Genomic DNA, 285,805 nt, shown 5'->3' with positions numbered 1-285,805 from the left:
TCTTCCTCCACGTCCCGCGTCTCGCGATTTCGGCAGGCAGGCGAGTTTAGGGTTCCGACGATCATTCGCTCGGCTCCGAAGTAATTTGCAACGTCGCGGATTCAGGCTTAGGCTCGAGCGGTTCGCGATTAAGCAAGCCTCTCCTCTCGCGAGCGCTTTTATGAAAGTCGCAGTCATCAGAATTGAAACGATAGCGACGTCCGCGGCGACGACGCGCGTCGTAAACAAGAACGGACAAGAGGGAGACCGGCGTTGTGTTCGCGAGGCGAAAATATCGTCGATAAATCGCACGAGTGATACTTTCGGAGTTTTGCTGATAAATAAGTCGCGAGCCCGGTCGCGAGCGTGAGAGGCCTTTGCACCGTGACATTTTATTACGGCCGAAATTAGAAGCGCTCGCCCGTATTAAAGATTCGAGAGCCGCGATAATTTTGTCGCTGACATTCATCGGCGCTATATCCATCTTCAATTTTCGGTTAAACGGAAAAGCGACAGCCGAATCCGCGACGAATCCGACGGCCGAAAGGACGTCCGACCGCGGCGGGGACACGGCTCTCTCTATGTATTTGCCTGACCTACAAGCAGGGACGAATAAATTGGCCGTAATAGTTAACGATTCGGCAAGCTGGTTGTGTGCGCCGGGCGGTTTATTTATTTTTATTCGCCGCGGATTTATTTATCGTCGCACAATCGGACCGGTTATACTTTTGCCGAGCGGGCGTCATAAAGGATATACATACGTGTCAATGGAAGCCGAACTGTAACGTTACATAATGCACGACGTGACGTTGGGTAAAATAGTCACACTACGCTCTCGTATGTAGTACATGATGTAACGTAATGCTATTTACATAATTTCGTCCGCGTGCGTTCGTACGGCTTGACATCAATGTTGCATATTGTACTCGCGATTTATTTTATGTATTTGTATTTAATTCGTCGCATTATATGGCACTCGACTCGACTTTTCCTCCGATTTCCGTGAAAGAGAGCATTTTTGTCGGGAATCTATCGCGTTCTCTTGCCTCCTTTTTTTTTACTTTTAGTCGTCACGCGTCAACATTCGCGAGACTCGACAGAAGGAATCGAGATGCCTCGCGGTCGTGAGAGAGAGGGAAAAAAATCTATACATAAGTGTACACTTGCACGAAACTGATAAATATGCGCGAGCATGCTGAACGAGATAACCGGGCGTAACATATAAACATGGCGTGGAAAAAGTCGAGAAAGTAAAATGTTAAAAGCGGGGCGTAGTAAAACCGTTCGTTCTCGACGGATATTAGAGTCAATTGGCGGAGCTAAATGGCTTTCAAAGATGTCGATGTCATGCGTCAATAGCGGCGATCGTAAGACGGTGCGAGATTACACCAGTTTGAAGTACGACCGACCGCGAGAATGGACTTCAGAACCGTCTAGTCGAGGAGAAATGATAAACCGCTGCGAGACATGTGTTACTTGTTGTGCTATTTAAACCGCGAATTAAAATCTGTTAAAAGTGTGATTTTAATGTAACGTCTTCTCAAGGGATACGTTCCTGAAATGAAATTTATGTTGTCAGTTAATTAACCGAATTATTTGCGCAACGTTGAATTTTATTAGAGAATTTTATCCCTCGATGAAATATAAATAGAGATACAAATAAAGTGTTAGCTATATGTCAGCTAATGTTTTTTTTGTTTTTGTTTTCCATAGGTATATTAACAATTTTTACTCTATAAAGTTACTTTTACTGGTGTAATCTTTCGATAACAGACAGAAAGAGTCGCGCCTCTCAAAATCGTGCAATCGTGAAGTGATTAAGTATACATTACGTGTTTGCAACATGAATTTATATATAGGCAAGGCTTGATAGAGTGATTCAAGTCGAACGCATGAGCCAGCACTTTTTCAATGTCTTTTTGCATGCAACTTGCAGTCTTTAACATGCAGAATGCCACTGACCGACTGTACTTTCTCCGAATGATACATATATATATGTGAGCAGCGAAAAACTGCGTTAAAAGTAAAATTTCCAGCGTTGATTCTAGGTTTTTGTTTGCGAAACAATAGTCGCCGACGATGAACCAATTGCTTGCAAGAGGATGCGAATACATTATACAGTTGCATCGATAATTCTATCAGAATCAAAAACATCTTTAATTACCTTCCTTAGATATCTCATCAAAATCAACGTACTTAAAAAATATTTTCAAGCTTTTTTTAAGTTTTTTAATAGCAATAGTACTTAGTAAAAGTTATCGATTATCTAGTAATAGTCCGCGTGTATATACATAAAATATACAAAAATTCTCGCTTTTATAATTTTAACGACACAGTTTTCGATTTAATTGAAATCGAATTTTCCTTAAATAAAATCGAGTCGAAACGTTCATATCTTATTTTCGAATTAAACGCTGTAAAATATGTAAGTGCAAACAAACAGAAAGACTGTTTAAATTTCCATGCAAACTTTCATTATCAGATTTTCAATCCAAAGGTCAATTTTAGCATTACACTGCATTAAAAAATTACTTATTACGGCTTCGCTCGGAAATATTCTCCAAGGATTTACTATCGTCTCCAAATTCTGTCATTAAGATCAAAGGCAGAGATCGGGACGCCCTATACGGGAGATCCTAATTGAACGTTCGTAAGTCTGTAAGGTTGTGAGATCTACACGCATGCGGCAAGAGTATAATAGTCGTATCTAATGAATTCAGCGATGCCACACACACACACCCCAAACACACATATATATATAGAACGTGCGCACCGTCGGGCACATGGGGAAAGAGAGAGAGAAGGAAAATCGATAAACTGATTTAAATTAAGGTAGGCAGATAAACGAGAAATACATAGGCGCCGCGCGGCCGAGCCGGTGAAAAAGGGTTTCGAAGTGCGAGAGCGCGGAAATAAAGCGCGTCTCGCGGGCACGTCATCGCGGCGGGCCCGTTGATTATCGTTGATTAGAGAGAATCGTCGACTCTTCAACGTCGGCCCCTCTGAAAATTAAATACACGCCAACACCGTGGTCTCTCGGCCTAGCCTGAATGCGATGCTTAGTCTGGTTTTAATTACAAAATTGATTTTATGTATAAATCTCTCATTAGAAATATACATTTTATACATTTTATATATTATATATATTTATATATTTTTTATACAATATATAAATGTACATATTATATAAAATGTATGTAATATATAATATATATGTATGCATGTGTGTATCTCGCACTTTCGCTAAGCCATGCACCAAGTTCGTGCACAAATGCATGGTGAATAATGGGAGCATGGCACGAGAATTTTCGCCGCGCGGGAAAAAAGAAGAAGAAAAAAAGCTCGATCCATCCCGTAATGAAACGCGTGTCGACTTTTGAGCAATCTCGATAGAGATCGAGAGCGTTTTCCAGGCGTTGAATAAACGGAATTCTATTTACTTCGGACTTTCTACAGTTGGTAGAAAGTCCGTGAAAATTGTACAGGGCGTCCCAAATTCGTCTTGTTCTCCATCGTTCGGAGAATGTCTTCCGTTTACGTAACGTAATGACTTTCCGCTATAAAAAATATCAAAATATACGAAGGAGACTTTCAATTACGAGCGCAATTTATAATTTACCTTCACGAGATAAACTTCAGAAGTACACGTAAAATTACTAAGTTCTCCTTCTTCATTTAATGTCGAACGGATTAACGAAACTTTTATTCAACTTCTGGAGATCAAGTTTTCTAAAAGTTTAGCAGACATCTGTTAATAAAAAAAAAACTTATTAATGCCGAAATGATCAATTTACCAATATGTTTATAAATTTACCGATGCATGTTTGCATGTATTTTCCGTGATAAATCGTATTTTTGAAAGTAAATTTTTTAAGTGGAGCAAAACAAAATTTCTATTAAAGCGGAAGTGCCGTATCTTTTGTCCCGTTAGCTCTCTCATTCGAGACGGTTTGAGAATCGCTAATATATGGTACAAATCTGACCCCACCTCCGGTACATCCTACATATTTTTCTAATGAGATGCGTACGTTCTTCGTCATCGCGGAACGATCTTACCATGAATCACACGCATATTACATTAGAAAAATAAAGTTTGTCGTATGTCTCCTTGAGTAATAAACGTTTTATCGTTCCTTTTCTAATAAGAATAAACGAATCCGATTGAAGTGTAAAAAGTATCGACATACGTGGGAATGAGACTTGAAAAAAGACCGCGTCAAAGGAAGTATTACCCCATCGTCACAAAGCGTTTCGATACAACAGAAGCGTCTCCGCGAGAAAAAAAATTAAATTTACCGACAACTCTACAGAAATATTCTCGTCGCGGTATCGTCGCCCGAGTCCCTGCCCTCTCGAACACGCACGCCGCGAAAATTCGCGTTAAATTCACGGCGGTCGCAATTGCGCGGGGTTCGTTAATATACCCATTGTGATATCGTGGCGGGCACTGCCGGTACGGGTATTCCTTGCTGCCGGCGGCGAATTGCTGCTGCTGCTGCTGCTGCTGTTGCTGCTGCTGCTGCTGCTGAGGCTGGTGCTGCTGCTGCTGCTGCTGCTGGTGCAGACCGTGGGGGTGCCAACCACCATTGCGGGGATGAGACGACGCGGGGGTGCGCGCGTGCGGCCCCGATGGGGCGCCATTGGCCACCACCGCTCTGTAACGTCCCTGCATGCCCAAGCTGCGGTGCTGATGACTCCCGGGGCCATTCATCCTCCGTCTGTCCTTTCCTCTCGCCCGTGTCTGTCTCTCTCTCTCTTACTCTCCCTCTTACTCCTCACCCTGTCCTTTTTGTCACTTGCTCTCTCGTCCGGCGGTATTCCCCTTCCTCCTCCTTCTCCTTCTCCCCCTCCTCGCCGTTGCCGTTGCCGCCGTCGTCGTTGTCGTCGTCGTCGTCGTCGTCGTCGTCCTCAAGCTTGACACAAGGAGGTTCCTTCTCGGTGTGCGCGCGCGCGACGCTGGGCGCAGCCAGCCAGGCTGTCTTCTCACTTCTCTCACAAGATCACTTGGCTGAACCACCGATCGACGTGCACCGAGAAGAACCTGGCGAGGGTATTTAAATGTTACCTCGGTCGGGGAGGATCTCGAACGGATATGTGACAGATCTCTCTCTCTCCTTTCTCTCTCTGTCTCTCTAACCCCTCCCCCCGGCTTGACATTTCGTAACGCGAGACGTACGCGTCAAGGGAACGTCCGAGCTGACCGGTATAGCCGATATCGCGCCCCGCGATACCTCGATATTTTTCGCCATGGAAACTCGTTCGATCGTATCGTGTTTATTTCCTGAAGAGAGCCGTCGATTCCTGCTCGACTGGAATCGAACCGAGATCCCCTTTGCGTTTTACCTCCCGATTTCAACGAGAGTTAAATCGTACTCTATTACTCGCGAGGCATCGCGATAACGATTTTAAATATCCGCGTCGAATAATCAATCCAGCCAGAAAGAAATATATGTCGCGGAGAGAAAAATGTCTCGCGATAAGTCGCGGTTATCTGAAAGCGTTATCGGGTAGGTATACGTTTCAACTAAAAACGATTCGAAATACCGATCGTCAAAGTAAACGACTTGTGCGACCGACTTGACAACCAAATCGGATGCGTTCCTCGACGTTTTATACGTGCTACGCTCGTAATTCGAGGATGACCCTTTTCGTCGCGTTAAACATTACTTTAATCGTCTCTGCTAATCGTCTCCTCAGTCTTTTCTCACGCTCGTCCTTAGCTCGCGTCGCGTCGCGTCACGTCGCGGCCAGTGTTGTTAAATTATGTATATCTCATATGCGATATCGCGCGCACTTCCTGGTGACCGCACTTATATCTAAATCCAAAGCTGCTCCCGATCTGCATTTCTCGGAGAGTTTAAACAGTTTCATGAAAATTCATTATATTTCTATCTCCGTTTTAAATATAAAGATCAATCGTCTTAAGCGAGAGTCGATATTGCCTTTATAATAGATATCGTTGAAAAAATTTTCTGTACGCGATATTAAAATTAAAATTACGTAACGATCGAAATTATTACCGCGAGCAATTCCGATTCTACGTGATCAAGTATCACATACAAACAGATATTATTCTAGTAGATATTTTATTCGAGAAATAACAATTTGGTTGCTACGAGATATTTTTACCAACACTGGAGTATCGTAATATGGTAAGGTACTCGTGAAAAAGAGCGACTATACGTACTGCATGTAAATCGTATTCAATAAACCGAACGGGACGTTAGCAAAGTCACGTAATGCGAATATTTACGTCGCTAATTTCCGGAAATGTCGCGCGCGTCGTAAATAGTGCTCGCAGATCCTTCTTCGATTAACGGCTACTTTATATAACGACGTGACTGTCGTCGAAAGGACGAACAAGGATATCAACATTTGTTAATAGATAATTTTGTATCGCCTCGCGCAGGCAAGGGAACCTAAAGATCGACATGAAATTCGTGCATGCAAAGCACTTTGATAAGCGACGATTTTTTTTCGCGAGGTGAATTTTGAACGACGCATTGCCATTTTAAATAATGCCGGACACGTTATTTTGATATCTCGAGGAAAATTTTAGAATTTGTTTGATAATTTTATTTATAGTATACGTACTCTCTGGGAAAAATATAACCCACTTTGGGGCCCACGAGATTTTAGATAATCAAATCATTTGGATATCGTAACTCTAATTAACATTTTGGTTAGTGCCCCTTAAGTGAAAAGTTATTTTTGCGTAACTGAATATCGACAGAACTAATTGAGAGAATTGACTAGTATAACTTAAAAATCTTTGAAATAGATATAATAGCTAATTACGATTTTTATAGTTACGCGTAATCGTGGGCCCCAAAGTGGGTTATTTCCGTCTTTATTTTTCCCAGAGATATATTGAAAATTTATCGCGCTATTTCTCAAATATAGATAAAATGCCGTACGTGTGAACTTGAAATATAATTTTTCACTAAATATTCCAAATGTACTTAACCAATAGAATCGAATAAAACAAGATTAGCGCGATCAGAAGCAGTAAATCTTGCTCTTTATGGAGCCGCGAATCAATGAATGAATTTTACGATTTAACTTCTCTCTATAGATAGCTGATTACCTACTATTTCTAAAATGCTATTCAAATATTCATTTCGTCATTACTACTCATTACCAATACTGTAAGTATATTTTAGAATTTTATTTATTCACCGGGTCACCAGTTGATCAGACAGTACTAAATTCGTGAGATTTAAGATCGAGTTGAGAATCAAAACTGAAATAAAACAAGGATCGAGGTTCATTACTGCAATAATCAGGTTTCCTTTGCGAAACGTAGAGGTATCGACAATTATACAGAAAGATTATCGGCTCTGTGAATTAAACGAACATCCGAATAAGCGCTCCTTTTCAACAGCTCGCCGGCACGCAAGGCGCACATTTAGACACTCGAGTTCTCGGCAGAGGCAGCAAGAGAAGGAAAAATCGTACACTTTACGCAAAACGCTGCTCCCTCTCCCTTATCGATCGCGATGTTTACATAATGAATCGAGGTACAATCAGTCGTTAATGCAACAAGGGAGAGACACTTACAAATAATACATACAGTCGCGTCGATAGGTAGAAGCACAGGGGAAAACAAATGGAAGGAAAGTTTCCACCGTTCCGTAAAAAGGTACGAGCGACGTTTATTGCTACTTGGGTGATACAAACGTTAACTATAATCTACGCAAGCGAAAGAGATAGCTACGTGCAGCGAAAAGGACAGAGTAGAAGGACAGTTCCGTGCAAGTGGAAGAAAAAAAAACACACAAGGATGCATTTTAGAGATTAACGTAATGGCGCGAGCGAGAAGAGCGGCGGGGGGGTCGTACCGAGGAGGGAAGAACGAGAAGGATAAGAGCAAGTCCCCACCGGAAATACGTTCGGTTCGAATACCATATGCATAATTAATTCCCGTAATTTCCGCAAGTGCGAAGTACTCCAAGAACGTGAATACGAAATGAAAAGTTTAAGCGTATTTAACGACGGCAGTTTAAGGTCTGCAAATGGCAGCGATGTCTTTATACGTGTTGATAATACGTGCAACGTTTGTCTCTATAAAGTCGTCATTTAATTTGTTTAGTTTCGAACCGCTATAGTTTTTCACGTGTGTGAATCCTCAGGGTCGACCTCGTCGTCAGAAAAATCAGTATGTCAGAACTACAGTTCAGGTTTGAATAAATGACGAATCGGCGATATAACCGCAAAATTACCTATTCGTCTATAATTTATATATATCTTTTATTATTAATTAAAATCCAATTAATTTCATCTATAACTTTTGTCAAATTGTAAGTAGTTAAAAAATCGTAAATACCTCATGACATAAATATCGCATATTTTGTGTGCAATATTATACGCACGCGTGATATAATTCAATATAATTAAATTTTTATTCTACGAAGAATATTTCCTCATATATATTCCTACTAAATTCAAACACCCCCAAAAAAAACATTTATTTTTATCATTTATACTACTCCAAAATTGTCTCCGTATTCATCTTAACTAAAAATTGCAGACCTCAAAATGCGATGCAACGGTAGTAGAACAGCGTATACAGACACGTTCAGTTCGGCCAGAACAATATCATCCCTTGACAGATAATTTAGACGAAGCTGTACATGGCGTTCTGTTTGCGTTATTCGACGTGGCGAGGATCTCTCTCAGGATCCTCTCTCGGCTCGCCGCCGTTTTTTGTGGGCCTTTTTGGGCCGGAGAACCATCGCGGCATCGCCCGTGATCCCCAGGCCGCCCCGTGATCCCCGGCACAGGTCCGAGGAAACGATTAAGTGAACCGGAATATCCAGGCGCCGTTGCTTTCGGGTCTGGACTCGGGGCCGTCTCTCCGCTTTCGTGCGGACCCCGGGCCCATGTTCGAGGGAAAAATGTCTGTGGGCCCCGACGATAACCGTAAGTTTGTCGTGTATTTTTAGGGTCCCTTCGTGCTAGCTCGCTCGTCGCTGACAACGTGATAAAGCAAGTCGCCTGTCCAAGAGGAAAAGAGACGGAGCACTTGATCTTTAAAGAGACAAAGCCTGTTCCGTGATAAATGCCTTTCGACAAAATATGATACGCGAATGAAATCGCCAAACAATGACTATATACATATATATGTATGTATATGTATATGTATATAGGTAGAAGACAACGAATTCTTTCATTTCTCTTCTACTATTGTACTCTTAATATCGCCTCTCTTCGCGTTGCGTCGCGACTATTGATCGTGTTCGAGGAACTATTTCTCGATGAAGGTACAGTGTACGCGGAGTTACGAAATTATGCAACGTGAGTCTGCTTTACATTAGGTACTGCAGAAGATACTGCAAAAAAAATTCAGAAATTGTACACGAGAAACGCAGCGCGGGTGAAAATAAGTTTCTCAATTCGTTGAGGAAATCAGAAATGAAAAGAATATTCCGAGAGATTGTTCGCAAGATCCGCCAACTGTAAATGTAAACTGGTAGGCAGCAAGACGTTCGTTCTCGAAAGCACGCTCTCGCGCGTTTTGAGGTGCTCAAAAGCGGAATCGCGGCTTCTGTCTCCGCGGCGAAATCGGTTATTTCTTCCTCCGACGCCGCGGTGAATATTCACGAGACACGCCGTCCCGTCGCCACCAGACAAAAACTTGCCAGCACTCCGAAGAGGCAATCACGCGTACGGATACGTTCGTCATTTGACAAAGAAATTATTAAAGATTATTAAAGGAAGTTATGGATCATCTTGGACCTTGTGGAGAAGAACGAACGAATTATCGATCTTCCTGGTATAAAGACCAGTATAGTCCACCTCTTCGTCGGCCTACGACATTTCCAGACGCGATAACATGCACCGAGATTCTTCAATCCCCGAGAAATGTCGCCTATTTTCAGGGTTCTTAAACTCGCAGCCCGCAATGCGTGAACGGATATTTTTAACCGAACACAATTTCGTCTCGAAAGCTAAAAATATTAAAAAAAAAAAAGTTGCGATCTCGATGAAAACATCGACTCGGCCAACAATAACAACACGTTTCGCGAGCTTAAAGTTGAGAAGTTCTCCCTTCCCTCCCTTGACTTCTCATTATAACGTTTGTACTACTCGCGCGCCGATATTCTCCGATTTCTTTTATCGGGCTCATGAAATTTTGAAGCAACGCGTGGGATATGCATCGAGCGGACATCGCAAACCAGACAACCAGACAGTCAGGCAGGCAGGCAGGCAGGCACCGTTGCCTCAATATGCGTGGCGATTCGTGCCGGGCGCACGCTGCGTGTATGTATATACGCGCAGCGTGGCCAGCAAGAGAGCCGGGGCCCAACCTCCTGGTGATGTGGTACGGTGTGTCTGCGCGAGCGGAGAGAAACCCGTTTACCTTTAAACTGCTGCTCTCGCGGTAGCGACGACGACGACGACGACGACGTGCGCGGCGGTGAGTCTCTCTTTCTCTATTCTCGCGAGAGATACGAGAAGAAGCGACAAAAGCAAAAACACCGAGGCGAAGTTAAAGGAGAGTCGGTCTGGGTTATAACACGCGTGTACGATTCGGATTAGTGTTTAAGACTTTAGTTGATCGCCATTGTGGCGGCCAACTCACTTTCGAAAATTTTTTTAAACGCTTGTAAAAAAAAAATAAATGTCACTTAATGCAAAATTCTGAATAGCATAAATAAATGACGATGTAAAGTAAAAAGTGGGCGTTTCAACGCACTACCTACGAAGATATGGTCTTATTTAATCATGTGACACAATATTTTATCATTATATGCTTATGAAGATGAAAATTCTACTATGACGCATACGCAGTAAAATATAAAAAACCCGCAGAGCAGACAATGCGTTAACGTCTGCGGGTCGAGGTTTGCTGTAAGGGCGGAGGTAACGCATTTTATGCGGCAACCCTGGATTTCGATAAGACAAGACACACCGCATGCCGTGCGGCAGACCGGCCGAAGATTTAGCGACTCCTCGCTTTGTGTCGGATACGAAACGCTCGTTGCGTAAAATATCCTAGAAAATGTCACTAAAGAGCATTTCAAAGTGTGGAAAATCATTCGTCTCCGCTTCTAAAATATAGCACCAAAATATGCGACGACGAGACTATTTTACGGAAGAAAGAAAACCGCTGGCGAATACGAGACCGTGATATATTTGTAGGAATTAGTCAACACACATTTCGCTTGGAGATAATTTCGAATAACCGCGCTAATATCTTATTTAAACTACAATCATTTTGATCCTTCGTATTTCAGTGATACGTAAATACAGATTCGCGTAGAAAAATCTTTAAAAAATTCATTTTTTTTCCAGGGAAGACAAAAATTCAAATTCACGCTCGAATCGGTGCCGTGTAATTCTCCACCATATACTTCTTTGTTGTTCAGATATTGCAGTTCTCATATTTCATCGCGCGCCCACGATCCTATATACACACAGCCGCGTGTGTGCGCGCGCACTATTTCGAACTATTTCGGCACGGATTCGAGTGTAGCGGCCGTGTAACATGCTATCGGCTTGAAATCCATCGACTCCTTCGAAATAGCGGCGGCGCGTTTCTCGAGCAGCTGCGTTTTCGATTTTCCGACACACAGCTGGCGTCGCCTTGCCCACGACGATTCGACTCGACTCGACTCGAGTCGAGTCGATCTCAGAGACTTTCATCGTCCACTCGAGTCCTCGAACCCTCCAGACAAGAACAAAGGTCATTGGTCCCCGGGTCGGAAATCGAGGCCTGGTTGCCGAGGGGGCCCTTCTTCAAGAGCGTTTCGGCTTCCCTCCGAATCCTCCAGGAATCGCCAGGCCGAGAGGGCTCGAAGGAGCTCACTCTCTATCGATCCAAACCGCTTCGTATCACGAAACTGGCTGGCACCTCAGAGAGCTCGAGAGGAAGGGAGATGGGGAACGAGAGACGAACAGAGAGAACCATGGCGTGAGAGCGAGAGAGAGAGAGAGAGAGAGAGAGGGAAGGAGGAGAGACAGAGAGAGAGAGAAGAGAGACCCGACCGACCCACCTTGCTCTCCGAGGGATAGTGATCAGACTACTGATTTCACGTCTCCTTCATCGCATTAATTTTTCTACTTTCTGTCAAACGCGTGCAACTTTCCGTTTTTAATTAAAGAACTATATATGTACAGCAAATGAGAGAAAGTATTGGCTTTAGACTTCTAAAATATAATTGTGGTATTGCCTAAGATATTGGTAAGATAGCTAATCGTTTAACGAATGACTGTTACACCTGTCCAACACCTGTAACCACAATCATATTTTAGAGGTCCAAAGCCAATACTTTCTCTCGCTTGTTTTCCTAAATTTTACTTTTCATCAAATAAAATATTATTGGAAAGAGATCAATAAAAACTATCGAGATAAAATATCATTTTTGGCAATATAGCTCTCGAACAATCCTTTCGTAACATATGACACAGTGTTTTTATTCGACTTTTATCGATACGTGAATAGTCGCGCGAGTCATATAACATTGTTTATTCCCGATAGTGACATAAATATTATATTACTCTAACGCAAGAACCTTTAACTTTAAATCTGATAAAATGATGCATATTGGATATATTAAAGCAGTTAAATCTAGTTATAAAATTTGATTCATTAATTAAGGATTAAAAAGTGTTTAACCAAGAGAGAGTTTGTATTTCATGAAATTAGTTGAAAATTAGTTGGATTGAACCCGAATAACATATTGATTTTGCTCTGCGTTATATATGAATTTTACATATCTCATGACTATTTTACGTAATTATTATAAACTTATCGAAATTTCCGCTAATAGAGATCAGTAAATGCTGTATAAAGATAATATTGCATTTACTGCAGTCAAGAACGCGGATATATACGAATACATCTCAATCGTTAGTAGGTTCGGAGAGGATGTAGGTATTAAAATATTCAAGATACGTTCGACGAGGATCTGGTCCTCTAGCGAATGCATTTTCTTCACTGCGGATCCCGAGTATAACGAGTTTTCGGAAATTATGGCCACCTTGTGTGTCGTACAAAATATATATTGCAAAAAGTGAACCGTGTCGGTCCGTGGACTTGTTAACTTTCGCAGCTGTTGTCTTCAATATTCTCGCCCGTTATACCGCACAAACAACGCAATTATGTATCTGTATTAAATATTTGTAGTAATTCAAAAAAAAAAGAGTGAAGGACAGTCACAATTGTGACGTAATTGCAAATAAATTCATCGGCTATTAGAACGTACTTGTAACCGCGGTTTCCTTTTAGACTCATACATGTTATAAAATGTTTATGCGATATAAATTTTCCAGCTGATAATGATATTGGCGCAAAAGGAAATCATTATTTATCTCTTTTTCTCTATACATGTCTATACATGTTGATTTAATTCTTCGCGTACGCATTAATTATGAACAAAGAATGAAACTAAATACTGTAGAGTGTACCACACGCTTATTACAGCGCAAATCCATAAGAATATCCGCTTGATGCGAAAGCCATTACCGCTTACCGCATTGCGAAACCTAATCGCGATCCGTCACACGTTACGCCAACTAGAAAATTTTTTATTACGCGCGCGTGCATTAATTATTTCACACCTTTCTAGCGGGGTCGACTTACCCCTCCCGTCCTTCGAATATACCCTTCGTCCACAATTACAGATAAGAGACTTTTCTAAGAAAGATGTACGACAACCGCTTCAATACGGAAACATCAATGGCTAAAGGCTATCGAGCTTCGATTAAACTTTAAAACTGTAAACAGGGGATAGAAAGACCTGCAATATTAAATATCAAGTCCCAGGAGTTTCGCCGGCAGAAAAGATATATCCGCTCCGGCAAAGAGTCCTTTGCCGGGTCAGTTAAGCAACATTGAATCGATTACGTGCAAGTATGTACGGCTCGAACCACGTGATCGTATATATTTATTAACAAACAGCGATATATTGACGACGTGGCGCAGCGATTGCGCGCGGAATTGCGTTTCGCTCGCGATCGGCGATACGCGACTCGCGTTAAAAACTGGGCCCCCATGATGAAGTAAACGCGAGCCAGTCCCGCGTGCAAGCGCCCCGGGGAGCCACTTCGATTTATCGAACATACGACCGCGATTGCGCTCGGGTCTTGCTCCGAGGCAATCGCGCAATTACTTGAGCGAACCAACTCGCACGTTGGCGTCTCCGCTCGAAAAGGTTGCGGTCTCTCCGTCATGGCCGCTGACTAAGAAGTTCGCGCGATGACTTTACCGCTTCTCCCCTCCTCACCTTCTCTTTTGCGAAAATACACTCCTATCGCGGAAATCCTCCCCCCCCCCCCCATCGTCGTATGTGCACCCGAGTTTCACGCGTTTAATTGACACGCGATTTATGTCAACCACGTATTAAAACCGTAACTTTAAACACCCGTTGCGGTACAAGGACAATCCTTAGTTTGCAGTTTTTAATTAAAAAGTCGAGATGTTACTCGAACGTCTTCTCGATATCGACGAGAAGATCACGTCTCCCAAGAGGAACGAGATAAACGTTTGGTAAATTAATTATAGATTTAGTTCCATCGCGAACACACGTTTCCCCGTCTAATTCTAGCTCGGAAGATTCGATCTTCTCGAAGGTGAAGCCTTTGGAAATACCGGGGCACGCACTAACATCGGCAACGGCATATTGCAAGAGAGAGAGACGTTGCTTCGTTTATATTTATTTTCGATTCGGCACGAATGTGTAATTGTACGACTACCAGATACGGATATCGAAGAAAACCAGCTGCTCTTTTCGTCTCTTGGACGTACGATTAGGGCAACTTCCTCTGGGAGAAGATTCCCTCCCTTCCTCGCCCCCAGGGAAGAGGCAAACGGATAACTAGCTTTTCGGAGTTAGAACGAATCTCCGAGGACCGAAGGGCGAGTCGCGGACGACTCTTCTTCGTGCACCAGGCGTCTTTAACTCCGTCTCGTGCGATCGTGTTGCAGCGAATTACGTTTGACGTTACGATTTCGGGGAAATTGACTGCGCGCATCTGCGATGCAATTACAGTCGCGAAATTTGCTTCTTTGCGACTTTAAGAAGAGTATGACGTCTAATGTTAAAAGAATCGGTACATACAATATTCCGCACGTGTCGAGATCTAAAAATTGCGAATTTAAATTATTGATATAATTATATTTTCAGTAAATAAAGTAAATGTATTTCAGTGTAGCTTAATTTTCCAATAACAGTTAAACCCTGTATTTTCTGTAATTTAGGTAAGAAAATGCATAATTTATTCTTCTTATAGCAGGATTAAAAAATCGAGGGAGCATTTTTCTGTTTATATTCGTCTTTTTCCATTTTTTCGCTCAACCAAAGTCATAAAAAATTTTTGAAAAATCGCAAAAACAAAGGGATTAACAATTCTCGTGAGATGCCACTCGATGACCTTTCGGATCATTCGATTGAAATATCACGGCGAGATTGGCAGGAACGCACGCGATGCCACGCAACTAGTATGGTATCTAATCGCGCAAAAACTTCGTGATAGTTGAACCGACACACACACACACACACACACACACAGATTGTAATCATAAAAAAAAAACCAATATCAGCGAAACAAAACGCACTTTTCCCAGGTTGTCAATCGTACTTCAAATGCTTCAGAGAATTTTGAGCAATTACCGTAGTCACGTACCTACAATAGCAACTTACAAACACGTGGATATTATAGATAGCACCTGAGAAAGAGAGAGAGAGAGAGGGGGGGAGGAGAGATGATTGGATTCCCTTCGTGCCTTACGGCCCTTCGCAGTGGGGAACAGCAATCGTTCACGTCCATGTTGCAGAAAGGCGTTTCCACGAAAAGTTTAGCCAACCCGAAGAATGCCTTTTCACCTAGAGAACACCGTATATGCCCACGCAAGACCCGAATAAAATACCATATAAACATATTTCGAGCATGAAACACGAAATCGCAATTAAATCTTGAAAAAAATTCAATTCGGAGAACAGAATAGAATACATACATATATAATTCACAAAAAGAATATATTATATATAAAAGTTACAATATATTATATGTATGATATGTAATATATCATGTATGAGAAGAGGATAAGTATATTATATATTTATAGGAGAGGAGATTCTAAAACAGACGAGATCTTGAATTGCTTCAAGAACAAACTTCTCCTTTTCTGTTTTCACTTTTTGTTTCAAAACAAAGATATAGTGTTTTATTTAAGAAACACAAAGCCAAGGCGCGTCTTCGATATTCTATTTCTTCGTAAAAATTATTTCCAACTTATCTGAAGGCACCCCCCCCCCTCTCCCTTTTTTCTCTCTGTGTGCGTGTAACATTTTACATTTTTTAAATGGTATTTATATCAATTACGTGCAACTGAAAGAATGACTAGGTCTCCGCGCGTGAATCACGTGGACATTTCGATACGAGACATCCGGTATTCGTAAACGAATTCGTGACTCTGACTTTCACGATCTTTTACAACGTAGCCAGATCACGGTCGAGAGCTTTCCCGGTTTTGCTTGCAACGTTAGCAGCAACGCGCGCGCGGCTTCCGCGGCCGATCGGCGATGCGCTCGTGAGAGCGAAAGTGCTCAACAATTGCGACGCGCATTCCGTGATTGTTGCGAGGCTATTGCAAGCTGGTAAATTGCGCATTGCTCATCCGCGGCTGTAAACACCGCGCGCGCTTTCTCGATCGACCGATTGGCGCGATCGCGTATCAAATATTGAAGACAACAAAGAGAAAATAAATTTCAGTGCGTATTCTCTCGGCCTAAAAGAGGGGACGCGACAACCGTAGAAAATCAATCATACGGAGAAAATAAGTTTAAGTGTGCATTCGCCCGTTACATTTCGCGTGTAACTTTTTCCGGTACACGGAATTTCGTTCCATGCTGGAACAGATTGGAATATTTTTTGCTTCATCGAGATAATTTTGTCGAGTTTTGGATATTTATCATTTTGTTTAGATTGTTTAGAACGAGAAAGCGTGGAGAGATTGCTACTTAAAAACAAAGACTACGAAGCATAAAAGTGAGACTAAAATCTCGTAAATATGAAAACGAATAGCACATAACTAACTCTAAGATTAATAATTACTGTGGGTGAGATTACTCTCCTACGATCTATTTTGACATAATTTTGTTTGCGGGCAATAATAACATAATTTTAACATAATTTTATTTGCGGGCAATAATAGTAAGTAGCGATAACTTCGTGAAGACTCAGGCTTTGTTACGATACCACATGCTTTTCAGCTCACCTCAAAGGAAAACGCTTTCTCTTATCGTCGTAGACTGATTCACAATTCTCGTAATGTTTCATTATCAACGTGAGGCAACGTCACGGCAAAGGAGATAAGTCGAGGAATGACAACGTCACGTCACGTAGAAATCGAAAAAGAAACACGGGTGTCGTGAAATCGTCTTTCCCAACGGCTATAAAAACGTGCCTCGCGTTTATTCTTCCTCCCTTTTCCCAGGATCTCCGCCGAAATTATCCGGGCCAGAGGGCGTAGGGCTCACCCCGGGAATAAAATTCTAAAAAGGGATTCACGGGAAGGTCGCGCAGTCTCTAGATTCAGTATTGTGTCCGCTATAAAGATTCTTACGTCCGAAATTTATCCGTCTGGCCGTAGCCGGCGCGGCGCGGCAGCTATTATAGAAAATACCGATCACGGGTACCTGGCTCGGCTTCCTGAAAAACCTCCGAGAGATACCTGTCTTCCCCCGGCCACCACCTGCTCTCTCTCTCGCCGCTACGAGACCTTCATGAACATATGCCGTGTCTGGCGAACAATGTTCCCCGACCAGCTTGCGCGTTCCGAGACGACGACGGCACGGATCCCGCCTGGCCCCCCCAAGTTTCTTGCGCGTAACGTTTGGCAACCGCTTTCCTCGCTTCGTCCTCGACGTTAATTTATCATTAAAACGTACGATTTTCCGGGGAAGGGCGATCGACGCGTTCACACACAGGATTTACGCGCCGCCGTTACGTGTCGAAAGCTAAATTTGCTGATGATTGCGCGTATTTTGTGTTACGAGACGAGTTTTCGACGTTACTTCCTTGAGCTGTTTACGAGAACGCGACGCGTATCGCCGCTTCCTCGCGCCGCGGCCGTAATGAAATGCTTAGCCGCGCTCGCGTTCGTAAATATGCAATATCTTGGGTCTTAGAGAGGTCGGAGTAAATTTATTCTTTATTCAAAATGAAGAGCTCCGAGCGCGCGTCTCCTCCTCGATATCGGCGAAAGATAATCGACGAAGTGTTGAAGCAATATCACGGCGACGTATCGCGATATTTCAATCCAAACGGACTTCATTCTTTGTTCAAATTAAATTTATCCTAGCTGAAGATAATATCGGCAACGTATCGCAGTTTCGCGCGCTGCTTACGGATATGCGATGCTTCAAAGAAAAAAGTAATTTGTTTCTTCATTCAGAACGAAAACTTGGAGAGACGTGTTTATCTTGCCGACGTCGACGGAATCAACGTGTATATATACGGCGCGCAGATTGCGATACACTGGCGAAGTTGCCAACATCACCGCTCTGTCACAACCTGCGTGCCACATTGAAAAGTTTACGGGTATATATCGTAAACCTCATAGAGGGGAAAGAGAGTCATTTTTTTTCATTCGGTACACAAAGAGCCCCGAACACGGTTCCCTCGGCGTCGCGAGGAAAATAACCGAGAGTGGCCACAAGAAACAAAAGCACAGGAAGTTTAGAATAAATGCGATGACGCTATATTCGAGAAGAGAAGTAAAAGAAACGTGGTTTATCGTGATAGTATTATATTTCTCTTGGCGGACGGTCGAGAAAGGGCGTACCGCGAATCGACCATGCGGTTCTGACAAAGGGGAAACTGGAAAACGGATGTAGAGAGAACACATATGAGAGACACACATTAGAGACACGCTCAAAAACGATAGACATTCATATACATTACATTGCACCCAATTCGGATGGTCATCTTAGAAGTTACGAAACGTTCGAGGTCGCGGATATACTTCCAATTATCTGGCAATCTGACGTTATCGCGAAGTTACATAAAAGTGCACCATTAGTTAATTTAGCAATTGACTGTAAAATGCGATCGCAATTATTGCTAATTGGAGCAGTGAACTTTTATTATACGAACACCAAGAAGAAAGGGAGAGGGACAATTATTTTGTAAAATGTATTGCGCGCGTCGAACGTTTATATGACATTTTAATCTCGCGAGTCTCTCGCAACACGTGATTTTGGCTGGAAAAATTTTTACGTAACGCGGAATCAGCCGTGCCAAAAAAAATTAATATGATAAATAATTGAATCCTTTCTCGTATTTTTGCGTAAACGTGTTTTATCGCACGTGCCAATTGCGGTATGAGGATTAACGTTTGCGGAGACGATCGCGCGGGTGTCGACGGTTAATTCTGTATTTATTTTGCAGCTGTATTTTTGTTCCTGCAAGTTCGACGTCGAGTTCTGCTCGTGCGACATTTGCATTATCACGTACGCTGTACGTGATAATATAAATGCGAATGATGAATGTTTGCGCGATCGACGTCGGTGAGTCGATCGTATAACCGAGTCACTTATTCTATTTATTTATCGTGCATAAACGAGGAACATTAAAGGCGTCCGAGAACGACGAGCCGCCCGAGTGAATATACATGTGCGCGCGTTCAATGTCGGGCCCTCGAAGGCGATATTCTCCTTTTACACCATGGCTCAGGTATTAGTATGTTAAGCAACATTTTTTTGTAGGGTGTTTATGCGTCCGAAAACTTTTCTGATAGATCGTCGCTGTCGCGCGCGACATAAACAAGTAACGCACACGAATAAGCAATATACGTATCATGTTTATTTTAATCGAAGCAACTTAAATCTAATACTCCGTAAAATAGAGGATTTACCAATTGCGGTGATCCCCCGTGGCGATATTTTAAACAAGCGCGTTTGCATTACAATATATTTAATCCGATTCAGCGTAATTAAAAATAGGCACGCGTTACACTGACCTTCGTATTTGCCTGCTCTTTCACGAATCGTATGAATATCACGGAAAAGTATCGCAATATTTTTCTTTCTCCCGCGTGCGAAATATCGATATTTCCACGATACCCGAAATGGCAAAACAACGCCACCCTGATTCAGCATGATTGGTAAACGTTGCAAAACAAGGAAAATAACGATTTTTATTAACGTCTCTATGCAAGATATAAATAAACGAAACGATCGCTCCGCAAGTTTCGAAGTGGCTCCAAGATTCGAGCGTGAGGAAAAGTATCCACGAAAGATGGTAGCCGGACGAAGAGAATCGCACGATGACGTTCGTCGTGTCGCAAGACAGGTAAATATTTCATTCCAATGGCGAGCGATGCAACACGCGACGTTTTGCAATCGTCGATTTGAATGGAGAGTCGCGCCGCGACGAAAAAAAAAGAAGAAACACGATACATCCGGGACAGCGAGTTCGTACGTTTTGCGCGTGCAGAAACGCACGCACTCTCCCTGCTCCGAGATTAATATCTCCTCCGGCTAATCTCGAGGCACACGAATCCGCTCTATTCGAATATTACAGGCGACGTAATTATATTCGTAATTATATTTGTAAAATCGGGGGTGCGACCAAGACGCGATAACGGCCGATAGCGCGGTGTACAACGAGAAATTAACTTGTGTATACATCGAGTAGTAAAACCTATTCTCTTGATTACGTTTCCTCTTTAAGCGATAAGTCCACATTCGAACATCCTAAACAGATTCGATGTATTTCGCCTAAAATCTGTACTGGCCATCCAGAAATGACGGAAGACGAATGTCAGTCGCTGCAAAACATGGAATGGACTTATTATTAATACAGGCACAAACGGCCTTCGAGTACTTTAAAGGCAGTAAAAGTCATTCATTAATCTTTGGACTAAGGCAAACAAATAAAATCCTCCTATTTGAGACAGACTTTACCTTCGGCATAATTACTTTTGTTTTTAAGAGATTTATTGATCATAGTTAAGAGATTAAAGAGTCGAAATTCCTCGAGAATCGCAAAGGGAGTGGCATCTCGCATTTCTTTCGATTTCTCTTTTCATTAACACCTTGCTTTAAACCAATTAAATTTAATATCCCATAAAATAGAGGTGTTTTCTAATTGTGGTAATTCTCGCGGGGATGTCATTTGAAACAAGCGCGTTCGCATTAAACGATAATCAACAGTTCGATAGATAAAACACCCGTGTATCGGTCGACAATTCCGGAACGCCCCGTATAATCCCGACGAGATCAATCGAGTGGCTAACGCGGCTGACTCGCGATTAATCTTAACAAGGAAGAAAAAGGGGAGAGCTCAACGAGCACGGGGGGGGGGGGGCCTCTGCGAGACGCCGAGATATTAGAAATCGCGAGTTAATCGCAAGTTAATCGCGGTTAACTCGGCCCCCGCCCGTCGTCGCGGGAGTAAACAGAGAGCCGTTTGCTCCGCGCGTCGGAATTCGAAATTATTTCGATTTTCCCTGTTTACGTCTCGCGAGGCACATCGACACACTCGCTCGACGACGTACGGCGTTACGTGCCGAGGGTTGTATCGTCGTGGTCGTGGCGCAGCAAAACACGAAGTGCCTTCGTCCGAATGCCGCGGACGACGCAGTACGGCAGGGCGCCGAGCAAAACAGTCTCGCGGGGCTACATAAGTACGTCGCCGGCAGGAAGAAAAGCTCCTTGGCACTCTCGTGTGTGTCGCGGAATTGGCGGTAATGCGACGGTCGTCGTCACCGACGATGACGACGACGACAACAGCGGCGCAGAGCTCGGAGACGTTCGCGACGATGACAGGACCGAAAAGACCGAGCGAAAGATATTCGAAGAATCTTCCTGAAAGGAGGGATGTATACAAGCACGTCGGAGGCGGAGAGACGAGATAAATAAGGAAGAGGGGGACGGTAAATTGTTCGGCTGCGTCGATTATCGATAACGTGGTCCCCTCGATGATGTAGAGAGACAGAATGAGAGTGTGTGTGTGAGAGAGAGAGAGAGAGAAAGCGAAAAGACGTACGCGATGAAATCACACGAAGGCCCGTCGTTTCCGCTGGCCGTGCGGCATACGAAAGCGCTCGCCACCGCCGGGGGGGGGGGGGGGGGCGTATCGATTCGGACAAAACAATTGTGGCCAAGTCGTGGCCGTCGTCGGCCGTGTGTGGCGAGCCGAGTTACACTTTTACGCACTTGGTACCCGAGGCCGTGTAGAGCCGCCGTGTAGAGAGTCTTTAGTCACCGCCCAACTCTCGGTTGTCCTCGTCCTCGTCGCTGTCGCTGTCCTCGTCGTCGTCGTCGTCGTCGTCGTCGTCGTCGTCGTCGTCGCAATCGCAATCGCAATCGCTAGCGCAAAAGAAGAGGGACACGGTGTATAGAGGCTTGTCCTACCGTATGGGGTAACACTCCCGCGTCGCTGTCATGCCTCCACGTCGTGTTGTTCCCGTGTACGTGTTACGCGCGCGTGTATGTGCGCGCGCGCGCGCGCGGCGCTCGATCGCGCCCGTCCCCCGAGCGTGTATGTCAAAACGTGTCTGTGTATGTGTGCGCGAAGAGCGGACGTAGAAGCGCGAGAGCAGAAGCCACGACGGTATATCGAGGGACCAGAGGCGGCGCGGCGCGGACACGCGCGCGCGACGGCGTAGTTACGTAGACACACACACGCACACCGATTCGAAAGAGGCCGTCAACGGAGGAGGAAACACTCGCGTGCACGACGCACGCACCGCACGCACGTATATATGCGCGCGCGTGCGTCTCTTCTCACCGCCGATACAACACTCTCTCTCTCTCTCTCTTTCTCCTCCTCGCTCTAGAGCGCGCGCATCACCCTCGCTCGCTCACTCGCGACTTCAGTTCAGGGAGCGAGACGCGAGACACACCGAAACACCGCGAGCCTCTCCGCGCACTCCGACACGACACTTCGTCCGACGACGGCGCACCACGAACTGAATGCCGAATCCTAACCGACTGAGCAGGACTCGGAAACGCGGCGCGGCGCGGCGCGGCACGGCGCGGCGCGACGCGGCGGGATGGAGGGGATGCCGGCCGCAACGTGGGGGAACGGGGAACTATCATTCCCGTGGTGAGACGGAGGGTTGGGAAAGGGTGAACGGGGGAAGGGGAAACGCGTATCGCAGGTGTGGACGCTGCGCGTCGAGTACCACGTTCGAATTTGAGGAGCTTTCAGCTTGTTGCGAAGAGTATGGGAGAATTACGCGAACGTAGGTTAAGGTTTGTGCAATTTATAACGGAAATGTGTGTGCACCGTACGTGTGTACGGTACAAATCGTACATTTAAAAAAAAGTATACACGAATGTATGCCTGCTCGTTTTACATACTTTTTTTTACAGTGTAGGACTGTGAATACGATTTGGATTTGTTGGGATTCGGATAATTCACCGAATTATCTGACTACTCCAGTTCGGGTATTCAAATTATTCGAACTATCCGAACGATTCTTAATGTCCGAAAAATATCAAATTCGTATTTGCGAATTTGTTGATTCGTATCTAAATCATCTGCAAAAATTGAACTGGAAACTAATTGTTAAGTCGTTAAATAGATTTTATTTAATTGTGTATTTTTTTCGTTGACTCTAAAAGAATGTTCCCTCTGCAGCAGGAGATCTCGTTACAATCGAGAGAGAAGCTACCATCTCAGTATGCAAACTAATTAATATTCCTTTATCAAAAAATGTTTTAATTTCTCGCGCGCATTCCTAATAATTTTTTAAATATATTATATTTAGAATATATTTATTTGCTCTATCTATATATGTATATAAACTAGAATGTGTCTGTCTGTATATTCCCCATTAACTCCTAAACCTTTTGACCGATTTGGACCAAATTTTGCATAATTACTGATTTTCATCCCCTTAACTTTGTGATAATCCCGAGCAACGCCAGATAGTTTAAGCTAGTTATTGTATTTTATAGTGTAACTATAAAACACAAAATACAAAGTAATCTTTTCATATATATAATAAATGAAGGTATACCTAAACGTAATTTCAATAAATTTTTACACATTGTGTTTTAAAATTCCAAAAAGATCGTAATATTTAATTAGATGTTGCGTAATGTGACGTAAAGACATACCGCGTCTTACTTTTGTTAATTTTGTCGAGGCGACGTGTCGTTAAGTTAGATATGTCACCATTTGTATAATTATAGGACGCGAGATGTTTAACGACTTTGATAGCGGGTAAATTTAGCGATTCTCGCCGATACTCGTGGGAACTGAGCGGCAAGATCGTTAGAAAGTAGAATACCATATATGCGCAAAAGCGAAGCGATATTGTACGCCCCAGTCGAATTGTGACGGCCGCAGCGGCGCAACAATTGGAACAGACGCAACAAACTCCCTTATCCAAGTTATTACCGAAATATATCTCCACCCGATATACGTATATATCTACATATATTTCCCATTGCTCTGACGCAAATAAGCTATACAACCGTTCCATTGTCGAGCGCGCAACGTTACCGAATCCAAAACGCCACAAATCGCATGCAACGCGCCAGTTAATCGTAAATTAATTAATAGGGTGCGCAATTATTATTATTAGCGATTTCTCAATTAGTGCCATTTCATTTTCCAATCGCGACGTATACTCAATTTAAAGTCGTTATTTTCCTACTTTAGGTGACATCGTTCCGATCGTTTTGTTTCATTCAAAGCCAAGTGCATGTACTTAAAAGCCGATCAGCAGAATAGATGATGGAGATTAGCTGAAAATCGATTTTTATTGCGCGAAAAGAATTAAACCGAACGCCCAATTACGGAATTATTCATTCCCAAAACAAAGAAGTCCTCGTACATTCATAATCAATTTTAAAAGTGGGACGCATTTTCAGGTCAATCACTAAATAAGTTTCGAATATGAATGTGGAAACTCCAGAATAGATACTTGACATTTTCAAAGTCAGATCGAAGTCCATTATCCGTCACAGTTTTAGATGACATAAAAAATTTCGCGACTTTAAAAGTTTTGCTATGAAATATTCCGCGGCATAAAATAATCGTGAAACCGCACACAAATACGATATTTTAAAGATAGCATAGAAAAAAAGTCGTCTTGCCTTGCATGAAATGCTATGTTGCTAACACGCAAATAAGTGCATTTCTTATACGTCACTAGGTTCGAAACCATTGGTGGCTGTTATCGGTGGCTATTGTAACGTCGATTATATTACTCGAATCAATTTTATATATAATGAGTTATATTATTATTGTTTGTATTGTACATAAGCAATTCAAAAACGAGAGCAACACTGACGTGTTGAAGTAGATTCAGAAATAATCGTTTCTTCGGATAAATTCCGCGATTACAACACGTGTCATATTATACATAAGGAATTAAAAAACGAGCAGCGCTGATATTTTGAGATAGATAAAAAAATTTAGAAGGCTTTGTATTCTTTATTTTTAAATAATACGAAACCGTTTCTCCGGATGGATTCCGACATTACAGACACGCGTCGCATCAAGCTGACATCCAAGGAATTCCAAGGGTCTCTCGTGAGTTTCATCTCTACGAATGTTACAGCCCTGGGACGCCACGGGGCTTAATATCCCTACGAGGGTTAACAGAGAGGAAGGAAGATAGGGGCGATCTTACGGGAGGGAGGACCGATGCCGAAGCCATAAGCGCGACGAAGGGACGCGTCGAATGGAAGAGAGAAGAAAAAGAAAGGTGGAAAAAAGATAGGACCTACTCTGGAAGAGAGAGCGCCGGGTCGGCCGGAGCGAGGGCCCCTTCCTCCCAAAGGCCGCACCCACACGAGGGTCCACGCGATCCGGGGAACTCGGGCTGGCACAGCCCTGAGGAAGCCGAGTAAACACACTTCGTGACGCGCGAAGGATACCGTGAAGATACCGAAGAAGAGCGGCTATTTGAAATCGCTATCGTTTCGACGAGATTAGATTCTCTCTCTGCCGCGTGGCCGCGGCACGCCAACGCGATTTCTACCCGCGACTATCTGGACGGCGGCGATTGATGCGCGTCGCGCACTTCCCATCTATCTATTTAAGAGAACTTCTCTAAAATTACATTTTGATTTTAGATCCTTCATCCTTCGTTCGATTAAATATATAGAAGAAGGTCAGTGGCGTTTCTTTCTGTGGACTGCCGCGAAAATAACGACAATCAAGCAGGGAAGCAAATGGGAAGGAAGAGCGAATTTCGAGCTGAATAAAATACTTATGCACTCACTGTTGAAAATGGAAAATGAAATTTAAATCAGTACCTTCAGTTAAATAACATTTTGTGATTTTTAACTTACCATGTGTATCGAAATTTATTATTTTCACACAAACAGTATTATTTTAACTCCATTAGTTTAATTAAATTGACATTTTTTAAGTTAAATTAACGATATTTTGATTAGTAGCAATGGCGATTTATACGAATGGTTAAAATTGATTCAAATTGAATGTAATTTGACACCACGAATTTAACAGTGTAAAGTCCAAAATCTAGGGCTACAAAACGTTCCGAATTTACTTCGGAAATAATTAATACATCAAATCATTCATTTACTCGAGTTCGGATATCTAAATTAGCCGGATTATTCAGATCTTATTGCGCGAAGAGTCGCATATATCCGAATTCGTGAATTTATTAATCAGAATCACAAGGACGAACGATCGCGAACGAACATTCACGAACGTTGCGAGCTCTTTCCCTTTGACATATCGAAGTGAAACGGAACATATTCGTCGTTGTACGTTCGATCTCGTCGAAACAAGTCGTTTATTCGCGTTTGTTCGCGCTCGCTCGCTCGCTCGCTTAGTTTGGATCCAGCTTAACGCATGCGCCTTTTTAATTCCACGGACGTGATGGTTTACCCACTGTGAGGAAAATTTTTTTATCTGGAATGGGGATAAAAAAATCCACCATGCACTGTAGAAAAAAGTCTGCAAAATTACGTGAACAAATGTAAAATGTATACCATTTACTATGGAAATATGTATACACGTTCAATTAGAAATTTAATGGAATGTATAATTTTTACGCTTGTTGTTCATGCAGTGCAGTTTTCCATTGTCGTTCGTGTGCCGTTGCGGTTCACATGCTTTTTTACAGGGCATAAAAAACGCGTTCTCGGCTGGAACTCGCGTGGAACAACGTCGAGAGCGAGCGAGCACTTCCACACGCCCGCCGCTCACGTTCGCTTTTCTGACGCGTCTGCGGACGCGGGACGAATTCCTCCGGGAATTTTATCTCGCGCTCTTATCGCCGTCGAATCTCCCGTTCTACTCGAAATCATATCTCGCACGATGATACCGTAATACCCGCCTATATACCGTGTGTGCCGTTCTATGATCGCGCGCCCGCCACTGCGCAGCGCCGTTCTCTCTCTCTCTCTTGCTCTCTCTCGTCGTAGACAACGAGAGCGTCAGGCCAGACGATATCATGGCCGAGCACCGCGAGCACCGCTGATAACTCCGAGTTAAGCCAAAATCAACACGCCGCGCGCTGCGGGTCGAGGCAACGCGCGACGCAGCTGCCGTCGCGAGTGCGTCATGTCGGGTGACAAAGCTCAAGATGTTGTCTCTCTCTATATATATAAATCCCTTCTCTTTCTTTGTGTCTCTCTTGTTCTTTTTCTCTCTCACGGATTCGTCTTCAGATACAGCGTGCCAGGCGGTTCGATATCGATCAAATTCGGTATCGATAGAAAACGTTCCTCCTCCTTTCTTCCTTCCCCGGATATCCGTCCTTATTACAGACAGTAGCGCGTACCGCGCTTTAAGGAAAAGCTACCTCGGCGTTAAAAGGAAAAGGAGACGTATCCCCCGCTCTCGCTCGCTCGCCATGGTTTTGTTCCATACCTTTCGCAGCGTTTTCTCATGCTATCTTCTCCCTCTCCGTTTTCCCCTCTGCTCTCTCGCTCTCTCACTCTTATTCTCTCTCTCTCCATCTCCCTCTCTGTTTCTCTCTGCACCGAAATCCCAGACGGGAAAGTGAGTTTCGGAACATGACTGTTAATTTTACGCAACGAGCGCACGGTCCGCGCTCGGCAGGAACGAGTTCTCCCTTCGTTCGCTACCTCGTGTGTTTATCGCGGAGATCCCGGATCGATAGCCGAGTTTTCCGACTGGTCGGCAGACGCTCGGTGCTCGGTAGGTTTCTACTCTCTTCGAGGAAGACCTTAGCCTCATATGGAGATATCGCGTATATGTCGTAACGGAACGACGCGCGACGTCAGCCCCAGTTTCGTTCGTTATACCCGCACGCGACGCATTTTCGGTGATTAAAAAACCGATAAGAGAATACATCGACGGAATTATCCCGATTAATAATAACGAGTAAAGGGGGAAAACCCAGGTGTGCGTCCCAGTCTCGTATCCCTTCTCTCCCGTATTCTGTCGTCGTCACGCACGCAGAAAACGTACCCGGTCACCCGCTATACCGTGAAAGAGGGACAAGCAAAACGTCTCGGATACTCGCTTTCCGAGTACGGCACGGGCATTCTATTCACGGGCGTTTACAGAAAAGGTGAGCGAATCCAACGCACGTGGGATCTCCTCGAGGAAATCCGTGTCCGCGCGCACGAGGTCGCGCGCGAAATAACGCGTACTGGATCGGCGGAAGGGGTGGGAGAAGAAGGGGGAGGGCTCCGCTTTGTTGTTCCCGATGACGACTGACGACGTATCGATGTGGACATAGGAAAGCGTCCCACGGGGCGATAACTTGCAAAATTTGCGTTGCGACATTCGCGATTCCGCGCCTCGTACGCCGAGGGGCACAGCCGCTTTTGTCAATATTTTAAACGACAGAGCCGCGCGCTGAACTTGACAAGGTGCGTGCGAAAGAGAGAGAGAGAGAGAGAGAGAGAGAGAGAGAGAGAGAGAGAGAGAGAGAGAGAGAGAGAGACAAAGATGAGGGTCGAAAGGAGATAGATAGGTAGCAAGAGGGGAGACGGGGGAGCGGAGAGAGATAACGGAGAAGCGAGGAAGATAAAGCGGGATGCAGACGGATAGGGTTGCGCGGCCGCTCTGTATCAACTATGCACCCTTATCAATTGGAAAATTGGTGTGTGCAATGGGAACGGAAGAGGAGGGGAAAAGGCTGTATCGCGTCGTACGAACGAGGGTGACGGTATAAGGACGAAGAGCGCGAGGGGAGGGGAGAGGGAGAGAGGACCAGTGCCGGATTTACCGTTAAGCCGCCTTCGAGCCCGAGTTTATTGAAAAACCATCGGAGAAGTAACATTTCACGAGACGCTACATCGTTATTTTTGTCTCTTATTACAGGTATTAATGATTTTAATCGATTAATCTCCCACAACTTAACTTTCAACGCTATCGGTGTAGAAACCTCTCGTATTTCTCTCGTATATTCATTAATAAACGTAAAAAATATTTCCACATATTTATAGCAACGCAAAATAAAATATTGCAGCGAAATAATAATTAAAACTATTTCGCTTTCGTAAAAATGTCATTTCGATTACAACTGTGTCGCGGAATAAGGTTCCTGGGAATTAAAATCCACCAATGAAGCGAGAGAGAGAGAGAGAGAGAGAGAGAGAGAAAAGCTAAAGAAAGAGAAAACAGAAAGGGGGATAAAGAGAAAGGGAGCAATTAGGTTTACGTTTTTGGGACAGGGCCGTATCGGTGAAAGGGTATCTTCGATGCCAGCACGCGACTTGCGATGTAGCTTGAAATTTCACTCGCCTGCAGCATGTTCGCCGACGAGTGACATCGAAGATGTTGCCGTGTCGACGACCCGCATCGTCTATGCACCCTTGTGAATTGGAAAATTCCGTGCCTGCTGGCTTAGCGAAGAGACTCGTCGACACGGCGAAGAGGAGTACTCGTAGAAAAGACAGGGACGCATCTCTCTCTAGCAAACGATCGAAAGAGAGAGAAAGAGAGAGAGAGAGAGAGAGAGAGAGAGAGCTGAGAGGAAAAGGAAGAAGTAACAGCACGTAGAAAAAACAAGAGAAGAGAAAGAGGAATCGCGAAGACTTATTAATGCATTCTCTACTATTGCACTAACAACGTGCAACAGCAATTATTATTGACGTGCTCTGTTATAACTTCCTTTACGAGGATTATTACTGAACATCAATAATAAATGAGTTATTGTGTGCATTAGAGTTGCCTAGATCGACCACAATTTTTTCGCATCTATACGCACATTTGTTCAAATAATCTAAATTACAACTGAAAAATAATGTTTCTTACTTCTTATTTCTAAAATTTATCTCGTGAAACAACCATGTTTTTAATCTCTCGGTAAAATTAAAAAAAATTGTCCCGACAGTTTGCTCGAGGAGAGACGTACTCCAAATTCTATCGCAGAAATTCGGAATGCAAAAGGGGGAGCCCGGGACACCTTGTATCTCGAAAGAGAACGAGAGAAAGGGACGGAGGGTGGGAGTATAGAGAAGAGGAAGGGAGATAGAGCGAGGGACTGATAAGGTTGCGCGAGGCGCATGCGTCACTCGTCGTGGGCGTCGGAAACGTGTTGACACACGAGAGAAACCGTGAGCGAAAGAGAGAGAGAGAGAGAGAGAGAGAGAGAGAGAGAGAGAGAGAGAGAGAGAGAGAGAGAGAGAGAGAGAGAGGAGGTCGGGAGGGTACGAGGGAGGAAGGGAGATAGAGCATCGCGTGTGGCTCTAATGCCAGGATGCCCGTATGTATGTACCGTCTCTCGAATGCGGTTCCCATGCTGCGGGTCCCGGGGCACTCCCGGGGCTCTATACCGTCGCCGTCGGTCCTCTCTCGCGAGAGAGAGATCCGGTGGCGTCGCGCGCGTTGCCATAACCACCGCGCGACGAGCCGAGCGGAGACGCGATCGCGGAGAGATCCACGTTCGATCGATCGCGACGGGCGACGGGCTAATAAGGGGGAAATTATTGCGCGGGTTTAGAGCAGTGTACTCTCTCGCCCAGCGGCGAACCGGCCAGGGCCGAGGACCGGATCGCGGGATCCCTCCACGAGCCGAGGCTGTTCGCCGTAATATATGTCGTAGAAATAAAGAAAAAATACTCCGATAGTATCGGAGACTCAAATAAAAAGTCAGACATTTTGCAATTAACGTAACTCTGGTAAATAAGAATTTATAGATGCGGTGAAATTTATTTTACTTATTTTAATCTGTCCGTCACGATTGTATTTCTACGCGGTTATGAATAAACATGGGAATCAATCAGGCGTTTTTCACTTTTTATAGATCGACCCATACGAGACGTTCTCGTCTCGCGCTCGTCAATAAATTAACTCGCGGAAAGTGAAAAAGAGAGAAATTTGATATCTTCATTTTCTATTAAAATTTCCATTAAAAGGTAATTTTGCTATTAAAATCGGTAATGATGCTACGATACACTTTTCTACGATTTTCTGCGGTAACACAAAATTATTTTCATCTTTGGAAGATAAGAATCGTGCTCGATTGCCGAATTAATTAAATCAATTAAACCCCGAGCTTTTATCGATTCGATTAACATATTAACGCTACGAGAGTTGCCGAAAGTTTTATACGAAAAAAACTTCAATGTAGATTTTTCTCTCAAAGAGTGCCTTCGTGAAGTTGGGCCATTGTCGCGCGTCAAGCGTCTGGTATACGCGTTCGGAGAGTTCGTTTCAGAGACAGGTGAGACTTTGAAGGGAGAGCAGGGAAGGTGGGAGGGTAGATGCGCAGGTCGACTTCGAAGGGAACGTCGCTTCGAATAATTCCGGGACGGTATTCATACAGTCTTGCGGGTGCTTTGTAATTTCAAAGCGTCGTGCAGGGCCGTAGCTATCGTGAGGTGAAAGCGTACGGAATAACAGGGGACCTATCTCTCGCCCTCGCCCTCTCTCTCTCTCTCTCTCTCTCTCTCTCTCTCTCTCTCTCTCTCTCTCTCTCTCTCTCTCTCTCTCTCTCTCTCTCTCTCTCTCTCTCTCCTCTCTCTCTCTCTCTCTCTCTCTCTCTCTCTCTCTCTCTCTCTCTCTCTCTCTCTCTCTCTCTCTCTCTCTCTCTCTCTCTCTCTTTCTTTGTTTCTCTCTCTGGTTTTCCGATATAGAAGGAAATCGAGCGCAGAAGATATATCGAGTTCACAATTGTATACACGGGTATACGCATCGTGTCGTGGTATATTACCGATGCTTCAGTTTACATCTGTATACGTAGTGTATTGTTTTATGAAATCCGAGGTGCGTTAAGCGGTGCCTACAATGAGAATTTAATGCGTAAAATTCAAGCTTTAAGTCTTCAGCCGTGATAAATTGACCAATCACAGTTGAATGTGTGAAAAGAATACTTGACCGTGATTGGTCAATTTCTTACGGATTAAAGCTTAAAGCTTAAGTTTTATGCCTTAAATTCTCATTGTAGACACGGCTTTACAAGCATAACTGAAGTTTTCTGACAACTGAATGAATAAATAAATAAATAACTGAATTTTAAAGACGCCACTGTTGCTCGTACACTTCTTTCGAGCCGCGTCCCTCGATCTATCAAGCCCCATGTTTTAACACAAAAGCCGACCGTCGGCCGTTCTCCCGTATACCCTTTTTCGCAAATGGAACGTTGCGCACCGGTGCGCCCGCTCCGTTCGAAAGGACAGAGCGCGGTCGTGTCGCGGGGGTGTTCGATCGCGCCGGAGTTCGCCGGGAGTTCGCAGACGATCGACGCGCCCATAGGCGATCCATCGTCCGCTAAATTATTACGCTGCTCGCAGCGAACGCGGAGCTCGTCCGCGTCGCGCAAAGTAGCTCTTATAATTTGCTCCATAATGTAAGAAGAGCGACGAGGAGGAGCAGGAGGAGGGGTGGAGAACGCGGGGCCACGCCGCGCCGCGCATCTATAATTTCCGTGCTATGGGCGGCTGTCGTTACAAAGGCCCTATTTTTTCATGAAACTTTTAGGATCCCGAGTACGTTTATAATTCGCGAGTTCCGAACCGGATAACCACCTCCGTCGGCTCCGACGACCCGAGTCTTGCAACGAAGCCGTTTTCCCAGAAAGCGGATGAAGATATACCAATTACCGTATAATGATTACCGTGAAAGCTCAAGTATCCTTTGTATAACGTATTACGCAAAGGGCGAAAGGGACCTCTCTTGTCCGAGCTCCACTAACTCCTCCGCTGCTTCTTCGTCTTGAACCAACCTAGGCGGACGTGAAACCACGCCGAGATAGCCGCGCAAAGGCATAGTCAGAATTCTTGGATTCTTATGTAAAGCGTACTGATAGTTCCTAAGCCTCTCCTATCCTTAACTAGTCTGACGAAATGAGACGCGGTATATAAAACCTTTAATACCTTTAAAATCGAAATATAATACTTTTTCTCCCTTTAGAGTTGATTTCTTCGGAAAAAATAGATTAAATATTATAATAAAGCTTTTATTGTCCAAATACATTATAACAGAAGGTATATTTTCAATTTATATTTAAAAACACGTAAGTTTTATATTTCGCAAAAAAGATTGTTGTAATTATTTTGAATAGTTTAATTTAAAACAATCCACTAAAGTGAGATAAAAATTTTACAATTTTTCTGTGTGCAGTTGCTTTTGTACGAGTGGTCTGTTTATTATGTCTGAAAGTAAAGTAAAAATTACAATATTAATGTAGCAATCAAGAGAGAGAGAGAGAGAGAGAGAGAGAGAGGCACAGTTTCACGCCAAGTTTATGCGCAACGGCGAGACAGACCGTTGTATCTTTACGCGAGCACAACTTGAGAGTATCTTCAATTATAGTATCGCAATAACGCTTCTAGACTGAATTACTCAAGTTCGTAATAGGTTTAATTAGCTGGGGTTTCAGTTATATAACAAAAGCGCTTTTATTTTTCTTCTATGTGCCCCTGTGAAGAAAGATATTGCACAAAGTCCGGATTGTAAAATTTTCATTTAAAAAACGTCATCGTCGTCGGGAAAAAAATATTGTTATAAATTTTGACTACAGATGGTTTTAGAAGAGTTTACAATTAATGGCTGTTGTCACAACAATTGTAAAAACTAAAAACTCATACAAATAAAATGCGGAAACATTCGCCACAGAAGGAAAAACGACACGGTAGCCCAATTAACTCTCCGTTTTTACGATAAATTGACTGGCTATCGCGTTTGTAGATATTCTAATATCACAAAAAAAGTAAATGTGTGTCAATCCAAATAAAATTTATATATTAAAATATATAAATTTATAAATTAAATTTATATATTAAAATATATATAAATTTATAAATTGAATTTATTGTATATTAAAATTTATATTTTATTCACATATTATATATATAATTCTAGTATTGCATCTAATAAAGTAAAATATGCTTCTACAATACAAAATATATATATAATTCATTGTCAATTTTCATAGTAATAAATAGAATAATATTATACTTAAGGTTTTGCAGTAAAATGTTATAGAAAGGAATATATTTTTTATGTAGTTTATATAATATTTTTTTGTGTGATCGCCGAATATCAAGTACCCCTAGATATTTTTCCCATAACGGGGGAGGGGGGTCATCGAATCGATGTATCAATTACAGGAAGACGGCGGCGGAGTTGCGACTGCACGGTTTAAATCTTAGCCTGCGAACCGCTAGACGGATCTTCGGAAAAGCTGCTACGCGTGCACCGGTCTTTCTGGTCCGTCTATTGAAAAATTCTATGCATTTATAAGTATGCACGCTGCACAGAACGACCACCCGGGTTCTCCGGGTCTCTGTTGTTACCTATATATTTTTCATTCGCGTTCCCAAGTGCGTTTTTAATTCGCGATTTAACGGCGGACCGTAAATCCCGAATATCGGCAAAACGGACAGACGACTCTCAGAGCAAGGATCATCTCTTTCCAAATCGAATTTTTAATTCCTGAGTGCGCGTCGCCAGGTTCATCTCCGTCGCGTAACTTTGCCTTGCGTTCTGTCGGACAATACGTTGCAGCTTCTGTATTTTGCACGAGATGAAGTTTAAGTGAGGAATATGGATACAATTACAAATCAAGCCCAAATATTTTTAGCGCACCTCTTATTTTATGTACGAACTCTCGAAAAGTACACTTGTCAAAAATTCCATCGACTCACGCTGTAATTATTTTTCGTCTAATTATATAATCTTATTAACTAACTGATTATGTTTAGTTTTTTAATTTAACAGTTATTTTAATAGGTTTTTAGTTTAAAGTTATTTCAGTTTAATATTTAGCATGTTACATACAATGTATGTTATATGTCAACGCAGCTGATATTTCTAGCGCGTTTTAATAATTCAATTGTAATTCTCCACATGTAGCAGAGTTGTGACGCACGTATTGGTCTGTTTGATAAGTCTTATGTAGGATGTACACGTATACCGGATATCCTAACCGCTTAAAGATACTAAAAGCCAAGCTATAAAAATGGTTGTTTATCGAGTCATTTTTAATTAAAAATAACGAAGTTATTCAACTTCGTTACTCAACAATCAAAGTTTTATTACAAGCAAAATTCATCCAGATCTGTGCAGGTATTATACATATATCTCAATTATATATCTATGTTAAAAAGAATAGGTACCGATATTTATTCACATAATTATCGCCAGCGGGTTAATAGGTATCAAGAACAACGTTTATTATTTTCGACACTGTTTGTTACATCCCAAAAAAGGATAATTCAATTATTGTAAATCAAAAAGGCACATGACGAACAAAATGATCCGTTTCGACCGTAATTACAAGCCGTTAAAAAAAGGAAAATAATAAAGAAGAGAGCATCCGGCGTTTGCACTAAGATTTCCATCAATTCGAATTCGCGAAGCGTCGATGCTAAAATATCAATGGAAAGCTGTCGATAGCATCTCCAATATCGGAGTATCGGCGAGCGTCCCTGGCTGAGAGGACACCCCGTATGCAGAAACGCAATTCCCGGCCGGTACACACACACGCACGCGTGCGCGCGCGCGCGCACGCGAGCGTGGTCGACACATATACATACACACAGACACGCGACACAGAATCGATCGAAGGGCGTCACACGCGCGTACGGATTTAAAGGGTCAGCGGCTTAAATACTCGGCCGGCGATGTACCGTTAATTGCTAAGATCGGCCGTTCGCCGTTCGCTTCCACCTCCGTCGCGTAGGAGAAAATCCGCGCGCGCGCGGACCCCTGTTCAATCCCGTTCGATCGCGTTCGATCTTTCGGTCCGGCCGGTCGTACCTCCACGTTCGTCGTCGCAACGCGAACGTCGCGAACGACGTGAGCCTCGCGAGACGCGTGTCTGCGCGCCGCGCCGCGCCGCGCCACGCCGCACCGGCCGACGAGGACGAAGATGGGAAATGCGCGCCCGGTATATATGTTGCTCCTACAAATATACATCGTACATGCGGGGGTGTGCGTGCGCCGCAATGTTAGGACACCGTCCCGTCCCCTCTCTCTCTTTCTCTCTCGCTCTCTCACTCTCTCTCTCTCTCGGCACCCCAACCCCACGATTATCCAATTTTCCTTGTCACTGCCGTTTAGACATGCGGTAATATTGTCATCGAACAATTATACGTAAGATGTAATTGTAGGTTCAACTTGTAAAGATTTATTTCAATAGTAGCTACGCTACGTCTATGTTTTTTTTCTCCTGAAAATCGTATTGCGCTTTAATAATATAAATACGTATATGCTGTGCGCCTACAGAGGACCGTATGTCTAAAAAATTTATCGCCTTTCTAAAAAACATTAAAACTCGTAGCTCTCAACTTCGCACTTCGATCGTTTGCAGGATTTCTTACTTTCTCCGTGCATCTCAAAAGATTCGATATTACTTTTTAAAAGAAGCAAAATTACCTCTCAACTTGGTACTTGAATTTGCCGCGTTGAATCCCGACTTTCTCGTGTATCTAAAAAAAATTTAATATCTCTTTCTAGGAAGAAAAAAAAATCATACTTCTCGACTTCAAATTGCTATCTTGGATTTCTGCTCTCCTTCGAATTCAAATTTCTCGTTTTACTCACATCGATAACCGATAACGGTTTTAAATTTGTTAAAATTTAAGAGACTCTCCTCACGTTCGCGTTAAACATTGATATTCGCGCGACGAGATTTGCGAATTACTCTACTCTGGCACATGTTTTGTTTTTTTTTCCCCCACATTGATATCTCTTTGTTTCCGGGAAAGCTATGGTTTTCGGGTACATGTGACACTCTCCGGCTCGACATCGACGGGGTTGTACGAGCGGGCACCGCGAGTACCTATGTACGTACGTACGCGCGCGTGCACGCGTTTAACGGATATTTGTATACAAACAAACGTACGGTACACTACACGCGCGCGCGCGCGCGTACACACACGTACGTCCCGATCGGCAGACAAAAGGATCAGATGTGCGTCGGACCGGGTGGGAGGGGGAGTAGGAGGAAGGGGGAGGCAGGAAAGAGGCGAAAGGAGAGGGGAGGGTGACAGAAAAACACATCGCAGGTGCAGCGTGCGGAGCGAAGCGACTGGGACTCTCTTGAGTGTAACGAACTCTTTTTTTTTTCTTTTCCTCCTTTTCTTTTCCTCCCTGAACTCCTTTCTCGGCCAGACCGCGGTGCGCAGTGGCTACATGTTAATTCTCGTGCGCCGGCGATATAACACGGCTGGTATATTCTTATCGTGGAAACGAACCACCGTGCGTGCCCGTCTGGCCTGCCTATCGCTCGCCGAGACAAAGGGAGGCGAGAAGGCCTGAACGCGCGTCGGGTACGAGCGGCGCGACTCTCGGGTAAAGGAGGGCACGGCACGGCGCGGCGCGTATATGTTACGTCTAAAAAAAAAAAGGGAAAGAAGAGCCCGCCGGGGAACGGTATCTCGGAATTTATTTCATCGACTCCGTCGGAAAAACGCGTCGAGCGAGTCGGAGTACCGAAGGAACGGCGGTCCTACAGGGGCGGCGGTATGGAGAAACGGCGGAGAGGTCGAGGAGGAAAAAGGGGCCGAGAGAGCGTGGAGAGGGACAAAGAGAGAGAAGGAGAGAGCGAGAGCCATACAGAGGGAAAGCCACACAGAGAGACAAAGAGCGAGCGATGAGCGGAGGCAGCGATCAGCGGTAACACACAGCGGAGAAGAGTGAAGGTGCTTGAGCGAGACGAGTGGCGCAGCGCGAGGGGTGCTGAGAGTGGGGAGAGGGAGGGGGGGCCAGAGTATATACAGACAGAGACAGACATGGAGCGCGCGTCCGAAATCGCGGTGGGAAAAAAATTCCTACCTTTCGAGCCACGGGGAGCAAAGCGTGTACTGGCGGGGCTCTCTCTTTTTTGCGTGTGCGTGTCTTTCTTTTTTTTTCTCTCGGTTTCTCGTTTCTCAGAGCGACGTCATAGCCGTAGGCGTAGCTGAGTCGCGCGCGTAGCCGTCGCGGCCATTTAATATGAGCGCGGCGCGGCGCAGCGGACACGACGCCGAGCGCTCCGACGAGAAAGACCCGACCGACTGTCGGCGGTCGGACGGCGGCGGCGATCAGCTCACCAGTGAACTCACCACTAGTAACACCGAGGTCGCTCCATGTCCCTCATCGTACGGTGAGCGGCGGTGGCGGTGCGCCCGCGACCCCGCCCATTCAAATCGCCGTGGTGGCCCCTCCGCGCGCGGCGCCGGCAGCGGCGCGGGGGGAGGGGAAGAGGGGCCCCGAGAGACCCGGCCGCGTCCGCACGGCGCCGAAAGAAACCCAAACGTCCGTAAGGAGACGTCGGGGGCCCGACCCGCGTCAAGCACTGACCGCGTGACACCCGCGCCCGCGCCCGGTTTCGATGCGTGCCCGTGACGAGGCACGGCGCCGACGACCACGACTCCGCCGCCGCCGACCGTTTGTCTCCCTCCCTCGCCCCTCCGCCGTTTCCCTGCCAGTGCCAGGGGCGGCTTTAGATGATAATAGAGATCGCGCTCCAAATTGTGCGCGCGCGCGCGCACTATTTCGAGTATTTCCACCAATGGCCATTTTGCATCTAATTCTAACTTATTGTTAGGGAGCGCATGATCTATTCGATTCTTGTGACGGATCTCGGATTGTGTAAATAATGAAAGGTATACCGGAATGTCTCCATCCAGGGTACGGGATATGACGGGATATATACATACTTGAACTTCGAAAACGGAGTTGCGCGCGACGAATGCGACGATACTGCGTAGCGGCTTTATCAACCTCCCCGCGTGACGTCACGATCGTCGCGAACTTCAGGCGGGAACGGTAGCAGCGCTACTTGTCGACTCCGAAAGACAAAACTGCGAAAAGATATTTGGAAAGTGATGTTTGAAAGAAAAAAATTGATAAAAGGCAGGATGACGTTTACATCCTTGACTATTTTTCATCGTACCAATTAACGTTGTCCACTTTTGCAGACTTGAGAAATATTTTCAAGAGATTTTACCGACAGCGACGAATTTCGCGTTACAAAGCTCTCAAAGTCGAAGATGAATTTAGATGACGCCTTACATTTGTCGTTACTTGAAATGAAAAATATGCATCCATAGTCGATAGTATCGATTCTTCAATTACCTCCGGGCCCTAGGGCCCTAATTCACGATAATTTGCCCAGAGTTAATAGTTTTTAGAGTATATCCAGACAAACCCGCATAATAACGCATGTACAATAAGGAAATTGGCCAATTACGTGTCTAATTTAAATTTATATTGGACACGTGTGTTTGGTCAATTTTCTTACGTATATATATGCATTAGTATGACGCAAGTCGAAAATGTGTTTCTTTGCGGCCAATGTTTTTTTTTCCTATCAGGACTGTTTGCAACATCTGTTTGCAAAGTTCCATGCAAAGTATGTTTGATTTTTTAACAAAACAAATTTGTTTCGCTACGTTCCTAAGCGACCGAATATTAACCAATCACGTAGATAGAGACAAAGATAATCCGCGGCCATTTGCTATCCTGTTTCGTACATGAGTAAGGGAGGGATCTTTGCTACAGCAGTTAAAAGCTGCGGTTCACTTAACATTACAAATGTTTCGAAGCATTTCTCTTCTCCTTTCTTTTAGCGAAGAAAGAAGGAGAGGAAGAACATTTTAAAGCATAATTGTAGCATAAAATGGATTGCAGCCTATTATACTGTAGGTCGATGCATTATGCGGTCATGCATCAGATTTGTCAGGATATATTCTTATAATAATAGGTCTATTTCCTATTGGTATCTTTTTCCTTTTAATGTGGAGTAAAAAAGCTAAACTCTGGAATTAATGCAGCCAGTTCAGCAATAGAAAGCAGACCTATTATCTAATAATTTTATAATAAAATATATATACCTCGTCGGTGTGTGCCCGGATACTCCGGAAATGACCGCGCTCCGGAATCTCCGGATTTACTCCACTTTCTCACATCACATGAGAACGCGTCCGAACGATCGTCGCGCGCGCGCCGCGCGGAACCCTGGTACCCCTGGCGCGAGGCGTCTCGCCGCTCGCGTCTGCATCGTGCGACAGTTGGCAGCAGTCTGCCAGTGACACTTGGTGACACTAGTGACAGTTCTCCGTGCCGTCAGCGCGACTGAGCGCGATCGACGCTCGACGTAGACTCCTGGCCCGTCGCAGCCTCGTATCCCGCGGGCGACGGCACTGACGGCAGCGTGCCCGGTTGGCCCGGCAGCGCGAGAGCACGCGCGCGATGCCGCGATGCCTCGTACGAGTCGTACGGCGCCGTGAGCGGCCGACCGTGGCCGAAGAAGCGGGTGACGGCGCTCGTCGTCGCGATCGAACGTCCTCGTCGACCTCGTCGACGCCGTATTCGTGCGGCCTCGGCCCGCTCGGCCGTCCCTCGGACCTCCTCGCCGACCTCGCCGCGCGCCTTCCTCGTCGCGCACCCTCACGGCCGCGCGTCTTCTCGGTGCCCCTCGTCATCGATGTAACCGCCGCGATCGAACGGTCGGATCGATCGCTCCTGTCATCGTCGCCGTCGCCGTCGCCGTCGCTGTCCCCGTAGCTGTCTCTCAGCTGTCTGCGGCTGTCATCGCCGACGCTGTCAACAGTTTTTCGCGACAGTGTCTTGACTTGACTCGACGGCCGTTACGGTGATTTGACTTGACTCGGCGGCCAAAACATCTCTGGATATTTTCCAACGGCGGCGTTTTCACCGACGCATCGTGCAATTACTTTTTTTTCCCCGTGAAAAATGACGGGAGGAGATCATCTCGCGGCGACGAGATCGAGCCTATCGTCGACGCGCGCCGCTCGCCGACGGTAAAGTTGTCCCGCGACCTCGGAATTTTCTAGGGATTTTCCAGCGATTTTCCGACAGCGTATGTCGCCGACACACACCCGATCTGTGAGGATGTGAGTCCTTGATTAATTTTCCGTCGACGGAAAATCGCATCCACCGATCACCGATATTTCCAGGGATGCAAACTCTGCTCGCCGACGAATCTTTTTGAAACAGAGGTGAGCCTTCGCGAACGAGTTACCCAGTTACCTGTGATGGTTTTGCTTGTGTGGCGAGTGGTCCTTATAAAGATTGAAACGCATTTTCAGCTGCGAAATGCGACGCAAATCATGCGAGAAACATGAATAGATTAATAGAATAATCGAGAGAATAACATATCGCTAAATTTATACCTTTGTGAGTTTATACATACCTATATGTATATATAAGCTTACAAATATATATATATATATATATATATATATATATATATATATATATACATATATATGTAATTTATATATTTATTTATATACAATATACACATATATTTATTTATTATATATATGTGTGTGTAACATATGTACAATATTTAAACTCTCTGATATTTTCTGAAGACTAGTTAATTTTATCAATCATTGATTTTACTTATATTAGCTTGTAATAGCTATAATTTTTTGCTCCTTTTTTAACGGTACATCGATTTTGCTTTCTTGTGTTAGCTTGTCGTAACTATAATTTTTTGTTACTCTTTTAAAGGATATACTTAATATCAGATATCTGAAATAATTATTCAATCTTTAAGTTCTATGGACTGAAGAGCCAGTTAAAGATTAATAAATAATTTCTCTCTGTTGAATATTTTGCCTTTTAATTTTATTTTTACCGTTGAATTTCGCGATATACACACAGATGGTTTAATGTTAAAATCATACGTTAATTACATTGTCGTTCTTTTTTAGAAAGAATATCATGTGTCCTTCAATTTCACTTTTCAGCATTGTAAAATTTTTATTAATTGATTTTATATTATGCAATATTTGCAAACATTTATATCATAAACAGTAAATAGTTACCTATTACACTGTTATTTATATAAAAATTGTTTATTTATAAGGGACGTAAGCCATGAAGGATGTAATAAAATTTTCTTAGGAAAAACTGATGCGTTGACATTTAAGCTAATACTTAAGACTGTAGAAAATAAATTTAAGGAGGAAGAAATTGGCGTTTAATGTGTAAAAAATATTACTTAAAAAATGTAAAGAGAAGAAAATTATTCGAAAGACAATTAATATTACTTAATGTTAACGACGATCAATCTTTTGAAAAATTAATGTCGTACTTTGCAGAAGAACAAACATGCTGAGAAATGAAGAGATTTAGCTGAACCAAGTCATAGCTATTCTGCTGTTGAGAGGCAAGGATCTCGCTGGAGGAAAAAAAACAGAGCAACGGGCAACAGCGAATTCGGCATGATCCGTAGCGGAAGTAGAATCCACTCGAAAACATTAGGCGGGGTGGTGGAGGCATGGAAGCCGAAACTGGCCAATCGTCTCTTCAGAGGCTCTTCCGGAGCACCTTGCCATCCCAGGGAATATCCGGATTAGACGTCATAAGAGCCTTACACCAAGTACGATACATTGCCGTTTTATTTTGCACATTTCTTCTAACTATCTGTGTTTAAACTCGTTTTTTGCACATTTCGATATTAAGTTTTATTATTTTATTACATTTTATTTATTGCACGGTTAAAGAGGATTCTTTTTTTTAGCAGATAATTGTTAATCTTATTTGCAATTAGTGCTAAAAGTATCTGCTGTGATTTATATAAACTCTTATATTAAAAATTATTAATTATTAAAGTAATTGTTATTAATTATTCATATCATTTTCATTGCTACATACCTCTCGTTGAGATAAAAAGTTTTAGCATGTCTTGCTCGTGTTGCAGACAGTTGTGTCACTGCGCTCAGCTTTGGACTCGTCACGCGAGGAGCTCCGCCGACTGCAGGAAAGCGTTGGGAATTTTTCCGGCGAGAGCTACGCTGATGAGGTTAGCCGTCTGGCTCTCGAGAATCACGTGCTCAGGCGAAAGATCCTGAGTAGAAGCTGCGAATTCTCGTGCGATGCGGCGACCAGCCCTCCGCTTCAGTCGAAACACGTCCGACTCGTCGTAGAAGCCCATATGGAGTGAGTACAAATTGATTTAATCGCTAGCGTAGAAAATGGATCCTTCGATGCAAGGATTCAATCGACGAATCAACAGCAGATTCATTGAATTTTTTTTACATAACAGTCAACCGACGGATCCTGAGGAAACCACTATGGATGTGCCCAAGAAGATTGCTACTGATGCTAAGATCGCGTTTAACGAACCAGCCTCTGACCGCGACAGTGGTAGTAGCAGCAGCAACAACAATAGTCCTGATCTGTCTTCTCGTGCTAACCGACTCGACAAGTTTCAAGATTCATCAAAATCTTCCAAAAGCACAGTTAATACCAAAATTACCGAGATAGCCTCCACGATGCTGAATGTTTCCCTAAATGAGAACCACAAATCCCCGACTTTGACAACGAATGTGACCGGCAACGAGGAAGAGCCTCGACTGGAAATCTCAGGTAGATGATTCATAAATATAAGCTAAAAATTTGTTTTAACGAGATATTGAAAATTGTGGAAAGCACGATTTATTGTTTTTTTTTTTTTTAAATATATATACATATACGTATACATATCTTTTATTAAAATATTTTTAAACGTGTTCTATTCGTTGGCGATTCTAGACGATGCAGCTAATATGGATCATTTAGACATTCCTGAGAAGGATACCGAAGACTTGAGTTTGAAATCCATTTCTGAGGGCGATAATTCCGTGTTCAGCGATCAAGTGGATCAATCTCAGATACATCGGCAGGGTCAACCGGGTGATTCGCCGAGACCGAACGAACACTCGGAAAATGAATCGGAAGAATTGGACGACATCGAGCTGATATTCACGACAGATGAGACATGTCGCGATCTCGGTCTGCAGGAGGACCTGGTGTCTATTACTGAAACGGAGACCTGGCAGCACGCGGGCTCTGGTGGTGGCCAGCCTATCTTACTCAAATACACAAAGTCAGCGGAGGGCGAGTCGTTGGTCTGTAACGGTGAAAAAACCAGCTCCGTCGAGGAGCCCGTCTCCTCGCAGAGTTCTAGCATCGATCGCGAGGAGAGTGTCGATAGATTCGACGAAAGTTCCAGTACCAGGCTCAACAAGATGTGGTCACAGTGCTCCGTCCTGGTTGAGACTGACATTAGCAAGTGCGGTGTATTGGAAGATACCGAAAATACAACAGGATCATCCTTGCGGCATGTCACGAGGAGAAACACTCTCGCTGCACCACCTATGGCTTACAGGTTTACAATATTAAATAATATGCTTCGAGAAACGATCTTTTAACATGCGTTGTGTCTAAAAAATTCATAAATTGTGATATTCGTACAATTTACGTTGATTATATATTTTCATCTTAAAATTTAACTATTTGGTCGATTGTTGTTATCAATTTCTAATTGTATAGATGTTTTATTGTTTTTCTTTCTTTATTGTTACAATTTTATAATGTATTATTATCGTTGTCCTTCCAGACCTATTATTCACCGGGAAGCTCTGGCTGGTAGTCGGAGAAAGACCACTGCTCCATTGCGGCCGGTGATGGACCGTAGTAGTGGTGCCCGAAAAGAATCTGGTGCCCAGACGGACATCTCCGCGCTTCCAGCACAATGGCGATCCGAGAGCTATCTCGCACATAAGGTCGCGCATACCTTTACAACACTACCGAGCAAGTTTGCGCTACCAACCGGAGTGCCTGGCCGATTGAGGCTGTCGGATAAAACTCGAGAAGCTAGAAGAGTGATGTTGTCGGACATCAGTTTTACTAGCATGGTACCAGAATTATCGAGGAGCGCGGATCACTTGTGCCATGAACCACATGCGCAGGTAAAGTTAAAACAAATCTATTGAACAAATTTAAGTATGTTACTAATGTTAGGCTATAAATAGGCTATATATATTCATTCAATTATATTAGACGGTGAAATAGATAATAAATGTTTTCTCAATATTTTAGAGTTTACTCTTTGGAGATAATTAAATTCAAAATTTAATTATAGCACAAAAGAAAGATTAGTAAGAGTGAAATTTTTATGCAAAAGTTTTTAGCCATTAAATTGAAAACTGCATAGAAGTAAATTTCAGATTTCCTAAAGAATCGTTATTGAAACCAGTTTAATGGTTTTTTCCTTTTTCAGACGTGTCTTAGTTCGCGCGGCTGTGGTCTCCGTACACCGGAAGTTCATAGACGCGAGTCCCTGGGCTCTCCTGCGGGATACTGGCCCCGTTGCAATCCCGCAACGGGTCTGCCGAGTCCCTGCGACTGTCGGCTGTCAACCGACCTGTATCCTTCGCGATATCGCGGCTCTCTGACGTCGATACCGTCGCCTGGACTCGAAGTTGTCGGCGGTCCTCCGCGAAGACACTCCTGGAGAGCGACAGCGGCATCCTTCGACACGTGGAGGGTCCCAGTTGCAACTTCCACACCAAGGCCGACATGGTCCTCGATGCCATCTTCTCCAACACACGTGCATCCCCCGTCGACCTCCTCCAAAATTTCGAAAAACGCACCAAAGAGAACGCGATCCAAGGTGACCTTCCAAGGTACGGTATATGTACAAAGTGATAATCGGGAAGTTGCAAAATGAACATAATGCAAGTATTTGAGAAAGGAAAAATTTACATTGATTCAGATAGTGAGTTCAAGATGAAAGAATATGATCATAATTTCCAGAGTGTCCAATGACGCGCGGTAGTCTACCCAACTTGCGTTCGGATTCGGTCGGCGGCGAAAATAGCGGAGACTCTACCGAATCGTTGATCGACGAGGCCGAGGATTATCTGCGGCGAAGCATTGATTCAATGTTAACGATATCGAGCTCTAATACGGATTATTGGAGCAGGCAGACAGCAAGGCGAAGAAGAGCGCGAAGACATTCGGAGCCAGACTTGATACGCGATTGGCACCCTCCTCAGGACGCCAAGCCATATTTGCCAAAGGTATTGGTCACGTTCGTGATTTTTTACGCTTCAATCGTTGAATTCTCAATGTTCTAAATTTATAACTTGAATTTTTGTATTTACCCTCCAGATACCAAGAGATCTCAAACTGGATCACCTCGTAAAAGTCATATCGCCGGAGGGCAGGGTCCTCCAGGGTCGCGTGAGATATGTAGGTCCCGTTCCAGGTCGAGAAGAAGTGCATGTGGGAGTGGAACTGCCATATGTCAATGGTTCATCCGATGGTACCTTCCATGGCAGAAGATTCTTCGATTGGTAAGCTTATGAGATTATTTCTAAAATACGGAATATTTCGCAAACGCGAAGCTCGAGTATTATACTTTTTTATTTGAAACTATATTATGGAATAGGAAGAAAAGATACAAAGAATTCTTGAACGTAAAAAAAAATTATGAAATCAATTTAGCTATTTTTTTCTATTCGTCTTTAAATTATTTAGACAATTTCGCCGTAATACCCTTTCTGTTTTTAACATTTCCGGATATATGCCGCTATAAAATGAGGTGTTTGGTATACGATTAATTAAATTGTAATTTAATAAATCCCATCGTTTATTTTAATCAAGAATAAATGTTATTAACAGCGAGCCGGATCGAGCAATCTTCGTCCCCTTCAAGAAGGTGGTGCTTGCTTGGTGCACCACTTGACCCGAAGCACCGACCACCATGGTCACTCCTCGTATTCTACTCTCCCAATACACCATGTAAGAACCGGTCGATGACATATAAGTTATGCTTGTGGATTGTCATCTTCGAAAGTTAGCCAGTCTCTGATTAGCGAGATGACTATTCCTAATCTGTGGCGATTCTATAATTCTACTATTCCCACACAGAATCGTCTAACTACGTGTTAAAGTTTGTCGAAAATGTCGAAATTTAAAAAAAAAAAAGACACCTTCGGACACCAGTGCAATAGCAGATTTGCCAAGATATATATTAAAACTTGTTATAAATCGCACCCACAACAGCGAGCATTATGTGACCAGCATAATTATATTTGTATATACTATACGTATATACATATATACATACACGTACATCCAATACTAATCAACTTTGTGTGATATCTTCAAGTGAGTGGATTATCACCACTAGCTGCAAAGATAGTAGTGATAAATTCCGCTATATCAACGTCTTACTGTATTTGATTTTCTAAGAAATAATGAGAGAAAAATAAAGATCAGATACTTGAGTATCTTTGAGAAACTTAAGTACTTATACATGGTATCAGTGGGTGTTCCGAAAATAAGAACAAATAGCAACAATGAAAGATACTTTGGAGAATGAGGGAATTAAAAGAACAGATTCGTGTAATTGAAAAAGATAAAAGATAAAATCAGCCGCCAATTAATAATTTCCAGCAGAAATAATCAAAATTAATCAATAGTTTCTATCAATAACTGAGAGGCTACGTGCAGCAAACTCTGCTGTTTTATTTCACAGCGTGCCACACGCATTGTGATCGTATTTTACGCGAGTATTCTCGGCGACAATGTTTGCTTGCCGCGATATTGTAACGTTAGGTTGTTAAGGGATTGTGTTCAAAGAGAAAGGATATAAATTTTTTTTTTGGCTACTGCGATCAATTAATTCTTATTAATACACACATCGAGAAAAGTTTCGCGTTTCATCCCATTTTCTCTCTCTATATCAAGATGGAAAATAATTCTTTTCGTATAACTTCACCTAACAGATTGTTTCCTCCAGTGCGTAATATTAGTATTATTGACCCTGTTTCTCCGTCAGATGAATAAATGTGCAGTTTAATCGATATAAAATAAGATTACGATATAAAACTTTTTTTCGATGTGCGTATTTTTGGACTGGAACTAAAAAGAATAGGAGATAAAAGCGGTTCGCGTAAAGACAGTAAACGCTATCAGATTTGTTATCAACTTAATATCTTCGCGCGTTGCTTACGAGCTTTCGATGAACAAATGTTTTAGTGTACGTATGTATATGTATTTTATGTATATGTATATCTATCTGTACATTTTAAAGAGACACGCGTATATAAAGTGTGGGCACTACACTTGGCTGTATAAATACAAATATTAATCATATCCCGAGGCTGTACCTATTGTCTTACCGAGGAATCCGAACATTTTTGGTTTATTTTTTTCGAACGGCGACGAAGACCGATTCGACGTGTTCTATCACTGAATTTTTAGATCCATGGATACTTAGCTGAATATTAACGCAAAAACGATGAGATGTCAATCTTCATCACTATTTATTGTACCGTAAACAGATACCAGAAAATAAAGAAAATTGGATCACAAGATAAAGCTACATCATCTGCCTCGAAAATCTTTCCTGAAAGCCTTGAACTCTTCGGCATTAAAATATCGAAATTGCTTATAGATTAGACTCGAGAATTTACATCTTTTATAGTCTAGACAACTCGTTAATAAAGTCTCATGTCTTTTATTCCCAGAGACTTCCGATGATTAAATTTCATTCATGCAGCCTTCGTCGCTATACATACAATTTTATATAACTTCTAATTACTACATTAACGATGTTCTGCGCCGTCTTCGATTTGCCTTGGGAAATTACAAACGATGAGCCGGATAGTCGGCATACCAGCTGAAAGCTCCGTTCGAGCCGGTATGTCCTCCGAAATCGACATAGTCCAGGACACGTGCGGCCGATCGCTCGGAACGCTGTATCTCAGAGTCGTCTTGATGAGAAGCGCTGGATACAGCAACTGGTACATATGCCTCCGTTTGTCTGGCCACCCTTGATAACGAGGGTGTGAGCGGATTCACCTCGATGACGTCGATACCGTCGATACCGTCGACAGGAATAGCGATGTAACGTCGGCCTCCTAGTGCACCGCAAACAGCGCACAGCAACGTCAATGCAATACCCTAGAAAAAAAAACATCAAATTTTATTTAATACTTTATCAGTCGGGAGCCTATTAATAGGCCTTTTACTGCCTATTGACCGCTCATCGATTGGATAATAATTGACAATGAACATTTCGTTATTCTTATCATTCTGCTATATGTACCGATTTCCAAATTTTGTTCGAAAAACATTTACAATACGTTCGACAATGTGTATCGATTTTATCCGCGAGCAGTAGATAAAGTGTTAATATAAATTATCTTTCTTTGGTACTTGAAATTCAATAATTTTGAAATCAAAGCAAGGATTTATAAAATAAAATCTGTACACATATTCAAGAATTTGATCTATTGAAGAGAATCTATCAAATTATTTTGTCAAAATAAAAATTTTGATTTTAACATGGTCTCCATTTTAATCTTTATTATGAAATTATATTATTCTTTTTTAATTATTAGTCATTTCAACGGTAATTAAAAATAATTTATTTTAATATAAGAAAAAAACATACACAAAATAATGAAAATTAATTTTGAATAAATTTGTGAAATATACTTTTCGAGCCTTTTTTTATTATTGAAAAACGAGATATTCCATTTGTCGAATGCAATATAACTCTATGTAAAGAGATTAATGAAGTTATAATAAACAATATAAATGTTATTTACCAAATTATTCATCATTCTTGCGGTGAGCTGAAAGTAAACAGGAAATCGATTCGTCGAACTAAAGAGAGGAGCTCAGTCGTCGCCGTTTTATACGGTTCGCTTCGCCGCAGCTTTCTAGTCTCTCTGGAAGGAACCGACAATTACTTCTGGCTACTTCTTATACCATGTTTATCCCAATCGCGAGTCAATTGTCGCGCTAGGCTGGTACGACCGCGAGCCGTTGAAACGTGCAGCGGAGTTCTCGAAAAAAAATCGTTATATCCTTCTTCCCGAGTCACGCCTCGGCACTTTCGATCTTCTTTTAACCGAACTTTCGATCATCCTTTATTTTCCCCGTGCGTTTTTCTTTCCGCGATTCGATGCGGCACGCTTGCCGATTCAGCTACTTGTTGACGGTTTAATAACTTGAACAATCAGTTTTTAAAAAAATAAATTTATTTTCTTACATTCTTACATTCTTAAATCAACAAAAATTATTTTTTTTATCATTATATACGCTTGTCCTTGTTTAATCGTCATCAGTTTGAAAACTATTGTAACAACGATATCAGTATCTTTCTTTTCTTATCACATTTTATCATTATTAAACAGAGTGAGCTGAAAAAACTTACGTAATAATTATTAATGTACTAAATCTTTATACTATTGAAAGAGCTACTCTCACATTTGTTTTTTTCCGTTTATCCAACTGTTATCCTTAAAAAATCATTCCATTATATTACGATTTAATTATTCACTCATATCGCATATATTGTCATATGTTAATACAGTTAAAAAAAAGTTACAAAAATAAAAAATCAAATACGTATGTCATAATATCCGATTCCAATATATCAAAAATATTATATCCTATATACTAAAAAACAGTTAGTGTTTTTTATATACACATATATAAACTTTGATTATAAAATAGGAACTACTATATATGTATATATAAATAATACAGTATAGTGACTCCAAACAGAAAAAGAATAGAACTTAATACTTGGTTTCGCTCTGCATGATGTTTGGATTAATTTCAATAGTTCGATATGTTTCATCTAAGTTACTATTCAAATTCATTCAAGATTATTCGCGTAGTGTGTCCTATATTAATATTTTTCTTTTACTGGTCAGAGAGAATTGTTCATTTAGTTCTTTATCGGTATTTCTTATTTCTTCGATCGGCTGCTCAGATTCCTAAAAAGTTATTATAAATGAAATAAAACGAAAAGAAGAATTGTCAATATTCACATCAGTTTCGTGAGTCACAGTATACTCTTAAAAATATGATAAATAAACATTATTACCTCTTTTGATACCATTAATTCAATTATTTCTTCAAATTAATATTGGCCTTATGAATAGCATTTACTCAGGATCGGATAGAACGAATGGAGAATTGCATTTACGACGGTGAGACAATGTGAAACTCACTTCCGAATAGACTTCTTCCTCGATTTCAGCCAATCCCATTTGTACCAAGTTATCCCCAATGTTCTATAATGATAGAGCATTTATAAGACTTTTAAACAAACACGTGTGTAATACGTGTTCTAAGTTTTTCTTTTAGGAAAAATTATTTTGATACAATTTTCAAATGAAATATTAACATCGAATACAGCTTTCTAAGATATTTTTAAGATATGTCATTAAAATTAATTCCACGCAACAGTGTGAGCACAACATTCACTACATAAATTATACAACAGCTGTTTTTTCCTTTTAAAATTTATCTACGCTTCACACTTATTGACGACTTGCATCTTTTATTTGCGATAAAATTTGACAAAATTTCGGTATTTTATGATACAGCGCGATTATTCATAATACAGAAATTCAATAAATTATTTTAAAAAATTTTTCATAGAAAAATAGATATTTAAATTATATTTTTAAAATTGATAAATAAAAGGAAACCTATATAGATGTTAATACGTAAATTATTAGATTGTTTTAAAATCTCAATAAAGTCGCACATTTGTGGCGCGATATTTTGCAGAAATCCAAGCATAAAGCCAAAAAGTGTTTAAATGGCGAGGACACTGAGTATATAGAGTTCAAAATTTAGGAAATTTAGAAATTTTTTATACCCCTTTCTTACCTGAGTGCTAGCCTTGTACAGATCAATGCAAGGAATCACTGACCCTTTACGGTGAGGTTCTTCGCGTGCGACCACACGCTCTTTGTAGCCTTTAACTGTAGCGACAAGCGATTCCCATTTCCCTAAATAAACCAAGTCGGCGAACTTCTTGCAGGCTTTGGAAGTCCACTTGTCTCCTCTGAAAATAACAATATGTTTCATTGAAGGCGATCAATAACTGAAATGAAGTCATTGATCAGTGAGATATTGATTTACCGTGGCTTCACGTTTGCCAGCGAACACTCCACCGCCTGCTGTCGTAAGCTCAACATGTCTGTACGGAGTTCCAACATATCATCTTCATGCACGATTTTCACATCTCCATAATCCACAAGAAAGACTTGGTACATAGGGGAGTTTATGACGGACATTACTTCTGCACGATACACCTTGTTGTCATATTTATGTCTGACTGCTACCATTTGGCCTTTTATTATCTAGAATTAATAACCGGTTATAAACGATAGATATAATTGAACTATATTATTAGTGATAATATAATATCGTATGTACAACTCTATCTCTCGTTTATATTTATTTTAAATATCTTGCTACAGCAATATCTTAAAGTTAATCGAGTCACGTCTCTTCCGCTTACTGTTTTCAAAATATGGAGCTTGCAATTTTCCTCATTACTGTAATATTCCGTCATCTCGTATACTAAGTGCTGTAACTCGGCGTTTGCACGATTGATCACTTGAATCCAGAACAGGTTTGGCGACTTCATCGCAGATACATATACTTCCATTGAACCATCTATTAAAATTAAAATTTAATTGTAATACAGTATCAAACAAATTAATGAACTTTAATGAAATGCTGTAAATTATAATTTACAAAAATCAAATGTTTCACGAATACAAGTTGTTTTTATTACGTACTTTGTAATGCAGGAGTTAAAATAAGATGCTTAGATGTTCTAGAATTATTGTTACTTGAAGACGATTCAGATATTCTTTTCATTGCAACATCGCAATTTAATTCAATTTGAGATTTAGCCTCTTGAATTTTACTTTCTATCAGACTAGCGGCTAACTTTACTTGTTTATCAGTCCCCCTTATTACTATATTTCTGTTTTTACCTATAAAAAATAAATTACCACGATTACTACAACAATTGCTATTATAGATTCTAGCAGAATTAATACAGAATTAAAAAAGAATTAATTGTATATCATAATATATATAGTTAACAATGAAACAAAATATATTAATCAAGACAAATCGTAACAAACACGTTAAAATGATATGTACCTTTGTATTTAGCAATAGCTTCATAACCAATGATTTTTGCACCAGAAGACTTTTCTATTTCTTCCATAGCACACCTATCTTTCTCTATGATTTCTCTGCAAACATCATATGGCACTAAATAATCATAAATATCACTATCAGGACTCTCTATCATGTCTTCAGTATCAGGATTTCTACGATATACAGGCATTCTTCCAGATGAAAGATACATCTTTAGCCGACATTGAGCTTCGAATTTTTCCTGAACTCTGTCTTCTATTTCTATAACGGCTGATGCTATTTGGTCAGCAGTTCCCTTTATTGTAACCCTTTTCTTCAATCCAACTGCAAAGAATTAGTAATTATTACAGTAACACGATACACAGTAACATAAGTAATACTATCGTTACTCAATATAAATTATGTACGTACTTGCAGTTTCATGAGCACCATTCTCAACTGTAACTTTTACGCCGTAGGTTTTTTGAATCTGTTGCACAAATTCAGCTGGACTTCGAAAAACTCTGTCAAAGCCTTCGAAAGACAGGAACAATTCAAAGGTTTCGATGACAGGTTGATTCTCTACTATATTTTGTATCATACCCTGCGCCGAGGTAATGTTTTTCATGTCGTCGGACCATATGTGACAGATACGTTCTGAATCATATGGGATTTCCTTATCCATTTTGATCCGCGTGTTGGTTAACTCTTGGATATTTCTTATTACATTACCACCTTTACCGATAACAGCGGGTACATACTTCTGAGGTATTCTCAATTTTACACAGACTTCCTTACGTTTGGACTCTCTCTTTGCTACCCGATCATATTTCTTTCTATCATCATCATCATCATCATCCTGCGACACGATATTAATAGATAAACTTGTTTAGCAAACAAATAAACTTTACTGAACTTTATATAGACAGATTTGTAATCGAGAAAAAGTGGCATAAAGAAATTTTGTGGTAGGAATGCAAACTTTACCTTTTCAAGCATATTAAACAACACAAGTGCCACTGACAGTCCAAAAGTTGTTAGAGATATGCCTAATAAAATCGGCAATACCGACTGTCTGTTCACACTTGATATCCACTTCATTTTTCTATGGATTTAACCAAAATGATGTATCTTGATGTAAAATATCTGCAACAAAATATAAAAACATTGAAAACATACATGTATTATTTATATAATTAATAATTTATACATATTTACATACTAATTTACATAATTAAAAAATATATATTTCGCATTTTTTTTCAGTTTTTATTAATACGTAAAGAGGTATTGATCGGAAAAAACAGAAATTTTCTCAGCAGTAACATGTGATTATCTTACGTTTTCGGCGTAAAATTTAATAATCTAATCTAATATTCAATAATTTCATGAAGAGATACATCTCGTGTAAAATCTCGATTTAACCGAACTCGCTGGTGAAAACATTTCTCATATTTTCTCAGAAATTTTCTAAGAATTTAGATTTATGAAAAATTTTGAAAAAATATATAAATAATTTCTCAGATACTTTCAGAAATAATTGGATGAGGATTTTCGGAATACTTCAGTATCCGTATATGTATGAAAATTTCTGATAAAAACTGATAAACGATTTTCTTATATTTATTCAGATTTCTACAAAGATGTGTTGGCGGGAAAAATCTGAAATATTTTATTATTATTTTGTCAGTTTTTCTGAAAGATGTTCCAATTTGTGTTAAAAGTCTGAAAAAAATCTTAAAATTCTAAGACAGTCTTCAAATGTTGATAATAATTCCGATTAATACTATGAAAAATTCTGAGATCTTTTCCAGGACTATTACTGGAATGTGCTCTACATTAGAAAAAAAGGGGACGAAAAGATGGAGAACCAGTTCGTCCCTTTATAATGCTGTATTCTTCGAAAACAATAGAAAACAATTGATCAATCCAAATTCGCTAAAGAAACAGAAATAGGGTCTGTCTTCTGACTATTGCTGAACTGGCTGCACTAGTTCAGCAACAGAAAACAGACCCATGATCCCTAATCAACCCATCTTTTTCTTCTTTTTGCCCGGGTGCTAATTAAGCCTGGCAGTTCCATTCACCTTCCAATACACTATACAGTTCGTTGATATCTTTAGCGATTACATCACCGTTCACGTGTCATAACCTCAATCGTGGATTCAAACAGACAAACTTCGCGTTCCCGTTAGAACCGCAAAGATTGCTATTAACAAGCATTAATGAGAGATACCAATAATATAATGAGTCAGATGCTTTTCTCGTCCGATCACGCAATCGATGGAAAGAAAAAAGATGCGGCCGCTTTCCTTGCACTTGGAAAGAGACGCGCACTAACCTCTCATTTTCATTCTTATGTTTCTCCTATATTGTCCCTACTTGTCTCTGTTAAATATAGTTATCGGTTATAAATACGCTCACATAACACACACATGACATAATTTATTAACATAAATCGAATACATACCTCAGTTAAATAGAATCTGACCACGCGGAATAATAAATAAATCTCTGCGATATATATAGAACCCGGCGGAATACCATCTCTCATCTCTCGGAAGCCGGGGGCCGGGGCGGAGCGCTATACGCATGCGTAGAACGTTATCAAAATGGGCGCGTTCAGCAGACCAAGCCGCTCAGTAACAGTCGAACGTGATTGGCTCTTACTTTTAGAACCAACCAATCAACGCAGAGTGTTGATAAGACGAACTCAACAGTTGTGTCTGCTAAACGCGGCCATTTATCAACCATAGATCTGTCCACGTCGCTTGAAATCTCTGAAAATATTTGCACCTAAAAAGAGATAGATATGCATTCGGGCGTTGGAGAGAGAGCGAGAAAACGAAGCCCTGGAGTGCAGAAAGTGCAGGCAGGTAGCAGGAATACCTCACGTGACCCCACGTGACGTTTATAATTCGAAAAGATAGAATGGTCTGAAGTGAGTCACGAATTCGAGTTTCAAGGGCTACGATCTTGATATTAGGAAGGTATGACACCCTAGATGGTTTATCAGCTTACTTCATTTCGCATCTTACAAATAATCTGAGAGTGTAAAATTCAAATTGAATTAAGTTCGCGGTTGCATCGAAATTCTGTGTGTTTGCTGATAATTTTTTCGATTTTATCGAAATATATTCAGCTGATTAACTTTGACGATAGGCCTGTTTCGTTTTAGCTGAACTTCTTGCACAGTTCATTTTTCCTCTTTTTAATTTCTTTTCACGTTGGAGAGAAAAAGAGAAAAAGATGAAAACTGTGCTAATTCAATTCACGTGTCCTTCGCACCGCTACTTGCGGTTAACTTCCCGTAGCTTGTGAATTTATGTTATGTAACTATGTATTCAATATATATCCTTGACAACCCTTGATGGAATGGAACGTCTTCAGTCTTGTCCGTTATCTTTGTTTTGTTGTTATATCTAAACCGGTTTGTACTGGTATATCTAATCGAGCTCGCACAACGCATCGCTCCGTCGAGTGTTTGACATAGATATCGGAGAGCAGTATACGTGAAAGTCGCAGGTCGCAGTCGGTGGAAGCCTACAGACCCGGTCTACAATCGCTGTATCAGACAAATGTCTGTCAAATCCGTTTGTGCGACTCGGTGAATCCTTGAAACTGAGTTAAGTTGATAGAGGACTTTTTCATCGCCGGGAGAAATATTTAGAGATTACGTGAGTACGCCCGTGGCATCTGCAAACGTGTTTTGACGAATCGATTATTATCTTTCAATTTCCTGATTTAAACAGCGCAATGAGTCGACCATGGAAGGTTTTGGTGGACCACAAGGAGGTGCCCAAGCCCGGCATCGAGTTGCTTCAGGCTCACAAGTAAGTCTGAATAAATTTGGAATATTTAAGAAAATTATACAGATTACTCATCGTTTACTATTGTTTATGTAGCTGCGAGGTCGCTACTCTAGAGAATTATAATGCAGATGTATGTCGATCAAAAATATTGGACACTCTTAAGGAGCAGAGCTTCGATGCTGTATTCCTCGCTAGCAAAGTTAAAGTTGACGAGGAGTTTCTCGATGCCGCCGGTAGAGATCCATTTTTATTGCTTTTCTCGATAGAACTTCTTCATTTCCTGTCTTGAGCGGTTCCATGATTACGCAGCCGTCCAAATTGTCTCAAGCAAAACTCGTTTCAACGTTTGTTTGAATGTTTAAAAAATACGCTCTTGAAACTTAATTGATGTGTTTTCTACAAATGCCTACAAATTATATCTTGAATGAAGCGTCAAGAAGCGTAGGAAAAGGAGAGCATTTAAAATTGTTTAATGTTAAAATTAATAACATCGGCTTTTGGAACGGCGCGATTTTATTTCAAGACTTTCAAGCACAGGATGAAGAATGAGATGAATCAATTGTAACTGTTTAAAAAAAAAAGTACACGATATGCGAATGCATATCTTTTCTTTTAAAGCGTAAAAAAATGTGACTGCGAGATTTTATCAAGCAAATCAACGAATTTGACTTTCGTTTTTCAGGGAAAAATTTAAAGGTCATATCGACAATGTCGTCCGGATATGATCACTTAGATACTACATTAATTAAAGAAAGAGGAATTAAAGCCGGGCACACACCGGAGGTGCTGTCCGCTGCAGTCGCGGAAATGGCAGTGCTCTTGTTGTTAGCCGCGGCGAGACGCGCCCATGAGGGTCGCCAGAAGCTGGAAAAGTAACTGTTTTGACTCATTTTAGATTACAATTCAATCGATATAAAAATCCTTGCTTGAAAAGTCCGATAAGATTAGATCATTAGATAGAATAATAATCGATATAATCAAAGTGCTTTCTTGTTCAATGAATATCGGTTCTCTTTCTGGTACGTTTGATAAATATTCTCCATGTATATTTTTTTTATTCTGCATTTATATTGCATTGATATATGTATGTAAGTATAGATCTAGCCGAATGGTCTATAATAAAATTATATGTTAAGTCTGCTTCTATCGTCTATGCTTTTATCAGGTTGCTTATATACGTATAATCAAAAACTGTATAGTGTAGCAATAGATATATAATACAATTAATAACGTATAATTAAGATGCGAGAGAAGTACAGGACCACAGTGGCTGCTGGGACGAGATTTACGAGATTCTACGGTCGGCATCTTTGGCCTAGGAAATATCGGCAAAGAAATAGTTAAACGATTGAAGGCATTCGAAGTAGGGAAATTTATCTACACCGGACGTACGCGCAAGGAAGAAGTAGGTACGCTCGCAACTTATTAGGAGACTAATATTTTTTCCAGTCTCAATGTTCTACATGTCTATATTCTATATATTGTCAATATATTTTACTTCATACAATTTTACCTATAAGAGTTCAATATGCGAAATATAGATTAAAATATATATGTTTTTATTAATTTTATTATATTTATCTAAAAATATAGAAATTCCCAAGAGTCTAGGTTCGTTAATTAAATAGATTTCCAATAATAAATAAATCTTTAATTGCTTCGTGAAAATTTCTTCTGCGTTTATCTGAATAGTGCATTTATAGGATTATTATTGGAACAAATTTTTTACACACACGTAATCCAATAATTACACAACGCAGTAATCCTTTAAAACGAGTAATATGATTCAGAAAAGGAACTTGGAGTGGACTATGTAACTTGGGATAAGCTTCTGGAGCAGAGCGATTTTCTCGTGATTTCGGCACCTCTGACTGATGAAACCCGAAAACGTTTCGACGACAACGCTTTTGAGAAAATGAAGAAGAAACCCATCTTCGTGAACGTGGCTCGCGGTGAGATCGTCGATACCGATGCACTTGAGAGAGCTCTTTGTAAGATGAAGATATTCGCTGCCGGACTAGACGTCACCGATCCGGAACCGCTACCACGTGAACACAAACTTCTAACACTACGTAATGTTGGTCGGTATAATCATTTTCATTTTCTTGTTATTCTTTCTTATAACACGGAATATCGCACACCTGAGTATTAAAAAAATCGATCATGCTCTTAGGAATTCTACAATTTCAAAATTCAAGGAATGTAATGCTATAATATATCTAATATTGTATCATAATTTACATGTAGTGTATCTTATTAGCAATTTTATATTTTGGTTATTACAGAAATTGTGCCACACTTAGGCAGCGCGACGATAAGAACCCGTGATGACATGGCCAAAGTCGCAGCGCAAAATATTGTCAACGGCCTTAGGGGCGAAGACTTGGTATACGCTATACCTTTATCCTAAATCCATCTTCTTTGTACGTTGTAATTATATCCGTCAGGCGATCAAGTAAATATTTTTATTGGTATATAAAATGAATTTTCTCTAAATATTTTTGAAAATCTTGCTTATCAAATCCAATTTATTTATTTATTGTTATATTGAAATGGTTTTATATAAATAATGCTACGTAGTAGGATATCTTCAAAAATTGTACAACGGCGTTAGTATATTTAGATGTTTCTTGAAGTCTCATGATCAAAACTTGCTCTTTCATCTAAATCTATTAATATTCAAATATTCTTATCAATTTATTACTAAATTAATGTCATAAATTGGAAAGTTATAGAATACATTATTTTATAAAAGATATCACGTGTAGTATTTTTTTAAACAAATAAATAATATTCTAGCTCTAAGTATAAATCTCTGAATTTCTCAAAAAAAACTTCTCTGTGATAAGTTCTTACATCAAAATATTATGTAATAATTACTTTTCAAAACACACTTGCAACATTATGAACAAATGCAAGCAAGTAAAAACGTGAAAACACGTCATTCTTAATATCTTAAAAAAAAAAGACTGTTTATGCAGTACTTGCAATAATTCACAGATTCTGAAGTGTTCAGCATTTATCACCCGTAATGAACAACGGGTAACCATCAGGCTTCCACCACTGCATTTTTTAAACTACTTAAAATAGGGTCAATCTTGTTCTCCAGCGACAATACATGGCCAGTGTTGCAGCTGTGACTAGCGATAAAACTAACAACCAATGGCAACTTATTCATCTGGATTACCTGAAAAGAAAATAAAAGAAGATTCTTAACTGCAAAAACAATTTCATCGAATAGACAAATTATACTCGTAATACATTAATTTTAAAATTTATTTCATACTTTTGTCGCGCATTTTACCTGGTAATTACTGTACATGCATATAACGGTTTTATTTTTGCCAAGTCCCAGTTTACTTCCCTGATCCGTAGCCATTCCGAAAGTGGATAAAAAACTGGCTCTCGTAGCTAACTCTGGTGCCTTTTCGTTAGCTACGGATATAACAGGCACTCCGTCCCTGTCCGTAATTAATATGCTGTGCAAACCTTCTACGTCGGTTAGCAGTCCGTAAAGAAACTTCTTCAATTCCTAAAATAACAAAAGCGCAATCTGAGCAACAGATAGAACGATCGAACAAGATCCGAAATATTTCACATCTAATCAAAACAAAGCGTATAACCTCAAATGCAAAAGAATGCAACGCTTTTTACAGCGAATGTCCAAACTTACAACTGTCATTCTTTCTGGAAAACGTGGCCGTAAACGACGACCAAGCGATAGGATTAGTTTCTTCGGATGCACACGATCGTCGAGCGTTATCACCTTTCGCCTTCGATAACCTTATCGCGATACACGACACGCCTTTTTACGATCGATGAGACGTGACGATTGCTACGTATAACAGCAATAAATTCTAATCGTTCTTACAAAAGCTCCACCGTTATTTCACTCTACTGGGATTTGTATTGGGTTTGACATCAATCCCTCCTGCAAAAAGCACCGCAATAAATATAGAAAAGTTAAAATTCTGCAAAGTATTATAAAAAAATATTTAACTTTCTCATCCTACCTCGCGATATTGTTTATTAATACACCCACTTTGTAGCTGAAATCTTTGTACTCTTCAACTTTCTTCTTCTCTTCGTCTAATTATATTATTTATATTTTCTATTTCATTTCGAGAAGTGCAAGACAGAGCAGATACAAAGAACAAACCTACAATCAGATCAGTTCTCTGCAGCTGAATTTCTTTGTACTTTTTCTCTATCTTCCTTTTCTCAACCGACAACTAATCGCGTGTCTATCTCATTTCAGAGTGCAGAAAGTGTTACGTAGCGCAGTTATAAGGAACAGAACTTTGTACGCACATCCACATCTGACATCACCAACACTCGCACGCCAGTGCAAATTAGGCATTACGGATGGTGTCGTTAGGTTAGGTTATGTTTGATCACGTCGTGATCGGTATGTACCATGTAGTACATCAATGTAAATTACTAAATTAAGAAATTACTCCCTCTAATGTTGAGGTGGAACCGACGAGGTCTCATATCGCTCGACGTGTCAGCCGAGTGGGAACGTATCTGTCGAGAGGTACGAGATAACACGTAGGAAGGTGCTGTATCCATACAATCTTTTTTTTTTCTTTTTCATGTAATCGGAGGCAATCTATCGGCACGTTGTATCGCATATTATAAAATAACATTACTTGCAATTTGTCTCAGTGTTGGCTTTCCCTCGCACGAAATTCGAATTGTGTAAAGTCTCTTGCGGAACGTCTGGCGGATTTTTTCCATTTTACGTAGAACTCGAATTTATGTAATTCCCGTATGGAAAGTCCAGTGGATTCTTCTCATTTTATCTAAAATTCAGCTTACGTTAGTCCTTGGAAAGCAAATTTTGTATTTAATTATTTTTGAAAGTGATATGTGTTCGAGATATTGCAGAATCATCGACTGTTCTTTCGATCAGTAGTTGATGATCTTACTTTTTTTATCTTTGCCATTTAGAATTAAAATTTTAGAACTAAAATTAGCCGAGAAGTATTTTTTCCTCCTGAAATTTAGTTTGTTGGAAATGGAATATAAAAAAACACAGAAGAGTAAATAGATAGTGCATAGATAACAATAGGAAATAATATTTTGAGTATTACATTGTAAGATTTTTATACTATTAAGTTATTTTCAATTACAAACAATTCTTGGATTAATGTGTTTTTTTTTTCCAAGAATTGTAAAGTTAGGAATTCAAGGAATAGTAAAACTGCCAAATGTTGTAACGAGAGCTCCATATAATGCATATCAAAGTTGATATATGCGATGATAAAATGACATATTTAATATATCATTTAATATATTATTCTAATGATCAACCAATATTGCATAATTATAGAAAAAGGGGAGTTGCTGAGTTCTAATGTTAGTTATTGGAGACACAAGATGCAGCAGCTAGAGATAACGGGGATTATACTGAGGTTGTGCCTACTCAACGTTCTAACGATAAACTGGAGCAGCGCAGCTGTAGTACCTCATAAGAATCCGGATCAAAGTCTGATTATGCTAGGTGGTCAAGGCTTGTATAATGCCAGTGACGATGTAGTGATACTCAATGCCACAAATTTCAAGGCAAACGTTTACGGAAGTACCAGGAGCTGGCTGGTCGAGTTTTACAACAGCTGGTGCGGCTTTTGTTACAGATTCGCGCCGACGTGGAAGGCTTTGGCGAGCGACATTCTATGTAAGTTATTTATTGCGAATAATTGTAAACAAAATTGTATATTTAAAAAATTTATTAAATTACATATTTAAGTGATTTTCTCCAAGAATTAATTTGGTCAGAATAGAAAATGGCATTGACAAAATCATTCGCTCACTTTTGATTCCCTTATTTATGTATATGTATATACATAATAATTAGTTAAATAGAAACAATGTTTCAGCTTGGAATGATATCGTCGTTGTCGCGGCTATAGATTGTGCCGATGACGACAACAATCCAATCTGTCGCGAGTACGAGATTATGCACTATCCAATGCTGAAATATTTCTCTATAAACGCACACCCACCGTCCTTGGGTATAGTAATAGAAAAGGGGGACAGCGTTGATTCGGTGAGACATAATTTAATTAGCAGGCTCGAAACGGAACAACAGGAAGGACGAGGATCTACATGGCCTAACATTGCGCCATATAGGTATATCATAAATTTTTCACAGCTAATTCGTAGATATTTTCTTGTTACGACTAAACAAAATGATTTTTGTCCTCCACATATGTGTATAATCCATAATTGTTTATATTTTTTTTAAATTATTTATACTATAATTCACAATTTAAAGGCATGCTATAAAACTTATTTGTAGTTGCTTTCGATTTATTAGATTTTAGATATATATTCTCAGGTTTATGACAATTTAATGTTTGTGAATAAGACAAGCTCAATTTTTTCAAAAAAGAATTTTTTCTTTAGCGATTATCTGTGAATAAGTCAAGAGATTAAATTTTTCCCTATTTTTGCGTAAAAAAAATATTTTAGTACATCATATTTGTTCGCAGGAATGTCGAAATAACGGACATTTGGAAAACAGCATCTAGCAATGTAAAGCATTTCTTCCTCATTTTCGAGAGCACGGATTCACTCTTGGGCGCGGAAGTTATTCTTGATCTTCACAAAATCAGCAGCTTACAGATACGTAGGGTGACCTCCGACAACGAACTACTGTGCTTGATGAACAAGGTTACCAAGTTCCCAACCTTGATAGCTTTCGGACGCAATGAATCGCAAAGGGTCGTCAGCGTGAGAATACCAACGAGGCAGGGAGTTCGACGAGCTATCAAAGATTACTTGATTGCAAGAGGAGTAAATATCGACGAAGTAGGTACGACAGTGTCCCATGACACTGTGCAAAATGCGGAGAACACGCATCGAACAAGAAGCTCAACGATTGCGAAGGGTTACGAAGTGGTAGAGGAACAACTAGAAATGTCGAAAAAGACCGGTGATTATTTGTATCAACTCGATCTGGAGAGTGCGCTGCGTTACTCGATCAATCATGAGATATCCTTGATGAAGTCGATAGACGGTGAGAAAATGAAGGCGTTACAGAAATATCTCGCGGTGTTAGCGGCGTACTTTCCTCTACGACGTCATAGCGTGTATCTGGAGATAATACGCGACGTCGTCGAGAAGAAGAACGCGATGACCGGCGAGGAGTTCAGCCAGCTGGCGAAGACGACGGAGGAAGAAATGTCGCCGGTGTACTCGGGCGCGCCCCGTCAGTGGATAGGATGCAAGGGGAGCACGGATTCGTATCGCGGATATCCCTGCGGATTGTGGACCATGTTTCACATGTTGACCGTAAATTTCGCGCTGGAGCACAACAAAGCGTTCGTTACTCGGGCTATCTCGCAGGATCCCGCGGCGGTGCTGCGAGCGATGCACGGCTACATCGGGACCTTCTTCGGCTGCGCCGACTGTGCCGCGCATTTCGTGGAGATGGCCGGCACGAACAAGATATTCGACGTGCGCACCAAAGACGAGGCCGTGCTCTGGCTGTGGCGGGCACACAATCAGGTAAACGCTCGACTGTCGGGCGACGATACGGAGGATCCCGAGCACAGGAAGATACAGTATCCCGCGGCCAAACACTGCCCGACGTGTAGACACGTTAACAATAGCTGGAATGAGGAGGAGGTTTTACGATACCTAAAATTCAAATACAGCTACAGCAGCATCAAGTTCGACGGGATCAGCGATGCCGATGACACGGGCATGACGAATGGCAATGGCTCGAGAGTGAGGCTGGAGAGACTCGCCAAGGAGACGAAGCGCGCTACAGCTTTCGGTTGGGACTTGAACATATTTGACATCAGCATCTGTGTGGTGTTATACGTTACTTCGGCTGCGATACTCGTGCTAGTATGTATCAAGTTCGCCGTTAAGAGGACATATAAAAAGAAAGGTCACATTAGTTTATTGCCTAAAGTATAATTTTGTTTTTTATTTTGGCGCTTATACTCTATGCGCCCGCAATCACGTAACGTTCCTGGACCAGCAAGCATCACTCAGACACTTGAGTTTCAATCAAGAGAACGGTAAATCTCAAATCTTTTGGGTTGTGATATCTTCCAACTATATAACGATCATTCCAACGGTGATGAAAGTCGAATTTGCATCTGGGCAAATGTAATTTAAGAATTTTTCTGCATTAAACCAGTGACGCCAGTAGCGAAACGATAGTAATCAACTAATCAAAATGACTCGAAATGAATCGAAAAGCATTTACTCGATTCCAAGTAAGATGGTTGGAATCAGATAATTTATTGCGGATTATGTCAATTAACATTTTTCTACTGGCAAAAATAGCATGCATTTTGTATAGAATATTCCCAAAGCAGGGATCAACGATATATTCTTTCACGAGTTTTTTTTTTCAACAAAGATTGAATTGCCGAATAGTTATAAAATTTTCCCCCAAGTCCTTTTGAATTAGCGATCTTGCTTTGTAACATTTGCCTTGAACTCATCCAAAGAATATATCTTTATTATCGGTTTCTACGAGATTTTTATTCCGAGATTCGTATCATCTTGTAAAAGATATAGAAGTATAGATGTATGTCTGATAACATATACAGGTGACAAGATAAGAATGTGGATCAAGTAAAAAGGTACATTCATAAAGTACATTTGATTATTTAATATCACTATATATACGGAGTATATGTAGGGTAAAACTCATCTTGCTGGAACGTCAGAGAGTGCATTTATAATCCTCATGAAACAGTACGTCATTAAAAATAATATGTGTACCGCGAGTGCTCAGCGACGTGGCCGAAATGATTTTCTGTCGGAGTTACATCATTATTATTATTATGTATTGCATCGAAAAAAAACCCTAAACAGTATAAAATCATAATACAATCAATTAATTACCATAAGATATCAGATGAAAGATAGTATTCTTCTACTACTATTTTATTCCATAGCAACATGCTTCCTGAAATGTTTGCATGCACCTTTTTTTAAACACTTTTTAGATCTTTTACACTTTTACATGAAAAACTTTATACTGTTTAGGGAAACCGGCAGATATTCAGATGAAGAAAAGAATCATACATACATATAACAACTGTTAACATTTAATTAGATATTAAGCAAATGAGATGTCAAATTGCAAACTTGAAAGATTAATCAGAGAATTCATATAAAAGACGATTGTGATATATAAGTCACAAATGTCTGTACGCCGATGAAAGTCGATCTTTTGTTGATTATTTGTAAATAGGCACTCAAGAAAAATTACTTCCACTGATTATGTATATTATAAGCCATTGTCTTTCTTATGTACAGTTTTCTAATAAAATATACAATTAAATTAAAATGTACAATTGAATATATAATTATACAATTAAATATTCTATTGTGTTTAAAAACAGTAACAATTGACACGCTTTATAAAGTATTTAAAGTCTAAGTTTTCTTCAAAAAATAAAATATCAGACAATTAAGAAAATAAGAAGAAACTTGGGAAGTTTTTCGAGCGTTCATTCAGCTTTAACACAAGAGACAATTAATATCAATGTAACTTCAAAAATGTGTGCCAAAGAAATATACAATGATTTATATATATAATTAAATAAAATTATATAATACTGCCTATTTGATAGAAATCTTGTTTACAACTACGATACAGAATAGATGATACACTTTGAAGTACAATAGATTATTCATTAATTAATTACTTCAATTACTGTTCTTTGATTAAAAAAGCGTAGGGGAGACCGGGGCTAAGCCGACAACGGGGCAAACTTGACACTAGGCTTTTTGCCAATTTAAATCTATCGTAGAAACTTGCCTTTCCTACTGTAAATGCGTCTTTATGTGCCAGTATTATCAACGGAATTTGGTAACATTCTGAGTTATAGTGTAATTTTTAACGCGACATAAGCGTTTTTGATAGTGAAAAGTAATTTTTCTGATCTCTCGAAAATGTCTACTCTTTCATCGAGCTTTACTCTTGCGAATCTACCGGTAAGTGATTTTGATGGGAAATTTGATGCTCTATATGAATCCGATAATCGTTTTTGCATATTTTCAAAATGTTCATGTTTTTGAAGTGACAAAAGTGAAAAACGACGTCCGGGGCAAAGTCAACACCACGCCGTTTCGTCGGCTCCCAGTAACAAACGATGCTTGTCATGCAGCCGTATGGCTCATGACAAATGTATGCGCACGTCCGATCGCGAGTTTACTTGCATTAATTGTTTTTCAGACATGAGTTTAGATGAAGATAATTGAAAGTTCAACAATTTTTGTTCTCATTATTTCAAATGATTGTTCTAGCTACTTTATTCCGAATTTTTGTACTTTTTAAATACACAATAAACAATGTATTTTCATTTTCAGACAGTAAAAAATAAGTTCCAGATCAAATTGTGTCGATCAGACAAAGTGTTGAGTTTGCCCCGGCGGGGTGTCGAGTTTGCCCCGGCATTTTTCAATTCGAAAATTAGTCTTCGCGTCACTTTTCCTTTCCTGGCGGCAAAACAAAGCGACGTACAGCAAAACTTCCTCAATCAATTTTGTACCTGAAGAAACACTCTTTAAATATGTACCATTGAATTTGCCTAAAAATTTTAATTAAATATTAAAAATTGCCTTTGAAAAAATAGTGTCGGCTTAGCCCCGGTCTCCCCTACATTGTTTATTAATTGCTTCAATTAGTGTCCTTCGATTAAAAAAAGCGTAATCTTTCTAGCAGTTAAATTTGTTCTTTGGCCATCAGAAGTATCTTCGGCACTTTTAACACAGACAACAAATGCTTGTTTCCAACGCACTTCATAGTTTAAAAAGAATCACAACAGTTGGTTGAGGTAACTCAATCCTTCTTCGAACACAAGTGATACCATGTCACTCCATCGTGAGGCAACTGTGACTTGATATAAGGAAGCAGCCACGTCAGATACCATCGTTCTCCAAATACCTCCCTAACATTATCTCTCCAGCCCAAGTCGTACCTAAAATCCTTCTTATTGCTCTCGTCGCCCACAACGCCCCTGAGAATCAAACTAAAGTGATAAACGCACAACACCCCGGTGTACAGAGTGCCCACCGCCGAGACGACGTACAGCAACAGGTAGAACTGATCGATGGAGCTGTCGAAGCCGAAGAAGAAGATCGCCACGGGGAAGACCATCTTGACGATCGACATCGGGAACTCGAAGGGTATCCTGCTCCAGATGAAGAGGCTGCCGTAGCTGAAGGCGTACGCCGCGCCGAGGAACAGGTACCACAGGAACATGACGAAGTACCTGTGATTGTAGTAGCCCACGCAGCAGCCGGTGAACACGCAGTGGTGGTCGCGCTTCAGGATGCAGGTGTCGCAGACGTTGCAGTGCCAGGAGCGCGGCGGCGACAGGCACTCGCAGGCGGCGCACAGCCGCCAGCCGTCCGCCGCCCGGGCGGTGCTCACCGGCACGATTCGGCCGCCGCCGCCGGTGCTGGTGTCGCACAGCACCGTGTACGTGAAGTTACCTACGATATTCAGCATGATGAAGCTGCCGAGGGCGAAGTGGAGGGTGTACGCCAGGTTCTCGTCCCCGTACAGTCCTGGCAGGACGACCCACAACCCGAACCAGTACAAGAGGGGCGCGATGGTCAGGACGAAGGCCATCGACAGCAGATCGCTGACAGTCCGCGGCCACACGCTTTTCCGGATTATCATCGTCGCGCCGCTCGCTCCTCTCTCGGATCACATTAACCTCGGCTGCCCTCGCGATTTTATCGCCGCTGCTTTATTATCTCTGGAGATGTAGCTGATGTTTACGTTGACTCACGCCATTTTGAAACTACGCCCGGCCGCCCGGCCGCCGGCGGCTGAACGTGACTTCTCCGCGCATGCGTAAAACGTCGGTCACGTGGTGGCCGGTCACTAGTTGAACTTCTTGCACTCGCTTGCACCTACCTGCACCGTCCATCTTTCCTCTTCTTCTCTCCACAGGAGATTGCTGGAGACTGTCCCCATAACCAATCATAATTGGAGAATCACTGAAGTATTTTGTGTATTATTTGTATAATTAAAAAAAAAACTACGATTACGTTTATCATCCGATGTGATACTGTCAACGATGATTAAAGTCGAATATAGGATTAGGATGGCGTTGGTTCAATTTTGATGTATGATTGGAGAATTTTGGCATGTCAGACGTTAAAGTTTAAACGCATGTTGCCTGACATCGCGAGAAAATTCAACATTTTGTCCTCGACATGCACAGGTAATCCCATTTCATTCAATTTTACTTTGAGATTATGTGTAACGCTTTGAGGTTACGGAGGTTAGGTAGCGTGAATAATTTGAATTAAACCGTAGATAATTTAAATTGAATTGAACGTAATTGTTGTTATTTTGTAGTCACGTGTGTAAAAACATTCTAGGCACGCGCTCATCCTGGCACAATCGGCATTGCCATGGAAATGCGATTCTTCCAAGCGGAACTTGTGGCGAATGTACAGAACACAAGCGAGTCACAAGACCAAAGAGTACGAAGGTCGCAAATTAGTGGGGTAATAAAAACAGATAGATAAGGAAAAGACTTTTCGAGACTTTTCATTTTAACTTGCTACCGTTTTATATCACTCTAAATAATATTTGAACCATGTTTTGGATTTATTGTAAACTGTTTTGACGTATTGTTTACTGGTTCGTATATATTGTAAATTGTATATTCTCTCAATGCAGAAAGTGCTACTTGAAGTAACGAAATTTCTGTTCTTTAGCTTCTCGATGGAGAAAATGTACCGCATAGTCGCCGACGTAGAGAATTACAAAGATTTTTTACCCTTTTGCACGAAATCTGATATCACGATGAAAACCAAAGACTTCCTGAAGGCGAACTTGGTGATTGGGTTTCCGCCTATAAACGAGAATTATACGTCAAAGGTGACCATGGCGTATCCGAGGATAGTTAAAGCTGAATGTAGGGATGGCAGATTGTTCGATCATTTGGACACCCTGTGGCTGTTTAGTCCCGGACTGAAGAACAATCCTGAAACGTGCGTGATCGATTTCTCGTTGTCCTTCGAGTTCAGGTCCGTCTTTTACTCTCATTTGTCAAATTTATTTTTCAATAAGATTGTAAGGCAAATGGAGAACGCCTTCCTTGAAGAGGCGATGAGAAGGTACGGCAAGCCGTGCTTGAAGACAGTACGGCTGCAAAGATGACAAGAGATACTTTTAGAGATCATTGAATAATATTTATTTTTGTTGGCTTAATGAATTTAGTGTTACATAATTGTTTTTAAAATAAATGTATGTAAAGTTTAACAAGATTATGTAACGGAAATTGATGTGACGAGAGATGACGAACCAAGTAAATGCTTTTACTATGGAACATTTATTTTACAATAAGTGTATGAACCAAAAACATTTTCTTTTGAAAATCTAGTCAAACTTCCATAATATGTATATATAAAAAATCAATGAATTATAAAGACTACATTTAATATAAAATATGCAAAAATATGTTAGGTGGAGTATAGATTATCTACCTGAAATACCTCAATAAAAATATAATTTACATATATATCAAGTTATTGATAAAAATATCAAATTTTTTATCAGTAATATTAATTACGTAAATATAAGGAGAGTTCAAAATAATACTCTCATTAGCTTTTAAAGAAGAGAGAAGTAGAGAAATTATTTTTAAGTGGAAAAGTACACAAATTGTTAGCATAAAAAATAATATACATATATAATTATGTACAATTATCGTGTATTACTTTTTTCAAGTATTGTGTTTTTTTTCTAAATAACTTAGTATCTTTATTTGTTGTAATTAAGATTACAAAAGTACTGTGCATTATCGATAATGTGAAAAACAAAATCTTCATAAAGATTTAAAACTTTTTTAAATTGCAGGTCATATGTTTTACTTTTCGAATCTTGTAAATTTAATTAAATTGTTCGACATAAAAATTTTCTCATAGAAGGCCACATTGTCATATCTTCCAAATTAGGCACGCGATTGGTCGATTTCTGTATCCTGTGCTTTCAAAGCCATCGTGCAAGTCCGTTTGAAGGGACCCTAAAGCGTAACTAGACTCGACCAATCAGACTAAAGAGTGCTCTATCACTTTCATCATGATTGGTCAAGTCCCGTCAAATCTCAACCGTAATTTCAACCCTCGATGTAGACGTTAGTCCGATACGGAACTTTTTGAAACTATCGAAAATTATTCTATCGTGCTATAATTGCAGCTCGCATCGACAAGTTGCGGTTGGTATACACGCATCCAATTACGATATATTTAGTTCTCCTTCAGTCGCGTTAAGACTCGAGTTATATATAGCGCGGCGGTGAGGTTCTGAATTCTGAACGTTGTTTTGCGCATCGGAATTACGTGTGTATGTACATAGTACATACGCAATGTCAGGCGCGTGAAAAAAAAATTCGTCGCGTCAGGATTCCCGTGTCGCGGCCGCGCGCGATGAGGCTGCGTTGACACGTCGGTCCAGTTCCAAAGAGTTCCAGACTTTCCATTCGTGTGCCCAAGGTCGAGAGTGCGCCGCGGAGGCGCGGAGCATGCCCCCCGAGTACCATCCGCCGGAGTCGCGCGTGTCAAGAGCGTGCGATTGAAGAAGTCTCCTCCAGTCTCCTCAGTCCTCGCGTCGGAGTACGGAGTACGTGCGTGCCACGCGCATTATACACACGCTACGCTCCTTTCCACGAAGCGTGCGGTTACAAAAGCGGAGCCACGCGCGGCGGCGAGGAGGCGACGATGCACCGTCGGAATAGCAATGAACTGCTGCGCAACGGGCGATAGGTGTGGCGCGTGAAAAAGGAAAGGAAAGCGCGTCGCCGAGTGCCGCGAGTGATCGTAGAGAGAGAGAAAGAGAGAAAAAAGGAAAGAGTGGCGTAGCGCGCTCCATGTGCGTTCCGAGAGGATGAAGAGGCTCGACGTCGCTTCGCTTCCCGGGAGAACCTAACCTAACTCTCGCGTCTCGATCCGCGCGTAGGCGATCCCGCGGGACCCTGACATCCATCGGTTTCCCCCCTGGTTTCCACCCCGCGCGCGCGCGTGTGTTCGTCAATGGTGCGTGCCGTTTCGGGAGCGTGTCGGTCCTGCGCCTATGCGTCTCCATTCGTCGCGCGCCAATCTACGTGGTAGGGGCAGTGGAGGGGGGGGGGGGGTGGGACAAAGGCGCCGGCAGCGGTGGCGGCAGCGGCGACAGTAGTGGGGAGGGACGCGAGGCGCCGAGGGGGCATCGTGCGCCACGAGCGAGAGAGTGAGGTTAGCTTGTGTGTGCGCGTCGCGCTCGCTTTCTCTTTCTCTTTCCCTCGCACGCGCGCGCGCGTCGCTCCGTCTCGCTCGCTCTCTCGTCTCTTGTGCGCGCGCGCGCGCGCGGGACCGTCGCGCGCTTTCCGTGTCACTCGCGCGCGTTCGTTCATTCGCTCGCTCGCTCGCTTGCTCGTACGTACGTACGTACGTACGTACCCTCGCCCGCCCGCCCGTCCGTCCGTCGGCTGGCGCGCGCGCGCGCGCGTTAACGGAATTCGCGATCGAGCACGCAGGGACCACCGACTAATGTTTAAATGGACGCATCGTCCATTATCACCCAAGTGTCGCGGGATGACGAGTTAGGCGCGTTCAACAGCGAGAAAGGTGCGTATCGCGTAAATAGATCCCGCTCCGTCCCGTCCTCCCTCGCTCTCCCTCGCTCTCCCTCGCTCCCCCCCTGCCCGCCATCCCGCGTCCGCGCTCCGCACTGTGCTCTCCGCCAGATGCTGCCGAGTGCCGGGATTTCGTTCCCCTGCACCTGTTACGGCATCCCGCACCCGCGGTTTCTCTCCTCGACCTCCTCGTCCTATCGTTACCTAACTTCGTCCTCCGTTCTCACTTCTCGCCTCCTGTCCCTTCCGCGGGCAACTTCTCGCGTGTCTCGTTCCTGCCGTCCCTCGCCCCCCTAATGTCCCTCGTCCGTGCCATTCTTTTTTAAATCCTTGTCATTCTGCGTCGTCCATCCTTAGCGCGGTGTCACGAATTTCCTTATTTCCTTATGTCATGTCATGTCATGTTATGCCCTTTAACCTTTCGCGCTCCTTTCATGAGGAGCTCTCTAAGGGCAGGCTGTAGAGAAGACAGCAAAAAAATTTGCTGTAAAAGGTTAATTGCGGCATGTCACTTCCACAACATACATATGCGCGAGATGTAATTGCTCATTTTGACGTTAGACCGAACTTCTTGGTTTGACACTATCACCAATTGAACTTTAAGGTATCAAGTCTGATCAGTATACTGAGAAATTATGTCTTCATGGTGTATGTACGTGTATGTGTATAGAAAGAGAGACCCTAAATACATACATATCTTTAACAAGTTTATATCTGTAAAAATGTAGCATTGTCACTTCTAAAAACTGTAACTCGCAAATGTTTCTAATTTCTAATTTGTTCACTGACTTTCGTCCCAGTATACCATTCCATACGTACAACAAAATACAGCAGCATCTGGTCCAAATCTGTTCTACGTAACTCGAGGAAATATAATTTGCATTGCAGAGACCTAAATTTTTTTCAAATCCAATCTTTTGTAATGTGCACACGACATTGCGTGTGATTACATAATAATTGGTTGTTGCTTTCTGTGTATTGCAGCCCAGTTACCTCGAGAAAATGAAGCAGCCAACAATACTTCGTCGAGTGGCAAGAAGCCGAGGGGACGCGGGCTCTTGCGTTCCCTGCTCTGCTGCTTTGGAAGAGGCCGCGGTGGTAGTTCAAAGAGCTCCAAGGCGAGTTCCCTACAGGGTGACGGTCGTGGCTCGCCACCACCTGGCACCGGATCCCCCAGGTTTCTCCTACCACCGGTTAGGCACCAAGACATGCACAAAAAGTGCATGGTAATCGATTTGGACGAGACTCTGGTGCATAGTTCTTTCAAACCGATCAACAATGCGGACTTTGTTGTTCCTGTAGAGATTGACGGAACGGTACATCAAGTGTACGTCTTAAAGAGGCCTTATGTGGACGAGTTTTTGCAGAGAATGGGTGAATTATATGAATGTGTATTGTTCACTGCAAGTTTGGCTAAGGTAAGTTTATATTTTTAAAAAAGTAAAGAAGTCATTATCTTGTTCTTTTAATAAATACAAAATAAACAAGTCTTACAATTTGTTAAATCATTAAATATCAGTATAATTCTTGCGATAATTGACTGTCTGTGTAATGTTTTATTATCTATTTATCTAAGATTTAGTTTGCCATAAATTTGTTAACCAATGATAGATAGATGCATTATATTTAAAATATTTTACGTATAATACATATAAATTATATTATTCAATTATCTATGTTATATATTTCACACAAATTATCTTGTCACACGAAGAATTAATTCTATCCTTAAAGAGATAGTAATCCTTAATGATTAGAAAGTAATTTCTGTTATATAAGTTTTGATAATAGCATTTGCCAAGACAAAACGTACATAAAATTAATTTATAATGAGACTTCAAATAAAAACTTCCAATTATTTAATTAACATTTATGATATTTTGCAGTATGCAGACCCGGTAGCGGATTTATTAGATCGATGGGGTGTATTCAGAGCAAGGTTATTCAGAGAATCTTGTGTGTTCCACAGAGGGAACTATGTTAAGGATTTGAACAAATTAGGTCGGGATTTGCAGCAGATCATTATTGTAGATAATAGTCCTGCCAGTTACATTTTCCATCCAGATAATGCGGTAAGATATAATGATATGTAAAAATATTTCAATGTTAAATAAAATTGATATGTATCATCGCTTTTATCTTGGAGGCAGCATGTTTCGAACAATTAATAATAGAGATAATATATATATATATATATATTTTTTTTTTGCAGGTTCCAGTGGCATCTTGGTTCGATGACATGACGGATTCCGAGCTACTGGATCTAATCCCCTTCTTCGAAAAACTCAGCAACGTGGAGAACATCTACACGGTGCTGTGTAATAGCAATCATCCTTACAATCAGATACCTACGCATGCGGTGCAGAGCAATCAGAGCCTGCCGACTTCAATTTCAATGGCTGCTTCCTAGCCCCACCTGAATCCTGGCAACGCAGCCAGTTTTGTCGCTCAATGCACCTTCCGGAGGATTCTGAGGGGACTGCTCCACGTAACCCATTCGCTATATAGCGAAGGACCTCGAAGTGCCCCTCCACGTTGATCTTTGGAAAAACCGCTCCGATCAGCGGAGCCAAATGTCTTATATCTTGAAAGCGCGTCACTTAAGTCGACACATATCCTTCTTCCTGGTGAGCAACGCAACGAAGACTGAGTCAGCTTCGAAGCGCGAGTGTTCTTCCATTTTGCAAAGCGTAAAAAACGATGAACTATATCGATCTTGTCCGCATGGGCAGAGCGAAAATACATCTGACAAGAGAAGTGAAGGAAACCAGGAATCTCCGTCAAGCAGAAACTGCTTACAGAAAAGTTGATCGATCGCAAAAAAAAAAGAGAACGATAAATTAGAATGATTCCCGATGGTGATTGTGTACTGGAAAAATTTAAAGTTATAGGAAAGAGAGAAAGTATGAAGCAAGAAAAGAAGAGAGACCGCTTCGAGTCGTTTGATGGGCCATGCTATTGTTGCCGTGTAGCTTTTCTATTTGAACCAAGACACTGCGAACTTTGTTCACTTAGATTCGATTACAGAGGAGACATCAATGCTCCGATTACGTTTGTGAATGCTCCTGACCCAACTTACAGAACACGTTGAAAAAAGGAGGGTAACAGTAGCAGGTAGAATATGAAATATATATTTTGCTTGTTAAAAAATTTAAGATCAAAATTTTATTTTAATTGTTATTTTAATTATTTAAAGTAATATTGTAAGAAGATTCAAGATATTTTAGAATTTAGTATTGAATTATTACAGCTTTTAAAATTTGTGGATACAAAGATCAAGATAGGTATCTTAAGAATCATAGATAATATTTACAAATTTAAGAATCCGGACGAGTAAAATGTCAAATATAATTCAGGATTTCAAAATTTTATAGAAACGCCGCAAAAAACGCTATCGAAATCTAGAAATTTGTTCCTAAAGATTTAAATGTTTCATAATCTCGTTACTTTGAGTTGTTTGAGAAGATTTGAAAAATGAAACATATAAGTTTGATCTCAAAACCTGAAATACTTTTTAAAAATATTTTAAAAATATAATCCAATATTAAGAGGCTCAAATTTATAAGAACGTATTGTCAACAGTAGAATACTACTCGCTTTACACTGCCGAGGAGTAGGAAGAACATTTTTCTGCGTATTTTATTAGATAAATTTTCATATCTACATTTATAAAGAATATCGTAAATTGCTTAAATTATAAACATATATGATAAAAAAATATCTTTAAACCCTTTTATTCTACAGAAATCGGTATCTTAACAAGATTTATTGTAAAATCTACACATCCATGAAATTATAACCGTTTAATTAAATATGTTACCGACATCTGTAAAGCATCCAACAAAATCACGGCTTTGGACAAATTTTTGTGCAAATTAAGCATTTCATCAATGTTGCATTTGAGTATTAAGTATTTCCTGCTGCTGATACACACCTTTTATAGAACGCTCTGTACGTGGCATTTAGAACGGTGACATTGAAATTTTACAGGGTACGTACTACTGTTTTTTTATCATCTCTGATATTTATGAACATTTCCATTTTTACTTTTACCAGTTCCAAGAAAATTGCTAATTGTTAAATTCGCAAAATCCATTAAAATATTTGTTTTTCTACATATACGTTTCGCTTTAAAAATAAGTGAGTTAAAATAAATCATAAAATCTAGAAGAGAATGCTAATCAATTGCTAATATATATATATATATATTCAATTGATTATATGTACATTCAATTTCAATGAATAAGAAAAGTGCCTGACTTGTAGTTCTTACAAAAATCCATTTGATTCCAGATTGCTAAATCAATTGTCATCTTTTTGCTCCAAAAAAACGAACGGTCAAATATGACGTAACTTTATAGCTTGGAGGGAAAGAATGATATTCATTGGCCCAGCTTTCAGTTTATCATTATTGGCAACAATATGTGATTCATGATTATTCTCGGTTACTTAATTTACTCTCCTCTTCTTTCTCTTCAGCAAAACAGCTCGTTTAATTCATTATTGATGTGACCTCTTTAAAATTTCTGCAAACCAATTAATTTCTCAGTAAAGTTAATTTAATTATTTCGTTTAAAAACCCCGTACTTTTTTCATTATTTTATATTCTTTAAAACGTTTTAGAGTTTAGTATTCTCTAAAACGTTTTACCAGTTCATTGTTAAGTAAATAATTGTACTTTTTTCCAATATATTTATTGGAGTAAAATATTTTAATTAGACTCATCTCCTGAATATTAATTTTCGTTTTTATCCAGCAGCAAAGCTCTTTTTTTGCTAAAACGTCTTCTTCTTCTTAATATAGGACATGTCCTGTTTTTTCTGCTCCTCTATGCCTCTTGTGATCCGAAGGTCCAGCTTTCATACCACCTTTTAGGTGGTCTCCCAGGGGGGCGGGGGTTCTGTGGTCTCTGTGTTCTGGCCCATTTTACTAGTCTTTCTGGCTCCATCCTTTCCACATGATCTCTCCAGCATCGTCGTCTTACTCTGACCCATCTCACTATGTCCTGGATATCGCAGTCCTGTCTTATTTGTTCGTTTCTTATTCTATCTTTCCAGCTAACTCCTTTGATTGCTCTCAGCGTCTTTATTTCTGCTGTTCTTAGAATTCTTTTCGTCTTGGCCGTCTCAGCCCTCGTTTCTGCTGGATATGTTAGTATTGGCCTAACGCAGGTTTTGTAGATTCTTATTTTACTCTCCGTGGTCATACTCCGGTTCTTCCATATAATATCCCTCAAGTATCCTGCTATCCCGTTTGCCTTGCTCGCCTGTATACGGACTTCTTCTACCAAGTTTCTGTCACTAGTTGTTACCGTGCCAAGTGTATTTCATGTGTAATTGTATTTCATGACCTGTTGGATGATTTTATTATTCGCTACTAACTTACATCTAATTGGTTCTTTAGATATTACCATTGATTGTGTTTTTTCGCTAGATATGAGCATGTTGAGTAATGAAGCCGTGTTCGCGAATTCATTCAGGAGTCGTTGAAGGTCATCCTCATTCTCCGCGAACAGTACTGCGTCGTCCGCGTAGCACAGTATTTGTATCGTGTTATTTCCCATGCTGAACCCTGCTTTTATGTTTCTCACTCTTTTTATTATTTCATCCATTATAAGGTTGAAGAGAATAGGACTTAAACTATCTCCCTGCCTTATACCTGTAGTTATGGGTACAGCCTCAGTTAGGATGCTCCCGGCTTTAATTCTCGTAGTGTTGCCTTTGTTCATCTCGGCAATGATTCTCCTGTACCTCGCATAGATGCCTCGCTTCCCCATGAGCTCCAGGACATCCTCCAGCCGTCGAAGGCCTGTTTGAGGTCGATGAAACATAGGAACAATGGCTTGTTGTACTCCAATGCTTTCTCAATAGTTTGTCTTAATATATATATGGCGTCTATGGTTGATCGGTTGTGTCGGAAGCCTTGCTGTTCCTCGCACATGTTATATTTGTTTGATATTTTCTCTGCTAATATCTTTATTAGTATTTTTGAGATGGAGCTAAGCAGCGTTATCCCCCTGTAATTATTTGGGTCTTTTTTCTGTCCTTTCTTGAATATTGGTATTGTTATGGATGTTTTCCATTCCTGCGGTATTATTCCTGTGTTTATAACTTTTCCAAAGAGCTTTGTGATCTCGTGCTGAATGTTTGGTCCTCCGTATTTCAACATTTCGTTGGTTATATCATCTAGGCTCGGGGCCTTTCTATTCTTTGAGTTCTTTATTGCTTCCATCACATCAGGCTCGTCGATAACTCGATGGATAATCGCGGAGCGCCGAAGGACAGTTGATGAATTAATTGATAAAGGGACTTTGGGGAGTAGGGAGTCGATTATGTACATACATACCTTGAAACGAGGTGATAATTAAAAAGTGAACACATTACATTTCACGTTGGAGAGAAAAAGAAAAATGATGTATTATTTGTTGAAAATTGTAATTTTACAAATATATATATTTGTCCATTATTGATAAACTCAATATTATATTGTATACATTTTGTATATTTCACATCCCTTGGAGTTATGTTGTAGTATTCTTCATCTGCTATTGTTGTATTCGGGTCCTTGCTGGTTTGCTCAGCGGTTTTCTTAGTGTTTTGGTTATTGTCCTGATACAGGCTTCTAAAATACGCGGTCCATACCTCTGGAGTTATCGTGTTTATTTGCAGCTCCTCGTTGATTGGTTTCTTACTGTTTCGTAGCATTTTCCATATCTTTTTTTGTCCTCCATACAAGTCATGTTCCATGTCGCTGGTAAAAGAATTGTCATTAAAAATATATTTTAAACTTTTAAGTTATTATATAAATCTTCTTAAACTAAATAAAAATTTTATTCAAAAAATTCTTTTACAACTCTATTATTTAAAAAAATAATAAGTGCTTACACTTAAACCAAATATACTATGTGTATATATATCTTTCTTACACATTTGTCGCTTTATTATGCGCAAGATCCGAAATCATGATTGCGATTTCAAGAGGGAGAACATTATTGGCAACGCTTTCTCACTCGCGTTTCTCCTTGCTTCAACTATGTTGAGATATCACGTGTTTGCGTACGAAATGTCGAATTTTCAAGTCGCAAATATAAAAAGATCTCCGGCGTTTCCTTTCCCTTTCTTCTTTATTTCAGAGAGTGCACATATATCTAATGTTGTGCATATTCATTTCGATTATGATTTCTTGATCTTTCTTATTCCATGATGTTACGTTCCAGCATCCTAGGCGCAGTCCATTCGATTTCCAAAGTCGTTTTTTCCTTGTTCTTGCCGTGTCATTCCGTGGGTTCCATCCATCATCTGAGGCCTGATTCGCAGTTCTATGAGCATATGTGGTTTTTTACGAGGGGTAGGTTGCTGGCCCTCAACCCTCCTCCTTTATCCGGGGTTGGGACCGGCGGTGGCGGTTGTTACTCGGTCCACCCAGCACCTACCCCCGGCGGAGTTAAAATTAATATTTGTTACTTAAATATTAAATAATCTTGTAATTTTTTTATCGTAAACTTTTGCTGATGTGTGCTCTTATCCCATCTTACTACTAACAACTGCCAATTTGAATTATCAGATATACATGACTGCCAATCTGCACGAAATTATATCAGGGAAATAAGGGGAACCGGAAAAAAAGAAATTTACACCATAAATTGAATTATAATCTTATAATGATTTCTGCAATCAAGAAGCTCTGATTAGCATTCTCTTCTAGATTTTATGATTTATTTTAACTCACTTATTTTTAAAGCGAAACGTATATATAGAAAAACAAATATTTTAATAAATTTTGCGAATTTAACAATTAGCAATTTTTTTGCTCCAATGAAACGAATTGCACGATGATGTCATTAACAAGTTAGAATAATTTAGATGTAGCCCATGTGAGGGGCAATAGATAAGCAGCCAGTATACCCTTACGCGTATGTGCATATATTTACTAATGCGTAATTTGCAAACAATCACAGCTGCTTGATCGAACATGATGAATGTACAAAGTGCATTGTACTACCATAATCAATTCAAATTGTTATTCGTGCTTTTACTTTTGTTAATATTATTATTATTATTATATTAATATAATTATTATTGTAAGTATCGACGCTGATGTCATCATTCAAGTGTAAAAGAAGCTAAATGTTTTTATCCTGCGTATCTTGCTGCTGAAAAGTCGCACTCGGACTGACTAATATAAGAAATATTACCCGAAATCACAATTCTGATTGAAAATAGTACATTTTTCAAAATCTTGCGTTGAAGTGACGACATTATCATCGATATATCCAATGAGAATATTGATTATCAATATCAGCTTGTAACAACTTGGCTGCGTCTGTTTTATTTTTTCTTCCTTCGTTTGAATACAGGGTGGATCGAAAATCGAGGTACATTGATAATAAAAAAGACGGAAATTTATAAAATCGTAAAGTTTTGCTTTTCTCGGAAGTCAAAATTATGAGTCAAATGTTCTGTGTATTTAAAAACAATATTAATATGATCGAAAATAATCATTTTTAATCTTCGAAAATAAGAGATTTAGAGTATACATGAGAAAGAATGAAAAACGTGATTTATACTTATATAATATTACGATATTGTATGATTAATGAGAAAGTTTATATATATATATATATGTTAGAGATTATTTTTATATATGTGAAACTACTTCGAAAAGACCAAAGCTATCCGTACAAAGAATTTTGTTTCTTTTTATTTTTTTATTTTTTTAGTTGTTTTATTAGAAAATTGTCTTCCTTGATACGCGCAACTGTAACAGGATTTTTGGACTACCCTGTATTTTGGAATGTCTTATTAATTTCTATCGATATAACGATAGCTCGGAGAAATCCGGTCGTTCGGATTATCGTTTTTACTTAAAATAAGGAAGGGATTTAATGAAGAGATTTTTGATGTGGCTTCCAATTCTTCCATCCTTCTGTACTTAGTAAGTGTGCCGATGTTTCTTGTAAACGTTATTATGCGCGAACGTATATCGTAATATTCTCTTTGTAATAACGCCCATCGAAACGACTCCGTTATGTACGACCGTCATACATCTGTTCCGGGACAAATCTGTGCACGATCCAAGGATCCGAGAATCCATAGGTCTTAGGGCCGGTTGTTCCAACCTGTTGGTAAACTAACTAACAGTTAAATCATATATATGTCTTTGTTTATCTTTTACATTAAACAAAGATAGACATATGATTTAACTATTAGTTAGCTTACCAACAGGTTGGAACAACCGGCCCTAAGTATCGAAAAGTTGAATATATTGTATATATTGTATATATACATATATCTATATCTATATATATATATATATATACATATATACAAAGATACATATATGTACATTTAAAAAACGGCAGAAGCAGAAAATGCGCGCGCGCGCGCGCGCGTGTGTGTGTGTGTGTGTGTGTGTGTGTGTGTGTGTGTGTGTGTTTGATGCATGTACGTTTGTGTGTATCGTATGCATGTGGCATATGTGTAAAAAGAAAAAAAAATAATAGCGTTCGAGGCTTTTGCCGAGCGACGGCCGCCGCCGCGCCGATCCAAGTTGAGCCGAAACTTTTTATATACGGAGATCTAGAGAAAATTTCTTAACAAAAGGAAAACGCGAAATAAAAAAGGAGATAAATGCGGGCGCGCGGCTTTTGCGCGCCGTGTAAAATTAGGAACAACTGTATTATTATTATCGCGCGAATTGTTATAAAGGTTCTTTTTTTTCGTGATTTATTGTTAACCCGTTGAAGGCTCGCGTCGCCTTTCATCGCAATAAAGTAGCATGGTCCTGTATTCGCGCCGACGGCGCTCTGGCACGAAATGCGACTGTCTGATTATAATCCCAGAATAGAATCTTGCTATTATATACATGCACATGTATAGATCTCCCTCCCCGAATTGAGGTAAAACTCTCGAAATTGGATAGTTGCATTGGCGAATTCAGCGGCGCCGAATGCGAATATAGACTTCGAAACCACTGGCACGTATTCGCGTTGCGCAATTAGCGCTAAATGTGGTTGTCCACGCTTCAGCTTCGTTTATCCACACCGTTGGACTGCGACCTTTGTATCGGACGATTAGAACGTAGAACTAGCGGTCATGTTCAGCGATTATCCGCGGATACGCGCGTGCGAATCCAGGCTTGCTTGCAAAAAAGAAAGAAAAAAAAAAAGAATTGTTACTCGCACCGCACATCTAGCGCTAAATGCGACCGGTCCACGATCCATCTTCGCGTCGATTATGATCTTTGTACGCGCCAATTAAGGCAATTTACCTGTTTAAGTTTCGTGACTTAGGAGATTTATCAGAGACAATCTTACAAAAGCATGTACAATCATGAAAGAAGACTTAAAATAGCGTCGAAACCTTGAAGAAGGCCCTTATTATCTTCATTTTTCCCCTCCACTATAAAATACGCAAAAAAAAAAACGAGTTTGAGGAAACTATACGCTCAGCTAATTGATGTTTGGCATTAGTTAACTTGGCGAGTGGCAAATATATAAAACGATCGATTTAATATTAATGTTTGGAATATTTTTTTATGACTACAAAAATGTCTCGAACAAGTGGAAAGGAAACTAACATCGCGTCAAAATGAGTCTCTTCAAACTATGTTCTACCGAGAAACTTTATCTCCTACAATAGTATTCCAGATATAATAAAATAGGTCACTCTTTGTATCATTCAATCTGGCGTGAAGCCTCTTATCCGATCTCATAATTTTTGATTTTATCTTTTAAATCTGTTGCCTCTCAGATTGTCATGATTTTATATGCTTTTATAAGAGCATAGGTCACCACGGGGGAATCTGTAGATGCTCTTGCCTCTCTGACGTCATCGAACTATATATATAGCTGAATCGATTTATTATACCGCTTTAAAGTTCAGGATCAATTGACCACATTTAGCGCTAAACCACACTGGTGGCTAAACGCAGCGTTAACCTTAGAATACTAATCATACTTTTAAGCCATTAACACTAATCATACGTTAAATTTACGTATGTTGAGATTTTCCTTAAAAAAAGATACCAAGATGAGAGAAATAAAGTTTTATTAGAAATGAACCATGCTATTTTAATGGGTAAGAAAAAACAAAAAGGAAAGAAAAGAAAAGCTTATAAACTTAAATGCTATTTTTTTATTACGTATTATTAGTATTCTAGGATTAAATGGAAGTGTGAGTGCAAGGATTCCCCTTCGACGGATAGTCGATACGGGACTATTTGCGGGAATAAAGTATACTTGGCATAAACGAGACATTTGAAGGTAACTCGACGAGAAAAAGAAAAGTAAAACTTGCGGAAAGTGATTACTTTTTCATATTTTTTTATGACCTTGAACGGGTTAAAAAGATTTTAACATGAGTGAGAGTAGAGAACAAGGAGCACGCGTGTGAATATAAAATTAATGCCTTGATTTGTAAATAAAACTTCATTACTTCCATTAAATGCCGTTTTTATTGCGCATTCTTTTCTATTGCTGGGTACATTCTTATCGTTCATCCTATATTTTGTTATTAATCTCTTTGAGAGGGTTCTCAAATCTGAGAGATTAAAAATATATTACAATTAATTAAAGTACACAATTAAAAATCCGTGAAATGTGATTAAATATATATATACGATTGTTATTACATATGTTTATATAATAAAAACTTATCATTTTAGATATCAGAACTTATGGAGTAAATATATCGGCAGTAATTCAGATAAATTTATGAACGAACATATATTGTAAAAATTTAATCAAACATAATTGCTTGTCGCGCCACGCGATTATATAAGATTATATAAAATGTAAATTAATGTTGTGCTTTATATATACATAATGTTATGGAACTATTGCACTCTTCCCCACTCATAGATGCCAAATTGAAAAATATATTTCAAACTGAAGAGACATCAATAGCTTTTCAATTATAAGTTACATTAAAAAAATAGCTACAGCAATTATGTCAAGTACTTGCAATTGACGAAAGAGTAGCTTTGGCAGAATCTATATAGATTACAATGCGACAAATAATTAAATATACTTTTTCTTTATGTCGACACTAAGATAGATAAGGCACTATCTATATAGCGCAATAAGCGCAAATGAGTATTGATTAGTCTTGAAAGATTCACACGGAAGAGCTGCGTTTACGCTGGTGGAATTCTTTTGGGATTCAGATCGTACATACGTCGCATCCGCTTTTTCAGCTCTTGCGGAAATTTGTCGTAGCATTTCTTGCACGCGGGCTTTAGATCAAATTCGAAGAACTTCGTCTTCTGATTCATCTTCTGGTCGCAAAACGCGCACGCGAAGTGATGGACGCACCACGCCTTGTTCAACGCAGTAAAAACTAGAAAATACAAGCATTAGATTAAAAATGTTAGCGCTCGCAGAAAAGACATAATTTTTCACTTCTGATATCGTTAGTCCAAAGTAATTGCAGTCAAAGTTAGTAGTCTTAAGAACCGTAATTTGAGAAGTTCGAAACACAAATAGCTAGAGGAGGAAACGTTAATTTAAGAATCCAAAGAGAATGAGGAAAATAAGAATTCGACAAAACAAGACTTCAAAAAATGGATTGTCTAGATTGACTTGTAATATTTTTAATATATCTGGTACATACCATCTCCAGAGATAACTTGATTACAGACGAAGCAGAGATTCCCGAACAACTGATGATAATGAGTCTCGCAATAAGCGAGACCTTTCTTCTCGTAGTGACGATGACCTAAGAAAGGCTTTTCGCATTTAGCACATACGAAATGCTCTACGTGCCAATGTTTTCCGAGCGCCGTTACCACGCGTTCCTCGATGGGACGCCGGCAGGCGCCGCAAATCGGGATTCCCATTTTATCGTGACATCGTAAACAGTACAACTCGTTCTATGTAACATAAAATTTGTTATTAAGACGATTTAGACCGGTCTTTGTACATGCAGTTATGAATTTGAAAGTGGAAGATAAATATATTATTTTGTATCGTCTAAAATGTACTGTTAAAATTACGTTTAACGTATTACACGTTTTACGTTTAATACGTTATATTTTGTTCACTACGATGAATGTATTTATATATTTTTTTAGATATAATTTTTTATAAACACTTAGGCTTTAAATAATCATGACCTACACGTCTGATTCATATGTTGTAAAAAGTTAGGGAGTTCTTACCATTTCATTGGCAGCGTAGCCAGGTCGAGAGCGGACTTCTCTGGCTTCGGAATTGAGTTCTACGCCACAAGTTGTGCAATTGAAATGATATGGATGATAAAGTTCACCGCGGAATCGTAAAGGTTTGTCATCGATTACTCCGCTAGAAATTACGAAAAACGATATCAATTAAAACTTTGAGACATATAGTTTTCCATTACACTAAATTATAGTTTCTTTGATTCTCTAAACATTTTAGATTAATTTTTAGAAATATCTTTGCCAAGAAACTACAAGTGGTAGTGAGAAGAGAATATGGTAAATAGAAATCTAAAGTATATCAAAGATATATTATTTTATGCAATAATAAGAACATACTGGCATTGATGACATATATGTTTTCCAAGCACCCCAGCTTTCACATTGGCGTTGCACGTGTGGCATAGAGCTCTGCCTTGACACTTGATGAATCCCGCATCCGCCAATTCACCGTTACACTCTTCGCAGCGGAAGCATTGTGGGTGCCAATTCGAGTTCATCGCTTTAATCACGCGGCCGATGACAAACTCACCTGTCGCAAAGATGATAATATCGATTAAATACAGTAAAACGTTACCTCATATCCGACTGTCCAAGAATTAACGGTAATGCTCAAGTAATTAACAGAATTTGTCCAACTTACCACACTTGCCGCAGCACGGTGCAAATAGAACGTGAAAGTCATGCTCGCAATACTTGTATCCTTCAAATTCGTAGAAGATTCCATCTGGAAATGGCCGAAAACATTGCGCGCACCTGTAAACATTTATTAGATATTAACCCGCGTGTCTCAAGAATTCATAATGCAATTTTTAGAGCTATTTTTGTTTTACGAAAAACAGCAAAGAAACGCTTGGAGAATACATTTTTGAAAAGAAAACCTCTTTAAGAGTGTTGCAGAATTTTGAGAATTGACTCCGAAAGAAGGATGGTACGCATGGTACATTTATCCATTCATTACAGCTATTTACTTTCGGGAATAAAACTTCCCAATTGTTGTCCTGTATATACTTACACAAAACACTGAGGATGCCACAATTCGCCGTTTGAGTTAACGATCTTCTCATGTGCAACAAAGCCTTCTCTGCATCGGGAGCAAAACATATGATCCAACGACATATCTGTAACCCTGTACATAATATATAAATATAAATTTCAAACATTTACAGTCAATTTAATCATTAAATAATAGAAGCCTGTTGTAAATATATCATAATATTAAATCCGCAATCTGAACTAATGGACAATTATGTTTATACGTTATCAGAAAAACAGGAGTTTTCTGTTATATGTATGGAATTATGTCTTATATGTTTGCGCAAAGAAAATAAACATTTCTCTCAGGAGATAATGCTTACCCTGGCATATTTTAATAGAAGAGGACGGTTACGCTTTGACGTTGACAAATACTCCTGGCTATCTTTTTCTTCTACTCGCTGGCGCTCAATCTGCCTTACACTGTGACTTCTGTTACTGGAACATTATTAAAAGTGGGTTAAAACAAATAATAAAGGCTAATAAATATATTAAGCGCAAATTTAATACACGTTGTGTCAATAATACTCCAATATTCTCATTAACGCTACATCAATCACTCAGTCATCTTTTTGCAATGCATTTACGTTTTATTTTTCTCGGATATTGTTTTCTCCTTACATATATTACCTCTTTTTATCAGTCATCTGCTATCTATTGACTTCTAACGTGTATTTATTAAAATATTGAGCATTCATTTCAATTTGATAAAAGATATAATTTTGGAGCAACAACTGGTACTCCTGAAATATCAATCGCCATATCTGACTTTATAATTTTTGCCCAATGAACCAACCGTCAGTCAAGAATAGAAAAATCGCGGCAACGTAAATATTTACCGAATTAAATAAAGCGGAGAGTAACGGGATTAAAACATTACCTGTGCGAACGTCGTGTTAGCTGACACGTCCGTATTCCTGTCAGATTTTAAGCAGAGACAGCCAATCCGATCTCAGCGAATGTAGCATGACCTTTTATGAGAACGAACGTGGATCCCGACGGATCATACGGTGGCAACGGCTCGTCCTACGCCACACCCTTGGCACCCGCGGTAAGCGCGATGGCAATGACGACGACGATGATGTCAGCGCGCAAATTCGGAATCATCAAGGCGGTTTTCCAGCGTCGAAACTGATGACTTAAGCAAGACCTGGCACGAGACAACCCAGCCAATCGTGTATCTAATATCCATATCTGCAAATGTAGGTTAACTTTAATCTCGATTTGACTTAGTTTTTATTGATTTTTTCTAATTTTGAGAGCTATGTCCACTTCTGCCTATATGTAGGTTAATTAATTTTAATCTCGGTTCAACTTACCTTTTATTTGTCTCTAATTCTCGTGTCCATTTTTCTACCAATGTAGATCAGCTTTATTAGTTTCTAATTCTAAAGAACTAGAAAAAGAGATAAGAAGTAATTAAACTGTAATTATAAGGTTCATTTGCATCGATAGAACTGGACAAATGGCTTCTGTTGCTCCTGTTCGCAAAATGAGTCAATCGACGCTTCGCTCTTACGGAAAAGCGGCAGGTCGATTGGTCGCGTCGCTTCCCGTCACGTTTAACCATCAGCTGATGTCCAATTTCGTAAACACACTCTCGAGTCTCGGCAGCGTCGTTGACAACCGGGTGTCCAACGAGCGTGATCTGGAACACTTTTCTTAATTGTACACAAATCAAAACGCATAATCAAAAAAGGAAGGAAACTCCGGAAAGGTTTCGTCCATCGGAGAAAATGTTCAGCACCAAGTCCTTCGACGTTGTGAGCTTCAATTCGGAATTATCTCCTGCGAGGTGAGTCCGCTTATTATCATTCAAATTATCGTTGCAAAATGTATATGTATATATATACGTAAATAGTACTTGAATTTAATTGAGATAACGCGATCACATCGTTCTCTCCTAGATTGGAGACGTCTGCGAACGTTCAAACGACGGAGATAGTCTACGCCGCTGACGACACACAGACCAGAGAGACGAGGAGTATCGGGGTGTGTTACAGAGATTTCATTTGAATTCTGAAGTTTACGGAAGATTTTATTTGCCGCTCGGCAAGCCGGAGTAACTTCTTGAAAAACGTGTAAATCACAAAACGTCGATAAATGCTGTAACAGCTTTCTCGAATAGCCTGCATTTGGTTCTTATAAGCGTCCAAAATCAATACTGTTCTACCTTGAATAACTGTCTTAATTTTTTTGTTTTCGTTATTTTAGTCTAATACATTAATTTGTTTATAATTCCAGATCCAGACGGTGAACGGACAGAAAACAGACGCGCAGGTAGATTATGACAGACTGGCAGAGTTTATGAAAAAAGTCACGCCAGGGATCCTGCAGGCTCTCGACGAGGCTTACGCCACTAGCGCTTTCGACGACTACAACCCGAATGTGTCCGAGGCCTCGTCCGCCAATGTAGAGCTAATAAAGAAAATAAGTACATCAGAAGAGGCGGACACGTCTCCTCACGAGAGAGTACGTCCTTTTCAATAAAACTAAAATCACTGTCGTATACGAGATTAAATGGCTGTCACGGGTCGAATGTTTTGCAGATTAAAATAGGCGACTTGTCGTGGAGCACCGTTGGCGGGACATTAGCGGTAGGCCTCGGTCATATTCGTCACGAAACATGGTGCGATCATCTTTCCGCAGTCCAGTTGTACAATCTCACGACGGAGGATAACGTCGCGGACGCCCCTACCAGGACATTAGAGACGGACGGATGTGTCACGACGCTGTGTTACCACCCGACGGAACCCTCCATCCTCGCGGCTGGATTGTTTAACTGTAAACTTCTTTAATTAACGGCAACAATTACGAAATTCACAATCTCGTTATACCTGACAAATGCGTTTGATTTCTCAAGGGGACGTATTGATCTGGAATCTTAGGAACGACGATTCCGTTGTGCCCATGCACGTGTGCACGCACGGCGAGCGCGTAACTCAAGTGTGCTGGCGACCAAGATCCGTGCACGACGTGGACCTGTTACTGAGCTCCAGCTCAGATGGATACATACTGATCCACAGATTGACGGCTAACTTCACGACCGTTCAACCGCACAAGCGGTACGTACTGCCAGCTGCCTGACTGTTATAATCCTGTTTACGGAATCTCTGCCGCACCGCAGATTCAAGATAATCAAGGAATATAATCCGGTGGAAAAGACCAGGCCGCGTAGCGCCGGAGGTACGCGCGAGCGCGCCGCGGAGGCAGGGCTGTGCATCACGAGCTTTGACTTTTCGTCGAGGCATCCCAGTATATTTGTCGTTGGGACGCAGTGTGGTGGAATCTATAAATGTAGCTTGGACAGCGTAACTCCCATCGAAGGTTCGCGTCTATATATTGTAACAAGATAATATAATAAAATTGTTCGTAGGTAAACAAGAGGTTTTTATCAATTTCAGGAGACGCCACGCTTATAGATCCCGTGATCGACGAATACGAAAGGCACAGAGGTAACGTTACCTGTGTTAAGTGCTCGCCGTTACGCAATCTGTTTGTCAGCAGTGCCACGGATAATGAAATCCGTATATACAATCTTGACGAGGTAAATTGCCATATGTCACATTTTCAGCCTTTGCAATAATCACGACTCTAATCCTACGAAAACAAGGAATGTTATTTGATAATCTTGATTTACTTTAATCGAGTTTTTTGTGGATGATTGGAGTTTTTGAGCTTAAAAATAAATGGCACACAGTCATACAATAAATTGTATTACGTATTTTTAAAAAATTCTAGCATATATATTAGCGTAAAATATAAAATTGGGGAAATGAGAAACTAAAGTTGCGTAGAATTTTACTTAAAATGCATTTTACAATTATTTACTACGAATATTATATCTGAAGATTTAAACGAAGCATGAATCTACTTTTTTCCTGCTTGAATATACAATCAGTACAATATCCACGCAAGAGTGCGTGTCATTCTTGGCCAAACGTGACTTGTTCGCTTTTCTGCAAATAATAATCACTTGTTTAAAAGATCAGAGACAAAAGTTTTTAAAACGTTTTCTAAAATATCTCGATGACAAACATGAAAGGGGGAAAGAACTGATGTAGCCAAATTTTTACGACAATTTGTTTTATTACGTATCAGTTAATTTTATTTTTTCGTTATGTAACTCCCGACGTTACGTAATTGTGAATTACATTACGCAGCATGTCAGTCAGCGAACTATTTCCGTGGACAATACAGTTGTGGGATTGACGTGGATGATTGGCAATCAAGACGTATTCGCAGCTTACGGCGCGGGCGCGTGTGTGAAGTTCTACAATGTTGCGGACGGTAAACCCGTGACGTGTCCGAAAGTCGAGGTGACTGGCAAAGAAATCAGCAGCTTGTGCGTAAATTCCAAGAGGTACGTGTAAGATAATCAAATCCGGATGATTCATCACTCAAAAACTTCCTTTCTCTTTCTTGCTAATTTTAAGCACGATTGTTACAACTGGTGCACGTTTTCTCAACGCATGTTTATTTATAAAAATAAAAACAATTTTTTATCTGTAATAAATATATCTACATGTCTTGAATAGCTGTAATTTACATAGGAAAGTTACAAGCTCACTGTCGAAGGTCGAACAGTCTTTCAAATGATTGCGTCGAATCATCTTCCATGCAAAACAATTGCTAAAAAAATATATATATATATACATAAGTGATTCATAGTTTTAACGTAAGATATTAGTAGAAATTAATGGAAAAATTGTGCATTTAAAAGATCAATATTTGTTTTGCTTGTTATAGAGATATACTGGCGATTGGAGGTGTTCGTGCGAAAATCGAAATATGGAAATTTCCACGTCACTTGTTTTGAACGTGGTTCTAATTTACGCAATTACTTGCGGCATTCGCTGAATGGATCGACACATCACTACATATGCTTTATGTATTGCACATACGTAACTGTTTGTAACTGGAATAAATTTGGAACATTGAACCTTCCTGATTATATAAAGTTTTCCTTTATAGAGATAAGAAATGATGAGAGTTGAGACAGTTCTTGATAAAACATGTTTAGATCAAGAGTTATTCTAAGATAAAAAATTTCCACTAAATTCAAAGTACTTCTGAAATAAAAGTTCAACATATTTTATATACATCATATGTAAAATAAAAAATATATATATTAATTCCCTGCATATCACAATTTTATTTAAAAAAGAGAATTTATCTCAACATTATATTTGAGCAATAGCTCTATATGAATGTAATTAAATAAAAATATAAAAAAAGCATTGACCACAATGAAGTTTTAAATAAAACTTTGAAGTTTTAAATAAAACTTTATTATACGGTCTATAAACAATGTGGTATTATAAAAACAATTTTATATTACCTCGTGTGTCTCAATCAATTGCACAGCGTAGCTCTGAAAAGGGGACACAATTTAATAGGAAGAAGTATATTTATTATATATTTCAGGTACGTTGAAGATTTGTCCTGAAAAGGACAGTTTGCACGCGCGCCTTGGCGCTCGTCCAGGTCCAGATGTTCCTTGCCCTTAAAAGGGCAGTTTTAAGCCTTTGTCCTGATAAGGACAGTTTTGCACGCTTGCACGTACGTTTATTGCGAACCAAGAAGACACACCAGCGTTCGTGATGCATTTGCGGGTCCCAAAAGGGACCCTGGATAATAATGGGGAGGATTATGCGGGAGAATCTGATTTAAATAGGATGCGGGATATATAAGATAGGGGAAAGAAAAATAAATGTGATTCTCTCGTGGAATATCTTGCAAATCTTGAAGACGGCCAGAGGCCGTGTTAGGATTCGTGAATCGATTCAAGGAAACTTTTTTCTCTTTTTTTTTTTAAGGAAAGGGATGAAATATAGGGGGAATGGGATAATTGAAAATTTCTTCTACTCCATCCAGATGGTCTCCTTCGCCTCTTACGTGAACGGCAAGATGTTGATTCCGTCCCTCCTCTCGAACACGTACCGACTTCAAGAATTCTTCGGTGTCTTCCTCTCAAAGCGGCAGCACCTATTTACTGCGAAACTCGTCAAGCGAGTCCGCAACTCATCTCCTGTTTCTGTCTCATCTCCGTCATCGGAGATCTTCCTCCGATTGCCTCCCTGCATCTTGTCTCCTTCGCTCCTACCTTTCTCTCCTTCTTCCTTCGTTTCAACAATAATATGAATATGCGCGTCTCTCTCGGGTGAGGAGCGACTCGCATAGACATCACGAAATACACGAACTCCGTCCCCGCTGTAAGTGGTTGTATATAATTGCGCTGCGCTGAAATATACTCTGGAAGTCACGGGGACGGAAAGTTCCGGTAAAGCTCGCCCAACTCTTCTCCTCTTGCGCAAAAGACTCCGCGCTTGGGTTTTCCCGCGACTTGATCGAGGAACCGAAACCCTTGCTCTCTCCGTTCTCCTGGTCTGCCAACTTCACCGGAATCGATTTACCGGGCACATTATTGCACGCGAAATCTTTCAACTCCTCGGTCCTTCCTCTTTCGCCTCTCCTCTCCGTCAAACTCTCTTTCTCTCTCTCGTATTATCTCTTCTCCTCGACGCTCTCTCCTTTCACACATTCACGCACGCTCTCGTTCTCCCTCATTGGTTTCATCTGCACACAATTTTTTTGGCGCCTTTTGTATTAAAAAGACATTTTCTGGTCCGTTTCTTTTTCTTCTTGGAATTCCTGAGACCCAAGCTCCAATCACTCAGACTCAAGATACCGCTCTGCTAACGAGCGGAGAGCTTTTTTTCATATATATTTGCTGCTCCGCTCTTCGCTCCGTATCTTGATGACCACTCGCACCCGAGAAACTTGCGTTTCCTTAATCCTCTTCCTCTCTCGCCTCTTCTTTCCCGTACCGCTGCGCGTCTCTTCTTTTTATTCTTCATTGAACCTCTTTCCGTTTCGCTTCACAGAAACTCTTCGAGAAACTCATCGGCGTTATAAATGTGCAAAGCAAAGTACGATACAAATAGTTACGCCTTAACGCCCTTAGGCATGACTCTTATTCTCTCTCTTTTTCTTCTTCTTCTTCTTTCTCTCGACAATAATGCCGAGCGTATTTAAGCGAATAGCTTCTGGGAAGCCTCCAAACTTCATCTCGTTCATTACATTGTCCTCCCCGAGCGTCGTGGACTTCGTCCTTGGATCTTGGATCGCCCTCGATCATCCGCGTCTTGATCTCTCGACCCTCTCTCGATCGAGTCTCTTTTTTTGCGGAGACGAAGAAAAAGTGCTGCGACGATCCTTCGCGCCGAGTTTAGCCATCCGCCCCTCGATCTTCCACTACACCTCTTCTCTCTTCTCTCTCTCTCTCTCGCCGGCTACTCTCCTTCGGAATCTTCTCGTCGGACGCGCAAACACGAGACGATTGTTTCGCGGCGAAAACAACGGGATGCGCGTCGAAAGGTGGCCGTCGCTGGTCATCCACGTGGTCCCTCCTTTCTTCCTCGTCTCTCGCACGATCATCACCGCGACGTCAACGTATTCGCATCCTCGCCTCCTCGTCCTTCTTCTCGGATCGCCCTATCTCAGTAACAGATAAAAGATCACCCGGCTTTCTTTCTCGGCCGAGTTGCTCATTCTGCAGATAATTGCCTGAGATACTCCTCTTGAGGATAATTTTCCGTTCTTCGTAGAAGGCGACGATTCTTGCAGCTCTCGGTATCGTCTCTCTCCTCCAAGAAGTGATCTTGCAAAAATTATCGGGGATGCGAAGCTGACATCGGATCGTCATCGGATGGAACGGACGATCGACAGATCTCGTTTCTGCGCGTAACGACGAGCCTCTTCCTCTCACCACCTTCCGTCCGTCGTATTCCTTCTTCCTCGTCCTCTTCTATTTTTTGCGGAATTTATCGGCCCGCTTATCGACGCTCGGATCCGACGAATCTCGCTCAAATGGGTCGCCAATGTGAACCGCACATCAAGCTCTCGGAAGTCTTCCCCTTCTTCTCGCGTAGCAAAATAATTCTCTTCTTTCTCTCTGCTCGTTTTCGAGGGCGTCCGCCCTCTCCCGCCCTACGCGTTTTTTATTTGCTTATTTACAATTATTTAAATGTATCTCGTCGTCTATATTACTATCTTCATCATTGTCGACCGACGCGATCTCCCTCCTCCTTGTAAACAATTAAATTCTTAATCGCGACATATATATATAATATATAATGCCTATTAACGCTCCAGTCAGAATCTTAAGTATTAGCTTTTTGTTTTTCTGTTACTACATAATAGATTACGGTCGTTATCATCTATGCCTTATTTACTCTAGAAACCTCGACGGTCAATTGCATCTCGTCGTGCCCGTGACAGTGGCTGTCAGAGGGGCACGGAGGGAGGAAAAATCGTCGACATTGTTATCATCCTCAACGTTGTTATCATCATCACAGAGATCGCGACTCGATATTCTTACAACTATTATTAACGTCCCCTATTAGATTCGCAGTTCTTTAACTATCTCTCTCTCATTCATTCCCTTTCTCTCTCTCTCTCTCTCTCTCTCTCTCTCTCTCTCTTTCTCTCACACGCATTCTCGACAACGGAACCAATACCGTTGCCTATTCCTCACAATCTACTTATTGTATTCATGAAAAAGGAAATGTCGCCTCGCGCAAGACAAAAGCGATACTTTTGTCAATTGCGATAGATAGTATTATAACAATCTTAATCGTTAACAACGCTGTTCTGCGAAATCGCACGCCTGGATTGTCGTTGACAACAACTTCAACCCTCAAAATTTTTGCGAATACAAAATGAACGCAATCGCACGCACACGAGTCGTTTGTCCCGAGAGAGCGATCGATTCTATTAAAAGTAAAAACACGTGTCATGTCTCAATTTGTTCCCGCGTCTTATTTATATTTATATACAGTTTATCGAGTTTTTATCGCACTCGTGTGTTCAAGAGAAACGACTCGCGTTGATACTACACAGTACACGCATTATCTTTTCCTCTTTCTCTCTTTCTCGTTCTCGCGATAACGTATCTACATCACTGTCCCATTAAAGCAGACCAGAGTTTCGAGAAACAATGCTCGGTACAAAGTGCAAATTTACGGACGAACGCAGAAGAAAAATCGGGTGCAAGAAAACGGGGGAAAAAATATGCGCGCAGAAAAATCGGATCTCTTCGCCTCGTCGCAAAATTCCGCGAAACGTCGCCATGGTGTTGTCGGTTTAATTTTGAGAAATCGCGTTCGTATCTCTAATGCTCCTCATTTAGCGCCGTACACGTTCTAAGAATCTTGTCGTTTGTCAAGATCAAGAAACGTACGAATACAGTGCTAAACGGTCAAAAGAAACACGCTGCGTTTTCTGTTTTACGTTTTTTTTGTAACGTACATTTTTAAAATATATTTATCGTACTTTTTTTTATAGATTTATGTACGATAAATATGAACGTTTAATCAACGTTGCTTTATGGATGTTATATAAATATAAATTCTGTAAATAAATATAAATATATATCTCCATCCATAAATCTAAATAAATATAAATTTTGTATAAAATTTTGTTTTCTCGCAATATGAATCATTTTTCGTCGACGGCAATAGCCTTTTAGGATAATATCAATAAACGATCGGTCAACCTTCAGCAAGTGATAAATGACACAAATGACAAAGGAAAAATCTCTAGTCGATTGTAACATCTCCTTAAAAAAAAATTAAGGACTTGCCGTAGATTGTGACAGTCAGTTCGAATCTTTAAAGCTCTTTTAAAGTTATACGACTTGAAAGTTACATATTCGCACCTGTATTGTTTAATTCTCAATGATTCGATCAATGTTCTTCGTTTACCGATTACAATAATTCCTCTGATCAACGAAAAACATTGATGAACGATTCTTTCTTTTTGATAATTCGAGACAGTGCTTCCCTACCGACGATTCGCGATTAATCTCCCGCTGCGAGATCTTCCTCTCTCGACGATCGGATTCCACACACGCAGAAAATATCTCTCCCCCCTCTCCCTGCGCCAAGAAATTATAAGGGGAACCTCTTACGCGATTATTTACCAAATAGAGAAAGTTGCTTTCACACGCGCGCTACCGTTTTGCTCGCGCACCACTTGCGACGACGATCGAACCGACGTTCCGCATCACGGACCTGCTCGCGTGCGAAAACAATTCTGATCCAGAGCAACACGTTTTTTTTTCCGGCGATCCCCCGAACGGTTCCACGTGTCACTTTCCCAATCGCCGCGCCGACCACCATCTGCGTTTACGTATCAGTCACGAGTTTCCACAAAGCTGGAGTGTCTCTTCTCCTCGTCTCATTATGAGATAAACAAAGACCGATACGAGCCGAACGCAGATGGTGATGCGCGAAGAATTATATTTGACAATATACGCACGTGTTGCGCCTCGTTTCTAAACAATGAGTATCAATAATCGATTAAAAGATTGACGGATCGGCAGAGAAAACGTGCCCTTGGAAGAGGAAGCTCTTTTGCTCACATACGTACACACACATACTCACGCACACACATTATCGTCCTCCGTACGCACGTATATATATTTCTATATATACTTTTGTATTCCTTTTCACTCTCTCATTCTTTTCGCACTCGCTCGACCCAGCTTATTTTGGCACACACGCATTCTACCGCACTCACACACTCACACTTTCATTATCCGGAAATATACTAAACTATATATATGTGTATGTATATATATATATATCAAGGTACATGGTCTCGATTCGCTCAAATAGTCAATGCGTTCTCTCGCCGCGCTGGCGAACGATTCTTCTCGCTTCCGACGGCGCGTTCGCCACGGTGCGAGCGACGGGGAGCATCGTCCACGTTTTCGAGGAGACCGCGAAGATCTCCCTCTCTCGCGAGGAATAAAATGAAATCCTCCCCCAGACGGTGCCCCTCGCACCGCCGCGTCGCGCGGCCGCGTTTTTACCGCGTTTCACACACGGCGGCGGGAGGAAGGATAAAAAAAAGACTATACATGTATAATATATTGTCACGTCGACGGGGGTCAATTCCCCCGTCGATCTCCCCGGAGGGGTCCGCGGAGGACGCGCGCGAAACGCTCTGGCAAGCCGCGAACAACCTCCTCCCTCCCGCCACGAACGTGTCGACGAACACGTGTCACCGCTTAAAAAACGAACTCTATCTAGCCCCTCGAGATGTCTTTTTTTAATTAATCGAACGATTTCAAAATTCACCGGCTTTGACGCACCGGGCCGCGCGTAAACGGTCGGCGCTTACGCGGACGCTGAGGAATCGGTGTCCGCGAGGTGAAAAGCTTTCGCGGTACGATTGAGATCGAAGTTCGTGCCTCGAATTATGCTTTCCTTTTCTCCGTAACAACGAAGCTTAAAAACTAATTTAAAACAAAAAAAGAAGGAAAGGAGATTTTAACGTCGGGCAAGACGAGTGAGCGATGCGAAAAAGAGGCACGGGGCGCGTAAATTTAGCGTCGAACGGCAAGAATTTTCGGAGAGAATAAAAAGATCGGAGGAATGTACAATGCTGTCGTCATTACCGAGGAGTGAATTGATAATCGATCGAGTAAAAATCGCGGAGAACAAGGAAAACGAGAATTTTGCGCCGTTATTCGCCCCCTCCTTTTTTTTTTCTTGAAGAAGCTGCGGATCGTTCGTAACGTTGGACCATGAGTGCTTCGGTATGTATAAACCATGCTCTCTTTCGCTCTCTTTCTTTTCCCCTCTCTTTTTTTCTCCTCTTCTCCTTCGTTTCTCGCTTTGTCAAACCTCTCAACTTAAACCTAAATTTAAGGCTTATTTAATTAATCGACACAGTGTTTTCGTGTGGCTGCGTGTTTGTGTCCCTGTGCTCGGTATGATAAGACGTGTGAGCCTGTACGCGAGTCTTGTACAATGACGGAAGGGTCGGTTTCCGAGATACCTCGCGAATCGCCGTTCGGGATTCTCCCTCCTCGACGAACGGGGGAAGCGGAGAACCCGAGGGCGCGCGATCGCGAGACACCGCGGTAACTACGATTCGGAACACGTTGGTTTCGTTCACGATGAGCTTCAATATCTCCGCTCTTGCTCGAGTGGCCCGCGTCTCTCCGACGACGGAGATTCGCCGAGTTTTTCAAAGTTACCTTCCGATTCTCGATTTCTGCGCGCAGAGACCTTTCGATGATAAACGTGAATGGACTCGGTATCGTTGTGACAAACGATCTGTTCGTTCTACTTTTCGTAAAAAAAAAATCTTTCAAAACAAATTAGAGTCCTGATTAAAAAAAAAAAAAAGGTAGTTTCACGTTACGCGATACTAACTGTCCTCGTGTCTGCAAGTTTTCCTTAAGAAGCGTACACTAAATGTAGATAAAAGATATATCTAAAAAAATGATTTACTCATCCCTGCGAGAATGTTATCATTTGCTAAAAAGCTGTATATGAGCGTTCGACTCTAATCCATTCGCGAAGGGTCATCGAGAGCTAGCCCGTTCATCCCAAACACCTCGGTGTTTGCTCGAAGAGGAAAACGGGGTTTCCTCAGAAGGTTCCCCGAGAAGGAGCCATAAATTTCAAGTTAAAACGATCAACTCCGCAATCGATGGATTCCTCGTGAAAGTTCCAAAGCGACTCCCTTTGTCAGAACTGCATACTTTTGTAGGAAGTATATTTGTACGAAAAGTTTCGGAGAGTCCGTAAGAAGAGCACCGTGAAATTTTTCAGCAGCGTTTCCTCCCACTACTATTACCTACTACCGCTTTGCTCCACCGTGATCGAGAAAGCATAAACGAAATGTTACTTATTTCTTTAATGGCACCCCAATAGAGTACGAGCGAGAGATAAGATGCAGCTATAATCCAAGCCCAACCGAATTGGTAATTCTTTCAAAGTGTGAAAGCAGCGAAGATATAGCGAAAGAATTATATGCACACACACATGCATAGCTATTTCTATTTATATCACGTGTACGCTTGAATGGCGAATGTGCTGCGATTTGGATTTATCCGCGAAATAAAATGAAAAATTCTCTCAGATGATAAAATTCTCAGGTCCGTTATTGGTCCCTGAAAGTAATGCAAAAGCCAGTTCCCGGGGCAGTCCCCCACAGCGCCTGATGTGGCCACCATGAGGATTTTAGTGGGTATGCTATGCACGTAATATCTTTCGCGATGCACATGCATAGAATCCCACATTACCCCTGGCACTGTAGCCAGCAGTGTCGAGAGTGTCTTTTTGAAGACTTCTCCCATGTAAAAAAAAAAGTCTGTTATTGGTGATAATAATTTCGCGTCTTCGCCGAAAGAAATAATTATCGAGAAAAAGTGACTAGGCAGATATGTACTCAAATAAAAAATGTACCGAATCGTTTGAGACGGAATCCGATCCTTGTAAAATAAGATTTCTCAGTTTGTCGTCGTTTATATATTGCCACGAAAAATATTGCGAGCTTGTCGGGAATTAATAATGAAGCGATTAAGCACGGATCTCTTTGCGCCTCGGGTCTCGCTCGAAAGGTCCGAATCACGATGGAACGTCCGGACCACATGATCGACCACCTCGTCGATTCCCGCGAAACTCGTTCGCGACAAGCGTAGCGCGAACGCGACCGCGAAACTCGTGTGAAGACGCGACTCTACCCGCTCACCCTCGCGATATCGTCTCGCCTGCGCCCTTAATTAAGCCCGAGCCTATTTGCGATTTTGTACGTTACAATATCACAATTGAATGTTGACCGATAAATGGGTCGTCCCGCGTCTGCCGATCCCCTCCTCCGTCACGAGAGAAAATCACGACTTCGTCCCCGAATCTCCGCGCTTCTAACCCGGAACTTTCTTCAGGGATATCACACGCACGATGACCCGCGTCGATCGTTTTTTTCCCCCCAGACTTTTTCCCTTGCTTTTCTCGCGGAAACAAAACTGGTCCAACGTGGCTCCGGCAATGACGTGTGTACATAGACCGAGCATTCTACTCGCAGAGTGAAGCCGGATGTTGGCAGTTTAAGACAGAGCGAGATAGTTGATTCGCCCCTAGTACTTTCTCATTTTCTAATGACGACTCTTGACAGTCGATCCAAGCTAGAGTGAGAAAGCACCAGGGACAAATCAACTATCTCCGTCTTAAACTGCCAACTTCCGGCTTCACTCCCTCCATCGCAAAAGCATAGGAATACCTGGTCTATGTATACACGTCATTTGGCTCCGGAGTGACCACGTCGAGACGCTTGAACATCTAAAACGCGCTTACTCTGAGGATGGCCAATCGCTCGTTCGGAAATGAAGCGCTGAGACTGCAGAGCGGATCGAGTCTAGTTTCGGAAAATTTTGAATCAAGTATCCAGAGAGCTTGCTTAGGTATCCGATATCGGGCGCTTTTCCTAAATTTTGATTTATCCAAATGGACCACGAATCCGGGAAAAGTCTGCCGCGTTCCGACACACGTCAGTCGCGCTCAACTCTCTCCATTACGACGCCACTTGAAAATTCGTTTCGCAATCTCGGCAAGCTCGTTCCTTGGAACGAGCCTCGTGGCGACCCGGTCTGTCCTCAGCGCTTCAAATCGATCCGCGTCCTTCCGGGACGACCCAGCCGCGCGTCGTTTACAATTACAGACTACGAGCTATCATTATCAGCTATATCTGTATGTGTGCATGTGTGTATAATCACGACACGACGGGTCGTGTTTTAAAGCCGTAAGATGGAAACGCTCGGGTCATTATCTCCCTCCCCCCCCCTTCTGCCTTTCCTCTCGCGCTCGTCATTCGGTCCTCGAATATCACCGACCGCGTTTACCGGTTTATATCGAACCGTCAAAAATTATTCACGTTTATTAATATTAAAGCGTGAAGAATACGGATATCGTATCCCCGTTTCTTTCTCGTGGAAGAGAGGGAGAGCGAGAGAAAGAGAGAAGATGCGAAAACGCGCGTTTCTCCCCCCTCTCACTCTCTCTTTCCCCTTTGCTTATCTATCGCGATGTTTCTCTCTCTTATCCAACTATAATAACGCCATTACTTATCGTACCTAAACTCTACTTTGCGGTTTTTTCTCTATCGGTTTTTTTTTTAAATCTTATATAATGTATATATAATATATGCGCGCGTACGCGTGTGGGTATACATAATATATGTATGTATATAGATATATGTATTTTATATCGATTAATGTTATCAATTAAAAGTTAATAGTATCTATTGAGTCATCATCACAGCTAATTTCCCGACTCTTCTTTTCGTTAAACAATTGATTCTGTCATTCGTGGCCTCTCTCCTCCACCTCTCCTCCTCTCCGTCGTTCGTCTTCCGCGTCTAATCCTCCCTTTTTCGCCGGTTGTACGTTCGCGCCGTAAAAAAGATCCACGAGGGAAAAATCGAGCCTGGCGCTGGCGCCCATCACCGTCCTCCGAAAATCCCGATTACACGTGGCCCGCCCTCAACACGAACGTTCGCGAGTCTTCTAGCCACGCGCTCCTGGAATCTCGGGGAACAGGACGAGAACGCCCTGTTTGTACCCCCCGATCGTGCTTTTACGGGAAAAGACTTTTTCCCTTAACAATCGAAGCTACAATTTTCGTTCACGCAGCTGATATTTACACATTGGTTGTTCCGGGATCGCGTGGCTGACCGGCGCGCGCGTCTTCGCGACAACGGATACGCACGTTTTCACTTGCCCCCCACATATCTCGCATTTCTGTCTCCCTTTCTCTCACCGGACGGCAGTGTTGAATTCGTTTCCTTCTCGCTCCAGGGATCTACCGCGAGCTCTGCGACCGTGACGATTTATCCGGCCCTGAACCCGCACACCGAGATAGAAAGTCTTCGCCTTTAATCGCGCGTCGACTCGGCTACTCGGTGACCAATTCGAAGGCTCTTGAACAAGATCGCGATGCCTCGAGACGTCTCTCTTCGCCTTTCCGAAATCGTTCGCAGAAACGATCGAGGTAAACCGACTCGCCGGCTCTACAATTCGCCGCGAGAACCGCGTACGGGAAGCGACAATGAAAAATCACCTACGAAAAGCAACAATTAACATATAAAAAAGATAAATTAAATATCTTCCAAGAAAAAAAAAATAATAATAACGGCACGAATTTATCGATTATATACGGCGTTTAAAATAATGCGGTACACACGGTTCTATATCACAAGGAGCTGATTTGTTTGTCGCAAATCGAATCGGGAGCTGTGCGAATAAGTGGATACGTAGCTGATCCAAGAATTTACGTATTGAATTAACAAGCTGCCGGCTTGACAGCTTCGATAAAATACGGTCCGTCAAATTGTTTAATTCAGAATTGTGTAGTATGTACACATGTTTCATTATTTGAAGTGTTTTTAGCTCCTGTTCAATTCAGAGTGAGATTGCGTATAGTATATACGCAAGTATTATCATTTGAAGTAGAATTCGGACTCTCGTGTGATGTCACTCCGAAACCGCCTCCCTCAAAGGTCCACACGTTTGAGCAGGAATGTCTCAACCTGTATTTGACGTTTTCAAGAGGCGGTTTCGGGATACACGCGCAAGTTCGTCAACAACACGTGGAGAGATACTGGAGCAATATCTTGGGGCCCCCCCCCAAGATATTAGTCGGTATCGTCCCGCGTGTTGTTGCCCAACCCGCGGAAGAATAAGGAACGAGAATCGTTAAGTAAAAAAAGGAAACAGACAGGCGATGTGATTGCAAAACGATTGCAAACTCACCGATACTCTGCGATTTAAAGCGTTTCAGCTCCTTGTACCGTCGCGTAAAATTAAATTCCGTCGCGATCGTCTCGTTCTTCCTTCATTCGAGTCTCGTGGTGTTCAAGACACGGATTTCGCCGTCGTCGTCGCGAACGGCGACGGCGAATTAAATTTCGAACGCGAAAGTGCGTGTACTATCGATCGTATTTAAAAAAAAAATAACAAAACGAAAAAAGAAAAGGAAACAAATCTCTGGGCCTGTGATGATTCGTAATTCGTGCGCATTCGTGAAAACGAGTTGCCAAACTCTCTCCTTCGCGCGTGCTTATCCCGGGATTATCGATCTCCTCTCTCTCTCTCTCTCTCTCTCTCTCTCTCTCTCTCTCTCTCTCTCTCTCTCTCTCTCTCTCTCTCTCTCTTGGAGCCCGGTCGCGCACGACGCGCCGAGGATGGAAAAAAAAAAGGAAAGGGAACGTGTGTCCGTTCTCGCGCACGTTCGAGAGTTTACATCCGACAAGCACTCGCGTTTGCCTCTGTCCGTGTGTATAAGAAACGGTATTTTCCTTCGATAATTTTCGACGTCGTAGATCAAACGTACGTGTGTGTGTGTGTGTGTTAGCTGCTATAATAGATACCGTTCGCGTATTTCATCTTACAAAACTATAGATACGGAGCGAGGAATCGAAGAAAAAAAAATCGAAATCACGCGTTTTGATATCGGTCTCTCGTGTCAATTTTGCGTTTTACTTTCCTACTCTCATTCGCGCGTCCCACAATCACACCCGTCTCGCAAACTCGTTCTTACCTAAAGACTAATCGCCTACCGAAGAAAGCAATTGACGTAAGAGGAGAAAAGTGGACATAGACAGTTGCAAAAGGATCATTTGCAAGTTATCAAGAAACTTATAAAAGAAAAAAAAACAAACATTAATTAAAACACTACGTCAAAGAATTTTGTTCAGTCTGTGGCTTGAAATAATTTTGCTTAGAAGAAAAAAAAATAAACAAAGAAATATTAAACACACAAGAATTTTAAAGCTTGAAAATCTAAATCTAAATCTGACGAAACCACACTTGTCGATTTGATTGTGCAATGTCAAATCGATCGTATTCTCCACGCTATCGTATCGTTAAGGCCTTAGCTTATTACCACTATTGTTATTTATTTACCCTTAAATATTATTGTTATCGTTACTATATTATATATTAAGTCCATTTACTGTGTCCGGTATATAGTTAGAAGTGGTGCGAGTTTGATATGACAATTGCGCCCGTAAAGCATTGTAAACCAACGAAAAAAAAGTTCCGACCGCCCTTCTTTCTGTCCGGCACAAAGAAAAGAACCTCCAGAAACTCGCACGAAGGACAGCTCCTCTTCAAGGACGGGTCGAGTTAACGTCCGTTATCGTTAACTGTTGTTCCAGCTTTTAATCTATCTTACGAATCTCGGTCCTCCCCCATCAGGGACGCGACCGCCCTTTAAATGTCGCTATCAATGTCCTATCTTCTCTGTTACGGCTACGATTGCGCCCTAAGAAGGGACAGACAATCGCCAATCCGACGTTAATTAATCAGGACAATCGCGACGCTAATACTCTCGTCCCTCTTAAAAATCTTCGTCCTCGATATCCGCGTCTAAATAAAGCATTAGAATACATTAGTACGTGAATTTTTCAAATGTAACAACAGTCATTGTGACGATCAATAAGCATAGATTTGAAATTGTTTATGAATCGAGATTATAAATAAGAGAGAGACGCGTTTGTGACAATTCCGTTTGCAACTGACGAACCAGCCAAATCTTCTCTCCCTGTCTCCATATCTCTCTGTCTCTCTACCTTTTTGCCCCCTATCGTAAAAATAAATCTTAAATTTACATGCAATTCATTAATGATTTTGTTGGTGAAACATCGCCGAAAATCGAGAGCGCGAGAAGCGTGATCGAAATGTGAATTCTCCGCAACGTCATGATAACCGTCATAACGTATCCGCGAAGCGTATCCATTCGATCACCTCACCTCTCCATTCAGATTTCTCCCGATCCCCCTCCTACCTCTTTGTTATGTCAATCACGTTTAATTAACCCACTCGCGTAACACGCACTGAGAAACTAAAAAAAAAACTTACACCTTATACACTTATCTCACGTAAAGAGTAACGGATAGCAGTGAGTAGCGGAATAGCAAGAAAATAAAAATATCTCCAACAAAAAATGAAAAAGAAAAGTAAACGGAATTAAAAAAAAAAAAACTGCATGAAATAAATCTCCTATACGAAGCCGTGTCCCTTTACGATCCGTAATACCAAAAAATGATAAAGAGTCCGCGAGAGAAACTGTTAATAAAGAAGTATACTGATAACGATCATTAGTCGGGCGGCTATTAAGCAAATATGTTTGTCCAGCATATCCGTAGCAACGGATTGGCAGATTGCGTACGCCGTTTGTGTCCAATTAGAGCACGAGGGGATGATAAAAACGCGCGTTAGAACACCGGCTGTCTCGAGAACGGCGTGAAGCGCGTTGCTTCCAAAAATCGCTTTGGAAAGAGCGGTCGCGAAAAATCGTCGGACGCTGTTTCTTTTTTTTTTTTCAACGCGTCGATATTGAAGTTCATCGTTTGACAAAATCGCGAAGCGCATCTTCGCTCGTCCGCGCTTGTCGTCTCGTCAGACTGAGGATGTTACTCTCTCTTTGTGTTTTCAGATGTTATACAAATAATATATATATATGTATGTACGTGGGGCTCTCCTTTGTGTTCCTTTTGTAAGTTTAGCGGTATACGATAATCTAAAATACAGTATTACTTACATTTTGTCACAATGGCGCGTGATGGGAGTTCCAGAACGCATATATATACATATATAATGTATCTCTCGCGTGCACACATTGATCGCGGCATCGGGACGCACCGATGCACCGTGTCGTCACCCCCCTCCCCCCCCCCCTCGCGATGCATAGTCTATATAAGGTTTCAAGTTTGTATGTTGGATGTATCTTAGCGTAAAGAACGGATTACGGGATATCCACTCGCGCGATAAAATCGAAAACCCGTGTGTATATGGACCGCACACGGTGTCACCATCATCGTCATCATTATAATCTTCACATTCATCCTCATCATCGTCGCTATCATCGTCCCTCTTATTCTCGCAGTCCTCACGGCCGATGATTCTTACCGACGATGATTCCCTACCGTACCTGATTCTCTAGGAGCCGCTGACGGTCGCCACCTCTCACCTCGCACGTTGCTGATGTATACGTTGGTCTTTGGGTATCAAGCCTGAACGTTCAGCACTATGCGCAGCTGCCTCGTGTATTCGCTCGCGCTGTCCAACTGACGGCAGCCATTCACCAATCTGCACGTCCAACGACTCGGCGGTTTAGGCACGCTCGCAGGCGACGGCGTTTCCGAGAACTTGGCGCCCGCATAGAAGTTGTTGGTCGGGCTGCTGCTCGGACTGTACTGCTCGCAACGCTGCTGCTGCTGCTGTTGTGGCGGTGGTGATTGCTGCTGTTGCTGCTGTTGTTGTTGTTGTTGTTGTTGTTGTGGTGGTGGTGGTGGTGGTGGTGGTTGCTGCTGCTGTAGCTGTTGTGGCGAGCTTCTCGCGCTCTTGGACGACGGGCTGTACGGGCTGGCGCTTTGCCGGCCGTCTTTAGCGTTTCTGATCGCGTGGCGACCGTTCTTGTATAAGAACGACGATGATTTACTGTTGGACCGATTATGGTGGTGGTTGTGCTGATACCCGACCTTCGGCGAGGCCTGCCGGTCCACCTTGGCGCTGTCTAACTTGGGCGCGGAGTTCGTCATGGCTCGGATGTTTGTCTATCTATCTCTCCTCTGTTTCGGTTCACTACACCTCCTCGTCACTCAGCCAACTCGTCGGCCTGTAATACAAAGCAGTCCCTCAAATTCGTATATTCCCGATATTTACTTCTCTCTTTCTATGTTGATACCTCCACCGTATCTCTAAAATTGATTTGCATCTACATTATTTTTTTCTCGCTATAAAAGAGGAAACGCTACTTTCTTTGTTTCAAAACGAGGATGACTATGACATTCTGGTACACTTAAAGTTGGTAAAACTATAAAAATTTTAAATCTTTCTTCTCTTCCTGCTATAAAATCATTTATTTAATCGATCTTTTCTTAGCAAAAATGCTGAGAAAGTTGATCGTTTATTGCAACTTTCCAATTCCTTGCATCATAATTATAAAAAACACATTTTATATAAAAAATCAATCATACAAGCGTCACATTCAATGCCGTGAATATAATATATTTACAATATTTTATATACTTTTTCTAAATAAAAACTGAAAACTGATCGGTCAATTCATCAATAGTGTAAAATGTTAAAACTATATATAGAAAGCAGATCTTGTCGGAATTTATTATAAATTAAAAACATAAGCTCATTAACATAACTGGTGCAGTTATATTATACCGCTCGCCTCTTGCGTCGCACTAAATGAAATTTTTCGTTGTGTCGCAACATGGTCTACAGAATGTAGCGTAAAAGAACTATTGAACTTGTAATACGCATGTTTACATAACAAACTAGAGGACTTCCTTTATAGCCTGTGCATTTTCTTTAATTTTATCGAGAAAATAAATCTGGATGCTTTATTAAATGTAAGATATAGTTTATGCTAATATTTTGTCCTTATATTGCGTCATAATAATTTGTAATCCGTCGCATAACGATAGAACTTTAGCAAACTTAAATGCATTTGCGACATCTAAAAACAGATTCTGGTTATAACACAAATCTTCATAGATCAACGAGTATATAGATGCTCAATAAAAGTCAACTGCATACTTTCTATCATACTTTCACTGGTCAAATACCTTTTCCTGGAGGACAAAATTACGACAAATAATAATAAAAAAAAAATCATTGTTTAGATCATTGAGAACCGAAGGAAATAAAGCAACATTGTGTACTTTCTTTCTGGGAAAGAGGGATCTATAAGAATTTGTGACGTCTTTTTTCTTTGAGAGAGGCTTCAGTGTAATTCTTTTCTTCTTCTATTTTATAAAGCATTATTTTTACATTTACTTATAACCGAAAAAAGCTCAAGGCCCTATACACAATGAAAATCACAGGCAACAGGAACAGAATTTCCGACGCATTGAATTTCTATTCTCCATTGCCGGTACCTGACCAATCAGTCACACACAGTGATTTGATTTCGAAGCCTTGAACACAATGCAAAGGTATACAGGCAATAAAAACAGGGAATAAGCCAGACAACAGAAATAACTCCATTTCAACTTGTAATAAAACTATTTGTTTCAATGTGCATAGGGCTTAAAGATTTATATGTTAACAAGCGACAAGAAATAACACAAAAGCTATGCATCAATTAACTTTCTCGAAATTTCGAAACCTCAACATTCGAGCAGCTGTCCAAGGTGAAACGTAAAAAGAAATATTTATTAAACATAATAGAGTATTTATAACTTCTCGTAAATAATATCCTTGTTCCTTGTCTTTGTTTTTCACAATCGACTCCGTGACTCAATCCTCGAAGGCTCTTTATCTTTCCGAACGCCGCGCGTCCGGTGCGGGACGAGCGTTCTTCCGCACGGGAAATAACCGTCGATAAACGCGGCGCGTTCTCGAACGGATCTCGAGGCGGAAAGCTGAAAAATAAGGAGCATAAGGAGCAAAAAAAGGGTCTTACCGGCGAACGTTGGCTGGTTCGCCTCTGGGGGGACGGCGTCCCGCGTCCCTGCTCAGCAATTTTTCCAACTGCGCAATAATCACGGTATCCAGGGCAGAGCGGTGGTGGGGACGACGACGGTGACGACGCGGTGGGATAAGTGCGGCGGGGCGCCCCCGGGAGCTGTTAGCGCGATGCTACCTCGCCTCGTGTTTCTCTTCTCTCACGGTCCTCCCAGTACGCGTACCTCGCAAATTCGACCACATCCGATGACCGTTAGCCACCTTTAGCTCAATATATCTCCTGCTTCCTCTCCTACCCCTCGCGTGGCCCGCTCACGCCGATACGGAAAAGCGGCGCATACGTTCCCCGCCCGCTCCCCGGCGCGACAATAACGACTCCTCTCTGTCCAAGATGGCGGACCACGGAGCCGTTGCGTTTGTTTGCCTTCTTTCACGGCCGTAGCTTCCGCTACGACCGGCTACGACGCTACCGAAACGAATCGGATCGGATCGCTCCTGGCCAAATTCACCTCGCTGTTGCGTTTCCCGCACGCCTCCTCGTCGAAAAAACTCCAAGGGGGGCCAATCCTCTCGGGCCCGGGGGGGGGGGAAAGGTCCGTCTGACGTGTTTACACGCGCACGCACCGTATGCTCGCGCTTCGGCCGTCGGCGTGCCCTCGTTACTTTCCTCCTTCCTCGTAGGCGTCCTCGTCCTCCGTTGCGCCTCCAAAAATCCAGTCTGGTCAAATCGCAAACAACAGTCTCACTCCGCAGTTAAAAAGTTCAGGCCGTCAGGCTCGTGTTGTCCCCCACATCTCTACGACACTCCTCGAACACTGATTGGGGCATTCCGCCTGCGCTTTTATAGGTCCGACGCCGTCCCCGTTGTTCACGCGGAACTTGTGGAAACTTGCCGCAGTTGTCGCTGACCGCTACCCCCTCCATCGTGCCAACCGCGCGCCCGACCAATCCGCGCGCGCGTCGTTTCTTCCCGTTCCCGACGCGGGTCCCATGTCCGCGTAACTTCGTGAAATTTCGTGCACTTTCGCGTTCCGATACGTTTCCTAAACCATGATTGGTTGGATCCGAAGGTAAGAACCAATCATCGAGTGAGTATTCCTATTGAAGAGCTGAAGTTTATATTTTCAGTGTTCAATGTTTTTACAGTGTTTATAATTTGACAAATTTTTATCAGTAATTAAACATTAAACACTGAAAATATGTAAACTAATTTTTTCATTGGAAAACAATAAAATCGCACTCAGTGTGCGAGATCTTGGACGGAGAAAAAATTGACCAATCACATTTAAACAATTCGGCAAGTGACCAATGCGATTGGTTAATTTTTTCGCGTCTAAGCCCGGTAATTTTAAGTCGGTTCTTATTTTAAGACCGTCTTAAGGGGATCCTGGAGTGACAGCGACAAGGCATAATCGGTCTAAGCAATATCTTTGAATTGGCTGAACAGAATGGAAAATCCTTTTACACGATTAAAGTACGCACAAAAATGTAGAGGGCTGTACATAATTTTATCTGATAAACTAAAAAAAATTTTATTTTTATAAATATTGTCTTCACCTGACGACAATATTTGCTTTATACAAAAATTCTGCAGTTTTTCTATAGAAAATATTGATGCAGCCCTCTAAAAAAAACTGTCAGGAATAATATCGTGCAATTAGAAGTAAGATTTGAAGCCTAAAAAAAAAGATATTACTTAGACCAGTGGAAGATGCAAGGTTAGGTGCTATCCTTGTCTATATCCTTGTCTATACACGTAACAAAGAAAAAATAGACCAATCACACTCGATTATTCTTCAAGCGCGAGGAGAATAATCGACTGTGATTGGTCTATTTTCTTACGGCCTTACGATTATGACTAAAACTTTGTTACGTGCAATGGCCTTAAGATTGTTAAGTGCCCATCTACAATAGGTGTTTTAAGCCCTAAGCCCTAAGAAATTGACCAATCACAGTCAATTATTCTCCTCAAATTCAATTGTGATTGAACAATTTCTTAAGGCTTAGGGATTAAAACACCCTATTGTAGATGGGCACTAAATCGAAGCGATTTCTAACATCGTGGACACAAGGCTTTAAAGCAGTAATTATTGAGCAAATACAGTCAAATTAACGTCGTCCTTTAGCGTATGTATATGTACGTATACGTCTTGTTGCGTTTCTTGTTGCTAAAAATTCTCGTTATTCTCAACATGGCGCAGCCAATCAAGTTATCCCACCTCCAGCAGGCGCGCACGCTCCTCCCGCAGCCCACAGCTATTTCTTCTATTCTTTCTTCTCCTCTGTCCTATCACTCCTATCCTGTTTTGCTCGCAAGCCGAACAAAGCCGAACTGCCGAAACAATCCGAAAATTCCGAAACGTAAATGAGCCAATGGCGCCCAAGTTCCCAACGATAAGATAGGGGTCCACTGGTCCACTCGGTCTGTTGAGAAAACGGAAAGTTCATCGTACGTTCTGAAATTGGTTGTTTTTGCATATGAGCAAAATGAAACGAGCCTGTTGCAGCCGTAAACAAATGTCAACAAAACACGTCAATGAGATATTTAATTAGGTAAATCATTAGGCAAATTATATTTTCTTTCTCGCATCTTTCTGTAAATTTGTTTGTAAATTTGCGTCTTTAGTAGCCTTTTCGTGACACGTGTTCCTGTTTTCCTGAAGTCTGTTTTTTTTAACGCTATTTTTTCCTTTTCTATATTACTGTATGTTTACTCTCCATAACCTGTAAGACGTTACAGATTTGAAAAATGTTCCCGCACATCTTCATTTTCATAACTTTTATTGTTCGTTAATTTCACAGGAAACCTCGAACGTGTGAACGGCGAAATTATGTACGAGAGCATTAGCGAAGATACTGAAAGGCTTGTACAAGAAAATTTGACGGCGAGAGAGCAGGATCAGCAGGATGCCGCCGGAACCGTGAAAAACGAGATGCTGGAGAACTTCGACTCTATCATGGGCGAAGACTTTGACTATACTGAAAATTCTACAGATAACCCAGCACCGTCCCCCATGGAAGTTAAACCGGAGATATGTCATGATAAGGTTTCTGATGAAGTTTCTAAAGAAGTTTCTAAATATGAAACGCCGAATTCTTCCATGGAAAACACAAGTGCCGAAGTAATTAATGTTCCATCAGATTCTGATGACGACAGAGATTATTATTATTGCTCTACATCAGATTTGAATGATGTTTTAATTATTGATACTGTGAGAGCCAATGATACTGCAACTTCGAGCTCTTTTTCACCTCTACCAGGTGAGATTTTTGTTGAACCGTCGGTAAATTTGCAGGATCAAGTTCCAGCTGTAGCTAGTAGCAGCGATAGACAGGCTACATCGGTTAGCAATAAGGTCCAAGATGGAGCTATAGCAGAAGTTGAGGAAAATAATAATGATGTTACATACACGAAGACTGTTCCTAGGATAAAGAGACTGTCGGAGAGCCCAAGACCGGGATGCAGTAAAGATTCTGACGATATATTCTTAAAGCCTGTAGATGACTCCTCTAATTTGGATGAATTGCTAAAGGATGCGAGACTCATACATGCACTTTTACCCAGATTCAATTACCGTTTGATCTATAGAATGCTTTGCAGTAATCAATTAGCGAGAAATCGTACGGAGCTCACATTGTGGGACTTGTTACCGATGGAGAGGCCGGCGCCTCAATATTTTCGAAAACGAAAATCTTCGGATGAGATATGTATTGTGGAATGTAAAAAGAGTTCCAATGTTTCTCTACAAAAAGATCGGGTAAATACAGAAACAGCCGTAGAAAAGAAAGAGCAGCATGTGAAATCTATGGTGGTTGAAAATGTCGAAAAATTAGAAAATCAATTTGCGTCGTTTAGGGGTGAGATTGAGGAAATGAAAAAGAATGTGCCAGAAGCGGCTGTCTCGAATTATACGAATAACCTTATCGCTGGACCAATCGCGATACCGCTGAAAAAAGTATTTAATGTCGAAAAATTAGAAAATCCATTTGCGTCGTTTAGGGGTGAGATTGAGGAAATGAAAAAGAATGTGCCAGAAACGGTTGTCTCGCATGATACGAATAACCTTATCGCTGGACCAAACGCGATACCGATGAAAAAAGTATTTAGTGTCGAAAAATTAGAAAATCCATTTGCGTCGTTTATGCGTGAGATTGAGGAAATGAAAAAGAATGTGCCAGAAACGGTTGTCTCGCATGATATGAATAACCTTATCGCTGAACCAGTCGCGATACCGCTGAAAAAAGTAACGTTAAAGTCGTTAAAGCTGGACTCTGTCGCTGCTAAATGTGTCGAAACAATTGACGATATAAATAAAGATGCGGATAATTTAATGCACATGATTGCGCAGGATTTAAAGAAATCGCCAACAATTGGTCCGGAGACCAAGGAATTGAATAAGTTTTCAGAAATTAAAAGGAAATCTAAATCACTTCCCGATAATAAAACTACATGTCCTGTAGCGCCTGTGTTGCAACCAGCTAAGTTAACGCTTGAAACAAATTTCCAGCAATCCTCGCAAAACGTTGAAATGCATTCTAAATCAGCAGTTCCTATTTTATCACCGCCAAAATTACGACTTATCACAGAAAATTTATACAAAATCCCTACCATCTCTAATGTAATATCAAGTCCAATACTAGCACCTAAAAGTGCAGTGCAAATGAATCACTATAGACTTAATGCAAATTTTGATCCAAGTGCAAATTCATCTCCAATCATAAGGTTACCGAACACGTCATCAAGTAACAAAGAAGCATCTCGATCTAGCCATTCTAGCCACGTTCTTACACCTCCTATCATAATTTGCCCAAACCGGCTTGCTCCACGAAACGTGTTAAATGTATCAAGAAATATGGAAAGGAAAGACGCTCCATTAGCCAGTATATTTACTGCAAACGTATCGCAATATTACAACCAACCATCTAGTTCAGCAGAAACCGCTCAAAACGTCCCGGACCGCCAAAGAGCGAACAGCAGCAAAGCATGTTATAATTTTGATCAGGAAGCGGGCAATGCGAGCACGTCTCAGGATCACGCTAGAGGAGATGAAAAACAGGTAAAAACGCGTGTATGTTTTGCGTAGGTTAGTCCAATCTACCTAAAAATCGATTAAATTATGCCTGCATTTCATTTTTATTTGATTTTCAAGAAATAGGAAATGGGGTGGAGGGGAGAGATTTTTTTTTAGAGTACCGTAGGTCCAGTTACACGCAGGACACGCTGCGTTACATTTTCAGGCATACCGCTCAACCAAAGGTGCTCACGAGAATAATATTTACATTCCTGTGTTATGACTCCTTTTCCGTGACTCCCGTCTCGCGCATTCTCATCGATGTCAAGAGACATGTCGTGTTTACCATTGGGTCGCGTTTCCAGTTTCAACCGAATTTTTGTGAATTTTTCTACGTACGTAACATATCGGTCGCGATCGGTAGTCTCGCGCAGTTCGAATTCGAAGGTTAACAATCGTAAAGCACGTGCGAGTTAAATAATAATAAGTAATGTTTCGAAAATCCAGAGGTTGCAACAGTCCAGAGGTTTGAATTATCAATTTACTCTTTCAATTTATGCTTTCATGAATTCTCTCCACTAGCTTAAGCTCAAGTTTTATAAGCTCCTGTAAACTTACAATAGATTCCTTCCACTGCAGTTCACGTTTCAAATGAATAGATGTATAATCTTTATTATTACTGTAAATATATATTAATTAATTATTTTCTTTTCAGCAAGCTATGCGCATGTCCGTAAATTATGGACTTACTACGGCTTCACACAGCGAAGCATTAGATAGAATTCCAAGCGTAACGGATCATGAAGTACAGCAGAAAGATGCATCAAAAGATGCTGATTATAAAGAAGTAAAACCATGTGAACGCAAGGAGAAACATATAGAAAAAAGTGCTGAGAGTAAAAACATAATATTGAATGAAAAAGCTAGTGCATTATACGTCAAATTAATACCCATGTTTCCAAGTGTAAAAACTCATTATATTAAAAAGTTATGCCATGATTATACTAGAGATTATGAACATTCACTGACTGCGGCAGGATTATTCGAGCATTTAGTTGACATGTTGCTCAATTGTGGCCAAGAGAATCTGAAAAAACTCAAGCCATTTCCAGCTCCGAAAGAAGAACCCGACCCATCTTATGATATGAATGAGCAATATGCCGATTTATTGACGATATTCCCTGATGCAGATCCTGTATATTTAAGAAAAATTGCTGAGGAACTTTATGGAGATCACGAACGGATTAAAGAATTTGTTCAGACAAAAATTGAAAACCCGGATTATCCAACGAGGACGCAATATCTGGCTAAGAAAAAGATTACAGAACAGCAGAAGCAGTATACGACGGATTTCAAAGTGCAACAGTTCTTAGAAATATTTCCAAATCCATTTTCATACTTTGAAAACGACAAGAGGAATTGCCATTTTAATCCGCACGCAATAGATTTTCTTAAATATTATTTCAGTAAATTGAGGGTAATCAGCTTAATTTAAGATACACATTAAAATATTCTTTCAAGTGCTTAATTAATTTTAATTCTTGATTATGGATTTTTCATCGTTATTGGATCACAGTATCACGGATTAAATTCTCAAGTTTATTATTATTATTGTATTTCCGTTCTCTACGAAACTTAGCATGATGTATTACCTTGGATTTATTTATATTTATGATTTTGGTTACTTATCTTTAACGCAATGAAATAATAATATTTTTCCACCTAAAATCTCTTATAATATGTATAAAATAGTAGGAAAACACCCGAATCTTTTGCTTAATATTACTGTTTTATCATTAAGCTGTTCAATATCTCGATATTAAATAATGTACATTTAAATATGCTTTGCAGGTAAATACATTGGTGAAAGCATACAGTAGATATACGAATAATTTGAGTTTAACTGCGAAGGCCCTGGAAGCTTTAAATCCCGATATGAAAACTAAACGGCAAAGTAACAAGATGGTTCTAACAGAAGATATACCGTTCCTTCAAGAATGTGCTTTTATACAACATAAAGCAGAACTTAGAAAATATCTGGACGAAATGAAAGCAAAAGAAGAGCAAGAATTTAATGAGCTTAAAGTACAAAATCTTCTAAAATAGAAATCACTATTTTGTTTTAGATAGATCATTATTTTTTACTAATTTCTTTCTGCCAGGTAAAAGGTCAGCTGTTCGAATGTCAGTGTTGTTACGATAACGAATGTATGCCATCAAAGTGTTCCACGTGCGAGGAGGGTCATATATTTTGCAACTCGTGCATAGTACGGAGTACCGATGTGGTACTGGGAGATGGCAATACACGTGTGGATTGCTTGTTAAAGTGCGGATGTGAATTTCCTATATCTGTACTTCAGCGAGTATTACCGCCAACTAAATTCAGTATCCTGCTTTGCAAGCGGCAAGAGGCGGAGGTAATAGCCGCTGGAGTCGAAGGCTTAGTGTCATGTCCATTTTGTCATTTTGCATCTATACCCCCACCAGAAGATAAGATTTTCAAATGCCTTAATCCGGAATGTATGAAAGAATCTTGTCGGTAAGTGTAATCCTGACGTTACTACTATAATTTTGATGTTGTCATCGCTTTTCACTGTTATCAAATTCTGTGTCTGACTGAATTTAAGTGTGTAGATGAAGATTGTAAGTTTCAGAACAGTTCAGAATGTATCAAATACTTATTTCACAGAATATTGTCTTTGTTTTAACATAAATTTGCGAAGAAACATTTAGTTTTCCATATTATAATATGCATTTCAAAATACTGATGGTTCAGAACTTGGAAAAGATATTTAGAAGTAAACACGTGACTGCACATTACTAATAAATTGTTTTGGTATTAGATTATGCAAAGAACTTAATCACATTCCTCTGAAATGCAACGAAAAGAAAACAGAGTCTGCGCGTTTATTTTTGGAAGAAAAAATGACTGAAGCTTTGGTACGAAAATGCTATCGTTGCAGCCGAATGTTTTTCAAGGAAGAAGGCTGTAACAAAATGACTTGTATATGTGGCGCTCAGATGTGTTACATCTGCGACAAACCAGTAATTGATTATAAGCATTTTCAAGGTCAAGGAGCAGAACGCTCGAATCTGTGAGTTTTGATAATATGCAATTTGATATCATTGTGCAATCGAGTTGACATTATTTTACTTTACATTTTTTTATTTTTTTTTATTAGTTGTCCATTATGGAGTGATGATCGTCGTATGAATGCCGAGTCTGTAATCAAAGTTTGTAAGGAAACTGTAAAGCAGATTAAAGAGAAAGATCCGAAAATCGATATAAATGTTGATGCACTTTTACCAAAGTTACCGCCTAAAGCCAGGGGACCTCATGATGATATTCCAAATCCAGTGGTATATATACAATCTGCATATCCAAATAAATACGTATTTAGGCCTGGTTACACCAACGTCGCTTAACTTGAACTTTAGCTTAACTCACTCTTCGTCTCTTTCTAACTGTCCCCCTTATATCCATTTCTACCAATGCAGATTAACTTTGATTTTGGCTTAACTTACCTTTTATCTTTCTCTAATTTCAAGAACTAGAAAAAGATGAAAAGTAAGTTAAACCGTGATTAAAGTTAATCTATATTGGTAGAAATGGACATTAGAAAGAGACGGAGGGTGAGTTAAGCTAAGGTTCAAGTTAAGCGACGTTGGTGGAATCGGGCCTTAGTGGTTTAAAATACGAATATTATATGTCTAGAAAATGTAATTTTTAACATGGAACAAAAATTGTACATATTTGGCGAATTGTCAAATGCAAATTACAATTTATTTCTAGATTTATCACATTATCTACAGTTCGGAAAATGTAATAATTCAAAATTGATCACAAGTATATATACATACGTATAATATTTATGTTCTAAGCCACATTAGTGAATGAGATATTTTTAATGGTATATATTTCATATTTTAAAAGTGCATATTTAATTATACAGGGTGTATAAGTAAGTACACAAAATTAAGGAAATTTCGTAGCTTATTTTAGGAAGAAAAGATCCTATAAACATGCCCTAAACTTCTTCGTTTTTAAAATACGAGGGTGTCAAAGTTGTGAAAAAAAAATATGAAAATTTCGAAAATCTGGAAAACGTTTAAAGAAATATTATTCAAATTTGGTATGCGTACATGTGGCATAAAAAACCACTTTCAGCACCAATAAAACATTTTTAAACGTTTTCCAGATTTTCGAAATTTCCATATTCTTTTTTACAACTTCGAAACCTGAGTTTTAAAAACGAAGCAGTTTAGGGCATATGTTTATAGAATTTTTTTTCCTTAAAATAAGTCACGGAATATTCCCTTCAATTTTTGTACTTAGGAAACACCCTGTATATTAAGTTTTGAAAACTATTTTCAGGTACCCGATAGGAATGCGAGGAATGTGCACTATCCATTTGGATGACAACTTTTGCGTTACTATTAATTACGATATCGAAAACAATATATATATTTTTTACTCGTTTGGTTTTAAAATTTCATTTAATATTTTGTCATATATTATTAGAGCATTTTTTCTACATACAATTTACAAATCTATTCTCAACACAATACAAATAATTAGTTAAGATAGTAGTAGATGAGTCAAAACAGTTGCTAGTCTTGTCCAATCGTATGCAGTCATGTACATGATGATAAAAATGGAAGTACAAAACACAGAAGCAGGTATTATAATATATAAATTGAGGAATTGGACAGTGCAGAACAGTTTTGATTTTGAAAAAAAATAAGCATGAAGTTGGAATAAATTGAAGGAAAGCACTAAAAGAGCATGATGAACTTTATTTCTGAATATATTTTTAATATTCAGCTGGCATATAAATAAAATAACAACTTACATCGTTACTACGCCTTCAATTCCTTAATTTATAGCTATAAAACGTTATCCTAAACAATAAGCAACTGATATTTTAACTTAACGTAATTTAGTGTTTTTTATATGATATGATAAACTGTAACGTATTTTTTAATGAACGTGATGAATATCATTTCTGATTATTTCTAGTATTCAGCTGGCGTATAAATAAAATAACGCACATCGTTACCACGCCTTCAATTCCTTAATTTATAGCTATAAAACGTTATCGTAAATACAATAAGCAACTGATATTTTAACTTAACGTAATTTAGTGTTTTTTATATGATAAGATAAACTGCAACATATTTTTTATGAGTTCACATATGAAAAATATATTTGTTCCTATTTTGTAGAAACAGTTTATAATATAACCCTTCTACTTCTTTTAGTTACATGCTGATGGATTATCTATTGTGTAGAGTAATTATTAGTTATAACGGAGTGCTGCTGCTTTTAGCTTTTAATACTTTCTAAATTTTCTTACCGTTCCCACATTTTTTGTTCAAACCATAAATTTATGTGCAGAAAGCGTTAAAGGTGCGGAGCAATAATAAAAACTCGTTGAATAATCAAATGTTATATATGTCTGTAATGTATATGTATGCGGTAAAAAATATACGCGCGTTTGAGTTTTAAATGCACAATATTCTTTTATTTTTATAGACAGGATATATTTTCGATAAATATTTATTCGATGCACGTCTGTGCAACATTTCACGAACGTCTATTCGCGAGGATCAGAATTGAATAAATATAACAAAAAAAGTAACATTTGCACTCCGATAAAACTTCGCCGAAAGATTTTGCTTATTCATTTTGCTTATTCATTAAATTATGAGATATGATGCAAATTAAGAAAAAAGAAACGTATTTTACATACAAATGTCATTGCAATTTCTTTATATGTGAAATTTAAATGTGAAATTCGATGACCGCACGATTAGCTTATTAGTTGTCGTCAATTTACATTTTGTCCGTTGCACCAACGATCTCGAGTGAAGTAGATTTCAGAATAAGATGCATCAAATCGACATAATCAGTATGAATATTAATGAGCGATAACGAATAATTACGTCAGTGCAAATAGCGTTCGAGAGATTTCTTTAACAAATTTGCAATCCGCTATTAGCGATAGATACTCGGCAGCAGCTATTGACATTTAATGAAGCTAACGCCTGGGCATTCGAGGGAGACTCCTGTACGGCTACGTTTGCCGTGTCTATAATTATTTCGTATTTAATCCCCGAGAGAGGAAAATAACCGAAAGCAGAAATAAACTCTGTACTTTGTGTTAAGGTCAATTTCCTGTCAGTATAAGCGATAAGAACGAGATAAAAACGAAAGCCGACATATGATATCGAGAAGCACAATTTCGCGATATAACGAGCACTCGTTATATCGCTGGAACGGCCTGAAGCTTTTAGAAAGGGAGCAGTCGCGAATGAGAGACTCTCAGGTACGATTTCTAGTTGCCACATGAGTTATGAGAAATTTCGTGAATATAAAAAAAAATGTGTTACAGAGACTCTCCGATCCATTTATCCAATCGAACATTTCGAAAGATTTGTAGAGCTAAGTGGACCACAGCCTGGAATCAAACAAAGATATAACCGAAGACCGATTGTTATCTCACTGCTGGTGAAACTACTTAAAAGAAGAGAAGAACGGCGATATTTTGCCGCGATAAGAAATATCAGGATGGATACGGACTTACTGCTTATCCGTGTGTCGCATCGCCGTTGCGTACCAGTGGGGAGGGAGTCAAGCTCAATAAGAACTTAGAAATCCGGGTCAAATTCAATAATCAAGTTTTATTTCTAGGATTAATATTCATTTAAGGAATAATATTTTATATATTGTACTTGCAAACTAATCCCGATTAGTTAGTTTCGAATTTCAAATTGATCATCTACAGGATTCAAAATGTACTTATAAGCAACTTCTAAAGAATCGAATCTTTATATTACGTTATAATATATAAGTCATTACATAAAATTGTAATAAAGAGAGAGATCTCCCCCAGGAAACATCAAGTATCATGTAATATAGCATATATGTGTTATATTGCATTTACTTTCTTGAGAAAATTATAGCTAGCATGTTTTCTTGATGTTTACTGGGATATTTGTGTGTGTGTGTGTGTGTGTGTGTGTGTGTGTGTGTGTGTGTATTACACACATTATATTTTACACATAACATTTTTAGCAAAGTACTCATTAAAGATTTGAACATATTTCCAGGTTCGAAGTACTCATAGAGGGTTCGAATACGTTTCGTTCAGGCTCGAGTATACTTGAAAGTGTTGCTTTCATCCGCATCCGGTCCACATCAAATTTTGGACACGAAACAAGTCCGTATCTGTCTTCAGAGCAGAAAAAAAAGAAGGAAGGGAAGGCTGGCCTCGGTGAGACGTTTTATATCTCGGGATACGGAAACCTATAAAAAAAGGGAGGAAGGAAAAAATGTCCTTGTTTGCGTCCTCGTTAGCGCACGAAGAGCCGGTTTTTCTGGACAATGTTGCGTCCGTGATAAGGTTGAACGTACGGAGAGAGGCATTCGCAGATCATCGGTTATTTTCCGAGGTTCAATCCCGATAAGAAACCGCGCGGAAAACTTACTTATCGCATCGGCTAATCGAAACGTCTTATTTCGATCGAGGATGCTCAAGGACGGGACGCCATCGCCCGAACAACATCGTCGAGACGTCGGGGGAGTTCCAAGACGCTTTTTTTCCCTCTCCAAATCTCTTGCCGGACAGTGGACACTTGTCTTTGTGTCGCTTTACAGGAGTGGCGCGCTTGTATCGGCTCGTATATCAAGAGACGCGGTCGTACCGGATTCCGAATTCGAAAGAGAAAGAAAGAAGGATAGTGTGTAACGTGCCCGCAAAATAGGCGAATAAATGACTGAGAGGATTAGACTAACGTAAAAAACCACTTAATTAAACGTCAAGACATTTATGTCGACTTGAACTTCTGGCGTGTAATCGTCGGCGGCATTCCGAGTGAGTCGCCGTGTGTACGTGTATACAAGCCGCGTGTCGCGTGTGCGTGCGCGAGACGACAACGTTATCGCTCGCGGCAAATTAAGCGAAATTATATTCGACCGTTCTAGAAGGCAAAATAACGAAAGCGAAATTAAGGCGGAGGATAATCGACGCTCGCCTTTGAGCCCTTCTCTCCCATTCTCTCTTTCTCGCTGTTTCTCGCTCACTTAATTTCATATCCGTAAATACATATCCGTTGCATATACCGCCGCGAATTCCCGCATAATAAATCTATACGTAGAATGTTATTCGTGCGATTCCGTGGATGAAATCATGTAAGACATTGGATTTATCAGTTATAGGGACAAGTTTTTGGCAATATAAAAAAATGAAATAAAAGTCGATTTAGTAGTTTAGGACGTTGAGGTATTTATGAGCTAACTTTTCGAGTGTTTCGACATTTTAAACGAGCCGTCCTCGTATGTGTTTTGCGTATTTATTGTGTATTATGCGACTTTATTACAAATGTAACTTTTATATTGAGAAATTATTTGTATTTCATGTTAAAGCGAGCTTAAAATATCTTATCGCATTCGCGATAAAGCTTAATATTAATGAGGAATAATTATAAGACACGAAGAATTCAAATTCAAAATTTAAAACTTGAAATTTTGAACATAAATTTAAACCTTTCCCAGATAGCAGGATGACGTCCAATGGGGTCTTAATGGCGTGTTATTGACGATAGAGATGTTATTAATACGTTATTAATATGTCACTCTACCCTGGGTCAGTTTAAATTAAAAATTTAAAACTTAAAATTATCGACGAGATAGGACTCGTGTTATAGAAGTAATTCTACCGCAAAGATCGGAGATATAGCTGATGTTGCTGCAACGGTATCTTACAATTGTGCGGAATTGCACTAATCGTCCATATCTTGAAAAAAGCACCGCGCTCGTATAGGAGTAATTTACGTAATACGAGGTTTGCCGCGAACGCAGTAGAAAACCGCGTTGTGAAAAACGAGGGTCTATCGTGATTGGTTTTCCCAGGGAAAACGCTGGACCAGTTTAGGGTGACCTCGACTAAACGTATCGAGCGATATATACCTGTACTGTTTTATTAGCGCACGTGATATTATCAATTTTCTTATCGCGTGAGATCGGTATTCGACAGAACAGATTGGATTCGCTGAAATTCCATACAATGCAGCTTGGAACATTCGAGTTAAATTAGATTCAGTTAATCGAAGCTCGGTCAAAGTCGCCCGGCTTATACCCTCTTACAGAAATTTAATACTGTGAGCGAGTGATTTGGCTGGTGATTAATTACTTATTTTGAGTATTAAAATTTAAGCACTGTTTTTTCATGCTTTTAATATTCAAAATGCCCAAAATAAGTAATTAATCACTAGCCAAAATAATCGCTTACAGTATTGAATTTCTGTAAGGGCAATCTACGTCGGAAGTTAATCGGCGTGGGGATAATCAGTGGGGATCGGCCTCTAATGTCCAGACTGTCCAGAGCGAGCCACGATCCACGATGCACGGAGATCCGCTCGTCCGCTCCGCGCGGCTCGGTGACTCGGCGGCGGCGGCGCGAAAGCGAAACGCCACAACCCGCAACGCCGCGCCAGTTGCCAGACTTGCCAGTTGTGCACGAGGCAGTCGTCGGCGAGCTTTCGGCTATGATGGTCACGTTGCTCCCCCGTTGCAGCCGATAGTACAAACGGAACCTCCACTCGGCCGCCCCGGTGTGCGCTGTCCCCCGGCCCACGGCCTTTAAAAAGCCGCTTTTGCTCCAACGCTTTTCTGCCGTGCTCGTATACCAGTACGTAAATGTGTCTTCTATCTATTTTCTGCCCCGGCTGCGTAATCGGGCAAATCGCACTGTATCGATCGTCCCGCGAGCCCGCGACACGTACCGCCGGATAGTACGTGACAGTTCTTGTGCGTCCTCCGAAGTGTGTCGATGCTTTCTGTCGGTTTTGTGAAACAAAGAAAGTATATGTCTTATATTTCTAGTATGTATAGTATAGATAAAACGCATTTATGTGGATTTTTTATAGCCAAAATAATTATAATATAACTGTTTTATATATATATAATATTTATAAATGTTTATAAATGTATAAAATGTATATATGTGTGTGTGTGTGTGTCTATAGGATATATATACATTTATAAACATAATATATAATATAATTGTTATATATATATATTTTTTTTTTGATATATAATTTTATTTACGAATATATTTATGAATACATATGATAACATATGTGCATTTGCACAATTGAGAGATTCACACAATTGATTTCAGAAAATAATTTTCCATTTGGCGCGCCTCCGTTGCGTCACGCGTGCTTTATGGAGCGCCGCGATCGCTTTTAATGTATGCCTTTGTATTCAATACGCGCGCCGGAAATGATTTTACGGAATTATAATCTCGGCCGCGTTCCCGATTCAAATCGCGAAAACGGCCACGTCGCTCGCTCAATTCCACGCTTCCGACGAGCGATTTCTTAACGGAAACGGCGCGCGTTCTCCTAGCGGTCGCGTCGAAAGTTTCATCCCCCTTATATACTCTCGACGTTACGCGTCACGGGGCACGTAGGCCCCGAAGGATTCGACGAAGTCGGAGTCGCGTACGTAGTCGCGTCGCGCGAACGAGCTTGGCAGCTGTGGGCGCAGGTACGAGACTCGGGAAGCGTCGCGTCGGAGGTCGCGCTCCTCGCTCCCGGCAGTCCCGGCTCCAAACGATTCCCCGGATATTACCGTTAGAGAACGATCCGGCCGCAGCGCAGTTTCTAGCGAAGCCGCGGTGGTAAGTCGCCGTTCGTTATTCCCGCAATTGCAGGCATTTCAGCTCGTGAGCGTCCATGATTATTCTCCCCCCCCCTCCCCTCGCCCGCCCCGTTAAATCCAACAAGGTTAGATCGATCGCGACCGTGAAATCGTTGCGGTGCCGACGGTAAATTAAATTATCAAAAATCATTTTCCGATACGCGTTTTTCAGTGTCGCGCCGCGAACCGGTCTCCAGGAAGAAAAAGGAGAGAGAGAGAGAGAGAGAGAGAGAGAGAGAGAGAGAGAGAGAGAGAGAGAGAGAGAGAGAGAGAGAGAGAGAGAGAGAGAGAGACGGGAAAAAAGTACCAGGGAAAAGAAAAGGGAAGGAAAAGGGGAAACTCGCTTCCGCCTTTCGATCTGCAAATCGCGTCTCGATATTCTCGATTCTCGATCGCGAACGGGATTGGAGGCGTTGCCTCGACCTCGCTATTTCCCTCCGCTTTAACGGTACACCGCAAGGTTTCTTTCGCAGCGGCGTAAAAACATAATTTACGAATGAAATATATGGATCGTCGCGCGTCGGTGGGGCTCCTCGCGGCCGTCCGTCACGCGGGCGTCACGCCAGCGCGCGGCGCGGTCGTAAAAGTTAACGGCGACCCGCGCCGTTAAACTTACCGCGGATGACGCTTTTGACAAAACGTCCGGAATACACAATCGAAATGTATGCCGAGAGACGTACGAGGCACTGTACCTGTGCATTATTTTGTGAAAGTAGGACGTACGGTCCCGCCGCGCTTATTCGCGCCGACTTCCACGTCTCTGACGTGACTCCACTTCCTCCTTCACTTATATTATTCGCTAATTTTCCGTCGCGCTTCGTGCCTCCTTCGAGAGGCGCGAAAGTTTCTTCGACGACGCTCAACGAACCGCCGATTCGGCCTATCGTTCCTATTATTCGGTGTATTCTCGCGCGATATATTGTTTTATGTAAAAAGAAAAAGAAAAAGAAAAAAAAAGTTGGAGTTAAGAGGCCCGATTTTTTAAAGCCGCTGTCATTAAGCTATACAGAAGCAGAAGCAAGGACTAAGTATTCTGCTTTCTTGGTAGTTTTTTTTTACTCGCGCATTTTTACTGTTAAACAATTAACAATTGTAATCGTGACGATGTGAAACAGAACGCGCTTCGTATTATCCGCGCTTTTAATGGCATGCGGTAGCCTTCGTGGCTATCGCGAGACGATAAGAGCATTTTATTAAGTTTTATACTTGTACTTGTATGTTCTGCTTTTTTTTCTCCCCCGTCGATTGGATCGGCTTTTTGCTGTAATTAACTCGTGTAATGTTCTCTACATTTTCTGTAAATCAGTCGAGTTATTAATGCACGCATTAATTGATTGATTATACTCGATCACGAGAAGAATGTTTTTCCTCTTACAACTAACAATAATAAGTAATTGTAGCAAACATCGCGCGATGTACATACTATCTTCACGTTCGGGTTCGAGACGACGTTTCTCATAATAAATCGTTCAACGATTTTATCGGTTTATGAAGAGAGTTTCTCACAACATATTAAAATTCTTCTTTATAATATCGCGTGAAATGGAAATTCTCGGGAGACTGTATAATTTCCAACCAACAGTTACATTTTCTCCAGAAATACTTTAGTTCTTTCCTGCAATTATTTGGAGCGTTCAATAAAACGTTTATATAAACGAGAGTAAATACTATTAATCTTTTGTTATCTTATTCTAAAATATCGGGGAGTTAAAATTATACTTTTATCTAAATTTACTGGACATTCACAATTTCTTTATCAAGTTCACGCATTTAAAATTTATTCGTTAAGTAAACACGATTTCGTTGATGGCGTGTATATACAATATATACGTTGCATCATTTTCGTAATCGTAAATAATAACGATAGTGATTCAGTCTTTTGCGCACAACGATAATAGCTACTTTCACACACACACACACACACACGTCGAATTCATAATGAATCGCAATGATATAATATATTAAGTACGTTAATGACTTCCTGATCCACGCGCCCGACTGCAAATAAATAACTCGCAGCCACAGATAAGAAAAATAAAAACGCGGGCACGCGATCGCCCGGATTTTGTGTGTGATTCTTTGACAAACGATTCGGAAACAAATATCGGCCTTTTTTCTTTCTCTCTTTCTGCGCTCGAAGACGGCGTACGGGACAAATTACGCGAGATACACACGTTTGTCGACACGTTTGCATGCCGGATGCATAATCGCGCGTTCGGGAACTCGCGGGCTCACGGTCGGAGTAAAAGTAAAAGTCCTTAGTAAATATCGCGGCTCGTTGAACTTAAAATCAATGTGAATGTAACGGAAGGCCAATGCAAGCCGAAACCTGTCCGCGCGCTAACCGCTATTTTTGTCCTGGCGTTGGCTCGCATGTATGCTAATTTACAAACGTCACCCCGTCATCAATCTCTCTGTGGGAAATTGACAACGATTGGTCTATTAGCGACGGGCAAGATGAAATCTCGTCTCGAAGGAAATGTCCGTTTTTTTTTCGAAAATTGCAGCGACGTACGATTTGTGCGATTAGATTGCCGATGTCTAATTTTATCGTGATTATTTTTTAATCGCGTATTAAATCCGTGTCGCTGATAGAGTCGCTGGTAAAAATTATGCAAAACATTTACGAGAATATAAATGTTGCGCTTTTCATGAATGAATGATGAGAAGAAGGTGTCGCACGGTATAATCGGTTTATGATTATTATAATCGGTTGATAAGATATAGGTTCTCATTACCTTGAGGTACAACAATCGCGTGAGAATCCTCGAATCATGCTGTTTGAATGGAAGGAAGCCGCGGTCTTTACGTAAGCTCGCCATGCCGTGTAATTGCAATTTGCGCGAAAATACCGGATTACACGTACATATTTACGGATAAACGCCGTGTTTGCCGGCGATGTATTTAATTTACGGACGCGTCGAGAAACGAGTAAACAAATACATGACTATATACATTTTATCGATGTTGTAGCGATTTAATTAAAAAAAAAATATATATATATATATATATGCCCGACAAATTTCTGAAATATTGTAATATATGATAATTCCTGATATATGTTCCGTTTCATTAATTTTTAATCAAGTTCCGCGGGATTTCGCAGGCCCATAATTTGCTGTCAAAAAATTAATGCAGGGTATTTAAGCAGGCCGCGATGGACATGAATTCATTGGTGAACGACCTGCCGCAACCGCAGGTTCTCCGGTGTTATTAGCTGATAAGCATAATACGCGATCTCCGAGAAATCGAATCGTTGCGTCGTAAACAAAATTCCTCGAAGGAGATGCGCGTTACGCCTCATCACTTTCAAAGTCCGATCTTGATATTAAAGGTAATATCAAATATGTTACCATTGTCGTGTGGTTTCGCTGACAATGAGCAACACGACGGGGCTTATCGTCGTGACGCGGATGACCTTGGAAACCGCGAAAGCTGTGTATTTCGTGTCTTCGCGAGATACGACTTTCCCGCAGTAAGATTTAGAGCACACTCGTGCGATTATGTTACACGAATGTGTGTACGACTGCGATTTTGCTTCCCGACCTTTGTCTCCGTCAGTCATTGGCCGCGTGGATGTTGCGCTAAAAGCTCTTGTGCGTGCCGGATGTTATTACGTAAATAGATTTACTTCACCGCTATTGCAATAAATTCGCCGATGTCGTGTGTGCTTTGTGTTAGCTTAGCTGTATATACCTGATAATCCGCGGCATAGGGTGACGAATTAAAGACGTGGCTGAAGATTATCTTATGAAACGCGCTTATGTCATTTCGTGTTTTTAAAATTTATGTAAATTGTAAAAACATTGTAGAATCTCGTCGTGCTGCAATAATGGCGACTGCATAACTCGATTCTTGTATTTTTATTAAAATGATTATCAGAGATTTTTTCCGTTTTTAAAAAAATATTTTATTGTTATTATCGACACTTTTATTATATTATATTTATCAACTCGTAGATGAAGTTTATTTATTTATAAAAGAAAATATCTCCATATTATATTGGAAAAATAATTAATTTATTAATTAATCATAGGCGAGTTGCGATGAATCTAACTTCTTCCACGTATTGATATACGTATAATCATTTGTTGGAGTTCGATCGGTTTTATCGGTTTGACAAATTGGCATATCGTTTGTGTTTTCCAGTTACTTTTAAAATCGCGCTTTGTTTATCGAATAAAAACTCGCGTTACTTGTGTCGCTCCGTTTTTTTTCCCGGGTTCATAACGTTCTGCATAGGTCATGCAATAAAGTGTCTGATTGCAGATGATCATAATTTTGCGGAATTATGCGCATATTGATCGCCGCAATTTAATTTACGAGCAACATTTAATTTTTTCAGATTAGTAAGACTATTTAGTAACCTTGATGATCTTCGTCGACGGAAATTTACATTAATTATTTTAATTTATTTACTTGCAGGCACATATTTAGCGTGTAAAACAACAGAATATTTAACGCGATCATCTAAAATGCAAATGGTCAGTGTCAAGCATAGTTATTACATATTATGCCATGCCTTTCGCTTTTTAATCTATTCATTTTATTATTATTATTGATTAATAGGTTAAATTAACTTCACCCTCCGGATTTACAATTACCATCGATCTTTGTTTTTCTTCCTCTCTCTTTTTCACATCTCACATTATATCTCTTATAAAGGTTAAATCTTGATCTCACAGAAAACTAGGAACAATGAATAAGAAGCTTATTAATTATAATTATCTCGAGGAGCATTAAAAATAATAATATAAGTAATTTAAGAGACTATTAGAAACGAAATGTTAATTAGAACAAGAGACCGCGTAAAAATAGGCGTAAAAATTTATTGTTACAACAATTTTATTACCTTGAAACGAATTAATGTACGAAAAGAATTTGCGAAAATATTCTCATAAAAGGCTCTTAAAAAATTGTTCGTAAGATTCACAGAAAAAAAAAAAAGAAATTTTATGTCTTTCCCACTCGAGCGCTTCGAAAAAACATCGTCAGAAAGACTCTTAAACAACTGCTCGTAAAATTCAGAAGAAAATAAATTTTATTATCTACGCCTCGAAAACTCAAACCGCTCATTTGGTTTACGGATGGGTTCGTTCCTTAATCTTGCAAGCAGATTAGATTAATTCTCAGCCGATTTGCAAATCGGAGCGCGGAGGAACCGCTTTCTTGGCGCACCGAATGAATTCTATTTTCGTAGCTGATGTCGGAGGCCCAATAATTCTGCTTCTTTGTATCGCGGGGTAACGAAGTCCGAAAAAATTCCGTCACGACTGTTCGACGACCGATGTGACGACCGACCTTATAAAGCGCGCAAACAATTCGGTATCTTCTCCTTGTTTTTTAAAGGACAGTGGGTTTCTCTCGTACGCGCGGTACTCCCTCAACGCAAAATATTCAGTCGGACTGTGATAGTCCGATTGAGCAAGTCGGCCTTTTTTTTTTTGCACAATTATCCTTCGACTTTGCATTTACCCAGTCTTTCATGATTATACTCGCTCGTTAAAGTCGCAATATGTAATTAGTAATCCCTCATTCGCAGACAACAATGTAAGGTCGTCTTAAATATCGAGTTGCGTGTATCAAATTGTCGTGTAGTCGTGTACGCATTGCATATCACAATGTGGAATTTTTGCATGAGAAATTTTTAATAAGAAGATAACGAATGTTCGACATAATGTTTTACATCTCTACGAGCGTTTTTCCCCCTCCGAAGGAGAGATTTATGGCAGTGTAATGATAATGAAATAAACGGGACGTCACGTTTCTAATACGGTGGAGGTCAATAGTTAACCGAGATAACAAAAATTGTCTAGCGGTCGAGATTACGTCGCGTCGTCGTGGTAATTAATATGTGTTTCGCGCGAACCTGTTTTCTGATGACTTCGCGAATTAATTTCAGGCTCCATAAGGCCGCATATTTTCTTTCGCCGCGCTAAAAGTTGCCTCGCCACATATCTATATCTAGCGATACCGTCCGCAACTTTTTTTTAGCGTGCCGGGCTTTTTTTTATGCGCGTATTGTTTACTCGGTCATGAACGGATATCATTATCTTTCGCATACAAACGATATTTTAACAGACGATTAGCGGTACGTTTGCTATAATTATATAAATCTTAATTTGTAATTTATTTTGACGGGCTCCTCTTGATTTATTGTTTCAGATTGAACTAATAAGGTATGCGAGAGCGGGAGTCATCGTGAACGCAGTGCCAGCGAAACCGACCAATTTTTCGTCGACGAACGAAGAAGATTTGAAAGAAAGTGCAGTGAAACGGACGTGCGCGCTGAAACGCGACCGAATGATACCCGAGACCCCGTGACGTTTCCTCTTCAATTTTTATTGTCGTGTGCACGCGAGCGAGCTTGCGTTTTGAATCATCTTCGTTATCTCCATTCGCCATGACCACTCCGACGACCCACTGCTCGCCGTCGCGGTCGTCGCTGAGTTGCTGCCAGTTCGACCGCAGCAGCCAGGACGACATGCGAGGACCGGCTATCATCGGCAACAACAATTATTTCCTCCAGCGGGAGAAGCACTCCTTCCCGAAAAGGCCCCAGGTCGACCTGTCCTTCCGCGACATACGCTACCGCGTCAAGGAATGGAGCATACGCAACTTCTCGATCCGTAAGTACGTCAGAAAGCAAAAAAAGAAAGTATTAATATAACAATAACGCGACGCCCGGGGGTCACATCCTACTCGCGACTTTAAGTGGCGGCAAGCTTTGTTGATGAACGCCTTTGTGACGTGCACTTCATACGTGACAACATTTCTCGGGGAAAATCCAGAAGGAAAAAAGAAACGGAGACGCGTTGATGATTTACGAGCCGCGTAATCAATTAAGAAAACATATAAATGTCACTTTTTTTTATTATCAAATAATTTTATGACTTTAACTGAATCTTGACTCTCACTTATCAAACTTGTACCAATTACCGGATATCCGGCATGTATATTAATATGATAATAACACTGTGCGACTTTAGTTCCATATACAACTTTCGTCAGTGTTATTTTTCTCTGTCATTTCTAACATCCTTTTCTATGACATACTTTTTCCGCATTATCGTTTGCTCCTTGGGTTATCAGCGCGCCATAAACTAAAGATTGCACTTACACGTCTCACAGCCTTAGCATTTTAGGTCAATATCGGTTAATTATTTTGCACTTGCATTTTCCGCACGATCGTTACAAAATTATTTTCGTGGGTACGATTTGCGATTTTTAGAAGAATTTTGTTAAAAATTATGAGTCAATGTGTCCCTACGGTTTCCTAAAATATGTAATAAAGTATTATATATTTTGCGAAATCCGATAATGAATTTGGAGTTTGATGAACGTGACAAGTTGTTATAATATAAGTTTCTTCAGATTCTCGTAGACAATAGTCGCATAAGTGAAAGCAGATTGTAATTACACGGTGCTCGTGAATTACTCAACGGTGACAAGGAGTTTTCGTTTAGCCTTGAAAAAATCGTAAATGTTACGGTTGAAGTGAAAACACACTTATAGTATATTAAATGGTTTTAATTGTTTTAAAATATTACCCGGATATATACATATGTGTCGTGTTACACACGCAGAGACACATCGATCGTTCAGAATAATTTGACGATTGCTATAATTGCTTTAATGACCGTATATTGCGGGGCTAGTGACGTACTTGAGGAGAAAGTATTTGTATCGTGTAGCTATATACGATACGCGAAGAAAGTTTTAAACGGAGAAAGTATCGCGACGCGTTTTTGAAAATATAACGTACAAAAGTTGACGCGGCGTATCTCGGCAGTTTCAGAGATATCGCAAATATATGATCGGATATCGATATAAAAATATATATAATGTTGAAAGCAAAACAGTTTAATGAGACAACAGCCGTCGGTTCTTAGAAAGCGAAATGTGTTTTACACTTAACCTTTGATTAATTTTTTTATTAAATTAAACATGTTGAGACAGGCAGACAGACAGACAGACAGACAGAAAGAGAGACAGAGAAAGAGAGAGAGAGGATCAAAGAATCAATGCACATTCAAAACTAGATCAATGATATTCATTGCGCTGTGAAAAAATGTGGCTGCTAATATTAGAATTATGATTTGACTATCACTTTTCCTCATTGTGTCACACTGCTCATAAATTCATTTAATTGAAATATCGCTCCGGCGACAGAACGATGTGATCGTATCTCATTTCTACGTTTCGATAATGCTATCGTTCCTGTAGGCAGTCTGCGTGACAGGTTGCTCAAGTGACAAGTACATTAATAACAATTTAACTTTGCTGGTTTCTTTTAAATCTATATTTCTACGCGCGTTTCACTACGTATGCTAATTAATTAATTAGCGTATAGCGAGGTATCAGCTGTTTTTCTATCGTTAATAGCGGCATTTATCTCGGTGGAAAAAAATTGCTGCATAATTCTTCTCTTTTACATAATGAGACGTAAAGCGTGACAGCGCTTTATAGCATGCGTATCCTATTATTGATGGCGCACGTATATTAAGTTTATGTAAATAAATTGCTCTTTCGAAATTCGTAAATGACATCAATTGTTTTGGATTACGAAAGAAAGTAACGTAAGCCGTGCGGCGAGATCATCGCTTTAGCAAATATTCGCTAAACGTTTTAAAAATGTATTCCTGCGTGTGCTCACATTGTACACGATTACTGGATGATTTTAACAGATAAAAATCATTCGTAATACATAATAGTATATAGTATACTACGCAGATAAGATTGAGTAAACGATAACATTGATACGATACATGCTTGCCCTACATATTAAATTAGATATAAATTTATATATATAAATATTTATATATAAATATTTTTTAATTGTCTCTCGCGCTTTTGTTAATTGCGCAGCATTTAACGATAAATGTGTTATACAACGTTTGTCGTTATCTTGAAAGATGCGCGTCAAATGATAAATGATTTCGCTTCGTACCGAAAAGAGGACACGACGGCGAATATCGCGCGGCTCGAGTCGCGTAAGCGTCGATCGGTATCTTTCCGCGTCTGCCCGTTTGGACGTACCATTACTTACATCGAGTATAAAATTCAAGAGTGTGTCGCATCCGCTGTAAGAATTTATTGTATTATTCATGTTCCGAGAAAGGAAGTTGTGCGTCACAGACAATGCCACGTACAACAATACGTGCCTTCGTTTAAACTGCAGGGTCGATTCTACGAAACATCGTCTCGTAATCATTCTACTGCAAAAAAATATGCGTGAGAGGAAAATATTCGATAAGTTATTTAAAGAAAGATTCATACACGAAATTTTATTATTACATGTTAATTGTGCTTCCTCGATTCCTCTTTAAATCGGTGAACTGTCGTCAGTTTCGCGCGAGAGAGAGCATTATCGACGTGCGTATAATTTATCACGCGTACGCGTATTTTATGTATAATATAAAGCGGACAGGTGTGCGAACGAGGCTCGAACGTGAATAGAGATCTGCCTACGAAAGCGCGCGATCGAGGAGTACGGTGGCGACATAAGAGAGAAAGCCTCCGCGGCTGAAGTTATATTGATGCGTACCGTGACATTCACATGATTCGCCAGTGAATAACGCGAGATACGAAGCTCCGGAATGAGAGGATTAGTCATGCGATATGTCGGATACCGTTTCTGTGCTTGATCTCATTGTCGGTATATATATATAAGATGTTCCTATAATAGCACGAGTATGTTTCAACATGGCTGGAGAACGGTCGAATCCAATGTGATTTTTCGCTTCCTTTTAGGCACGCGGAATGCGCTCGTCGCACTTGCATCTCGCACGTGGAATGGAAGACCAGGTGAAGCGATCGAAGCATTCGTAGTCGCCCCATAAGGGAAAGTAAACGTTCCCCAAAGATATTTCGTGTCAAATTCCGGCTCCTTTCTTTTCTCGGCGGGATCCGTCTTCCTCCTGCATTTCGTTTCCACGTTTCTTCGACCCGCGCACGTGTTCATAGCTTCGCGTCTTATTGTTATAGCTGGACACAACAATTGTTATCTCGTGCTTATAGAACGCCTCCGGCGATCGGGCATTGTGCGCGACGCGTTACGTAAAGTATGATTAAGAAGAAATATAACTCGACTAGACTCAATATCGCCCATCTCTTCTCTTTCTCTTTTTCCCTCGGTGACATACAGCGTACAACATGAGGAAAAGGGGCACTAGGCTGTCGCGCGCGCACCCTCCTCCCCCCAGTATGTCGCACAACGGTCTGATCGTCCGTCGGCTGCTACGCGATTATAGCTTTAACGAGCACGTTCTGTTATCAATTTATCGTGAAAGCAGTTCAAGGTTTGTTTGGACGAGCATTTACAAGGTTGGCAGAAATAATCGAATCGCTCTGAAAATGCTATTCGCCTATATGAGTTTCCTGTCTTATACGCATATAGTCTCGGCGTTTTTGTAAAAGTGGAGAGATAAGTACGATCTGCGAAAAGTTCCTTTCAAATTACACTCGCGTTCGTCTTCTATTCGAAGGCAGATTAAGATTGAGAACGAGGCAAAATTTCTTTGTAACTCCACCTGCACACATTACCGTATAAATAAGTTTCTCACGAAGTAATTTAATTCGATATTTAATCTCCCGCGCACAAGAAAGATGTATTTTACATATATTTATAAAAATCTTAGTAAAAATTCTGAAGATGAATATTAATGCCTGCACATGTATTGACAATTGTAATGTGTTGGCACTCAAGGTGTTACAGATAATCTTGCATATCTATTAACCTGGGAACAACGGCATTCTCTTATGCAAATCCTTAGTATCTTAATGTAATAAGTTAAGAAATCAAAGTTGAGTTTCTCCGGAGAAGGTCGCATAAATAGATCTATTATTACCATACTTTTTCTACTTATGCAGGATTCAGGAAATATAAAATTGCATTTGTAACTTGCGAGGCTAACTCCGATGTAATGTTTCCGATTTTATTTCTTTGTACAAAGTATTGCTTCTTTTCAATTACGTGTTCTCATATGTCTTACATTTGCGCGCAAATAAGATGCGATCTAAAGTCAATGACTTTAAAGATAGCCTTGAAGCAGTTGCTTGGCGAGCTCTATAACCCATTATATAAATCTTGCGATCGACATGAACGAGAGAGTCGCGTTAAATGTTACGATGTCCCGTAACTAACGACGTGTGCTCACGTTGTTTTTCACCTCTTTTGCACGCTCCAGCTATTAAAGTTGAGGAATATTATCACAGGAACGCGCGTCCGCGCGCGAAACAGAAGTTAACAATGAATCATCGCGCATCGAATGACGTAATCACGTAATAACGATCACGTGCGTCTTGTTACAGGCGACAATGAAATTCTGCACGGCGTCAGCGGCGAATTCAAGTCCGGCGAATTGGTGGCTATAATGGGACCATCCGGAGCCGGGAAATCGACGTTGCTGAACGCTCTCGCCGGTTTCACGTGAGTATCGAGAACTCGTTCCTCTGACACACTTTAAAATTAACGCGTCCGCGGATCATCCGCGACTTCGGCAATATGTTTCTCCTTCGCGCACGCGCGGATCTCTTTCTATATGCGCATTGCGCAACCTCTTGTTGTGCATTCCTTCACATGTTTTCTGAATGATTTAAGTGTTATCATTCCACGTTTTTTAATTTTGATTTACGCGGGCGTTTCACGAGCGTTTAATCATTATAATGCGCGGACGTACGCAGTAGAAACCTGACCTTTGGCAAGATAACGCATTGAGCTGCATTTGTGCTTGTAATGAGACTCGATAGGTGAATTTACATTATGGAAACAAAGTTTCAGATAGTGCTATATCTAATAACCAATTCGCAATTTTCCTCTATTCGTGATTCGTCATCGCCAGAACGATCGGCTAGTAAAACGCGAAGACGCCAGAAGACGCGTGTCTGAACTGAATAATGCGAAAAATTTGAATTTGATTCGCTGTAGGCTGCTTAGGACTCGAGAGCGATATCAGATAACGAATCGATTACATTCAATATCAAGTTAAATAATGCGAGAAACTTGAACTCAATTCGCCGTGAGTTTTCCGTGTAGGCTGAGAAGGATACCGAGATTGATTCACGATATGGCTCCATGCACGTGGAGTTTTTTCTTGACGTAGTTTAGCATTATCATGGAATACATGTTCTAACCGAGCTACTTAATAAGTTCGCTCACGTAGAACACACGCACGCATCGTGTGATTCGCAGGTCTTTTTTTCCTGTAATTCGCTTGATGGCGAGCATCGTTTTGTCGCGTGTTTTAATGTACACGGAAACTCTTTTTCGTGCGAGAGAACGCGTCTTTTATTGTCGCCTTCGGCAGAAAAAGAAGAACAAATTAGAACAAATCTCGCAGAAATCGGTATGTTACGTGCGCGAATATCAATTATGCGGTATTAATCAAGCACGTGTGTCTCGTAAATTAGTAATATATTTGATGAGTCGCTGCGAGTCTATCGGATCTCTTTTGCATTATAAGTTCCTTTTTTTTTTTCGATTTGTTTCTCACAGTTTCCTCGCAATTTTTCCTTTTTACGTAACGAAGATTCTTCACGTTGTAATTGATTTGTGGTATTTCCAATTATTATATACACTGAAAAAAATCTGGTTCGTTTATTTTCCACCAGAAAATACTGCATGGTTAGATCTACCACAATCTGGTACCACAATCTTAAATTAATAGGAATTCCGGTTGCATTAATTGGAATTTCTGGTTGCATTAATTGGAAAAATCTGGTTCGTTCATTTTCCACCAGACGTCCAATTAATTCAACCAGATTTTTTTTTTTTTTCAGTGTACCTATACTTATGCTGGATTTTAAAACTATTTTGTGTCATGCAGTTATTATGATAAATAATACCGATGAATTATACATAATTCAGACATTGTTAAGTATTTTTGATTTTTCTTACACAAAATACGGCCAATATTATTTGCTTCAGAAAAACTGATTTTACTACTGCAAATGAGACCTTGATATTATATACCGTAGTTATTTATCGTGGAAAATAAACGTGAATCGAACGATTAGTATAATAGACGAAGATAATCGTCTATTAGATTTGATTATTGACGATAATCCATATTTTGCTTCCTACTTATTATGCATATAACGAAAAAAAAATATATATGACGATGTAGATGGAAGAGAATTGCTTATACATATAAAACGATCTTGTTTTTTTTTAAATATTATTTACACTTTCGTATAAATCTATTATATGTATTTTATATCAATAATAATTTAATAATGACCACAATTTAGTCATACATTCTACTCGTGTATTAAAGTTTTTTTTACAAATATCGTTTATTACATAAAATATATTATTTATATACAATGTATCATTACAATATGATGCGCTTACAGAAAGTTTATTACCGATCGTGTTATTTCATTTAGAAGATATTAAAATAAGGGTATTAATTAGAAGAAGAGAAAACGTGTTATTCTGTTAAAAAAAAGCTTAAAATTAAAAGCAATTTTATTTAAGACAAAAACATATCGTCCATAAAATATCTTCCTTGAAACCAAACAATTTTTCCGAATACTAAGGCGTTTTTACGTACATCTATTTATTCTTAATATGTTTGTCTGTATTTTCGTTGAAAAAAAGATATCAACTATAGTTAAATATTTGTCCACCGCTTTTGAGTTAATATTAACATTTCGAATTAAACATTAATTCAACTGCATTAATCTAAATGCGCACATCGTATTACGTTGAATATCTCTAGTTGTGTCGAGTGGAAAAGAACGGATAGTTTTTCTGATGATAATTGTTGCTTGATTGCATATCTCGGTATATTAACTAAAAAATCAACTATCCTGCAGTGCGCTTAAGCGTCTAATCAATTATCTATTCTACGTCTTTTCTATTTTCAAAGCGTCTCGCTTACATATCGTTCTTCCATACTATTCATTACTGCATAGTATTGCACTCTCTGTAACTTCCGTTTTAAATTGTTGCACGATGTTAGGCGATATCAATCCCAGGTAGCAAGCACATGTCATTTTGACGTCAATTGACGTCAAAAGACGTCAAAATGACAGAGTTTTGACGTCAATTGACGTCAAAATGACATGTGCTTGCTACCTGGGATTACATCTCAATGCAGAATATCTACTGGGCAGGAAATTACGTAAATATTCAGTAATGTTGCGGGACTTCAATGCCACATTGTACTTGTGAGGGCAAATCGCAGCCTTGTCAAGTATACTTATGGAAACGTACATTCTTCCGTGCAAACGTTAAATCTTTCGACATTTTTCGCTGAAAGACAGCGAGTATTTAATAATTTCTCTTTTTGACAATATAATTGTTCGTAATACGAATGTATCGATGGCAATGCGTAGGGTAAAGGGTGTAAGCGGAGAAGTTCGGGTCAACGGTAAGGTACGAGCACCGCAGAGCGAACGATGGAAGAGGACGTCGTGTTACATACAGCAGGACTCCATTCTCAGAACGTTCATTACCGTGGGAGAAGCCATGACGCTAGCTGCTCATTTGAAGCTCGGTTACACAATCAGTTCCGCTTATAAACACTCTCAGGTTCGTGATAATTGACCGTCTACTTTAATTGTCGCGTTTTGAATTCTTCCTTTTTCTTTAAACGCAACACAAAGGTCTCGTGTTCAGTTTCGCGCGCGAGGAAAAATTCGATCTATCTCTTATAAACTTCTCCTCTCCATTTTCCTCGCGACACGTACGATTTATGGAATTACCCCATTATCTTTGGACGTTCCCAGCCGCACCTTCTAATTCTATTCACGCTCGATGTATACGCGCGCAGGTTTTAGAGCTGTTGGAAATGCTAGGGCTGAGCCACTGCTATGACACGTTATGCGGAAAGTTGTCCGGAGGACAGAAGAAACGGCTCGATATCGCCTTGGAACTCCTAACTAATCCTTCAGTATTATTTCTCGACGAACCAACGACTGGTGAGTAATACATTACAGATTGGCACAATTCTTAAAAATTGTATATTTAAAAGACAATTAAAATACAAAATTTGATTATAATTCTTAAGCGATTTCACAGACATAGCGCTTCGACGTGATTATAAAAAGATTGAATAGATAAAAGTAAAATTAAGAAACAGAGGTCAATTATAAAAACTGTCTCGGTACAGAAAATCATTGGAAAAAAATTAAGGAGACGTCAAAATAGCATTTAAAAAATACTTAAGTAGTTCGAAAATAAAACACGTACTGTAACTTCGTTAAACAAACGTTTCTGCTAAATAATATTGTTAAGCTCATAAAACATAGTAATAGCTAGCTAACGATATGAATGTTACAGAATAACGTTATATATGAGATAAAAACGATATGAGAATGTTTCAAAATTACATGTCAAGACGTAATAGACCAAATAGAATGTATAAAAACAACCATGATATCTTAATAAATACAGTGTATTAACCCGGAAGCTAATCATTATAGCGTAAGAAGCCGAAGACGATTAGCGTGCGGACTTGTGTTTGTCTGGACTTTGCTGTCCATTTTATGAGCTTTCTTAGTTATTTGTTCGATCTAGGTAGCTCTAAAACACCTTATATATAAATTAAAACTAATGCAGACGATCGTGGAATTGTATCTTGTTGCTGACAGTTAATGAACCTGGTAATGCGACTGCTCGATACCTAGAAGTCTTTGTCTATCAAGCTACCGATCGTAGTCGGAGGCGCAAATAACGATTATTGCGTCGCAAATAATGCACTTAATAATCACCTGACAATCTAACATTTCACAATAAGCGTCATTGTACTCGTGTATCAAATTACCCTAGAAAAAATTACGACGTTATAATCATGCCGCGCCGTGATAGTCGAACTGGCAGAGGTCTCGCAACAACCTGTCTCGCGATTCGAGATGTGTATTTCCGATTACCTCATTCTATTTCGAGCCTCGCTTGCTTAACGCTACACCTGTACGATAGACCTTAGATCTGTCATCGGGATTGCATCATCGGCGGGAGCATAATATTGTTGAACATCGTCAGTTGAGGCACCCTCCCCGTCCCGAGATAACGCAAAGTTATCAACGCGATGTCAAGGGGATTGCACTCGAATCCCCATTCCGAGCCTTTATACATTGCGTGCCGGGCAATCGCGATTGCGAAATACCGCGCGTTTTCCGCAGAATGTGTATTAGCCGCTTTGTAGGACACCGTGGAATTATTGACCTTTCCAGGCCTGGATTCCTCTTCGTGCAGCCAATGCGTCGCTCTCATGAAACGATTGGCGGAATTAGAAAGGCGTACGGTAATATGCACGATTCATCAGCCGAGTGCCTTGCTCCTGGAGATGTTCGATACCCTGTACGTGGTGGCTGGCGGTTACTGCATATACAGAGGCCCGGTCAGCTCGTTGTTACCGCACCTGGCTTCTGTCGGCGCTCATTGTCCGCCTTATCACAACCCAGCGGATTTCGGTACGTAAACCTGCTGCGGCTGCAACAATTGAGTAGGGCAATTTTAAGGCCTGAAATATCTCTCGTACGTCGCTTCTGACAGTTTCTGATTCACAAGCGAACGTGTAACTAACAGAATAAGAAATTACCGGCGGTAACGGACCAAGGTCGTATTTCGCCGTGGGCCGTGGTCCGCCCCGAAATCGCGAAATCGTATCTAAAAAAGTCTTCATAAATCGCGCGATGACGCAAGAGCGGGGTTGACTCACTACACAAGTGTGTAGTAATAGTCTCGAATAAATTAGGCAAGATAGGGAACAAGTTAAGTTTAAAATCTAGAAAGTTCTTTTGCGATGATATTGCCGCTACAGTTAGACGTGGCGAGTATGATTCGCTAAAAAGATCTTTCCCGATAGCATCGTCTATTTATGAATCTGATCTGTTGTAAGCTCTTTACTCGAAGCATCAAGATAGCAAAGTAAGAACAATCGCGTGTGTCAACGACTCGTAACGGCTTGAGTAAGTTGATTGGCAAGTACACCGATATGTGCGCAGTGGATGTTGAAACGGTCAACGTTCACTTTGAAAGCGTTCTGCACAACAGCAGAATATAATCATAAGTCTAGAAATAATGACTTTAAAATCGAATTGAATTTGTTTCAGTCATCGAGGTGGCGATCGGCGAATACGGGACTTCGCTCGATAAGCTGGTGGCAGCGGCGGAAACGTTACCGAATGATCAGAAGACGACGGTCGCTCTTACTACGAGTCAGCCTGAGGAAGGTACGGTCGCTTTTTTTTCCTATTTTACTTTCGATCCTGACTTTAAACCTGACTAGATCTCGAATAGATAAAAAATATTTCTCGGATCATTTATGTAGGGCTGTAGGGTGTTTCGCGCAAGTATGTTTCTTGGGTAAATATAAATGTTGTACAAACATAGGTCCCATAGAAGCTTTCAAGAGCTTTCTGAAATATTACAACGAAAAAATGAAATGTGCCGCGAATAAAAGGAAATCTGTTCTTATTATTAACAGGACTTATACTTTTTCTTATTGATATATTACAGTATAATTTTATGCAGTCCCGTTTCAAATCGGCCTTGTTGAAAAATATATTTTTATATTTTTTTTTATAGATACTCGATTATTTCCTTACAAAAGTTGCATGAATATTCAACGGCTTAAAACTGTTTCATGGTCTATAAATATTTTTAGTATAGTTTATATACTCATGTGTTATTCATATTAAACAAGAATTCTTTATACACAGACACGATAAAAACTTCGCTGAAGAAGTTACATGTAAAAAATGACTTTTTCCTATACCTCTCTCTTTCTTATTCTCTCTCTCTCTCTCTCTCTCTCTCTCTCTCTCTCTCTCTCTTCTCTCTCTCTCTCCCTCTTTCTCCCCCCCTCCCTCTTTCCTTCTCTATTTGCTAACGGACGTATTACAAAACACCCGTATTTTTATTTTTAACCTTAACATTCCTGTAGTAGGTAATAAATTACCGAAGAGCCCCGAGAACTTATACGCGAAAAAATTTATCATCAATTATATGAAAAGAATGAAAAGAATTTTACTGAAAAATTTAAAAATTTAGCTAGATACAGAAAATAATTATGTAGAATCATCAAATTAATTACGTAGGACGCTCATGCATGATAATAATGCTGAAAAAGTTCTAGGAAACAGCTTGCATGCATATTCTACATAATTAACTTGATGGTTCTATATAATTTTTTTCAAACCTGCTTCAAGCTGAATTTTTAAGTATTTCAGCAAAACCGTTCTTTTTTGCTGAACAGTTATTGTTTCACAAACTAACTCGATAAATTTTCTCGCGTAAGTTTTTCGAAGCTCTTCGGTAATTCACTGCCTTGTATGCAATTAATTGCGTCCAACAAAATTATATATTTTCAGATTTGTATCTAGTTAAGTTTTTAGATATTTCAGCAAAACCGTGTTATTAATACTGATTTATACGTATTATTCTAGCGGACCAAGTCAAGGAACCACCACCACCCGCCGGTTTCCTGACGCAATGCTATCTTCTTTACAAGAGGCAGCTACTAAGCTTGAAAAGAGATTACTCGTTATTGATGGCGCGATTGCTTTGTCATCTGCTAATCGGCTTATTGTTCGGATATCTGTACATGGGAAGCGGCTATCGAGCTAATGTCTTAGCGAATTACGTTTATTTGTACGGATCGTTGCTGCTTCTTGTGTACACTGGGAAAATGGCTGTTACTCTTGCCTGTAAGTAGCTAATTATATCTATTTCATTAAACATCGTTTGAATGTAAATATTCAATCACAATGCTTTACACAAATACGAGAAACTAATTAATATATTTAAAAATATATCCGTCTGCTTCGTAACGTATATGTAGGCGTGGCAAATGCAAATTTAATTCTCGTTTCGTCACTTCACAATACATATCTGGCACTAATAACTAGTTAGATTCATTAGCCCATTTTATTTCTTTTGTATTAATTTTGTTCATCAAGACAGATTTCACTAAATAAATACAACGTGCATTTATTTAAATCTAGTGTACCACATATATTGGCATTGTATTACGTTCGTGAATTCTCTCGGAAGAACCTCTAATTGTAAGTTTGATACGGGCGTAGTTCCTGCCAATTCCTGCAATTTTTGTTTTCTAAGTTAGCATGCAATAGCTTGACTTCGTTAAGCGAGAACCAGCCGTTTTTATGTTAGCTTTGCAACGCCGTACGTGCTAGATCGAATGATAGGTATCGAAGGCCAGATTTCACTCGTTTCTTTCATTACTTCATTTTATGATTTCATATATGATTTGCCGTGGTAGAAACAAATTTCACTCCGAGCCTATTTGACTTCCGAAACTTTTATGTGTATATACATGCGGAGATAGAGAGAGAGAGAGAGAGAGAAAGTATGTGTATGTGTATATATTCTTGAATTTCGCTAGCTGTTGAAAACATCAATCATTATAGTTGTGCAGTGAACTGTCGTCACTAATCTCGCTTATCTTTCGAAATGCAGCAAAGTTGGTCGACGATAATTATCTTCACTGTTGCTGCATCAAGTATAGTAGTATGTAATATTCGTGAACGCTCGGCGCCGCGCTGTCATTACTTCGAGATGTAGGTCAAGGAAACGCGAATATCTCTGCTACAGCTGCTGTGATTAAATTTCATACAGCGATCACCCGACGCGACCGTGCATCCTGTAGCGGTTTCGAGGAAAACAGGTTCGATTCAAGAGCGAATAATAACGTAATATCTCTGTTTAAAGTTTTAATGCACATTTGAGTATATCGTCACATTTGACTAATTTATCGAAGAAGTGATTTAGTAATTTATTATCTCGATATAAATGATGGATGTCTCAATATACGGCCGTTAACTCGAATAAATTGCCTCACAACGATACGTCAACGAATCTTGCGCAATTCTGTCGGCGAAAAATATATCTTACTTATGATAAAAATAAATAAGGCTAAATATAGATATAAATGATAATTGGCTTATTTATAAAAAAAAAACTGTAGAGAATTAAATCAAAACCCATACGAGCAATTTATTTAAATATTTCGTTTATTCACATGGTGAAATTATCTCTACGATTTTCTTTCTTTTTCTGTTAAAATTTTTTCGTTTGCAACATGCAAATGCGTTCCATTATATATTCTTTTTCCGGGTCTTTAAAACGACATCGATCAAACTCCGATTAACTTAATCGATGTTCAATCAGCAGAATTGCTTCAAGCAAAACTTCTCTTTCTCTCTCTCTCTCTAACTATATTATTATTCGTCGTCTCTAATCTTTTTTTTCCACATGTTAAATGACAAAGAATTATTCCACATCAACAAAACAGTGTACACATACGAGTATTACTCGACAAAAGTTAACTAATTTTTACTCGATTAAGTTTTAACCATTACTTTAACTATATTAAGTTAATCGTAATCGGCGTAAATTCAGTTATTTTCTCACAATCAGTCAAAATCCTTCAGGTCTTGTTATCTTGGTATTGAATTTCAATTTATATGCCTCTTTGTTTGTTTCAGTCCCACTGGAGATGCGGATTCTCATGAGGGAGCATTTCAATCGATGGTACCGGCTGGCGCCGTATTATATCAGCATATTGCTGGTGGAGATACCTTTCCAAGCGGCATGTGCGACGTCGTATCTGGTGGTGAGCTACTGGCTGACCGGACAGCCCATAGAAACGAATCGTATAATATTTTTCATGGTAGTCAGCATCGCTGCCAGCCTGACGGCCCAAGCGTGGGGTTTCTTCATCGGCGTCACCACGCCGATTAAGGTGAATCTCCTCGGAATTCCTTCTTCCCTATAAGTGACACTGCCGTAGTCCATATACAATTTTGGACCTGAAGTTACTCAATGCAGATAATTAAGTCACAGATCCGCGAGCGATTCTGCTATTCATCGGCGCTGTTGAATATTCCAAGCTGACTCTGCTTTTCAACTTCTTTTAGTTTTTATTTTTTTTTTTAGACATATACATCATAAAGTTTATCGTCGTTGCGAGCCGTGAAGATTGCGCTTTCGCTTATCTTTTACAAACATTACTCAGCAAAGAGAAATTTTTCTAAATTGCATAAAAGTTTTGAACTGCTACGTTATAATCTCTTTTCTTTGTCTTTTAAAAGAGGACGTGCGTCTTTAATAACTGATTTGTACACGAGTGCTTTAACTTTAGTTTAAGTCAATGAATTAAGAATTAAATCTCGTTATTCGCATAATCTCTGGCACAATCTCATTTCGAAATCCAATGGACCGATTTATTGAGAATTACGATTAAATACCAAAATATTCAACTTTAATCGTATGCAGGAAGAAAGAAATTGAATTTCATAATTCTTTGCAGATCGCCGTCTTCCTTGGCCCGATAATTGCGGTGCTGTTCTCCATCTTCGGCTTCTGCATACGTTACTTCGACACGCCGCACGTGTTCCGCTGGATGTTCCATATATCATATTTCCGTGCGGGTTTCCACAGTCTGTTGTACACCGTATACGGATCCGACAGGATGGACTTGCTGTGCGAAGAATTTTATTGTCACTACAAGAGGCCCAGCAAGTTTCTCAACGAGATGGAGATCAACGATGTAAACGTGGTCAACAATCTGGTACTTATCGTCGGTATCGGGGTGCTGATGCATCTTCTAACGGCCAGCGCGCTTTGGTGCAAGCTCAACAGAAGATGAACCAAACACTTGTTCTGACTTGTCACTGATCTTGTCAAATACAGTATTGCACACAGTCCCTTTGAGGAACGACATAGGAATTCTGATATGCTTTTCCCATGAGAAATGCGAAAATACGAAGAGATTCCATGGGAGAGATTTCACCGGAAACTTTAAGAAGCTTAAAAAATCGCTAAGAATTAGTGAAATCATTATTTCTTTAGTCCTTGATCTCGCTCGATATGATTCCGCGAGGATTTTGGGAATGTTTTCTAGTGATTCGAAGATCGAGAGAAGACTGGATGTCATCCATGTGAATCTTTTGAAGCTACCAGTCGCAGAGGCTTTTTAAAGTACTCTAGCGGAATAAAGTACTAATCGAAATTATTTTGTATTAATCGTGACAAGACACTATGATTTACCTGCAACTTCGTTCGCAAAAAGCGGTGATATTCAAGAATTATATAAAGCTGAATATATGTATATAAGTGAGAGTGATAACACTAAAGGACAAATATTTACATGACACAGCGCGCATTTGAGCACCGCTATTATAGTTTGTAATTGTATTTAAAGCCCTAAAAATGTACTAAACAATATAAAATACTAGTTTAAACTTTAGTGTTTATTTAAACCGCGTTTTTAGTATTATCTATGGATATGTGAAGGTTTCGTTAACTAAATATTTCGCACTCTCTATTTGCACACAATATCTTACCATAAGAAACACGATCTTCTTTCTGAAAGAATATAACAATATAAGAAAAGTATTTTATAAAAAAAAAAATAAGCGGAAATAAATAATCGTTGAATCTCTCTAAGAGGAAGTGGTTCTTCTTTTATACTAATTTATTATTGTTTAAGTCACTCTTTATGACAAAAGAGTACTATAAACTGATATTTACTCTCATTTTCTTTATTTCATGCTGCATCTGTACTATTTCTACATTTAAGTACATGTATTCCAAATCCTTATACAATACGATACAATCCAAAGTGACACAATCCCATCACCTAACCAACTAATAGGCTTGAAAATTTATATACGAGCACATATTTTTTTATGTAATGTAATTTACAATCCTAACATTAAATATTTTATTTTAACGTCTGCAACATCAATGAGGATGTAATCAACACACGAAGGAATAGTCTTATAATAATGAAGTTATCAATTATGAATAATTGAAGGAAAGTGAGACATGTTAAATGTGCACATAAAGAAGAAATGTTGGTAATAAAATTACATCATCAGATTCATCTCTTATGTATTGACTGATTTACCGAAGATAACATTAACCGTGTTAAAAAAATATGATCTCGAAGACAGATGAAAATTGCAATTTTCTTAACAGAATAACATTCAGATATTGTTATCCTTTAGCAAATATTTGATTAAAACATCGCAATTTATTACGAAAATATTATTATTCAAGACCACGGTTGATCTTCACATTGATTGATCTTGCAAATTTTAGGGCAGCAATGTATAATGATACATTTCGCTTCGCGTTCGCGCAACGCAAGCTAGTGAAAATCAACTTGTGCGATAGTTTGTTTCAAAATTTTTTTATTTGCGACATTATACGATAAATCTTCTTAGAGTTTACAATAGAATTTATTTTCAGTAAGAGCATTTGAACAGTTAATAACAAACTGACAAATTTACTCTCTTCATCTTACAAATAATTATACTTTATACCTCACTTAAAATTTAATCAGAATGGATAAATATGCGAAGATACGGATTACATTTATTTTAACTATACTTAGAAAGAGCGTACTTAAATGTAAGCATCGCCTAAAGAAAGATAATTATTCCTATTCGCGATAATAAATGATAAAAATAATTGCAGTCTTGTTCTTGCATAGTAATAATTCTCTGGAGGATATTTTCTGTTGTTCGTTATACTTTTTTTTTATACAAGTGCCATAAACATAGGTACCACACGCAAAAGTGACATTGCCATCACAGCAATTTCTACAAGGTAGGTAATACTGTACTTCTTACTATTCAATTTGCTCTTTCTCTCTCGTACCTTTAAATATGAAAACAGAATAAAAATAGCGACTAGAAGTAAAATTAGTGAAAGACTCAACAATGTATACAATCTTCCACCTGCTGATTATATGGAGATAAGGTAATTTACATCGAATTTATTCTACAGAATATTGTATATATAATATGAAACTGCATGTTTAGTACCTCTATGTTATAGTAAATCTTATGTACATTATTATTAATTTCTTGTAAATTAAAGTAATCCGAACAAATATCTTAGATGATATAAAATTTTCTATATAGTTTTTGTTTCGAATCTTCTTCTATCTTTTAGTGGCTTATCTTAAATATTTTATGCAATAATAGGATTATCTTTACTTCTTCTCTCAAAACTTAGTAAATTTCTACTTAATTGGATAGATTCTACATCATGATATTAATGAAAATAAATAAATCGTGGAAAATTTCACATAGCTCAAAAGTTGTTCTCAACGTGTTCATGAGCAATTGATGAATTATTTCAGTACAGTGCTGATCTTAATAAACACACAATTTTTAATACGATTACGACGTTACGTTTAGTTGTTGACATCTATTCTTAAAACGAAATAAAACTAATACACACAGCTAATCGTCAAAATTATCTCTAATCACATTATTATCTACGATGAAAATAGATTTACATAAATATACTTAAAAAATGTCTACATGTTGATGTTTGTTCCTCATATTGGTTTATCTTTGCAGATAGTTTCTCTGATTCATAAATTGATATAAATATAAAAGATGGATTATCTCTTCCATATAAAATATGGAACGTTTCAATTTACAGACAACATAATTATTCAATAGTAATACTCCAGTATACGATATTGAACAAGATATTGAGAAACATATCATCAACACATAATTCGATTGCAATAATCAATGAAAAGTATCGTAATAAATTTATAAGAAAGTTACTTATAATTTAAGTAACTATGTTGTAGCTTTCTTCTCAAACAAAAAAAGATTAAAAGAAGGAAAGAAAAAAAGGGAACATAATTATGAGAGTTCAAAATTACATTCAGTTTGATACATAAAAATTTTACATTCTAAATAAATTTTTTTCATGTTTTTTTTTAAATTAATATTTTAAAATAATTTTTTTTTACGTTTTTATTATAATTTTCTTCTAAAAACAAAGAGATAAAAAGAAAAAGAAAGAAAGAAGAAAGAAAAGAATATAATTATGAGAGTTCACGATTGTTCAGTTTAAAACATTAATTTTTTGAGATTTTGAATAAATTTAACATTTTTTTAAAACAATTTTCTTTTTTCGTCTTTTATTTATGCAATTCAATCAATCTCGGATAAAAAATTATCATAAAACATTTTTATTCGTAAGCGATATCTACAATACTTTCCATTGTTGCCGTTAAAATGTTAGGTACACAAGTGCATATATGTGTATGTATATATGTGTATATATATTATACATACATGTATATTACATATATATATTTCTTCCAGATGGAATATATACGTATACATATATATACTAATCTAAATAGTCCAGATTATGTACGGTACAGAATACATCAGACAATTACATAGGCACAATACTGTACTAATAATTTAACATAAAAGAAGTTTATGCATAATTATATTCTTCATCGTTGGAAACATCGGTTAACTAAAACAAAAATTATTGAACATAAAGGAAAAGTAAGTTTCTATACCGTCCGATCAGTTCGAAATCGAGTTGGAGAAGACAATCGCGATTATAAAATATATAATTTCCATATCTACTATTTACAAACAGGATTTCCATCCCCCTCCCTCCCTTCCCTTAATAATTATTTACATTAAATCGTTACAAATTTATCGTAATTTTTCGATTGTTTCACTTTTCTTTGCGCCTCTGTTTCATCTTCTGTGCCGTAAAGATGAGATCGGTGCTTCATTTCAGTCGCAACAGACTTTAATAAACCAACAAAGAAACAGAAAAGTAAACGTAAGAATAACGTAAATAAGAAAGAGAAGAAAGATAATCAAATAAAGAGAATAAGCCACGTTCATGAATGTTACATTAATATTAATTTCTGACCAAACTCACCAGACGAGAACGCACTCTTTTTGGCATATCTTCTTGTAAACTATAGATTTCGTTACGCTTTAAAACGAGCTGAGAGCCATCCTCGAAAATCACCTAGATAGAAAAAGCGTGAATCGCAATTAATAATTAAATAATCAATAAGAAATAAATTGATCTTTATACTGAGATATTGAAATTACTTACAGTAAACATTATTCGATGATTTGTACCTTCGAAGACGCCGTCATACGTCTGACCGTCTGTCCAGTTCACTTTCACTGCGGCTCCGAGCGGAGGCGTGTTCCCGGGATCATAGTTCTAAATAAGGACAAAAATATATGTGTAGAGCATGTTTCGAACAATATCGTATATCTTAAAACAGGCTTTAATCCTTAATCACTGAAGAAACTGGCAGGAATTGACTGTGCAATTATATAGAGATTGGATTAATAAAATGATAAAAAGAGGCTGTTGAAACTTACGGTTATATCTGAAGGATACAAATCATCACTGAAGCTTTTATCGTTAAATGTAACCATGTAAAAGAGGATATCCTGGATAGCCTCTACTTTGGCTTGATAATATCGGATATTACGATGCTTTGCCCAGACTGTCTCTCCTTGTCGTATCTGCGGAATCTTTTCTTTGCCTTCATCGTGTCCGTTACACGTTACCTAGACGTTATAACATTGACATTAACGTTTACAAACTTGCTAGGAATCACGTTTCATGATTAGGGAATATATACCTGAAGTTCCTGTGAATTATACACCGGTATAATAAACGTAGCGCCTGCCACGAGACCACAAGACGGATGAAACAAGTTGTTGCACTGATTACACTTCAGGCACGCTCCATGTTTGTGCCCACAGAAACAACATTTCTTGTCGATCGAGTCCTTCATGGCCATCGTCAATACATTAATAGGTTCTTTATTTATGGCATCTTTGAATATGGCTCCTGGCACCATAAGCGTGCATAAGATATGCGCCCATCTGCTGTCACTGGTACGCTTCAGAGGACCGCCAAACATCGGACACAGGGTACACATCTAGTTTCGCGGTAACAAAGCAGAATTTAATTGAGATGCATGTTTGACGATGGTAGAAATAGAAAAAAAAAAAGTAGATCTGTTAAACACGCACCACATCGCTTCTGCCAGCTTTACACGTGTCGCAAGCCCAGCCTCGGATATCCGTAGGTAATATAGTTATACCATAACAAGATGCATGAACGGTTACGTGACATTGTCTGCATCGTAAAAGTTTGTTATTCTCTGGTTCCATAACCTGTTCCTTAGAGTTTGCCGCAAAAATACTGGCCGACACCTGATGCACACAAATAATTCTTTCAATAATTATCTTTCCAACTCTCGTCGCATACATTCAAGAGAAGATTTACTGAAAAGTTAATAGTTATTAAGCATTATTTCCTTACCCATATAGGTGTACTCTCAGGTAGCGTAGTTGATTCGCAATACTTCCAATCAGGCGGCATCATTCTACTGCTTCCGCTTGTACACGAGGCAAAAGTAGCACATATTGCACAATGAGACACTTGAGCGCTCCAATAATTATTGAATGCTTTCAGCAGCTCACTGTTTGGTATATTCGGATGAATCATCTCAGAAATGTGACCTGGTATCACTGCTGTTGGCTGATTGCAGAGTTGTGGTATATCGGCAGACTGCGTTGATGTGGATTGATCTTTTGTAGCTTCAATCACAGGAGTTGCTGGGGCATCAGTCATTGTAGTAGCCGCAGGAGCATCGTCTATAGAAGCAACATCTATAAGAGCAATGGACGTAACAGTTGCAGGAGTAACAGTCGCAGGAGCAACGGCCGCAGGAACAACTGCCGCAGGAGCAACGATCACAGGAGCAACGACCACAGGAGCAACGACTACAGGAGCAATAGTTGCAGGAGCAATTGGCGCGGGAACAATAGAAGGAAGAGGCATCTGTTGTTTTCTTCTTGTTCTTTTCTCTTTGATTGACTTTCTTAAAATACCTATTTTTAACGGGGGTGAATTTGAATTATTATCTATTTGTTGTGTGTCTTGTAACTGTGCCTTATTGTCAAACGTATGTGAATGCTCATTCTCATGTAATGCATTTTGTATATTTGCAACTCGTGCTTGAATGTTTGGATCAGACAAATTCGTCGAATCAATTGGATTGTCAAGTTGAGCTTCAACGGAAGTACTCGTAATACTTGCTTGAGAAGTACTCAAAAATGCGTTATTAATCGACTTATTATTTTTTGCTGCTGGCTTCCTACGTGGCGTTCCTTTTTGCGATCTTTGGCGCGGTGCACTCTTGGTAACTTTTGGCATAGTTTGTTTTGAACTGCGTGCAGATGCAGGTGCTATTGGAACAGTCCTAATTGTCAACACATCAGTATTTTGCGCACAATTGTTATCGTATCTTACGATTTGAGGATGTGTTGAGCATTGCGGTATTAACATTGCATCCATCTTTGGTAGGGGTGCATTTGCAAATGTAGGAGGAACGTTCTGTTCACTTAGCCCTTGAATTGCCCTTGGATTAGAAACATTTGAATACGCATTGTTTGGCCAGCTCTTTACTTCCTGGGAACCATTGTTCGTGCAAAGTGCTTTTCCCATTGGACTCTTGAAAGCGTTACGGTTAAAAGGCTGGATCGGAGTATTGAACGTGGGGCAACCTGTACGAGGCACATGAGTAATAGTAGTATCAGGTGGAACTTGGTAGAAATATTCTAACGATGGTTCTAACGATGGTGGACTTTGTACTGCGCTGTTGTTTTCGGTACACTGCACTTCCGTTTCATTCTTCAAAACTGGGGGGTTGGGCTGTAATGAAATTAATACTTTCCCATCAATTATAATCTTTGTTATAGTCGGGGTCAAGGTCTGTTGATTTTCAGTATAATTTTCAACTGGCGGTTTAGAAGTTCTAGACAATAAATTAGGTATTACGTTTAAACGAGGTTCTTTTATCAAGTCCTTACGGATATTATTTTTTATTAATCTGTTATCTGTAGATATTGCACCCATATTTTTATAATTTACATTTGTAGACTTTTCGATTTGAGTGGGCAAAGCGTATTTACTTGTACTTACATTTTGACATCCAGAATTAGTATCCTGTGCAATGGTACAAGGGCTCTTTACATAATTTATATTTGCAAATGATATTTTTGAAAAATTACTCCTGTCGTTTGTCGATGAACAAATAGTTGGCCTGCTTTCTGCGGTATTGACCGATGATTTTGCCGTGTCTTTTATGTCGTTAGATATAAGATTCGTTAGCTGACTTGTTTTAATTTTACTTGTGGCTCTCTGCTTAAGCTCGTCACTAATCGCAACTATAGGCATTTTAAACTTTTCTGAGATTTTAGACATATTTGTATTATATATATTTAAATCAGGTAGCGGGGCATTACATTGCACAGTTGCATCTGAAACATTCGAAGTTGGCATCTGATCCGATAAATTATCGCGTTTGCGTTTACTTTTGGACACACGTTTCGGTTTCAATTTTTTCTGCTCGCTGTGTTTTGAATGCTTCTTTTTCTTTTTGGTATATTTTTCAATTTCTGGAGGACTAAAACCATCTGTTGTAGGATTGATGTCTATTTTTAGAGGATCTACAGGCTCATCTTCTATAATAATTTTGTCATTATAACTTCCTTGAGGCACAGGAATTTCTTCGATATTTTCCTGGGATACGTATTCAAAAGTAGTTTCACTTTTCACTTCAATTTTAACGATATCCTGTACATTAGTAAATTTGCTGCCTTCCTTCTTAGATTTTGATTCAATTTTTGGTTTCTTCTCCTTATCTCCGCTTTGTTTTTTCTTTCTTTTCTTGCTTTTCTTGCGATTATAACCATCATCGTACACAGTTGCTTCTTCAATTTCTAAAATAAAAGTACATGATCAGTAAAACCACGAATAACTATATGAATTACATAGTAACAAAGTTTATAATAATAATAAAAATAAAAATGTACAAAATTTTACCCATTTCTCCTGCTTTTAGCCAAATATCTTCCAGAACCTCTAACTGTTGCTCATCCGGTGCCTCCTCCACTTCATCAAATTCGAGATCTTGTAACGCCTTTTTAACATCCGGAGGAATATCCGCACGATTTACAAGTTCTTCCATGTTAACACCAGGATTTGTGCTCATAATGTTCTTCTTCTTATGAATCATGTGTCGCTTATTTTTTGGCGTTGCACTCAAGTAGCTTTGTGGTAATTCACCATTGCTACTACTGCTACACAACAGATCCATTTGTGACGGCATTGGTGCGGCAGTCTGCCTAGGATCCTCAGGATGGGGACCAATATCTTCGCCTCTCAGCCACAGTTCATACCTACGTTATTAGAGGATTAATTATAGTACATATTTAAATGTAAATGTATCATGTTTAGCGAGTAACATTATAAAATTGAATGATTTTTAAACAATTATCGTAGATACACACCTATCTGGTTGAAAACGTTTCACAAAGGTGTCCATAGATATTTTGACCATGTCTTTACTGCAGGTACATTGCGTAGCTCTCTTTCCATATTCTACCCATCTAGGTGCCGCAAAATTGGTGGATTCCGCACAATTGAATCCATGGTTAAAACCAGCATGGTAGCCATATGGAAATGTGATCATTATTTCTCCACGTTCTTGCGTTATCTGTGAGGACAAAGATACGAAAGGTTGTGAAAGATAACTGAAAGAAATTTCAAATATGCAATCAACGTAAGTAGAAAAAAAACTTACTTTGTTACATGGAATAGAGTATTGCCTTAGTATTTGGGGAGATATCAGAGACATTTTGTGGCGTAAGAACGCCTGGCAATTCTGATAGCTTGTCGGGAAGAAGCCGCTGGCCAGTCTTTCCAGCCTACGTCCGTGTTCTGGAGGTATAGCGTACCACGTTTTCGGTGCACCAAAATGTAAATAATTTATGGAATAAAGATCCATATCCTCCGTGTGCCAGGCGAACGTAGTTTTCCACATTCCAAAGTACAGGTAAGCCGTATTGACGCCATCGATCGATATACCGTAATCCTTGTTGACATAATCCAGAATTGTTCCTAGATGATTGATATTCCATTCGTTCACGTCCGGATCCGTTAAGGAACCGGACACATCTGCGCCATATATCGGCGCGACATACGTTATGTTCTTCCAGTATTTCCTCTCCAGATCCTCATAATCGAAATGACGAGGAGTAGCGTAACGCTCGGAATTGGCTAATTTACTATATTCATCTACGGTCATCGATTTCTTTTGGATATTAATTTGTTGATAAAGTCCCTGTTTTCCAGTAACAACTTGGCAGATCGGCGCTGGAATGATGAGATGATTTAGCTCGTCCTTTTCATAGCCTCTCTTCCGCGGGACCCATTCGGATGGCGGTATCACCTTTGCCAAACCGGCCTTATGGGCACCCTGACTCTCCATATATTCCACATATTTCGTGAAATCTTTAAACTCCTCGTATGTCGGTCTAAAGACCTGTATACGGGGTATTCCTCTTGAATTACTAGCCATCGTTGAATTTTTTATAGCTGCAAATCAAAATTTAAAAAATACTTGATATGCAATGTGTAACTATAAAAACAATCTTCAATTTTTAGCAATAATATTGTAAACATAAATAAAAATACGTATTACTTTTCTGTTTAAATTATTAATTATACTTAATTTTTAATTGCAACCAATTAGTAATTTAATCGTTTTGTATATTTACTATAATTTTTTTTTAATTTACACATTTTATGTGTATATTACGAGGCGTAAAATCGAAATCCCTTGGGAAAGAAAAATTATTTATGCTATATGTTTGCGAATATGTTATAATCGAAAATGAGCGTAATCAATTTACATATGTAACGTTGCTGTGATAACATGATTTTGCACTTTGTGCTTAGGGCTTACAAGGAAACAATCAGAGAGAAGGATGGTAAAAGCATAGGAAATCTACATATATCTATTTATCGAGATAGATATCTGTCTCTAGATTTCAAAGATAGACAGATATCTAGATAGGTACGTAGAGACAATTCAGAGTAACGACTCTTCGTTCCTTCTCTCAAGATGACGAAACATTTTTCATCAATTACATAACAAAATTATGGCGATGCAATTGATAACATTAAAATTTTGCACGTTATATTAACCATGTTTTTACAAAAGATCTAACTACAAATTCTTGATATTCAATTATGTGTGAAAAAAAACGAAGCATGAGCGACATGTGTTTTAAACAAATTCCGCTCTTACGCTAAAAAGTACATTTAAAAAAAAAACGAATATTTCAAAAGAAAATAATATACACGATGCATTTACCAATTTGTCGACGATTTAAATCAATTTATCGCGAAACTGCCTTTAAAAATTTCAGAAATATATTTAAAAAAAAAAATAATTTTAATATTACATAAAAGACGATAACTTTAATGTAATGTAAAAGAATACATACGCCCCGTAAGAATATTATGCGTGCATTCCTCTATTTCGACGCGTTAGAAAATCACACGATACATTAAGAAATAACTTCGACAATCAATTGCATCAGCAAAACAACCATTTTGTTGCACTCCCTAAGGGCATGGGGTAAGCGCCACGATTCGTCGATATCGAGAGTGATGTTAAATCACCACTTGCACGCTGATCAATGCTGATGAAATTTTTCGGCCCGATTGACCCCGGCGAGTGTCACGGGGCGTCGAGTAAAAACGTTCGCGTTACAACGTACAATGTATAAACCTTGTTCACGTTGTATCTCATTCAATCTTCACGTGATATTTTTTCCGGCACGTGCTAAGATTCCATGTGCGACTTACGCGTAAACAAACAGCGGCTGCGGAAGAGGCGCGCGAGACGCGGGGAGGAAACGAGCTGGTGCACGAAACGGTAAGGGCACGACGGAGAGGGAAGGAAAAAAAATTAAAAACGTCAAAAAGAAAAACGCGATCCCTCCGACGGCGTGCTCCGGAACAGGAAGCCGTAAGCACGAGGTACGAGGCTTTTCCGAAGCATGCGGAAGAGGGGGCGAAGGAAGGGGGTGTGCAGTGTGCACTGGCTGACGCTGGTGGTGGTGGTGGCGGTGGTGTTGGTGATGGAAGGAGTCTATAAACAAAATGGTAGTTATCTATTGTTGCCAGGACTCCCTCGGGTGGGAAGCTTCTCCGCGCGACGGACGCGACGGATCCCGTTTCGGCCGCGCGCGGACGGATTGTTTTCCTCTTTCTCTCTCCGGCCGTCCGATGCGTGCGTGCGTGCGTGCCTGGAGAACGCGGGGGGGCATGCTCGCGCGCGTGCGAGAGAGAGAGAGAGAGAGAGAGAGAGAGCTTCATCGGCGAGATAAACCGCGGAGTGGCCGAGAGCGGCGCCGTCGCTCTTGGGCCGGACTCGCGACGCGGGGGGACGAGCGGTACTTACACGACAGACACGCCCGGGGATCACCTCTCCTCTATCAGGACCATCGTCCGCCGAAAATCCTGTCGTCAGTACCGTGGGGGTATTCTCGATGACACCACGCGCACACAAACAAACAACACCGCGCACCGCCGTCGTCCGTCGAACCGTCGTCGATGCTGTGAGCCGTGAGCCGCGCGACCGCGCGTCGTCCGTACGTGCACGGCGAGGTGGCGTTCCAGAGCACACGACTTGTGCAAGTTTCCGATTAGGTCGCGGCGACCGGAGCGCCGTCTGCCAGACGCGTGCGAGATTCGAATTTTCGGCGTTTGTCACGTACGCCAACCCGCAACCGCGCCGCCGGCCGGAGCGATAAGCCAGTGGTATGAGGCACCTTATGCACCGGATGCACCCTAGCCGACCAGTAGCCTGTAGGAGAGACTTTTAAGGAACCGGAACTCTCGCTCGTGGGAAACGAAACACCAATGGAAGAGTTTCTGGCCGAACGAAGTTGTCCAGAATTGACAACGTTAACTGTCTCTCGAGATCTCGAGACTCGACAAACTTTATCGATTGTTTATTCAACCGGTGGAATTCTGCCCGCAGCAATAAAGTTCTGACTGTACGAATCGTCCCGAAATTATTTCTAATCTTCCTTTGATAACAAACTATTAATAATTATATCCGTGTAATAACGAAATGTTACAGGTATTGCTTGAGAAGTAATTAACTTTTTTGGAAAAAAAGTATGTTATTTAAAAAAAATTTTTAAGTCTAGAAGATAAGACCAAAACATAAGAGTTCAACATGGCAGATTTCCAATATGGCGGATGCAAGTATAATAATAGAACTTTTATTGTTATTTTGAGAACTTTTAAATCTCACTGCGCAAATAATTTTTCATATTTTATGATAACATTTATTATTGTATTTTTTATCAAACCTGATAAAAATTTTATAAATACATATATATAAATATATATAATAATATATAAAATATATGTTTTTTCTCTTGTATAATTTCTGCGTCTGTATATATAGAAAAATAATAAGGAGACCAATTAAAAAATAATTTAAGAAATAACTTCGCAATTTTTTTACAAAAAATAAAATTGCGATTAGATTTATATACAATATTTGATACGTAATCATATTTTATATAATTATTACATGATTATATATAGAAAATGTTTTCTTATTTCCTAAAACCTTTATACTTTTTATAAAAAAATTATGTAAAAATTATTTTTTAACTCTTATTATTTTTCTTGAATATAAGAATAACAGATTATACAAGAGAAAAACCCATATACGGACATATTTTATATATAATTATATGTTCTTTATTTATAGATAATAAGGATCTATAAAGTCGTGTTTCACGCCCTCGGCGTCCCTTGCCCTTCCCCATACAAAACTGCTTTTTCATGCTACGCTAAAAATCACCGAGAAAGATCGATGCTTGTCTAACCTAACCTCTAATTGCCTCTAACGAGGAAGAAGGAAATAATTAAGCAGAAAGAAATAAAATAAATTTGCCAAAAGGAGATGTCACTATATGGCAATGACTACACGGCGGCTTATAATCCAGTTTAGTAACTACCGTGTACTATCCGATCCAAAATTTTTCTTTTCTGATTATAACTTTTAATGATTATTTAAATCTGAACCTATATATTTTGATACTCTAAACATTTGAAACAATCTTTGATATATAGGTATTGTATACTAAAAGTTGTAGTTTAAGTATTGAAAAAGCTCATATTTAAATGATTATTATATGATTAAAAGAAGAAAAATTTTGGATTGGATAGTATACGATAGTTATTAAATATCGAATTACAAGCCGCCGCGCAGTCAATAAGTCGGCTTCTTATCAATTGCTTTCATTGCATTTTCATTTTTTCTCCCATTGCAAGATAATTTTTTCTTCTTACGATACGTGTCACGTGATCAGAAGCGAACAATCAATCGAACGAGAAATTCTCTTTTGTTCTTCCGCGGAATCTCGCCGCGGTATGATTCATTGTCGCAGAACCGTATACGCGCGTTGGTGCTGAATAAAAGATTACCCCCTCTCCCTTCAAATTCCTTAATATAGAATCTCATTTAATACGCTCCACGTTTTCGCTCGAAACGGAGAAGTCAGCGTAGCGAGCTGTCACGTGCGATTTTTCTCCCGACAATAGTAAATCGTAAATCTTATCTCTCTCGGTGAGAGCGCGTCCTGATAACGCGGATTCACACCGCGAGCGTCAAGAGCCACGGCGTTGGACTTTGAAACATCGATTTCGCGATCGCGGTCGTTCAGCTGACAAGGGACGAAGGAGGGCCGCCGCGTTGCTTTAGTCGTGCTCGTTTGAACGCCAAGGAACGACGTGTCGCGAACGCGAGACGCGAGAGTGAAATTCTCTCGCTTTGTCGCGGGCGCGCGACGCGGCGCCGCGCCGTGGCGTTCAGCGTGTACATACGCGCGCGCGCGAGCGCGCGGATAAGGACGCGCGCAGAATCGAACCCTGGCGAAGTTGTGCGCTAGTCAATCCGGGCGAGGAGAAAACCGCGCGCGGAATTAAGCGCGCGCGTGCGGAATCGAATGTGGTGAAGTTGTGTGCCAGTCGATCGGGCAAAAGGAAAGCGCGCGGAAGAAATGTGAAACGCGCTCACGCGCGGCGAAAACTCAACACGAGGAGATTGCCGACGAGAAAGGCGTGACGCCGATCAAACGAACGTATATCTGGCTACAAGTGATGATGGGAGCTGTAGAAAGGTCGCGAGATCCGCAACAGTGTGCGCCGGACAACGTGCAGATCGACCGATCGCTCTATCTGCTCTTTGAGGATATATCGTACAGCGTACGGAAAGGGATTTTGACAAAGGGTAAATAAAACGATGTAAAATAATAGTAAAAATAATATATATAATAAGTATTTATGACATACATAACGTAATTCGATCAGAGTGATATAAATATCAGGAAAAGGAGAGCGTATTATAATTATATTATATAAATATAATAAATATAGCGTTTCTAATTATATGAAAAATATTCTACGTTAAAATTAATGTTTTATTACACATATGATTAACTCTAGTTTTGACAATACAGCTTTTCGTGTAAAAGCATAAATTTATAGAGATAACTGTGTATAAATGCTGTTTCAATATAGTATAATAATATATAGAATAAACAATGATTAAAGAATAATTATTACAAATTACTGTTATAATGAGAGCGTAATTTTTATTAAACGTTTGAAACATAGTAAGTAAGAGTTTATTAACGTTTACTAAAATTGTTGTTTTTAAGTGAGAATAACGGAATGGAAAATCAATTTCATTCCTATTTCATAAATATGAAAATTAAGATAAGAGCTCGTCGTTTAGAAAACGAATACCTATTCTCAGAACACAGGCACGCCAATGGTAGCTGAGAATACTTTGAAATCGATAAGATATACGCGAGTTGCTATTTGACTTCGTTTCAAAGTGTAGCAAGATAATGATATATATTGCATTGCTCTTATGAGATTGGTGTTCGGTTGTTGCTGGAATATCATTTATCTAGATATATCTATCTCTAGAAGATCTAACAATTCTTAGATAACCGAGATAAATTTATATATACATATATATATATGTATATATTCAAATATTTGTAACGTTAATAGTAGTTATTAAAACAGATATTACAATATCAGAGCTAATAAATTTATACTTCTTAACTACATTGTATATTTGCAATTTAAACATTTATAGTCGCTGGTAATATATAACTTTAATGATAGCGAACATCTGTTTCGTATTATAAGTACAAAGACCAATTATTTCAAGCGTGTAAATTGAATAATTATGATGCGGATAATAGAGTCATAAATTTTTGTTAGATATCAACACAACTGACAAACAAACGGATCCTCCTTCTCGATTTTGATGGGCTTTAAATATGATGTAGTAAAGATCAAAATAAGAGACACATGTTTTTTACAAGTGCTTTTAAGCACATGAAGGCGATACGCTTTCGTAAAAATCGACTCTTATATTTCTAAACGTATATTATCGAAACGATAAGAGTGATAAGACATATGCAAAATTATTTTAAATAAAACAATTTTGCATAATATCAATATATGTATCAAAGTATTAATGTCTTGACGATTAATCGGACCAAAACCAATGGTCGAATTGTCATGACGATTATATAGCCAATTGTAGTCGATTAAATAAATTTTAAAACTTTTATTGTTTCAAAAGTACTTAATAATTTTTTAGATTTTCCGAAAATGTTTTAAAAATGTTTTTTAAAGTACCCCTATTATTCACTGCTTTTTTCGAAAAAAGATTTAAAATGTTTTTATAATTACATTGTTTATTTAAAGACAAATTCAATCGTATTCAACCATACATAAATTATTTTCTAAAAATTAAAAAAGAATGAGCTAGAAATGAAAAAAGTACTTATACGCAATTTTATTTATTTCTTGACAACAGTTTTTTAATATTTTTTTAAAGAATTAATATTTCTCTGGAAAGATAAAATCGTTAGTTTGAATAATTTTGTTATATAATGTAACATACATTAATAAATGTATTAACGTAGTAGCAAACACAATAAGTAAGTATAATTTTAAACGCGATTTTTTACAAGATGGATGACGCTATAAAATTGGTTACATTAAAAAATTCAGTTCGAGAGTTCACTCTATCAATAGCTATTGTTCGCTGCGAGTTAATAAAAAATTTTGTATTAATAAATGTTAATGAAGTTCTTATGTAAATTTTACTTTTACAGAATTTGTAAAACAATTTGTGGTATTTTATATACAATTTGACAAGTATAATTATTTTATATGCCATCTGTCTTGCAACTCAATGTATTGTATTTGAGTTATTTTATTTGTCAATAAAGTATCATTATTTATTGTTAATAATCATTAATTGGGGTGAAAAAAGTGGATCCATTTCTTTGTGAGTACACATATGAATACATATATCAATAAAATTAATAATAAATACAGTGGAGATACATAAATAGTTATTTAGATCAAATATCGAAGAAAAAGGGTTAAATTTATCATTAATAATTAATAAATCATAAATAATGAAGTTAGACTTCGATTCGAAATGTTGATGCATTTACTTCCTAAAGGCTTATCAGTCTCTGATTAAATTGATTGCAAATCAAATATTAAGTATAAAACAAGAAGAACAAAGAGATAATGTTCAACGAATTTTTAACACACAATTTTACACAAAGAAAGCATTAGGAAGTCTGTTATTTTTAATTTAAGTTAAATTATAAAATACGTGAACATGTTATTATGATGTCTTCCTTTAGCACTGTTATCTCGTAGTATTATTATTCCTTGCATATGTTACGGCAGTGGCAACATGCCGCATGTTCTTACCTGTGAAACTTTCACTTCGGTGGCAATTTGTTTAGATTGTAATTAGGACATTGATTGCATTCCGTTTATGCGAATTTGTCATGTCCCATCCTGTATCAAACAATGTTACTTACTAAACATTTCTTTTGTAGAATAATTATGCAATTTGTTTTGTAGAGAGGAAAAAATTGTTGAGCGATCTTCATGGCGACTTTCGACCGGGCGAGCTCACAGCTATTATGGGTCTTTCGGGCGCTGGGAAATCTACATTAATGGACATCCTGGCAGGTTTCACGTTAGTATATATGACTAGTGGTACGCTCTGGTCAATTTTATCTCCTGGGCGGAGAAAAAGCCGCAATTGCCAGTTCGTAAATTTTTTTTTACCTGAAGCGTGCAAGAGAATAATACAAATTCAGGCGTTTACTATCGGCTATTTCAAGAGATCTACATCGAGATAATTTTTAATTGAAATTTACGAATATAAAATTTGTAACATTTTTTTCTTGATCTCTCGTGTAATATATCGGATTTGCTGCATAATTTAATAATGCGCCCACACATGACCCACACAAGAAGAATATTAGTATCAGAATTAAGCAGAAAACCAGCAAACACCAAGCGATTGAAAGTAATGAAAGACCTTGTTTCATTAATAAAAATTATGAAATAGAAAATATATTACGTTGAGGTAAAATTATAATATATTCCATTTATGATCTGCTTAGATTTTTTCTCGGCATATTAAGGCCGTATTTCTTCATTTTTCAAGGTATTTTGTGAATTGAAGATTTTACTGACCCCCTATTCCAAATATCAACTGGAATGTTCATCAAGATACTCTCCGAAACGAGAGTATCTTGATTTATTCGATCGATAACCGCTCGGAAAATAGCCTTGAATTTAGATATCATACTGATAATCTTCATTGTCAGCTTTGATTAGCGAGATCTCCTTGCTCTGTGGAATCTTTTCCTGGATTGCGAATTGTTATATCAACGCTAGGATCGAGCTTTACACAACTTACTCATATTTGAGCTCGCTCGTTCTTACACAAAATTGTGTACACATAATTGGTGCGAAGTCACGGTACACGCGCACGAATATACTTTATCTACACGTCAATATCAGTATCCATTCGCTCTTTAGATGCACCTGTCGCCATGCATCGCGATATTACAAAAATATAAGTGAGTTTTTAATCTTATCTTCTTCGCACTCTTATCTTCTTGCGCATCCTTATCTTCTTCTTTTTTTGAACGTAGCCCGATTGCAAACTGGTGATTGATTGACGAATTTTTCTAAGGTACATACCAAATATTGGCAATTAATTGTTTATTAATTATAACGTATACATACTTGCTAATGAGAGAACAGCGGTCTAATTAGTTATAATTTCGTTTATCTCTGCTCGCAAATAGGCATATTTTGACACATAGATTACCTACATATTGATTGTGTGTAATAATAAGAAGAAATTATGTAGTATCAATACAGATCAATGATATATAAATTAACGACACATCGCATTTCAGAACTACCTCGGTCACCGGCAAGATCACGGTAAATGGACGGGAACGAAATATATCAGAGTTTCGTAAATTATCTGCCTACATAATGCAGGACGATCATCTGCAATCACTTTTAACAGTGCAGGAAGCTATGCTCATCGCTGCCGATCTCAAACTTGGATTGAATAACCATGAGAAATTACAGAAGGTAGATATTACTGACACGCTACTGTGTATATAATTCTTCGGGGACTGAGGGAACTAAATAAAATATCTTACATGACAGATAAACAGAATCATTTCCGGTATATAAGTAATTTATTGTGTTAGAAACGACAATTTCCACGTGCAAACAATTATTTTTGAGTCGTTATTTTGTGACGCTTTGGGTCTCCTCTTGAACAATTATTATATACATTTCCAAGATCTGCATCTGTTAAATAAGCTATAACCTGTTAAATAAGCTATAATATATTTATTAGTCCAAGTGATCTAAATCTCTCTTTTATTAAACACAATTTTTTATAATCTGTGTAGAATGAATTGAATAACAGCGTGATAAAAACATTAATTTAATGACGTACAACAAATCGATCGGAAATGCTAATGGAAATCTGATAATAAAAGCTAGCATGCGCGTATCATATATGCAAATTTATTCAAAACTAGCATGGATTCAGAGGCGTATCTAGGATTCCTCGCGTCTTTGACAAAGAGCTGTATCGGCGACCCTTCCCTCCTAAAAAATAACATCTGATTTAATGTATAAACATTTCATTACTTATATAAATTTATGAAAGTTACAATTTTATTTTTCCTTGCCTCGGCTAAAGCGAATTCGTCTATTATTGCATCTACATTTATGTGTGAAACCACTTCTTTTTCTATTAATAATGATGCAAGTATGATTAATCTTTCTTGATTCGTCGCAGAACGGAGATAATTCTTTATTAACTTGAGCCTGCTAAACTGCGTTCGCAAGACGCTACAGTTACTGGTACAGTTACATAAATTCGAAGTGCATGCAGTCTTGATGTTTGGATAAATATCATCTACGGAGTATTCTTGAATACATTTTAATAAATACAGGAGAGTTACTGATTCTAATTCCTCGATCAGCTCCTGTACTTGTGCTTTGAACACTTCTAATTCGGACACAAGTTCCACTTTGTCTACGTCTAATGAATAGTGAAGTCCGAAGTCAGCACTTTTTTTCAGCTCTCATTCAAACTCAGATTCTTCAAGCTATTTCCAGAGAAAAAAAGAGATCCGATGATATAGATGACATGGCCTCATATCGTGACTTTATTTCCGTTAACATTCTATCATAAACTATATTTATTTCTCTTCTAAAGCTCGCTGTTCAAGAGAGAGATAAGGGTTTTCGTCGGATGCACTGTCATGAAACCTTTTGACTTTCTTTTCAGCCTCACGTCAGAAAAGTCGTCTTCTAATCCTATTTCTAATTTTCTCTGGTAAACTTTATAGCTGGTCCCGTTCCCTCATCTCGCACTTTCTGCAACGATCCTGCGAGACCCTTTATCGTTTTGTTTGCTACATCCAGAGAAAACACTCTTGTTTTGAAGAGATTGGTTGACTTTGTCGATGCAACTCAGTATTCTTTCCCATATTAGAAGAAGGCACAGAAATCTGAAGTCTATTTGTCTGATCAAAGCTTGTGCTCCAAAAGATGTTTCATCACTATATAATTTCTGCGATCTGTCTTGTCATTCAATACTGAAAAAACAGAACTTACTTTACTGACTTTTTTAAGACACTAACTGCTCTTTGTTTGGTTGACCACAACGTATCACTGTGACTTTTCAAACTAACTTTAAGTTTGCCTATTAAAACTTGTCATCTAAGAGGCGTTTCAATTTATATTTCCTAAAAGTTTCGTTTACGCTTTTATTATTCTCCTTTTATATTCGACTTTTACGCTCCGATTTTTATTTTCACCAGGGGTTCGATTCTCGAATTCATTCGCAAGAGAAACGTTGCAAGTTGATTAGTTAATGGGCCTGAGCCCAGTTTCACCAACCCCTGAATACGCCTCTGCATGGATTTTGCGCAACTTAAAAAGTTTTGATTGATCATTTCATAAAGAATATTTGTAATATATATTTGTGTTAGTAATATATTTAATAAAAATATTTTAAGAGTTGAAAAATTTGTGTATCATGAATCAAATAAATTATGCACGCTTTATCTATTTTATAATAATAAAGTAATTAAGTTTAATAGATCTCGATAAATACAGATTATATATTGAATGATGTTATAACGACTTTTTACTAAAGTGCGAGTTTAACGAGTAAAAATTAATTATTGTAACAGATCGACGAAATATTAGTAGTGATGGGGCTCGATGAGTCTCGTTATGTGATTACTGACAAACTTAGCGGAGGACAAAGAAAAAGACTCGCCATTGCACTTGAACTGATCAGCGATCCACCAGTCATGTTTCTTGATGAACCTACGAGGTAGATATTACATGATTTTCTTGATGAAAGCCTATGCTTCTTTTCTTGTCACGTACCTGGTTATACAACTTCAATTAATCTTCTTAGCGGTTTAGACAGCACTTCTTCAAAGCAGTGCATAGCACTTTTAAAGCAATTAGCGCAAAAAGGACATACCATAATCTGCACGATTCATCAACCGAGCGCGATCCTTTTCAACATGCTGGATCATCTTTACGTGATTGCTGACGGCAATTGTGTTTACACGGGCAGCACGCAAAATTTGGTGCCGTATCTAAACAGTATAGGATTACACTGTCCAACGCATTACGATCCTGTTGATTTCTGTAATTATTCATCTTTTATCGTTTCAAAGCAGACAAATCACTCGCTTAATGCACAAAAATCTAGGTGACACGAATTTAAAGCTCCTGTTCCGCAGTGATGGAGATATGCAACGGCGATTACGGTTCTCACACATCCAAGCTGGTGGAGTCAATTGAGAATGGCAGGAATGATGTATGGAGGTCGACGAATACCCATTACTTGAACAAAAGCAAAGAAAGTATTAAATCGCAACAGATGACTATGAGATTGTATTCCTTCAAAACGGAATTCAACACTCCATATTACACTGCCAACTCCTGGAGACAACTTTGTGTTCTTATCAAAAGAAACGCAATTAGATTATTTCGCGATAAGGTAATATTACATTACGAATCTTATTCATAAGACACGTTTTACCGTGCTAAAGAGAGTTTACTCTCTCTCTCTCTTTCTCTCTTTCTTTTTCATATAAGTATCGGAGAAAAAAAAATTTCTAACTATATAAATATTTCAGTTAACTTATATTACAATATAATTTACTTTATAGCACCAATAGTATTAATATTAAAGAATTAAAAATTCTTTTGAATTTAAATTTTTATTTATTTTGTATAAATTTCATTTATTCGTAATAATATTTATTTATTTTATCTTTACTATTTTATTTATTTTTGTGTAGGTCTTCGCACTTTTACGGATCACAATGCATTGTGCGATTGCTTTGATTGTCGGCACATTATATTTTAAAATCGGTCAGGACGCTGCTTTCGTTTTAGACAATTTTAGTCTATCGTATTACAACATCATGTTTCTCGTGTACAGTGCGTTTAGCGCTACAATGGTCACAAGTATGTCTATTACATTTGGCGAAATCTAATCTCATTATGTGTATAATGCAACATACATAATGTGCAACAATGGCTTTGTTTCAAAATTCACTACCAGCGCTGGAAATTGATATATAGTAAATGTAACGTATACTATAGATTTTTTAAGCGCTGGCAATGAATTTTGAAACACAGCCAATATAAATTGATGTATTGTATGTAACATAAATGCGTGATAACACCTCATTGAATATGGCTTGTAAAAAATTACATGAATGGAAAAACAATAGAATTTTATAAGTAAACAATTAAGATATAAAAACTGATATCAAAATCAATGCGTCATTATGTTATATTTAATTTTATTGACAATTTTATGGCCTGACAGATTCTCTGAAATGCAACGCCGTTATATTTTTGCCCGTTTTCGCAGTTCCTTTGGAATTACCAATACTCAAACGCGAGCACTTCAATCGTTGGTACAAACTACGATCGTACTATTTAGCGGGCAAATTGGCCGATTTTCTAGTCCAACTTATTGCCACGTTCGTCTATACCATTATAGTGTATTACATGACCGATCAGCTTCCTGAAGGCAGAAGATTTGGATTGTACATGCTCATGTGCTTCGTTGCCAGCCTGGTTGGTCAAACATCTGGATTTATCATAGGGTGTTCGCTAAAAGTCCAAGTTTGTATTAATCTGTTTAATCTAATTTAATATGTTATTTTAAAATTATTCAAATTATATCAAATTATTTCAAATTTATATTAACGATTATATATTATCTGTTGTCTCTTCTTATTTTAAGAGGATCGAAAAAAGCATGACTGAAATTGAAGATTTTAAACTAATGCAATTCGTCTAATCACAACTTGTAAATTGGCAATTGCTTTCTTTCAGGATAGCGTAATTTTTGGGCCGTTTGCAATTATGCCATTCTTTTTGCTCAGTGGTTTCTTCGTAAATATTAAAGACGTGCAGCCCTACTTACATTGGCTGTTTAACATGTCGTTCTTTAAATATGCTTTCGAGGGAGTATTGATGGCGATTTACGGGTAAGACTCTCATCCTTTGACTACAATGCATTTATTCTAAATTTTGCGAGTATAAATATTAAAAGAAATTATTATTTAAAAATAATTCAGCTACATTTATTTAATTTCTCGCTTTGTCTTTCCTCTTCTCTACCACAAAATCTAAAAGAAATATTTATAATTGTAGGTACGATCGGGCGAAATTGAAGTGCTCGGCGGATTATTGCCATTTCGCTAGTCCTAAAAAATTCCTCATGGAATTGGGCTTGGAGAACATAAATTATTGGTTTAATATAATAATATTAATATCAGTGTGTATTGTTTTGGACATTGTAGCATATATTATATTGAACGTAAGGATCAGGAGACGCATATAGCACACCTTGAGATAAAACTTCGTACAGTTTTTACAATTACATGCGGCAGTCGGGTAAATGAAACACAGCGGGTCCACCTGTTAAGATTAACTTATTTCTTATGATCTGTATGTGATGATGACATACTTATCTATAACATGCAATTTGCACTTACTTAACTATAACATACTATAATATACATTTGTAATATATGTCGAAAATTATAATATTGCTAGATAATATTGCTAGACAATATTTTATCAACTGGAACAGTTGATAAAATAAAATATGTACGCTTTTAGTTTGATAAATCTAATTATAATATATTTCAGTTATCCTTACTATTTATTATCATTGATATAATTTCAGTTCAAACTTACCATGACATTTTCGTTCAAGCTATGTACGTGAGTTTTTATCTTAAAACAGACATTAACTTTTCTTATCATGTTACCTCTCTGTTATAAACAAAATGTTATAAATGTTATAAATGTCTGTAGTTATAAACAAAATGATTAAATAAAACAATTAAAAACCAAAAAATTGTTGTTTTATAGAACAAAGTCACGAAACTTTTCGCGCACAAATGTTATTTAACAAAGAACTGAGAAGTACAAAAAGCGACAAAATTAACACTAAAAGGAAAATAATATAAATAAATGCGATATATCTGTCCTGGACATTAGATGTTAATACAAGTCAATATGTTCTTTTCTTTTGCAAAAAATCAGTTCATCAAAGTGCGCGTTTAAGTTGCGATATTTTCATAATTTATACAACCGCGCTTTACTATTAATGCAACATGTAAAAATGCTAAATATAGCTCAATGCCATTTCGTAAAAAAAACATTTGTTTTAATATTTAATATAAAACTTACTATACATAGTTATATAAAATATACATGTATATATAGTATACATATACGCATAATATTATACATATGTTATATATACACATCACACATAATGGCACTATTATGCTTAATGTAAAAAATGAAGTCATATTACATAAAGGAACAAGGGTCATAACGCAATCATTAAGATACGGAGAGTGATCTTATATCATCTAGACGCTGCAGACTGACTCAGTAAACAAATAAACATTCAACGTGCTCGATAGTTATACAACACAGTGAGAACTTGAGCGATATAAAACAGGTTCGCAGGTAACTTACTCATTCATTGGCCTTGTGAAAGTGACCAAGGCTATCCTTCTGCTGGACTTGCAGTAGTACGAGATCAGTCAACGCATGAAGTCGTAGCACGACGCTATGCCGACCGTGTACGATTAATAAAGAATTCGATGATCATCGCGTATCATGCATCTCGTATGCCCAGTACGCAAATGCCGGTTCTTCAATTAATCAATTGACGGCGGACGGCTGCTAATCTTACGAAGTGTTCGGCAAGATGCTGGAAGCGAACGACGACGCAGCGAAAATGCTGGACGACGACTCCTGCAAGATACATTTGCAGGAGTCGGAAAAATTGCTGCGACCCGGAAAATCGCGGAACTCGCAGATGTGCATCGAATTCAGCGATCTCTGTTATTCGGCTCGTCGCAAAGGCAAGAACATTTCATCGTTTCACATATTTATGAAAGTCGGGATTTTCTTGCGTTCTCAATACCCTGACACACAATTTACTCGTGACATTTCGTGATATCTTGAGACAGCTTTAGGTAGCTGTGTAAAAAATAACTGATCTAATCATTCGATTGAAATAGCAAGGTGCGCACTAAACAAGTTTTTGTTCTCATTTTATAAAGCTTATTATTAATTACTTATCGCAAAATAAAACAATTATCTTGAAAATCTCTGGAGTGTTCTAAAATTAATTATCTCATTAGGATAAATTTGTAATAAAAATACAAATCGCGTATTGTTTGCTCTAATTTTAAAATTAAAAATTTTCAAGTCAAAAGGCCTGTATCCACGATGCTAGAACTTGGTCCAAGTTCTCGGACCGAGAAAAAGTTACTGAAACTTGGATCGTGGACATACTGAACTTGGATGCAAAATTGGTGTGTCCACGATCCAAGTTTCAGTAACTTTCCCTCGGTCCGAGAACTTGGACCAAATTCTAGCATCTCGTGGACACAGACCTTAAGAAACTAATAAAATATACTAAAGATTCCCTAGAGATTATATTCGAATATTGCTCCAAACTCTCTCCACTGACTGCGTTTACCGTATATTATTTATGATACATATATTCATATATAACATATATTATAATATGTCGATGGGTGTAAGATATTTCAAAAATTATCTATTTGACAGCCGATAGCGACAGCAGATACATCGCATTTCGGAATTTGGCTAAAATTATCTTATTTATTAATTTAGGACTTAAGCGATTCTGAAAATCTATGAATATGATTTATAAAACGCAGTTACCCAGGATAGCCAAGCGTGATAGAGCATATTGAGCAAATTAATGCATTGCATGTGTTTTCATATATTTGCTGTAAATTTGCTGACATCGAAATAGAACACGTTACAAATACAGCTACATGGCTGCTTATACATGCAATCAGTTGACGCAATTTCAAGAGCAAACGTTCCGCAATATTGGTACGTTATGTTGTCTGCAACATGTCAGCAACATGTCAGCAATGAATGATTCATCGTTCCATCTTGAGCATCATGATGCAAACGTGACGGCAACAACACATATATAATGATTTCCATCCGTTATTGTGTATATGTCATCAAGCTATGAAGTTTTTTAATTGTATCTCGTTGCTAACGAAGTGTTGACAATATGAAATTGTCACAAATCCCTCACAAATTGATGCTGTCACGTTGCAATCAATTTGCTGTTAATAAAAATATAATTCATATGAGTTCAACCCGACAAGCATAATGCTGTCTCACCTTGTCCCGAGTTTGTCAAAATTAGTTGCATTAACGACAAGCTACTTAATTGTTGGCAACATGGCAACAAACTCACAGCATTTGGCTATCTGGGTATAGGTGTATTATTGCGTATATGCATTATTGTCTTGGAAAATTGTTTGATTTAAAGAAGCAGGTTTTGAAGGTTACACAGCTTCATTTGTATTATACTTTAATTAACGCGCATGTCTTTCCAAGTCCTATCAGAAAATTACCTAACACTTATCAGTTTCGCAATTAAATGTGCAACATGCAATTATATATGTGCGTATTAGTGCACATTAACATATAATATAATTGCAAGAATTTGAGATAATTATAAAACGAAATATATACGTGCACGTATAATATAATGCTTCGAGTTTTTCTAACAAATCTCTGTGTGATTTTTTTGGATCTTAGTGCGATTTTAATGTAAATGTGACACGCAATCAGATCGCGTTTTCCACGTGTTGTCTAAATATGGTTAAAGAGGAATGCTTACTGCAGGGGCCGAGAAAACGATCCTGCGTAATGTGACGGGGCACTTCGAATCGGGAAAACTCACAGTAATAATCGGCCCTTCTGGCGCGGGAAAGACCACCCTGCTGAAAGTCGTGTCGGGCGAACGATTGACCGACGTTAAGGGCATTGTTACCATAAACGGCGTTGAACGGGACAGGGGAATGTTACGCAAACAGGTGTGCTACGTGCCGCAACAATTCGATCTATTGCCGTTTCTCACGACGAGAGAGACTCTCTACATAGCGGCTCGGCTGAAACTCGACGTTAATCAGGACGTACAAGCGATTCGCTTAATTGTAAGTAAAATATAAACACGAAAGAAACGCTCCAACCGCTATGTATAAAATGCAGTATTATTAAATAAATAATATACATATAATAATTATATAAAAATATATCTTATATATCATTATTTCTACTATATAATAAGCTTGCTGTGGCGAACAAAAAAGTTATATATAGATTGATGCACCATCAGATATTATTTCTGTCAGGTGAACGATATCGCGGAGAGTCTCAGCTTGTCAAATTGCCTGGATACATTGGCGAAAAAATTAAGCGGTGGCGAACGAAAGAGACTCTCCATCGGCGTGGAAATGATCTCCAAGCCATCCGTTCTCTTATTAGACGAGCCAACAAGCGGCGTCGACAGTGCGGCGTCTAATCAGGTATGATGATATATAAATATATTAATGCAAATTAATGTAGATTACATCAATAGCGATCGTTTTACAAAAACATTCGCTATTAACAAAAATCAATATTTATTTCTTGTATTCTACTAATACAAGCGCAAAATATTCCAGCAATATCGTAGCAACGTTGCAACATTCCTGCGACGTAGCTGGAATATTATTATATTGTGGTTGAGAATAATAAACATTTCTGATTATTATATTTTGTTCCGCGATATCATTAAGACGTTCTTAATGCGCCGCATATATCTATACGATTTGCATTGAATAGCTCGTTAACATGCTGCACGGTATGGTGAGAGAGAACTGCACTGTGGTTTGCGCGATACATCAACCCAGCAGTCAGATGATTTCGCTCTTCGATGACATTATGGTACTTAAACAAGGTAGAAGTATGTACTGTGGTCCAAAGAGCGAGATCTTAAATACGTACAGCATCGCCGGGTTCCCGTGTCCCAGCTTCTACAACATAGCAGAATTCGGTAACGTCAATTCCACCGATCCGATCCGACTTAATAAGTAAATTACAAAGAGACAGGGGAATTAGAAAAAGAGTATTAGCACTAACATTAAAATATTTTAGAGCTGTGCGCATTTTTCTTATATTTTATATATTTTTTTTTATTAATCTTGCATAATAAATTTGTTAAATTTATTAAAAAGATAGAGTAACAAACAGACTTCCTTAAGACAGATGTATTCTTAAGAAAAAGTATTCAAAAAGTTTACCTTGCATAAACTGAAATATTCTCGATATCTCGAAAAGCATTAAGATTATAAAACTTGATATAAATACAAGTCTCAATATTATGTGCAAATACAAAGAAAATGCTCACATTAGTTGTTTAATTTGATGTAGTATTGCTTATTACATGAATTGTGGCTTTATCACTTTTCGATGTTACACAACAATTTTACTATATAATATTTATGATATTAAATCATTTAAAACATATTATTAATTTAAAAAAAATGGAGAAAAATTCACATGTGATATTGATTGTGTTTTCCTGATTGCAGTACTTGAGGTCATAACAGAGCAAAGAGGTGGAGATTTAGAGAATTTATACAAGATCTGTCGTGATGAATACGAAAAGTCGAGATCGCGCAACAAACCTAATAAAAATGGTAAATATGATGTTACATGCTTTATTAAACGGTTATATATTTAAACGTTTCTTAATTATCTCGAATTTTTGTTAATCCATAATAATTCATTAATAATTCATTAACAATTATTTTAATAACTTATACTAATTCATACAATGTTTTTTCCATCTTGCTTCGCGATGATTGGATAATAAAAGCGTGAATATTTTATCTAACGAGAATATCCACAATATTCTCTATTTTTAGAAATATTGGATCAGGCATTGAGTATCTCTAAATCTCGAGGACATATCTTCCTTGTGTATGATATAAAATTAATGTTATTCGAAAAGCATAAATATATAAAGCGAGACAATTCAAAATTATGAGAAATAATTTTTCAGTCACTAATAACTTTCAATAATTGGATTTTTTTTAGAATCGTCTGATTCTAAGCAGAAATGTGAAACAGGCGACATAGATACGTCCACAAATAGTATAATACCAAAAAAGTCAACATGGCAACAGCAAAAGATTTTATTTTTAAGATCTCTAATTTGCATCAAGCGAGATATTGTGAGTAAAAACTATCGAAAGTAATATTCGAACAATTTGCTTGAAAAATTAAAATGCTATATTGTTTTGTGTGATTAATCTCTCAGACCTTGACAAAATTAAGATTTGCGGGGCACATCGCAAATGGCCTGTTTTTTGGAGCAGTTTTCTATAATTTTGGTGACGACGCGGAGAAAGTGCTCAGTAATACCGCTTGCTTATTTACCTCTGTGTTATTTTTATTCTTCGCAAATTCTATGCCTGCAGTACTAATGTGTAAGTGACACAGATTTTTCTAACAATATTTCATACTTCTGTATATTTTTTTTTACGTATAAATATAATGCATAATTTATGTGATTTTGTTGGCAAATAACTAAATTACATATACTATACTATTACTATCTTTTTGGTAATTTTAAAGACTAAAAGAAAAATAAAATCAATTTCTTTGACGGTACTTTCAATTTTCCGCGTTCAAAATTATGATAAATGAGTTTTATATGATTTTAATAAATAGCTATACCATGTTAATCTGATTGTAGTTCCCACAGAAGCGACAGTATTTCTGCAGGAATATTTAAATAACTGGTATTCTTTGAGGGCTTACTATAGCGTAAAAATACTAACGGATCTCCCGTTGCAAGTATGTTTTAATGCAGTATTATTTTTTTATTATACTAATTATTACGAACACACCTAAATATATTGTCATTGGTTTTGAAATCAATTAAAAATTTATCTAATTTTTAGATACTCTGCGCCTCATCTTTTTTGTTTATATTATATTATATGACAGGACAGCCAATGGAATATATTAGAATTCTACAGATGTGGAGCGTTGGCCTGTTAATTACAATTATTGGACAAACGGCCGGGATACTTACAGGCGCAGCTTTTGGCACTAAGGTATTTCAGCTGCGGTATTTTTTTATTATTTTAATTAATATTTACACTATTAGAAAAGCTACAAAAAAGGCTATAATAAGTCAACATTACATACTTATTGCAATATTATATCGGAAAATATCACAGCTATAATTATTTGTAATAGTAATAAGTTAATAAATCATTAGATGATTTGTTTATAACAATACATAATTTTTCAGTTTATATACATATATATTGAGCAGCTTATACCATTCAAATTTTGATTTGATTGTTATTTAATATGTATGAACAGATAATGTAGCTGACCAAGTATAATTTCTTTCAGTCAGGTTTCTTCTTAATACCGGCAGTTAGTACACCATTAGTGCTGTTCGCCGGATATTTCTTGAAATTTAGAGAAATATCGGTATACCTACAGCCTTTATGCGCTACGAGCTTTTACAGGTACAGTCAATTTAATTATACCATAGCGATTACTAATATTAAAAATTTTTTGCATTTAAACTTATTATTACTACATAATGTTTTCCATATGAACCGTTTTTTATAATAATTTATAATAGCTATTTATAAACAGTTGTTCTTGCTTCCTATTTGTAGAAACACTATTTTATTGTATTTCCAATTTGCCTTATTTTTTCAGTAAATTTGAGAAATGTAAATTTTATTGCAGATACACATTCGAAGGAATGATGCAGGCGGTTTATCTTAATCGATCGAATCTGTCGTGCTCGGAAATCTACTGTTACTTGCGTTCGCCAAACAAGATTCTCTCGATGATGGACATGCCAACAGTACCATTTTACGTTATTCTGATAGCACTTAGCTCTTGGATACTCTGTTTACACATAATCACCTACGCACTACTTTGTTGGAAAATTTATTTTGCAAGAAAGTAACGTGTTAATACTTATCTTGAACAAAAAAGTATCTCTCTCTAAGTATGTCTCAAACAAAAAATTAATGATTTAGCACATTTTCTCTGTAACAGTAGGTAGAATGTTAAGAGAGACAATAGGATTAGAAATGTAAAAATTGTATAAATTTTTTGTACCTAAATATATAACACGTTCAATAATAACAATGTAATAAGATTTATTTTCTTATAACTGATTATGGTGATAATGTAAGAATTGGTGTTATTATAATAAAATAAATTAAATATAACAGTATAATAAACTAAAATATCTTAAGGTACAAGTGAATAATCAATGCGTCGACTTGACAAAATTGAAGAAAAAGCCCCTAAAATAGATAATTTTTTAACAGGAATACCCTTTTGTTTTAAGTCTTTTTATTAATAATTGTTGAAAAGCGTACACTGCTACCTACTGTGTTGTAAGATCGTCTGAAATGATGGCTATAAAACTGTAATAATGACGAACTTTATCGTTCATTTTATAATAATATAGCAGTGTGAATCGAAGCCTGATTATTGTCTATTTTACAGATGGAGCCAGCCAACATTATAAAAATAAATACAATTTGCATAATTTGCTTTACTATGCGCGTGATTTTTTTGGTATCACGGCAGAATGACACTTCTTTACCACAGCACATGCGGGGAAGGTCACTGTGATAGTATTGGTGGGAATTTAAAACGAGTAGCGAGGAACTCGTTTTCAAGGAAAACTAGTTTGCAAAGAACTGTAATCTTCATTATTGATAAATTAAGTGAGTTTTTGGAACCAAGATATTCGCATTAGCAAAAACTATTTCGGGTACATTAAAATATCATGCGATTATTCCTGCAAGCGAGGATCAATTGGTTTTAAAAGAATTTAGTTTTGATAAAGAACAAGACTTCTTTCCAAGAAAAAAGAAGAAAAAATGAATCTAAAAAATATAAAACACAAAGACTCCAGAACTATTTTTCATTTCATAGTCATTTGTTAAAAATATATTATTTATATTTATGTAGTATTAAATAATTAGATTAATTTAAAAAAATATTGATATTATAAAAATATGATGTTATAGAGTTTTTGGCTAAAATTTGGCTAAAAATCCAATTTTATTTTGGAAAAAATATTCGTTTACAAGTGGATCCTATTGCGATTACTTATTTAAAAGTAAAAAATTGATTTTTTTATACTATTAAACTTTTCTCGCTAAAATTAACGTTTTTTATCTGATAGTACGGGAAAAATCCTAAAAAATTTTGTATATTTTGTAATTTTAGCTACAAATATCAAAAAAAGAAAAATTTCTTAAAACGTCCTTATCTCCAATATCTTGGATGCAAAGCATATAATACTAATTTTTTAAATCTTTAACCTTATACAATATGTGCACTAACATGTTTTCATGATTATTTAAAATATCCCAAGCAGTTCATTTTTAGGTGGACCCCTGACACGTGGAATGCACCATATATATACACACACTTAATGGCACTGTTATGTTTAGTATAAGAAATGAAGTCAATTTACTTAAAAGACCAAAAGTCAAAACGCAATCATTAAGGGCCGGTTGTTCCAACCTGTTGGTAAGCTAACTAACGGTTAAATCATACGTCTATCTTTGTCTAATGTAAAGAATAAACAAAGACATATATATGATTTAACTATTAGTTAGTTTACCAACAGGTTGGAGCAACCGGGCCTAAAAATAGCGATTTTATTATTTATATCATATAGACGCTGTAGACACTGACTCAGTAAACATTCAACGTGCTCAACAGTTACATCATAGTGAGAACTTTTGCGTTATAAAACAGGTTCGCAGCAAATTCACTCATTCATTCGCCTTGTGAAAGTGACCGGCTGTCCTTCTGCTAGACTCAACGATTCGCAGTACAAGATCAGTCAACGCATAAAATCGTAGCACGGCGGACGGCTGCTAATTTTACTAAGTGTTCGGCAAGATGCTGGAAGCGAACGGCGCAGCGAAAATGCTGGACGACGACTCCTGCAAGATCAGTTTGCGGGAGTCGGAAAAATTGCTGGGACCCGAAAAAGCGTGGGACTCGCAGATGTGCATCGAATTCAGCGATCTCTGTTATTCGGTTCGTCGCAACCGCAAAGGCAAGAACATTTCATCATCGTCCCACATATTTATGAAAGTTGCGATATTCCTGCGTTCTCGATATCCCTAAATATATATATACGTATACAGGATGTCCCATTTTAATCGATAAAAATAAATGTTTCTTGTAAAAAAATTTGGCGCTGCTAGAGCTTGAAATTTAATAAAGCACAACATTTTTGATTGAATAAAAAAGCAATAAACATAATTTAGGGAAGTATGCAGCGGGAGTAAAAAAGCTGCGCCAAGTTTTTTTTACAAGAAAAATTTAAAACAGAATCGTTTTTGTTCGACCCAACTGGCCTAATAATTAGTATATTTAAACTCACAACGTTTCGGCCGCAATTTCGGCCCTTCTCAAGTGAGAAAATTAATCACGCCATAAATCCTCAAAAAACCTGCGTACAAAACATCCAATAAGTAGCTGGCATCGTGCCCTAACCACGTCATGCATACGTATAGCTAAAAGGTGAAAAAACTCACAATAGTCAAAAAGATAAAATAATCGCTCAGAAGTCATAAGATAAGGAGTTAAAATAAAAATTGAAATAAATTAAAGTGAAAAATGTATAAAATAAAATAAGCAGCTTACATGTTCAAAAAAAATTTATTTATTTTATATAAGTCAATAAGCTCATACGATTAAATCAGTCAGGAAGAAAAGAGCAATAGAGCCGCAACAGGATGTAAGTGTTGAAAACTATATTATAAATAATTGACAAACGTTTCGGCCCTTCATGGGACCATCCTCAGTGTCGGTACATATTCTTAAAAACTAACGCGACAGAACTTAACGTAACTAATCCGCAACAGTGTTGATTGCAAAGAGGACCACTGCAAAGATAGTGATATATATGTGAAAAAAATTACAAAAGGTATTAAACAGAGAGTATCAAATACGTACATTAGGAATATGTTTCCTTATATTGCGGAGTCATTTCGATGCTGATGTGTTACAGTAGAGTTAAACCGACAAATTACTCAGCGACGAGAAATCGGGCTCGTATATATATACAAAAGGAAGGAGTGGGAGAGAGAGAGAGAGAGAGAGGGAAAATTTTTGGCTAAAATTATCTCATTTATTAATTTAGGACTCAGCGATCCTGAAAATCTATGAATGATTTGTAAAACGCAGTTATAGGTGTATTGCGTATATGCATTATTTTCTTGGAAAATTGTGATTTAAAGAACCAAGTTTTGAAGGTTACACAGCTTTATTTGTATTATACTTTAATTAACGCGCATGTCTTTCCAAGTCCTATCAGAAAAATACCTAACACTTATCAGTTTCGTAATTAAATGTGCAACATGCAATTATATATGTGCGTATTAGTGCACATTAACATATAATATAATTGCAAGAATTTGAGATAAATATAAAACGAAATATACGTGCATGTATAATATATAATGCTTCGAGTTTTTCTAACAAATCTCTGTGTGATTTATTTGGATCTTAATGCGATTTTAATGTAAATGTGATACGCAATCAGATCGCGTTTTCCACGTGTTGTCTAAATATGGTTAAAGAGGAATGCTTACTGCAGGGGCCGAGAAAACGATCCTGCGTAATGTGACGGGGCACTTCGAATCGGGAAAACTCACAGTAATAATCGGCCCTTCTGGCGCGGGAAAGACCACCCTGCTGAAAGTCGTGTCGGGCGAACGATTGACCGACGTTAAGGGCATTGTCACCGTAAACGGCGTTGAACGGGACAGGGGAATGTTACGCAAACAGGTGTGCTACGTGCCGCAACAATTCGATCTGTTGCCGTTTCTCACGACAAGAGAGACTCTCTACATAGCGGCTCGGCTGAAACTCGACGTTAATCAGGACGAACAAGTGATTCGCTTAATTGTAAGTAAAATACAAATACAAAAGAAATGCTCCAACCGCTATGTATAAAATGCAGTATTATTAAATAAATAATATATATATATAATAATTATATAAAAATATATTTTATATATTATTATTTCTACTATATAATAAGCTTGCTGTGGCGAACAAAAAAGTTATATATAGATTGATGCACCATCAGATATTATTTCTGTCAGGTGAACGATATCGCGGAGAGTCTCAGCTTGTCAAATTGCCTGGATACATTGGTGAAAAAATTAAGCGGTGGCGAACGAAAGAGACTCTCCATCGGCGCAGAAATTATCACCAAGCCATCCGTTCTTTTATTAGACGAGCCAACAAGCGGTCTTGACAGTGCGGCGTCCAATCAGGTATGATGATAAATAATATTAATTTATTAATGCAGATTACATCAATAGCGATCGTTTTACAAAAATATTCGCTATTAGCCGACATAAATCAATATTTATTTCTTGCATTCTACAAATACAAGCGCAAAATATTCCAGCAATATCGTAGCAACGTTGCAACATTCCTGCGACGTAGCTGGAATATTATTATATTGTTGTCGAGAATAATAAACATTTCTAATTATTATATTTTGTTCCGCGATATCATTAAGGCGTTCTTAATGCGCCGCATATATATCCATACGATGTGCATTGAATAGCTCGTTAACATGATGCACGGTATGGCGAGAGAGAACTGCACTGTGGTTTGCGCGATACATCAACCCAGCAGTCAGATGATTTCGCTCTTCGATGACATTATGATACTTAACCAAGGCAGAAGTATGTACTGTGGTCCAAAGAGTGAGATCTTAAATACGTACAGCATCGCCGGGTTCACGTGTCCCAGTTTCTACAACACAGCAGAATTCGGTAACGTTGACTCTATCGATTCGACTTAATAAGTAAATTACAAAGAGACAGGAGAATTAGAAAAAGAGTATTAACATAAAATATTTTAGAGCTGTGCGCATTTTTCTTATATTTCTTAGATTTTTTCTTATTAATCTTGCATAGCAAATTTGTTAAATTTATTAAAAAGATAGAGTAACAAACAGACTTCCTTAAAACAGATGTATTCTTAAGAAAAAGTATTCAAAAAGTTTACCTTGCATAAACTGAAATATTCTCGATATCTCGAAAAGCATCAAGATTATAAAACTTGATATAAATACAAGTCTCAATATTATGTGCAAATACAAAGAAAAATGCTCACATTAGTTGTTTAATTTGATGTAGTATTGCTTATTACATGAATTGTGGCTTTATCACTTTTCGATGTTACACAACAATTTTACTATATAATATTTATGATATTAAATCATTTAAAGCATATTATTAATTTGAAAAAAATGGAGAACAATCCACATGTGATATTGATTGTGTTTTCCTGATTGCAGTACTTGAGGTCATAACAGAGCAAAGAGGTGGAGATTTAGAGAATTTATACAAGATCTGTCGTGATGAATACGAAAAGTCGAGATCGCGCAACAAACCTAATGAAAATGGTAAATATGCAATGATGTTACATACTTTATTAAACGGTTATATATTTAAACGTTTCTTAATTATCTCGATTTTTTGTTAATCCATAATAATTCATTAATAATTCATTAACAATTATTTTAATAACTTATACTAATTCATACAATGTTTTTTCCATCTTGCTTCGCGATGACTGGATAATAAAAACGTGAATATTTTATCTAACGAGAATATCCACAATATTCTCTATTTTTAGAAATATTGGATCAGGCATTGAGTATCTCTAAATCTCGAGGACATATCTCCCTTGTGTATGATATAAAATTAATGTTATTCGAAAAGCATAAAGATATAAAGCAAGACAATTCAAAATTATGAGAAATAATTTTTCAGTCACTAATAACTCTCAATAATTGGGTTTTTTTTATAGAATCGACTGATTCTAAGCAGAAATGTGAAACAGGCGACATAGATACGTCCACAAATAGTATAATACCAAAAAAGTCGACATGGCAACAGCAAAAGATTTTATTTTTAAGATCACTAATTTGCATCAAGCGAGATAATGTGAGTAGAAACTATCGAAAGTAATATTCGAACAATTTGCTTGAAAAATCAAAATGCTATCGTTTTGTGTGATTGATCCCTCAGGCCTTGACAAAACTAAGATTTGCGGCGCATGTCGCGACTGGCCTGTTTTTTGGAGCAGTTTTCTATAATTTTGGTGACGACGCGGAGAAAGTGTTCAGTAATACCGCTTGCTTATTTCTCTCTGTGTTATTTTTATTCTCCGCAAATGCATTGCCTGCAGTACTAATTTGTAAGTGACACAAATTTTTCTAATAATATTTCATACTTCTGTAGGTATATTTTTTTTTTACGTATAAATATAATGTATAATTTATGTGATTTTGTTGGCAAATAACTAATTTATATATACTATACTATTACTATTTTTTTGGTAATTCTAAAAGACTAAAAAAAAAATCAATTTCTTTGACAATACTTTCAATTTTCCGTGATAAAATTATGATAAATGCGTTTTATGATTTTCACAAATAGTTATACCATATTAATATGATTGCAGTTTCCACAGAAGTGACAGTATTTCTGCAGGAATATTTAAATAACTGGTATTCTTTGAGGGCTTACTACAGCGTAAAAATACTAACGGATCTTCTGTTGCAAGTATGTTTTAATGCAGTATTATTTGTATTATTACTAATTATTACTAATTATTTCTTTCAGACATGAAGTTCTGGCTAAATATCACCTAAATATATTGTCATTGGTTTTGAAATCAATTAAAAATTTGTTTAATTTCTAGATACTTTGCGCCTCATCTTTCTTGTTTATATTATATTATATGACAGGGCAGCCAATGGAATATATTAGAATTCTACAGATATGGAGCGTTGGCTTGTTAATTACAATTATTGGACAAACGGCTGGGATACTTGCAGGCGCAGCTTTTGGCCCTAAGGTATTTCAGCTGCGGTATTTTTTATTATTTTAATTAATATTTACACTATTAGAAAAGCTACAAAAAGGGCTATAATAAGTCAACATTACATACTTATTACAATATTATATCGGAAAATATCACGGCTATAGTTATTTGTAATAGTAATAAGTTAATAAATCATTAGATGATTTATTTATAATAATAAATAATTTTTCAGTTTATATATGTAGAGGAAAGCGCCCTGTTATGAGATAGGATCCTAATATGAGATGTCGGGGTTTTTTCATGATGGGTTCAACAGATGGGGCCTATATAGGGCCTTTTAGCTTAACATATCTCATATTAGGATCCTGTCTCATAATAGGGCATTTTCCTCTATATATTGAGCAGCTTATACCATTCAAATTTCAATTTGATTGTTATTTAATATGTATGAACAGATAATGTAGCTGACCAAGTATAATTTCTTTCAGTCAGGTTTCTTCTTAATAACGGCTGTCAGTATACCATTAGTGGTGTTCGCCGGATTTTTCTTGAAATTTAGAGAAATGTCGGTATACCTATGGCCTTTAAGTACTACGAGCTTTTTCAGGTACAGACAATTTTATACCATAGCGATTACTAATATTAAAAGTTTTTAGCATTTGAATTTATTATTACTACATAATGTTTTCCATATGGACCGTTTTTTATAATAATTTATAATGGCTATTTATAAACAGTTGTTCTTGCTTCCTATTTGTCGAAATACTATTTTATTGTATTTCCAATTTGCCTTATTTTTTCAGTAAATTTGAGAAATGTAAATTTTATTGTAGATACACATTCGAAGGAATGATGCAGGCGGTTTATCTTAATCGATCGGATCTGTCGTGCTCGGACATCTACTGTTACTTGCGTTCGCCAAACAAGATTCTCTCGATGATGGACATGCCAACAGTACCATTTTATGTTATTCTGATAGCACTTAGCTCTTGGATACTCTGTTTACACATAATCACCTATGCTGTACTTTGTTGGAAATTTTATTTTGCAAGAAAGTAACGTGTTAATACTTATCTTAAACAAGAAAGTACTTTCTAAGTATGTCTCAAACAAAAAATTAATGATTTAGCATATTTTCTCTGTAACAGTAGGTAGAATGTTAAGAGAGACAATAGGATTAGAAATGTAAAAATTTTATAAATTTTTTGTACCTATATAACACGCTCAATAATAACAATGTAATAAGATTTATTTTCTTATAACTGATTATGGTGATAATGTAAGAATTGGTGTTATTATAATAAAATAAATTAAATATAACAGTATAATAAATTAAAATATCTTAAGGTACAAGTGAATAATCAATGCGTCGACTTGACAAAATTGAAGAAAAAGCCCCTAAAATAGATAATTTTTTAACAGGAATACCCTTTTGTTTTAAGTCTTTTTATTAATAATTGTTGAAAAGCGTACACTGCTACCTACTGTGTTGTAAGATCGTCTGAAATGATGGCTATAAAACTGTAATAATGACGAACTTTATCGTTCATTTTATAATAATATAGCAGTGTGAATCGAAGCCTGATTATTGTCTATTTTACAGATGGAGCCGGCCAACATTATAAAAATAAATACAATTTGCATAATTTGCTTTACTATGCAAGTGATTTTTTTGGTATCACGGAATGGCATTTCTTTACCACAGCACATGGAAAAGCTCACTGTGATAGTATTGGTGGGAATTTAAAACGAGTAGCGAGGAACTCGTTTTCAAGGAAAACTAGTTTGCAAGGAACTGTAATCTTCATTATTGAGACATTTTACATGTGGGCAAAAAATAATGTGAAAGAGACAACAATTTTATTTAGTTCGAAAACAAATCACAATAAATTAAGTAAGTTTTTGGAACCAAGATATTCGCATTAACGAAAACTATTTCGGGTACATTAAAATATCATGCGATTATTCCTGCAAGCGAGGATCAATTGATTTTAAAAGAATTTAGTTTTGATAAAGAACAAGACTTCTTTCCAAGAAAAAAGAAGAAAAAAATGAATCTAAAAAATATAAAACACAAAGACTCCAGAACTATTTTTCATTTCATAGTCATTTGTTAAAAATATATTATTTATATTTATGTAGTATTAAATAATTAGATTAATTTTAAAAAAATATTGATATTATAAAAATATGATGTTATAGAGTTTTTGGCTAAAATTTGGCTGGAAATCCAATTTTATTTTGGAAAAAATATTCGTTTACAAGTGGATCCTATTGCGATTACTTTATTTAAAAGTAAAAAATTGATTTTTTTATACTGTTAAATTTTTCTCGCTAAAATTAACTTTTTTTATCTGAAAGTACGGGAAAAATCCTAAAAAATTTATATCTATAAAATCTTTATATATTTTGTAATTTTAGCTACAAATATCAAAAAAAGAAAAATTTCTTAAAACGTTCTTATTTCCAATATCTTGGATGCAAAGCATATAATACTAATTTTTTAAATCTTTAACCTTATACAATATGTGCACTAACATGTTTTCATGATTATTTAAAATATCCCAAGCAGTTCATTTTTAGGTGGACCCCTGACACGTGGAATGCACCATATATATACACACACTTAATGGCACTGTTATGTTTAGTATAAGAAATGAAGTCATATTACTTAAAGGACCAAAGGTCAAAACGCAATCATTAAGAAGAGCGATTTTATCATTTATATCATGTAGACGCTGTAGACACTGACTCAGTAAACATTCAACGTGCTCGACAGTTACAACATAGTGAGAACTCTTGCGTTATAAAACAGGTTCGCAGCAAATTCACTCATTCATTCGCCTTGTAAAAGTGACCGGCTGTCGTTCTGCTAGACTCAACGATTCGCAGTGCTACAAGATCAGTCAACGCATGAAGTCGTAGCACGACGCTATGCCGACCGTGTACGATTGATAAAGAATTCGACGATTGTCGCGTATCATGCATCTGGTTCTTCAATTAATCAATTGACGGCGGACGGCTGCTAATTTTACTAAGTGTTCGGCAAGATGCTGGAAGCGAACGGCGCAGCGAAAATGCTGGACGACGACTCCTGCAAGATCAGTTTGCGGGAGTCGGAAAAATTGCTGGGACCCGGAAAATCGTGGAACTCGCAGATGTGCATCGAATTCAGCGATCTCTGTTATTCGGTTCGTCGCAACCGCAAAGGCAAGAACATTTCATCATCGTCCCACATATTTATGAAAGTTGCGATTTTGCGTTCTCAATATTCTGACACAATTTACTCGTACGCTTCGTAATATCTTCAGACAACTTTAGATAGCTGTATAAAAAATAACTGATCTAATCATTCGATTGATATAGCAACGTAAGCGCACGTCATTACATTGCGATACATGTCACACAGATATAATACGTATGTTGTCTCGATTTGCGCGCTAAACACATCCGTCTGATGATTTCTAGTATTTACGTATTGATATGTTAATTAAATTCGCTCAATCGTAAATTCGCGCGTAAATAATCATTTTTAACGTTGTGAGTTTTCAGCGCACAAATATCATCTATATGTCGCAACATTTTAACTGAAATTTAACCATAAGGTAAATACAGGTTAATATTTTAAAATGTGATGTACGTACACCATTATGTACTTTTGTTTAAGCTAAGTGCGAAAATATTAGCAAAGTGAGAAGATATTAAAACTTATTCAGCAATCTGTTTTTAAAACTTATAGAGATTCGGCATCCCTACGCCACTAAACTTACATCCGCTTCTAGTCGTTTATCTCCAGTTATTTTATGAGTCAGATTAAAAAAGAAACTGACACAATTAATTTAAAGCTTAAACCAAGATTTAGATTGTAATTTTGTAATAAATTAAATAATAAAGCTATGGATTATATATTGACGTATACGTGTCCGCGTTTGTAGTTATTTTGGTCGAGATAACAAAATTTTACGTAGATAACAAAAGATTACGTATGTTAATTATCGAATTTTTCATATTAGTATGTACAAGTAACTAATACAACTTTGTTAATTTCCTAAATAGAGCTAATGTTATGATCGTACTAGATTTCGTGTTTAGAAAAGCATATTATTTTATAAGCCATAAGAAGAGCTAAATGTCTTTATATAAATTAATTAAAAATAATGACGTAACTATTTTATTTAAAAATAAAATAAAAATGTCATTATAAAAGTTATGATCCGCAAACAAGTTTTTGTTCGCATTACAAACCTTATTATAATTACGTGTCGCAATGTAAACAATTATCTTGAATATCTCCAGAGTGTTCCCCAATTATTTATCTCATTACATAAATTTGTAATAAAAATACAAATCATGTATTGTTTGCTCTAATCTTACAATTGAAAATTTTCAAGTCTAACATATTATATAATATGACATATATATTCATATATAACATATCATAATATGTCTAAGATGGGTGCAACATATGTCAAAGATTATATATTTGACAGCCGATAGCGACAACAGATACATCGCGTTTCGGATTTTGGCTAAAATTATCTCATTTATTAATTTAGGACTTAGCGATCCTGAAAATCTATGAATAATTTATAAAACGCAGTTATAGGTTTATTGCGTATATGCATTATTTTCTTGGAAAATTGTTTGATTTAAAGAAGCTGGTTTTGAAGGTTACACAGCTTCATTTGTAATTATAATTTGGATTAATTGGACGCGCATGTCTTTTCTTATCAGAAAATTACCCAACACTTATCAGTTTCGTAATTAAATGTGCAACAATTTTTGGATCTTAATGCGATTTTAATGTAAATGTGACACGCAATCAGATCGCGTTTTCCACGTGTTGTCTAAATATGGTTAAAGAGGAATGCTTACTGCAGGGGCCGAGAAAACGATCCTGCGTAATGTGACGGGGCACTTCGAATCGGGAAAACTCACAGTAATAATCGGCCCTTCTGGCGCGGGAAAGACCACCCTGCTGAAAGTCGTGTCGGGCGAACGATTGACCGACGTTAAGGGCATTGTCACCATAAACGGCGTTGAACGGGACAGGGGAATGTTACGCAAACAGGTGTGCTACGTGCCGCAACAATTCGATCTATTGCCGTTTCTCACGACGAGAGAGACTCTCTACATAGCGGCTCGGCTGAAACTCGACGTTAATCAGGACGAACAAGCGATTTGCTTAATTGTAAGTAAAATATAAATACGAAAGAAACGTTCCAACCGCTATATGTATTGTATAAAATGTATTATTAAATAAGTAATATATATATAATAATTATATAAAAATATATTCTATATATTATTATTTCTACTATATAAGCTTGCTATGGTGAACAAATTAAAAAGTTATATAGATTGATGCATCATCAGATATTATTTCTGTCAGGTGAACGATATCGCGGAGAGTCTCAGCTTGTCAAATTCCTTAGATACATTGGCGAAAAAATTAAGCGGTGGCGAACGAAAGAGACTCTCCATCGGCGTGGAAATGATCACCAAGCCATCCGTTCTCTTATTAGACGAGCCAACAAGCGGTCTTGACAGTGCGGCGTCCAATCAGGTATGATGATAAATTAATGCACATTAATTTATTGATGCAAATTACATCAATAGCGATCGTTTTGCAAGAATATTCGCTATTAGCCGACATAAATCGATATTTATTTTTCTTCTAATTCTATTAATAATTCCTATACAAACGCAAAATATCCCAGCAATATTCCTGCGACGTAGCTGGAATATTATATTCTATTCCGCGTTGTCATTAAAGCAAGCATTAAAGCGTTCTTAATGTGCCGCATATAATCATACGATTTACATTGAATAGCTCGTTAACATGCTGCACGGTATGGCGAGAGAGAACTGCACTGTGGTTTGCGCGATACATCAACCCAGCAGTCAGATGATTTCGCTCTTCGATGACATTATGGTACTTAACCAAGGCAGAAGTATGTACTGTGGTCCAAAGAGCGAGATCTTAAATACGTACAGCGTCGCCGGGTTCACGTGTCCCAGCTTCTACAACATAGCAGAATTCGGTAACGTCGACTCTACCGATCCGACTTAATAAGTGAATTACAAAGAGACAGGAGAATTAAAAAAAGAGTATTGACATAAAATATTTTAGAGCTGTGCGCATTTTTCTTATATATTCTTTTACTTTAGAGCCGATTTCATCTTATTAATCTTGCAAATGAAATTTGTTAAATTTATTAAAAAGATACATTTTGTAATTAATTATACAAAACACCAATAGTAAACAGACTTCCTTAAAACAGGCGTATTCTTAAGAAAAAGTATTCAAATAAAAGTTTACCTTGCATAAACTTCAGCAAATATTCTCGATATTTCGAAAAGCATCAAGATTATAAAACTTGATATAAGTACAAGTCTCAATATTATATGCAAATACAAAGAAAATGCTCACATTAGTTGTCTAATTTGATGTACTTTGCTTACATGTAAGCATGTACGATCGTAAAATTTCATGCATCGTGGCTTTATCACTTTTCGATGTTACACATACACAACAATTTTACTATATAATATTTATAATATTAAATGATTCAAAGCATATTATTAATTTGAAAAAAAAAATGAAGAACAATCCACATGTGATATTGATTGTGTTTTCCTGATCGCAGTACTTGAGGTCATAACAGAGCAAAGAGGTGGAGATTTAGAGAATTTACACAGGATCTGTCGTGATGAATACGAAAAGCTCAGATCGCGCAATAAACGTAATGAAAATGGTAAAATATACTGTTACATACTTTATTAAACGTTTCTTAATTATCTCGATTTTTTGTTAATCCATAATAATTCATTAATAATTCATTAACAATTATTTTAATAATTTATACTAATTTATACAATGTGTACAATTTTTTCCATCTTGCTTCGCGATGATTGGCTAATGAAAGCGTGAGTATTTTATCTAACGAGAATATCCACAATATTCTCTATTTTTAGAAATATTGGATCAGGCATTGAGTATCTAAACCGCGAGGACTATATCTCTCTTGTGTATGATATAAAATTAATGTCATTCGAAAAGCATAAAGATATAAAGCAAAAGACAATTCAAAATTATGAGAAATAATTTTTCAGTCACTAATAACTCTCATTAATTGGATTTTTTTATAGAATCGACTGATTCTAAGCAGAAATGTGAAACAGGCGATACTGATACGTCCACAAATTGTATAATACCAAAAAAGTCGACATGGCAACAGCAAAAGATTTTATTTTTGAGATCTCTGATTTACATCAAGCGAGATAATGTGAGTAGAAACTATCGAAAGTAATATATTCGAATAATTAGCTTGAAAAATCAAATTGCTATTATTTTGTGTGATTGATCTCTCAGACCTTGACAAAACTAAGATTTGCGGCGCATGTTGTGAATGGCCTGTTATTAGGAACAGTTTTCTATAATTTTGGCGACGACGCGGAGAAAGTGCTCAGTAACACCGCTTGCTTATTTTTCTTCCTGTTATTTTTATTCTTCGCAAATGCCATGCCTACAGTACAGATGTGTAAGTGACATAGATTCTTCTAATAATATTTCATATTTCTGTATTTTTTTTTTACGTATAAACGTAATGTATAATTTATGTGATTTTGTTGACACATAACTAAATTATATATGTATAACTACGATTCTTTTGATAATTCTGAAAGACTAAAAGAAAAATAAAATCAACTTCTTTGACGATACTTTCAATTTTCCGCGTTTAAAATTATGATAAATGCGTTTTATGATTTTCATAAATAGCTATACCATGTTAATCTAATTGTAGTTCCCACAGAAGCGACAGTATTTCTGCAGGAATATTTAAATAACTGGTATTCTTTGAGGGCTTACTACAGCGTAAAAATACTAACGGATCTCCCGTTGCAAGTATGTTTTAATGCAGTATTATTTGTATTATTACTAATTATAACTAATTATTTCTTTCAGACATGAAGTTCTGGCTAAATATCACCTAAATATATTGTCATTGGTTTTGAAATCAATTAAAAATTTGTCTAATTTCTAGATACTTTGCGCCTCATCTTTCCTGTTTACAGCGTATTATATGACGGGACAGCCAATGGAATATGTTAGAATTCTACAGATGTGGAGCGTTTGCCTGTTAATTACAATTCTTGGACAAACGGTCGGGATACTTACAGGCGCAGCTTTTGGCACCGAGGTATTTCAGCGGCGGTATTATTTTAATTAATATTTACGCTATTAGAAAAGCTACAAAAAAGACTATAATAAATCAACATTGCATACTTATTACAATATTATATCGGAAAATATCGCGGCTATAATTATTTGTAATAGTAATAAGTTAATAAATCATTAGATGATTTATTTATAATAATAAATAATTTTTCAGTTTATATATGTATATATTGAGCAGCTTATACTATTCAATTTTCAATTTAATTGTTATTTAATATGTATGAACAGATAATGTAGCTGAAGTATAATTTCTTTCAGTCAGGTTTCTTCTTAATACCGGCAGTCAGTACACCATTATTGCTGTTCGCCGGATATTTCTTGAAATTTAGAGAAATATCGGTATATCTACAGCCTTTAAGCACTTTGAGCTTTTTCAGGTACAGACAATTTTATACCATAGCGATTACTAATATTAAAAGTTTTTAGCATTTGACTTTATTATTACTACATAATGTTTTCCATATGGACCGTTTTTTATAATAATTTATAATGGCTATTCATAAACAGTTGTTCTTGCTTCTTATTTGTAGAAACACTATTTTATTGTATTTCCAATTTGCCTTATTTTTTCAGTAAATTTGAGAAATGTAAATTTTATTGTAGATACACATTCGAAGGAATGATGCAGGCGGTTTATCTTAATCGATCGGATCTGTCGTGCTCGGAAATCTACTGTTACTTGCGTTCGCCAAACAAGATTCTCTCGATGATGGATATGCCAACAGTACCATTTTACGTAATTCTGATAGTACTTAGCTCTTGGATACTCTGTTTACACATAATCACCTATGCACTACTTCGTTGGAAAGTTTATTATGCAAGAAAGTAAATAAATACTTAGAGAATACTTATCTCAAGCAAGAAAGTATTCTCCAAGTATGTCTCAAACAAAAAATTAATGATTTAACACATTTTCTTTGTAACAGTAGGTAGAATGTTAAGAGAGACAATAGGATTAGAAATGTAAAAAATGTATAAATTTTTTGTACCTAAATATATAACACGCTCAATAATAACAATGTAATAAGATTTATTTTCTTATAACTGATTATGGTGATAATGTAAGTATTGGCGTTATTATAAAAAATAAATTAAATATAACAGTATAATAAACTAAAATATCTTAGGGTAAAATATCTTAGGGTAAGTGAATAATCAATGCGTCGACTTAACAAAGTTGACGAGAATGTCAAATAGGTAGCCCATAATTTTCATTTATCTTCTTACATAAATGACGCAACAAAATAATAAATGTCCGTAAAAATATATAATTATATATAATAGTCTAATATAAAAACGTATAACGTGTTTTAATAATGACGATAATAATAATGATGATGCATAAGAAGCACGTAATAAATTTGAAAGATTTTGTTTGTCAATCGGTCAATTTTCTCGAAGGATTGAGTAAACGTAATTGTTTTGTAATATATCTATTATTTCAACAATCAGCAGTTTGGCATTTTTTTACAATTTTTAGAAAAAACATCACATAAAAATAATTTCTCAGTGAATAGTGTCTATTTGCATCTTAGAATCAGAGTTTTCATTCAGTGCTTGCTGTTTGCATCCTCTTATTAAGAGGACTGACATAATCCACGCTTTTTATCCTCAACGTATTTTGCTCGAAACCTTGGATGAACCGAAAGCTCTCAAAGCTATGACAGATGCAATTGAGTTGGACCTGACATAAGTTCAAGTGGCGTATCTTTCAACGGAAGTATCAATTCATTCCGTTGACGCGCGACGCGTACATTATCACGTAGGATTCCTTAGCATCACGCACGTATCACATTTAAGTATAAAAATTAAATATTATCGCAGTAATTCACTAACAATATATTGCTACGTGTGTGAACTTATTGCCGTCTCGATGTCCCTCGATATCAACTCGGAGGTACATATATACACTTGTCACGTAGGCATACGCACAGTCTTACTCATTCATGCGACTATTACGAGATTATAATCGGACAATGTGTCAATATATACAGAAAGAATATATACAGAGCGCTTAATATTCGTGGCACTCTTTTTCTGCTATAAATCGAGATATGCGGTTCGGATAAAGTTTCAGATAGCAACAAAAATATACGATCAGACACAAATGAGCGGCTAATAGAAATAATTGTTTATCCCGTCGTTTTTAACATTTTCCGGTATTTCGAATTATTTTAATATTTCGAGAGCTACACGCATTCGGCAAGTGCGGCTTCAGGCAAAACTTGAATGCTACAAATTGAAAGGTCGAGAGTTACGTAGTTAAGTAAGTCTCTCAGCCATTTAAATACAGTAGCAGTCAGAGTATAAGATAATCGCATTCCAAAGGTTTAACCGTATCGGTATTATCGGTATGACACGAGTTTCCATCGTAAAAGTATATATGCGCCGCATCGTGTGATGAGTAATATTACAGCGAGCGCGATAATATCGTTCCAGAATTGGTCTCCCCTCATGGCGATGTCTGAGAGAAATTTCGAAGGGTATTTATAGTGACAGTACAGCTCGCCCTTTTCCTTGCAGTCCAGAATGGGTCTGTCCAATCCGTAAATGGCTCCGACGAATCTACGAAAGCACACGTTAAATTAATGTCATAAATAACAATTTATATTTATATAATTTTGGATTATTATTAAATAATTATAATTTATGTAATATTTTGAATTATAAAAAGTATATTGAATTATGTCGAGATATAATTTCGTCGTAGATATAAATAGACTATTGGAAATACACGTCATGATATATGTATACAATGTTGCTAGGTAATACAAAATTTATGAAGTGTGAAGCAATTCTTACCCCTCTAAACCGTATCGTAAATAGCTGAGATAGCTACCCCACTTGAGGTAGCTTGGTAGATCGCGTAACGACACTCCGAATCCAGCGAACATCATTAGTGGTACTGCCAATGTTGGTCCCATAAATGTGCCGTTCTTCAAGTTAAAATGTTTCTTTATTACGTTTTACTTCGAAAATTAAGCCTTCTTTATGAAACATTTTGCGACAAAAAAGTGCTATTTATATAAGGAGTCTTATCTGGACAATGCTTGCTGATAATTACAAAAAAAACTGTGGAACTATTAATAACATAGTAAAAAAAAAACGGTTAATGACGCATTTAATTGGATCAAAGTCATATGGAAGTTGCTGATATGTAAAATTAATATCTCTAAGTCTGATAAGACTGGACGTCGATGAAGAGACTTATTTAATTACACATGCAATTAAATAGCAAAGATCGTACAGCCTGCGAACAAGTCAGCATCATCGACCAATTTTAATAAATTATTATTGATATAATTGATAATACTTACCACGACATTAAATATAGCGCCTATCATGAGACCGGTACCTTGTCCAATAAACATGATTAACATGCTGATGGCCAAGAACATACAAAATCGAATGACCTCCAACGGTTGCGCCGACATAAAATAGACGATTATCGAAAAAAATATGCAGCATACTATCGAAATCGGCACGTCGATCAACGTTATCGCCGTGTAGAATGCCTTCAAGCTGTACCACCTATTGAAGTGTTCCTTCAGGAGGATGGACATCTGCATTGGGACTGCGAATCAAAGATGAGACGTTGTCCGTTACGCAATCTCTCATTTGCGGTAAAATTTACCGAAGAACCCCGTATAGTCATCGTGAAATCACGGACGGGAAGCGCGCGGATACTTACAGGTCACTATCGTGAGCATCATCGTCGTCATCATGTGGTGTATGAGGATGGAAAAGAGGAGATTGTAATTGTCCAGAACGCGGGAGCCATCGGCGCCGGATCGCATGAAAACGCAGCCCAGCATTACTCCGACGACTATGTTAACAATGATGCGCAAATGCGTCAGAGTCTGCAACGATACACATGCACGGATTTATTAAACAAAACTTCGTGCGATCGTAGCGTTCTTTACGTCAAGATCGATATGGCGGCTGGCACTTTCTGGATTCTCAAAATATTACAGCGTTTTCCATCGGAAAAACTTACTGGCGCTGACAGCACTGAGTGCTTGAAGCGTATTTCATTGGTAGAATTAGTGAGCATGTTTCTGAAAAACTCAAAAACTGAGGCACTGCCGTGAGTGCCAGTGAGTTTTTTTTCCCAATGGAAGACGCCTTTAATTTTCTAAAACGCACGATGGAACAAACAATTCTTACCGTATCTCGTTTACACATGATATATCCTCTCCTTAGCAAGATCTTGATTTGGTGAACGAGATTTGTCGCGTGTAAGCTGTTATCGTGCCTTACTTTCTTTAGTGGATGTGCCGCTGAAAAAAAAAACGATCAAAGATTAAACGATGTCACATAAATCTAGACTGACTCTGCCATTCAATTTTCTAGCACAATGATTTAACGCTATAATATCATACTTTGTTACAGATGTAAATATTTAAAGGCGATTAATTGTCAAAAATATGTAGATACACAGAGAAATATTTTTTATTAATATAATTTTTAATAAAATATAAAATTACACAATTTTGTATTTATATTATTGTAACATGATAATTTTTATGATCTTCGATTTTCTCCGTACCTCTCAAGCTTTTCGCATCCCTTAGAGCTTCCGGATTGTCGAACCACTGCAAATTTCGTCCGTTTTGCGATCCCATTATCAATGAATCGATTTTATCATCGCCGTACTCTCCGCAGGCAAGCTCGATCACTGCAATATTTGCATATAGCAGCATATAGCAATATTAACAAATTTCTGAACAACTCACCGAAGGATGAAATATATTATACGTACTGTAATCTGCTGGATTGTGATACATAGGACACGGCATTTTCATATTTTCCAGATATGGCACGAGCTTGCTCGTTGCTCCTTGGTACAGACAGTTTCCATTCGTCAACACATATACCTGCGAGAGAAATTTGATTTTCCTATCATTCTAATCATATAAATGCAATTCTAAAAATGAGAATCAAAACGAGATCGATGTTTTTGAGCAGTGATTTTTATCATTTCTATAATGCATTTTTATAATTTCTGTGACGCATTTACTTACCTGATCGAACAATTGAAACAAGGACGCACTTGGCTGATGAATAGTGCAAATTATTGTCCTATTCTGTCGCGCCAAAATTTTTAGCAAGTTTACGACTTGCGTGCAAGATGAACTGTCCAGACCTCTGTAACAAGTATGGCAAATGTAAAAATATAATAACAAATATAAGATGGCTATTAATGAATAATCTTTATTTAAACAGCATTAGCGATAATCATCAATCAATAGTTATTAACAATTTCGGGTAAAAACTGAAAATACTAGATATATATTGTACTCCAGAGAAACGCTAATATTATTATAATTACTCATGAGTCGTTAAATATTTAATATATTGTGTAACATAATTACAATAGTAGTTCTCTCCGTAACGAAATATTATGATATGATAATGTCAATAAAAGTACAGCGATAAATGACAAGGCAAAACAAAAAATAATAAAAAATTCTGTCCATCCTTATTAGATAGAAAGATAGATTATCAATTGTAAAAAATCATTTAAGTAAAAAGCAACAAAAATTGAATTATTGCACTTAAATATGTAAATATTTATCGAGGATACTCAGATGCAATTATTAAGATGTTAACATTGAACGTGAAGATTGAAAGAGACAGCCATTCAATTTTTTCGAGCTTATATATAAAAAAGAGAAAAGTCAGATAGCATTGAATGATCAAAGTCCAAATCACTACACTTACGTGGTGGGTTCGTCGAGGAACATCACCGTGGGATTATTAACTAATTCCAATGCGATGGAGAGTCGTTTCTTTTGGCCGCCACTTAATCGACCGGATCTCGTGTACATGTGTTCGTACAAACCAAGTGTCGTGAGAACGTCTTCGATCTGCAACATTATGCAATTGATCCTTATAAAGTATTATAATTTATTTTAAATCGGTTCAACGATAAATCTCACCTGTCATTCAATTAATACGTCAATTAACACTGGTGCTGATCAACTAATGATACATATTATTGTATTATCCTCAAATAACAATTAAATAATTATCAAGCGTTAATGCGATTTGATAAAGCACTGACAGCACTGTGTGATTTAATTCTTTCTAGATTTTAATAAATCACCGTGATGATTTTTTTTTTTCGATCAATTATCGAAATAGTTGTTAATAAATTTTTACGCACGATCATCTCCTTCTTGTGTTGCGGCGTGTTCGACGGCAGCTTTAAATCGGCGGCGACCCTCATGTTCTCGATCACGGTGAGCAGGGGTTCCAATCGATCTTCTTGCGTGATATAGGCGCTGCATCTGAGGAGGGATAATTAACGAAGCGTTAAAACAGCAACGAAAGAAATTGGCAACGCGAGGTCGTGTCGAATCGAGAGGAGAGACACCGAGATGTATGAAATGCCTCTATAATTTCCTTAATTATTTAATCACTTACGTAGCTTATGTTAATTTAGAAAGTCTCAAGTTTGATAAGATTAATGTATCGCGGACTGTGCTTACTTCCGGAAAGTGTTGAGATGCCGAACACGGCCGTTGACGTATATGACACCGTCCACTCCGGTTGTGCGGAAACCAGACAGGATGTCGAGTAACGTGGACTTTCCTGCGCCGGATGGCCCCATAAAAGCGATCAACTGTTTGCTAGGGAGCCTTCCGTTAATCCCGTGCAAGATCTCTTTCTCCCCTGAAATTTTTCCAGCGCAATGATTACCTAACGCCGCGCGCCGTGAAGGCATCGTTAGCAACGCTTCCATAATTCCTCGTTTCCAACTCCGTAGAAATTCTCACTTATTGTCATGGTTATCACAATCGACTAGTTATCGTCTTCCAAGATGTCGTTTTACATAGAAAAAAATTTTTTCGTCGGGAAGCAACACAAACACTATTTATTATACATATATTCGTAAGCTAAGTGACCTTTTTGGTTTAATTTATACACTGTTTAATTCATAGTAACTAGTTATACTCAATTTGAGTCATTTTTAACCATTCTTATACTCTCTAAATTTCTTGGAGTGGGAATACTGCCACTCCGGTGAGATTTCACTCTTTTGGAGTAAGATTTCACTCTTTTGGAGTGAGATCTCACTCCAAAGAGAGTGAAATCTTACTCCAAAAGAGTGAAATCTCACCGGAGTGGCAGTATTCCCACTCCAAGAAATTTAGAGAGTAGGTCACCAGTGCTTTTACTCAATATATCGTTAATTTAACTCAAACAAATAAAGTCAAAATAATACTGTTTTGTGTTGAAATAACAAATTTCGACACACGTGGTAGTTAAAAATAACAAAATGTTATTTAACTCAAGGTACACTGATTTAAATTCTATCCTTTAATATATTTAACAGTGTAACTAGAGGATCGCTCACCTCTTCTGAAGCCAAGGCTGACGGTGTAGGTAATGTTCTCGAAGATGATGTCAATTGATTCCTCGTTGTTGTTGTGCGCGGTGTCGGACGGCATGTCGGCGTCCTCTCGCCTCTCGTTGAACGTAGATCTGGGGTCGGCCATACAGACCGTCGTATCCGTGCCGTTTTCCCGCCGGTTGCTCGCCTCGTGCATCAATACTTCCATCGTAGCGCGCTTTGTGCGAACCGATCGAGTGATAAGGATCGATTATGCTCGAACGCTCATCTGTCGCTCCAATCCAGGCGACCTAGAACAAGGAGCCGGCGCGGCGGGCTTTCGATTTAGAGATCACGAAGATCCGCAATAACGATAGTCGGGGGTCGTAGAGGTAGACGTAAGACGAGACAACATTGCAATTAAATGACTCGCAACAATCGTAAAAAGAAACTCTTATTTTTTTTAACGTATTAAGTACTAAGTAACCGCGCTCTCTGATTCTTTTCTTAGATAAATCGGCTTAATGCTAATTAGACCTGAAGTAAACACAATGGCAATTTATGACGTTGTGCTGTTGTAGGATAAAGTCCATGACGAGTGGGTTTTGTATTATTTCCGTGATTCAACGGAATTCTACATAATAGTTCTTATTTCGGGATTACAGACGATTTGAAATCTGCGACGCATGTCACAGATGGATAAATTAACGTAAATTAACGATTTAAAGAAGGCTAGGGGGGCTATAAATTTACAATTTTATAAAACAGAATTAGCATATTAGTGTCAACATGTATTTTCTCGGCTATAGTATAATTGATACAACCAAATAAGATTCTCCAATTTTTTTCCTTTTCTCTCCATTCTGTATACATAAAAAAAAAACAATAAATTAACCGAGGAGGAATTTGATTCGGTACGTAATATAATCGACATAAAGCGTGCGTCGTTTTGTGACCGGGGAACAAAGGTAGCTTTGTATTTACGAGATATAATTTTCTGTCCGACGCACGATGATTCATCCGTAAGCAGAGCCACTCGTTTTGACGACATGTGCATACAGATACACGCGGTAGTGACCGGTCGTCCGTGACACAGAATTGTATTTCGCAATCAGAATTTCAAAGTAGTGGATGAAAATGGTTATATTTTACAATACATTGGACCAAAACACTTGTTACCTTCGTCTGCGTTTATTTTTAAATTCCGTCGCGCCCCGTTGCCCGGCCAGTTCTTACAAGAACCGACTAAAGCGTATCTATCTTTATTTATAATAAGATTGATAATAGTTATATCATATCAATTAAACTCTTGACGCATCTAATATTTACTTAAAGTGATTACGAGATAAAATAGTTGAATAAGAGTCCCCTCATCTCTACATTTCCTGATAAACACGCGTAAACACGACTTAGTGAACGAATAAAAGGTCAGTAAGTAAATTAGAGGATGACTAAAAGGATTAACGCAATACTCCGAGAAAACGAATAATTAGAAAAGCCTCGCGGATTTCCCAATTATGTAGAACGCAGATCGTCAATTGTGGTCGGGTACACGTCAACAAGATCGTATCATCTTGATTATACTCCGAGAGTACCAAGTCCAGTAACCTTTGATGATTTCATTGACAGCGGAATCGTTAATCTTATCTAATCGTAAATGAATGTCGGGAAGTTAATAGTGTTGAATTTTCAGTCGACTCGCGGACAGTCGTCACACTGTTTTCGAAATAATTAAGTTAACGAACGGCAGCTGGCTATCAGTCCAGCAGAATGTTCGCAATAAAGGAGAAAAAGAGAAGAGTAAAATTGCGCGTCAAAGATATTATCATGAACTTCGTAGCGTACACACGAGCTTAAAGAAAGAAAAAGAAACTGTCACCAATGAGGAAATAACGATGCCGCGTTACGCAATGCGATATGCGATTCTCCTATTGCTCCTGTGAACTATAAAGCGATAAGGTCCAAATATGGAGCAAAAATATTTTGCATATCTGTACGCACGCGAGTTTGGTAGGCCTTTGACGTCATCGTAATGCGAATAAAACAAAGTCTCTGTTTTGAATTGTGATCGCCACTCTCGAGCGTTAATAAATCAGGCACTTAATGCATGCCTGCATGCAATAGACAATTAACGATCGTGTAGTTTTTAAGCCGCGCTTGTTATTGTCTTTATCAAACATTTGAAAACATGTTTTCAATCATCTCCGTCCTCTCATCGTATATTTACAATTTTCCCGAGTGTAAGTACTAAGTACTTAGTAGGTACTTAGCTAAGTAGCTTTCCCAGGCGTTTTGCTTGAGGCGAATACCGTTGGAAATGAAGGACTGCCACTCCGTATTAAAATGAAATTAAACCACGCGAGATTCGCGCAAAAGAAGAATTCTTTTTATTAGCATCGATAAGAATTCGCTATTTTTCTTTATGTAACCAAAAACTGATAGAAGTAAGATCGATTAATTGGGAAAACCAATTACAAAATTGTCTCTTTATGCTTCTTTTCGAACCGTAAAATTGACTTCTTTATGTAACAAAAAACTGAGAGAAGTAAAGTTCGAACGACAAATTGGGAGCACAATAAAATTGTCTCATCATATTCGTCGCAAAGATCGGCTCTTTTGTCTAACAGGTAGTTGAGAGAAGTAAGATTCTGACAAATTGGAAACACTAATGACAAACTATTGTTTTATGCTCCTCCTCGTCGCAAAAATCAGGGTTTTTTTATTTAACAAGAAGTACTCAGAGAAGTAAGATTTGTCGGAGGATAAATTGGGCAAGCTGATATGTAATATACACCGCCATGAGCTATTTTTTCGCAACAATATATAGGTGGATGCAGATGTTGCAAGCAAGAGGTGAAAGTAAGGATAACTTCAAGGACGAATCGCTCGTTATGGAACACAGTGCATGCATTTTTACGTGTACTCGCCCATCAGCTTTTACGTGTTGAGATCATTCACGTGTGTGTTACCGTCGATACATCGAAAGAAAAACGAAGTTGGTACGACACGGTACTCTTAAAGTAGCTCTCGGAAATTACAATCTCGTGCGAATATAAGAGATAAAAGAGAAAACATTGAGAGAACAAGTTTTTCTCCTAAACGACATAATTCTCAAGCGTGTTTGAAATTCGGAGCGTTAGACCGTTTGCTCGAGTTGTTTTTATTAAACATTAGACCTGATTGTGTATAGTGAGAAATGTCCTGTGTCAGCAAGGATCACGTACGTTCTCTCACGTTTCTTTGTCGATGAAAAAAGAATCAGTCGATACGAAAATAATTGTGTTCCTTGCATAAGTATTAATCACCATTTATTTCAGATTTGTATCAATCACGTCACCGTGCCATGTATTACGTGATGCAAATGTAAAGGAGGGTCCACATTATCGAGCAGAACCGCGAGCCAAACTTCGCCGCGAACCGATCATGCGTCCACATTATCGAGCCAAACTTTGTCGGCTCGATAATGTCGGTTCGTGGCGAAGTTTCTATAGAAAACGGGCTAACTACCCAGGTAGCAATTAATGTCTAAAAGACATCATAAAGACATCTTTAAGATTTCTGGCATCTTAAAGACATCTTTATGATGTCTTTTAGACATTAATGCTACCTGGGTAAGAACCAAGCGCGGTAAATGATGCGCGAAAGTTTTATTTTAATTTCCATTTTACATATCTTCTAATCTTGACTGCGCGCCGACTAAATTTGTCAGACTTGAAACACAGTTCCGGTTGGAGTAGTAAAATCCCCCCCCTACACCTAATTAAATCGAATTGATCGAGAATGTACTTTTGTTCATTTGATCGGCTTTTTTAGTTTGCAAAAAGAAACCCTATTTCCAATCGGTTAAAAACACGAGAATTATAAGTTATTATTATTTGTTTTTTCCGGAAAATATCGCAACTTTAAATTGGCCTACGAAATCTGTTATTACAAGGCTATAATTTTGAAATGTGCTAAATCGGCTAGATCATAGAAACTCAGTTCTATACATTTCGTGACTCAGACATGTTATCTCTTTGATAATATTTATAGTAAAATTAGCATTCAAAGACAGAAAGAGAGAGAGAGAGAGAGAGAGAGAAAGTTTCTGTGAATGTATACATTATAATTAAGTTTGTAATTATATAATTAATAAAATTAATATATATTATTATATAAATGATAATATAATTGATATATTTATTATAAATATATTAATTATAATTATAATTATATTAATTACAATAAAAATGTAATTTTTGCAAAATTGTGTCAGTTTTGAAAGGAATAGGAGAAAGAGACATTGCTGAATCAAACTTACGATTGCGGATGTCAATTGGCGATTAAAGCTTCGATCACAAATAAGAAAAGTGTCAGTCGTGCACTTTTGCAGTCATCGATTTTCACTTTTCACGCGGACGCGAATTCCAAAATGATGGCGAAGGCGGAACAACTCGCGCGTCGCGCATACACAACGACAAAAACCGTTCAAGTAACGATACGATATGTACGTACTTGAGCACACTCGTCAGATTACGGAACAAAGAAAAGATAATGGTCGATGGACGGCACAAATCAACCGATAGAAAGCGTCGCACGTTATCGTTATGCCTTCCGCAGCTTCGATAAAGGATCGCCGCTACTTGGAAGGGGTCTCCTCGCGATTATGCCTCGTATTATTGACGATTCGCTAGCGCATCAAAATTCCCTCGGGGAGGGAAGGCATTTAGATTGTGTCCTCTTTAAACGCGCTGCACTGACAGATAAGCGAATGATGAATTGTATACGTAGAATGAGTGGTGCGCGCAAAGTTCAAGAGAGATCCGGCACGAGTGAACGTTTCAGGCTGGAGTGGACTTTCGTACTGAGGGAACAGCGTATTACGTTTCTTCCCGTTCCACGTGATTTACTGGTCTGCCGCGAATTCGGCGACTTAGACGATGCATTGTCGTTAATCTTTTTTTTTTCCTTTTCGGGTATGCAAATATCCTCTGGCTCTGACGGTGATTTGAATAAATGAATAAAGAACATAGTATACCTTTATATTGAGGGCAAAGTAGCTGGACAATGTTATTTCAATGTTATTTAAATGAATCACACATTCATGGGTGATTCATGGATATTAACATATCTGTCGCTCTAAACAATACTAAAGAAATCAATCCAGTGAGAATCGAATGAGATCGATGGAGTCGATAGAGATAGATTTTAATTGAAAACAGAGTAATTACACAATGTTGCTTTGAAAATCCACGTTTATTGAAATAGTTCTTTTTTTTTAGAAACGGATATTAACATACCTGCTGTTGAAACTGAACCGATCAAAGGAGATAACAAAGTTCTTGAAGACGACAGCACGCGGTAAAAAGTCTACTGTAGACTTTGACCGCAACGCTTTTAAGTATTTACAAAGTACGACACATGTGGACTTTATTATCTCTTACCAGATACAGTCATTTACTATAGTATTCAAAATAATTACATAAACAAGCGATTAAACTGCAAGTAATTAAACTATTACGCTTGAAGTTAAGTTTTTATTTTCCGAGACCAGATAAAACATCTCGAAACGTGCTCTTCGTTGTTACTTATGCGAGTTAAATTAATTCCCTCAGCAACATAAACATATATATATTTCTTATGCAAAATTTGTTAATATTGTTGGCAGGGACGTTGTTGATAATACAATCAATCAAGTATTATCAACAACATATAGCAATATGCGAGAAATAGATTGCAATAACTGTTTGTTGCGTTTCAACAAGAAAAATGCTTTAATTAAGGATTCCGTATATCTAATTATAACAAATAATGTAATTATAGCACGTCGTCGCACCGCATGATCCAATCGGTACAAAATAACCCTGATTTTACCGTAGAATAATTTATCTTCGGCCATGAAAGCGCTCTTACATTTCCAAGAAGAAATTATCATACTTAAATAGTTTTCAAAAACTGTTAGCCCCGCGCAAAGAGTGTCAACAAGAGAACGTTCATTCCCAAAAGGAACAAAATTTAAAAAAGAACACGTGCCTTCGGAGAAAAATACTCAACTCATATTGATGATGAGCCATTCCATTTGCTTCTCGTTTTGAAAATTAAAAGTTGTTGACGAATATCTTTTTTATCAGGCTAAACAATTAATTATCACGACCAAAGTTCTGTCAAGTGCATCGTGTTCGCATCCACCGCATTACACCCGGGATTACGCATATGTGGTTTACGCAAGATAAATATATATGGAACAGGAGTGACTCGCGGGTTAAAAGACAAAACAGGAAAAGCGTAAAGATGATTTACGTTCAATTTTTAGATTAGCGGACATCAGTTCCTCTTCTCGCGTGCACGTGCGTGACACGCCGTGATAAAAAATCGTGATCATGTGACTTACATGTGCAAAAAGTTCTTATATAAAATCGCCGCTGTTCAACAGCGATAAAGAGGAACATTAAAGGACGTATCGGCTCATGTGTTACTGTGTTGGTCTCCAATTATCGTAGAAAAAAAATGGTTGCGTGCTTCGAAACAAGTTTCGACTTCCTGAAGTTATAACTCTTATCAAGAGTTATATCATATGAAGATATAACTCTTATATCATAAATATATTCAATGATGATATAATCAGGCGCGTGTCGACATTTTCGCGAGATATTACCAAGTGCAGAAACGCGAAAATGTGCGAAGGATAGATGCGCTCGAAGTATTTAACTGTACATAACGCGCAGGAAAATATTCGCTAAAACGCCCCAACTGCGCGCTCGTTCTTAGGATGTATTTTTAGCGCGGGGCTTGTCGCACGCTTCACAAAAGTCCCGATCAAACGATTTAGAGCCCGATTTAATTCCCCTCGTTCGGAAACGCCGCCGCGCCGCAGCGGGACAACGACCTTTCGGCCGCCGCCGCGGTCGCGGTATAGATCCGCGTGGGGCCGTCGAGGAGTTGTCTGAAAAAGCTCGCTCGCCGTTCCAGGAGCAGCGAGCTTCGAGGCGTAAAGAAAAAAAAAATGGAAAGCTCGACAGAGAGACGGGATGCATCCGACGTTGATCGATTCTGTGCACTGTCGACGCTCGGGGCGCGTTTGAAAATTTCTCACGGAAGATAACAGGAATTGCGAGCGTTCATATCTCTCGGCGCACGCGAATTAAGGCATAAATCTCTCGCTTTAATACGCCGAACGTGAAAATTACTCTGCATGTGGTTTAAGTCAAATAGAAATCCGTCGAGCCTAAAAACGCGAAGAGGATAGTCCGGGATTGATTTCACGGAAGTGACGGTCGATCTTTCACATTAGCACCCTCGGTAACACCGAGACGAAAAAATTGAAAATAGGCATTGTTGACTAACTCGCGGTAAACTGCGATCGGTTACATGTGAGTAATTTCAGTCTGAAATGTAATGTTTGACGGAACTGACAGCGCGAAGAGTAAACTGAGTCTTTTATCGCCCGGATAATTAATTAGATAATTAATTGGCACCACGCTGTCGCGCAACATTTCTGTTTTTTTCCCCCATGTTTTATTTACATCAAAATTTCTCTTACACAACGTGTGAGATATCTCGCGCGATATCTCTAACGCGTACAACGTTAATTGCGACGGAATTTTAAATGAGTGTCAGTGAATAGTAATCTGTTACTTAATCCATAAAAACTTTCTGCAACTTTCGCGATCTCCTCGGAAAGTTCCTCGGTTCCGCTTCAGATCAACGGAAGTAGAGAGGAAAAAAGACAACTCGCCACTTCAGCGAAACGTTCGGAAGAATCTAAAAATCAAGCCATATAGCTGCCGGATACACGCATGCTGCCTTCTTTTCTTCAGCGTGTTGAATAAACGCGCGTTTGTGGATATTCAACTCGAGACGTGTCAATTGCACGTGTACAAGAGAGAGCCTTGATATAAGTCGCCTTGACTTGTAACTTTTGACACTTGGCAATCGTAGTTTCTAACCGGCCATCAGTGCCAGAGATAACATACCGCTGAGAAAGCATTAGGGATACGCCGGATACGTGACGTACGCAGAAAACAGGCGATGCGGATCGTGTGTCGCGAACGAGTAACGCGAACGCGGAATGTGAAAGTATCGAAATTTCCGCGTTTCGCGGCATTAGATCTCTCTCTCTCTCTCTCTCTCCCTTTTTTCCTTTCTTCCTCCTCTATTTCTCTATTTCTTTTTTTTTCCGCGCGGTCGCGGAATGAAGTTGCGAGGTACGCAGCTCGTTAAGTCGCGATGTACTTACCGGGACCCACTGCACAGACCAACGCTCGAGCGTCTCGAAGACTGACGTGACGTGCAGGACGCGGACCGTTCGCGACCGAGGATGAAGCACTAACTCGAAGAGACCCAAGACTATCCGCTTTTCTTCCTCACTCTATCTCACCGATCTCACCCGAGCCCCCCCACCCCACCGAGCGCACTACGCATTTCAACCCTTTCCCCCTCCTGATGCGGATGCGCCGCTCTTCCGGAGCGCTCAAGTATTTGCATTGTAAATCGCAATGCGCGAAATATCTTCGGGGCTTTTTACGAGGATTACCGATTTTCAAAAGAATAAAAAAAAAGAAGGATATAAATTTATCAAAGCACGTAATTATATAAAAACATGTAAAGCATATAAATATTCTCTCATTCTTCTTTACGGTGACAGTTACAAGAAACTGTTGCAGAATCACAATAGAGGCTGTCCTCATTCAAGCGCGTGTAAAATGTTTGAATAATCAGCAAATAGTTGGTGGATGCAACAATAAATTTAGTTTTCGCAGTAGCATCAACGATCGTGATCATTGAGCCAATCAAATATTTGAATTAATTGATAGTAATTCATTTCATTGCCCAATTACGTGTTTGCAACACGTCTTGTTCATCCAGCAAATTATTTTCTCATTGTGAGCGATTAGATGTTAATACATATACTAAATACTAATGTATTCAGTAGATAAGAAGGATTGTATCATTTTAACTTCGTATTTATAGATAGCACGATGACCGCGCATAATCCGATACGAAAAGAATAGTAAATACGATTCGAGTTAAAATGCAGATTGGAAATAAATAGTAATATATCTACGTATTTCACTATCTATGTATTTCCTGTCACTTAATACGACGTAAAATAGTCATCATATTAATTCAAAAATTTTCCAAAGTCTTATTCCTCTCTCCTTAAATGCGTAATTTTTCGTAACATTTTGAGTATTTTTTAAATAAATAATGACCTGGGTCTTTCCAGAAAAAAAAACGACCAAAAGGGCTAGAGAAGGCCCTTTACAGATCTGCAAAGCCGCGCGTCCGTATTTCATAAGGGAAAGTACAAGGAGCATCGAAAAAGGGTTAATTTGTAGCAATTAAAATTATATATATATACACATTTGTAACAAAAGTAGATTTGCATTATTTTCAAATGTTTGATGCTGTACTCATGATTTGGTAACAAACCGTGCGCAAGTGAGGAATATTCCTAGCAAGAAAATATTGCAAATACTATTAAATTGATGTACAGTATCGCTATTGTTTATTTATTTTGATAAACACACAAGGTCGGGAATGACGTTTTGCTCTCCCTCTTTTTGTCGGTACAGAGTGACAGTTTATGTATTTTTATGACTACGTTTAATAATATTTGCGTACAATTTTTCGTGCACATTGCCCTTTCGAAAGTGTAACGCATCTAAAGCTAATTGTAAGTATAAAATATTATTTCATCCTGATTGAATGGAATATTTCAATGCATGTCGCAGATTTCGTTACGTGTACAATGCACGTAATTCGCACATGCGTGTACATAACTATGTATAATAAAGCTCAAAGATCATGCGGCATCGATACACCTACTATCAAATATAGCCAGACAAATAATAAATGTCTTTTGTACGTACACACAATTGCTACTACAAACATATTTTTTTAATATATAAAGTCCAAAGTTTCTTTGCATACAGGACCGCTGAGAGCCGGCCCCGATAAAAACGGCTTTTCGTTTGGCTCTTCCTTCGCTCACTTCTTCTTTTTTCATTCCAAGAAGATTGCGTAATAAAAATATTTAAAATAATAAAAGAAGTATTTAGTTCATAACAGGAATTTTATATGCAAAAGGATATCTCTTATATCGCTTGCAATCGTGTTTTGTAACAATGTTACAAAGAACGATAATTGACGAGATCAAATGATGACGCAAAGTGAAAATAATTACATATGGATCGGTTCCCGAGAACGCATTCCATTATCAATATCGCTCTCTTAAAAACAGACTTGCACTTGAAGCAGTTCGAATCTAAGTCAAGTTATACAATATACATATATGTAATATATGTAATATATATCTGTGTGTGTGTGTGTGTGTAATATGCTAAAAAAATTTATTTGCGATTATCGAAGAGTTTATGATTAATTTTAGAACGGAGATTCGAGCACTTCAGAAAATTCCATCTTTCTATTTAATCGAAACAATTTTCCATTCTCCTATGAGAACTTATGGATTTAAATTTTCTAGCGGAGAATAAAAGTTTTTATCATTTTTTATCTCGAAATAATATCACGCGTGCGCGTATATGTATATCGTACGAATAAATCGTCAAAAGCAATTAATCAAGATTAATTATTTATATTGATTTGATTATATTGATATCAAGAAAGAAAAAAAAATGTGTAACCAAAAGCTGGCTTATCGGATCTCTTTTGGATCATCGGGCCCCTACCGTAATGTTTCTTCTTCCGTCTCGTCTATTTTCACGGAGAAACGAACAAAGTTGAAAGATCGAATCGTACTTATTGCTAGCCGCAGGTAATCTTATCTACACGTAATAGTCCAAAGGTAAAGATTGAATCAATGTGCAACGTGCGATAACAATTAATTACTCTCAATATATTTCATTTCTCGATGTTTAATGCAGAAGAACGACGCATAATTGTTTAATTGAATTAGCTGGAATCTCATTACCGCGATTTTGTAATCTAACATTAGCGCATGCCGCTCGAAAGTGCACTGTCCGATTTCAGAGAGTCAAACGCATCTTATACGACTTAATAATATAATAAATATATTCTGTCTCATATAACTTATAATAATCGTCACTCATTAAATTCATGGCAATGCATATATTCATTTTTACGATAATCATTCGCAGTTCATAGATAAAATATGTTAAACATAGTTTCTCTCCGCCAATCCATAGTTTTTCCTTTTCTAATTAATTGAAGATAATGCGAATTGAGAATATTCAAATTGAACGAAGCGATGAGCAAATTCTGATCGTATTGCGGCTTAATTAATTCTTGATGTATTCTGCTCCCGCTTCGTGTGGATCTAATATTTTCTGATTTTATTTTCAACTGTGGTATATCATGTATATCTCACAGTTAGCCTGGTAATCCTGGTATGTTTTGTTTTTGCATTGCTATTATCACGCCTCGTTCCTTTCGACGCCTTCGGCGCTTCGGCATACTTACTTCGCCGTCCGTTCCCCGGACAAGTTAATCTTATATGCACTATATAGTAAAACGCTAGCTTTTACTTCCTTTCCTCACGGACTCTGTCTTTTAACTGTCGACTCTTCGTTTTATCTTAGCTTATCTTTTTATTGTTTTATTCATTTATTTTATTAACATTCTAGGATATATGTGTGCGTGCTACATATTAACTGAATTGTGCTGAAATTTGTTATCAGAAAAATGAGACTGGGGAAGATTATGCAACTCTGACTTACAACAGTGACTTTTACTCCTGTTGAAATACGCATTGTTTCTTTCTTCTCTATTCAAATCGCTTTTCGTGACGAATCAAGACATATCTGCAATCAGTCTGCGTGTGAATTAGAATTCATTATTGTGACACCTTCTAATTTGCAATTATAGGATCGTAGCTCGTAGAAATGCGCATCAATTTCTTCGCAAGCAACGTATACCGCGCGATTCTACGTTTGAGTAATACAATACACGAAATAAAATTTTTTTAAAGCTTCTAAAACGCACGGCACAATTACAAACATAAAATAGATTTCTTAAATTATGTTGCGAATGGATATAACTATCGTTTTTTTTGTTCGCGCGCTTCTTTTCAACGTTAATATGTTTCGTTTCCGCATATAAAGTGAAATAATGCATTGATATTGCTAAAATAAATTCAAACGATTATTATTATCACAATAAGATGCACGACTGTTGACTTAACCTCGCATCTTTATCAACCGCGCTTACATGTCCTTGATGTCGCTGCAACGAATCCTCCCGGCAGTTCAATTAATAATTTATCTACCTACATAAAAGTTTATAGTAGTCATACTCTTATTGAAGAATTAATAAAGAACTAAATCTCTGAACAATTTTCTTTGGATTCATACATTTTACTAAAACACCAAAATATTCGAGAAAATTCATTTTCTTGAGACCATTTTCAAGAAAAATGATAATAAAACATATCTACACTTAATCAGGGCTATTTTTTGTGTGCACAGCTTAAAGCTAAGTAACGTTGACAGAAACAATTAAAAACTGTAAGTTTCAAGAAAAATAATAATAAAAATGGTAATAAACATTATAATAAGACATATATACACTAAATCGCAGTTATTTTTTATGTGCATAGCCTAAAGGTATCAAAGTAACGTTGATAGAGACAATTAAAAACTGTACATTTTTATTTCAATATTGGGTCAATAAAAATATGTGCATTAATAAATTCTATTGTCCAGTCATATATCGAAGAATTTATTCATCATCTTGTACAACTGTTGTTTTTTCGGACACGTAAAGTCCATCCAAAAACTTTCTAATATCCTTATTCTTTACCGTCGTTGACTGTTGAATGAGAGCAGCTAAAATATAGAATACAATGTTTAACGTTGCCAAGTTTATTTATTTGTTCGAAAACTACCGGTACTTATATGTATAAAGTATTTACCTGAACGAGATACGTCCTCCAAGGAATTTCCTTCTATGATCAACTCGTCCTTCTGTTTGCCGGAATTTGCGACAGTCACACCTGGTGCCATTTTGACACGGCGTATGAATTTCTCGCCCAAGAAGTTACGGATTTCTATAACTGTATTACTCTCCGTAGTCACGCAATTGATAGGAAAGTGGGCGTATACAGCTCGCATTTTATATTGGTAGCCCTTTGTTACGCCTTTAAGCATATTCTCGATGTGCGAGCACACGGTACGAACAGCAGCTAATTCTTTTTTCGTACCGAACCATTTTTCTACCTTCAGTAACCTCGGGCTGATCATCTGAAATACAGAATAAAGAATATTCACTTATAAGACATAAATACAAATGTTGCAACATTTTCATATAAATTACAAATATTTCAGATGTGGATTTATCATTTATGGGAAATGAAGGGGAATCCAAATTATCATCACAATGGATACACTTACTCCAGTTTGTTCGTTTAAAATTAGACGATTACTGGAAGACAATTTTTCAAGAAACACATCATATCTTTTGTAATAATAATGTTCTACTTACACGAATGTCAAGCGCAAGGTGCTTGAAGGATCGTTTCAATATACCTCTCGGTCCTTTCACCGTTACCAGACGGGACTTGACGGTAACAGTCAATCCCTCTGGGATTTTAACCGTTTGATTAGTAACGATTTGCTTCATTCTGTAACATAAATAATTTCATATATTTACACTTTTTGTAACATACGACCTATGCCTAGACTGCCATAAGATGTAGTACCCAGGTAGCACAATAACGTCTAAAGATGTCTAATTGACGTCTAGAGACGTCATTAAGACGTTATTAAGACGTCATTTGACGTCACTCTGCTACCTGGGTACTGTAATTATAGAAAACAACAGTATTGACAGTAGCGATTATCTAGCTGCTAGATTTTTTTCAAGTCCTGATAATTATGTTTCCGTCAAGGAATACGATAAATATAAATTGAGTCAGAAAATACAAATATGTAGGTGTGTCTTTAATTACAAAAGTTTGAAAACTACGTGCTACAATTGTTTATATTTACTACCCTTTTATCAATAAATATAGCGCCATTAAAAATAAGAACTCTTATTCTCACTGCACAACATAACTTGCAATAAGAATATATCGCTGGCAATTTTATCGTTTATTATAACACACAGGTGGAACACATTCTTTACGATTCTCAATAGTTTACTAGCTTATAGGTTAGATCAGGTTAGTAGCGTTTAATACCACATGTTCACACGAATCGATAGATCAGATAGAATAGATAGATGAATAGAAGTTGCGTGATTTTTCGCAAATTTGCGTATTAATTTTTCATATGTACCTTCGCTTGTATGCCTTTATTTAAATAAAAATACATGTAAATCTCAAAGCGACTCGACAATCGTAGCGCGTGCACCTCGTTGTTATTAAACAGCTAATAAAAAAAAAAAGATAATATTTTGCGGCGAAAGAGTGAAATATGACAATGCGAAAAACACACAATGTCGAATTACTATATTGGACGCATCGACGGATTGCTGCGGATTCTACAAAATATTTTTCATCGTAAAAACTTCGTTACCTAGCGGTCCACCATACACCGGAAAAGATCGAGGCAAGGAGAGGGGAAATCTACCAACGCTCGTAGGCTCGTATAACCTGTGGTATAACGAAGAGATAGAACGGCACACGGGTACCCTACCGTTGCACTTCAGTTATGTTTCCGACGATGGCGATTGGACAAGATTTTTTTATCTCTGAATTTTTATATTTGAATTTTGTTTCAGTTTTGCTCTCTCTTATGTTAAATCCACATATTTATTATTTAACGATACAAAGTTTGATAAAGTAAAAGATCCTGAGATACGCCATTAAATGGTGCATATACACTTTATCTAAAAGTACGACATAATATCATATATGTTGAAATAATTCACGAAAAAGTTCAATAATTCAAATAATGTTCTCTGAATCTTCGTATTGTGCGAGCTTTTCAATCTGAAGAAAACAATTATGAAAATATAGGCTTGTTAGACTTCTCCAGAATCGGAATGAATAATATTGGACTCGCCAAAGTAGAGTAAGATCGTTCATTTTGTCGTTAATTTGCAAGGCGTAGTGATTAAGGGAAAATATATCTCAAAACATAAGAAAAAGAAAGTAATACTTTAGTACATTAATTTTGTCACCGCGACTTATATTATTCCTTTCAATTTACAATGTCGAATAAAGTCCATATCTAAAATTAATACATGTTTTTAATGTAGCGTTTAATGCATATCGCTTATATAAACAGCACGAAAAAAAAAAGAAAAAAAAATTACGCGAGGTCCAAGGGTGCCGCTCATCGTCGCGTCCGAGCACGGTACTGTCACTACTGTCGACGCGGACGGTCACGTGGTCTGCTTCGTCCGCTGTCGAACAGTCGAAACTGTCGACTGTCGAGAGAGTGGAGTGGAGAGAAGAATCCCTCCGTTCTCCGTTTCCGCGCATCGGTCGTTGGTCGTGGGTCGCGACCTCGGGCACGGCCGCGCTCGGCGACGACCGACGCGACCGCGCGCCACCTCAGAGGTGCGCGCGCGCGCGGGGCACAAGCCGCGGCTATATACAGGAATACAGGGTCGCGGCGGCGGTCGGCGGTCAGTGCGACGCCGGGTGCCACTCGCGGTGGGGAATGTGGGGATGCCGCGTCCGTACTCCGTAGGGCCCTGCGCGCGCTAACGCTCGCGCATGGTGCGTCCGCGTCGTCGCCGCGACTACCTTCCCCCCCGGGTCGAACGTGTACGCGAGCGCGAGCGCGCGCCCCTCGCGCTCTTTGCAGAGCGCAGAGGCGCAGACTTGCAGTACGCGGTTTCCCGTCCCGTGACTACGCTGCGCTGCGCGGCACAAGCGGGGTACACACATATTTTTTCTCTTTCTCTCTCTCTCTCCTTCTCTTTCTTTCTCTCTCCCTCTCTCTCGGGGGCCCGTGCCCGAGCCCCGACGGCGCGAGGCGCGGTAGCGCGCGCGTTGTTGCGCTCTATCGACTCCTCGGGGATCGAGCGGGGATAGCCCGAGCCCGAGTGCGCGGCTTGCGCAGCGCGAGGCGCACGTTGGAGGTTGGTGGTGCCGCCGCCACCGCCGCCGAGAACTCCGAGAAGCCGAGAACACGTCGTGCCTATGCCAGTATAAATATTATTCTGTCGCTCGCGCCTCGCGCGAGCCGCAGCTTCTCCACTCCCTTCTTTCTCGCGACTCTCGCGAGCGTCCTCTCTCGCTCCGGATCTCCTCCCTTCTTCTTTCCTCTTTTTTTTTTCTTCTCATCCCATCCTTCCCTTCTCGAATTCCTCATTGTCTCGTCGCTGGCCGCGCGCGGCTCATCGAGCGCCTCGTCGCAACGCTCGAGCTCCAGCTTACTCCACGAGCCGCCGAATTCGAGTGTGATAATACTGATAATCTCGCAGGGAGTGATCACCGCGGTAGTTCGCGTTCAGTGACTCTTTTTCCCGCGATATAAAATGACCGGAGTAGTTATCCCGTGTAATCCCGCAGGACACGGAGCGTCCGGTGAGCCGCGGTGACCGTGCCGCTGTCATCTGTTTCCAAGAAAAGAGAGAGGGGGAGAAAGAGGGAGAAAGAGAGAAAAAGAGAGAGAGAAAGAGCGAGAGGACTGGCCTCTACCTGCCGAGGCGAGCGAGCGAACGAGCGACCGGGAGACTCTCTGTGTGCCTGTGTAACGTGGTATGGCTCGTCGTCGGTGGTTCCTCGCCGCCTTTATTACAGCGGAACCCGAATGCGTGCGCGAACGCGAGCGTACCCCTCTCGCCTGACCGGCCTACTCGCCACCGTAAGGCTGCGTTCACACGTGAAATCGATTTTCGCGCGGGGTCCGTCGTCGTCATCCGGCCGTGCCGCGCCGAGCAGACGCATTACCGCGGTTAATGAACGGAACCAACGCCGGCCGATCGTCCAATCAGCTTTTAGGTAAGACCGCCCGGGAGAACTTTCGACCGTGTGTTTCTCTCTCTCCATCCCTCTTTTCTCTTTCTCTCGCTCTCTTTTTTTTTTCTCTCTCTCTTTTCTTTTGCCTTGCCTTCTCTCGTCGAACGAGTCGTCGCTGGGGCACCTCGCGAAGGAACTCGTCCTCGAATGGAGAACGAAGTCTTTTCGGTTCGTCGAACCCGCGCTGCGCACCTTGCGGTGGAAAGCACGTGGTGCCCGCAGCGGACACCTCTTGATCTTGGACGCGGACAAGATTTTATTTATATGAACGTAACGCGATAGCGCTTCATTCATCATTCGACATGCATCCGGCGTGAAATAATCGTGAAATTTATATTAATTCCCCGCGCGTTTTGTAGTGAAGACCTGCACCGAGACTTAATTCACGTGCGCTATAATAATCTCCATGATTTTGCGCGAACGCTAAATCGCTCGAAAATCGCGACGTTTCTACGATCGCACGAAAAAAAGTCGGTTTTCCATCCCCCGTCAATATTATTACGCAATCGGGGCTTTCTTCCCCGACGGAAGCGTCGCATATCGCACGGCTCTTTTCAATCATTTACGTAGCGATTTTGCTCTCTGCCGAAGGCATCGAGAGACATTCCTTTTCTTTACCGCGCTCACGCGACTCTCGTATCTAAAATCTCGGATTGCAACGCCGCGCGTTCTCACGGAAAATGCTCGCGCATTACAAACAGGTGATCCTGAAACAGCTTCCTCGTATGCGCCGCACGTGCACCGCCGCGGCGCGCCGCCGCGTATCTCCGCAGGCATTTACCGCGTCTGCAAGTGCAAGTGCGCGTATACGGATTCTCTTTGTCTGCCGCTTACGCGCCGCGCCGGTATGAACGCCGCTTAGCTCAGGTGCGCGTGCACAAAGGGGCATCTCCTTCGATGATGCATCTCGCGCGGCGGAAACGGCGCGGCTCCCCTTTCGGTATCACGAACCGCGAGCGCTCCCCGGGTTTCTGAAAGGCGAGGAGTGCTCCCCCGGCCTGCGATCGCGCGACTCTCTCGCGTGCTTGAAAAGAATTTCTCTTTCAAAAAAGGAAAAAAAGGAAGGGTTTGCCAAGGACACCGTACTTTAAAAGTGTCGAGGAATTATATGTACTTTAAAATGTCGAGAAATAATTTAAAAGATACTAACTTTTGTCCGATCGCGTGTTATAAAACGAAAACTCGGGTTTAACATTGAGGGTTGTTCGTCGATATGCCCTGGTACGCATTACACCGAACAGTATCTTTTCTTCTCGGTATCGTGATTTTTATAGATTGTTCGCGACCTTAAAAATCTTATTTCTCGTTCGTTTGCTCTCAAAATCGTTACTTTTGTCAGTTTTGCATAAACGAACGCATATTACGCTCAATACGCATTCCTCTACATCCTGTACAAGTACAACTCTTAATTATCTACGTAGAACTTTTTTTTTTAAATGGAAATGTAGGGAAAGGTATATTTCATAAGAATTCACAAAATTTCACGATTCCAGTCGCGCTCTAACACCACTATATCAAATCGCGTAAATTGGATCGTTATCCGTGAATTACACGCCTACGGTAAACATACCCGCGGTGTACCGTGAATGAAACAGCAGCTATGCGCTTACGATAGGAAATCAGCGCTTACGAGTTATCGTGTACCTTTTAAGTGCATCGAAAATGACTATATATGCTGCGCAGTCACGAACGCGCGGTTTAAATAACACGCATGTATCATGCTCATTGCGCCGCGGCTTACTTATTTTCCTCGCCGACTTGGAATCGTTCCCGATAAAAAAATAAAATTGACGGCTTCTTATAAAAAGTATGATTCCTGATATATTTCCTGATTTTCAGAAAACGCTAAACGTATCCCAAGATCTAGACGTATCCTAATTGTTAATTTAACTGTTCGATTTTTGAAACAAAGAAGGGAGAGTACGGATTGTGTCGGTTAGAATTAAGCAAAATTGAAATGAGATAATTCGTTACTTCTAAATGCAGGACTGGAAGGAAGGACAGATTTAAACTTGAATTAATTATTTTTTTTTACTGATTCTGGTAGCAACCGCTTCTATATACTTATAGATTAAAAGCGATGATTCGGGCATTCTCGCCGCGAGAAATCATGCAAATGTCATCGAGCGATGCTTTACGGCGTTCCGCATTTAATTTCACTAGTCGGTTTCTCACGTTTTTATTTAGCTTCGAGGTACGAATTTTTCCTTGAAATTCGACAACTACCTTATTTGTTAGAGACGAGCGTTAGGTGGGACATTTATCCACGCATGAGAATGCTAATGGACCGTTTATTGTAATTGCAGCCAGGCTGGACGAGCGTAGTCGAATGCAGCTGGGCTCAGCATGCCCTCTAAGAAGCAGTACAACCTCGTACATAATGACGAGTACGACACGCGAATACCGCTGCACAGCGAGGAGGCGTTCCACCGCGGAATCGTGTTCCACGCCAAGGTAATCTGGGGTGATTTCTTATCCGCTTCGGTCCATACGCGCACCTCCGGCCTCTCATCGCGTTCGTTTTTCTCAATTCTCGGGCGAGCTCGTCTCGGAACGCTTGCCGACCTGAAGCCTACACCTTGCGGCCTCGCCAGCCTCCCATCTTCCCAGTTTCTATATTTCCGATCGCGCGCGTCCGCGAGTTTACGCTGAAAATACGATTTCTCGTCAAAGACATAAAATAAAAATGTTTAAGAAACATTCAGCTGGGAAGTGGCCGTTAAACGTTTTACTGCTAGGCTGCGATCTCTCGCTCGAATTTATGGAAAATTTCGAAGCACAGCTGTGCCCGAGCCCGAGAGAGAGAGAGAGAGAGACAGATATTGATCTTCCCACTGACGTAATATCGCCGAATTGGCCCGATAACGTTTAAACGTGATGCCGATTTCTAATCGCAAAAAGTTTTCCCTCGTGCGCTTTGCGCCGGAGCGAGTGCACGCGCTTTCAGAAAATAGCAACACTAACGGTCGATAGCGTCTCACGTCAGAGGAAAATGTATGTCGACTATAAACCACGCTTCGTTCCTCTGACCGCCGTGCGATGGGAACGAAGGCATCTGCTTTGACACGGTTGCGCCTAAGAAAGAATTTTCGCGCCTTCTTAGACCCGTTTCCGCGAGCTATTGTAGTATATTATCGGCGCGGTAGTATATTAATGACGCGGGGAAAGGGATGAAAATTTGTTTACGCGGGCGACACCCTCGGATAATGCTGCGAGATGAAACGCGCCTCGCGAGTTTGAAAAACTTCGTAGCGAGAGGAGGAAAAAAAAAAGACGGGGACGTGCAGTCGGTACCTTATTTTCTTAGCGCGTTTCTGGTATTATTTCTCACAATAGGCAATAAAGAGCTCGCAGCGATCCTCTTGCAACGGGACTGAATCGTGAGGCGGACTGGCAAACTGCAGTCTCCGATGGTGGCGAACGAGTTAACGTAACGCGCGCCAAGACAATACCATCGGTTCCCGGTCTCGCTGAACGAAATCGATTCTAGGAAACACTCGGCGATCGCGTACCGGAATAATAATATACATATTTTTACGTCGTCGTCGATGGTGCAACAATTGCGACGACAGCCGGCGATACCGGGCGGCTTATTTCTGGACGACGACGCCGTTCGCCCGCTTTCGCGCGTTCTCCGTGACGTCATCGTATCGTGCACGTGTTTATTTCGGTGGCACTTCTCCTGAGAAAGGTTAAAGCTTTTGTGTGCTCGCGATCGCGCTCGTAAATCCCGCGCGCAGGGAATTTCCGACCTCTGATTTACGCCGCGTGCTCGACGTCGTTGACGTTCGCGCTTACGTAGGTAACCCGAACCGCGGACAGTACTCTCTGAAGGAGCGTTTCTCAAACCTTCTCGGTTCATAGAACTTTAAACGACACTTCGTTTATTTGGCAGTCGAGAAGGTAATCCCGAAAATGAAATTTCGAGGGGGAGCGTCCTGCGAATCGAGTCTTTACGCGAATTCAATGATCAACTAGTAGGATTTTGACCCCCTTTCTTTCCCAGTAGTGTTCCTTTAATGGCACAAAGAAAACAATAATCTTGTTATTTATATTCTAAAAAAAAAAAACAATTTTGCCTAATCCATAGATAATTGTATTAATTATATCCATAGATAATTGTAATTAAGTGAATCTTGAAGTAAGAAATAAATTAAAGGACTGGCAGATTATATTTACGTTTGTGTTTTTGTATTCTGCATTTAGTGCTAAAAATTAACTTGATCTCGAATGTAATATATCTCGTATGAGAATATTGTGCATAGAATGCTATTCGAGAATCAGATTTTAGCGCTTAGGCTATAAATACAAATCGATCCGCAGAAAGAGAAAGAGAGAAACTTTGCTATTAATATTGCATCTACGTACGAAGTAAAACGTACGTATTGCTTATGGAATTGTAACGGCGGGAAACGCGGTCCGCGATAATGAAATTTATTTCAATCCATTTATATCAAGCGACACGCGGGATACGTCGATTCAAGCGGAGGTTTTTCCCCCATGATGAATCAACGATGAGAAACACGCGAGTTAAGAAGACGCGGCGAGTAGCTCCTCCTCAATTCGTTCTCGGTTATCGCGCGAGACGCCGCCGCCGCAGTTATCGATCGCAAATTTACAAAGAAACCGTCCTCTTCCTGTCGCAATCGTGTGCGTGGGAGAACACCACGTGTGCGTCGAATCACCCGAACACGTGGCCGAGACCATCGCTTTCAATGGGGGAATTCTAAATACAGATCGTCGCGGACCGTAGTGCTCCACCCGCGGTATAATTATGGCAGCGTAACTACATGTATAGTACGTTCGCAAATTACAAGCGGGGCGATCTGCGTTCGAGATCTCATTGTAAAGTTTGTGACATTTGTCCCAGCGAGACGATTAACGGAAAATCATGTCTCACGAGCTGATATAATTTCTCTTATTGTTAGATCGCTATCGTTTCCTTTAATTCGGCGTCGAAGAATGTGTTTTGAGTGATTGCAACACGCCAGTTGTGTAAGGTCACTCTTCAGACACTTGAGAAAATTAATCTTAACTTTTTGAGAAGAAACATGGATCAATGATTGATGCTGCATCGCGAACTCTCCGCGAACCTATCGAGAGAGAAAAAATAAATACCGTTTTCTCTAAGAGAAAGAAAGTCGTATATTACCTTATCCTTCACCCAGCGAATTGTCAGGCAATTGTTATCTGAACGAGCCGCTACATTTCTTCCGTTTCAGTTCATCGGCTCTATGGAGGTTCCGCGACCGACTAGCCGAGTGGAGATCGTGGCGGCGATGCGAAGAATCCGCGTGAGTATACCGCGTAATAGCTAATTAACCCAGTTAGAGAGGCAGCGCGGTACAGCTCTGTCTGTCTTCGTAACCGCGGATCGCTTCATTTAATCCGAACTCGTTTGATTCGCAGTACGAGTTTAAAGCCAAAGGGATCAAGAAAAAGAAAGTGACGCTGGAAGTCTCGGTGGACGGGCTGAAAGTGACCCTACGGAAAAAGAAGGTAAGTAATCCTTGTTGAACGAGCTAACGCCGCTACGTTTTGCTCGTAGTCGCACATATGATTGAACGCGTTTATCTCGCTATTAATCTCAAATCATCTAATTAACCCCTATCTAAGCCGGATAAGCTAATTCTCGTGCATTCACAATTAAGCGAGTAAAGTGCATCTGCTAGACTCCGCGGTATATATCACGCAATTTGAAGAAGAAATGGAGCCGAGGGGAATACATTAGAACACACACAGTGGCACAGATTCGAACGATTTAAATATTCTAAAGTTCTGAAAGGCTCAATCCCCGGTGTTTGCCGAAGCTCACGTTTCTCTGTTGTTCTTTCTCGCGAGATGCGTTCTGATTCAATTGATTTCAGTTTTCCGCGATGTTACGACGATAAATATACCTTCTGCACGCGATTTCGTTGTTCGTTTGCTACATCGCGCTCAATTCTTGCACGCGGAAAAATTCCTCCTGACGACACCGAATGTAAGATCTCCATGATGTAAGAAAAAGACCAACGTCATTGGTGAATATTGGGGAAGAGGGGAAATCGCGTACGCTCTCGATGACGCGCATTTCGTAACAGTTGCAATTTATAACGAGAAATGATTTTGGACAAGCGCCACGTTGTATTCGCCCTGATACACATAGGCGCTATATATTCTCGATGCCATACACACGGCAACAGATAGCGGTAACAGCCAATATTAGCTAACAATATTCCCCAAGTAATCGACTCGCCGTTCGTGATTTTTTTGCAGAAGAAACAGCAGCAATGGATGGATGAGAATAAAATATATCTGATGCACCATCCGATATACAGGTGAGATTCTCGTTGCGTTCGCTCTCTTGCTCGTCATTAACTGTTTCTTTACCGAGTCGATTTACGTTTATTAGATCCTTTTGCAATTTATTTTACGTAATATCGAAATCCCAGTAAATGAATACGGTCGAAAATATCGCACAAAAACAACGATGTTACCGTTGTAATAACTCATGTGCTCAATCACGATGTGTTACGTGAAAAATCTCGGGAAACGATGCGCGATATTGAGATGCCACAAAATTATTTTTGAATAAAGCAAAAACCGAATTGTACGTTCTCTTTCATTTTTCAGGATATTCTACGTCTCGCACGACAGCCACGATTTAAAAATATTTAGTTACATTGCCCGTGACGGGAGCAGCAATACTTTCAAGTGTAACGTCTTCAAATCTAGCAAAAAGGTGAGTCGCAATTTTATTCGTGCAATAATAACCGCATCTTCAATCTACATATCTTCGAGCTTCCTGTATCGGACATGATCTCGTACATTAAAAGAGAATCACGCACGGACGTAATCAACACGAATTCACGCGCAATTTTTTTAGGATTTACTCTTCTCTGTACTCCGCTACTTACAAATTAAAAAAGGAAAGGATAATAAACGTGCAATTACGAAACTCGGTCGCGAGTCCCAGTTAGACAATCCTCATCCATTTTTCTTCTATTTCCGCGGACTCATTTCGCTATGCAACAGCCGGCGTAAGATTTACACGTCGCGCACGTGCGTAGATCGTACATACGTGCGCGCCGCGACAATTCAACGCAGCCCGCGTCGCTCGTCGCCCGTCGCCCGTCGCCCGTCGCCCGTCGCCTGGCGCTTCATCAACGTTACGTTATTGTAAACCTATAAATAAACGCGGGTGGCTCCTCGGCGGCACCCCGCCGTTCCCCCGCGTTTCGCCGATCATTTCCCCGTCTGCGGAGACGACGGCGACGGTTCGCGCGGTGGAGGAGGCAGGAGGGTGGGACGCCGTGTGTTCGCGCTGCATCCCTGTGCGAAGTGAGAGTGTATTTTCGTTTTTTCGCGTGGGCGGAGGGATGGCCCGCGGTGAAACCGCGACGGGGAGGTAGCGTGGTAACGGGACCACGGGACCACGGGACCGAGGGCGAGGGAGGGACGTCGGTTGTCGTTTTGTCGCGTATTTGCAGTGGCGGCACGGTGCTGTTTGGCACCGAGTTATTAAAATAGTCCGGTATAGGCCGGCGCGATCTTCCGCGACATCGGCGCGGGCTGGTGACCAGCATCCGGCGCGGCTCCTTAAATCCGGAAACTTGCCGAACGCTCTCCGGAGGAGAGGGAGGGGGAGTGAGTTTCACCTGCGACGGAACCTTTAGGAGGGCCCGGTATTCTTCATCACGCAATTCTTCCGCGGGCGAGTACAAAAAGTCGCTCGAGGGAGAAAGATCCGCCGTTGACGAAGGGGAACGGAGAGATTTTTTTCACGTACCCGTTGCACATACACACATACACATGCGCGCGCGCGCGCATCCTGAGCGTTTTCATACGAGAATCCCGATAGATATCGGCGAACGTAGACATTTTCGTCCCTCTCCTTTGTTGATTATTTGGGGATTCCGGTCGCTTTGAAAATCTGGGTGAATCCAGAAATAACCGGCGACCATAGGAGACGATATATCTAGGATGCCGCAGAAATATCCGCGTCGGCCGAAGTTTTGAACTTGCGATATATGCGGGCAAAAGTTCCGAAAAGCTTTTTCCCATTCCCCGCTGCTAGTCGCCCTATTTGCTGCCGTTTACGTCAACCTCTCGATGAGAACTCTCGACGACGATTACTCTACCTAATGGACTTCCGCTTTTTTTCGCCTTATCTTTTCCGCGAGACAAGAACTCGGGCTCGCGTATATACGAGGTCGTTTACTTTTGGAGCTATTTCCTCTTTTGGCCATTCCCTCTTGGAATCCACCGTTCGCGCTGATGGCGCGGCTCCACTTTGAACTTCGTGCGCCGCGCCGTGAACTTGAGCAGTTCGCTCGAGAATGTAACGTAACAGTTTTACATACTATGCCTATAGACTCCGAGGATTTCCAGAGGAGTTTGTTCCACTCACTTGGTCGATACCGTAGGGGCGTGCACTTCGCGGGGCTACGTAAGATAATTGCGAATTGTCACAGGAGAACGCTTGCCGTGGAGAACGCGACGATATATAATTTATCGGCCAGGAGACATATAGGAGTTCTCGAACGGCCGACCGTTAAATGACACGCCGCGTCGCGGCGCGGCGGCGGGGTGGGCTGTAAAATACGTCGTGCGAATTTCGTCGTCGCTTTCCGCGTTCTCCACGGTCCGTGCGCCCCTTACCCTGCGACTCGCGATTTACTTTTGGACGCAGACACAGAAGTACAAAGCGTCTCGAGCCACTCGCGCTTCTTCAGTCGAGACAATCTCCATCAATCTCGCTACGGTAGAGAGGACCGAACAGATGTAATTAAGAGAATAGATGAAGCATATAAATGGGGAAGTTATTAATACGCGGTTTGACGAGAAAGGGATCAGGAAATAGATCATTTAGCTAAAGCCAGAGAATATTATCTGACAAGAAGCCGTCGCTTAATATTTGATGTCACAGAAGGAGACGAAATAAAAATTGTACAACTGGATTAAAATAGACGCGAAATAATAGTAGGCAGATATTTCTAAAATCGATATCTTCTGCAAAAAAATTGGAAAACTGAATTTTAAAATAGTCATGGCCACGAAATGGAATATAGAAATGGAATAGTAGAACGCAATTGCTCGAGCAACTTCTACAATGCAGTTAATCCGAGAATAATCGCTTGTCTATATCTCAATTCTACACGGGATAGCGAGGAGCAGAATCGCCCACGGCCGCGGTTCGTATATCAGAAATGACCGATTTAAATCTAGAATTCTCAAGTAAGTTCTCGCGGCTATTTACTCTCCGCTATTCACTCCATTTGCTACTCCAGTTAAGAGAACAGCGGAGAGCCGGCAAATCAACGGGGTAGCTTCCGCTCCGCTCTTCATCGCTATACGCCTTCGAGGAAAAGAAGATAAAGAAGGAGCACGATGTGCACGAGTGTCTCGTAACAAGATAAAAGAAATGGATCAATTATTTAGGATGAGCCGTAAACGAGGGTCTTGCGCTTGGCTCGCGAGGACGGACGGGAGGTGAGAGAAGGAGGAGGAGTGGGAGGGACGAGGAATTGCCATTGAGCGGGCCGAAAGCGAGAATATTAATGCGCTTATAAATAAACCGGAGGAAAAATCCAGCGAAGCGCGCGGTATAGGAGCCGCGGACGAGAGCGGGCGAGCGTTGCTCGCGCGCCTCTGCACGCCGCCGCCGGCCAAGAAACCACGGTAGGAAGCCGCACGGTTAACTTCGGCTCTCGCGTTCCCGTTCGCGACGACTCGTACACACAAATCCGCGGATTACCGGTCTTCCCTCTTTTTCCCCCCCATTTTCCTTTTCTTTCCCTCGCGTCCTTCCTCGATCCCGTCGCTCCCTTACCCCTCCCCCCCCCCCCGATATCCGACACGCGAAATGAATCTGGCGCAACGATGCACCCCGAGGCGAAACTTGCGGATGGTCTCCCGCTGACCCCGGTGGAACGGTGGAAGTGTGTGATGATGCTGCGCGAGCGGCGAGATTAAACACCGCGTCACGTTGGTGATTGAACGATCGGGCGCGGAATTGAGAGATGCGCGGAGTGGCGTGCGGAGTGGAAATAGAGAGGATTGTTTGATTACGAGACGCGCGATCGCGCGTAACATGACAGCGCACGGTAAGAGATTCGCGCGTGGCGCAGCGTAACAAAGACGCGCTCTCCGTCTCTCGGTCTCTCGGGAGGAGCGTGCGCCAGTGATTTTGACGATCGAATAGTGAGATACGTGTTGAGATACGCGATAACTTGTACGACGGCGAATTGACGAGTTTATTTTCATACCTTTCCCAGTTGAGAAGCAGCAACCTCGATGCGGGCGCGTGTGTGGAACGTTACAGGAAAATAATTTCATAACGCACGTTTATATACTTGACACATTACTGGCCGGCGACGTATCAGCTCGTCTTTCGTTGCCCGAATATTATTGACCGGTGACTAGTTCGCTCGTGTTTAGAGAGGCATCTGGTTTAAATCATCGTGCGAGGTTGATAGAGAAGTTGTTAGAGCTTAAAATTGAATTTAAAGTTTTCATTATAGGCTATTATAGGATACTTGTGATTGTGTTTATCCCTCACTTTTTGCCCCGTGGTTTATTTCTCTTCTGACCTTTTGTACATCATAAACAAAATTGTGTTCCCATTGAATGACTTATGTGAAAAGTAGCAGGCTATTAATTTCTGCATAAAACGCCCGGTCAATAATGTGCTAGCATTCTCGTAATGAATCTCTCAGTTCATATATCATATATCACTGGTCCGCTTATTCCGTGATTTTCTGTGGCGTCGTTTACAGAATGATAAAAAGAATTTCGAGGGTGAAATGTGTATATAGAGTTTACATTTAGGAACTACATCATTTTTAATCTTCAACATTATTCTTTTTTATCTTTATATGGAGAAGCGGTATATTATAAATATAAATGCATTTGGATAATATGTAATTTAAATATCTAGACCTAGATAGATGAAAAATATACGGTGTCACAACCGCACCGAACTTTGCTTTTCGCCTACAAATTTTCTCTTTTTTTTGGTCTCAATTTGAAAATTTGAGTGGAATCTTTTATGCTGAAGTCGCGAGAGAATGCGCGACAATACGCGACTCTTCGCGGGGAGAGGCGACCGTGAGTCCGCGACAGTTTCCAAATTACGCACAATTTAGCGGGGAATTTGCCAGATTGAATTCTACGGCTATTTATAATTGAGAACTATCCGCGCGGACAGTTATTATGCACGCTAACGGCGGATTCTTTGAACGCCGCGGTGTATCGCGGATTTGCATCCGCGGATGTAAAATAAGTAAAATAGATACGTGGAGAGAGAAAGACACGTGGATGTGGCGCGGGTTTTTTGCCCGCGAGAGTTTCCGAGAGCAGACACGCGGAAATCTCGCGTCAGAGCGATCAAGTTCCGGGATTTTTGCGCCAGCGGTTACGATTGTCTACCGGGAATTGTCAATGTCGGGGTGCAACGCTATTACTACTGCAGCGGTCGGTGCCAGGGATAATGCACTTTAGACATCCGCAAATGTTTACTTAATATAATTCGCGTCGAATATTCGCGCGGTTTCGCATACATTGACGTTCTCGCGCGCGCCTAATGGACCGCCGTGTTATTTTATACGCGAAAAGATTATATTTTCACAATTATATCCACGTAGAACGCCCGGTAAGAAAACATTCGAAAGAATGCAATATCCCGGATGCACAGATCGTTCTCCGAGTCGCGAAAGTTCTCTGAAAAATCATTAGTTTATGTGGAGCGTGACCTGCTAGTGTAATGAAACGTTAAGAATAAAATATCCGATTTATACAGATGAGCAGTCTCGTGGAAAAGTCTGAAGACATAAATAATCTCGGAGTAATAATCTAAGAGAATTAATTTCTTTCGCGAGAGCGGACAATAAAGCTTTATTCTTCATTTAATTTCGAACAAAACTTTAGATAACAGAATGTTAATTACAGGCTACGTGAATTGGAGTATTAAAATGTGACGATAAAGAATGGGGTACCTCTAGATTTCTATATCAGACTTGAAAACAAAGAAGACAAAGCAGATCCTTGACGTTTAATTGCTCGTACGCATTAGCTCGCTTGGATCACCTGGTATATAAAGTTTTATATACATGTTTACGTTTTTTATGGCCTCGACAGGCTGAAATAAGTTCAAAGGAACTCTCAGAGTAAACGATTCGCCTTTGTGCTGCGAGATGACGAATTATCTAAATAAAAAAAAAGAAAAATGTAGCTCGTGAGAGATATCACGCGGATGACAGCATCCGCGGCTGCAAACGCGTAGAAATTCGAAGAGGACGCGAAAGACGATAAGCCATGCTCAGGAATTCCTTGAGAAGCACGGCGACGGCTTCGTCCGAGCCGTCAACGCCGACAAATCCTGGCCCCAGCAGCCCTCTGGGCTTCGAAACACCTAGGCCACGCAAGAAGCTCTCCTTCAAGGAACCGGAGACCTTCAACGGCTTGAAAACCCGCAAGCCATCGACGCGGCCGAGAATGATACACGCGCAGAATAGCGTCGACCTCAGCTTCGACGAAAATCCTTTCGAGGAGGAAAACGAGGATCTCGATGAGCTCGAGGTAAAAATCTATTCAATCGCGACTTCGAATATAAGAAAAGGTGAATATCAAATAGCTTTCCAAACGATTGAATAGAGTTATCGAGAAATGGCCGACGTAGGAAGCTCGCTGATATGTCTTCGTAATATTATTGCTCTGAAATCTCGTAGTTTTTTTTATAATAGATATATTTGTATTATAATAATGATGTTGTTTCTGCGTACTCGCGAAATAGCACGCGAGATAATTGGAACTCGCGAGGAAATAAAATAAATCTGATTTAATTAGAGTCAAGCGATGAGGGTAGTCCGAACTGTGGGGCAAGCTTTCGAGGTGTGCCATAAGTTAAGCATAAACAACACTACGGAGGATCGAGGGGAGAAAGACGGGGAGAATCATGGTGAAAATTACGGCGATGTTTACGAGGACCAAGACGAAATTCCTAACGAGCAATCTCAGCCTTCTCCGCCGCCGGTACATAAAGGTGAATGTCAAATGATGCTGCTGCTTGTTGTTTCGTAACTGATCCTTTATCTATTTTGTCCCTTTCGAATTTATTTTAATTCCACGTCAGAAATAATTTTAACAAACTCAGCTATAAAAGATTTCCCTTTGATCTTTTTACTTTCATCTCCGGCTCTGTTCTGTTTATAACGCCGGTCGCTTCTCCTGCATTTCAGACATATCATTGTTGGGAGATACTGAAGATTCTGTTCCCGAGCAAACGTCCGTTACCTGTCTACTTCGATCGCACGATGGACCGGCGACGACAACCTCTACCTCACCAATCAGACAGTCGCCGTCGGTGAGACAATTACAAACGTATAAATAGAACTAAATCGGCGTGTGCTATTTTTAAAATTAAATCGTCATTAACCGAACCTGTGTACTACGCAAGTGAAAGATACTTTGTGAAATGCTTTGGCAGCTACGATGAAGTCAAAGCCTTAAAATAAAATAGCTCGTTATCTTGCTCTTGCTTTACGGTATTGTTTACCGCTCTTCTCAAGCACTGCCGAGAGGTACAACTCGTAAATTCCAAGACGTATCTTTTCGCTCATTTCGTAACAATGTGTCTTATTGTATTCTTATGGATTCCGAGACAATTCACTTCGCACTTTGAAGTAGCTTTTACGCGTACGTAGCTCGAGCGCTTTTCCTTTTATCGGTTATCTATCGGTTATTTGCAATAATGTATGTAATTCACAGATTTCGATTTATTTATTTCCCTTTTTCCTTCTCACAGGGCACGGTAACCTCCGAATGCGGAGGTTTATTGGTGGGAGGCGAATTAACAGCCCTGAAGCACGAAATACAGCTCCTGCGAGAACGTTTGGAGCAACAGAGTCAACAAACCAGAGCTGCCGTTGCCCATGCGCGACTTCTTCAAGATCAGCTGGCGGCGGAAACGGCAGCGCGCGTCGAAGCTCAGGTATAAATAAGTGTATAAATCAATTACCAGAACACATAAATATTTCGCCAGCACTTGCCTACGCGCGATTTATCGCCGTACAATCGAACCTAATTTATCGAAGATTTATCTTCATTTGTCGAGGCGAACCTAATTCAGCAGAAACAGAACGATTTATACGTTTGATAATAATTATTTTTTTCTATCTTTCTGTGTTCGTGTTCTTCGAAAAATATCGTCCGCGTACTTTCATCATAAAAATGCGAAAGTGCTTGAAACGTTCACGATTAATAATTATTAACGAAATTTCGATAAACAGAAAAGTTCTAACGGTATTGGGATACTGCTTTACGAAAGCGATTGTTTTTTCGTTTCAGGCGAGGACGCACCAACTTCTAGTGCAGAATAAAGAATTGCTAGAACATATAAGTGCGCTGGTGGGCCACCTGAGGGAACAGGAGCGTGTTTCCGGTGGTCACGTCACCTCGCAATCGCAAATCCCGACGCCCGCGTCCATGCAACAGAACGCGGCGGTTTCCGACCTGTCGGGCCTCGGCCAGGTAACGCTCTACCGAATTCCATGACACGAGTGCTCCGGTGGAGTTTGGCATCGAAGCACCGACTGACCGAAACGGCGTTGCATCTCAATTAACGTTTAACAGAATGCATTTTGTACTTTTCCTTTTTTTCTCTCTTCTTCTCTCTTTTAATACCGTTAACGCCTTTTGTATCGATTTTTCTCCTTTTTTTTTTAACTTTGTAATAAAACGTTTTGTATACATTTTTGGTTTTGCACCCCGCTCCACCCCCCCCCCTACATTTTATACCGGCGAATGTGTGCATACCTCGGAATGTTCCTTTTTATAACGCCCTGATAACTTAGCGGTGCACGCACTATGTTTTAGGCGTTTTCGTTTGGTGCCGATAAGACGTCGACGGCGAAAACAGCCGTAGCCTCGACTATTTGCATTTTTTGCGCGAGCATTTGCGCCTCGACCCTCACGGCGCAAAAATTGCAAAACAACAATCAGAAAGATCGCTGAACGAAATCTGTACTAACACCGGTAAAAATAATCGGGGGGCGAAAGAGTTTTTGTACGTTGCGAGTGAGATTTGACGCAATGCGTTGCATTACATACCTTGTCTCTTGATTACTTACACGTGCATTTGCATCGAGGTACATGATTGCGATGAAAATGAATTTTATGTTAAGATACGACTAATCTAATAACAAATTAAGCACCAGTGTGACGGTGTTGTCTAACAGGTCTTCACACGGGATTTCGGAGTACGTGCTGCCAACGAGTGCTAGGTAATATTACCACTCATTACTAAAATCTATCGGTGTAAATGATCATAGTCAGACGTCGTAAGATGGCTCGGGTCCAAAATATTCAATAAAATATCCCAGAATAGAAAGAGGTAAGAGAACAAAGATACACAGAGTGAAGAGTTTTAGATGTACAAATCTTTCGGATAATTCGCATTTTCTAGTACGAACCAATTCAATGATTCATATTGCAAATTTAAATTTGCGTATATTTAAATATCCAGATTTAAAAATCAAGATTATGTAATATACGTATAGAGTGATCTTTGATTATATTGTATCTTTAATGCTTTATGGATCGAATCTAGAGCTTAAAACATTTTAAAACGTCTATGTATATTTATGAATCAGAACGTCTGTGTTTTACAGCGGGAAAGCACTTTGATTTTTTTTTCAATTTATTACAATTCAGAAAATATCAAGTCTAAACGATCTACATTGATATGACATATCTTTCTTGTTCTGGATTCTCGATTAAAGAATATAATCAAGGATCCCCTGTAAGAACAAGTATATACGATTATATAATAGCTATAAAAGACGAAGGACAATTTTGTATCTCTTGAATATCATGGGCTTCAAAGATCATGTTCCCCAAACTGCGTATTCTGGGTAGTGCCAACGGACCGGGGACCAGAGTTCGCCATGGGAACTGGATCCGCCGTCCTTTCCGTACTGCACGTATCCACCGGAATCGCTGTATCCCGGTGGTCTCGGCGCCATGGGAATTCAGAGTAATAACACCGCCGATCAGTTGCAGTTCCAAACGCAGCTGTTGGAAAGGCTGCACAACCTAAGCCCGTTTCAGCCCCAGAGATCGCCCTATAACACACCGTCGCCCTATGCGATGGGCCCAAGTCTACTTCTACCTCCGTGCAGCGGGCCGACAGTGAGTAATTCTACGTCACAAGACTCGATTTACACGTAGGCGTTTTAATTTTGTCGCAAAAGTATATCCCAAACGAGACCAGAAACCAGGATAGTTTTTTATAATAAATAATTAGTAAATATGACTATCTTTATTTTAAGTAGCTTAAATTTTCAACGCTATTTGAAGAAGGGAAAAAGCTCCGCGTGACACTTGACGCCACGAATTAACATCCTGCCTCATTAATTTTCGAAAGGCGTCTCCTTTGCAACTTTTCCAGAATTCAGCCCAGCTGTCCCCAAATTCCGCGTCCCTGCGAGTCTCTCAACCGAACAGTTTCTCCTCGTCGCCAGTCATGGCTCACAAGCTCGAGAACTACGGGACAGATAATTCGGACCACGCTTTCATAAAGCCCTTGCCGTGCACCAACGATAGAAACGTGGCTCATCCGTCGACCGACGTTAAGGCCAAGCAAGAACGGCCGCAGGACCTTTCCGAGATACCACCGATAATTCTGGATCCTCCACCGCAAGGCAGACGCGCGAGCAATACGGTCAAGAAAGTGAACACGAAGCAAAGTTCGCTGGCTCACGGCGCCCAGGACAACAAGAGTAATTTGCTGAGTACGAAAGGTCTGGCGACCATCCTGCGATCCTCAGGTCCGCCGCCCTCCCGCACGACGAGCGCTCGACTACCCTCGCGCAACGACCTGATGAGCGAGATGCAGCGAACGACCTGGGCCCGCCACACGACCAAATGACAGAACACTGTCCAGTACAATAATGCGAATCTGCATAACCTTCTAAACGATTAACGAAGCCGACAATTTCGTTAGAATTCGAAGAGAACGCATGTCCAACTGTATACTATTAGTCATCATGAGGGAAGTTACGCGTGACTTGAGAATCTTTGATTTAACGGATGACAGGGTTTGCATTTTCTCCTCGACCGCTCAAACTCGAATCCCAAACGTTATATTTAGAAATTTTTAAGGCGTATAACATATGATTTTTCGATACGTAAAACTGTATTGTAGGAAAAACCGAACGAATTGTCAAGTGAAAATTTGTTGCCAATAAGAAATAAGAATTTTGAGAATATCTTTTACAAAGATTTACTAGAGCTCTAGTATCGGAGTCTCTCAGTGCAGAGTCAATAAATCGTCGTAGTACAGTGATGTTCCTATGACGAACGTGAGAATCGCGATTACGACAGATCGTACATTCGTTTGTACTCGCATCTTACGAGTAACGTCCGTGGAGTGTTTGTAAAGATTGGAACGGTAGTCGCGTTCGGGCGAATTAGTGGATGTATACCTCACGCACGTCTCGCGTGTCCGAAGAGATGGATTGTAATACGTAATTCATATACATTTATTCGTATCGCGACATTTACAGTGTACTCCCATGTGTAAGAAGGTCGCCATTTAGCGGACGAACTTGTGCCAAAAGTACCAATCGTCTTAAGAGAGTTTATTTTCAGTATATTTTTAAGTAATGTAAAAATAAAGATAAGCGTGATCACAGAATTGCAGCAATTACTTCCTATCCCCGTCCTTGTATGCGCATCGCAGTATCGCACATTTCGCCATTATTCGAGTAGAGTAATTAAATTAATTCGACGTATCCTATATAGAAAAGTTTGAAACATAAATATTCTATTAAGGGAACTTTTAATTTTATTAATTGTTTCTTTGTTCTTCGTGTTAGCCTTGCCCTTGGCTTAACACCGAATAATTACATTCGTGATATGATCTAATATTTCTCGAGAAAAATAACAAATTTGCGTGCGAGCGGATAAAACGTTCGCTAATGCGATAAAAAGTGGAATGCGTGTTAGGGTGGCTTTTAGCATGCATACGTTAATGGCACGACAACATTCGTTATTGCGAATATGCCGATGGGGCTGTTCAAGTTCCAGCAGACAGTACGTCGGGAGATCTTCACAAGTGACGGATCAGATTATCTCCAAAGGAATATTAAATCGCGAGTGTCGGACCTTTTCACTTTTAATTATCTTGTCGCGCATTATAAATCAGCGTACATTTCGCGCAACGTACATTTGATTGATGTGAAACGAATCAGCCGCTTCTCAATTTTTCTGTACTTGATACGATCTCAAATCTTATTACCTGATTATCCTAGCCACTCGAGACATCCAATACGTTTTTTTATTTTGCATGTAAAAAACGATTAATATACTGTTAGTGTCTCTCGGGAAACATAATTAATATTGGAAACATCGTCTGTGGCGTACGGAATGCAAGTTGACTCATCTCGGTCGATGGACCAGATGAGAATTCCTGGTATTCTAAGACTAGACAAAACGTCACGCTCTTCTGGGTTTAGAGCCACGCCTCGGACATTGGCGGCTATACAGGTATTCCATTTCACTAAGAATCTCATTTTTGTCTTTTGTTACTTTCGGTTATTTCTATCATCAAAAACGGACGGTACATTTTCAACTGTGTATTTTCTTCTTTGACTTTATTAACTGCGCTGACTTATATTTAAGCCGTTATTAAATCTTTCTAAATCTAAAGGAGGAGACATAAGTAAAAAACAATGGTAGAATATATCAAGAATATTTTTTATAATTAAGCCAGCTAGGACGTAACCATTGTTCAAAGATATAACGTTCAGAAATAAATAGGATAAAAATAAAGTAACTTTTTTCTCGATAATCTTAATTTTTTCACTTTTCACACGTTGCTCACTATTCTCTTTCTTTCTCTTTTTCACACACCGTTTTTCAACAATTTCATAAATTAGAGTGGGGACTAATTTACAATAAATCGATCGTCGAAGCTCGCGAACATTAACGAAAATTACATCGGACGATGCGCAGCATGGAAATGATTTTCGTAGGATCGCGTGTAGCACGGTATACACGATAGTAATCATCCCCCTCGAGGAAAGTGATTACCTGCGAAGCAGAAGGGTGGAGTCCTACAATGAGCGAAAAATGCATGACGATGGCCATTAACGTGACCCGACACTCTTTCGGTTCTTGCCATTTTTACAAATAGCGAATATTTCTTTCGGCATAAATAATTACCTAAAATTGCGAGACAACATTGAAGACGCAAAACATTATTAAATACAAAATAAGACACGCTTGTTTCTATCTGAACTTTGCCTATTACTCTTGCATAATAACAAGAAGTATTCATTTAACCAAATAAAGTGCTTCTCTCGGTGCTTCTTAATTAAAATGCATCTATATTCTTTAGGAAATGCGAGATACTGCTAAATTTTAAGATTATGAGAGATTCTTATTTATACTTAATTTTTACCGATGAAAGAAATTAAATATTTGTTATAAAAATATGGAAGTATTTTTTTAGAAGATAAGAAAGGTGTAAACTATCCAAGAAGTTACAATCATTGGTTTATGGAACGGAAAATTCATCTTTAAAGCTGTTGGAATCGTTAATGCCAAACTTATTCAAGATATATGTCTAAAATAATATAAAATAGAAATATTTTAAATGAGATATATGTTTTAAGAGATTATATAAAGAATCGTGGTTTTTGCCAAATACGCATGACTATTGCAGACACGTTAATCCTCGTTAATCAATGTATAGGATGTCTCGGGGTGTGTCGCGCGTCGCGTGTGACCTCGAATTAAGAATTACCTGCCGACACGTGAGCGAAGGGATTCAAGTCGTGTCAAAAAGAAACCGAGACAAAGAAAGGGGAGATCTAAATCGCATAGAATCCATAATTTGAAACTAAGGTTTGGTAATATTTTGACAAATTCAATTCTCTGTACTGTAAGTACAGAAGTAAGTAGAGAACCTTAACTCATATTAAATCCAGTTTATGCAAAATTCGGGGTTTGGAAAAAGTTTCATATTTTCCAAATAAAGAATTACAAAAAATCGAATTAAGACATATTTGGACTGATACTACGTTTACGCGAGCGTTACTTCTGTAGTAACTTACGATATATCACTCGTTTACGCGGAGTAAATTATCGCAAGTTACTACAAAATCCCGTTTACGCGAAGGAAAATCCCGTTTACGCGAAAAAATTATCGTAAGTTACTACAAAAGTAACGCTCGCGTAAACGTAGTATAAGTCGTTTATTTAATCAGTATTTTATCTCGTAATTAATGTCATCTCGTGATTGATGTATTCTCGTGATTTATGTAATCTCGTAATTAATGAGGAATGTTTCCGATTTCGCTCGCAAAGGGGGTAATTTTTGCAGTGATTTTCATGCAAATGAGTTTCAGCGATCTCTCTGGGTCGCTGAGCTCTTCATTACTCGCGTGACTCAGGGAGATCTATGATCGCTGTTCGAAGACAGTAATTGGTATCTTTCACCGTTCCTAGGTGGGTCCGTCGTCATCCCCGTCGCAGTCGCAATCGTCGGTCAGTCGACAGTCGGTTACGTTTGGTATTGTCGAGTTCCAGCGGGACGAGGATCTCGTCGAGGAGGATCAAAGGTCGCGAAGCGAACGCACGGACACGAGATTTCGCGACGACACGCAGCGCGTCTCTATCGCTGGTTAGTGAAGATAATTTTCTCTTGACGCGAAGAAATCGCATCGATAGCCTTCGAGTGACATGCGATTGAGAGAATGGAGAATTCTGTCCAATATCTTTTTGATAAATTTATTTCGCATTCAAATAATCAACTTGTGGCATTTTTCGATTCAAGAAGCGACATCCTCGCGAGCGAGTCCGAGCGGAACCTCGCGAAACCCGGCGCCGATGGAGAAGTCAACCGCGGACGGCGAAGAGACCGACAACGAGGATGATTACTCAGCGTCAGTTTGCGCGATTATGCAACGACGAAACTCGACACGACGGCAAAGTAGACGGAAACGACGTTCGTCGTCCCCGTTCGGCGACAACGTCGACGGCGTCGCATGCCGTCGATCTTCGGTTTACACCACGAGCTCGGGAGAGTTAGTATTCGCGGCTTTCAGAAAGTTAGAGTGGACTCAAAGTCCATTGTTTGTGAGGTTTCAAGTATGATCTCGTCATAGAAATTGCGCAGGGAATAAAGTTAATTATATATAGAAGAAGGAGGGGGTTTTTTTAGGTCACAGATCTCCAGTTATATTCTGCATTAATTTATTAATTTGTATTATTAAGATTCAATGTTTCTATTTGTTTTAGTTGTTCCCCTCTCCCCCAAGGATTCTTGGAGCTTCTTCCAAGATTTTTAGATGAAAATTTTTATCCGATTTTTTTCTTTAACCGACTCAAATAGTCTCTCCTTATCCTAATTAAAATAAAACGATATCTAGATCTCGGAAATTATATGGAGTTCATTCGCGCTCTAATTCTTCATCTAGAAACTAACGATCCTCTTCACGCTGCTAACATTATTGTAGCAAGACAGATATGCGAGTATTCCGCACTAAATATTATATAACAAAAATATATATTATAGGTTTTATTTATCATTTATATATAACGATGAAGAAGCTGCTCCTTTCAATATTGTATAAAAAATACATATATTTTAGATAATGATCCTAGATGGATCTTTCTCATTGTAATTACTCCATTATAATGCCTCTTTTAATTTCTTGTTGGAATTTTGTCTTAATCACCGAATTGCTACAGTGACTAGTATAATACTTAAGTCTTAGCCGTTAATTAAAGTCTTGGATAATAATAAAATCAATAGCACGATAATTTCGATGGACGAGAGCGGTAATCAGGAGCAGATCTTCGAGAATCTCAAGCTGCACAAAGAGGTTCTGAGCGGCATAAAGCAGCAGCCTTGGCTTCTCCGACGTAAGCTCAAGCTCGTACGGCAAGCTAAAGCTTATATCAGACGACACGAAGGCGCTCTGCAGGAAAGACTCGCTCAAAGCCGCAACACCAAAGACGTCATAGCACGCGTCTCGATTTTCATAACTAAGGTAGCGATTATGCTGTAAAAATTTAATAAAATCAAAAATCAACAGCAGCGAGAGGATTGCAACAACTACTCTCTTTCATCCATTTAGAAATGGCAGTATTTCCGACGTGAGCTGATCAATCTGCAAACGTGGCTCATACCTTGGGAGGTCCGTATCATGGAGATAGAATCCCATTTCGGTTCCGCTGTCGCGTCCTACTTCATTTTTCTCCGTTGGCTCTTCTGGATCAATCTCGTCATCGCGGCAATCCTTACGGCGTTCGTTGCGATACCTGAAGTAAGATAATTTTAGTCAGCAGAGGTAAAACTTTTTTTTTTCTTCTCAGTTTGCCGGTGTATTAACAAGATACTTAACAGAATAACTTTTTTTCAACTCTTTGCCAGGTATTGATTGCAAACGTGACTCTCGCCGGCGAGAGGAAGATCATGCTGAAGGAAGAGGCCGTCAAGTCGAAGCACCTGTTAACTTTGTGGGAATTCGAGGGCGTGCTAAAATACTCCCCGTTCTTCTACGGGTGGTACACCAATCAGAACTCGAACAGCAAATATAAATTACCTTTGGCGTACTTCGTCACCAATCTGGTCGTGTACACGTACAGCTTCGTCGCAATTCTACGCAAGTACCGGCTGGATCTTTTTTTATGTTGTATCTCGCAGCACAACTTGTTTCACGAACCATGTGAACTGACAATCGTATTCCTCCAAGATCTTTTGATATACAAAAATTCGCGAGAAATTAGGAAGAGTTCGTTGCTATACAGCATTTCTTGAAGGAAGATGTGCCACAAGCATATTTCAAATAAAATTATATATTACCTTCGCAATATATGTAGAAAGCAAGCACGTGGGTACTTTGTTTCAGAATGGCGGAGAACTCGCGTTTGAGTAAGCTGACCGAAAAAGAAGACGAATACGTTTTCTCGTGGAAACTCCTCACGGGATGGGACTTCATGATCGGTAATCCGGAAACTGCTCACAATCGTACAGCCAGCGTAATGCTGGGCTTCAAGGAGGCTCTATTAGAAGAAGCGGAGAAACAAAAGGATAAGAGAAAGTGAGTTCTGTTAATAATATTTTAACATTAGACGTTATGTACAAATGCAGCGGCAATTTTCTTCCTTGGATTTTTGGTTCTACATCACATTGCTCCAATCGGAAATTTTGATCATTTTTAACGGAGATATTATCTTCCTAACGTTTCTATAAAAGAAGTTGGCCAAGGGATCTTTATCGCATTTAGAGTAATGTACATATCCCATAGAGCATATGCAGTATATTCATAACTATGTTTCGCAGCTGGAGAATCATCTCGATGAGGATATTCGTGAATATAGCGGTGCTGTCGTTACTCGCGCTGTCGGCGTACGCCGTGATCGAGGTGGTTGAACGGAGCGCTACGAAGATCGAGTTGCCGAACTGGTGGCGGCAGAACGAGATTACGATTGTGATGTCTCTGATCTCGTACCTCTTCCCGATACTCTTCGAGATCCTCGGCTTTCTCGAGAGCTACCACCCCAGAAAGCAGCTCCGAATGCAACTGGGACGGTAAAGAGAGCTGCTTATTAATCACGACAAAGTATACTTCACTATGCAACCAAGTGAATGGTTCCGTTTCAGGATAATGGGCTTAAATCTATTGAATCTCTACTCGCTGATATTCGCCCTGTTCCGTAAGATAAGCTCTACGGTACGTAATTCGTTTTATCGTACGTAAATTAAAATAGCGCAATGAAGAGTATGACACACGTAACATTATTCTCGATTTTATATTTTGTCAATATTTTACACACTTAGATCCTATTGTGCTCACAATGGATGTATTTTTTTTCGCAGAAACCCGATATTAAACCGACAACCAAATGCGTACGTAAATGGGTACCATGCGACGACAAAATGACGCGTACGCAACAAATCGCAACGTTGGCGTCTTTGAGCCTTTTAATAAATAATGCCACCCACTCTTATGCTAAGAGAGAAATATCGGAGCCAAGTATGATCTCTATTTAAACAAAATATTTCCGATAGACATATTGTGCTACTCTTCTCATTTGTTGCAAATCTTAGGAAATATTTCAGTCACTATGTAATATCTCCTTGTTTTGTTGAACTTTAAAGCTGTTATGAATAATGATTTGTAAAGTAGAAATTTGCTTTTATAGCAAAACGAATTAACGGACTCAGGAAATAGCAAATGTGTTTCACGGATATATTTTGTTTCGCGATTTCTCGAAAATTTAATCGGAACGATTATTTTTTTCATTTAGCACTGCCGTCCATCAGGCAAGAGACCTACTTCCTTAATCCTTTGCTGGACAACGATACTTTATATAAGGATTTCAATGATACGTATGATTATAACGATTATAATACGGATTACGATAATTACCGGTACGAAACTTCGCGTACGGAGAGCGGCGACGAGTCCTTCACCATGCCTTATTATGAAGAACAAGATACCAGGAGTGCGGATAATAGTGAAATACATTATGACACAAGCTCGACAGTAACTGCCAATTTTCTGACTGATTCAATGACGACTGAACATTTCTATGCAAGTTCTACTTCGTCCCAGAGCGAAACCACGGCGACAACGTTCGAATCAAGCACAATGGAAGGTATATTGCACTTCTTGTGTCTATTGTACTTTACGCGGCCAATTAATAATTACGCAGATTTATTACAATAATTATATTATATTATTTGGCTTATATAACCGTTTGGAAGAGCTCAATTTTCTGAAACTATATTAAGCTATCCTAAATAATTAATTAATGATCGTAATAATTGACATTGAGTTGGCAATAGTTTCAAATAATATATCATATGTCGTCGCAGATTCATCGAGGACCGATTTTGATAATTTCACCGAAATATCAATAATTACTCCATCGTCTTCAGACAGTCAGACACCATCTGTTAGAACATTTAACGTCACATCCACAATAGCAGATATCACACCAATTACAACGTATATCCCGAAAAGTAACTTTCCTACTGCACAATCGAATAAACCTGTAATTCCCATTTCAAAAATCAATTATGTGGATAGATGCTTCGAAAGAGTTTGCACTACTATGCCGAAAAATTCAGGTAAAAATGCTTTTATCAAATCTATTTATTTCGTTGTACTCGTTTTTAGCAGTAGATGAATTTATTTATGTTTTCAGCCATGTCTTTGGAACAGCTAGATCTGACGACACGACAAAAGCTGCGCCGATCATGCTGGGAAACTATGTTTGGGCAAGAGCTCGCCAAGCTCACTGTCATGGATTTGGTAGGAAATATAACGAAAAAATTAGGATCAATAAAAATTATTTATTATATACTTTTTAAATACGGCTGTTTATTAGATACTCACCATATTAGCCACTCTCTGCATGGATTTCTTCCGCGCCGTTTTCGTGCGTTTTATGAATAACTGCTGGTGCTGGGATCTGGAGAAGCAATTTCCGCAATACGGCGACTTCAAAATAGCTGAAAATATCCTCCATTTGGTGAACAATCAAGGCATGGTTTGGATGGGAATGTTCTTCAGTCCCGGTTTAACGGCGCTGAATCTCTTCAAGCTTGGCATTCTAATGTATTTACGTTCTTGGGCAGTTCTGACGTGCAACGTACCTCACGAAGTAGTTTTCAGAGCCTCCAGGTTATTGAGATCAAAATCCACTATTTGCGAAAACCATATCACACTTTTTCAGTTTTTATCCAACAAATTAAATAATTGAAGTGCGCCTTTATAAATAATTAAAAATCGCGCACCGTTATTTGAATCGTTTCCTTTAGTTTCATATACTTTCCTATTCTTATTCACGATTGTTCGCCACAATCACTTTTGATATATTACAGGTCTAACAATTTCTACTTCGCGCTGTTATTGACTATGCTATTTTTATGTGTGTTACCGGTCGGTTACGCTATAGTCTGGGTCGAGCCTTCGTGGCATTGTGGCCCATTTTCTGGTTATCCAAAGATTTATAATTTAGCGACGCAAAGTTTGAAAGACTCGCTTCCGGAGCTGATTCAACGGTACGTCTCTGTTATAGTAGCATTTGACTGCCTTTGCAATGCAAATTTATTTGAAACTTAGATTACTTTTCTATTGATTGCAGTCAAAATAACTATGCGTCTTAAATATACAATATAATCTTTGAAAACTTTATCTCCGTTTAGATGTCTCGATTATGTCGCATCGCCTGGTATAGTGATACCACTAATTGTTCTCATGACGTTGATTATTTATTACATGGTATCTCTCGCTGGATCTTTGCGAGAAGCGAATAATGATCTAAAGGTAACAACATATATAGACAATATACATATTCATCAAGTTGTATAATGTTTAATATTTTATACTCTATTATTATTATTATTATTGATTTTATGCTTACATGTATAAATGCGTTATTCCAGATACAACTAAGACACGAGCGTACAGAAGAGCGTCGCAAATTGTTCAAAATAGCGGAGAAGAGGCATACCGTGACTGAGACTCCGCTATCGAGATGGAAAAAAATTCTTCCTGCGTTGCCACAGACCAGAATATCTCGAGATTCCGAGACGGTTCAAAGAGATAACGTACAGATCACGATTGGGAATGCGAACGATACAACGGAAAATAAACGATTGACGAACGACATCGAAGAAGATTCGCCTCAGAAGCGGGTATTGTCCGATGTCGACAACGAGCAACGAGCTAAAGAACAGGATGATTTGACATTAAATGATGTTATATCTCCTAGCAGAAGGTATGATAATAATAAATTGATTGTGGAAGTGCTTGCCATTTCGTGGCAAGCTTTTCTATGCAAGCCTCAAATAAATAGACTACATATTTAAAAATGTCAAATATATCGTGTTACTAAATCGCCGCATCACTCAATAAATGATTCTCACAAGCAGGATAAGCGTGGTTGGATGTTCTTGGGACTCGCCGACGAGCGGGCAAAGTGTTATCATACCGGAAATCCAAGTAAATGATGAGGAAAAAGTTGCATCCAACGTTCACGGAACTGTGAAATTGGGCGACGTGTCCAAAGATGACAACCAAAAGATAACGTAACACGAATTGAATGTAATAAATAAGACAATTATTTAAAAAATGAAAGAGAATAGTAATATAATTGGTATTTTTCATACCACCTTAATTCAGCAAGGATCTGAGAGATTCTGAGAATTTTGTACTAGTCTGTACAAAAATATTGAAAGTCAATTCTCTTTAGAATTATAGATTTAGCATTAGTATACCTGATAATCGTTTCTCAAGGGAGCGCACGGTGTCCATACCACGTTTACTCTTACGATCGTAGATTTGCTAAAATATGAAATTTGCAGACACTTTGTGATTATTGCGTTTATTTCTACAAATATATGTGTAAAATGTCTATAAATATGTATAAATAACTATCGCACATTGCTGAAGACAACGTGAAACAGCTGCCTCTAAACTTCCGGACTTCACGACGGATCATCGAAACGCACGTCGTACATACAAAATCACACTTTGATTGAGCATTGGCACATTCCTAATATCTTTATATTATCGTCAGATATTAAATTACGTATAAGATATATATAACATTGAGCTGTTCCGAGATTATTTATACGTATACCAAAATATCCTGCGTATATAAAAATATATACTCCTGACCTCCTCACCAAACGTACGATTCAATCTCACGTTAGCATAAGTTAATACAATTGTTCTTACGTAACTTCTTTTAACTCTTCGTTAACAAAAAAAAAATCATCGATAACGAGGAACGTAAATTAACTGTAAAAGGAAAAAGCTGTTATGTTATTTTGTAGCACAGTACTAGTTACAAATTATCTTTGCGTTCGGATATCTTTCTATTTTCGCTTACCGATAAATATTAGTTTCTTTCGCCGATAGTATTTAATATTTATACAGCTCGTCATGTACAATGGAGAACATATCAGCACCTTTGCGCCAAGCGCTTACGCTGCTCGTCAAGCAGCACCGACGCCTCGCTCATAATTTTAGCAGTGGTTCGTACCAAGAATAATAATTGATATTCGTCTATAACCGTCAGAGCTGCCTTTGTCTTGATGAGAGCGTGAAGTACGTTCGCTCGCTCGAGGTCGAGCCATCTTTGAAGCGCCCCTTCCCTTTCCCGCGGACCACCTAGTGGCACATCGGCTGGGCCCCACAATGAGAATTCCAGCACGGACTTTACCTAATTGTCGAAGGAATTAAATTAAGTTAATTTCATCCGAAGGATATAGATTGCTGACAACTGAATTAAATGTAAGATGAGACACATAACAACAACTGTGGATACATGAAAAGAACTGGATATTGTCATTTGATATCAACAATCTTTGTGGCGCAAGCTCGGCTTAAAAAAAAGATACAAATTTAATAATTAAAAAAGAATGCAGACACAGTAAAGTAAATTTGCAGTTAAATTGAAAAGATTCACAAACTCTGTACGTGCGTTCCGCGAAATTAGAATCAAATGGAAATGAGCTCTCACCTGCGAGAGTGTGACCGCTTTCTCGCGTATTAGTAAATCTTGTATGAGAGGTAGCTCGTCTGTCAGATGCAACTGTTGCAGTGCTATTAGAGCGCACTCGCACAGAGAGACTCGTTCCTCGCCAGGCTCGTCGCTCGGGTCTATGTTTAACCTTCTACAAAGCGGAAGTTAAACGTTGAATAACGGGACCGCGGAGGTCCGCGCGATTATTATACCGCATCAAGTTGTCGTCTCGCGAGAAAATACTAACCCTTGCAGGAGGTAGAGCCGATAATAAACGTCCTCTCTGCAGAGTACAACGTCGGTTAGAGATCTGCTGGCGTCCTCGATCCCGCGTGCTTGAAGACTCTTCAGAGCGTTGACCAGTTGAAGAAGGACGAACGACGCCTCTCTGCTCGCGCCCTCGCCGTTCATGTCCTTCGATATCGCTCCGAACGATTGTATGGTGGTGACATGCAGGCACGGGAGAACCGAAATTGTCGCTACAACAAAGAAATTATTGTTAAATATATCTTTACATTTTTTAAAATGTTTTTTGCTGAATTCCGGCGTGTATTACCTTCGACATCTTCGTTCTCGGATGGTCGGACCTTCTCGATTATTTCTTTCGGAACTTTATCTACGAATTCTACAACGGGCGTCAGATAGAAGTCCTTTTGTGGCATAGGCATAGCTAAATCAAACGCTATGCAGAGAGTGACATTTTGATCATTCCACGTCGCCGGACAGAATATCCTTCTACCAATGAAGACTGATGACGGAGTGTCGACGTTGAAGTGCTTCAACCGTGGATTCGCATTCTTGAGGGCACGCAAACTTGACGGAAATTGGACAGTTTGATTTTCCTGAAAATTCGTAACTGTCAGAAAAAAATAATATTTTATGATAATAAAATTTCATTGTTTACGTAACAAATGGATGAGGAATTGTCTTAAGCTCAAAATATTCCGTGCAACTTTTATTCAGGGGAATTAATTATAGTCGAAAGTCTGTAGTAAGGACTGCAGATACAAGTTACGCCTACAAATTTTTTACGCGTGCACAAACAAGGATGTACGAAATAAATAATGATAATATATAGAGCTGACATGCCTGTTCGAGAAATTGGGCGAGTGCTTCGTGATTCGCCACAACCACCGCGCCGTAATTATCTTCGAGGCTTCGATGGACGATGGTGCGCCCCCGGCGTTGCCTCAAGCGGCCCATCCTCAGCTCGTCGTCCGTGTTTTTCCAATCCTGATCCTCCTCGGCGCCCTGGTTTCACACGCGTTCGATTAGAAAGGTACATTTAGTCGAAAACAAAACGGAAGAACACGATGACGTACCTCGTCACCGGTGTAGAAAGTATACGGCGCGTAAAGCTCGCTCTCGGTCTCGCTGCCGCAATACGGCAACGAGATCGATCTCACGAACGAGGGTTGATGATGAACCTTGGACTCACCGACCATCGCACTGCTGTCGGACTTCCTCTTACATGCGGCGCGGAATCCGCCTCCACTTCCGTGCCGCAGCTCGAGATTCGAATCGCACTCGGGCGAACTCGAGAGGCATTCGTACACGTGGCTGTCGTTGGATGTCTGTTGAAATGCAAGTAATCGCTGTACTGCTAAGTCCCGAGGCGATTCCGAACGGTATCATATACGACGACTTATATGTTCACATATTTCTAGATATACATATTCTTGCCAATTTTCTTTTTCTCTGTCAAATTTTCAAGAGACTATTACTCTGTCCAACTATTATTCTGTCGTATCTTTTTATATTGCAATCAATAGACGAAAAGAAAAGATAAATATTTTGACAAATACGTGTCGTTGGCTATATTATCAATTTCATATATAAATTCTAAAAAATAAAGTGTCCTTTGATCTACTTTCCTCTAGCGTTTCTTTTCTTTTCCCACTTGACGATAAAAACTGCGCGCAGGAAATTATTGTGATAACAATTACAGCAAATTATTTTCACTGTTTACCTTTCCCAAGATCTAGGCACGTTCGCCCGCATATAAAGAATGCAGCGTGTAAGTATTGTTCGTATCAACGTTTTCATGCTGCAGTCCAACAATAGTAGTCAATTCGCATTCATCAACGTTCGCGTCTCGGAGCCGGATTTGAGAAAAAGTATTTCTTACCGGCGAGTCGGAAGTAAGTCGCGCAGGGACGAGACCGTCGTAATCCCGGTGCCGATCCTCAGCGGTCGCCCTTTTCGGGACGGGTTGGGAGATCGCTCGGTCCCTCATACTGGCGGTTCTTTGGGGTTTCGAGGGTGCCAGGGCGCTGCGCACCTCACCTGTAACATCCTCCGCTGCTGCAGGCACGATCCGCCATCGTCAAGCGCCACGGGTTAGTACCACAAGACACAAGGCATGTCAACGAAACGGGCTAGCTATGCGGGCTGGCTAGTTCGCCTAACGCGACTAGAGTACTGGAGGACAGTGGAGGAACGCCGCGCGAAGCCGGATTCGACGTTGGCGATACAATGAACGTTAGTTCACCCATTGTTCCACACGTGTGGACTAATTGCTATCGGTATACATGCGTGGATTATTTTCTTCTAACGTTCGGTGTCTCTGATATATTGAGTCTCTGATCTGACCCCGATTTTGCGCCCAAGCATTGATACGGCGCTAACGTGGACCATGTATCTTTCCGCCGACGAAGCTTTCGAGCAACGTCCATCACGCGACAAGTAAAAACATTATTGTCGGTGTAACACATGTCACATGTGACTTTTCAATAGTAATTTCAGTTTCTCTAGGACTTATAAATCGGGATCGACGTGAGTGTCTGCGAGCGGGGATCCTCGAGTTTTTTTACAAACGTACGTTATGTCTATTTTTTAATTCTTAATTGAACTAAAAGACTCCGTACGAGATGCCGATCACAGCGCATGCAATGCGTGCGGCGTTAGTTGCACCCAGCGTCGGTTAGAGGAGTCCACGACTAACGTTGCTCGGTGGTACGCACCGTTACGTAACCACCGCGGAAAGAGGGAAAAAATGAAGAGGAAGTAAACGGAGAGAGACGTGAACGCGGATATGCGCGCCGTTTACGCTTGAGTAGTCGCGCTTAGTATGTCGGCGCAGCGGACATCGCCGTTGTTCGCGTTAATGAGAGGAGGAGGAGACAGAGAGAGAAATGTGGAGGTGCAACGAACAAGCCACAGCATCGGGGGATTACGGCACACGTGAATCGGCGCGATAGAAAAGAACGAGAGAATGACCGGGAGAGCTAAGCGATCGAAAGAACAAGACTCTCTAATTTCTTTTTTAAACAATATACGTTTATTCAGCAGATACAAATGTTCTGTATTACAGAGTTCTTGCCTTTTGCGCTCGTACAAGGAGCACTTTGTCGACGAGTACAACAAATAGCACAAATAGCGTTTTTATTTTACCAGCCATTCTCAAACTTTATATTGTAATCTTATCGCGGAAACTGGCGTTGCGAAAGCAATCGTGTCTCAAGAGTAAAAAGCTATAAGCCTTCAATCAGTATTGCTTAATATTACGTTATGTGAAACGATACCGGTGCTTGACAACCGAGTCTCGTCCAAAAGAATAGGAATAAATTCTTGCAGTAAACATTACGAAACATTATTATCGGTGTAACACACATATCACAGAATATTGTGACTTTCCAAGAATAATTTTAATTTCTTTAGAACTTATAAAGTCCTCTACCTTATAAAAAATGTCGCGTTTTCGCTATCGGGAATAATCACCGAAATTTGAACTCATCATTACGTCTTAGTTTCAAAATTCCGATTGTAACCCGGCCAACTGCGCGACGCGCAAGGTTTAATCGCATGCGATTCGTCAAGTAAAAAAAAATCATCTATCCTCCCCGAGGATGCGAGTTAAGGCATCATCACGTGGCTCGGTCGCTGTACCCACGCAAGCGAAGTGACGTCTCTCCCGTTTTAAAAAGCGACTGGCGCGAGGATTCGTGTGAGTATGGCTGTTAACATCGAGAATAATCGCGACGATTAACTCAGTTACACTGTATAGGCCTGAACTTACCCAGATTCGCGTAAATCGAGTCCGAGGTCGTCGCGGCGGCCGGCCTCCAAGTGGCTTTCGACGATTTATCGTTCCTGGAGGAAGCGACGTTCAATTTGATCTCCGCGCGAGGTGGCGGCGGTCTGACCGGTTTGTTCGCCGAATCCAGCCTCGACCAATCCTCGAGAGATTGGTTCCTCGGCGGCGGTGGTGGTTTTCCGGGCCTCGCTGTAATAATAACGTAGCGTCTCTTTCTCTGTGCGATAGGGTTACGTTTGTACGTTATGTACACACACATATATACGCTTTCGCGTCTCTTGATAATTTATAATGTCAATTTTTTCGTATGTTTGAAATTTCATCCAAGTTACAAAAAATTCGTGCTTACCCGCGACGGACGGAGAAAACCGCGTCGTCCTTGAGCCGTCGCTTTTAGCACCGCAGGAATCGGTCTGGTCCTCGCCCATCCTGGCGATGATCGTATCATTCCCCACTACCTCGACCGCCGCACCGTCCAACTCCAACGGATGGATTATCTCTAATCGCGGTTTCGGTTGCGGCGTCGACGGTATCTCGTCGGTTTTCGCGCCCGACGTTTGACCGGTGATAACATCCATGTCCTTCCTCGTGCCCATTCTCAGGAACCTCTTCAGGGAGAAACCTTTCCGATTTCTACCTCTTTTCTTCTCCTCCCGCATTTCCTTCTCCGTCGCCAAGCTGTCCTGCGACAGAGATATCGTTCTCCTAGGCACGGACTCGACCGGAGGCTTGGCGCTCTCGTTCGTTGGATCCGGCAGATCGCAGACCGCCTTGCGGAACTTCGGACTGCACGAAGACGATCTTTCTCGCTTCTCTTTCTCGCGAACGACCGGGGAATCGGACTTCAGATTAGCCCCCGGATTCCTGGCGAATAGAGAGGAGACCGGCAAAAGATCCTCGGTGGCCTCCGGCGGTCGCGGTGCCATTCTTCTCTTGTTCGGCGAGCGTATGAGCTCCATTGTGGAGACGGAAACCGGAGTAATTTCCGGAAACTCCTCGTCTGGCACGATATTCTCATCCACTTCTTCGTTATTCGTCGAATAATTTCTCGAGGAGGCTGGCGGTGCGATTACGGAATTAAACAACGGCGGGAGGGCGGATTTCGGTGAAGTTTTTACTTGATCTCCAGAATCCGAGTTTTCGGCTGTAATGGTTGGCGAGATTTCATTGGTCTCCGATAAAATCTCGTTCGTAACGTTCTTCTTCGTTGAACATCGAGAGCTCATGTCTTGCGTACCTAGAAAGAGATAGTAGCACACATCGTAATGATATTAAAGCTGCATAAGGGAACTTTTCCAAAAAGTCAATGAATAAAAGATGCGACTAATTGTAATAAGGTATAAGAAAATCCTTTTATGTTACTTTCGTTGTAGCGATATCTATGCTCTTTTGTAAACAAATTAATTTTAACTAAAATAAAATATAATATATAATTTCTCCTCCGTTCCCAAATATTAAAATTCAAATCTCAAAAATAAATAATTTAAAATTTCAGAAAATTTCGATAGAACGTAACACAATAATTAGAAGCAGTCTTTTGAGTACTTCCGTCTTTTGAGTACTTTAGATTGAATGAAATATAATAAGCATTTAAATTATTAAATTAACAGATAATTTAAACAATATTTCTCGTTTCTTCTTAATCATACTTCGAACGAATCGCGAGACTCACCTAAATTTTGAACGGGTCTACTGGCGACAGTTTGGACCGACGGAGGTGGTAACACGTAATCGCCGTTGAGAATTTTCTTCACGGCGAGGGGACCATCATTCAGGCTTGCCTTTGTGGGAAAGATCACTGGTTTCTGCGGCACGGCGGGCTTCGTCTTCAAGTCGTTATTAACACCACCGTGTAGGAAGGAGGGCCTTGGTTCCGTGGTTATGATCGGCGGCGGACTAGTGGGCAACGCCGGTGGTTCCGTCACTTCCTCGTCTGCTTTGCCGTCTGGTTCGCCTGCAAGCTCGCGGCTGCTATCGAAACAGAATTTCTTCCGCTCCGCGCCCTCGCACTCTCCATCAACTTCGCGCACTTGCGGCGACGGAGGTTCCTTGACATCATCGACGCCGTTAACACTCTTGTCCGCGACATTCATCGATCGATCGCTCTCCGGTATTTCCTCGTTCTTCAGAGGCGTCAACGAGGCGAGCTCGACTCTCTCTTCCTTCCCTTCGTCTTGTTTCGCACACTCGCCTTTATTCGTCGTCGTCTTCTTTACGCTCTCTCCCATGTCGTTACTTGGCGCGGATTGCACAGACATCCCCGACGAGGTCTCGATTTCAGTCTTCTTTACCGCTGAGACGGTGTTAAGGGAAGCATTTGTGGCGTTCCTCTTATCGACTTTACACAAGGGCGAGTATTTCTGCACCGTTGTTTCCGTCTTCACCGCATCTGCGTTGGCAGTATCCGTCGTGGTCTCCCTCCGCATGATAGAAATCATATTGGCGGAAGTGATCAATGGCATGTCTACGATCTTCCCTAGTTCCAGGGAAGATTTTTGTTCTTGCTCTTCGGTCTTCTTCCGCTCTGGTCCATTGAGCTTCTTTACGGCCTTTAACATTTAATACATTCAATTTTGCTTTATCAAGATCAAGTACCCAACTAGATACCTAATTAAATAAATAATTAAATACAAAGAGATAACATTTATTCTGTGATGCTTTCGTTGTACTTACTCTGGCAGTGTTATCCGACGATCCACCATCATCGGCTTTTAATCTGAACGGACTGGTTTGCAAGTTGACCGTGTTGATCTTTCGATCGGTCGGCTTCTTGGCGGTGGGTACGGACTCTTCTCCGCCGAAGGGCGTTACGGACACCAAAAGAGTCGTCTTCCTGCCATCGGCGTCTCGCTGTATCCTACCCAGCATCAACGAGGCGAAGGACTTGGCAGGTGACGCCATCGACGACTTGGCCGTGTCGTGCGAACCATTGTTCTCGACGTTCGTCAGGTTCGCGGTGACCGTGTTGAAGTTCGTGTTCGCGCGGGTCAGGTCGAATAACGCGCGCTCCTCCTCGCTGTCCGGCACCAGATCCTCCGACTTCGCGGAGGAATCGACCTGGGATCCGTCCCCGTCCTCCTCGCCGTCAGAGAAGTCATCACCGCCGTAACCGATCACTTCGGTGAGAGACTCGGGGAAACCGACGTTCTTTTTTCGTTGATCTTTCCGACAAATCGTCTTGCCACGGAGGATACTCTGCAAGGTTATTCGATCGTCTGATTCCAATCGGGACGGGACGTCTTTCTATCGCGACGTAGCAAAACCGGAAATGTTTTAATCAGTAATTGATCGGTAATAATCATCTCCGTTCATTGGACGTAGTTACGCGAAATGTAAATAACTTGAAAAACAAGTTTTTTTTCAATACGACTCTAACGACATACACGCAGTGGATAGTGTTATCTTCGTATAAAACATCTATTTAATATATGTTATGTATAGATTTTTTAGATGAAATATTAATTAGCGAGTGCCGTATACATATAAATTGAGCTAAACGATATAACAATTATATAATTATATAAGTTAATATATACATAAACAAAGTATATAAACATGTTTGAAGTAATTGATTTAATCTAATTATTCACGGAAAATTGGGACTTACACCTAAATGCAATGCATAAATATATACTGACATTTATACAAATATACGATGCATCGTACAAGTCAATACCTGCAGCTGAAGATGATCAATCTTCAGCTTCGTGGAAGCCTTCTCGACGTTCAGTCGCAAGATATCGTCAGCCGGCGCATGTTCCTCCTTCGGTTTGAAGCAATTCGAGCAGAGCTCCTTCTTCCAGGCGTTTTGCACGAAGCGATTGCATTGTGTGGACATTGTTGCCTCACCGCGACACCGACAGCGAAAGTCCCGTTACATCATCCTGAAAGGAAAGAGATGAAATAGTAATCGATTCGATTCTACAGCCGGTGCGACGATCAACGGTGAACTGTGCACGTGCAGCGAACGGACGTGATAGCGCGCGAGAAATTATACTTCGCTTAGAGAAAATATACTTACGTGTGAAATAAATTTGTCCAGAATTTTAGCTCTTTTTTTTCAAAATTTTTCAAAATTTTCCGAACATTGGATATCTGTTAAAAGGTCATCATTACGGGTGGTCAATCGATTGCCGTTCCCTAGAATTCGCTTCAATGACGAAGCACGGTTGTCAACGATCGATTACGTTGGATGGTCATTAAAAACGAAAACGAAACGAGTGAGTACATTTTCCTGTCCGCAACGTCGGCATCAGCGGCTACCGCGGGAATACAATCGGGACAATTGACTGGAGCTGCCCGACCGGCTGAGTAATTGCCTCACTTCCGGTCTCGGCTTTATTTGCAACAGCGAATGGCCTAGCCCGTACCCGTCATTAGCAAGTAATACGTAAGAATATTGTGCCATCGCAAATTTTTCTTTTCACGAAGGTAGCCGAGAAAATTGAGCAGTTTTTCCAACATAAAAGTGAAAGAGTTCATTTTACGCTTTACACTCTGGATATTTCTTCAGATCGTTTCTATTCTAAAGTTGTGTTTCATGAAAAGCTGTTCGCTTTTGGTCGTATCAATTAATGCATTGTTAGTGAAAAAGCTGTTTTTACGGATTATATTATTCAAATCTGATATAAAACACTGATGGTGATATAAAACTGATGATATTCTGTATAATTAACGTAATGCTAAGTGAGGCGATTTGTTAATGTTTCCATTCAGACAACGTCACAGGGAGCAACGACGCAGGGACTTCTCATCCTCTCCCTATTGACAAATATTCGCAGTCTATTGCAGAAGTTGCGAGACTGGAGAACCACCATCTCTCTCTCCCATCGTTTAGATCTTAATCGCGCAGGGGAAATCGCGTGCGCGACACGCCGGAACGAAGGATATCATCGAGGATGAAAAGACGTCGCATGACGACGTCCACGGTAATGTCCTATTAGCATGCAGGACTTGCGAGTACTCGCAAACCAGGCACGAAGTACCGTTGCCGATCTCGTTGATCCGTTACGTCTCTCGCGTTGCCGTCCGCGCCTTTCGTGCACGTGAAAAGTCTGCGACGCGGTCACGTAAAAATTTGGAGTAACATCGAGAACGTGCTTCATGGCTGGATACCGAGATCAATACACCACTCTCAGAAAATTAGGAAAGAATTCTTTGCCAGTTCGTACCAGTTTCAAAATGGAAAAAAAGAACAGAAAAAAAGAAGAGAAAAAGATTCAATAGCAGTTCGCGCTTTAGCGTCGAGGCAGGCGTAATTTTCGTGACAAAGCAATAGAAACTTTAAGATGATTGATTATTTCGGTTAAATGGGATTCAAAAAGTCTAGGTAGACAAATACCCGAAGGTGCTGTGTTTGGAATGTAGTGTAGCTCTACGTTTTAACAAATTTCTAAAATTTATTTTCTAACTTTTCCAACTGTATATGCAGTCATCACATATCTTTATTTCTGTATAAATTTATTAATAGAATATTATTTTTATATCATATATTTCAAAAGATTAAAAATGATCTGTTAAAGATATATAATTTTTTTTCTTAGGTATATCTTTCGAAGATAATTTGATGTGGAAGTAAGATTCTTAATTTGTCAATGTAAACTAATGAAATCGAAGGAAAGAAAGAAAGAATTATGCTGAATTATTTTTTTATATTTTACATCACAATGAATAAATTTAATGCATGTCTTCAATAAAGTCGCTTGTAAAATGTGTTGTTATTAATATTATTAATTAAATATGCAAGATAAATTTCATGCAAATAATTAAATAGCAAAAATGGTCTACTATAATTAAATTTATAAGCAATTTAATTAATATTATTTTCTCTCTCTCTCTCTCTCTCTCATTTTTCTAAACCGGCAAATCGCGTTAACTCAGAATGCGCAATTCTTTTATTTGACGATTCCGAGTAACTGTAGATTTATGATAATACCACTTTGCAATTATTATTAAATTAACGGTTACCGCACAGCTGTAAACAGTAATCGTCGTGTGGTTAACTGGTTACTACTTGGAGATTATTTTAAATTAATCCCGTGTCTATATAGCAACACAGTCTAGAAAAGGGATAATCCCCTTATATTTTTACACAGAATCGTCTGGGTCGCTACAAAGTTCCTTTCTTCTTCAGTTACAGAGGCAGACCTCGTCGGGACTTCTCATTCCATTGAGATGACGCGTGGCGTGGCGCGCCAAGGCATGGGCAGACGAAGAGCAAGGCGAGGTTCAATGCCAATGAATTTTACATATTGCAACACTCGAAGGCTTTAACCCTGCAGTGCTGTCGGGAAGGCAGAAAGTACTCGAGGCTTTATTATTTGCGGTATAAAGTCTCTAGAATGTAATTATCTGTTTCGAATTGTCTAGAGAGAAATTTAATTATAGTTCACAAAAATAGCTTCAGAGTAATCTCAAGATTACGAGAAAAAAAGAAACTGACTGAAAGTATAAAAATAAGTATCACTTATTAAACTTTAAATTAAGAATTCATCAATATTGATCTGCGAGAAGTTCAGATTTCTTTGAAAATATCCAATATTCGTAGAAGCCACACTTTTACCACGAATAATGATTAACCGTCAATGAATAATCCAAGTACTCGATCGATGAGTGGTTGAAAGTGACGAATAAAAGCGATATCTACTATTTGCTTAGTCTACCTTTGCGAGGAAATGACAACGTAGTAATAACGCGTACGGCGAAGCAGACCCTGTGAATCATCCCGTGCGAAGAAAAGTGCTTAGTGTGTCGCGAAATAAATAAATAATTGTCGACGTTTGTCTCGCGTTATTTCCCACGGTAACGACGATAATGCCAACACGTGTAGGAGAAACGAGCGAGATTATCAGCCGCGGGTTAGATATACGTGTCTTCGCATGTCTTCGCACGGACACACAAGCCGGGCACGCACTAGAAATGCCAGCGCCAAAGAACGGGAGAGAGAGAGAGTAACAACAAGGACTTCCGCGGTCACAGGAGTGAGAGATCCGTGCGCGGATTCCGCTATGGCGCGACTCGCATTCTTTCCGTCGTACTGCAATAATTACTGTTAGCCTGCCGCTTGATTGCGGGCATTAAACTCGCCCCTAACAACCGTAAGACGTCTGGGAATTTTCGACGCGGGCACGGACGAGGAATTACCTGGAACAGAGGAGAGGGGGGTGGACCGTTCGTTCGAGATCGCAGGGTACGTCGTCCGGGAGCACTCGAGAGGCAAAAGGCTTAATGGGTCAGGAGCGAGGTAATAAGTAGCTGGTACTAGTCATTCGACGCGCATTAAGAGCGCGGATTACATCATTTCATATGAGACATCGTCGCTCGGCAGCAGACCGTCTCAATTGGATGATTATCGTGTTTCAGGTCTTTTGTACGAAATATTTGCAAGAAACGAATCTGTATTTCTATTAGGCAATATGGCAAATTTAATTGATTCGGATATTAATAATAAGAGCTTTTTAAAAAGAGCTATCGTAAATTTAAATTAGAGATAGCAGGACCGTAATTGAGCGTGAAATTATCACGATTTAATGTAGTTCATAATGCTCACTTTCCACTCATAAAGTGGCAACGCGTCCTATTATTCTTTTCATCTTACAATTTACATTTTTATCATATATATACTTTTTAAAATACTCTCTCCTTTTAAGACGGAATCACTTTTGGAACGAGGCAGTTTCTATCAAAATTACTAAAGTTAATTATATATTATGGGAAAGACTTATAAATTCACAAAAATGTAATTCAATTTTCACTTTGCACAGCGCAATTTACGAAACTTCTAAGCGAATACGCTGCAGCTGTAAGAACACTTCAGCTGCATGCGCCATGCCGAACCAAGTAATCCCCGTCTAACAGTAAACCTTGCGTTGGAAACCGTTGTCGCATGATTAACGATCGTTTTTTTACGCTATTAGCGTGCCGCCTGCATCGGATAGAGACGATCGTGTTGAATTCATTCTCTGGTGTTCGTGATTTATGGCAGCTTCAGATAATCTGCATTTTATAGGCACTCGCTGCCATCCCGAATAAAATGATATTACAATTGTGCAATATGCATTTTTTATTATCGTGCAATTCTTTATAAACGGGGTGACAATTTCGACACGTTCTAGCCTGATAAAACTACAAAACCATAATTATGACTAGAGGTTACGGTGTTATCCCAAAATTATCGTGGATTATCTGAAAACCATTTTCAATAAATCGTGACACAAAATACTACTTCAATCTTGTTCTCAGTAGTACTAGAAGTAACTTATAATGTAACTATAGCGTAAGAGATACTAAATGGCGACAATTGTGCCATCAATGACAATGCACGTCGCCATGCACTTTAGCACGGTTACGTTTATCGAATTAGATGCATTTGAGCAATTTCGATGCCGCTAGTCTACATTTTTTGTCTTTTTCTTATACTCAGCTCGCAGCCGAGACTTCTTCATCTGCCCGAGTATTTCACTTATAGGTCGTCTTTTAGCTTCGAGCGAGAGACGTGAACGTGCACGCGTTTCACATAATCGCGTGAAAAATGAGAAGAGACGCTCGCATTGTACACTTCCTGGCGTAGCTAAATGGAGAACAGGTCTGCAACGAATAGCGTCGCGTTTCGGTGTCGCGTCCGCGTCGTGAGTTTTCCTCTCCCGCCATGCAAATAAATAAATATCGCGCCACAAAGACGGGGGGATTTGTATGCTATTTCGGATTCGTATTCTAGTTTTTCGTGGTATGTAAACGCGCGTTTGTTAACGCCATAGGTGATGGAGTTCGTACCCGAGCCGAACTTAAACCGGTTTCCGGTTTATGATCCGGAACCATTCTATTCTCGAATGTACACCCTCCCGAGGCACTTTGCATTTCAAAATACTAAAATCTGGTTTTCAATACAGTACCTAATGGGGTCTCCTTGCAAAAAAAAAAAAAAAAGAAACACTTTCCTAAAGATTATCTGAACGTGGCGTGAAAACTTCACATTGTAACGTTACAAATCGTAAAGTACTTAACTCATATGCAGAATGTTTGTAAGAGGCAAAGTAAATATAGAACCGTCGTGCAAAAGGATGGCGGTGTGATTTTATGCTTTAAGTAACACTCCACACGTTCCGTCAAGTAAAACATATTTCCCGTTTCTCCTTTGTTTAAAATACCTACCAATTCCGGAGCGCTACGTTTATTTCTGGTTAGCTTTTAACTTAACCAGCTGGCCTCGTTCTTTCGAATTTCAAGGGCGCGGCGTAGCCACCATGTAGTGCAGCATTCTCATTCCTCCGTCAAAAAAGTCCCTTGTCGGAGAGAAGTGAGGAATTTCTCAACGTAAGTTAGCGCTCTGTGACAACGAATGCTTGCCTCAGACGCGAAACGGGAATATCCGCGTCCACTCCCTCGGACGAAGTATATTACTCCGGTAAAGAAGTGACAAAAAAAAAAAAATGTCGTACTTGACGTGTTTGCGGTATACACGAGCAGAACGGTTGCAGAATCGATTTTACGCTCGCTCCTTTTTGCCGAGACGGCGCGACACCGCGCGCGGAGTATTCGTATTATGCTCTTACCGGTCCTAAACGAGGTCGACCGGCTCCGATCGTAACCACACCTCCTCCACAGCTAGACTGGGGACTGCGTCCGTGTGTATTCGATCCTTTTGCTCCCAGATTCGATCTGGGCACGAGAGGTAGGTACCCTTTACCGCGGCATTCCGAAACCGAAGTCAGGTCAGCTATTTCACGCTACGTAATAATGTGTATATTTCTTCACATTACAGCCGATGTCATTCTATTACGTTAACTAAAAGGCATTTTTATCAGCATAAAACGCTTTTATGTTAAAAGAAATTTTGCTAGAAAAATTTGATCGTTCTGCGATAAAATAGATTTAACATAAAATTATGAGGGAGTGAACGCAATATTTATCTTTAGATATTTATTAGTTATGACATACGTATTACGTACGGTATATAGCTCGCATGTAATTTCATATGCAGCTCTAGTATTATGTTTCTATGTCATTAGAATTATATGTATGAAGTTATAATGCAGAAAATGCTCCCTCTTCCGTGTGTCATTAGCTAAAACAGAATTATATTATCCTCAATTTTACATTAAAAAAGAATCATCCTGTTTTCGTTTTTATTATAAAAATGTTGTTGTTGTAACATTTTTATTTTGTTCTTAATTCCTATTTATAACCATTTGCGTACTTTGTCCGCGCGTAAAACCCCTGATGCTCTAAATTCGCTATTGAATTTCTTAGCCTTTCTTTCCGACTTGGTTATTCTGGAGAACGCGCAGGTTTCTCGCGGCACCGAGACCGGCTTTCCATGCGTTTTCGCAGTTGCGGTGCGTACCGTGCGTGTAGATGTGGGCTGGATGAGGCCGCGCGAGTGCGCAATCATTGTATCCGCGCGGCGCTTATATGAGCACGCTTTATCCATATGTATGACGTTTTTAATGTCGGGGCTTCGGTCTTTCACTTTGAGAATCGGAATGCACAAAACGGCATTGTGTGGGTGATGCGCGAGGTGGACTTTCCCTCGCGTAACCTTGCGATCCCGCTCATCGCCACTTCGCTCCACGCCTCAACCACCGGCGGCGTCGTTTCACTACGATCATATATAACGATAAATTCTATATTCGTAACGCTTGCTTAGCGCTTTTCGTTCTTCCCCGAAAGCAGGATTTATACCGATCGCGATAAGATAAGGTAAAGCTCCATAAATCGCAAGGTGTCTTTCTAGCAAGAAGATACCTGGCCCAAACATGGCTCAATTTCCAATATACATTTCCATGTGTCGCCTACTCGCGCCTTTTTAGAAAATTCTACCTCCTAAATGGATGACTATATGACTCTTACAATTAGTTCATATAGTCTGACTTATTATGTCACAGTTATTTCTTCGATTATGCGAATATTCAAATCTGCCTACACATATTATCTTTTTTAATTTTATTCAGTAAAATGAGGGTCAACAATATTTCCGAAGGTGGTCCATATTTGGATTTGGTATTTTACATATATTTTTATGATTTTCGATAATTAATCATTTCTAGTCTCACCAAAACACAGATCATAGAGTTTATTTCTTGTTTCACTCGGAGGCATGAAAAGAAGAGGACACCTAACTTGTATCATTTACACACAGGTAACTTTTAAGTCATCGGTCATCCTAAAGATTTGTCGCTGCGTGTATTTTTAATGTAAATATATTATGTTTTTTTTACATCATTAGCATATTTATTTAGCATATAATTATGCGTTACAATGATTAAAAGCATTTAAGAGACGTATGATAGTATGTCATTTTACATTTATTAAGTGTCTTGCATAGATCTGTTATTATCATGTAATTTATGCAGTGATTGCATATTTGAAACGTACGAGAATTAGTATCAAAAATTTCGTTTGGTCTTAAGTATCAACCGAGTAAGAATATTTCAATTTTTAAAGGAATAAAATGTATGAAAAAATCGATCCAAAAAAAAATTAAAATTTCTATTAATTTACGATTATTCACTTGCATCGCCGTATTATAAAATATCAATTTAACACCGCAGTAACAGATATAAAAATTAGCGAAATATCATGTTCGTCGAATTAAATGAATACATTTTGCGAATTTTTAAGTTCGCGAATAAAATGTCCGGTTTTAATGGACGGTTCTTGGACGAGGTGCTCGGAGCTATGTCGGATTAGCGCGTTCGTGTGATGCGTGCCAGATTTCCCATTGCTCGTAGAAGGCGAGCAGAGAGAAGAGCTGAGCGGATAGTGTCCCCGATATTCCACGTACACGGAGAAAGAAAGAAAGACACATTAAGTATGTGTGTTTCGCGGCTCTCGTAGATTCCCATAATCGTCTTGCTCCTTACAGTCATCCGGAAGCGTTGTTAAGAGCCTACGACACACGTGACAAGTTCGTCGAGATCGTCCAAGTCCCACTCGAGACAACCTACGTCACAGGAGTCCGTTGGAAAAAAAAAACTAGACCCGCGACTACCGCGATACCGTTTCTAGCATAGCCGCGTGCTCTTTTCCTCCCTTTCTCTTTGTATCCGCACATTATTACGTTCAGCCATAGAGACTAATGGTGGGGCGAACCTTACCGTGTCAGGAAATTTAAAATCCCGGTACTTTAATACGCTGCATGAAAATTATTACGTTGTATATATGAAAAATTGCATTTTAACATCCTATCTGTGAATATCTAGTTGAGAAAAAAAAACTGATTAACATCAAGCATGTTTTACATAACGAGAGATAGGTAAAGTGCAATCGTGTCGTAACAAAAAAAAATATATAAAGTGTAGCCAGTTATTCTTTCATAATAATTGAACGGGGAGAAACGACAAAATACACACGGCGCGGGTGAGGCACCGAATGGCGCAGAAATGCCATATGTTGTCTTCGAGAAAAAAGAATGCGTCGAAAGAGTATGTTGTATATGCGTGACCTCTTCAAAATAACACTTAATTCACGTGATATCGTTTATATATCAATTATTTCTTTTTTCGATCATCAGAGATGCGTTCCTCGGTCAACCGATCTCGGTCAAGTGGACCTACGTTTTCTTAGTTTCTTGGAAGAAATCGGACGCGTGTATCGCATCACGATTTCTAGGATCATCGAATGGCGCGCACTTTCTTTTTTCTTTCTGCCTGGAAAGCATCGCGCAATTTTTATCCCGGAGTATTTCGATTTCCATGTGCGTTTTAGATCGACGTGCGTCATCCTTTCCCCTCTCGCTTGAACGTAAGAAAAGTACCAATCTATTTGCCTATTTCTGATCCCAACCCCAGAATGATAAGATATCAAAAGTATATAATTTTATCTATTAAGGTGAATTGAGGTGGTATCTATTATTGACTCCTTATCTCTTTTGATTCAGTTTTCTTCTCTCCTTATCCTCCCCCCTCCTCTCTCTCTCTCTCTCTAATCCGAAGTTTTTTATATTAGATTTTCATTCCGCGAAACGATGCGATCCATGACATAATTAATGCCAAGCCTTATTACGACCGATGCCGCGATGCACGCAAGACCGATGCACTGAAGACTTTCTCTTTTTCCTCGCGACTGCATTTAATTACCGTTCAAACAGACTAATAAGGTAATTTCTGATCCCTTGAAACGAACAGTCTCGCAAATTAATTAGCGCAACGTTTATTTCTAAACTTGCAATTCCTATATACCTGCACATCACGTACCTGTCGCGCCGCGCGAGAACTATAGTGCTTCCGGGAGCGATGAACCTCTGATGTCCGGTGAGTCTTCGCGATAGAAATTACGAAGTTGCATACTGCTCGAAGTGGCGAATAGCTTGACAATTTCTATACGCTGCTCCGCAACAAGTGTTCTTTAGTTCCGCGTCTTATTCAAGAAGTAATGAACTTTCTTGGTTGCAAATGAAGAAGTTCGATATGAATGAAACGCAATCCGATGCGCGTATTATAGCGAGATATTAAGTAAAACGGATTCTTCAGGAATTATCCAAACGGTAGTTGATGGAAATGAATTGTGCGTGACCGAGCAGTGTGTTATTGCCGACGAATCGACTGATACGACCGCAAAGTGGCACAAGGACTGCCAGGTAGATTTCCTTCCTTAGAAGGTACCGTAGAAATCTCGTTCTAGTACACACATCTCTTTACGATTAGTGGATCGGTCAAGCCGACTGTTTCGAAAATAACCCCGTTCTTTCTACGAAGAAAGATGCTTCACACTTCGCATGCAAAAAATTATGGGCATTTGTAAATCTCTGTCAGTTACTAGATTATAATAATACATATAAAAGCCACGAGAAACGTAACATCTTTCAATAACGCTTTTGTTTCCATGATAAAAAAAGGAATTTGATGTAAACCAATTGCTTTGCTCACATCAGATCAATCAATTATTTATTTATCTTTAAACTCCCCAAATTTTCAAGATATTTCTTCAACGCGACATTTTATGCTGTGGAAGCGTCGTTCGAGATCGTCGTGAAAATGAATCTGAAGTGGCTACGATCAAAATGTCGCGAAAGAGCATATGTATATGTACAAGCAATCAGCAGAATATGCGCCTTCGGTTGAAGCCTTGAAAGTTTCAGCGGAAAAGGTTACCATCGTTTTAACACGCCGTAAAAAGCTGGACGTCGTTAATGTTTCTCAGGAATATCAGAGTCCCCAGGCAAGAACGAGTCCCCCTTGCGATACAACATCAATTCGTAGTTATTTTTGGTCCCCTTGATTCTCTCGCTACCACGAGTTGTATGGAATTATTCTTAATTACGTTTCGATATTAAACCACCACCCGATCTTAATTACGTTTTATTCGATATTAAAAAGACAAAGTTAAAAATTGCAATGTTGTATCCCAATTTGTCATGTTCTGATGAATAATTCTTTGTGACTTCATCTCGTGTGTATTCATCTCTAAAAAATAATAATTTTTAAATCGCATTATTCTCGCAGAGAAGGCGCGACTCGCGTAGGTGTGAATGGATGGAAGATGACAATACGAATATAAAGCGTTTCTGAAGAACGAATATTAAAGATCTAACAATAAGTAGGCGTGCACGCGCGTCGGAGGGAAACCGAATAAAGACGAATTTACGAAGCGACTATTTTGTCACAATCGCAATAATGTAAAAATGATAATCTCTAAGTGTCATATGTAAACCAAATAAGTATTTCATCTAATTGCGTAGAGTATAATTCAATTGCATGTCACTTATTAATTACCACAAAATACAGAGCAACATGGTAAATCATTTCAGGCTGTATTTTTCTGATGCTTTTTTTAAATCAAAGTTCCCAATTCCACGTGTAACAACACAACTCGAGGGATATCAGTAAGGAATATTGATTGCATACTTCTATTTGAATTTCTGAAGAGTTAGCACACAATACCATACACTTTCGGACTGAAAGTACATTTACATTCAGAGAAATTCCTCTTAGCATTCTTCAACTTTCCACAGACATTACTAAAGACAATATTAATCATTTCTTTATTGCGCCAACACATCGCGGTATTTGCTGTCAATAGCAGCTCGACTAGATGTGTGCCTACGTTACATCATGACCGTATTTTTATCGTGATATGGCACACCCATAAGCGATATCTACATTGCAGGAAATATCGTGTCGTTTTTCCAGGGAAATCGTGATAAAATACAGAACTAAAATTTCAATGAATTTTCACGAGAAAAACACGTTGCGAGGTGTGCAATGTTACATTGTGATAACGTAATGGACAGTCTTCACAGTGACTTGCATTGTGATACGCGTAACGCTAACATGGTGACAAACGTCGTGACACACTGTCGAGTCTCAATTCAATTAATCCGCATAAAATTCATAATTACCCACTCAACGAGGATCATCGAAACGGAACGTTACACCTAGTATTTTAGAGAAAAAAAATCCAGTAAAAATTTTTTATACATCTTTCCATTATCCTGTCTCGGGAGATTTCCGTCTGAAGAAGCAAATTAGTTGTACCTAATAATTCTTACGCCTTTCTCGAATATTTCGACAACGATCTGCGCGCGGCTTTCTATCCGGAATTTGGCGTCGGAAGACGAGACCGCGCGTACCACGCGCTCGCGGCACATGCATGCATGTTTACACACCCGCGTGTGTGCGAGCGCGAGCTGCCAAAGAGGTCAATGCCTCTTTCTCTCGTTCATTTACCACGAACGTTCCGATCGCGCTGTCTACGGTACGAAATCGCAAGCGATATCGGAACTTTGATATCGGTCACGGGGGACAATGAACCGTCAAAAGGATGTCGCGCATCGTAGAGAACTTGCTCTCCCAGCCGTTTCAAATCCAAGTGCGTGAAAGCAAAAAAGACACGCAAATGGATTAGCCTATTAGACAGTTTCTTGGTGTATTTTATCATTTCACAAAAATTCTTTACATGTTGCACATAAGAAAGTTCCATTTTAAAAATTACTTCAAACGACATATCAAACAGTAAAAGCTTTCTAAAATTGGTCGCTTTTTAATTAAATTATTTTAAGCTTTAATCAGATTTGACGGTATTGAAGATCTAATTTAGAATTTAAACTTACATATAAAAATTTATTTCGACAATTTAGAAAATTGTCAGTAGCACATAAAGTCAAAAATAAAATTAATAAATTTAATTTTAACACATGAAATATAAATTTTTTTTAATCTATAAAAATTTTCGCCAACATGACATTATATTTATAGATATTTATAGAAAAAAACTGCAATTTGTAATAATCGTAATTGTTATTTTTACTCGTAATATTATCCTCGCAACATAATAGTAGAATTTGTAGAATAAGACAACTACGTAATTCAAGAGACAGATAGAGAATTGATAGTGTCGAGCCTAAGTTTCTTACAAACTTCGCAGACTATTCGTTATCGTATTATCGTAATTTGATACGAGTGACGATGCAGCAGGTAGATGCGCCAGTAAATTATAAAATTGCGCAGCGCGGTCGCGTGGGACGAGGAAGAATACGCGCACTTGCGAACGTGCACTCGTATTTGTCAAACATGCTGCGAGCCGACGCACGTGACATTCTGGAAGAAATCCGCAATCGGAGACCGCAGCCCGGAGTAAGTACGTGTACGGGGCAAAGTTCCGCTACGTGCCAGAGCGTTTGGCATTGGATGTTGAAGAAACGCAAACGAGAGAATCCCAAGCTGCGTCGCGAGCGTCGGAATATTCGTTTCGGCATAAGTCATGAAACATCTTCCGTTGAAAGTACCTCCAGATATTACATCTTCATATTTACTTAAACGCCTATAAAAATAATTTAAAAAAATACCGTTCGTTCGCTAAAATCTCTTCGGGCGTGAAAGATTCAACTCCGGTATCGCCGGCAAGGTGAATGAATCTTCCAAACACGCTACAGTTCGGTAACGTGATTATTTTCGGCGCGCGTTTATTAAGCCGGTTCCCTCGTGTATTAATTAGACACGGTGCTGGCTAATCTGCTTGTATTTGGCATCGTAATAAGTGAAAGTCTTGCGGGGCGCATTTCGCGCGGTCTCCGCGACAAGGTCCCACTTTCGTGTACGCGGCATTGACACCGACACACGTGTGGAGAGCGTGGAACGTGGAAGCGCATTCACGCCTTCGTGCATTCACGCGCTATTAGCTCGCCCGTAGAGCAGCGTTTCTCAATTTTGTTCGCCACGGCCGCGAAGTTCCTTTATGTAGGGCAGAAAAAGTGGCTCGCGAGTAAACGCGGGTTTCATAACAAACAAATGGCCACATCTTAATTCCGTAACAGAAAACGGACGGGATTTTGGAGAACAAATAAACACCTAGACGTAACTCTTGTCTCTCGAACGACTTCTAACTATAAGGCGAGAAGAAAGCATTTGTCGATCGCAATGAAGATTTTCCGCGGGAGGCATTCTCGTTTTATTTCTCTGCAGCTATCACATATTTTATGGAAACTGGTGCTACACCGTTGGTGCTTCCGGCTAACTGACGCTTCTATTTGGGAAATAATGCTGCGGACGATTATTTATTCGTCGTGTACTCGTGCGCTCGTTATCTCCAACAGTATCGCTCAATTGACGAGGGTACGTTGAGGCTGCGGTGAAAAATTGCTTTCACTCGCTTTCCCACGAGTCTCCCTTTGCGAGCATTTTCTCGCGGGGTTCCTTTTACACGTTGTCTCCTTCTCTTTGGCTCTCCAATCGTTTATCAAATTAAGTAATTTAGTATCGAATGCTTGGATGTATGATAAAACCCACGCACAGTTTGCTCTTGAGTTGAATTACGACCACCATGAGGCATCTTCCCGAGAAAGCGAAATATAATTGCTTTCGACACACGCCATCCCGTTAGGCTACCTCTACACTCTCCTGGAACAATTTTTTTTACCTTTTTCGTCATCTCCTCTTTGTCTTTTCATGGTTTACTTAACGTCTACTATTTCTTTGCGCTTTATTGCTAGTACTGTTGGGTGTATAATCGTTTCTGGGCAATCATCGCGCATAGAAAGTATTCATTCGATGCCCGCGAGAGAAATGACATCGTAGTATTTCAATTCAACGCTTAACGTTGGTTATTTCTCGATTCCGATCATTTTTTCTTCGAAATGCATACTCTGTTGTTAAACGCACCATGAAATAACGAACGGTGTTTCATCATAGCTATATTTGAAGGAAAGTATAATACTTTGCTGCATATATTAATTATCACAAATTAATTTATAAAATTAATAAGTAAATTATAATAATAAATTAATTAATTGCATCTCACTGCACATATTAATTATCACATATGAAATTAATTAATTAATTAATTAGATTAATAAATAAATAAATAATTTAATAATGATTTACTTTATCGTCGAATTGGTTGCATAATTTTATATTATCGGGTTGGCGATACATCTCACGATAAAAACAGGGCTGCATATTTACAAAGGAATTACAAAAGTATAGAATTGTTCACGCGGAATACCCAGGAAATGTGTTTGCTTCCTGCTTTTACATCTGAACGTATACGGTTTTGTTTCTATTTTAGATATATTTCCCTCATTTTTATTCATGTGATCTATTGTTGTGTGATATGTGAATCCGTATTCCTTATAGCACTATCAGGCAGAGTAAATGTGTCGATTGTTCCTTTACTTATGCGGAAAACTCGGTATTGCAGCACCAACGTTCACTCAACTTCTCGATTAATCGCGCAAGACAATACTCCTGCTATTGTGAAGCTAAGCGGTGTCGCTCGATAGGGATGACCTTTGAGCTGCAACGCTGGCATTTTACTCCCAGAAGAAGCGGGAGAGAGCGTTTCGAAACAAAAGTGCTATACAATCTGGAGTTTCTTCTCCTAAATTCCCAATATCCAATCAACTAATTATTCGCATATCGTGATTAGAAAAACATTTTAGTAATTTTAATTTATATAGTTATTATTTGAGATTATAAAAAATCTCTTGCGCGATATGAATAGTTGATTAGTTTAATATTAGGAATAAAATAAAAATTGTACATGAAAAACAAACAAATGCGTCACTGCTTTATCTATTCTTGCGTTGCACCGGAAGATCATTGTGGGTGCATTTTGAACGCATCGCGCTGCGGCTTAAAAGCGTTCGGCTGAAAAATCTAATAAAAACAGGCGGGACGCTAAATTTAGAATTGAGCTCCAAGGGTCTACCATCATCTTTCCTACATACGGGAATCGCTTCGTGCTCCGCGTTCGCGTTTCACGCCACAGCTTATTTCTGGCATCTGGATAATACACTTAAAAAAGTGAAACAACTCTGTCACGCCGCGGCGCCGCTGAGAAATTTTATTTAAGCAGTAACCTCTAAAGTATTCGAATAACTTATAAGAGATAATTCTGCTCTGACGCAAAAAATATAACGCATAATAATCATTTATTAATATAATAAAAAATTGTTTCTCATTAAATTTTTAATACGAAATGACTTTCCTAATAATTTTAAGAAAACAGCATCACAAATGGAACTCACCATCAGTAGAAATTGCAAGCTCCTGTTATCCATATCGAAAAATCTACATTTTTATCCCATATTTTTAAAACTACTTACAATCACCTTTTTAAAGTTAATAAGTTAAATCGTTGAGCTGAGAGGATTGTTTTCAAGAGAGACATTGCAATTGGGGAAAGCGTACAAGCATTACATGCTCACAAGACACCCAATTGAAAGTCTGATGCGGTGATAGACGCATCGCGTGAAGATGCTTTATATTCTTGCGAAATATCACAAGAGAGCGATGATCAAGCAAAGATTTCGCCACCTGAAAACTGATTCGATCTACGTAATTATTAAATTAGCTTTCACAGCTAACGGCCATTGCACGCATCCTTCTTGGACAATTAACATAGAGAACTATTAATTTGATGAAGTTGTTCGCGCATGATGTCCGATAATTCGCCTTAGAGAGAATATTGATTCAAGACGTTGATCGATGTTGAAATCATCGAGAAATGGATGATCCGTCTCGCCTAATCGCACAGCTGCGAAATCGGAATACTATTACCGTTAGTGGTGCGCGTTACAACTTGCCGAGTATTGCATCACAAGGAGAAAAGCATTGCAAGATTGTTTCATTATAAAGTAAAACCGAACTGTAAGGCGAAGAATATGTAAGAGGGATCGAAGGAAGCATCTAAAACTCTTAATATTCGATCGCTGGAATCTTCGAAGAAATTATTTTACAAGAATTCTTTATCTATGCGTCTTAAATATTTATAAAAGACTGTCATGACAAAAAGACGTGTTAAATATCAATCATAAGATAAAACTAGACGAATTTTATATATAAAAATATAATAATAATGATTTTTTTAAATTTATTAATTTTTTAAGTATATTATCAGTGTTTTGTAACAAAAGAATTTTGTAACGTTTTGAAGGATCAAAAATTTAGACAACAGTATTTTAATCAGTCATTATGATTTCTCGCGTCATATGTGCGACAAGTACCCGTTCTTGTAATAGCACACTATCGCGGAAAATAAACGCTTACGTTCGTGCCAGACAGGCGGGTCTTTCTTCGCGGTCGAAACCTTCAAACGAACGTCAGGAACTTCCAACGAACACCTTCATCGTACCAACTTTCGTTCATTGAAGAAGAAGAAGCACTGTACATGCTTCTCTTCTCCACTATGCGCAAATTCTCTCACGTCTTCAGCGAGTTACAAGCAGTAAAGAACAATGCAGCCACAGAGGCTCGCTCGAGAGTCTCTCTCCGTTCCATTTAATTCTTTTGCTAATGTTAAAGCTGCTATAATATCCCAATTAAAACGTGATTACAATGGATTCACAGATTTATCTCTTATTCAAATATAAGAGTACTGTTATACCACAACTTAGCGAAAACATTTAATTAAAAATTTTACCCATACTTAAAAGATATTATCTAGTAGCTATTTTTTTCTTATTAGATGTTATAACGGTTGCACATGCGTTAAAATCATGCGATAAAAAAATGTGAGAACTATAAAATTAAGTACCGTTCTTTGCATCAAGAGAACAAAAAATAATTTTATATATGATTTAAACTCTTAAGGCATATACAACGTGGCCATAATATCTTATTTCGTTTCAAGAGTTTAGATTTCTATATGAATACTTAAATAGGTAAATGTTAGCAAAATCAGCGCGTAAATTTACTTTCTGGTTTCACTATTCACTCCAGTGTGCATGATACACGAGTTTGCGATAAAAACAATGATAAACGCGTCGAACTTTCTACGCACGGCGGCGGTTTCCGGGGCGTTTCCCGATGATGAGTAGAAAATCTCGACAAGAGACGCAATGGGGCGTGCAGGCGTGCATTGGAAGGATGCGCATTTTATTTTTGCTTCCGGCTGAAAGTCCGCAGTGAGAACTCCACGGCGCTTGCACTTTTCATTTCTTCATCGACGGACCCCGAGTGTTAAGTCAACGAAAGAAGATCCCCCGATACGTCCTCGGGCGTAAAAGCAGGAAAAGCAAATTCCTTCGGCGCAACGCGAAACCTTCCGCTGCGCGCTGCGGAGAGACGAGTCGATTCTGCGATTGATCGCTCTTATCTTCAGCCATAAATCACCCGCTCTCACTGCCACTTAGATTTTGCGCTAATTATATAGAAAGTCTGAAAACGCGAGCGGCAGATGCATTATTAATTTCTTTAACGATACTAATTGCGGCGGTATTGCGCGGGTGTGTATGTATTTTTCTCTCTCCTAACATCCGGAAGTTAATTTCGTATGTAAAACGATATGGAGGAGTCCTCGTGCTCGCGCGATAATACCATAAATATGCCGCGAATTAAGACTTTTAAACTGCAAGTACATCAAGCGTCTATTTCAATAACGATGATTTCTACACCAAGCAAGTGAAACTTGCTTCGCTGACGCGCGAAATCCACCGCACACTCACGATTTTGCGGATAGAGATATGACTCGTTTCCGTTTTGATTATGTTGATATGAGACAAAGAAAGAACAATCGTACTGACGTATATATTAATATACCGAACTCAAGGCCTTTTGACGAAGTCTAACGAGTCGTATGGTGTTGCGGCACGTCCAGTGTGTCGGAATGTGTATGTAGGAGTTAGAAATGTTCCTTACGTTAGCGCTATCAGGTAACGTGAGACTTAGCATTCCACCCTGGTCGACGTCGCGGTACAACACTAACGTAATATTCCATATCGAGACGCAAAAAATTTCACAATGGCGCTTCTACGTGACGCGAACGGTTTCGAACATAATCACTGCGCGCAATTATTCGTGTACTTTCACTTGCAGTTTACACGACTGGTTCTCAATTGCACGTCGATACCTTGGGAATTTGCAAACGTTTCTTCGCATTTCTAATGCGGAGAATAGAGACCGAACAAGTTACGTGCTCGCTTTTTCCTGTCGTGCGTTCCGAATTTACCCGCTAAAGTACTGTCACACACGAGAGTAAGAAACTTACATATTCGTGTGTGATCTAAAATGCAAATCGCGGTGTGTTAAACCTCAATGAGTGGCCTGCGCGCGTAAATATTTGCTGGTGGGTCAATTAACTTTAACGAGAATGCATTTTGCGTAATCGTTCTTATATTGACGGGAGATATCGCGCAAACAAAACTTAATAATTGCGAGAGATGCCTGGCATAGAGCCTGGCGAGTGGTATAGAAAAATCCGAAGATAAAACAAGTTAAAATGCTATTTTGCATCTCTGCTATGAAATAATTTTTGCGGGAACACGATTTTCCGAGCTCATTTAATAGCATGTAAACATAAATGATTAACCGCAGATTGATAAATGACGCACTACTATCTCTTGAATGAGGACTTGTGCGATTCCACTGCGCACGTGAAAATCCGTTGGAGAATGAGTCAAGCTGAAGTTTATGCGTTCCGCGTTTATCGTGTAAAAAATAACTTTTTATGCAATACTACGCAAACAGAATAAATTAACCGTTTCTCTGTTTTGATTTCTCTCTCTGAGTATGTTTGAGCTGTAGAAAAAAATAACTCTACCGTAAAAGAGGCAAAAAATATTTGTACAAAGAGATATAATTGAATAATGTTATTTTAATTCTCAAGGCTCGTATGATGCGGCTTCTCTCTCCAAACTTTAACAATCTGTTTCAGGGACACCTTGCAGATCGTGGACTTTCATGATCTATACTTACGCGTAAGTAATCCTAACCGATAGAATTGAGACGTTATGAATAGAGCTATTATTATTAGGTAATAATGACTTGGTTCAGCATCGTGCAAGCTATGCTTAAAGAGAATTCAAGCGTTGTTCGGAAGAAGAATGAGTAAGGCGTATCAAGAGTCATCGTGAATGACAGTACGTAGGATAAATTCCAATTCATAATAAACCTGGGCTGTTTCTTTTATTTATATCTTTGAATCACTCTCAATTGCAAGTGAAGAATAAAATGTTTTTAATTCAATAATATATATCCAAGTGCAAGTAAGAAATAAAACAATAGGCTTTGTAAAGGGAATATTACGAAAAGAAAATTATGAATATAACGTGGACGGATCGTTAGTACACGGTTTTTTGTCCTTCATGAAAAGAGACCCTGGGAGACTTTGGTCGCACGTGACGTATCGTACGAGACAATGACGCGGTAGCCGCGCAAAACGTGGCATTAAACGCAAGAGCGATTTGAGGATTTATTCGTGCGTAAATCCAGGCGCACGTGCGCACCGAGTATCGCGTGCGCGAACGCGGTTTGTTCGAAAGTAGAAGCTGTAAGTTTTATCACGTGGCGTTACATTAACCGGCCACTTTATCACAACGGCGAACAGTAGGTACGTAATAGTGTGTCGTGAAAAAATATGCTTGCAAAACGGGAAATCGGAGCGAAGTGAAATCTGAAGAGGCTAAAAAAATAGATTTAGATTAATTGTTCACGCAAGAGTAGAGTCTTGGGAACGCAAATGTTCTGTATATCATATTCTGCAACTCTGTGTAGGCAAAAGAAAAGACAGAAATAATTCTATCTACCTTACTGTTTGATCCCAATGCAAATTAGAAAAAAAGTTATTGAACGTACCAAGAAGAATACCAAGAATAATCGATGAAATTAAGAGGCGACGCTCAAAGATCCTTTCATAATTTTTTATCGCGTGTTTGCATATTCAATACAAAATCTAACGCGGAATATTCAGAAGATGGCCATCAAGCATTGACGTGTACAATTTACTGTACATCAGTCGCTTCTAATAAGTTTTATACGTGCAGTTAACTGCACGTCGATGAAGGATATGTGTTAAATCAAAACTTGATATTAGACATCTTATCGAATTAATCTCATCAAATTAATCTTGCGATAATAGATATATTCTTCTAGTTTAGTATTTTTATAAAACTCAATAAACATGAATGACATATTTTCAATTCACAAAGTTTAAATTCTTTTTCTTGTAATATAAATTTTAACTGCTTTTATCGTTACTCTTGTCAATTATTTTTATTGCTGTTTCTTCATTTCTCAGCGATTTATATTTATAAAGCTATAAAATATGTTTGTTTCTTGAAAGTTTCTTATCTGATATATTGATTTTTTTAGTTCTAGGTATTCTAAGTAATCTAAGTACATAAATGACCCAAGTACATATATCCGATCTTTGGTTGTACACACATGTATTATACTTTTTCCTATCATGTATAATAGAAAATATTTTAGAAATATAGATTCACTAACAAATTTTTTTTCCATATTTCTTCTCTTATTGCGTTAGCGTACCCATTATACACACAGAAACGACAATTTTGAGTAAAAATTATTACCGGTGAGTAGTATTCCGATGGAATTCCATCAGTTTACAATTTCTACATGCGTCATGGACGTGCTTATCTCGTTTGTTCTGGATCACACCGGCGTCTACTCAACGGAAAATAAAAAAGGAAAGAAAGTGATACGCCCCATGAATTTTCCGTCGTGAGGTTTGCCCGGAATCTGCTTTCTGAACACGATCCGGAATGTCATGTTTCTCATTTATAATTATCAATATGTGCAGCGCAGTAAAGTGAATTAATTCTACACACGATCTAAGACCTGATCTTAAATACACGATTTTGTATACGAAGCGGATCTTGCAGAAACGTCGGATTCGAGTTGCTCCGGCTGCGAATTTCTCGTACGAATCTTGCAAGATCCTCTTCTCACAATGTTTCTTCTACAATTAATAAGATAAACGAAAGGTTCTTACTTTTTCCCCCTCAGGACCTCAAAGATCACCCGACATAGTGCATTCCGCTTCGAAAGCAGAATAATCCTGTTGGTGAAAGACGAAGGTGAGACCCTCCCGGTCAAGTTCTCTCGTCACCAAGTTAAAACACCGCACAGAATAGGAGGAGATTAAAAAGAAAATAAGAAGAAGAGAGAAGCAAGTCGCCCACGCGATCGCGCAGCGCAGTCGAGAGCGACTCGCCGACTGCGACTGAGTGACTGACTGACCGACTCCTCCGGCCGCTCCGGTCGGCGTGTACCGTCACCGCACTTGCATCGACACACGTATACCATGCGCCAGGCATCCAAGCAGCACTCCCCGCCTGTGCCTCTGCAGGCCTTTCGTTTCCAGTTCCATTCCAAAGCCCGACCCAACGTGGCCCCAACGTGCCTTTTGTTGCATCTCGTCCGCTCCGCTCCGCGCGCGCGCGGCAACGTTCGGCCGCTCTTCCGACCGGTTCAACGCGTTATCTCTCTCTTTCTCTGCGTCTCTTTGGACCGCTCTACATACGAGGCGGAGACCTGCCGAGTGCAATTAGCCCATAGAACCGATCGCGTCGACTCGAAGCCAAGCTTAATTGAGCTTTCTTTCTTCGTTAATCTAAAAAAAAGAATTGGCAACGAGTTGCAAGGACTGTCGGTGCATTCAGATCTTAATCATGTTTGATCCGTGTAATGTAATTAGTCGCGTGGAGTTATTAACTTTAACTTCATTTACATCGCAATTTTCAAAGCTTTTTTAATGCAGTTTTCATTTGGTGTTTGATTTGTTTCAAAGTAGTAAATAACTAGTTTTACCTTATATTTATTTCTAAAAAAAGAATATTGCAATTTTGTTTGATTCAGAACAACACTTTTTACCCACTATATTCAGAATAAATGTAATCACCATGAGCAAACAGATTAAGGGTCAAATATCGAATATATATAGGTATACACATGAGTTATATTCTAACGAGATTATAATTTATGATGATGGTGCTATTCAGTATGGAACGTCCAAAAACCGGTACTTTATAACTATAGTGCAGTACGGCTTCAAGCCGAAACGTGAAACCTCGATAACAACCTTACTGTATAATCGATTCTGGCGCATCGAGTTGCATCGAAGCACCTCGGCCGTGGGCAATGCGTGAGCCCACGGTGCAGAAGTTTCCTTTAAAAAAAATATAAATACGTCAACAATAGTTATAAGTTGCCATAAAATCTGTCACTATTGCTTATGTAAATTTCTGCGAATACTGCGAAAGTGAAGAAATCCAATTCTTGTCGACGTATGAAGTCTGCGTATATAAGATTTGCAGCAATTCTTCTGACATATTATATTTTAAATTTGTTCAAATTGAAGAAATAAACTATAAATCTTTTTAAAGAAAAATATATGAAATATCTAGGCTATTTTAGAGCTAAGGATAAACTAATCAAGATACAGTTATCGAAATTCTGAACTATTTAGATTAAATAAAAAATAGATCAAAGCGTATGGTTAATCGAACATTTCTTCCGCATTTTCATACTTCAGTTGAATTGGAACATGCTCCACATAGCTCAAGGCCGTGTACCTCATCAGTTCGTAATCCGTATTGCTAGGCAACCCGATATACTTCTTTGCGAAGAAGTTGCTCATCTACCTCATGAAACTTGGGTATTGCTTAAGGAGATTGTTAAAGAGAATCAGAGATGTTAAGATTTGCATAAAATTTTAAATATAAGCTTTTTATAAATAATGTGATTACGTGAAAATTCATTTATAAAAAAACGAAAAAATTTTCCGATTTTTTTATCGGTTAGTTTATGAGAATATTTATAACAAAGTTCAAAATTTTTTAATGTCACTTTTATGTCACGATAAAAATTTTATCGCGTAATTCTCTATGTGTATTTTATACAACAAAAACATTTAAAGCCGCAATATATCTTAAATGTGACATAAAAGAAGTCTATTTTATGCCGAGTTTTCGTTGTTCTATATAAGTAGTGAATCATATTTTGAAAAAATTCTAATAATATAAATTATGGGAAGGGTGCTTTGCATATTTAGTTAAATATGTATCTCGATAAACAATGGAAAATTTATTATAATATTTATTTTAATTATTAAATATATCTTCTAATGTAAATAATTAGAATAAATATATTTATATCATTTTCGCAGAGTTAATACAATATAAGATTATGTCGCATAATGTTGTGTTATAAAATTATAAAAAATTATAAAATACATATAGGCATATTATAGATAGATTTTTATATATGTTACATGTATCTTATTTATATAAATAACTTATTTGTACTAAATACATATAATCTCCTTTAAAACAGCCTTACTTTGTTTACATTCTATGACATAACAATATTTCTTATTCTGTCATATATATTTGACTCATTACTGTCGCTTATATGAAGGAAAGAAGTTTTCTGTAAAAAATCTGATCCGATGTCCTGCTGCGGCGTATTTACATTACAAGTGCCTTCACTTCCGTCGTCGATACTTAAATTACTCAAGTTATGCATCACATCGAATCTGATATGCACAGAATCTTCGGAAATGTTTTCTTGTATGGGATTTCTGTAATTGCGATCATAAATTGACACCAATGACATGCTTCTTACGTAATCTATATCCATTTGCGGGTCTGCCGTAATTTTTAGCATATTAAAGTTTATTGTAGCCTCCAAATTAGCGTGCATTTTGTCCTGTTCCCATTTCCAGTGTGCATATTTCTTAATTTCGTAACTCAGTAGAATCTTTTTTTTCCTTCTCGAAAGACGCTTGATTTTTATAAATGGTCTCGGCAGTTTCTTCATTTTCCCCATTTTACGTATGTTGTACCAAAGAATTATCGATCATCTAGTTGTTATATTATCGCTTTACATTGTTGATTGCTTTCGCGCTCATATGTTTCAGTACTAATTCGTTAAGATATGTAATGTCCTGAAAGCAATAAATATTGTCTTCAGAGAGAGAGTTATTAATTTGTAGCAGTAAGTATAACTTGATTGTTATAATATACTAACTGATTATAGTATACTACAGCGAGTTCCATATTATCTCTATACTAAAGTATGCTACATACACTCTGTACCATGCTATATTATAATATGCTATATATAGTATAGTATGCTATATTATAATATGCTATACTATACTATATATTACACAATGTATACTGTAATGTATACAGTATAGTATATACTACAAGATACTGGGTGCTTACAAAGAAGCGCTCGGGGTTAGGTTTTGGTATAGTGCACGTAACATATGCTATACCAAAATCTAACCCCGATCTAGCCCCGAGCGCTTCTTCGTAAGCACCCACTGTAGTACAGAGCTGGATTATCATTCTGCTATCGCCACCTAGTGGCTGAAAATAGCATACTCTGTAAAAAGCAGGCACCATCAGTACACAATATCACATACGTACTTATTGAAACGTTTTTGGCGTCTGTTTCTGGTGATACTGTATTCAGGATATCGAGTACGTTTGGTCTTCTTTTTGATATCCAATGGTCTATTAATATGTGAATTATTACACAGATGTAATATTTTTCTTGGACTAATACTACAGCACAAAATTGCGCAGCACCTTCCGCGACACTGTGGTTGACTACTAACCTACTAAGTACTAACTGCTGGAAGTCGCGTATTCTGCCATCTAGCCACACTGTGCTAACCATTGTGTGAATTGAGAAATGTTTACTATATTCCTGCAATACCGACACTGTGATATATAGTCATATTAATTTAAAAATATATTTATTATTATAAATTACAAACATCGAATATCTGATACTATTCGCATTGAATAAAATGATATGAAATCAAATAAATTTATACGTAGAAAAAAAGACAAAAACAAATTAATAATTACGAACAATAAAAAGTATATTGGAATATAATAAAATTAATCAAATATTTCTGAATTAAATATTCAAAAATATATTAACATAAATTCAGAATTAATATTTGCAAATATTTTTTAGCAATCGACTATTCTTTTATAAAATTCTGGATTATATTTTCGCTGAATGATTATGTTAATAAATAGAAGAAGATATACTCATAAATATGTATGCACTATCATTATTTATATCTATCCACTGGAATTCACTACTTCCTTTATTCCATGTAATAATATTTTAGGATTTTAGAATTAGTCATATATACAGTCATATTCAGGATTATATAGTCATATACAGTTATGTTACTTACTTCTGATTTTAAGATTAAAAAAAACAGTTTTCAAAATTTTCATAATCACATCAATAAAAAACGCAGGAGAATTGATGAAGAATAGCTTTAGCTTATTGAAGATACATGATTCTCCTCCGTGTCTCTTAAATCAGCAAAAAATATGAAATACTGAAGTTCTCTGTGTCTCTTAAAGCAATTGAAAATATAAGATATGACTGGCAAATAAAAAAATGCTATCATATCATACATTGCAGAAAAGTTTCTAAAAATCATTAATCAGATAAAGTTAGATTCATGGGTGCATTGGTTATTTTAATTGATTAATTATTATGGAAAGAAACAATGTGACAGTTTTAAAACGGTTTCAGTTATGTAGAACCTGAGATACGAACTTTATATCTACAATGTAACTCGAGTATTCATTTTAGATGATGATGACCGCAATTATACTCGTTTTCGCTTCCCAGCAACGTGAAAGTTTAACAGACGTCTAACAGACGTCCTAATCTTACAAATCTTCTTTTATGCGCTTTTCAGATGTTCCGCAGATTTTCTTTAGTCATTATTTTTTATCGTCCAAGTAAAATTATTTTTTATTTAGCACGTATAACATTTTAAAAAGAAAGTAAATCTAAAAATACAGATAAAAATCACCATAATTTTCGTGAGTTTAATTCTCGAAACGTATGATTTCCACTTTTATTAGTGCAGCCGATAAAAACATAACGAATAGAGAGTATATCTTCACAGCATCAATAATTGAACTCACTAGAATTAAAAGAAAATTAACCTTTCAAATACTTAATATAACAGTTTGTGGCAACTTTCTGCATAGATCTCGAAATAACCAAAGTAATAAATAATTATAATTAATAAACTGTATTTTCGAGATTTTTATATAAGTATGCTTCGACAAATCTTCAATATGCAATATATCTTCAATAATATTCTCCAAGTAATAAAAATCGTTACATTAGGCAACATCAATATCAGTCTTAAAACGAAATGTTTAAGAATAGCTCATTTGTTAAAATTGGTTTGTATACTACGATGAATTAATCCCCTTAGAAAGCGTTGAATAAGGCACAACCGCAGGTAGCGCTTCCGCGCTTCGGCATCGGGCGGAAAGAATCTGCGCACGTGCACCGGGCACGACCGACCTGACCTGACTGAAGCAAAGGGATGATCAATAACTTCCAGGATATATAAGGCTCCGTTCCGGTAGAGCTTGTGCACCTCTTGAGTTCACGTGATCGGTTTATCGCGCACCACGGACCCCTAGTCTCGATCGCGTTATCGGCGACTGCGTTTCATATTGGTCTGTACATTAGATAGCATCGGAGAGGTATTACATCCATTGGGTTATAAGTGCTTAGCGTATATAAGATGCACCGATATTACACGGAGTTTATCGGTCGTAGTAATGTAAGGTTTTCCATTTGTTCCGCTATGAACGATCCCGGCAGCGTAAAAATCGAGCGTGCACGATGTACGACGGTATCTACCTCGGAGTGAGCGTTTTCGGTAACAGTGTTTCAATATGCAAAAAAAAAACCGGAACATAAACTCTCCGGCAAAATTACGTTTAGCCGGATCATTAACGTCGAAAGGCATGTGCACGCACGATTTCCGCCAACATGGCATCACGTTTTTTTTTTTTTGCGAGGAATACGGTAAATATGATCCTCTTCTTCTATCGCGATACAGGGTGACATGAGCCTAACTTCATTTTTAAACGCGTGCTTATACAATTATAAAACTAAGCTCTTTTAAGTTCTGATCTTTTTTTGTAAATACATAAAATATTTAAATCTTATATAATACTTTTTATTCGACCACATTAGAGAATTTAAGATCATCATATAATTAATAATTGAAATTTGGGCACGTCAGTCTATCGTATGAGAGCAATTGCTACTAAGTTTTTCACGAAAAAGATACGTGTCTGCCAGTATCGTTTACGAGTGGTCAATTACAAGCGACATAAGAAACATGTTAGAAATATGAATATTCTTACGAGGCTTTGCACATATCCACGGTTAATCGTATATGACAATAGAATAACAATTTAATAGGTACGACACATAATTCTTCTGTTTTCGCTACAGTAGGCGACCTAAATAATTTAGGTCGAATTTGAAGTATAGACCGCGGCCTAAATGCAGGGTGTAAACGTAGTCAAAGAGACTTAAGAATTAATGAATGGGGTCGTATTTGGGATCGTCACGAATTCATTGGTTTAACGGCGTTTCTACGTTCTGTGTACAAGGCACGTATTGCAGAACTTTTCGGGATGGATTCCGATCGAAATTGTTTAGTTATTTCCTAAATTTTTATTTAGGAAATAACTAAACAATTCTGATCGGAAAACATTTCGTTGTTTCCATAATACGTGCAAAGAAGCCACGAATTCACCGGTTTAATCTTACCTATCTTGACAGCTCAGTTTGAAACTGCAGCGAATCCGAACAAGCAAATAAAACTTTTAGATCGCGCGGTCGCACGTTTACATCGCAAATGATAACGTCCTATTTCAGGGTTATTATTCTTCTGTCTATATTATTTTCCACACGTCTCTAAACGTGTGGCATGGTGTAGGCCTCCTGGGGATTCCCGCCATGTAAAAAAACGGGAACGCGTCCGGGCACGGTACCCCCTGGGTGACGAGGAAAGCCGTGCCGTCAGCTGTGTTTCTGTTAATTGCCGGGATTCATTCATAAGCAAATCGCTGCTTTTATATTCTTTCCCGTTTCTCAGCAATTTCTCAGCCAACTTATGCGCGGCGAGTGCAACGAGAAAGTTAGCGCGACACGCGCGTAACGCGACGGTGATTTTAAGTAGCGCCGATTAATTTATCGCGGACGAACTTTACGCTTTTAGCCTCGCATTGTTTCGTAATACTTTTCCGGGGAATGCCACGCGGAGTAGCGTTCTACTAATTTTTGGGCGCGGCTGCTACGCGCTAATCGACTGTAAATAAACTCCGAACAACCGTTCTACGAAATAATTACATCCCGAGTGCACTCGCGTTTACGTTATCATAATTTCCAATCTTCGTAGTTTAATGCACATAATTAGTTCCCTCCTATTTTTTTCTTTTTTTCTTAATTAAAGTTCGTAACCACGCTTCATCGTCTCGACCCGCGCGTGCAACTGGTAGATACACAAACAGCGTACGTAACGGCACGCCGTAAATCGAGTTTCGCCCAACTCTGTATACGACAGAAAATCTCACCTTAATGAGTGAAACCTGTATCTATTAAAGCCTAACGCCCATCGTCCAGTCCGTCTGTTACCGCGGTAAAACGTTAACCGAGCGATTAAATTCATCGTGGAAAGCGTTATTAACACGTTATTGTACGTACGCTCGCGATGTATGTACCATTGTTCGCCGAAGAAATCGCAATCAAAATCGCGGAGGCGGCTGGTCCGGCGACGTGTGACGACACGACGTTAACGAAAAAACAGTAGCATCTCCTTGCACCTACTTACCTACTTACCGTCCTTTGCAGCGGCCGCATTTCGGACTTCTTCGAAAAAGAAAAACCCCTCTAATGTGCCCTTTGCCCGTCCCACTTCTACGGATCTCTGAAATGTGCATGGTCATCGTCTCATTTCGTTAGCCTGTTCCCGCCGCTAATAATCTCCGCCTGTTACTCACGATGATTATGAAGAAGTTATTCGCGCGATGCGACCTCGAGTGAAAATGACAACAGTCGTCCGAGAGGAAGGTGCACGAAAAGGACGGGGCGAATACGATGATCTTTATCACAGCCGGGAATATGTCAGGCGGATAAAATTGGAATCGCGAGACGATCGTTTGCAGACTTCTTCTGCCTTCTGCGCGTTATACGCTGACACATGCACGCATGCACTTTTAGCGAAGTAATATCTCGACACGATTCTTGTATCCTCTCGTAATTACATTTATTAGTACGTGCGATATGTGCTCATCAATATACGTAGTATCCAACGCTCTTTTACAAATTGTCTTATACCGTTCGCGAAGCTACGAAGATGCCACGAATATAATAGTACAATGTACAGGAGCTATTATTAGCAAACTAATAGACCCGCACGCGCGCATAAATGGCACTATTTCCTTCAGCATGACAAGACCGACGCAATATAAACACCCACGTAAGATGTATTAACCTACTCAGACAGAGCATTACATATTACCGATCGATCCTCGAGTAAAGGGTACTCCAGAGCTGTCGCTATTCACGTCATCTATGGATGCTGTAGTCGCTATCTCTAAGTGCTACCGTATTCACAACGACTTTCAGGTAATAATCAACATCATCCGATTGCTTCTATAAATTTCTTAACTGCTAGTGTAAATTTTCATGATGAGTATCACGAAATAGAGATCGTTTTGCGACCGAATCTGGGTTTGTTGGACGAATCGGCGCGTGTCAGGAACAATTTATGTCGGACGTTTAGATCTTGCCGGCTTATTTCTATTATCCGCGTGAAACTGTGCGGTTTCTATTAAATTGAGAAAGCCAAACAAGGCATTCGTTTCCACGCCACAATAATAGAGGAGTTGTCACATCGTGCAGTCACGTTGATAAAGTTGATTTACCGAGAGAAAGAGAGAGAGAGAGAGAGAGAGAGAGAGAGAGAGTTTGGTCATCAGTTAATTGGTAATTTCAATTCTCAACAAGGACAAATCTTGATGATACATTTATTAAAGATGCGTTTCCGCGCTTCAGTCTTTAATGGACAGATTAAAAAACGAGGGGAGTGTTGCCCTCGGCGCGCTTGTTAACGCTAACGAAAAATAGGCACGTGTGCAGGAGGATGAAGCTCGGGTTTGCCAATATTGAAACGTAGAAGGAAAATAAATATGCTCGTTCTCTCTCACGGTGCACTCACCAAGCACAAGACGTGCAACGAATGCCTCGCTCGCGCCGTCTTGAGTGCGTGCGACTTTCACCACCAACCATTGTCGCTGTCATTATATGCTAACTCACATGCGCATCGCATACGTACCTATGTACGTAGGCATAGACACGGCTTTCGTTTCGCGAGCGACAGTTCGTCTCATTCAAACTCGCGGGCAATATGGCATGATTAATTCGTTATCAGCGGAATATCCCGCGGAGTATCTGGACGCACGTTGGCACGTTTCTTTTCGGGAGGGAAACACGAGATACGTAGACGTATCTCTTCAATCATTAATATTAATTTAACGCATCTATCAGACACGATGCACAATTCTCTCAGCATATGCAAGCGCATGAAAATCAAATTATAACTACGTTAACCTGAATATCTGATTTTCGAAATGAATACTGCGGCGAGGCGCGCTCATGTAAAGTGGGTAATATTAATCAGAATAAGTCGCCGTCGTTAAAGTCCGCGATTCCGAGCGACCAATTTTCCCTAACGCACTGATGAAAAGACTGCCGCAGCTAGTAATTAAATCAAGCTCTTTCGTAAAAGTTTTCAGTGCACTTGTACGTCGAGGCGTACGTGACGAGCTGGCGGGGCACGTTCTAGATTTCAGCGAAATTAGAATTAACGTCGCCGTCGCGAGTCAATCCACAAGTCCCGCTTGCTCGCGTCTACCTGACGGCACCCCCAGCCTCGTTTCGTCCTCGTTCGTTTCTCACGCGTAAACGGCGAACGATTTGCGAGAGTATCGTTAACCGCTCACCCCTCGGGGCAGGTATTTTTTACAACGAGCAGCACTTAGCGCTACAATCCCCGAAATTGCATCGCTGCACGCGAGAGAGAGACTGATGGTGGACAATCTGATAGCGCGCGGCAGTCCGGGTGTTCGCAACTCCGCCGGCCGCACCGGAGCGGGCGATCGGCATCCGGATATTCCGGATCGCTCTTCGGCTCCTCTGAGCGAATCTCCTCTCCTCTATTTCGCAAGTGCCCTCCCGGCTTGTTTTCGCGGGCGCGTAAACGCGCGTCCGCGACGTACCGTGACGATCGTAGGTCCGCGCGCGTGAACCGTGGCGAAACAATAGAACCGGTCGCTTCCGCTTTGTCGTGGCGACAAGGCGCTAACTCTAATAGCCCCTTCAGTGCCGTTGCGTAAAACGACGAAAATTCATATCCGGCGGACTCTCGATTTTATTGTCGAGGATTTTGCGTAACACGTCCGCGTTCGCGTGTGCACGAGTGACTTTCGCTTCTTACTTTGGCGAGCATCCTCATCACGCATATATTCCGAGGAGATATTACGAGACCACTAAAGTCGAGTGCGTGGATCGTCGCCGACCCGAATCGCTAAACATCGAGATTTGGATCTTTTCTTCCAGCTGACGATTGAACCGCTGGCTGCCTGTCTATACTCAATATTTGACTGACCCAGAATCATACTTGCCAAACCCGTGCTTTTCTTGTTTAGATAAAATATTTAGAGATTGCGGGTTAACCATGTACGGCACTTAGCTAATGCTAGCCAATTGACTTCGGCGAAAGGCATGGGACGAAAAAAATGGGACTCGCGCGTTCCATTTTTCTCTCTATTAACGAATGAATTTTTCGGTTTTATACATGTGACGCTTTGTAAATTTGCACTGCCGTATTTAAGACGCGCGTATTTAATTGCCGGCTGTAGCAAAAATTTTAGTCTTCAGGGATACCGTGTTTCCTCTTTAAAGCACAGTAGATAATCAAGGACGTGAATTATTTTCGACCGGATGAGCAAGTGGCCGGTAATGGCCTTAAAGTTTGTCGTGTTCTGTGGCTCTTAGCGCGTCCCGAAATTCCGGTGCATTAACGGTGGATCAAGGAATCCGAGGAATAACGGCTCGCCAGCGGAGGAAAGAGAGAGAGAGAGAAGAAGGGAGAGAGAAAGAGAACTATATGTATAGCTTTCTTAAAATAAAGAAATCGACAGGGAGAACGAATTAAGAGCGGAGAGCCGAATGTCATACATTAGTTAGTACCGAGCGGCCCAATGTTGCGGCTTTACAGAACGGAACGGAGAACGGCAGCTTCTCTCGTTTCCTACATTTTAATTGGCCGCACGATGATATATCCGTATGTCTCTAATTGAGCCTCGAGAGCGAAACGACGCGGCGCGGGGCAATGGGATATGTGGATGGGATATCAGTGATTTAGAATTGGCCGCGTAAGCACCGTACTAAGAAGTCGTCATCGGACCGCAGCGCGTCGCTACGAAAATGCGTATGACGACGATAATTGATGCTGCTTGTTGCAGAAGACGTATTTCTTTCAGCGCGTCAACATTCTCAGTTAGCTAAGAATCACGTTGAT

The 285,805-nt window shown here is 39.3% G+C and overlaps 24 protein-coding genes and 1 long non-coding RNA gene across 69 annotated transcripts in view; 13 read left to right on the top strand and 12 right to left on the bottom strand.

Moving 5' to 3' along the window:
• The window catches only part of Mura (ring finger protein murashka), a 50,448-nt gene extending 11,709 nt beyond the window's left edge, over positions 1-38,739 (bottom strand). Inside the window, exons 1-2 of one of the 6 annotated variants that reach the window (XM_071701213.1) lie at positions 38,397-38,739; positions 4,404-5,020 (exon numbers count right to left, since the gene is read on the bottom strand). In XM_071701213.1, coding sequence (XP_071557314.1) covers positions 4,404-4,690 — 287 coding nt within the window. In that variant the 5' untranslated portion in view covers positions 4,691-5,020; positions 38,397-38,739. The other 5 variants (XM_071701212.1, XM_071701210.1, XM_071701215.1 and 2 more) reach the window with 5 other exon arrangements.
• A 1,615-nt stretch (positions 38,740-40,354) lies between these two features.
• Positions 40,355-48,240, top strand: LOC139769806 (uncharacterized). The gene is made up of 10 exons (XM_071701209.1): positions 40,355-41,297; positions 42,411-42,691; positions 43,013-43,251; positions 43,358-43,680; positions 43,846-44,461; positions 44,693-45,044; positions 45,356-45,761; positions 45,892-46,157; positions 46,249-46,433; positions 46,762-48,240. Exons 2-10 carry the CDS (start codon positions 42,590-42,592, stop codon positions 46,823-46,825), a joined length of 2,553 nt encoding a protein of 850 aa, XP_071557310.1. The 5' UTR covers positions 40,355-41,297; positions 42,411-42,589; the 3' UTR covers positions 46,826-48,240.
• Positions 48,241-48,393: 153 nt separating this feature from the next.
• Positions 48,394-55,625, bottom strand: Papi (tudor and KH domain containing protein papi). 6 transcript variants are annotated; one of them, XM_071701233.1, is made up of 10 exons: positions 55,526-55,625; positions 54,043-54,201; positions 53,488-53,914; positions 53,077-53,400; positions 52,704-52,904; positions 52,421-52,578; positions 52,039-52,259; positions 51,784-51,961; positions 51,129-51,179; positions 48,394-49,050 (listed from the first exon to the last, which is right to left on the bottom strand). In XM_071701233.1, the coding sequence occupies exons 2-10, from the start codon at positions 54,154-54,156 to the stop codon at positions 48,733-48,735; spliced, it is 1,992 nt and encodes a 663-aa protein (XP_071557334.1). In that variant the 5' UTR covers positions 54,157-54,201; positions 55,526-55,625; the 3' UTR covers positions 48,394-48,732. The 6 variants fall into 6 exon arrangements, 5 of the variants coding, with proteins under 5 accessions (XP_071557334.1, XP_071557330.1, XP_071557333.1 ...); XR_011717632.1 differs by lacking the exon at positions 48,394-49,050 and adding an exon at positions 50,118-50,879 and having other exon boundaries at positions 50,990-51,179; XM_071701229.1 differs by lacking the exon at positions 48,394-49,050 and adding an exon at positions 50,118-50,879 and having other exon boundaries at positions 51,117-51,179.
• An 867-nt stretch (positions 55,626-56,492) lies between these two features.
• LOC139769817 (glyoxylate reductase/hydroxypyruvate reductase) lies at positions 56,493-59,623 on the top strand. Its single transcript, XM_071701238.1, has 7 exons — positions 56,493-56,732; positions 56,808-56,888; positions 56,961-57,100; positions 57,550-57,739; positions 58,110-58,276; positions 58,658-58,948; positions 59,153-59,623. The coding sequence occupies exons 2-7, from the start codon at positions 56,812-56,814 to the stop codon at positions 59,275-59,277; spliced, it is 990 nt and encodes a 329-aa protein (XP_071557339.1). The 5' UTR covers positions 56,493-56,732; positions 56,808-56,811; the 3' UTR covers positions 59,278-59,623.
• On the bottom strand, positions 59,071-61,023 carry Lamtor3 (Late endosomal/lysosomal adaptor, MAPK and MTOR activator 3). The gene is made up of 4 exons (XM_071701246.1): positions 60,881-61,023; positions 60,541-60,798; positions 60,172-60,399; positions 59,071-60,054 (listed from the first exon to the last, which is right to left on the bottom strand). The coding sequence occupies exons 2-4, from the start codon at positions 60,547-60,549 to the stop codon at positions 59,917-59,919; spliced, it is 375 nt and encodes a 124-aa protein (XP_071557347.1). The 5' UTR covers positions 60,550-60,798; positions 60,881-61,023; the 3' UTR covers positions 59,071-59,916.
• Positions 61,024-61,125: 102 nt separating this feature from the next.
• On the top strand, positions 61,126-66,189 carry LOC139769809 (sulfhydryl oxidase 2). Of its 9 annotated transcripts, none has more exons than XM_071701222.1 (5): positions 61,126-61,245; positions 61,341-61,404; positions 62,203-62,547; positions 62,750-63,002; positions 63,365-66,189. In XM_071701222.1, exons 3-5 carry the CDS (start codon positions 62,250-62,252, stop codon positions 64,797-64,799), a joined length of 1,986 nt encoding a protein of 661 aa, XP_071557323.1. In that variant the 5' UTR covers positions 61,126-61,245; positions 61,341-61,404; positions 62,203-62,249; the 3' UTR covers positions 64,800-66,189. The 9 variants fall into 9 exon arrangements, with proteins under 9 accessions (XP_071557323.1, XP_071557321.1, XP_071557318.1 ...); XM_071701220.1 differs by having other exon boundaries at positions 61,136-61,245; positions 61,341-61,426; XM_071701219.1 differs by having other exon boundaries at positions 61,187-61,275; positions 61,341-61,426.
• LOC139769819 (probable palmitoyltransferase ZDHHC24) lies at positions 65,486-68,719 on the bottom strand. Its single transcript, XM_071701242.1, has one exon. The coding sequence runs from the start codon at positions 68,530-68,532 to the stop codon at positions 67,687-67,689; it is 846 nt and encodes a 281-aa protein (XP_071557343.1). The 5' UTR covers positions 68,533-68,719; the 3' UTR covers positions 65,486-67,686.
• A 119-nt stretch (positions 68,720-68,838) lies between these two features.
• On the top strand, positions 68,839-70,329 carry LOC139769820 (coenzyme Q-binding protein COQ10 homolog B, mitochondrial). Of its 2 annotated transcripts, none has more exons than XM_071701244.1 (3): positions 68,839-69,082; positions 69,220-69,371; positions 69,585-70,329. In XM_071701244.1, the coding sequence occupies exons 2-3, from the start codon at positions 69,313-69,315 to the stop codon at positions 70,027-70,029; spliced, it is 504 nt and encodes a 167-aa protein (XP_071557345.1). In that variant the 5' UTR covers positions 68,839-69,082; positions 69,220-69,312; the 3' UTR covers positions 70,030-70,329. The 2 variants fall into 2 exon arrangements, with proteins under 2 accessions (XP_071557345.1, XP_071557344.1); XM_071701243.1 differs by having other exon boundaries at positions 68,845-69,082; positions 69,243-69,371.
• Positions 70,330-71,094: 765 nt separating this feature from the next.
• Hzg (CTD small phosphatase herzog) lies at positions 71,095-83,926 on the top strand. Of its 2 annotated transcripts, none has more exons than XM_071701240.1 (4): positions 71,095-71,974; positions 73,466-73,899; positions 74,368-74,553; positions 74,694-83,926. In XM_071701240.1, exons 1-4 carry the CDS (start codon positions 71,941-71,943, stop codon positions 74,889-74,891), a joined length of 852 nt encoding a protein of 283 aa, XP_071557341.1. In that variant the 5' UTR covers positions 71,095-71,940; the 3' UTR covers positions 74,892-83,926. The 2 variants fall into 2 exon arrangements, with proteins under 2 accessions (XP_071557341.1, XP_071557340.1); XM_071701239.1 differs by lacking the exon at positions 71,095-71,974 and adding an exon at positions 71,999-72,473.
• On the bottom strand, positions 83,917-87,714 carry Stck (LIM zinc finger domain containing stck). Of its 2 annotated transcripts, none has more exons than XM_071701236.1 (8): positions 87,573-87,714; positions 87,016-87,130; positions 86,673-86,786; positions 86,301-86,413; positions 85,997-86,189; positions 85,640-85,781; positions 85,093-85,351; positions 83,917-84,819 (listed from the first exon to the last, which is right to left on the bottom strand). In XM_071701236.1, the coding sequence occupies exons 2-8, from the start codon at positions 87,021-87,023 to the stop codon at positions 84,617-84,619; spliced, it is 1,032 nt and encodes a 343-aa protein (XP_071557337.1). In that variant the 5' UTR covers positions 87,024-87,130; positions 87,573-87,714; the 3' UTR covers positions 83,917-84,616. The 2 variants fall into 2 exon arrangements, with proteins under 2 accessions (XP_071557337.1, XP_071557338.1); XM_071701237.1 differs by having other exon boundaries at positions 87,016-87,124; positions 87,573-87,713.
• A 48-nt stretch (positions 87,715-87,762) lies between these two features.
• On the top strand, positions 87,763-91,634 carry LOC139769813 (cytoplasmic dynein 2 intermediate chain 2). The gene is made up of 10 exons (XM_071701234.1): positions 87,763-87,894; positions 88,148-88,487; positions 88,600-88,684; positions 88,937-89,164; positions 89,242-89,476; positions 89,556-89,757; positions 89,820-90,019; positions 90,097-90,239; positions 90,856-91,055; positions 91,442-91,634. The coding sequence occupies exons 2-10, from the start codon at positions 88,429-88,431 to the stop codon at positions 91,509-91,511; spliced, it is 1,422 nt and encodes a 473-aa protein (XP_071557335.1). The 5' UTR covers positions 87,763-87,894; positions 88,148-88,428; the 3' UTR covers positions 91,512-91,634.
• A 666-nt stretch (positions 91,635-92,300) lies between these two features.
• Positions 92,301-109,820, bottom strand: LOC139769821 (uncharacterized). The gene is made up of 2 exons (XM_071701245.1): positions 108,973-109,820; positions 92,301-107,169 (listed from the first exon to the last, which is right to left on the bottom strand). The coding sequence occupies exon 2, from the start codon at positions 107,090-107,092 to the stop codon at positions 106,559-106,561; it is 534 nt and encodes a 177-aa protein (XP_071557346.1). The 5' UTR covers positions 107,093-107,169; positions 108,973-109,820; the 3' UTR covers positions 92,301-106,558.
• A 1,357-nt stretch (positions 109,821-111,177) lies between these two features.
• LOC139769803 (uncharacterized) lies at positions 111,178-119,496 on the top strand. 2 transcript variants are annotated; one of them, XM_071701198.1, is made up of 9 exons: positions 111,178-111,527; positions 111,777-114,031; positions 114,702-115,463; positions 115,838-116,071; positions 116,149-116,525; positions 116,830-117,081; positions 117,169-117,346; positions 117,940-117,948; positions 118,362-119,496. In XM_071701198.1, the coding sequence occupies exons 2-8, from the start codon at positions 111,806-111,808 to the stop codon at positions 117,946-117,948; spliced, it is 4,038 nt and encodes a 1,345-aa protein (XP_071557299.1). In that variant the 5' UTR covers positions 111,178-111,527; positions 111,777-111,805; the 3' UTR covers positions 118,362-119,496. The 2 variants fall into 2 exon arrangements, with proteins under 2 accessions (XP_071557299.1, XP_071557298.1); XM_071701197.1 differs by lacking the exon at positions 117,940-117,948.
• Positions 119,497-123,211: 3,715 nt separating this feature from the next.
• LOC139769804 (ATP-binding cassette sub-family G member 1) lies at positions 123,212-147,117 on the top strand. 2 transcript variants are annotated; one of them, XM_071701200.1, is made up of 10 exons: positions 123,212-123,678; positions 130,860-131,323; positions 136,008-136,125; positions 139,038-139,233; positions 139,475-139,622; positions 140,877-141,116; positions 141,759-141,878; positions 143,094-143,354; positions 145,155-145,411; positions 145,979-147,117. In XM_071701200.1, the coding sequence occupies exons 2-10, from the start codon at positions 131,098-131,100 to the stop codon at positions 146,315-146,317; spliced, it is 1,905 nt and encodes a 634-aa protein (XP_071557301.1). In that variant the 5' UTR covers positions 123,212-123,678; positions 130,860-131,097; the 3' UTR covers positions 146,318-147,117. The 2 variants fall into 2 exon arrangements, with proteins under 2 accessions (XP_071557301.1, XP_071557302.1); XM_071701201.1 differs by lacking the exon at positions 123,212-123,678 and adding an exon at positions 124,284-124,674.
• On the bottom strand, positions 139,650-157,987 carry LOC139769802 (lysine-specific demethylase 4C). 5 transcript variants are annotated; one of them, XM_071701196.1, is made up of 12 exons: positions 157,811-157,987; positions 155,141-155,934; positions 154,848-155,053; positions 154,381-154,736; positions 153,478-154,277; positions 151,813-153,207; positions 151,521-151,703; positions 151,124-151,426; positions 150,858-151,049; positions 150,580-150,693; positions 150,397-150,489; positions 147,192-150,259 (listed from the first exon to the last, which is right to left on the bottom strand). In XM_071701196.1, exons 2-12 carry the CDS (start codon positions 155,915-155,917, stop codon positions 150,146-150,148), a joined length of 4,533 nt encoding a protein of 1,510 aa, XP_071557297.1. In that variant the 5' UTR covers positions 155,918-155,934; positions 157,811-157,987; the 3' UTR covers positions 147,192-150,145. The 5 variants fall into 5 exon arrangements, with proteins under 5 accessions (XP_071557295.1, XP_071557297.1, XP_071557293.1 ...); XM_071701194.1 differs by lacking the exon at positions 147,192-150,259 and adding an exon at positions 139,650-141,135 and having other exon boundaries at positions 151,813-154,277; XM_071701192.1 differs by having other exon boundaries at positions 151,813-154,277.
• Positions 157,988-159,747: 1,760 nt separating this feature from the next.
• Positions 159,748-170,488, top strand: LOC139769801 (ATP-binding cassette sub-family G member 1). Of its 2 annotated transcripts, XM_071701189.1 has the most exons (10): positions 159,748-160,663; positions 163,348-163,465; positions 164,706-164,889; positions 167,019-167,164; positions 167,252-167,490; positions 167,586-167,845; positions 168,150-168,318; positions 168,731-168,987; positions 169,201-169,355; positions 169,522-170,486. In XM_071701189.1, exons 1-10 carry the CDS (start codon positions 160,534-160,536, stop codon positions 169,709-169,711), a joined length of 1,848 nt encoding a protein of 615 aa, XP_071557290.1. In that variant the 5' UTR covers positions 159,748-160,533; the 3' UTR covers positions 169,712-170,486. The 2 variants fall into 2 exon arrangements, with proteins under 2 accessions (XP_071557290.1, XP_071557292.1); XM_071701191.1 differs by lacking the exons at positions 159,748-160,663; positions 163,348-163,465 and adding an exon at positions 164,418-164,476 and having other exon boundaries at positions 169,522-170,488.
• Positions 170,489-170,795: 307 nt separating this feature from the next.
• On the top strand, positions 170,796-177,408 carry LOC139769800 (ATP-binding cassette sub-family G member 4-like). Its single transcript, XM_071701188.1, has 11 exons — positions 170,796-171,257; positions 173,080-173,390; positions 173,589-173,762; positions 174,061-174,271; positions 174,810-174,917; positions 175,318-175,454; positions 175,541-175,709; positions 175,979-176,079; positions 176,187-176,342; positions 176,650-176,768; positions 176,998-177,408. The coding sequence occupies exons 1-11, from the start codon at positions 171,101-171,103 to the stop codon at positions 177,221-177,223; spliced, it is 1,869 nt and encodes a 622-aa protein (XP_071557289.1). The 5' UTR covers positions 170,796-171,100; the 3' UTR covers positions 177,224-177,408.
• Positions 177,409-178,322: 914 nt separating this feature from the next.
• On the top strand, positions 178,323-193,416 carry LOC139769799 (ATP-binding cassette sub-family G member 1-like). Of its 4 annotated transcripts, XM_071701187.1 has the most exons (12): positions 178,878-179,350; positions 180,899-181,209; positions 181,410-181,583; positions 189,548-189,721; positions 189,989-190,199; positions 190,806-190,913; positions 191,308-191,444; positions 191,531-191,699; positions 191,964-192,064; positions 192,204-192,359; positions 192,656-192,774; positions 193,001-193,416. In XM_071701187.1, exons 1-12 carry the CDS (start codon positions 179,191-179,193, stop codon positions 193,224-193,226), a joined length of 2,046 nt encoding a protein of 681 aa, XP_071557288.1. In that variant the 5' UTR covers positions 178,878-179,190; the 3' UTR covers positions 193,227-193,416. The 4 variants fall into 4 exon arrangements, 3 of the variants coding, with proteins under 3 accessions (XP_071557287.1, XP_071557288.1, XP_071557286.1); XM_071701186.1 differs by lacking the exons at positions 189,548-189,721; positions 189,989-190,199; positions 190,806-190,913; ... (4 more) ...; positions 192,656-192,774; positions 193,001-193,416 and adding exons at positions 181,883-182,093; positions 182,621-182,728; positions 183,136-183,272; ... (3 more) ...; positions 184,644-184,762; positions 184,989-185,692 and having other exon boundaries at positions 178,323-179,350; XR_011717631.1 differs by lacking the exons at positions 178,878-179,350; positions 180,899-181,209; positions 181,410-181,583 and adding exons at positions 186,894-187,365; positions 189,036-189,346 and having other exon boundaries at positions 192,660-192,774; positions 193,001-193,139.
• Positions 193,411-208,100, bottom strand: LOC139769798 (ATP-binding cassette sub-family G member 4). Of its 2 annotated transcripts, none has more exons than XM_071701183.1 (13): positions 207,952-208,100; positions 199,761-200,047; positions 198,892-199,075; positions 198,567-198,690; positions 198,122-198,267; positions 197,422-197,545; positions 197,160-197,274; positions 196,947-197,075; positions 196,565-196,677; positions 196,089-196,257; positions 195,715-195,971; positions 195,200-195,333; positions 193,411-194,962 (listed from the first exon to the last, which is right to left on the bottom strand). In XM_071701183.1, the coding sequence occupies exons 2-13, from the start codon at positions 199,963-199,965 to the stop codon at positions 194,743-194,745; spliced, it is 1,920 nt and encodes a 639-aa protein (XP_071557284.1). In that variant the 5' UTR covers positions 199,966-200,047; positions 207,952-208,100; the 3' UTR covers positions 193,411-194,742. The 2 variants fall into 2 exon arrangements, with proteins under 2 accessions (XP_071557284.1, XP_071557285.1); XM_071701184.1 differs by lacking the exon at positions 207,952-208,100 and adding an exon at positions 204,037-204,582.
• Positions 208,101-212,385: 4,285 nt separating this feature from the next.
• On the bottom strand, positions 212,386-214,326 carry Rpl9 (ribosomal protein L9). The gene is made up of 4 exons (XM_071701182.1): positions 214,211-214,326; positions 213,177-213,315; positions 212,608-212,935; positions 212,386-212,521 (listed from the first exon to the last, which is right to left on the bottom strand). The coding sequence occupies exons 2-4, from the start codon at positions 213,312-213,314 to the stop codon at positions 212,415-212,417; spliced, it is 573 nt and encodes a 190-aa protein (XP_071557283.1). The 5' UTR covers position 213,315; positions 214,211-214,326; the 3' UTR covers positions 212,386-212,414.
• A 928-nt stretch (positions 214,327-215,254) lies between these two features.
• LOC139769795 (carboxyl-terminal PDZ ligand of neuronal nitric oxide synthase protein) lies at positions 215,255-234,283 on the top strand. 10 transcript variants are annotated; one of them, XM_071701173.1, is made up of 13 exons: positions 215,255-215,522; positions 216,391-216,591; positions 218,916-219,063; positions 221,832-221,903; positions 222,019-222,108; positions 222,865-222,926; positions 223,222-223,330; positions 229,435-229,630; positions 229,827-229,951; positions 230,393-230,578; positions 230,935-231,117; positions 232,504-232,776; positions 233,012-234,283. In XM_071701173.1, exons 3-13 carry the CDS (start codon positions 218,956-218,958, stop codon positions 233,513-233,515), a joined length of 1,908 nt encoding a protein of 635 aa, XP_071557274.1. In that variant the 5' UTR covers positions 215,255-215,522; positions 216,391-216,591; positions 218,916-218,955; the 3' UTR covers positions 233,516-234,283. The 10 variants fall into 10 exon arrangements, with proteins under 10 accessions (XP_071557274.1, XP_071557272.1, XP_071557271.1 ...); XM_071701171.1 differs by having other exon boundaries at positions 216,160-216,591; XM_071701170.1 differs by having other exon boundaries at positions 216,072-216,591.
• Positions 234,284-234,670: 387 nt separating this feature from the next.
• Positions 234,671-243,773, top strand: LOC139769792 (transmembrane channel-like protein). Its single transcript, XM_071701168.1, has 18 exons — positions 234,671-235,134; positions 237,100-237,274; positions 237,428-237,677; positions 238,409-238,646; positions 238,734-238,922; positions 239,030-239,265; positions 239,508-239,699; positions 239,942-240,190; positions 240,263-240,332; positions 240,479-240,635; positions 240,910-241,260; positions 241,481-241,735; positions 241,813-241,919; positions 241,996-242,291; positions 242,492-242,671; positions 242,816-242,936; positions 243,056-243,390; positions 243,545-243,773. The coding sequence occupies exons 1-18, from the start codon at positions 235,015-235,017 to the stop codon at positions 243,702-243,704; spliced, it is 3,681 nt and encodes a 1,226-aa protein (XP_071557269.1). The 5' UTR covers positions 234,671-235,014; the 3' UTR covers positions 243,705-243,773.
• LOC139769794 (uncharacterized) lies at positions 238,157-238,905 on the bottom strand. Its single transcript, XR_011717630.1, has 2 exons — positions 238,786-238,905; positions 238,157-238,658 (listed from the first exon to the last, which is right to left on the bottom strand). It is a non-coding gene; the product is annotated as an uncharacterized lncRNA (long non-coding RNA).
• A 207-nt stretch (positions 243,774-243,980) lies between the features above and the next one.
• Positions 243,981-274,652, bottom strand: LOC139769791 (uncharacterized). Of its 4 annotated transcripts, XR_011717629.1 has the most exons (14): positions 274,346-274,652; positions 252,855-253,062; positions 251,852-252,421; positions 250,851-251,727; positions 249,528-250,415; positions 249,161-249,367; positions 247,271-247,446; positions 246,465-246,716; positions 246,232-246,393; positions 245,699-245,984; positions 245,390-245,621; positions 245,140-245,293; positions 244,507-244,839; positions 243,981-244,415 (listed from the first exon to the last, which is right to left on the bottom strand). XR_011717629.1 is itself a non-coding variant. In XM_071701164.1 (13 exons), the coding sequence occupies exons 2-13, from the start codon at positions 253,014-253,016 to the stop codon at positions 244,579-244,581; spliced, it is 4,227 nt and encodes a 1,408-aa protein (XP_071557265.1). In that variant the 5' UTR covers positions 253,017-253,062; positions 274,346-274,652; the 3' UTR covers positions 243,981-244,578. The 4 variants fall into 4 exon arrangements, 3 of the variants coding, with proteins under 3 accessions (XP_071557265.1, XP_071557266.1, XP_071557267.1); XM_071701164.1 differs by having other exon boundaries at positions 243,981-244,839; XM_071701165.1 differs by having other exon boundaries at positions 243,981-244,839; positions 247,271-247,428.
• A 1,944-nt stretch (positions 274,653-276,596) lies between these two features.
• LOC139769793 (uncharacterized) lies at positions 276,597-277,966 on the bottom strand. The gene is made up of 2 exons (XM_071701169.1): positions 277,791-277,966; positions 276,597-277,300 (listed from the first exon to the last, which is right to left on the bottom strand). The coding sequence occupies exon 2, from the start codon at positions 277,180-277,182 to the stop codon at positions 276,706-276,708; it is 477 nt and encodes a 158-aa protein (XP_071557270.1). The 5' UTR covers positions 277,183-277,300; positions 277,791-277,966; the 3' UTR covers positions 276,597-276,705.
• Between the last annotated feature and the right edge of the window lie 7,839 nt (positions 277,967-285,805).

Source organism: Temnothorax nylanderi, unplaced genomic scaffold (assembly GCF_030848795.1).
Source record: "Temnothorax nylanderi isolate EJ_2023f unplaced genomic scaffold, tnyl_v1.0 TNYL_tig0024_pilon, whole genome shotgun sequence".
Classification (NCBI taxonomy): domain Eukaryota; kingdom Metazoa; phylum Arthropoda; class Insecta; order Hymenoptera; family Formicidae; genus Temnothorax; species Temnothorax nylanderi.
Note: the sequence above shows the minus strand (reverse complement) of the source record. Positions and strands in the feature narration are given on the sequence as shown.

Bases quoted from the DNA above. Each gene is read 5' to 3' on its own strand.
- LOC139769806 (XM_071701209.1), top strand. From the start codon at position 42,590: ATGGAAGCCGAAACTGGCCAATCGTCTCTTCAGAGGCTCTTCCGGAGC. The intron at 43,252-43,357 runs GTGAGTACAAAT...TTTACATAACAG, and splicing joins GTCGTAGAAGCCCATATGGA to TCAACCGACGGATCCTGAGG. The intron at 45,762-45,891 runs GTACGGTATATG...CATAATTTCCAG, and splicing joins ATCCAAGGTGACCTTCCAAG to AGTGTCCAATGACGCGCGGT.
- Papi (XM_071701233.1), bottom strand. From the start codon at position 54,156: ATGAAGTGGATATCAAGTGTGAACAGACAGTCGGTATTGCCGATTTTA. The intron at 52,260-52,420 runs GTAAGCGGAAGA...TATTAATTCTAG, and splicing joins AGCTCCATATTTTGAAAACA to ATAATAAAAGGCCAAATGGT. The intron at 49,051-51,128 runs GTCTATTCGGAA...TTTTTTTTCTAG, and splicing joins TGGCTGAAATCGAGGAAGAA to GGTATTGCATTGACGTTGCT.
- LOC139769817 (XM_071701238.1), top strand. From the start codon at position 56,812: ATGAGTCGACCATGGAAGGTTTTGGTGGACCACAAGGAGGTGCCCAAG. The intron at 57,740-58,109 runs GTAACTGTTTTG...CGTATAATTAAG, and splicing joins GGTCGCCAGAAGCTGGAAAA to ATGCGAGAGAAGTACAGGAC. The intron at 58,949-59,152 runs GTCGGTATAATC...TGGTTATTACAG, and splicing joins TCTAACACTACGTAATGTTG to AAATTGTGCCACACTTAGGC.
- Lamtor3 (XM_071701246.1), bottom strand. The intron at 60,055-60,171 runs GTAAAATGCGCG...TTTTCTTTTCAG, and splicing joins GCATGTACAGTAATTACCAG to GTAATCCAGATGAATAAGTT.
- LOC139769809 (XM_071701217.1), top strand. From the start codon at position 61,254: ATGTTTGATCACGTCGTGATCG. The intron at 61,276-62,202 runs GTATGTACCATG...GCATAATTATAG, and splicing joins GTTTGATCACGTCGTGATCG to AAAAAGGGGAGTTGCTGAGT. The intron at 63,003-63,364 runs GTATATCATAAA...ATTTGTTCGCAG, and splicing joins CCTAACATTGCGCCATATAG to GAATGTCGAAATAACGGACA.
- LOC139769819 (XM_071701242.1), bottom strand. From the start codon at position 68,532: ATGATAATCCGGAAAAGCGTGTGGCCGCGGACTGTCAGCGATCTGCTG.
- LOC139769820 (XM_071701243.1), top strand. The intron at 69,372-69,584 runs GTAATAAAAACA...TCTGTTCTTTAG, and splicing joins GAAGGTCGCAAATTAGTGGG to CTTCTCGATGGAGAAAATGT.
- Hzg (XM_071701239.1), top strand. From the start codon at position 72,404: ATGGACGCATCGTCCATTATCACCCAAGTGTCGCGGGATGACGAGTTA. The intron at 73,900-74,367 runs GTAAGTTTATAT...GATATTTTGCAG, and splicing joins TCACTGCAAGTTTGGCTAAG to TATGCAGACCCGGTAGCGGA. The intron at 74,554-74,693 runs GTAAGATATAAT...TTTTTTTTGCAG, and splicing joins TTTTCCATCCAGATAATGCG to GTTCCAGTGGCATCTTGGTT.
- Stck (XM_071701236.1), bottom strand. The intron at 86,190-86,300 runs GTAAGTTGGACA...TCTTTGCGACAG, and splicing joins ACCGTGCTGCGGCAAGTGTG to GTGAGTTTGTCATCGGCCGC. The intron at 85,782-85,996 runs GTATGTTCTTAT...CGTAATTTCTAG, and splicing joins CATATATGTCATCAATGCCA to CGGAGTAATCGATGACAAAC.
- LOC139769813 (XM_071701234.1), top strand. From the start codon at position 88,429: ATGTTCAGCACCAAGTCCTTCGACGTTGTGAGCTTCAATTCGGAATTA. The intron at 89,477-89,555 runs GTAAACTTCTTT...TGATTTCTCAAG, and splicing joins CGCGGCTGGATTGTTTAACT to GGGACGTATTGATCTGGAAT. The intron at 90,240-90,855 runs GTAAATTGCCAT...TACATTACGCAG, and splicing joins GTATATACAATCTTGACGAG to CATGTCAGTCAGCGAACTAT.
- LOC139769821 (XM_071701245.1), bottom strand. From the start codon at position 107,092: ATGACGAACTCCGCGCCCAAGTTAGACAGCGCCAAGGTGGACCGGCAG.
- LOC139769803 (XM_071701197.1), top strand. From the start codon at position 111,806: ATGTACGAGAGCATTAGCGAAGATACTGAAAGGCTTGTACAAGAAAAT. The intron at 116,072-116,148 runs GTACAAAATCTT...TCTTTCTGCCAG, and splicing joins AAGAATTTAATGAGCTTAAA to GTAAAAGGTCAGCTGTTCGA. The intron at 117,082-117,168 runs GTGAGTTTTGAT...TTTTTTTATTAG, and splicing joins GGAGCAGAACGCTCGAATCT to TTGTCCATTATGGAGTGATG.
- LOC139769804 (XM_071701200.1), top strand. From the start codon at position 131,098: ATGACCACTCCGACGACCCACTGCTCGCCGTCGCGGTCGTCGCTGAGT. The intron at 139,623-140,876 runs GTGAGTAATACA...TGACCTTTCCAG, and splicing joins TCTCGACGAACCAACGACTG to GCCTGGATTCCTCTTCGTGC. The intron at 141,117-141,758 runs GTACGTAAACCT...AATTTGTTTCAG, and splicing joins TCACAACCCAGCGGATTTCG to TCATCGAGGTGGCGATCGGC.
- LOC139769802 (XM_071701192.1), bottom strand. From the start codon at position 155,917: ATGGCTAGTAATTCAAGAGGAATACCCCGTATACAGGTCTTTAGACCG. The intron at 151,427-151,520 runs GTGCGTGTTTAA...CCGCGAAACTAG, and splicing joins AAGCTGGCAGAAGCGATGTG to ATGTGTACCCTGTGTCCGAT. The intron at 150,260-150,396 runs GTGAGTTTGGTC...GGTTTATTAAAG, and splicing joins AAAGAGTGCGTTCTCGTCTG to TCTGTTGCGACTGAAATGAA.
- LOC139769801 (XM_071701189.1), top strand. From the start codon at position 160,534: ATGATGGGAGCTGTAGAAAGGTCGCGAGATCCGCAACAGTGTGCGCCG. The intron at 163,466-164,705 runs GTTAGTATATAT...ATCGCATTTCAG, and splicing joins GACATCCTGGCAGGTTTCAC to AACTACCTCGGTCACCGGCA. The intron at 168,988-169,200 runs GTTTGTATTAAT...GCTTTCTTTCAG, and splicing joins GGTGTTCGCTAAAAGTCCAA to GATAGCGTAATTTTTGGGCC.
- LOC139769800 (XM_071701188.1), top strand. From the start codon at position 171,101: ATGCTGGAAGCGAACGACGACGCAGCGAAAATGCTGGACGACGACTCC. The intron at 175,710-175,978 runs GTAAGTGACACA...ATCTGATTGTAG, and splicing joins TATGCCTGCAGTACTAATGT to TTCCCACAGAAGCGACAGTA. The intron at 176,769-176,997 runs GTACAGTCAATT...ATTTTATTGCAG, and splicing joins TGCGCTACGAGCTTTTACAG to ATACACATTCGAAGGAATGA.
- LOC139769799 (XM_071701187.1), top strand. From the start codon at position 179,191: ATGCTGGAAGCGAACGGCGCAGCGAAAATGCTGGACGACGACTCCTGC. The intron at 191,700-191,963 runs GTAAGTGACATA...ATCTAATTGTAG, and splicing joins CATGCCTACAGTACAGATGT to TTCCCACAGAAGCGACAGTA. The intron at 192,360-192,655 runs GTATTTCAGCGG...AATTTCTTTCAG, and splicing joins GCGCAGCTTTTGGCACCGAG to TCAGGTTTCTTCTTAATACC.
- LOC139769798 (XM_071701183.1), bottom strand. From the start codon at position 199,965: ATGGAAGTATTGATGCACGAGGCGAGCAACCGGCGGGAAAACGGCACG. The intron at 198,268-198,566 runs GTGCGTAAAAAT...ATAATGTTGCAG, and splicing joins AACACAAGAAGGAGATGATC to ATCGAAGACGTTCTCACGAC. The intron at 194,963-195,199 runs GTAAGAATTGCT...GTGCTTTCGTAG, and splicing joins TTACGATACGGTTTAGAGGG to ATTCGTCGGAGCCATTTACG.
- Rpl9 (XM_071701182.1), bottom strand. From the start codon at position 213,314: ATGAAGCAAATCGTTACTAATCAAACGGTTAAAATCCCAGAGGGATTG. The intron at 212,936-213,176 runs GTAAGTAGAACA...TCTGTATTTCAG, and splicing joins ACCTTGCGCTTGACATTCGT to ATGATCAGCCCGAGGTTACT. The intron at 212,522-212,607 runs GTAAATACTTTA...TCTATATTTTAG, and splicing joins GGAGGACGTATCTCGTTCAG to CTGCTCTCATTCAACAGTCA.
- LOC139769795 (XM_071701174.1), top strand. From the start codon at position 218,956: ATGCCCTCTAAGAAGCAGTACAACCTCGTACATAATGACGAGTACGAC. The intron at 222,109-222,864 runs GTAAGTAATCCT...ATTTTTTTGCAG, and splicing joins TGACCCTACGGAAAAAGAAG to AAGAAACAGCAGCAATGGAT. The intron at 232,777-233,011 runs GTGAGTAATTCT...AATTTTCGAAAG, and splicing joins CTCCGTGCAGCGGGCCGACA to GCGTCTCCTTTGCAACTTTT.
- LOC139769792 (XM_071701168.1), top strand. From the start codon at position 235,015: ATGCAAGTTGACTCATCTCGGTCGATGGACCAGATGAGAATTCCTGGT. The intron at 242,292-242,491 runs GTTATTGAGATC...GATATATTACAG, and splicing joins GTAGTTTTCAGAGCCTCCAG to GTCTAACAATTTCTACTTCG. The intron at 243,391-243,544 runs GTATGATAATAA...TCTCACAAGCAG, and splicing joins GTTATATCTCCTAGCAGAAG to GATAAGCGTGGTTGGATGTT.
- LOC139769791 (XM_071701164.1), bottom strand. From the start codon at position 253,016: ATGTCCACACAATGCAATCGCTTCGTGCAAAACGCCTGGAAGAAGGAG. The intron at 247,447-249,160 runs GTAAGTTCAGGC...TCGTGCCTGCAG, and splicing joins CTCGATTTACGCGAATCTGG to CAGCGGAGGATGTTACAGGT. The intron at 246,394-246,464 runs GTACGTCATCGT...GTGTGAAACCAG, and splicing joins CTTTCTACACCGGTGACGAG to GGCGCCGAGGAGGATCAGGA.
- LOC139769793 (XM_071701169.1), bottom strand. From the start codon at position 277,182: ATGGGGAAAATGAAGAAACTGCCGAGACCATTTATAAAAATCAAGCGT.